General features: G+C 43.7%; 1 protein-coding gene across 1 annotated transcript; it reads right to left on the bottom strand.

Annotated features, from left to right (window-relative positions):
• Positions 1–107,107: 107,107 nt before the first annotated feature.
• On the bottom strand, positions 107,108–262,787 carry OLFML3 (olfactomedin like 3). The gene is made up of 3 exons (XM_078644395.1): positions 262,544–262,787; positions 148,201–148,486; positions 107,108–108,033 (listed from the first exon to the last, which is right to left on the bottom strand). Exons 1-3 carry the CDS (start codon positions 262,655–262,657, stop codon positions 107,249–107,251), a joined length of 1,185 nt encoding a protein of 394 aa, XP_078500521.1. The 5' UTR covers positions 262,658–262,787; the 3' UTR covers positions 107,108–107,248.
• Between the last annotated feature and the right edge of the window lie 25,571 nt (positions 262,788–288,358).

Raw genomic sequence — 288,358 nt, 5'->3', positions numbered from 1 at the left:
TTGACTAACTCTCTCACTATGGGGGTCTATTTTATACATGTCAGAAACAGTCTAACCGTTTCACCTAGGGGAGGACTTAGACAATCAAACTGGCTGACTTATTTTACTAGACCGGAGTTTCAACTTATACTCCTGCTGCGGAGTTTTCTCTAACGGGGAGGGTGCAGTATCATTGTTCTTTGCGGGACAGTCCTTGAGAATAGTACTTTGGCAGTCTTTCAAATCCTGAGAAATGTTCTTTGAAACGGGCTTCAGTCCATAAAATTTCTTTATGTGCGAAAGGTGCACCCAGCCTTTGCGTCCCTCCAACTTCACGGCTGTGCGGGTGGCGAGGAGGACCTGTCGGGGCTCCTTCCAGCGAGGCTCCAGCGGACTTGAGCGGTCAAAATTTCTCACTAAAACCATGGATCCGGGAACGATTTCATGCGGTGCCACCTCGGTATTGTCTGGAAATGCGGCGGCAACCTGTGAACGACAAGAGTTGAGGGCAGACATCAAGGAAGCTAGGTAATCTGTCAGCATATTACTTGAAACATCGGTAATACTTCGGGGTCTAGGAGTACCCCACATGTTAGGGGGGCGGCCGAAAACGACCTCATACGGGGATAGACCTGATCTGGAATGTGCGACCATGCGCATATAGAACAAAGCGACTGGCAGAGCTACTAGCCAGTCTACACCTTTCTCTTTACATACTTTGGCGATGCGGATTTTCAGGGTCTGGTTATGTCTCTCTACGAGACCTGCTGCTTCAGGGTGGCGTACACAATGGAACTTCCACTGGTACCCTAACAAAAGGGAAACATGCTTCATTAACTCTGAGGAGAATGGCTGGCCGTTATCAGAATATACGACCCTAGGGAGTCCATAACGGGGGAAGAACTCACGAACCAACTGCTTGGCAGTGGTCGCGGCTGTGTAATCTGGGACTGGATATGCTTCTGTCCACCTGGACAAAGCGCATACAACTACGAGGACATACTTGAAACCTCGACATCGCTCCATCTGAATATAATCCATCTGGAGGACTTCAAAAGGGTGGTCAGGAGGTTGGAATCCACCTTGTTCCACCGGGACACTTTTACCTGGATTAAACTGACAACATATCATACAGGTACGGACTTTCTGCTTGGCTGCAGCTCGTAAATGCTTGTTGAACCAAATGTTCTGGATACTGTCTAACATAGCTTTTTCTCCTAAATGTGCTGGACTATGTGCGGTATTGATAATGACTTGAACCATAGAGTCGGGGAGAAACCATGTGGTTTTTCCCTTCGTCACCCATCCTTGATCTGTCTGGACCCCTCCTTGTTCGGACCATTTCTTGATTTCTTCGGGAGTAGCATGTAACTGGATATCTATGACATCTTGAGTAGGGTCCTTAACTGTCATACATGTAGTCGGATCTGGAGTGTGTGTCATGTTAACTGGAATGTCTGGAGTCTGAGCTGTAAGCTTGGCTGTGCGATCTGCTAGATCATTACCCTGGGAAATAATGTCAGTAACTTTCGTATGTGCTTTGCATTTCATGATAGCAATGGATGTCGGTAAGTGTATTGCATCTAACAGAGCTTGAATAAGGAGACCATGCTGAATCTTGGTTCCATGAGAAGTCATGAAACCTCTCTCCTGCCAGAGCACTCCAAAGTCGTGTACAACTCCAAATGCGTAGCGTGAATCTGTGTAAACATTTACTTTCAGGTTCTTGGCGTGTATGCAGGCTTGTGTCAGAGCAACTAGCTCTGCTGCTTGAGTGGACAGGGTGTCAATACGGTGTGTCTCAATAACTTCAGTGTCAGTGGTCACTGCATACGCGGCGACTAGTTCTCCTGTACTTGTTCTCATGCATGAACCATCCACATAAAGTGTCAGGTCAGGGTCTAGTAATGGAATATCTGTCAGATCTTGTCTTGGCTTTGTCGTAATGTTGACTACTTCCACACAGTCATGTGTGGCAGGATTTGGATTAGCTGATGGTAACAGTGTAGCAGGATTGAGAACGTTGCAGCGTCTGATTTCTATGTGTGGCTGAAACAGTGTCAATTCATAACCTGTTAAACGTGCAATTGTCAAGTGCTGGGTCTGTGTTCGATTTAAAAGAACTTCCACGGAGTGTGGAACTTGTACTGTCAGGGAGTGTCCTAATACTATGGAATCACTTTGTCTGATAGCTAGTGCTGTGGCTGCAACTGACTTGAGGCACGCAGGCAGAGCCTGGGCTACAGGATCTAATGTGCTCGAAAAATAAGCACAAGGCTTGTATTGTCCTGCTTGATCTTGTGTGAGAACAGATAATGCTGTACCTTCACGTTCTGTGACGAAAAGTGTAAAAGGCTTACTGTAGTTTGGTGTAGCTAGAACTGGAGCTTGGCATAAAGCTTTCTTTAACTCATTGAAGCTAAGTGTATGTTCAGATGTCCAAGGGAGGACAGTCGGTACGGCTGCCTCCTGTGTCGTTAACTGTATCAGTGGCTTGGCTAGAAATGCATACTGAGGAATCCATTGTCTACAATAAGAAGTAAGGCCGATAAAAGCACGTACCTCCTTCTGGGTCTTGGGCTGAGGAAGACTCGCTATTAACTGGATACGGTCTGGTGTCAACTGCCTACCCCTCTTGGACAGTAAGTGTCCTAAGTAGACCACTTGCTGGACACAGAATTGAAGCTTCGAAGGGGACACCTTGTGCCCCATCTCGGCTAGGAAATACAGAACTGTGAGGGATGCTCGCTCGCAAGCACGTTCAGAACGGGCTGTGATCAATAGATCATCGACATACTGGAGCAGGGCAGTGTCAGTTGGCATGTGAACATTATCAAGTTGTCTCTTAAGTGCTTGACTGTAAATACTAGGGCTTTCTGTGAAACCTTGAGGAGCTCGTGTGAACATATAGCTCCTTCCATTTAAACAGAATCCGAAAAGAAACTGGCTGTCTGGATGAATGGGAACACTGAAAAACGCGTTCTTGAGGTCGATTACAGTAAAGAACGTGGCTTCGGAATCAATGGCTGTTAATAGGGAAGAGATATCTGGAACAACTGGGTACTGAGGAATAATACATTTATTAAGTTCTCGTAGGTCAATCACTAATCGATATACTGGGGGTGCATTTGGATCAGTACGTTTCATGACTGGAATGATCGGAGAATTGCATATATTGGAGTCAGTTTCTACAACCACTCCTTGAGCGATAAGCTCGTCAATAATTTTGGATAAGGCTGCTACAGCCTCAGGTGGCAATCTGTACTGTCTGATTCGTGGTAACACTACACCTGGCTTGAGAGTCACACGATGGGGTGTGATTTGCATATAGCCAACATCAGTTGGACCTTGCGCCCATAGATGCTGCGGAACATTGGACAATCTGGGATCAAAATCACGTAAAACATAGTGAACCTTGAAGTCACGCAGGAACAGACGTATTCCCTCTGGGGAACAGCATATAACTGCACCTAATTCTTTCAGTGTTTTAATGCCTAATAGATTTTCTGGACATGACTTAGTAAGTAACAGATCAGTAGTACGGGACAATGGACCTACTTCTAGAGTAACTGGCTTTGATATTTCATTTACAATGGGTTTTCCTGAAAATCCAAGGGAAACATTTCTTGAGCCTGAGAGCGGAGCCCCTGGAACTTCGGCGTGACTAATTGTGGTCCTACTTGCCCCTGTATCAATCAAAAACTTTCTGTCTTTCCCTAATACTTGACTGTGAACATAGGGACCTTCTTGATCTACAGGTATCTCGATGAGAGGCAAGCCTACCTCCCTCTCTAGGCTGTTTCATGAATACTGTTGATACTCTGGATACTCAGACTGTGCATACTGGTACATCTGCTGTGTAACATGCTGTGTTGCAGCAATGGGCTGCGGTGCTGTAACTGTCTGTGGTGCATTCTGTGGCTGAGGAGTCTGTGAAACTTGTTCTTGTCTAGGTGGACGTGGTCTTTCTTTAGTCTTACCAGTAGCTATGTTGTGTTTCAGAACTGCACACTCGTTTATAAAATGACCTGGCTGTTTACAATAATTGCAGTTCCCTTTAACGGGAGCTGCAGGATGACTGGCTTGATTCGGACCCCTCTTCTGACTGTCTTGTGGGACAGATTGTGCAACTAGTACTTTCATTTTCGTGTCTTTCATACGTTATCTCTCATGTTCTTGTTCTTCCCTGATCCTATTCTGGTGGTATTGGAGCATCTGTAACATCTGGGACGGGGTATTAGCTTGCCAGGTACTTTCGACTTTCAAAACTCGATTTTTAATTGGTGGACTTGAATTCTCGACTAATTTAGTAACAAAAAGGTGAGGGTATGACTCGCTACTTGTCTTGAGGCCACTGTTGATGCTAAAACATTTCTCAAATCTAGAATAAAAATCACTAATGTCTTCGTCTTGTTTCTGTTTACAGGCTGAGATTGCATCCCAGTCTTCCTTTTTCGTTGTTAACAATCTGGGTAAAACTTGAATCAATAATTCAGGTAATTCTTTACATTTCGCTCCAAGACCGGTACCTGGTACTCGTGCCTTATCTTCAGCTTCTAGAACTGCCCAATCTATCTTTTTCTCTCCCACCTCCCATTCTTTTTCCTTGAGCTTTTCATACACCCCTGCGGGCAGCAGAACCTTTAACATTTTAATTATATCTGGATACGTGTATTCTCCCATACGGAGCATGTCTTTTAATTCTCGATGGAACCCTGCTGGATCTTTATCATGACAGGGAATTAATTTTTTCATCTCTAAGAGTTCCATCTTTGTGATCGGGGTGTAAACAAACACTCGTTCCAGTTCGCCACCCGTTCCTCTAACTGGGTGGACTTCTCGTAACGGATTCTGTCTCTCCATGTAAAATGGTTTACTTTCTGGGGGTGAGACATGAACAAAATGCGGGTTCAAAAACGTTCTATATTTGTGACGCTGTTCTAGAATGACACTAATTAAATCGGTACCTAGACCTTTCCATCTATACTGGAGTAACTCGTTCAGGATATCATGTAACGGGCCTGGATCAGAGTGCTGACCCTCATACAATGTAATGAGGTGCTGGATCATATACATACCCACCAGTCGCTGCTCGGCTGGGGGCAGTTTCAGAAACATTTGTGCCACTATTTCGTCTGGAAAAGTGGTAGAATCAGTAATCCATCGGACTGCTGATCGGGCTAGTTCTTGTTCATGCATAGTACTTAACTCACTGTAACCGATTCGTGATTTCAGAATGTGGTCGGTAGCTTGAAACACTTGTTCTAGAGAACCTTGTTCTGGTGCTGGATGATGGAAAGTTGACTTGTGTTCTAGGCGTAAATGGCGATCTGGAAATCTAGATTTTCCTACATACGCTATTCTGGCGGGATTCTCGTCGTCTAACTCTTCAGGATCAGAGTTACTTTCTTTCTCGCTTACTTGTGCTGCTTTACCTTGTTCGTGTAACCTTATTATTTCTTTACGGGTTTTCTTGTACATACTTTCCATAGCACTGATGGTCTTGTGCTTACCCTCGGCTATATTATCACTCCACTTTGTCAGGGTTCTCATTTCGACTTGATCTTTAGACGGGTAATCTTGTTCTCTTATTAGACAGTTAATCAGAAACTTTAGTATCATAAGCTGGATCTCGGCTTTCCTTTGAGACATGGCCTCGCCAATGCTTTCTGGATCATCCCCTGTACGGATGAAACGATATATTCTGTCTAGATCTTCTTTCATATTTGGTAGGGTGACTAGATACTCGGCCACCTTTCTTACGCGTAATGAATATAAAACCATATTATCCTCGCCTGGGACTGGATCATAGCCGCATTCATTAAGGGCTTTTCTTATTTCTGCTACAGACTGATATCTGGGCGTACGCTGTGACGCTTGAGCATGTAATTCGACTAACGTTAAACGCTTGTGTGGCGGCGGGGTCTGAGGAGGACCTCCTCCTGCGGCCCCTAAACTAGAATCGTCGACTGATACTCTTCGTACTAGGGTGGCGGGAAATTGAAATGCGGGCTGAACTTGTGTGGCGGGCTGGACCTGGGGGACCGTAGCAGGTACTGCAAGGGGTACCCCGGTGTCTGGAGGAACGGGAAGTGCCTGATTTACAGGGACTGGCGGAGCGCGAACAGGATTTGCATATTCTGGGACTGTGTCGTCCAAATAGGACGAAATGAAAATATCAGCTGCGGTCGGTTTGTGACGTAGCTTGGTCGGAACTAATGGTGGCGGGAAATTACTGAATGCCTCTGGGGTCGCTTTTGGCAAACCCTCGGCAAGAAGAGGATACATACCCTTAATAAGGGCATTCCTCTGTCTGACTGACTGTTCGGCTTTAACTTGTTCACCTATCTCGATTAGTTCTTTTTCTTGGGCTCGTTCTAAGGATTCTCTACTTAATTCTGACTTTCTGATTTCTTTTTCGGTTCTTTTATGAGATTCTTTGCGCCATAACTCAATGGCATCTTTCTGTGACTGTCTGGCTTTCTTTTTCCATAATGCCTCTTCTACTCGCATGATGCACTCGGCATCCCATGTGCCTGATACAGGCCATCTATACTTTTCCTCTAACTGTTTGGTATACTCGACCCATAAATCTAGATACAATATGGCGCTTATGCCATGCTTCTGATACATAAAATGACCTGGACTGTCCCTAGGCGGGACTGGAACTGCTGCTTCCAGCAGACCCTTTCTAGTTTTTAACTGACGTAACTTAGAAAACAAGGGCATGACTGAACTGTAACTGAGACACAATACGTAATTACACAATAAACACGATAATTACTTCACACTCATACCACAACATCAAAATACGTGAAGAACATTTAGAATAACAGTTCGAACAGAATACTACCTGGAATACGGAACACAGAATACATGAATTTTCTCGAGAACAGAACTGACTAGAACAGAAACTAGATGCACTGCTGAAACAGTACGAAACTTACCGGTCTCATAAAGAGACACGTCAGGACCCGCATCCACCGAAGTGGACACTTCGTTTGTGGGTCTGTGTACCACCAACCCACGGACCAGAGTCAATTAAATTGACCCTGTCTAGATACTACCCCAGTAACGGTACTCACCGGGCAGCAAGAACGGAAGGCCTCGGACTGGACTGGACTGCTACGACGACGGACGACGAACTTCGGACTTCAGTTACGGGTGGACCTCCGGATACCTCGGACCTTGGACTCTCGGCTTGGGCTCTGGTCGGGACTCGCCGCGTTCCTCCACCGCCTCGTCTGGATGCTGGACCGCCTCCTCCGTCTCCTCCGTGGGCCTGAGGGATACTTGAAGCAGAAATATCTGCACGTGCACGGTATGGTTCCGTCACGGCTGCAGAGGGTCAGGGGGCCGGCGTGGCTTCACCGGCGCGTGGGGAAAGGGCAAGTCCCTGTTCGGGCGCCATTATGTGGTAAATAAATAAATAATACCTCTCTTTTTGAATGCATAAATGAATAACAGATAGCTCAATAAATAAGAGTCAAGATTCGAGGTAGTAGGAGTTTTGCAGGTTTAATACAGCATAAGGACAGGAACAGGACAACCTGCACAGGAATAGGATGGCAAGCCCTGGCAGCGCTGCCGGGGTCCGGATCTGGAATGGCTAGCGTGGTATTTAATAACAGTACATGAGCATATATACATAACGCAAACACATAGCATTGCATTGCAATAGGCGTAGCAGTGGGTGGAGCAATAGGCATGACGCGTAGCAGTCGCGAAAGATAAGGGTGAAAAGAGGTGTAACAGGGCGTATACATAGACATGTGATGCAAACGTAACAGAATATGTCATGAATGGGGCGGAAACCATGGAGGGGGCTACCTAAGGAGCCGGGACCTCTAACCTGGTGGTGCGCGAAAACTAGCAATGACGTGTTACTAGGAGAAGCTGGGGGCTATGAACTCTGTGCTAGGAGCAGAGACTGAAGTCTGGAGAGTCAGGGCGACATGTACCTAAGTAGTATCTAGTATCTGATGTTTAGAGAACATGTTGATAGAATCCAAAAGTTATCGGGGTAAAGGCTAACAGACTCTAGGACTGGAGCATGCATTATTCTACATGTAGTGCGTGATGAAGAATATTAAATGACCATTAAATGCAGTATTTCTCTTACATGGAGACGTAAAGGCTAGACAATGACGGAAACTATTGATGCGATTCAGTAGCTTTAGGAATGCAGAGAAGGAGGGCTGTACTGATAACTCGAATCATAACATACTCTTGGCAGACTCAGAGGCAGAGCCAGGCTGAACCGGGCACTGTGAGGCAGGAAGTAAGTGAAGGGTCGAGGATACAGGTGGGGGCTGTATCGCTCCTCAGCGAGGGCTTCAGGAGACAGGAGCTGAATCTGGTGTCCGGGCCCTTTTGAGGCCTAGAAACGGGGACTTTACAATGGAATAACGTGCACACTGGGAAACGTGGCAACGTAGCTTTACATAGGCCTGATATTCGTAGTATTCACGAAGACTGGAAACTGGCATACTAGAGATGGACACAACTATAATTGCGTCTTTAATCGAACATGGGGAATACATACGCATATTAATCATGCACACATAACATATGATGGAGGACGCGTAGGGACACAGAACATGGCATAATTTACTTTTCCACAACATGGCCTTGTGCATAATGCACATAGATTTAAACAATACTCTACTAAAAGTGCGTAGTCGATAAGTATAATTATACTTGCTCTCTCCTACTGATATTTGTCCTGCTCCCTGAATACAAAATTCCGAAGTGTTTAATATAGGTACTGGGATTGCCTTGTCATTTGTGACATTTCTTTCTTTAAATTGCTGGAAATACTGGGTGAAATTAAACTCTGCAAAATCCACGATCTCATTCCTGAGCCAAGTAACATTTTCATACTCCATGTACATATTCATACAGGCATTTGGATCTAATGACCCTTCTCCATTATTTCCCTCGGGGTCAGTTCTATGTATGCTAAAATCATCTCGTAGTCTCTCTCATAATAACGGGCATTATCTACGGTATAGTGCATGTACATCATGGACAACAATAAACCAAGCCTCACAACTTCCTAAATATGATAAGGGCAAAGAAATAAATAAATCATGTCTGTGCATTACTGAGGGCAAAAGGCCACAAACCCAACAATTAATAGTATTCGTTGCACTGTGCGTCTGATGAAGCATTTCTACAAATACATTTTTAGTATAAGTTTGACGGTGCCTTTCTTTGTGCGGGGCCAAGGTATAGAATAGGTGCTCTGGGCATGGGGTTGTTGTTCCCAGGATAGTAGGCATAGGATGGCTACATTCCAAATATAGAAAAACACTCATTAATAACATCAATAAAATTATAATAGTAACCACAAAGGCTATCTTTACACGCATGGTCCAACTGGAAAAGATGGGTACATATGTAGGGTAATAATGGGGTGCAAAAGGTCGTTCCTCCTCAGGGACAAAACGGGCAAAGGGATACATGCTAACTCAAAGTCCAACAACTAAACACGGGCAATGCAGTCCAACCTGCCAGAGGGTTCTTCTTTCCTGTGTCCGTCTAGAGCCTCACAGGCAGGCTCCTATCTTCATCAAAGAAAACCAAGAAACAAATCCTTGCGTTGGATTTATGTCTTTACACAACTATGGAAGAGTACACAGCCTGAGCCCCTTACAAGAAATTCAGTCTTTCTTTCTGAACAGAGCAAACAAAGTGTTCCAGGCTCTCAACGTGTTCAGTCCAGTGTCCCGCTCAGCACCCCAGAAAGGTTTTTAACAAACCCTTTTACTCAAGTCTTTCCCTATCTCCTGCCGTCTTCATCTGGGGTACCGCGTTGTCTTATGGGCTGCAGATTGTATCGAACATGACCAGGCATTTCCTGAACGAGGCTCGCTCACTCTCCTGGGTCAAAATTCCTTCTTCATTTTGCTGATCATATGGAAGCAGGAGGGGCACCCTTTTCACATGAGAAATGTGAATCCAATGTCACTTGCCATCCACTTTCACCGCCGTCCGCGTAGCCAGGAGAATTTGATGAGGCTTTGACCAGCGAGGGTCCGGGCTAGATTTCCGCTGATAGTTTCGGGTTAAGACCCATTGTCCTGGTTCCAAGCGAAGTCTGGAACCCTCGGGCAGGGGCGGCAACACTGCTGACACCTGTTAATGAATGGAACAGAGATCTTTAGTCAAAGCATACAAATAATCTGTCATCATAGGGTAGTCAATATCTCGAAAAGTTCTAGGTCTTGGGACACCCCAAACATTGGCTGGTCGTCCAAAGATGACCTCATAAGGTGACAGGCCTGACCAGGAATGTGGGGTGGTTCGCAAAGACATCAAAGCTAATGGTAGGGCATCGGGCCATTTCACCCCAGTGCCCTCTTGAATTTTGGCCATTTTTAATTTCAACATTCCATTGTATTTCTCAACTAATCCCGCAGACTGGTGGTGTCGGGCTGCATGAAAGTTCTGCTCAATTTGCAATCCATTACAAATATGACTGATAGGCTCTGCATTAAAGTGTCCCCCATTACCTGTCCAGATCACCAGTGGTAATCCATAACACGGGAAAAACTCCTTTATCAAAGCTTTTGCTGTTGCTAAAGCAGTGTTTTCCTTGGTCGTGTAGGCCTCCACCCATTTACTAAAGGCACATACCACGACCAAGACATATTTCAGATTATTCACATGGTCCAATTGGATATAATCCATTTGGAGCACTTCAAAAGGCAAAGATGGTGGTGCAAAGTTCCCACTGAGAACTGGCTCCCTTCCCCCTGGATTGTGTCGCAAACAAACCATACAATACTGAACCAAATGGGCAGCGGTCTTAGAAATATTAGAATTGTTCCACACGGGTGTGAGAAGTTGGCCTGATATATAGTGCTCACTATTCTAGTGATCACTTTGTATCATACCAAACAACCCTTATTGATGATTGGTTGTAAGTCAACCTTTCAGACCAGCTATCCTAGTAGCATGGACACGAGCAGTCTTCAGGCTAAACTCTAGAGGGCGTGTTAAGCCAGCTGTTTTACCATCACATATACCCCTTGAACACCAAGTGAAAGGACACCACACAAGTTGTTATAAAAATATAGGATATTTATTAATAACAGTTCTACCCTGAACTCTTTATGAGTCAGGGAGCTAAGCACAATACAAAACTCTTACGAAAATACTTTAAGTTGCACAATTTACACAAATGCCCGAGGGGCACGAAAAACCATATACTACAAAAGTGGAATGCGAAATACTAGCAGGTAAGTAACAAGATCCAGAGGCTTCAGGATCGCTAGGACTACACTACTGAACCCTAAGGTTAGGAGCAGGAGGCCTAGGGAGATCGGGTGCAGAGTGTGCACTCTCATGCGGGATGCGGGACAAAGTCTATGGATGCTAGATTTCGTAAAGTTAGTGTTATCGGACGAATCCGACTAGTTAGGCTGAAAACGAAAAAGGATCTGGACACTTAGATAGTGAACCTACGTTGGAGCACCGAAATGCTCGAGTTACCTAGCCCAGGGGCTGTGGCTGCATAGGGTTCAAAAGACGTTGGGAATCCTCGTTACAGTCTATGGAGCCTGAAAGAAGAAGTTGCTGGCAGGCGACCAGTGATGAAGTTCGATGGGATCCAAGCCTGGATCGGAGTTGAAGATGACCTGAAAGCAGAGGGGACTCAGTTCTTGATCACTAGCCAGTGATCAGATGGGCACCAGGATGGCACCGGATGAAGTCACCTCGACCAGGTGAGTGGGCGACGCTGGGCTCTGCAGTCTCTCGGACCAGGAGGCGTTGTCGGTGACCAGGATGGAGGGGCGAGCTGTCCCACGAAGGTGCCTGCTGTCGGCGCTGCTGAAACCAGGATTGGAGCAACAAGCCTTGGCAAGGGCAAGCCCACGTGGTGGACTCAAGATGGCGTCTGGAGTGGACCAGTAGGGTCCGGGGTGCTTCTCTGTTGGAGGGGAGCTAGGGCCAGTCTGGAGCAACCAGACCAGTGATGGAAGTGTCGTGGTTCGTCGTCAGGAGGGCTACAAGCCAGCAGGCAAGTGGCCGGACAACGCGGTGAGCAGCAAAGAGCAGAAGGGCCCCACGCAGATCTCGTGGATGCTGGGGGGCTGGACTTCGGTGCTGGAGCTGCTCAGGGTTAGGGCTTCTCAAACCCCAATGCACTTACTCGAGGGTCTCTCGGGGGTCGTGCTGGTGAAGCGTCGTGCAGGTCTTGAAGATGGCCGGTCCCACGGGTCTCGTCACACCCACGAATCTCAGCTGGGCTGGATGATGTAGGTAGAGGTCAGAGATGGCAGGGAATCCAGGTCTCGTCGAGCTGGGCAGTCTTGATCCGGAGGATGGACTTACAGCAAACCGCAAGAGCTTCGATGGTGCCTGCTGGTGCAGGGTGGCTACTCCTTAGCCACAAGGGAGAGTCTTCAGAAGAGTCAAGAGTTCCTTTCGTGGAAAGTAGTTTCAAGATTCAAGATTATCTAATTTGGGAAGGGGGCCTGCTCCTACCTTTATCCTAAGAAAAAGGGGCTGGCACGCGACTAAGTCCTGCCCTATGGGTGGGACTAGGAGGGGGGTGGTTACACCCCTCTCCTTTGTCCGGTCTCTCCCCAGCTCAGGGGCTGGTGTGCCCCAGGAACTGGTTTGAGCCGGCATATGCACAGTGAGCCACTTGCAGTCACCTTCCTTTCAGCCCTGCCTACCTGGGATACACAAAATCCTGTCTGGGATGGTGCTGGCACCGCCCCTGACAGGAAACACTTTGTCCAGGCCTCCGTTGCTGGAAGGACTCTCAGCAGCAGGAGGGCAGACTTGTGTCTCGGTGGCAGCATCCATTTTGTGGAGCTGAGGCTATGTCTGACTTTAACCGGGGTTCACAGTTACATACATGTCGTGTCCCTCTAGAAGGGTGGAATGCTAACCCCGTCGCCAGAATTGGCGAGGGGTTAGTATTCCAATTCGTATGACACCTTACTCGACATGTTTTGATAAAGCTATACCAAAGTTAGCATTTAACCGCGAGGATTATAATGCACTTAAGAGTATATGGTATAGCGTTATCATGGAACAGCTATTTGGACTTGGTTCCGCAAGCTGCAAACGGGCTCAGCTCATGCCAGAGCACCATCTCACATAATTCCAAGCACTCTGCCTTCAGGATTCATAAGGCCTGCCATAGGAGTGACTGACAGGAATATATGTGTCCATTTTAGGGTTAGATATAGGAGCACTATATCTAAAGCAAAGGGTGTTTACACCACCTTGCCCCAGCTGTTGTGCAGCCAGTTGTGTCTGTTTGGGTGGCCAGCCAGGGGTGGCATAATACATGCTTCAGCCCCTGGTAGGCCCTGGTTACACCTATGCCCTGGATACCTAAGGTATGCTGTACAGGGACTGATAAGGTGGCCCAGTACCAATTGGTAAAATGCACCTAAGGTACATGGTTGTAATTTAGAGAGAGAACAGCTAGGTTGTGGGTCTGATTAGCAGGCCCACAGCCAGGGAAAGTCGTAAACCAGTGAAGCAAAAAGCAAAAATCTGGGGTGGCCATGGGATTGCAGACCCCACTCTCCTACATAACACCCCCCCCAAACTTAGGGACATTAAACTAACCTTGACCAGGTGAGTCTTCTTGCTCTAAGTGGAAGTACCTGGAGAGACCATCTGCATTACCATGGTCAGTTCCTGGGCGGTGCTCCACTGTAAAGTCCATCCCCTGTAGGGAAATGGACCACCTAAGACGTTTGGGGTTTTCACCCTTCATTTGATTTAGCCATAAGAGGGCCTTATGGTCGGTCTGAACTTTGAAGTGAGTACCAAACAAGTATGGCCTCAACTTCTTCAGGGCCCAAACCACAGCAAAGGCCTCCCTCTCAATAGCTGACCAACGTTTCTCTCTAGGGGTCAGCCTTCTGCTTATAAAAGCAATGGGCTGGTCATGACCATCAATATTCAGCTGAGATAGAACAGCTCCCACACCCAACTCAGAAGCATCTGTTTGGACAATGAATGGCTTGGAGTAGTCTGGACTCTTGAGAATAGGTGCAGTGCACATGGCCTGCTTTAGGTCATCGAATGCCTTCTGACAGCTAACTGTTCACTGAACTTTCTTTGGCAATTTCTTACTTGTCAGGTCATTAAGTGGAGTCACAATGGTTCCATAATTTCTGACAAATTTCCTGTAATAACCAGACAGGCCCAAGAAAGCTCTGACCTGTGTCTGGGTGGTTGGAGGAGCCCAGTCCTTTATGGCCTGTATCTTGCTCTCCAGAGGTTGAACTTGGCCTCCACCTACAAGGTGGCCCAAGTATACAACTTGACTCTGCCCTATCTGGCACTTAGTAGCCTTGATAGTGAGGCCTGCCTTTTGCAGGGCCTCTAAAACTTTCCTCAGGTGGATCAGGTGATCCTCCCAGGTGGAGCTAAAGACAGCAATATCATCTAGATATGCTGCACAAAAGTCATCCAACCCAGTGAGAACTTGGTTCACCAACCTTTGAAAAGTGGCAGGGGCCTTTTTCAAACCATAGGGCATCACCACAAATTGGTAATGACCTCCTGGGGTAGAAAATGCTGTCTTGGCCTTGGCATCCTCAGCTAACCTGATTTGCCAATAACCAGCTGTCAGGTCAAATGTACTCAAGAACTTGGCAGAAGCCAAACTGTCAATGAGTCCATCCGCTCTTGGTATTGGATGGGCATCTGTCTTAGTGACAGCATTGAGACCCCTGTAGTCTATGCAAAACCTCATCTCTCTCTTACCATCCTGGGTGTGAGGTTTAGGCACTAGAACTACAGGACTAGCCCAAGGGCTCTCTGAGGGTTCAATGACTCCCAATTCCAACATCTTTTGTACTTCAGTTTTTATGCAGTCCCTGACTTGGTCAGGTTGCCTGTAGATTTTACTCTTTATAGGCAGACTGTCTCCAGTGTCCACCTCATGTGTGCACCAGTTTGTCTGACTGGGGGTCAGAGAAAACATTTGTCTGAAGGATTGAAGGACTTGCCTACAATCCTGTTGCTGATGCTCAGAGAGGCTGTCAGAAAAGACTACACCATCCACTGACCCATCATCACGTTTCTGAGTGAGCAGGTCTGGGAGAGGGTCACTCTCTTCCTCCTGTCCCTCATCTGTGGCCATGAGCAAGCCCATGTCCTCCCTGTCAACAAATGCTTTGAGCCTATTCACATGAATTACTCTGTGAGGGCTCCTGGGAGTTCCCATGTCCACCAAGTAGGTGACTTCTCCCTTCTGTTCAATGATGATGTGGGGTCCAGACCATTTGTCATGGAGAGCTGCTGGGGCCACTGGCTCCAACACCCACACCTTCTGTCCTGCATGGTATACAGTTAGGACAGCCTTTTGGTCATGCCAAGCTTTTTGAAGTTCCTGGCTGGCCTCAAGGTTTTTAGATGCCTTCTCCATGTACTCTGCCATCCTGGAGCGGAGACCAAGTACATAGTCCACTATGTCAAGTTTAGGCTTTTTGAGAGGTAACTCCCATCCTTCCTTCACAAGACATAGGGGTCCTCTTACAGGATGTCCAAACAAAAGCTCAAAAGGGCTGTAACCAACCCCCTTCTGTGGGACCTCTCTGTAAGCAAATAGAAGGCAGGGTAAAAGGATGTCCCATCTTCGCCTAAGCTTTTCTGGTAACCCTTTTATCATCCCTTTGAGGGTCTTGTTGAATCTCTCAACAAGCCCATTGCATTGTGGGTGATAGGGTGTGGTGAATTTGTAATTGACACCACATTCCTTCCACATAGCAGTCAAGTATCCTGACATAAAGTTTGCACCTCTGTCAGAGATCACCTCCTTAGGGAACCCCACTCTGGAGAAAACTCCAACCAGGGCCCTTGCCACAACAGGAGCTGTAGTGGTTCTAAGGGGAATAGCTTCTGGATACCTGGTGGCATGATCCACTACCACCAGTATAAATCTGTGCCCAGATGCTGTTGGGGGGTCCATTGGTCCAACAATGTCAATCCCCACTCTTTCAAAGGGAACCCCCACCACAGGTAGTGGTATAAGGGGGGCCTTTGTTGTGCCACCTGATTTGCCACTGGCTTGGCAGGTGACACATGAACAACAAAAGTTCTTAGTGTCCTCAGACATATGGGGCCAGTGAAAGTGTGGGGCAAGCCTGTCCCAAGTCTTGTTCTGGCCTAAGTGACCTGCAAGGGGAATTTCATGGGCCAAGGTGAGAAGGAAACCTCTCGGAGTCAAGGGGATGACCAGCCTCCTGGTAGCACCAGGCTTGGGTCTCTTGCCTCAGAGTAAAGGAGTCCATCGTCCCAGTACACTTTATGGGCACCTATGGCATTCCCTGCAGCCTCAGCAGCAGCCTGCTGTCTGAGGGGGTTCAAGAGAGGAACAGTCTAACTGTGCCTGCATACAAAGACCCAAGACGGATATAGAACAGTTATTGGTCATAATTATCTCTTTCCGTCTGTGAATTTGAAACGAGGCTGGGTTCCCGTCTTGACGTTGCCCGACCTAGGAGAACTTGAGCATGCCGCTGAAGTTGTCCTGGCGAAATCTGTGCCATCGGGCATAATCAAACGTGGTGGTTCTGTCTGGTCTGTCTATGTAAGTCGGGTTCTTCTTTGTCTCGCGCTTTTTCTTGTACTGCCGGTCCGTCGTTCCTGTCGGCCCTTTGCCTTTACTCACGCTCAGTAGAGTCGGGCATTGGGCTTTCCAGTGTCCGACATACCTACAAAAAGCGCATTGGGCTGGCCCTAAGTCTGGTCGTCTTTTGCATAGTGTCGGGGGATAAGTTGTGGGTAGCGATGTCCTGGGGTTGTCCTGTCGGTATATTTCTCTATTTGGTTTGTCCTCGTCTTTTCTCTGTCGTTGCATAGCCTCTCTGCGCCACATACCGAGACTGTCGAGCATAATTGGCGTTGTCTTATTATTTCGAAGGGCTATTTCTAACGTTTCTATTTTATCAAGGTCAAAGGATCCTGCCAGTGGCCACTGTTTGTCTTGACTATCTTCGGTATACCTGTGCCACAATTTATTATAGGCTATGGTGACTAATCCATAGTTTATGAACATGTCCTTATTAGGGGTGCCTTCTAGTGGAGCTATATGGTCCACCTCTAATACACGGTCCGGGCTAAACAGGCTATTAATCAGTGGGGAGAAGACAGACATGACGGCTCGTAACGAGGGACTAAAAAGTCAGCACTGCCTATCTTATCACTAGGTGCAAAGACCGGACAGAATATTTCTATTCAACGTTGTTTGCAGGCAGTGAATACCTCATGGATCAAAAAATAATAAAAAGACCAATAAATAACAATGGGGAGAATGAGTAGGTCCGCAAAGATCTGCGTTACCTACCCTTTTCACTATCTGCAAAAAGGGTGGTCTCTTCCCTGTTTGCAGACAGGGAATCTCCAGGAAACAATAGTTTTGCGAACAACAGTTCAGTTTCAAGTAATTATTGAGTGGGGGAGAAAAAATAAGCACGGCTGCTGCCCTACCTATCCTCCACTGCTTGCAAAGAGAGAGCCCGTTGTTTCTCCGTTTGTAGACAGTGAATCTCCAAATAAATAAAAAAGCAATACTAGTATTTTTAAACAATCAAACAAACAAGCAATTATTTCGCAACTTGTCGTGATTACACGACCTTACCCGGACCATGTGGACAGTTTCTTGTCTTCCGAATCCAGCGCCCGATCGTCCTCTTTTTCTCGTATTTCTCACGGCACTCCTGATGGTCCCCAGTCAGGACCGTAGATCACTCGAGAGAGGTCTGTTCGGAACTAGTGAAGTTCGGATGATCGGTTGCCAGACGAGGGTCTATTGGGCAAGAGCTCTCCCGATCGTTGCAGTCGTTCACTCTGTCGTCGGGACCTCTCCCACTGGATCCACGAGTCGCTGATGGGCCCCACGCTTGGGACGCCAATTGTAGAAAATAATTGGGGGGCGCTACCAACCAGAATATAAGATCCTTAAGTATTGCCCGGCGGTGTCGCCTCTTGAACCCACAAAGAAGTTAAACTATTGAAGAGGCAGGCGCTGGAGACTGGAAGGCAGGAAACAAGGTTTTTATTCTCTCCGGAGGAGAACACAACGAAACGGACAGAAGGTATCGTTCTGAGGTGCTCTAGATACATTTCTGAGGCCTGGCCTCTTATACCCTGGTTTATGACTTTATTGTAAATTACACATTCATGTTAAAGCTTTGATGTATGGAAAAGACATTCCCGGAAATCCCCTTTGGGCCCGTTCCCACACACATTTACAGTTGAAGTCCCCACCCTAGTCACAACAGGTGATGAGTATCACGCAGCTGGATATTCCGCCGATTCACGGAATGTGGGGGGTTTTGATCGGATCTCATGGGGTGGGGGCTTTGATCAACCCGGGGATCCTTTGATGGGGGAAGCTTTCTATTGTACGGGGAGGGGCAAGGAATGGTATCGGCAGAGCTGGGTGTCGGCCTGGGAACGGGGAAGACAAAACGGGCACACTGGGAAAAAAGGGGGTTTGCATCTAAGGGCCGGAGATCATGAAAGGGAAGCAGGGTGGTGTCGCGCTGGGAACAGGATGAGGGCCTGGGGCAGAGCAGCGCCGAAGAGGGGTTTATGACTCAAGGCAGGTGCAAGCAGGGGGTGGTCAGCGTGCAGGCTTAGTGAAGGCGAAGGGCTATGTCAGGGGCCAGCAGCATGCAAAAGGGTTCGCTCTGATCGGGGCATCTTAAAAAAATGGCGGGCGCGCACGACAAAAGTGTGGCATCAGGGGAAGAGGCAAGATGGCGCAGATAATGTTCACCAAAACGTACTAATTTTCAACACTGTTCCTGAGGCAGGGGGAAGAGTCAATCTTACCCCTACTGCTCTTTCTCTTGGGTAGTGTCTGGTCCATTGTTCCAGGATCCAGCACTAGTTCAGCTGGGCATTTCTTGGCCTGTGACCTAGTCACAGCAAGGACATGTGCTGACAAACCTAACATTTCCACATGAGTCCTATACTCCACATCTGACCATAAGGAGGATTCCAAATCATTGCCCAAAAGACAGTCCACAGGGAGGTCTGAACTAACAACAACCCTTTTGAGGCCATTTACCCCTCCCCAGGAGAAGTTAACAAGTGCCATACTATGGGAGGTAGTGGCATTGCTAGCATTGGTCACCAGGTAGTCTGCTCCCAGTATTACCTGGTCAGGGTCCACAAAGTTAGGTGTCACCATGGTGACACTGATTCAGAAAAGGGGGTGGTGATGAACAGAGTGTCTGAATTAAGCAGACCACTCTTACCCAGTCCAAAGATCAGGGCTTGATCCATCACCGTTTTTTAGCTCACCGCACCATCCCAGCTCAGAACCTGGCTACATGCAAATTAGTCTGTTCCTGTCCCAGTGCATGATGGGAACAGGGCAAACCAAACTACCAAGCCAATTCTTATACTGGGAAGGAAACAAGTTTCCGGGGATCGGTTTCTGGCATTTCAGCCGTCGTCGGCCCGGCTTGCTTGAATCCTGATGGTGCAATGAGCAAGGGACTCACATCTGGAGAAGCGTGGCTCAGTGGTTAGAGGCGGCAGACCCGGAAGCTGAGATCAGCCGTGGACCAGGGTTCGATTCCCCGCCTCGGCGGGTCTCGGGCTCAAAAATTCCACGGACTCGACAATTCTCGCTCCGGTGCCTACTCGACTCACGGGGTCACACTCTGCGACTCTGGGCAATAGCTTGCTTAATCTCCACTACGGCCCCTCGCGGCGGGATGCCTGACTTTCACCTTGTGAATACCCTGCCGGGGTATCTCACAGGGGAATACCAGGATGGGTTCCGTAAGCAAGCGCCTTGAGACCCCTGGGTGATTAGTGCGCTATATAAATCGAAATACATTTACATTTACATTTACATCTGAGTATACCCTTCCACGCTTATGGTGGACAAAATGATTCAGAAAAGGGGGTGGTGATGAACAGAGTGTCTGAATTAAGCAGACCACTCTTACCCAGTCCAAAGATCAGGGCTTAATCCATCACCGTTCTTTAGCTCACCGCACCATCCCAGCTCGGAACCTGGCTACATGCAAATTAGTCTGTTCCTGTCCCAGTGCATGATGGGAACAGGGCAAACCAAACTACCAAGCCAATTCTTATACTGGGAAGGAAACAAGCTTCCGGGGACCGGTTTCTGGCATTTCAGCCATCGTCGGCCTGGCTTGCTTGAATCCTGATGGTGCAATGAGCAAGGGACTCACATCTGAGTATACCCTTCCACGCTTATGGTGGACAAAATGATTCAGAAAAGGGGGTGGTGATGAACAGAGTGTCTGAATTAAGCAGACCACTCTTACCCAGTCCAAAGATCAGGGTTTGATCCATCACCGTTTTTAGCTCACTGCACCATCCCAGCTCAGAACCTGGCTACATGCAAATTAGTCTGTTCCTGTCCCAGTGCATGATGGGAACAGGGCAAACCAAACTACCAAGCTAATTCTTATACTGGGAAGGAAACAAGCTTCCGGGGACCGGTTTCTGGCATTTCAGCCGTCGTCGGCCCGGCTTGCTTGAATCCTGATGGTGCAATGAGCAAGGGACTCACATCTGAGTATACCCTTTCACGCTTATGGTGGACAAAATGATTCAGAAAAGGGGGTGGTGATGAACAGAGTGTCTGAATTAAGCAGACCACTCTTACCCAGTCCAAAGATCAGGGCTTGATCCATCATCGTTTTTTAGCTCACTGCACCATCCCAGCTCAGAACCTGGCTACATGCAAATTAGTATGTTCCTGTCCCAGTGCATGATGGGAACAGGGCAAACCAAACTACCAAGCCAATTCTTATACTGGGAAGGAAACAAGCTTCCCGGGACCGGTTTCTGGCATTTCAGCCGTCGTTGGCCCGGCTTGCTTGAATCCTGATGGTGCAATGAGCAAGGGACTCACATCTGAGTGACACTGGCACAAGTGTCCCTGTAGGCCTGAGCCATTTTTCCATTAATCAAAGGCGTCTGCCTGTACTTGCCCAGAGTACTGGGACTTATTGTAGGGGTCATATTCATGTCCCCAGTACAAACAAGAACAGCCTGAGTAGGTGTTCTGACTAAGTCAGAGCCCGCCTCAGTTCCCAGGGTTAACCCCACTATAGCCTTAGGAGGATTACTACCACTACTAACTGTCCTAGGAGGTGCAGGTGCCTTAGGGGCAGTAGTGGTAGGAGTAGGGCCTTTCTTGGTGCACTCACTAAACCAGTGAGTATTACTTTTGCAGTACTGGCACCATGGTTTCTTCTGACCATTCTTCTTCTTTTGGGAATTCTGGGAATTCTGGGACCCACCCTCTTTAGATTGTTGGGGCCCTGTTGAAGACTTCTGTTCATTTTGCTTATTCTCATTACCCTTGGGATCTGCTTTCTTCTGGCCACCACCCTGGTTCTGGTTCTGCTGCTTGACCCTTGTCCTGACCCATTTGTCTGCCTTCTTGTCCAATTCTTGGGGAGAGGTCAGATCTGAGTCAATAAGGTGCTGATGCAACAACTGATTTTGACAATGACTTAAGATTTGTTCTTTCATAATCAGATTATACAATCCTGTGTAATCAGTAACTTTACTTCCCAGTAACCAGCCTTCAAAAGCCTTAGTGGCAGAATCTACAAAGTCAGTCCAATCTTGAGACTGAATTTTCTGGGTGTCTCTGAACAGCAACTTGTACTGTTCAGTGGTTAAGCCAAACCCATCAATCAGTGTATTTTTCAAGACTTGGTAATTGTTAGCATCCTCAGCTCTAGTAGTGAGGAGCTTATCTCTACCTTTGCCTTCAAAGGAGAGCCACAAAATAGCTGCCCACTGACTCTGGGGGATGCACTGGACAGTGCAGGCCCTCTCCAAAGCAGTCATCCATTTGTGGATGTCATCCCCTTGTTTAAAGGGGGGCACTGTTTTACTCAGGTGTCTAGTGTCAAAACTCCTGTCTTTACCCTTAGGGATATTGCTGCCACCAGTGGGGACTACCCCACTTAACTGTTGCTCTCTAGCAAAGGCAAGCTTTTCCTTGGCAAGGGCAAGTTCTTCCCTCTGAATCCTCAGATTAGCCTGTTTCATCCTTGCTTCATGTTCTCTTCTCTGAGGGGAAGTCAGTCTCCTCTGGGGAGAGATCATTCTCCTCTGAGCAGAGGCATGAGAGTGCACAGAGATGTTGGAGTCCCTAGAATGAGATCTATCTCTTCTAACTCCAAAGTTAGGCCTGCTTAGGGTCAGTACTGGGGGTCCCCCAGATCCTTCCCTATGTAGGTCTAAGTTGGCCCTAGTAAGCCTGACTAGCTCAGGACCATTGTCTGCCTCATCCCCAGAGACTTCCTCTTCCTCCTCCTCCTCCTCTTCTACATTCTCTGTTTCAGGGAGGTTGGAGTCTGGGTCACCACGAGTACCTTCTAAGGGGGGCATGCTCCCATCTGTCTGAGAAGCTTTCCTAGCATCATAAGTCTCTAAGAGACCTAACAGAAAAGGAGTGGTAGGGTTAGAACCCTGTTTTAGTTTCCTGGAGGTACACAATTGTCTCATCTCCTGGAAGCTAAGGTCTGCATATCTGGAAGTGACCTGTGGAGGGTCAACAGCCACAAGGGGAGTCTCTGAAGACTCTCCATGGGTAGACATGCTTCTAGTGTGGTGTAAGTGATGCACCTACCTACACTATGGGTTTACCTACTGAGCCCTTGCTAAGAGTTGTAGTCAGGGTGTGCTAAGCCCTGTTGCACTACAACAGCTGGTTCAGTAGAACTCAGAGTATTCTAAGTTAAGTTATATGTACCTGGGTACTTATGTGATCTTTCAATTGATAGTCTTAGGATACATGCGAGGTAAAACAACAGCAAGCTCAAATCCCAACCGCTGCACACCAATGTGAGAAGTTGGCCTGATATATAGTGCTCACTATTCTAGTGATCACTTTTTATCATACAAAACAACCCTTATTGATGATTGGTTGTAAGTCAACCTTTCAGACCAGCTATCCTAGTAGCATGGACACGAGCAGTCTTCAGGCTAAACTCTAGAGGGCGTGTTAAGCCAGCTGTTTTACCATCACATATACCCCTTGAACACCAAGTGAAAGGACACCACACAAGTTGTTATAAAAATATAGGATATTTATTAATAACAGTTCTACCCTGAACTCTTTATGAGTCAGGGAGCTAAGCACAATACAAAACTCTTACGAAAATACTTTAAGTTGCACAATTTACACAAATGCCCGAGGGGCACGAAAAACCATATACTACAAAAGTGGAATGCGAAATACTAGCAGGTAAGTAACAAGATCCAGAGGCTTCAGGATCGCTAGGACTACACTACTGAACCCTAAGGTTAGGAGCAGGAGGCCTAGGGAGATCGGGTGCAGAGTGTGCACTCTCACGCGGGATGCGGGACAAAGTCTATGGATGCTAGATTTCGTAAAGTTAGTGTTATCGGACGAATCCGACTAGTTAGGCTGAAAACGAAAAAGGATCTGGACACTTAGATAGTGAACCTACGTTGGAGCACCGAAATGCTCGAGTTACCTAGCCCAGGGGCTGTGGCTGCATACGGTTCAAAAGACGTCGGGAATCCTCGTTACAGTCTATGGAGCCTGAAAGAAGAAGTTGCTGGCAGGCGACCAGTGATGAAGTTCGATGGGATCCAAGCCTGGATCGGAGTTGAAGATGACCTGAAAGCAGAGGGGACTCAGTTCTTGATCACTAGCCAGTGATCAGATGGGCACCAGGATGGCACCGGATGAAGTCACCTCGACCAGGTGAGTGGGCGACGCTGGGCTCTGCAGTCTCTCGGACCAGGAGGCGTTGTCGGCGACCAGGATGGAGGGGCGAGCTGTCCCACAAAGGTGCCTGCTGTCGGCGCTGCTGAAACCAGGATTGGAGCAACAAGCCTTGGCAAGGGCAAGCCCACGCGGTGGACTCAAGATGGCGTCTGGAGTGGACCAGGAGGGTCCGGGGTGCTCCTCTGTTGGAGGGGAGCTAGGGCCAGTCTGGAGCAACCAGACCAGTGATGGAAGTGTCGTGGTTCGTCGTCAGGAGGGCTACAAGCCAGCAGGCAAGTGGCCGGACAACGCGGTGAGCAGCAAAGAGCAGAACGGCCCCACGCAGATCTCGTGGATGCTGGGGGGCTGGACTTCGGTGCTGGAGCTGCTCAGGGTTAGGGCTTCTCAAACCCCAATGCACTTACTCGAGGGTCTCTCGGGGGTCGTGCTGGTGAAGCGTCGGGCAGGTCTTGAAGATGGCCGGTCCCACGGGTCTCGTCACACCCACGAATCTCAGCTGGGCTGGATGATGTAGGTAGAGGTCAGAGATGGCAGGGAATCCGGGTCTCGTCGAGCTGGGCAGTCTTGATCCGGAGGATGGACTTACAGCAAACCGCAAGAGCTTCGATGGTGCCTGCTGGTGCAGGGTGGCTACTCCTTAGCCACAAGGGAGAGTCTTCAGAAGAGTCAAGAGTTCCTTTCGTGGAAAGTAGTTTCAAGATTCAAGATTATCTAATTTGGGAAGGGGGCCTGCTCCTACCTTTATCCTAAGAAAAAGGGGCTGGCACGCGACTAAGTCCTGCCCTATGGGTGGGACTAGGAGGGGGGTGGTTATACCCCTCTCCTTTGTCCGGTCTCTCCCCAGCTCAGGGGCTGGTGTGCCCCAGGAACTGGTTTGAGGCGGCATATGCACAGTGAGCACCGGGGTGGCACTTGCAGTCACCTTCCTTTCAGCCCTGCCTACCTGGGATACACAAAATCCTGTCTGGGATGGTGCTGGCACCGCCCCTGACAGGAAACCCTTTGTCCAGGCCTCCGTTGCTGGAAGGACTCCCAGCAGCAGGAGGGCAGACTTGTGTCTCGGTGGTAGCATCCATTTTGTGGAGCTGAGGCTATGTCTGACTTTAACCGGGGTTCACAGTTACATACATGTCGTGTCCCTCTAGAAGGGTGGAAGGCTAACCCCGTCGCCAGAATTGGCGAGGGGTTAGTATTCCAATTCGTATGACACCTTACTCGACATGTTTTGATAAAGCTATACCAAAGTTAGCATTTAACCGCGAGGATTATAATGCACTTAAGAGTATATGGTATAGCGTTATCATGGAACAGCTATTTGGACTTGGTTCCGCAAGCTGCAAACGGGCTCAGCTCATGCCATAGCACCATCTCACATAATTCCAAGCACTCTGCCTTCAGGATTTATAAGGCCTGCCATAGGAGTGACTGACAGGAATATATGTGTCCATTTTAGGGTTAGATATAGGAGTACTATATCTAAAGCAAAGGGTGTTTACACCACCTTGCCCCAGCTGTTGTGCAGCCAGTTGTGTCTGTTTGGGTGGCCAGCCAGGGGTGGCATAATACATGCTTCAGCCCCTGGTAGGCCCTGGGTACACCTATGCCCTGGATACCTAAGGTATGCTGTACAGGGACTGATAAGGTGGCCCAGTACCAATTGGTAAAATGCACCTAAGGTACATGGTTGTAATTTAGAGAGAGAACAGCTAGGCTGTGGGTCTGATTAGCAGGCCCACAGCCAGGGAAAGTCGTAAACCTGTGAAGCAAAAAGCAAAAATCTGGGGTGGCCATGGGATTGCAGACCCCACTCTCCTACAACGGGGTCCAAAAGAGTGCAGATGCCCTTTGCCCCTATGTGTGCTGGGCCGTGAGCCATGGTCACTACAGCGTTAACCAATGCGTTAGGTAGTAACCACCTCTGTTTTTCAGTCAAGTCAACCCAGCAATCATTTCTATCTAATCTTCCCACTTCATTTTCCCAATGAGCCAATTCAGCGGGGGTAGCTTCTTTCTGTATTTCTCGGACATTTTTGGATTTTGCAGTTTCCTTTGCTATTTTGATCGGCAAAAGCATTTCCTTCACCCACTTCATCCACTACTGCTTTATGTGCGCTATATTTAACTACAGCCACCTTTTCTGGTAGCGTTAGAGCTGTCAGTAATCGTAAAATCAAAGGACCATGTTGAATTCTTTGACCGTGGGAAGTGAGAAGACCTATCTCTGCCCATAGACGGCCGAAACTGTGAGCCACGCCGAAGGCGTATTGGCTATCTGTATAAATGTTTACTTTCAATCCTTCACTCAACTCGCAAGTTCGAAGTAATGCCACTAACTCAGCTGCTTGTGCTGACTGATAGGGTACTCGAGAAGCCTCAACTACCGTGCGGAGGGTCGTAATCGCATACGTAGCTGTTGTCGTGCCCTCTGGTAATTTGAAACAAGAGCCATCAACATACAATTCCCCTTGGGGGTCAGATAGAGGAATGTCTGTGGGGTCTACCCGTCCCTTCGTTTCTTCTTTGGTCCTAAATATACAATCATGTATGTCATTTGTTTTTTCATCCGAAGGGAGGGTAGCAATGTGGCAGGATTCAAAGTGGCACACCGCTTAATCGTAATATGGAGAGCAAACAAAGTCAATTCATAACCCGTAAGACGAGCACTCATAAGGTGCTGAGTTTTTGTTTTGTTCAATAATGTGTCCACAGAGTGCGGTACCATCACTGTGAGCACAGTATTCAGAACGAGCCCCTCCGATTGTCGAATGGCCACCACAACAGCAGCAGTAGCCCTTAGACAGCTAGGAAGCGCTCTGGCGACGTTATCCAACACCGCCGAGAAATACACACAAGGTCTTTGCTTACCACCAAATCCTTTTGTCAACACTGAAAGCGAACAACCGTCCACCTCATGTACATAGAGCACAAAAGGTTTTCGGTAGTCAGGAGTACCCAAGACGGGGGCAGAGCAAGGCACAGATTTCAAAGAGTCAAAAGCTTTCTGACATTCATCAGTCCAAGGTAAAGGCTCATGCACATCTTTAGTAGTTAAATATAGGAGAGGTTTAGTAAGAAGAGAGAAATTAGGAATCCATTGCCGACAGTAAGAGGTTATGCCAAGAAATGCACGAACATCACGCTGAGTACGAGGTACAGACATGTTAGAAACAGTAGTCACACATTCAGGGGTTAGTCTCCTTCCCTCTTTTGACAGTAGATGACCGAGATAAGTCACTTCCTGTCGACAATATTGAAATTTGGAGAGGGATACTTTGTTACCGTTGGCTGCCAAATGAGACAATAATTTAACCGTGGCTTCCTTGCAGCCCTCTTCAGTATCGGAAGCCACTAACATGTCATCAACATATTGGAGGAGCACGTTGCCATGGGGTTAGAGTCAGCTCGTCTAATACTGCGTTCAAAGCCTGGCTATAAATGCTAGGACTCTCGGTGTACCCCTGGGGTGCGCGGCAAAATCTAAAGCTGCGCCCAGATAAGGAGAAGCCGAAAATATGACGGCTATCAGGATGGATCAGAATGCTGAAGAAAGCATTCTTCAGATCAATAACCGAGAAATACTTTGCAGTGGGAGGAATCATAGTAAGAATAGTAGTGATGTCCGAAGCTACTGGATACTGCGGCACCACTATTTTATTGACTTCCCGCAGGTCAATTACAAAACGATAAGTATCGACATGGTCAAACTCATTTCCAACCGGGGCCTTTTTTAAGATCGGTAATATAGGGCTATTGCATACATTTGCAGCTGTCTCTTCCACTACACCTTTATCAATCAAATCCTGAATGATAGCAAGCAAAGCTTTTTCACCAGCCGGTAAACTCTTGTACTGAGGTATGCGGGGCAAACGGGCATTGGGCTTTAATGTAATAGAGACAGGCGGAATTTTTAATAAACCGACATCCGCATCTCCCGTCGCCCACAGAGTCGATGGAATAACAGCGAACTCTGGAGGGAGGGGTTAATTCTTGGTGAAACAGGGGATTGTATAGTCAAATAAACACCACCAGGAGAACAATGAATTTTAGCATGCAATTTCTTTAACAAATCCAATCCTAACAGATATTCCCCGCAATGTGAAGTTAACAAAAACGGAGAGTCCACCGTGACCGGACCAATCGTGAACGGAACAGGTTTAGAGATGGAGCTCACTACCGGAATTCCAGAAAATCCCACCGAAATGCTATTTCGCCCAGACAGAGCAGCCCCCGGGACCAGTGAACGGGCAAATGAGCTATTCATTGCACCTGTATCAACTAAAAAGTTTCCAGAAGTCCCCTTCAATCGCCCTTTCACATAGGGCCCTTGTTGATCAACGGGTACTGACACCTGGCCCCAACTCTGTCCATGGCTGTCCTATGTATAACCGTACCCATCGACTCCCTCAAACACACAATCCTCATTGTAATACTGCCTTCCTCTTGAATTATCAAGGTAATTCTTTCCCGTCTCACCAGGTACTACTTCTTCTCTTCGCATATCACTTCGATCCACGCCACCTCGGCTTCTTCCTCTTCCCCTCACTGCCCCATTCTGAGCCAGCAACAATGGACACTGAGCTCGCCAATGCCCTTCCTGTTTACAGTAAGAGCACTGGTTTATTCCCAAAGTAACAGCTGGACCTCCTCCTTGTCCAGTTCCCGCCCCCTCGGGACAAACCCTCTCCCCCCTCGATCTCCACCTCATCCTCTTATAATTTGTTGTAGCAATAATCGTGTCTTAAGATCTTTTGCTTTCTTTTCTGAATTATCATTACTCTCATTTCCCCCTATGATCGTAATACTGAGCCATGCTCAGTATAATCGAGGGGGTGGAAGTGGTCCAAGTGCTCTCAGCGGCGTATAGCCATGCAGAAATCTCGGGTAATAAATTAGTCACAAAACGATTAACAAATAATCGTACACCACCTTCCACAGACAAATCCTGGCCACTAAAGTCAATAAATACCCCTTCAAATCTAGTAAAGAAATCCGACACACTCTCGTCCTTTTTCTGTTTACAAGCTGTCAATTTATCCCAGTCTACCTTACTAGGCGGAATCAAGGAGTGCATGTAAGTAATAATCCGACCTGGCAAAGCCAATATTTCAAGTCTAGGCTTATCGCCAGGCATTCGTTTCTTATCCCAGTCCTTAATCTGGTCCCAAGTCCCTCCCAACTCTGCAGCATGATCCTGATCATGCACCTGACGCCAAACATCAACGGGGTCTAGTAAGCCGAAAAATAATTCAATGTTAGCTAAGGTCATGACAGCTGAAGAGGCTGCCTCTGTGAGTACCTTATAATAGGCAGTAGGATTTTTACGAGGATCGGGGAGTTACGCTTTCAGAGAAAGGACCTCACTCCTTTTCCCAGGGGTGTAGACCCACTGTTCCTGAAACCGTGCCTCCACACGAGCTCTAGTTACCTGATTCTTATGATCTCTTAACGCTGGTATCTCAGGATGATACATGGGATGGACTTCCCGCATAGAATACTGGGAACCCAAATTAGGACATTTCAGGTTCAGTCGCCCTCTATATTTCACTAGAGTCTCCACATTCCTATACACATCTTCCAAGCCTAATTTAAATTTATGAGCCCGGTCCAAAATATCATACATTACTTGCGGGGCTCTCCCATCAGGAAAGCACTGTTCCCACAAAGAAATAAGATGCGTAGTCATATGCTCCAAAGCGTGTTGTTGCATAACAGGCTCATAATCTCTAAGAGTACTCCAGTTATCGGTAACAGTATACACAGGGTTCTGCATCCATTGGGACGCCTGATTCATGACTGTTTGTTTCTCTTCCAACCCTACCGCTGACCGAGTATACAATCGCCGAACATCGAAACCCCCCGGATCACGAAAGGGAGTTTGATCGGCTAAGGCGGGGGTCGTGCTTGAAGACTGAGAAGCCCAAATTGGAGAAGGGGAAGCCAAGACAACCATAGCTACGGAAGGAGGGGACAATGCATCCTGTATTAGAGTAGAGACGAAACAGAAGGAGTTCCCGAAGTGGCAGAGATAGAAGCCACTACAGGAGCTGAGGCCACTGGGGCTGAAGCTGGAGTCAAAGCGACTGCAGGATATGTGCGTTCTGGGGCATAAGGGGGAGGTGGATACATATCTAACAAATCCTCTATCTCATCCTCTGGTCCGGTCCTAGTCACATAACTTTTATTCACCTGCAACCTGTGTTGTCTATTCGCACAGTCAATATTTGTCTCAGTCTGATTTTTATCAGACGCTATGGCTTTTTGTGTGATCGTCTGACTTCCCTTCAATTTGCATAACTTCTCCTCCCTAATACGCCTGCGCTTTGCTTCCTTCTGCCACATATTCAAAGAATCAAACATTGCTTGTCGACTTTGTTTAGAAAATAATCGATCCTGCAGGTAATTTATTTATTTCTCATCAAAAGACCCGGTTAAGGGCCATTGCAGTTCTACATTATCTTTGGTATACTTGTACCATAATGTATTAAACAAAATAGGCGAAAGACCATGTTTAACATACATATCATAACTCGGACTACCCTCGGGCGGGGCAGGTTGACTTTGATCCAATCGTGCGCCCTTTCAGTGACAACAGCATCCAAAACACAATTTACTAAAACACGACATCTTTATTTACTAACAATTTGATTTAATTCAGAAAACCGATCTTTCAAACATGGCCATGTTCATACATTCTCACACCTCGTTCACCAATCAGACTTCAAACAGGACAATACAAACAGAAACATGTTCAAAGGGAAAAATTCAAAGCGACATGTCGTCTTCAATGCAAAATAACGGAGCCCGTCGACTACCAAGAGACCGTCAGACAGGGTTTTAACCACAGACCGGCCTACAGACCATCCCACAATCTTCCTGGCTCACCCTAGGGACTATTCTGACTAAGCCCGCTGCCTTAGCGTCGCTCCAGATATGTCCCAAAGGCTACCCAGGTACAACCACAGGCGTTTCCGAGAACAGTCTGGCCGGGTGCACACCAACCGTGTCACACCAAGGCATCCGATCGGTATCTCTATTATTCACCAAACAAGTCCATGGAGCATCTACCCGTGCAGCCACGATGATGCCCTGTCCGACCCCTAAAGTTCTCCGTGGTACACCGACCACCAAATCAAATACAGTTAACTGCTACAAAACGCTGCTCAACAGCGTATTTCCAAAGAACACCAATCACAATTCACTCACCTGGTGCACACAGTTACAATTGCGTATTCCCCACTGCCAACTCCTGGAGACCAACACGGTCAGCTCCTGGGTTACGCCCGTAGGACTCATGCTAAGGGTCACTAGCAGCTGGGGCTCCCTGATCACGAGAGCGGAGTAAGTCAGAATCTTTGGACAGTCCACCCACTCGACCAGAGCTCCCCTTTTTCCTTTGTCCTTTTCTACCCGTGTACGGGAGGACGACCCCAACGCGGAGTCCCACCAGAGTCGCCAACTGACGTACCATATAAAAAACATAAGGAGCTATACTTACCAATGCCCCAATACCAATTACCCAATAACCAGTCAGTTGGCAGTGAAGAAAATTCAATTGTTTATTATACAGAATACTCTATAGAGGAGCCTCTCCCATCCTCACCCATCCAGGTGCGTGGAGAAGACTGCTAGCTTACATTTAAAACGACACATATATACTTTCGACAAGCGCATTTAAAACACCGTAGATGGAAAAACACTACTTGGCTCTTGGCCCTCAAGGAAGGACCATATATGGCACACATGATTAGTACAAAGCTCTGCTTTAGTTATTATTAGGGAGGTCAGGAGGGGTGACTCCCGTTCGTCCTAGTGCCTGGGAGTGCAGGCACGGCGCCCTCAGAAATGCGCTTATCGTACCCAAAGCCAGATGCAACCTTGAGTCCCAGGATAGAGAAAGGTATTCAGCTGTCTCCAGCAAATCAACTAAGCTAGGGCCTGACAGCCATTGGAAGGTAGCACGTGATCCACTGTTCATGCCTAACGCAGAGAAGAAAAGATGGCGTCTGTATAGTTTTCGGCCTATGCAAGCAAAACGGGACACACACACACATATATCCTTACTAACTCAGTGAAAGAAGTTATAAAATACATTCTGTGCATACCGGTATACTAGAAATATATAGATACATCATGCTAATACAATATACATATACGACCCATACCACTAACATAAGGAAAATCTGAGTTTTATCCCTCAGCGGTAGCATGAGAAAGATTGTGTTGGGATCTTCGCTGAGGAGGCAGTTCACCTCAACCGTAGAATGCCAGGGTAATTGTTCAAAATGCAAATGTTTGCCACGTTTGGCATAGGACGCATCGTTCGTCACTGTCTCTTTTTGTTACCCCGGTCCGTACTGTGTCAAACACCGTACAAGGTAATTGGACCAATATATTTCCCCGAAATTTGCAAAATTCTCTTACCTCCATGCCTCATTTGCTAGAGCCTGTCAGGTTTCTTGTCTCCTTCGATTCCTATCAGGATTCATCAGTGCCTGCCAGAGAATGTGAAGAAGGTGTCTACTGCCCCTTAGTCCTCGAGTGTTAATGGCATTCAGAGGGACAGTGGTGCCCCCCTCCCCCGAGTAACCCGCAGAGAGGTCAACTACCATCCTCATGCAGCTCATTTTGGGGCCCACCTGTTACGTCCCTTCGCTTTTGCCAAGCCTTCATGTGAGGTCAATCACAAACCACTTTTGTACCGTAGTGGTCATGACAATCCCATAAACACCCTAATTAAGCAGGCACAATACCACCAAGCTGCTCTCTCTTGCTCTTACCTGAACTCATGCGCCCCTGCTTATAGCCCGCACAACGCAACCTTGCCTAGTATCCCCATCTCCAGACAACAAGGTCTCCAAAATCCGCCGGCATCACCTCGTAGAAGGTCTTGTACCCACCTGCTCTGTCCTAGCAGGTTCCATGTCTCCAGCATCAACCATATCATTTTCCCGTTCCACCAATACGGCCATACAATATGTAAGTGTCACAGCCCACCCAGCTCATGTCATGCCTATTCTTTCTCTTCTACAGCTTCTGTCCTATGCCCTCACAACCCCTGTCAGTACCCTTACGACGTTCCACCTGCTCACGGGGGGAGGGGGGTGTCACGCGCGGAGGGGGATGTCACACGGGGGGGGGGGCTCACGCGGGGTGAGCTTTAAAAAAAAATCCTACCTGACCAGGTCCGTGCCGCCTCGGGTCTGTTGGCGCCTACAGAAACGGAACAGCTGCTGTATCACTGCTGGCAAGTGGGTGGTAACCCCTCTCAGCCAATCCTGGCACTGTGAACAGCGCCAGGATTGACTTAGGGTACGGTTACTCTCCGCTCGCCTGCCCATTAGGAGACCGAGGTTTTTGAGCCTTTGCTCAACCCTCGCTCTCCTAATGGGTATGCGCTAGCCTGTGCAGCCACTAGTGCGCATGACTAAGGACAGCGCAAAAATTTGCCGACCTTCCCCACTCATGCGCACTTTTGATGCTGCATGCCCCTGGTCTGACAATCATGTAAGTCAACATGACGCCGGACCATGGGCGGTCTGACGTCATGCTGACTGACACGATTGCCAGTTCTCCCTCACATCTCTGAACTTAAGTACACTGAGAGTTTACTTAAGTTCAGAGGCGCCGAGGGAGCTGCAGATGCCGGCGGCTTGTGGGGCAATGCCCCAGCGCCCTTAATAGACACACCACCACTGCTAGTGGGCTGCAGCACTGATTGTACCCCCCACAGAAGTAGCCTTTCAAACCTGTCCCAGGCTTGCCACTGCAGTGCCTGTGTGTGCAGTATACTGCTACTTCAACTTGGCATTTAAAACTACTTGCCAAGTCTTAAATTTCCCCCTTTATTACATATGAGTCACCCCTAAGTTAGGCTCTAAGTAACCCCAAGGGCAGCGTGCCATGTAAGTAAAAGGTAGGACATGTACCTGTATGTTTGGCATGACCTGTGAGTGACAAACTGCCTATTTAGTTTTCACTACTGTGAGCCCCCCCGTCTCAGAGGCCAGCATTGGCAATTCCTTAATACACTTTAAAGCTATAATTCCTAATCAGAGAGGAGTAACTTTTTCATGTTTGATGTGTTTGGAATGGTAATGATAAATCCTCCTAACTGGTGAAGTTGAATTTAACATTACTGTTTTAGAAATGCCACATTTATAAAGTGGACATTTCTCTGTACTTTCTGCTCTTTGTGCCTGACAGTCTGTCTCCAATGCACGTCTGGGTTGGGTGACAGCTACACATTGTGCATTCCCCACAATCACAGGAAGGTGAAGCTCATCTGCATTCTTAGCACTGATCTGCATTCATCTGCATTCTGATGGGTCTTCCTGGCCAGGGACGAATGGGAGGGGCTGACACACTTCAATACGTAGTGTCCTGTCCACACACAATGCACTGATTTACTCCCTGGGTTAGCCTGGAAGACAGGACCGAGTTGAAAGGGAGCCTTGTGTACTTCAGAGAGATCTTTTGAAGTCACCCATTACATCAAAGGCACTTTTGGATGTAAGTACTGGGTCTCAGACCCCCTAAAATCAGACAGTACTAGATCTTGAACTGATCCTCTGTCAGAAGGACTACTGTGCTCCTTAAAGGACTCAACTGGACTGCTTTTCTGGAAGGACTGCTTTTTTGCTTGTTGTCCTGCTACCTGCTTCTCACGGACTCTGCTGGAAGGGCTCTGACTTCTTTCCAAGTGATCTCCATGGGTTTGCTTTCTTGCCTCCTGTTTTCGGAAGTCTCAGAGACACAAAAGACTTCCTACAATTCTGCTGATGCTTCTGGACTCTGCCTCTGTGACGCCTACCCTTGTTAAGGTGCCCTCTCCAAGCTCTGGGTCTTAGAAGTGGGTTCTGCAGCTGTTTTCATAAAAATCTGACTCATTGAATCGACTGCGTGAAAAATTCCCCGGCATCGCTCTTTGAAGTCGGCACAGAGGCTGACAGATGACAGTGGTTCCACAGCCTGTGCGGCTCGATGATGACGCTCTGCGTGGCTTGATGATGATGCATTGCCTTCACTTCAGTGAAGCTCGATGATGGCCCGACTGAGTGGAAAAGATCAATGCATAGAGCCCTCAGCATCAATGAGTCGTTCATCTAAGGTACTTTTTCAGCAGGCCCTGTGAGGGTCCTGTCACCGGCCTGCCCTCCATCACAGTTGGCCTGAACTTTGGATATGCAGCAGTCCCTCATCAACTCAAGTAACCTTTTGACTGCTAGTGACTTCTAGGCACTAATGTAAACTTTGAAAACTCATATCTCGACTTCTACTGATTGGATGTTTGTCATTTTTGTCTTATTTTGCACAGAAAAATATTCTCTATTTGTCTAAACCTGTGTGGAGTCTTTTTTGTGGTGTACTGTTTTGTTATGTTGTGTGTGTGTTGCACAAATACTTTACAAATTGCCTCTTTAGATAAGCTTTACTGCTCTGTGCTAAGCTATCAGTTGGTGAGTACAAGTTATCTTTTAGTGTGTATCTAGCTTACCCTGACTAGAGTGGTGGTTCCTGCCTGGCCTGGGTGCATACCTCAGCCAACCAGGAATCCAATTTCTAACATAAGGGATTTATAGTCCTAAGGAAAGGGAGGGCCAAGATTGACAGACTTTTCAATCCGGATCCAACAGTAGCGATGGGATCATCTAGTTGTCGCTGAGCCCAACGTTAGGAACATGTAGGTCAGCAGAGGATCTTGGGAAATGCGAATAGGACAAGAAAAAGTTAGTGAGAAACTGGATGTTGTCATGATGCCTGGTTTCACAGCTGGACTTAACCTCGATTGAAGGAGCGCTTACATCTGATGACTGTCACTATGCTTCCCACTCTATACTGAAATAAAACTCACAATTTCTTATGAGCTTCTATGTTTTGATATACATTTCCATAGTTTTCCTCAAATTCAGTGTAATAAGTTGATAAGTGAAATATGAAAAGCATTTATTAATATTATGTAACACACCAGTGCCTCTTGTAATCGTAAGTTTACTAGTAACTGTATCTTCATATAATACTTGTCTAATAATAATCAATATGTGTCACCATGATTCCACCCACTGACTTCTCTCAAAAAGCTTTGCAATAATGATTATGTTCATAATGCAAATGGATGATTCCTTCTGGAAATAAACAAGTACATGTTGGGACACAAAACTCCCATACATGGAAACTGACATGCACCTCAGCCCAGATTGCCCAGTTGCATGTAGATCTGGAACCCTGGTTACGAAATTGGTCATGAAACATTCACGGATCATGTGTGTATGCAGTAAGCAGCAGCGCGTACTACCAGAAACACCTGCATTTTTATTAACTGCCATTGTTTTGAACTGTTAGCACTTTTAAAACTTTTAATTTTCACACTGCCATAATACTCGAATTTGAGTCATTTGTTGTACCTTGGCACTGTACCTTCGCAATTTGCACACGCCGCTCTCCGGTCCGCCGCAGCTTTTACAGCTGATTGTAGCTGAGGGACGTGGCTCCTACCCCCAGCTCCCTGTCTTCCGGGGGCTGAATCCTTTTAGGTAGAATGCTAGACTGGACGTGCAGCGGACACGCGCAGACGACGCACCACTTGTGCACCAAAGGTAACCCCGTCTACGCCCCTCCGCATCCGGTCTGGGCCAGGGGCCCCAACCCTTGTTTCTCTCATTCCACAACGATTGCATTATGAGGCAGAGAAGCTGCTTCGTTTAACAGGCCCCATAATGGGTAACTGCAAACATTCCATTGTCCCAGATAGTAATCTGGCTGAATGTGCTCATTGTTGCTTAAAATATCAACAGCCCCACACACTAATTGCACCAAACCTAAAAATTATAAAATGTTCCTGATAAACTGCAGGTCGCTGCCTAAGCATGCAGCAGGAATCTTCATCCTCATGGAGGAAGAAGGGCCAGAGGTTCTGTTCTTGACAGAAACTTGGCTCAACTCTGGTTCTGACCCCAACTTGTCCAGGCACTTCCTCCCGGCTAGTCTATCCAGAGGCTCAACCGGCCCACAGGGAAAGGGGCGGGGTTGCTATTATCTATAAAAACTATTTAACCTGTTGCATGTCAGGAATCTCAATATCATATTATGAGAATGCTTGCTTCTCCTTAAGATTCTCTCCCTTGCTCCCCTTTTTAGGTATTTTAATATACCGGCCCCCTGTTCTTTCAGCACAGTTCTGCAATTCTCTGCCTGACTTGCCAGCCAACATTGCTAGTACCTTGGCCAATTTTTATTTATTGGGAGATTTCAATCTCCACTTTGATGATCCTTTACAGATGACTGCAGCCGAGATCACAAAGGACCTTGCAACAAAAATTTACAAATCCTATCCATATAAAAGGGCATCTATTAGACCCCATCTTCTCTAACTAGGAGGATATAGTGGGATGGTCTGATCACTTTCTTATTCCACTCTTCTGGTCCCCTTCACCCATAGTGTCTCACATGAAACCAATCCGTACAAGCTCACGTCCCTGGCCCCAACTGTCGATAGAACAATGGACTCAAGAGCTTGAGAAAACTAAGCCAGTGCCAACCACTGTCGCTGTCATTGCCAATGAAAAATTTAATAAATTGGTTCAAGATTCCCTAGATCTGCTTCTTCCCGAAAAACTGATTCAAACTAAAATAGGAATGAATACAATGGCATGGTTCTCTCCTAAACTTCGGGTCTTAAAACAGACTTATAAGAAGCGAGAGAGAAGCTGGAGGAAGGACTTCTCCAGTGACAATAAGTCGAACTACAGAGAGGCAATCAAACTATGCAAAGTGGAAATTAAATTAGCCCAGGCAGCTTACTACAAAGACAAAATCTTAATAGCGGCTAATTCCACCCGTGAGATCTTTCGTATCGCCAAAACACTCCTTAGAGTTCCCCCTCTTCCAGTAATCCCCGATACCTCAGGTTCACGCTGTAACGATTTAGCTGAGTTCTTCCTCAACAAAATTAAAACCATCTTTACCTCCTTGCCTCCGACCAAGGGCTGTACACACAACTTGAATACTTACAGTAACCAACCTCTCTTGGAGACTATTTCCCTGATGGATAGGTCAGCACTCGATAGCATCCTGTCTCAGGTAAAAAGTGGCTCGCCCAAAGACCCAGTACCTCTAAAGATACTGAGACAGGTGGCGGGAGTTGTCTCCCCCGTCATTTTAGAGTTTATTAGCACTTAGTTTTCCTTGGTAGTAGTCTCTCCTCCATGGAAGGAAGCAAGGTGAAGGCACTTTTTGATGTGGAGAAGTGTGGCTCACTGGTTAGAAGCGGCAGACCCTGAAGCAGAGGTCAGGCCCGGGACCAGGGTTTAATTCCGGACGCGTCAGGGTCTTGGGCTCAATGTCCGCGGACTCGATAATTCTCGCCTCGGTGCCTACTCTAATCATGGGTCCCACTCTGCAACTCTGGGCAATAGCTTGCTTAATCTCCACAATGGCCCCAACAGCGCTGGGATGCCTGGATTCACATTGGGGGTGCCCTGGAGGGGGCATCTCACAGGGAAAGCCAGGAAGGGTTCCACAGTGGTATACAGCGCCAGGATGCCCGAGATGGGGCGGCAGTGCGCTTTACAAGTATACTTACATTTACATTTGATCCAATTGCCCTGGGAAATTACCGTCCCATATCACTTCTCACCGGGATCAGCAAAATAGCTGAAAAACACAGCAACTCAGTGTTGTCTATCTTCTTAGAGACACACAATCTCCTCCACCTGTCTCAGACGGGTTTTCGACCTCGCAAAGGAACAGAAACAGCCCTGCTCTCAGTCGTGGAAGAGTAAAAGAAAATGTTGACCTCCGGAGGCACCACTATGGTCATTCTTTTGGAACTCAGCGCAGTCTTCGACACGGTTAACCACCATATCCTGGCCCATAGACTCATAAAATTGGGAGTAACCGGATTTGCTCTGGCATGGCTACAATCCTTCCTGAGTAATTAATCTTTGACGTTGAGGTGACCTCAAAACAGATGACCTCATGTTGTGGAGTTCCTAAAGGGTCATCCTTGAGCCCCACATTGTTTAATGCATATATGAGCTCGTTAGCAGACTCAGTGTTACCTTTTGGAGTACACAAAGTGATCTACAAAGATGACACACAACTGGTGGTGGGGCTTAATAAAGTTGATAATTCCCCTTCTAGCCTTCACCCTTGTCTGGAAGAAATTGCCAAATGGATGAATGACTCCTTCCTGAAATTGAACAGGGAAAAAAGAGAGTTGATGATCCTGGGGAATCGGTCTTCCCTTGACCTTATTACAATATGGCCAACCACTCTGGGCCCTGTCCCTATCCCGAAGACTCAGCTAAAAAGTCTGGCCATCTGGATAGACCAAGACTTCACTTTTAAGACACAGGCACGTAAAACGGCAGTCCTGTGCTATAGCATCCTGAAAATACTCCCTCTTCTCCCTTTCCAGGCAAGAAAAATCATGGTTCAAACACTTATCCTGTCACGGCTGGATTACGGGAATGCCCTTTATTTGGGTGCTACTATTGGGACCTTCTCCAAACTCCAGGCTATACAAAAGTGGGCAGCCAGAATTCTTCTGGATACTCCTAAAAATCAATCAGCAAAACCTGCTTTGAACTCTCGCAACTGGCTTCCCATTAGGGAGCGAGTTATCTTCAAGGCGCTGTTCATTGTCCACAAGTCATTAGCCGGAAAGTGCCCGGCTATTAACCACACCATCACCCAGCCCTATTGGGCTAACAGACGTCTTCGCGTAGATGACATGAACTTGGTTACTGTCCAGGAATTGAGAAAGCCAGAAGTGGAGTCCGGCAATTCTCATACAGGCTTTGGACCTCCCTTCCACTTCATCTACTAAAGGAACCTAATCATTTTGCTTTCCGCAAATTGTTAAAGACCTGGCTATTCCCTTAGTCTGTCTGGTTTCTCTATTATTTGCTACTACCAGTGCTGGGATGCCTCTGGGTAGCCATGTACTTTATAAGTGTCTATTTCATTTAATTTCATTTCATGACCAAGGCCTACCTTGATGGACTGCTGTTAGACCTGGCATCCTTAGCTTAGTTTTCCCCCTAACATTTTGCCTTCAGCCTGTTTTGCTGACTTCATGTTTCTGGCTTTAGGAATCTGCACACTTTACCACTGCTAACCAGAGCTAAAGTGCTTGTGTTCTTTCCATAAAACATGGTAGAATTGGCTTACACCCAATTGGCATATTTAATGTACTTGTCAGTCCATAGTAAAGTGGTACTACAAGTGCCCAGGGCCTGTAAATTAAATACTATTAGTGGGCCTGCAGTACTGATTGTGCCGCCCACTTAAGTAGCCCTTCAACATGTTTCAGGCCTGCCAGTGCAGCCTGTGTGTGCAGTTTTAAACTGCCATGTTAACCTAGCAATAAACCTTTTGCCAGGTCTATGCCAAGACTCCACTCACCTGAAATGCAGAGATCTGCAGGAGTGAAGACAGTCCTCCCCTACCCTTCATAAACGCACCTCAACACAAGGATAGTACTGGTGTTGGCGATTGCCTACAAGTGGAAAGGGGGTTCGGGGTGAGGAAGGGAATGGTAGGCAAAGATTCTCTGGGATGCAAATGCCGTGCTGTGGACCTGTTTCTCTGGTTCTCTTGAGATTGTATTCACTCCAGGCACTATGAGGGTATAATCATAAGACTCATTAAAGCAAGCACTGCTGGATTCATGCAATTGAATTACTGTAAAATTACAGAATGAATACCCCAACAGATTGCTGTGTTTATGTTAATCGCCTTTAGTTTGCCCTCTCCATTGTCTCTAATGTCTCTCACTTTAGGATAACTCAAAACCCGCGTCTGAATTCACTGGCACTCAGAGTAGATGGGATTCAGCAAGACTGATCCATTTGGGCCAAAAGTTAAATGTGTTTTCTGCCACAGTCTTGTAGAATAATCACTCTTATACCTCTAAGCTTGCATACAAATGAACTCTTGGCAAAGTCTTATGTTGAATGAACTTATTGTTATTTGCACTGTTCTTTTCCAGATATCACTCTTTTATAGGAGAAAAGGAACCAGCAGGTTCAGTGCACTGACCTGGACTAAGATGAGTTGTATTCTTTCTTTTCAATCGTCCACCCTCGTAAGGAGCTGCTCAGCGAGGATTATGCCATGTTACACCACTTGTTTTTTTACTGCATGCCATTACAACATGGTCATTACAACGACCGTGTTGTAACAATGCAAGCCATTACGCCGCAATTCTGAGCAATGACTTGCCCTGGCGGGGGGGGGCGCTGGATGTTGGAATAGTATAATTTAATATTCCAACTCCAGTCTGTGCAACAGTAGGGAAGGTGTTGGATTTTAAACCAACACCTTCTGACACCTAGAGCAACTTGTTGTTCCGACTTGCAGAGTAATGGCATGTGTTGTAACAACACGGTCATTGTAACGTTGTAATTGCATGCGGTCTCCCAGTTTCGTGTAAATGATGTTTAGCCTCAGCGAGGCACCAGGACATGAAGGAGGAGAAAAGGCGAAGGGAGCTGTAGGAGACCATCACTCACCCCAGGTACGTTTACGGGATACAGGGCTTTCTCTCTCATGAAGAAACTCAAAACCAAGCATGGCTTTGTGAGTCGACACAGTATTTATAGTACCTTGCCCAATATGGCTGCCAGATCTTGCAGGGAACTTGAATTTGCATTAGAGTTCGGCATAAGACATTTGGGAGGACCCAAAAAGCACAAGAAAGTTGAATGGGTCTCTGGGTCTCTATTCCGAATATGCTGGATGTAGCGTTTTTACTCAAACAGATGGTGGGAGGTGTTTAAGGAGACAGGAGACTATGAAACTTTTAGAACCTGCATGGGTGTACAGAAATACCACACCATGGTTTGTGGCAGGAACAGACAAGGGGGTCATTTCACATATTCCTGGGCCACAGAATCCTAGATGGTCAGGGAATTCAATGAACATGCTCAGGGTCCGAGCCAGGACTGCCCCTTGGTCTTATGGTAACTATGTTACCCTAAGCATATATAAGGCCCAGGTTTTCTGTACTCCTTAGACTGCCTCATTCAGTTGCTAAGGCGTCTGTGTGACGTAATCTCCCTCATTTGAGATTATTAAAGATGTTACTTATATATTACAGCTTCTGTGCCAATTTCTTCTTTGTTGGTTTAAAAGTGAGACCCCTGAGAATGTTTCTATGTTCTTCAAATGGCGCTCCAACGTGGACCTCATCAGAGAAGTGGCTATCTAAGGGAGTGATCTTGTCAGGAGACAGAAATCTACTGAGGAGGACAGGACAGGATTCTACTAAGAAGGTACTCTGTGCACGGAGATTCTGGAGATTCTCTGTCTCTGCAACCCGGTATTTTTCTGGTCTTCCTGATTTTGATCCTCCACGTTTACCACTCTTGACTGAAAACCTTTTTGGTGTGAGTATTCTCAAAAAAGACCGTTAGGTCATTCAGAACTTGACAGTTAGAATTTGGACACCAAGTGATTGGTAAGGGTTGTTTTGATGCAACGCTTGCTGTTGGTTTTGATGCCTGGGATTGGTAAGGTAGTTTAGTAACGCTTACTGTGGCTTTGGATTTGTATGATTGGCCAATGTTTGTATTTGGAATTTGTAATATATAAATTGCAATTTATGTAGGCAGGTAATGAGGAGACTTTTTTCTGTTTTGAATTGATTTGAACGGCACACAGTACAAGAGTACCTTAAGTGCTACTTTGGTTATAATATTTGCATATGTTGCAATATTTTTGGTATGCCTGTTTCAAGCACACATCGAAGAATGTGTTGCTTTTTGGAGGTACCATAGTGAGATGTGAAGTGAATTAACCGGCTCCCCTAGAGGGAATACCTACATAGGTTTAGGTATAAAAACATATTTCTTCCTTGGTGATTCTGCATCCCCATGGAATTCAAATATGGACATAAAACAAACAAGGATCCCTCTCTGCGCACTTTTAAAAATGGAGATATGCAGAGCGATTCTTTGGTGTTCTGTCAGACAAAGCTAGTGAATTGAGTGTATTTTGGCTAATTGAAAATAACACAGTCTGTTGGGCAGTTTTTTGCAGTCTTTTGGAATACTATTGAGAAGCTCTTCTTGTAAATATGACTTACAACTAGTATTTACAAATGGTTTGGTTTAAGCACAGTCTGTGGGCTGTCCTTTTTTTCTCTCCTAAGTGTTGATCTGTGGGTTAATCGTGTGTTTAAATGTCTATGTGGTTCGTGATTTTCCCATTCGTGATAGTTCTGTGAGTAAATAGCGATTGAGCTCTTTGTGTAAAAATAGCTAGCCTTAAGCGTGCTGTATTGTGTGTTCTGAGTGTTTGACCCCCCTTCTGTATATGCCTGGAATGAGCTCAATGTGTTTGATTGTGTTTTTTTTGCTGTCATCAGTCTGTTATGCAAAATGTCATTTAATTAATATTAAATAAAAATTAAATAAAAATGCAGAAATGAACCATATGATATGCTAAATAACTATATGTTACTATTAAATTGATAAGAGTAAGCAACTATGCACATGTAGAAACTGCCAATGCTTAAAAGATAACATTAGAATTCACCTTGAATAGGAATAAAATAGGCCTTAAAAACGAAATTGTGTGTTTTGCAATAAATAAAACAATTATAAAATGGTACAACATTTTCCATAGATACATTGTGTTAGATATAAACAGGCAAACACATCATCTGAGTAAATTGGATGTTTCTGAACTAAACACACATTTTAGAACTTGAAATGCCTCAGTTTTTAATAGACTGTCACCGTGCTTACATTTCAACACTAAAAAAGCTTTCCAACAGCTGTGTTTTAACTGCCGCTGATCAACAGCTGTTGTTTTGATTGTAGGCCACGGAGAGACAGGAATGTTGACTCAGCTAGGATTTTGTCAGTTAAACACAGGGTAAAATCCTGCATTTCAGACTGCTGTTTTAAAAAGTTACAAAAATGAGGTTCATTATTTTGGATAACAGGAACACATTTAAAGTAGGGATTTCATTTCTTAAGGCCTTTTTACATAAGCACATTCTTGGTTCTGATGTGAAATAATGATTGTCCTTTTAAAAAGTGGTGCAAAATGTTTCATGTTTCAAGTTAGGCTTCTGTGCTTAGCCTTATGAGTGAATGCGTCTACATATGATAGGCAAGTAATGAAGATTGCTTTTCCTATGTGGAATTATCAAAATGATTTGTTTTATTAAAAAAAAAATATATATATATATATTAAAAAAATATTAAAAAAATAAGTGCTTTTAAATTTGTTTTTTAATATTTATAAAGCTTAATACTCATACTGTGACCTCCTAGCATTAAAATTAAATTTAATTTGTGTTGTACCGCATAATGAGGAAATTTGCATATGAAATATCACTCTGTGCAGGAGTAAAAAACTCATTTTTATAAGGGTTTACATGAGATATTTCTAATGTCCAATCTCTGGAATTTGTAGAGAACATTCTGAGGATGACTATTATGCAATACAATTACAGGATATTCATTTTTAAGTGCCCCAAATATCAAAGTCTAAATTGGGAAAAATTCACTAATTTAAAAACGAATTCTGCATTCAGAGCAGCTTTTAAAATGCCTTAGGCTTCAGTAAAGGCATAATTTAGGTCTAAAACAAATAGCTGACCTTTATATTGCTAGAAAAGTATACTGCACACTGCTTATAATTGAAAATATGTATCAAAAACCAGCAGAAGTTATTCTTTTAACTTTAAACTGACAAACAGGGGAATGGAGCTGCATTCCAGCTTTCTGTATCTAGGATGACTTTGAATTGGGACAGCCGCATGTGTAATGACTTGGTTTTCTCCTATTTTTGGTGCCTCTGTCAGTTACCAGGCCATTACTTACCACAGCCCCTCTCAGTACTCATGAAAACACCATACTTTTAGAATGCCTACCTGAGAAAGAAATAATACTGAAGGCTAGGAATACTGCAAGTCTATAGCCATAGTTAGAAGGATACATGTGAAGCAACACAACGCACCACTGTGCGACAACACCTTCCGGTGAAACAACGCGCCACTGTACGAAACAAAGAACGCACCACTGTGCGACAACACCTTCCGGTGAAACAACGCGCCACTGCGCGATACAACGCACCTCAGTACGAACAACGCCTTCCGGCGAACGGACACATACCTCCACTATGCTGGGGTGAAATACTTAGAATTTGGACTTCCCTGCTGGGAGCCGATTTCCCTCCCGAATCAACAACTACCCATTGGAGGGGAACTTACCCATCCGTCCCTGAGCACTTGGTAAAAAAGGGGCCCGCCCTTCCCTCACAAGGAATACAGATAAATGATATGCGCTGGCGTTTCTTTATTACACAATAATGAAATGGCAAAAGAAAGAAATAACTAAACATCACAATAGACATTCTTCACAATAGTAATTACTGACGTACATTTATGCTGAAAATGAAAGAAATAGTTAGACATAAGTAATCATGTAACAAATGTCATTGGAACACCTCACCATGATCTTAGTCATCTTGCATTCGGAGAAAGGCCCCTCTCTCTCTCTCTCTCTCTCTCTGGTTAGGTCAAGACTCTCTGTTCCACAGTCACGACTGCACGTCTGCACCGTGATGTATCACCAGACTGCCAAAACCACCAGACCAGCACCTCTCATCTCACTGATTCCCTGTAAATCGTCTTCGTAACTCACTCTCGTAACTCGCCCTCGTAACTAACTCTCCCTCTCGGGCCTCTTTCTCTAATATAGAATGCAACCCTCCATCGAAGCTTCTAGAAAGCTCCACCTACCTTTCCCACCAGATTCCTGTACCACCTTGTACCAAGAGAGCATAACAAGCAGCTGGCCAAGCGTTTTGCTATGACTCCGGCATCGAGTGAGCACATTCCTCTGATAAGAACCGGTCCTCTCCAGTTTAGAAAGGGTAAAGAACAAGTAGGAATTAAAATATAAAATCTCACCTAAAGAGGCTCGAAGAATAGCGACAGCTTAGAACATGGAGTCGCTCGAGCATAGGCCTCTATGCCCGAAAATGAACAAAAGCGGCATACAGGGTGGCATAAGATCATACCAAAGAAAGTAGGCAAGCCCTGCCATTAAGTGAGATAAAGTCGGAAACAGAAAGAGCATTGACGAGCCCTGCTTTATAATCACACGTACCCGAATAACAGTAAAATATACTGAGGTGAGGATGGGCAACGGTCATAATTAGTTCAATCGTCGAAAATACCTCGGTTACTACAGCATGGGAACCCTTGAATACAGAATAGGACAGCTGGGAAGGGTTAAATGTCAGTTCTATATTTAGAAACCTGGCAGGGCTCCCAGAGCAAGGTTTCTGGTGCCGTTTTGACCTCTGAAACTTTTTGAAAGAGGACAGGAGAGAGAAGGAGAAGTTTTACTTACTTTTTTTTGGCAAAAAGCAAGCACTTTATGTACTCATATGATAAAAAACTATATAATGGTATATGCGAGCTTTGATTAACAGATAGCTTTTTATACAGCACTAATGTTTTTAGTCTGATGATTACTGTACAAAAGCTGAGGCAATGAAATTCAGTTTGAATTCATTAGCCCTCATGTTACATTTGTAAATTTGCTAAAAGGATTGGGGTTTGGGTATTCATGTTTTTTTAGCTCTTTCAAAAGTGCTATGTACCTCCTATAACTTTGTTTATGACCATTTGCTACAAATAGGGGCTGATAGTGTTGACAGAAGTGAAACCTGTTTCAGGTTTCCTACTATCAAAATGGGGGAAGGAAGCTAGCTCCTCTACAAATTAAGGCTAGGTAAAATGTATGTTGCTCTCTCTTTTTTTTGCCTGTTGAAGCTGTCTGTGATATAGCAATGAGACATTTAATTGGCTATTCAGTAATACTGTTTCAAACATTGTTAGCATTAATAAAATGAATAAGTATATATGTTATGTTACTGCCCATCCTGTTTGATGAAATCATGACAGGATAAATAGTCTAGATTGTTGTTCCCTTATTTGTTCTTTAAGGGGAACTAGATGTGGGTGATTTTTGTTCTACAAGTCTTAAGGTGATAACACCATTATTGTATGTTATTCTCATGCTACATAGTTTTGCAAGGGCATTGCTAGCTTTTATTAGCTAGTCGGTGTAAATAAACTGACAGTCCTTATTAGAGCTGATGTTGAATAGTTTGGATCATGAAAAGTAGAACGCAGGGAAGATGCCCATGTGATCCTTAGGAAAAAAATGTTTTGAAGGAAGTGTTGTTTTATAGATAAGAACCCCTGTTAAATTAGAAGTTCTAGATTTTCCTGTTGCTCCTATAACATGAGAGCATGGTCCTAAGCGTTACAATGTAGGTGCTTTTATTAAGAAGAATCATTTTAGAAGTGTCTGCAGTCCTGTACAAGTAGTTTAAAATCTATGAGTAAAAGTGTAGAATATTTCCTTTTTTTGAGGGTTTTCAGATTAGTACACAGGAATACACCAATGTAAGGATTTAGGGTATGTCTATGTTGTTTTTCTCTTTTCCTCACAATTTAGTAAATGAACAGAGACTTCCTTGGCTGCTTGGGATTGGGTGATGTAATACTCTTGTCAGTTCACCAGAGAGTTCCTTTTATACTTGCCAATAGGTCCAGACTGTTGTTTTTTTTACTCTCACATAGATGGAAGTGGTTCTTGGGTGCCTTGCTAATATATGGGACGTCCCAAGACTAGGAAGTATTCTGAGACTATCCTCTCTGTTGATAGACTGTTTCTGTGCCTTGTCTAAAGACCTTTTGTTCTGTCCACCAATAGATATTTGCTGCTTTACAACCATTGCCAGAGGGGCCGGACATCAGATTCAGCCTGGGGAGTCAGTGTCAGCACCAGTCCAGCTTGAAGCCAAAGTGAAGGTAACCAGCACAGGCATAGCTGGCAACCAGGACCTCAGTGAAGGCGGAAGCCCTGAGATGAATTGTGTACCCCTGCCACTGTCTTGGGCGAAAGACGGGGTCACAAACCAGAAAGGAGAAATTGTGGATCAAGTATTTGATTCCCAACTGAGAGTCACAGACCGACCAGTATGGCGAGGAGGCTTTGCTTGAGGTGACCCCTTTTGAAACAAGGGTTGCTTCAGAGATCCTAGCATCAGGCCTCTGAATCCTGGTCCCAAAGTGAATGCAAGTTTGCTCCTTTGTTTGTTGGTCAAGAGATACCTGAGCACAGTGGATGCAATGTGTGGCCCCAACGAATGAGCAGTGCGCCTGCAGAGCAATACAGGAGTTAGGGAAGGACTTGAGTTTAGGATACAGGTGCTGTGTCTCTGGTGCCTGTTAGATTGAAGTGAAGAAAACTGGTGCACTGCCTGAGATACTGGACAGGATCATTGAGAGCATTTGCCCGGTGGGTGACTGCCCTATCCTGAAAGAAGAGACTTTTCCCTTGAAACTGGGCTGTGATTCTTGAGTTGCAGCTCCACCGTGGAAACAACAAGAGCCTGCCTGTGAGGCTCAAACGAACACAGGAAGAAGACTCCCCTCTGGTTGGTTGTACAGCGGCTTCAATTTCCCCAAGGAAATCTTCCTTTTCTTGTTAATAATGAACCCCTTTGGATGTCCCATTTTTGAGGAGGAGCAGCTCTTTGGAGCTCTTCGTCCTAATTCTTAAGGCCCTGTGTGGTCCTCCTGGTCCCAAATTTAATTTATGTTCTAGCCCTCATAAAGGGAACAATGGAAAAGTTTACTAACAATGTTTTTATTAGATATGTCCTGTTAGCTACTCTGAAACTAAAATGGATGGTCACTGAAATGCATAGGAGCCCTGAAAATGTTTTTACTAGACTGTTTTAGGATTTCCTTAGGACTAGGAGAACTGATAATTCTGTTTGTAATAGTGGTCATTACTCTCTCCTGCAATCTGAATGTTAATTATGACCCAATGCTCCGTTCTCTTTGTATTCCTGCTTATACCTCATATATACCCGCTTAATGAAATGTTTAGAATGGAAAATGCCCACCTAGCAATAAATTAGGATATTGATAAAATTATGAAAATTAATGTGCAAATATTTTCTGTGTTCCTACTGGATCATAGGAATGTCTTTAGCTCATGCTAAAAGGGCTATCTGTTAAAGATTGGAGGGATTTGTTAGCATGAGCTGAAAGCCATTTTGTATTTTGGTAGCCATTTTAGTTAGCCATGTGCTCGCCATGTGCTGTTTCCCTCTTCAGAGCCTTGCACATGCTCAGAAGGGCCTAGCTAGTAGAATGCACCTGCTTCTCTCATACAACTGTCAGGCTATTTTTGCTGCTGTATGGAGAAGTAACTCTCCTCCCACTTTGTTGAGCAATTTCTTCTTTGTTGGTTTAAAAGGACCAAGTATCAGTGAGATCCCTGAGAAGGTTTCTATGTTCTTCACTATTCTGCCAAGTGGTTCCACCCCAGTCCTGGACTGTTGGAAGTAGGCCTAAGGGTTCTCTGCCAGCCCATCTCTGGATCAAGCCGAACTGACGCACCTTCTCTGCTGCGAGGATTCTCCCAGAGCAAGGTCTCTGCACGTGACCTCGCAGTCCAGATCTGAACTGCAGGTGCACGACACAGGCCCTCCCATCTCAAATTTTTCATCAACGGCAGCCTCAATAACGACATGGTCCTTGCATGGCAGCTTTGCAGCTCCTCAGAACCAACACTTCGCCTTGGGTGCACGATACATCCTCCATGCGGGACCTCGCAATGCACCGCAACTAGGATTTAAGGTAATCTTGTTCAGCAGGCCTACTTGGGTCCCTGTAGCCGGCCCATGCTCTAATGCAGTCAGACCAAACTTGTGACTTTGGCCTGGTCTGGCACAAACAGATATCCACAGTTGGTGCTTTGTGCTTTTTTGTGCTATTTTCATCTACATCTTTAAACCTGCATACCTCTAGTTCTACTGATTTATTTTTTGACGTTTTGGTTTATTTTATTTATTAAAATATACTCTGTCTAAATTGGTGTGGGATTTTTCTGGTGTTGTGCTATCACGTTATTACTGTTTTAAGTGCTGCATACATTCTTCACACATTGCCTCTGAGTTTAACCTGACTGGTCTGTGCTAATATACCAGGGGGTGAAGCACAGGTTAATTTCGGATTTGCGCAGTTGCCTCACCCTGACAAGGATTGTAGTTGCTGCTTGAATAGGGTTTCATCCCCCCAACCAGTAACTCAATTTCTTACAACTGCTGTCTACCATAGACTAGGAGGGGCACCAAAAGAGCTTCCCTCACAATGAGTTGGGCTGCTGCCCTCACCCAGAGTTGCAGAATAAGAGCGCTTTGGTGACAGCATACCTGTTTGTTGAACAGCCGGTGATGTATCCCGTGTAATTGGTAAAGTTCCACAGCTGTATTCGCAACTAGCTTGGCTTACATGAAAGGCATGTAGTGCTGTGAAGCGCACACGTTTGTGTGTACTAAAGCCTGCATGTACATGTGCCTCTGACATGAAATGGAGGCTTGTGGGTTCCATTGTGGGAAGAGCAGGGCCTAGAAAATTTTAAGATGGAGATGTGGACTTCAGACCACACAGAAGATGTGGATTGCTGATATTCCTAGTGGTTTATGGTGGGGGAGTGCTACACTGGGAGGGGAGCAGAGCATCCCCACTGCTCATCAAAGGCATATTATGATTCAGGAAGAGTGCTAGGCATGGAGGCCAGAGCACAGTGTTTATGGTAGATGATGGGACTGATAAGGTACACACTACAGAAACACAGAATCATAAATGTTGGAAGGCTTAATCCTTTGAACATTTGAGAGGCAGTTGTTGCTGGTGGCTGACATCCAGATGTAACTCTTTGCTGCATCCATGACCTAGGTTTTGAGTCCTTCAATCTGGCGCCACCCCTGCTGGGGCAGACAGGCCCTTTGACAAAGAAAATAAACGAGGAGTGGGCATTTCAAAGAGCCGGACACCCACAGCACGATTTCAAATGGCCAAGCACTAAATCACATGTGTGTCTGGAGAGGCTATATAACATTGGAAACTGAAAACCCACTTGTTATTCAGAACTGGAATAAGACCCCCACTACTTGAGCTACTACAACAAGGAGCAGGGATGAAGGTCTGCTGACCCCCCAGCTGGGCAGGGTGACAGCCCAGGACACTAAGAACACCTGCCTGAGCCTGGAGCAGCAGCCTGCCTGCCAAGACCTGTATGCCTTGTGAGGAGGCGGGAAAACTGGAGTGAGGGAGACCCAGTGGGGATCCAGAGATGAGGATCCTGGTGAGGAAGGTGTGAGCCTGAAGGTCCATCTGAACTGACTATGCTGTGGGACTACCACAATGCAACGAGGACCGTGTGCTTGTGCTTTGTGGGCCAGTGCCCAGGGACATTGTTGGGGCTGTTGCCTATTAGTATCAACTGGGGCTCACCATTCAAGTGCTTACTCACGGCTGTTGCCCAAGGTAATAGGTGAACTTGCAGGGGCTTGCTCGACTCTGGGGCCGCCGTCTACGAGTGTGCATCACCAAGCCCCAAAATCCCAGGAACTGCTTTCCTGCCATTGACCGCAGGCTCTACCCACTGAGGAGGATACTGCAAGATTGTGAGGCTCCTGCCTTTCTGTTGTACTGCCAACTATTGCTAAAGGTGTCCTCCCCAAAGGTACTGCCTGATGTCAGGTCGCAGCTCTGCTGTCCCAGTGTGAAAATTACTGAAACACACACCGGTACCTAGGAGGGGACAGTTACATTGTTGCTACCACCTGGGTAAGACACATCAAGCAGGGACTCATTAAGACTTGCGCCACATGTGAAAATTGTGTAAAACACATCAAGGGCACATGCTATAAACTTTGTGAACAAAAGCGTAGGCTAGAGGGGGTTGCACCTGTTGGAGAGTTGCCTCATATTTGACCTAGAACCTATGTGCAGGGGAGTGGGCCTAGATGGAAGGGACTGTGGTGAACTCGCCCGAAGCACTAGACGGGGCACTGCAAGAGATTGTGTTGATTATTTCACTGTGATAGATTTGTACTGTTGAGTGTAACATAATAAATACTTGTTTTTCCATAAAATTCAACATTGGGCTGGACCTGATTTGGAGTTGCTGGAGGGCTCATTGAGTTGTATGTTTGCAGTTACACTGATACTCTATAACCCCTTTTAGAGCCTTGGAATGTTTGACCTGCGCTACCACTGGAAGTCAAGTGCTTAAGAGGTATTATTTACCCAGTTTAACAGAATCTATAGAAGGCTGGACCCAAGAACAGCAGGAGTAAATGGCCCCGACCACCATGGTAGTGCCCAGTAGCCTCTGCCTGCCCTGTGGCCCTCTAATAGGCATTATGACTAGGCAAAATAGAGTTCATAATCCTAATGATGACTCCTTGTGCAAAACAGCTAAGTGTAAGTCCATATATTTTACAAGTTTGGTGCAAGAGTAATACTCTGAGTTCATAGATGTAATTTGTTGTCTTCAAAGGATAGCAGGTTCCATGGATTTCAACTTCCAGCAGAAAATGCCAGCTGCAGTAGTGGCAAAGGCAGGTCATTGGGCCAGGGGTGGTGAAATGCTCAACAATGGGCATCATGATCAGTTGCAGCTGTTAACAAGCAGTGGCATAGCCAATAGGTCTCGCCTTTGGAACCTTATAAGTGTTTAGCCATGCAACAGTTGATGTTGTTGCGCCAAGGGTATTGTGCTGGATAACTAAACACTTATAAGGTCCCAAAGGCGAGACCTATTGGCTATGCCAATGCTTCAGTTTGTTATTGTCGCCTGCGTTGTGTTTGATAGGTGTGATGGCATTCTGGTGTGGCTGGTAGTGCCTGAAGCATTCTCTCTGTAAGCAACAAACTGTTCTTTTGCAACAAAATACTGAAGGTTTCTTTCTAGTTGCCAAATGCAGCTCGGCTGTAAAAAGCAGACGAAGTGACTTGTTTTCATCCGAAAAACAATACTCTTAACCTAGAGATAAAAAATAATTTCGAGAGGGGCGAGCCACCATGCTTTGGCACTAGTAGCCTTGTGTGCAGTATCAATTAATCCAGTGTTTCATTCATAACCTTTGGAGTGGTGTGTGCGAGTGGTTCACATTCATATACACAGAAGTAGGAGGGCACCTTCCTGCCAAGTGTATTGTCAGCCACTCTATGCATCATCCAGTGTTGCACTGCAAAGCTGTAACCATGGCAACAGATGCATCCAACACTTGTAAAATCGTGACGGATTAATGAATCGCATATTGAACACCCGTATCACATTACGTACAGTGGCCCTTAAGCTGGAAATTTTTGATTTTGCTGAGCAGAATAGAGATGTCACCTAGAGTTTAAGATTCTGACTCGATCAGGGCGGATGGCTCCTCCATTAAGGAAAGGGTCCAGTTTAAATCCCTATGTCTGATTTTCAGAGCAGTGCATAAGATGGGCCCAATCCCTTTGCAGGAAAAGTTCATGTGGTATCAACCCAAGAGGCTTGCTTTATTCGTCTGGCACTCAAGATCCTTTATTTTATGTATATCAAAATATCATACGTTCATTTGTGCTACTGGCTCCTTTAAAGTGCTTTGTCTAGGAACACTCTTTGTTAAATCAAAAGAATGGAGAAAGCGGAGATTCCACTTGCATGTGGAGCTGTGCACACTGTTATCATGACCACAATGGTCTCATACTTATGTCTTCATCCTTTTATGTCAAAAATTTCCAAACTTTCTCTGAAATTTCACTTCATTTCATTTTTATTCTTATTCTTTCATTTTTCATTGTGAATTCAATTACTCCATTGATTTCAAGCAATTAATGACTTGAACATCTAACATCTACCCAATGCATTTCGGGTCGAGATTGACCCTTCCTCGGGGGTCTGAAATGGAAACAAGGAATTTGATGAGCATTCTAGCTATTACATCGAATTTTCACAATCATCAACTTAATAGTTCAATCTATTTGTGAAATCAAGTTGAAATATATACACGCTTCTAACATTAACCACAGTGTTCAAAAATATCTCAAAATTGCATATCGTGGTACAAACGAATTTCCAACATGCAAGCTATTGTGAAAAACGAAATGATCGAACTTTACTCCAAAACTCTATAAACAAGTTTCCCAACTTTTAAGCTTTTGTAAAAACGAAACGCTCTGGCTTTACTTAAAACTCTGCAGTTATCAAGAACTGGTAATGGCATTACATTTTCTCACTCTGACCGGCAACAAACATCAAATGTATCGCGGTAAACTCAACCCGCTTTTGTTACTCACTGTTAAATGTCCAGCGTTACGCGCCAATACTGCTCAACCAATCGCTATGTCTAAAACATACCTGAATCAGTTATTACTAGTACCTCTCATCCTGATTGGATCAGCTCGCGGTCACATGATCGCTACTCAACTCGCGATAGAGTCTAATGATAATCTAAAGTCGATGTTATTTATAAACCCCCACTAATGCGCTATAGTGTTACGAATGAGTCATAAATTAATGCCACATCATATTTACCTGATGTCAAGTTAAACCAATTCAAAATTACGAATATTTTAAGAAACCACATTTTTTGAAAAACAAAACAAAACATTTCAATTCTCACATATATAACTCAGATGTATATGGTAAATGTTTTAAAACACAATTCAACCGTTTTAGCAAAAAAGTTCGTTGGGTGAACTGCAGTTATTCGTCGGCCATCTTGGAGTGGGATCATAATGCACTCTTCCGTGAGTTGTGAACAGAGATCTCAATAAAGCTTCTTCTTTGTTCATAAAAAACAGGATAACTCTATCCTGTCATTCAGTCCCTGTGGGTGTAGACTACCCAATTTATGAATCCAAAAGTATTCAGATCTCAGTCTTTGTTTATGAGTATCCTGATCCATTCTGGGTTTAATTACCTCTAGTATGGTAAACCGTAATTGGGCTATGTTGTGTCCTGCTTCAGCCCAATGAGTTGCTACTGTTGACTTCACATTCTTTAAACGAATACTACTTTTATGTTCCGTAATTCTTATTTTGATCTTACGCTCTGTTTGACCAATGTACAGTTTGCCACATGGGCATTTGATGCCGTAGATCACACCTTTGGTGTCACAAGTGCTTGAATGTAATAAAGGAATCTGTTTCCCAGACATCGGATGTGTGAACCTATTACCCACTATCACATTATTGCAATGTGTGCAATTTTCACATCTCTGCATCCCTTTATGGACTAATCCAGAGCTCTCAGATTTCCTGCTTTTAAGCAATTCCTGCATGTTCCTTGATCGTTGATGTGCAAAAGTGATATTCCCGGAGAATAACGGTTGTAGATCTGGTTCATCCGTGATCAAATGCCAGTGCTGTCTCATGATATTCTCTATTTTCTTAGATTGGGTAGAATATTTCAAAACACAAACTGTCGGTTTAGTATCAGGCTTTTCTTTAGGTGATAACAATGTTTGTCTGTTCATGGTAATACTTTTTTCTTGGATTCCTCTAGTAATGATTTTGGATATCCTCTTAACAAGTATTTCTGGATCTGTTTTTCGAACGTGGTGGCAAGATTCATAGGATCAGATGTTATCCTTTTCTGTCTTATAAATTGGGATAAAGGTAGATGTTTCTTCAGTGAATGGGGATGAAAACTTGTAAAATGTAAACAGCTGTTCCTGTCTGTTTCTTTTGTGAATACGCTTGTGCTGATCTTCCCTTGTTCAATATTGATTAACACATCCAAGAATGATAATTCGTTCTGATCCATTTGATACGTGAATTTTAATCTCTCATGCTGTGAGTTTAAGTCTTGGATGTTTTCCACGAGTTTTTCTTTAGTACCACACCAGATTATAAAGATATCATCGATATATCTTTTGAATGTAATCAGACTTTGTGTCCAATTCGTATTGTTCAAGATGTGGTCATATTCAAATTTAGCCATGCGATATGGCTCTGTACAATTGACGTAACAGCACTATACACGTCTATTCCTCATAACGAGGGAATAGAAGCGATGGAATGGTGTTTACTTGAAAATGACATCATTGGATCGGATAAAGTGTTCTTGATTGAACTTCTGCAATTTGCATTGCTACACAGTTATCTTCAATGGGAAGGAGAATTCTATGGTCAATGTAGTGGTACATCCATGGGGTTTGCGGGGGCACCGTCCTACGCAAACACCTTCATGGCTAAATTTGAATATGACCACATCTTGAACAATACGAATTGGACACAAAGTCTGATTACATTCAAAAGATATATCGATGATATCTTTATAATCTGGTGTGGTACTAAAGAAAAACTCGTGGAAAACATCCAAGACTTAAACTCACAGCATGAGAGATTAAAATTCACGTATCAAATGGATCAGAACGAATTATCATTCTTGGATGTGTTAATCAATATTGAACAAGGGAAGATCAGCACAAGCGTATTCACAAAAGAAACAGACAGGAACAGCTGTTTACATTTTACAAGTTTTCATCCCCATTCACTGAAGAAACATCTACCTTTATCCCAATTTATAAGACAGAAAAGGATAACATCTGATCCTATGAATCTTGCCACCACGTTCGAAAAACAGATCCAGAAATACTTGTTAAGAGGATATCCAAAATCATTACTAGAGGAATCCAAGAAAAAAGTATTAACCATGAACAGACAAACATTGTTATCACCTAAAGAAAAGCCTGATACTAAACCGACAGTTTGTGTTTTGAAATATTCTACCCAATCTAAGAAAATAGAGAATATCATGAGACAGCACTGGCATTTGATCACGGATGAACCAGATCTACAACCGTTATTCTCCGGGAATATCACTTTTGCACATCAACGATCAAGGAACATGCAGGAATTGCTTAAAAGCAGGAAATCTGAGAGCTCTGGATTAGTCCATAAAGGGATGCAGAGATGTGAAAATTGCACACATTGCAATAATGTGATAGTGGGTAATAGGTTCACACATCCGATGTCTGGGAAACAGATTCCTTTATTACATTCAAGCACTTGTGACACCAAAGGTGTGATCTACGGCATCAAATGCCCATGTGGCAAACTGTACATTGGTCAAACAGAGCGTAAGATCAAAATAAGAATTACGGAACATAAAAGTAGTATTCGTTTAAAGAATGTGAAGTCAACAGTAGCAACTCATTGGGCTGAAGCAGGACACAACATAGCCCAATTACGGTTTACCATACTAGAGGTAATTAAACCCAGAATGGATCAGGATACTCATAAACAAAGACTGAGATCTGAATACTTTTGGATTCATAAATTGGGTAGTCTACACCCACAGGGACTGAATGACAGGATAGAGTTATCCTGTTTTTTATGAACAAAGAAGAAGCTTTATTGAGATCTCTGTTCACAACTCACGGAAGAGTGCATTATGATCCCACTCCAAGATGGCCGACGAATAACTGCAGTTCACCCAACGAACTTTTTTGCTAAAACGGTTGAATTGTGTTTTAAAACATTTACCATATACATCTGAGTTATATATGTGAGAATTGAAATGTTTTGTTTTGTTTTTCAAAAAATGTGGTTTCTTAAAATATTCGTAATTTTGAATTGGTTTAACTTGACATCAGGTAAATATGATGTGGCATTAATTTATGACTCATTCGTAACACTATAGCGCATTAGTGGGGGTTTATAAATAACATCGACTTTAGATTATCATTAGACTCTATCGCGAGTTGAGTAGCGATCATGTGACCGCGAGCTGATCCAATCAGGATGAGAGGTACTAGTAATAACTGATTCAGGTATGTTTTAGACATAGCGATTGGTTGAGCAGTATTGGCGCGTAACGCTGGACATTTAACAGTGAGTAACAAAAGCGGGTTGAGTTTACCGCGATACATTTGATGTTTGTTGCCGGTCAGAGTGAGAAAATGTAATGCCATTACCAGTTCTTGATAACTGCAGAGTTTTAAGTAAAGCCAGAGCGTTTCGTTTTTACAAAAGCTTAAAAGTTGGGAAACTTGTTTATAGAGTTTTGGAGTAAAGTTCGATCATTTCGTTTTTCACAATAGCTTGCATGTTGGAAATTCGTTTGTACCACGATATGCAATTTTGAGATATTTTTGAACACTGTGGTTAATGTTAGAAGCGTGTATATATTTCAACTTGATTTCACAAATAGATTGAACTATTAAGTTGATGATTGTGAAAATTCGATGTAATAGCTAGAATGCTCATCAAATTCCTTGTTTCCATTTCAGACCCCCGAGGAAGGGTCAATCTCGACCCGAAATGCATTGGGTAGATGTTAGATGTTCAAGTCATTAATTGCTTGAAATCAATGGAGTAATTGAATTCACAATGAAAAATGAAAGAATAAGAATAAAAATGAAATGAAGTGAAATTTCAGAGAAAGTTTGGAAATTTTTGACATAAAAGGATGAAGACATAAGTATGAGACCATTGTGGTCATGATAACAGTGTGCACAGCTCCACATGCAAGTGGAATCTCCGCTTTCTCCATTCTTTTGAATCAACCCAAGAGGCAACTTCGCTCCTCCAGTGCCGGCCTATTGTCGGGCTCCAGGTTCAAACGTGCCAGGTCAGGAGGGAGGGCATTCAATGTGGTGGGTGCCCGTCTTTGGAATGAACTTTCCCTGAATCTTAGACAAACGGACACTCTGATTGAATTTTGAAAGAGCTTAAAAACCTGGCTCTTCCCGAAAGCTTAATCTCCGCCTCATATATACTTGGCCTGACCTCTTTTCCACTCTGGTCACCCTCTTCAGTCGGAAACGCCACGATACCCGTAGGGTGACAGTATGCGCTATATAAGTATTAAATTATCATCATCATCATCATCTTTCCTGCTTGGTGTCATTGTAAGATGCTGTGTGGATGTTTTTTCCATCTTTCTTGAACACTGTGTAAAACCCTGTACGTTTATCATTTTAAAGTGAGACTACATATTTGACCATCGTTAAAGGAACGTGTCCGCGAATTTCAAAACTGAAAAATGTTGTTCAAAGTCAACCATAAACTGCTGTGCCTGCCTTCAGCTTTTGGCGTGCTTGTGGTGAACTTCCTGCCTTTCTGAGAGGAGAATACTTCCTTTGTTTCTTTCTCTTCGTTGAAGGAGGTCTAAGACCGGAAGTGGTAATTCCGTTTTTTTAATAGGAAGCCGGCTGTAAAAGTTTGCAAAGGGGATCTTAGTTTCCCACTATTTCCGAAGTACTGCAGAATCACTGTTCTGCTAGGGTGAGAGCGACAGTAGAGGAATGTCATCAAGTGCGTGCGGCCACGCTAATTGAACAGATGTCCCCTGCGTGCCGCTGCTCGCTCCTGCAAGGGGGATGCCAGAACAAGCATGAGTGTAACAAAAGTGCAGACCGATTTTTAAAGGTCACCTCCTTGAACAGCGCTTGCACGCTGCGCTAGGCTCGACCTAAAAAGCCTAAATGGGATATGTGGGGAGCAAAAAGGGCCACACAATGGCATATTGTAATTTTTTTGTGCATTGTTGCTCGTTTAGAGTCCACGATAAGGGAGCCCCTGAGGGTGTAGATTGGCCAAAAAGGCTATTAGAGTGGTCAAAGAGGGCACAGTGCACAACTGAGGCTGTGCAGCTCATGACAGAGGGATTGGAGAGTTAATGAGGCTCATGATGTGAATCAATTTTGAATCCCATTGTGGAAGAATGATGTCCCTTCCTAGAATTTCTGATTAAATGTAATCTGATATAGAGTGTGTAGCTGAAATGAGCAAATAATAAAAGTAATTTGTACAGCATATATATTCCACCTTGAACAAGGGTCATTGCAAGAATATATTTGACAAGGTACATACAAATACTTATCTCTTTACAGAAGAAAGGATCACAGTATACAAGGAAACCTACACATGGACACCCTTGGGCCTCCACCTCTTCAAACATGCACATTCCTACAGCATTGCACTTAATCTTTTAACATTTTTATAAGTATTCCCCCTCCTCCAGTGCTGCTCGGCCAGATTCATGGTACTACTTTTTCCAAACTGTTCAACCACTATGTTCCATTGAATCACAGGATTCTCACGAGTTCCTGGTGTTTCATAGTGTCCTTGCTGGGCCAGTAGCGGAACGAAACTTGCAAAGTACATGGAGGGCCCCCCCATTCTCCAGACACAGTCAGGAGCTCTTATGCTCACCTGTACATAGTACCGGAGCGGGACCCCTGGAGCTCGGGCCCCAACTGCAGAGCAGGGGCTGCGGGGGCTATTGTTATGCCACTGTGCTGGGCAACTGTGATATAAATTGCTCCAGCATAGACTTGTTTGTTTGAGATTTGGAATATATTATTATTGAAAGTCGATAAAAGACATCTCTGAAGTCAAAGAAGTATTTTAATGCAAACACAGGTTAAAGGACTTGCTTGTGCATATTATTTCCGGACTAAGGATTGTGAACTCCTATTTTGAACTGGTCTCTTTTTCACAAGGCATTGTCCTTTAGAATTACAAACTCTTATTTTGATCTTTCTCAGTTTACACCAGGAATCATCCATTAGGGTTATACCTTGTAATAATCTCTGCATTACCCCCTCTGTATGGTTGCTGAAATCTCTATGATTTCATTGAGCCGAGGAAATGAATCATCTTTGGAAACACCTCATAGAATACTCAGAATTATGATGTATGTTTAAGTTTCAATAACTACCATCAGCAGATTGGAAGTTAAATCTCTAATATGAATAACCCTATATTGACACAGTCCATTATCTGCAAAATAATGAATATACATTTAGTATTATGCGTTTCACTCCTGATCAAACAATTTCCCACTACTGGTAATATCTCCACTGCACGTGTCAAGTGAAGTAATAAAGCCTGTACATTATAATTTGTAGGCCTACGAATGATCGCAGTGTTGAGTTTGTAAGATGTAAACAAGACAACTCCAGCATAATGTTCATAACACAAAACAAGATGACTCCAGTATAGACGATAACTAAACAACGATGAGGGTAGTACTTAGTATGCACTGTGAGATATTTCTAACAGTCCAATGAAGTCCTTATTAGTTTGGGCGCTCTACTTCCTATGGCCCACTGTTATGACCAATAGCATGCCAAAAATAAAAATAGTAATGGAAGGAGCGTCTAGGTCACAAGAAATCACCAGTCAAATATTGAAGTCCGTATCAGATTCTTTCTTTTCAATTTCTTTATTCGCCAAAAATTATCTCTCCACAGTCCGAAGCAAGAGAATCAGGACCTGCTGTCGACGACGTTGCAACTAGAGAAGAGGAAATTTTGGAGACTGAGACTTACGTTGGAATAAGAGCTAAGGACTTTAAACACGGAGCCAGGAGTATGAAGGAATATGATTGAAACTGCTCCGTTTTGAATAATACTGGGGTGAAGAATACATTATTGCACAAAGAGAAGTAGGATGCAGTACCAGCATTGTATGAGCTGTATAAATTAATGAGCCCTGATGATGTCCTAAGGAGGACGAATCGCGTAGGCTGTTCTTGATCTAAGGCTGTTCTTTTTGTGTTAAACTATTGATCTGGATGAAATAATCATTGCATTGGAATCGTGAACTGATGAACACTTTTGTTGGAATTTGGATTTTTAGAATTCTCTTGCTTCGAACTGTGGCGAAATCATTTTTGGCAAATAAAGAAATTGAAAAGAAAGAATCTGATACGGACTTCAATATTTGATTGGTGATTTTTTGTGAACTAGACGCTCCTTCCATCACTATATTTTGACTCCACTATAGAGTTTAGAGCATAACACCAGTTGACTCCAGGATAGAGTTCATAGTACAAACCCAGATGACTTCTCTGTAGAGTTTATAGCACAGAGAAGATGTCTCCAATACAGAGTACATGGCACAAAACTAGAAGATTGCAGTGAAGAATTCATATCTGCAGTGTTAGCCAATATACTTCTCTGTGATAAGATCATGAATCACTCTGAAGTTAAAATGAAAATATATCCAAGCCCTGGTAACAAGGGATCGAGCAGCAAAAACACAAGGCATAGTTGTCTAGTTTGAACACCATACAACATGAGCAAATAATACCTAAAAGATCAAAATGGATGGCTGCGGCCCCTACAAGTCTTGAGAGAGTCCCGCCTGCATCTTAATAGTTGGTGTGCACCTGTGCTCTCTTGGATGCTTCACATAGCTTAGGCGTCCAAGCGGCGCCTACATTCTGGACACCTCTATGGTTTCCTCTAAAATGAAGAACTCACTTGCCCATGATGTTCAGGGATTACATCACCCCGCTTACTCAAATTCTCTTTCTTTAATGTTGCCATTAATCTTTCCACAATACTTTATTTTTTGATGTTCAAATGAAAGAAGTGTAGAATAGCCCTTGAATTCCTTTCTTCAAAAAAGTTTTCCATTATCTGATTTCGCTGTGCAAAGGATGTTGAATTGATGACGTATCATGTTCGACCACCTTAAGTGCCATTCTGAGAACAGCTCTCTCTTCTGAGAAACATAAGCATTCATCCATCATTACAAGAAGGTGCTGACCTGTAGAGATAGGCCAAAAAAACAAATTTCCAACTTGTCCCAGAAACTGTTTGGTCACATGGACACCTGCTCGCTGATAGACATAACATTCATCTACTGTCTTCTTTACAAAGGCATCAAGACCTTGCAACCAGATTTTCTGGCACAGTAGGCACTTGGTATCCACAACTCTTCTATGACCCTTCAGCATCAACTCTACTACTTGATTTTGGAGGGAAAGGACATGAAAAGACCCTCATAGGATAAGTCCATTGTGGTGTTTTGCTAGCTAACTTCAGCTAACAGTGAGACTCTTCACTTCTTTGGAGTAAGCCTGTTCAGCTTTGCTGAGGCTGCAACTGGTGAGCCCCTCAAATCCCTGGCTGAAACATCGGGAGAAGAAGACCTGCCCTGCTGGACTCTTGTACTGCACCACACAAGGTGTGCACTCAGAAGGATTGCACCTGCTGTACTCTCAAGCTTCCACAAAAGAACTGCTATACCTGATTCAAGGAAAAGGAGTGGACTCCCTACGCAGAAACAGGTAGAAAAGTGCTGGAAGAAGCCACCTGCATCATCCACTGATTACTCCAGCTGGCCAGCTACAACTGGATTTTCTTTGAATGACCAGGTACCTTAAGGGGGTTCAGTACCAGACCCCAAGAGGCAATCCAGAGCTTCTGAACCCTTGGCTGGTGCTGATGGACACTTTTCAACACAAAGGAAACTACTCTGAAGAAGTTCTGAAAGTTTGAGAACTTTTTTTTGCAAAAGTTTGGTAAAAAGAACCAGAAGAAGATCAGCTCGACATCCAGAGTCATGATGCTGTTGTCGACTGGAGAATTTGCCTGATCACGCTGTTTTGTTCCGCTGAAAGGTACAGAGCTCCTTGCCATCAGCGCCAAGGACAAAGACTTCCAGGGACTCACGTAGGCCTTGTGCTGCAGCAGGTTGCTTTCGTCAAAGCCACCTCTGGATCTGAGGAACCTAAAGGGCATCACGCAAATCCAATGTTTTGAAATTAATTTAGTGCAACGTCATTGGCTGCGCCACCACACACTGCTGCCATTTTTAATCAGTATCGGTTTGATGTTAGAGAAAGGTTATTTCTGCTAAATATTAAGAAAGCTATATCTGAAGATAGCTTATTAACAGTGATGCGTACAACTAATTAGAACTGAAACATTGTGGATTACTGGATCATCTATATTGCAGTGACTATCCTCATTGTTTCCTAATTACCACTTTCACAGTGATGAGCACACCCAAGTAGAACTGGAACAGTACCATTTTCAAGTATCCCTAGACTATGGTGACCACATTTTTTATTTTAAAATTTATTATTGTGTGCGTATGACTGTTATTATTATCAGAGCTATTGATAGTGGTGACTGCTTTTGCTAGCTACAATTTCGTAGTGGTGTGTATGTGACTATTAATTCCAAATACCAGAGTAGTGAGCATCCCTATGCCAAGTATTATACCACCTGCCCTGTTTCTGCCAGCATCTGGTGAGCTTATCATAGATTGGGAAACTTGGGAAGCAATATTTCTCGCTTATGTAGAAATATTGAAAGGTGATGTCTGTGGACCTGAAAGAAAACTGTTTTTAATAAGACATTGCTTAGGCGGGGCATCTCAGGTCTTCTACGGAGTGGAAACATGGCGGCCGCTTAGCTCGCGGTCGCGGAGGCACCTGACAACGGAGACTACTATGCGGAATTCATGAACGAAGTACCTACATCTGCTGAACGAAGGATTTAGCTCCATGAAGGAAATGCGATGATGGCGAAATGCTTTTCCAGTCTGTAACGGTAAAAACAAAGTGCTTTGCTGTGCTGCCTGGTTTGCCGGTCTGCCGGTTTGTTCTCTCGGCGCGGCTCAGCTGTTTTGGGATGACGGCGTAGTGAGTTGCGGCGTCTCTGGACTATTATGCGGAATTTATGAAGAAATCACTTACATTTGCTGGGCGGATGATTTGGACCCACTGGGGAGGTGCGGTGGTTGCGTGGTGGGATCGTCTCGTCTGGTTTGTGGCGGTGGAGGAGTGCCTTACTTTGCTGCCTGGTCTGCTGGTCAGTTTGTAACGGTAAAAAACAAAGTGCTTTGCTGTGCTGCCTGGTCTGCCGGTCTGCTCTCTCTCGAATTGGCTCGGCTCGGCTTGGCTGCTTGACGGCGTAGTAAGCTGCGGCGTCTCTGGACGGGTGGTATAAGGGCCTTTCTTTTTTCTGTCAGCAGCGGCCCGTTTGTGCTGGTTTATGCCCTGTGCAGGAGTTCAAGCTGGGCCCATATTTGATATTAAAGGAGCCTCGGGGGTGTCTCTGGCAAAGGGGGGGGTGTGTTGTGCCCTGACCTTTTGGTGGATACCAGGGGCTGAGGGTGATAGGTGGCCTTGCGCAGGGGCTGGCAGCGCCGCAGCAGGACAGAGACACCGACACTGCAGTACTGTAGGAAGTGACGTGCTCGAGCGCGCGCACCCCTTTTATTGGATGCCGCAGGCCACGCCTGGCCTGCGGATGTGTGGGTGCGTGTGCGTGGTAAACTAGACCGCTACACAGACACTACATCCCTCCCCAACTTGCAATGGTTTTTTTTTCAAACAAATAACGAGATAAACAGATGCAGTCTTACAACATGTCATATAAGAGCGCCTGGGTACTTGCGTGTCCATTGACGTTGTGCTCAAGGCGCCAACCGGCAGGCATAGTCTTTCAGCATCTGGCTCGGTGGGGGGTTAGGCCTCAGATTGTATTTTCGGGCGTTGCCCCTGCCACCTTCATTAGTCTGGTAAGTGTCTCTGGTTTCAGCCGCCGGTGTTTGGGGCGCTGCCGCTGAGTCACTTTCTTCTGCTTGATCTTCCGGGACGTTGACGTTGTCTCCGCTGGTCGTCGCCGTTCCGTTGGGTCGGATCTCCTCCCTTGCAGCTTCCGGTCGCTGACTGGACTCCTGCGGGAGCGCCTTGAACCACGAGGTGTTCCGTGATACTTCCTCTTCTCCTCTTTTGGCTGTGACCATGGTGCCTTTGGTGGATGTGACGGTCCACGGTCCTGGTTCATAACGGGTTTGGAACTTCCCACCTGGACGTCTGTTCCGAATGATCACCCTGGTCCCTGGGCTGAGACTCCTCGGCTGGGCCCTCCGGTATGTGCTGGCACGTTGGTTCTCTTGTCGCCTCCGTGACTGGGCCTCTTCCGTGTCGGCCGGGGGTGGCGCCCATCCTGGCGCGGTTGGGAGGAGGTCTCTCCGTGGTCCTTGGAACATCAGTGTCCATGTGCTCCTTTGGGTGGCGCAGTGGGGTGTGCCCCTGTACTCTCTTAGGAACTCGTGTAGTCTTTGCTCGGGATCGGCTTGTTCCACCAGAGCGATTCGGAATGTTTTATTGAGGGTCCGCATAAACCTCTCCACGTCTCCGTTTGCTTGTGGCCACTGAGGTGTAACGCGGCGGTGTCGAATTCCCCTGGTCGTAAGGAACGTGGCGAATTCTGCCCCTTGGAACGGCGGCCCATTGTCGCTTCGGATCTCCGACGGGTAACCGAACATGGAGAAGATCTTTTCTAGCGCCGGTCCCACATGAGCAAATGCCGTGGAGATAACTCTCTCTACTACTGGATATTTGGAGTAGGAGTCAATGGCTACCAGTGTATGTCCTTCTCCCGGAAAACTTCCAAAGTCTATACTGATTTTGGTCCAGGGGGAGGTACAGGCCTCTTCTGTGATTATTGGCACGGGTCTCTCCAGATCACTCGTCAGCTGGCAGGCCATGCATCCTCGTACGTATTCTTCCACCCTAGTCTCCAAGTCTGGAAACCATACCTTTTCCCTCATGCGCGCCTTCATTTTCGTTGATCCTTGATGTCCTCCGTGGGCTAGTTGTATCGCCCGGTGTCTCAGGCTGTGGGGTATGACTAGTCGAGAGCCCCTCAGTAGCACTCCGTCATCCGTGGTGCTCAACTCGTGCCGGATCCGCCAGAATCTTGTGAGTGATTCCTTATCCTCTGCGACCCAGGATGTGGGTGGGCGCAGGTATTCTGTCCACGATCCGTCTTGTACTGCCTGAGTCGTTCTCCGGTACACATGGTCGTCTGCCGCGGCTTCTTTTATTTCGTCTATGGTCATGCTGTTCGGGCATGACGCGAGTGCTACCCACTGAGCATACTCCTCATGGTCATCCTCCATCGATCCATGTTCTTGTGGAGAGGGGTGGCGTGACAGATAGTCCGCGGGATTCTTGGCTCCCGGGCGGTAGGTGACTTCCATCTCGTAGGATTGTAGTTGTATCACCCATCGTTCAATGCGAGGTGGGGGGTGTGGAGCAGTTCCTTTGAAAAGGGACACTAGCGGTTGATGGTCTGTGACCATTACGAATGGGTGGCCTTGTAAGTAGAGGTGGAAGTGGCCGCAGGCCCACTTGATAGCGAGCGCCTCCCTCTCGATTTGGGCATATCTGGTCTCCGTCGGGGTTAGAGCCTTGCTGGCAAATGCTAGCGCTGTCCACTGGCCGGGCTCATGTTCTTGGGTCAGGACCGCGCCGAGCCCCACCGGGCTAGCGTCCACGATCACCTCCGTACGCTTCTTGGGGTCGAAGTAGGACAGTGTGGCTTTCTCCAAAAGCGCGTCTTTGATCCCCCGGAATGCCTCTTCTTCCTTCGGGCCCCACTGCCACGAGACATCCGTCTTCGTTAGTGCTCGTAGTGGTTCGCTCTTGGTAGCCAAACCCGGTATGAACCGGCCACAGTATGTGACCATACCAAGGAAACTTCTCACCTCCGTCGGGGACTTTGGCGCGAGGGCGTCTTTGATGGCCTTGGATTTCTTTGGATCGATCTGAATGCCCTCCTGATTGAACACATAGCCGAAGAATTCTATCGAGGGCTGAAAGAATTGGCATTTCTCTTTGTGGAGTGTTGCTCCATGGACGCTGAGTCTTTTCAGGACGTCTCTCAGGTGCTTGTGGTGTTCTGATGCTGTGGCAGAGTGTATCAGGATGTCATCGCTGACGTTGATGACCCCCGGTAAGCCTGAGAGGAGTTCACGGATAGTGTTTTGGAACACCTCCGCCGCTGACGAAATGCCGAAGTTTAGTCGTTTGTAACGCCGGAGTCCTAGGTGAGTGCTGAAAGTGGTGATGAAGCGACTCTCCTCCGCTAGTGGCAGTTGATGGTATCCGGCGTTTAGATCTATCTTCGAGAACCCATTTACGTCAGCGACGATGTCATCCATGGTTGGAGTCAGATGTCTCTCTCTCCGGATGGCGGCGTTTGACAGTCGCATGTCGATGCACAGGCGGATGGCGCCTGGTTGCTTAGGTTTTTCTACAATCACCATGGGTGACACCCATGGGGTGGGCCCTGTGACTTTCTCGATGACCCCGAGAGATTCTAGTTTCTCCAGTTCTTTTTCCACCAGTGGGCGTAGATGGAAAGGTACTCGGCGGTGGCGCAAGGCGGTGGGAGTGATTGATTTGTCTATGTGCAATTTAATAGGCTCGCATTTGATGCAGCCTAGGCCCTGGAACAGTTCGGGAAATCGCGCCAAGAGTTCATCCACCTGGTGTGATCTTATCCGGTTAGCGAAAGCGATGAGCTTCAAATCCTCCGCTGTGTGACTGCTGATCAAGGTATCGGCTTCACGGTTGATGATGTGGATTGTCGCCATTACCTGTGCCTCATCGGCTTGAATTGGTATTGTTATTTTTCCTTTTAAAGGCAGGGGAGTGTCCGCTCCATAAGCAAAGATCCTGGTCTTGGATGGTAATATTTCAGGCCGTGGGCGTAGTCTGTTGAATTGTTGCAAGCCCATTACGTTTACAGTAGCGCCAGTGTCAATTATGGCCTTAACTTCGTTTCCCGCCATCTGCACAATGCACGTGGGCTGTGGCCGTCGTCGCTGTTTCAGCTCTCGTGCGAACGACACGATGTACGCCTCCTCATCCTCCGACTCTGAGTCGTCGTACACCATGGGAAAGTGTTTCCCTGCCCTGGCTGGTGTTGCTTCTTCCAACGACAGTTGACGGACGGCTTTTGTAGGCGCCCGTGGCCTCCGAAATGGTTTTGACGTGTTTCTTTTGCGGCACACCGAGGCGAAATGATTCGGTATCCCGCAGTTCGCGCAGGTTTTACCTTGAGCCGGGCAGTCTTTTGCCCCATGAGGTTCATGTCCACAATACCCACATCGCGCCCGCGGTGGGTCTCTCCGATATTCCCTTTGCGGTGGTCCCCGTGGTTGGGGTCGTACAGCATCTGCCCGCTCCACTTTGATGACCTCTGCCTTGACTTGTGGTTGGTGTAGTGCCTGTTCCATGGCAGAGGCCCTGACACTCGAAAGTTCATGAGATCTAGCAAGGATTAAGATGTCTTCTAGCGTCATACCGGGCTTGCGGAGGATCGCCCCTCTCAGCGTTTTATCCCGGCATCCCTGGATGATCTGTCGTCTTATTGCCTTTGGTTGGTCTTCATCGGTGGAGCTGGCCAGCTCCCTGACCCGGGCATGGAATTGGTCCATCGTCTCGCCTTCCCTTTGGCGCGCTTGGCCCAGTTTGAAGACCTCGAAGTCTACGTTCAGTTGGGGGTCAAAATGGCCGTTCAGAGCGGCGACCGCTGCGTCGTAGTCATCTCCTGTATTGGGCAAGTGTTTGAACAGCCTGAAGATTTCATCTCCCGCATAGTGTAGTAGAAGCGACCGCTTCACCGCCTTGTCTGTTTCTCTCGTGACGATAAAGTAGTTTTCCAACCTTTCTAGCCATATTTTCCATCTCGGGGAGGCCGTAGACGGGTCCGCCGCCTCGCTGAATGGTGGTAATACCCCTGCCGCAGCATGCTGGAATGGGATGTTGATGACCGGCACCGGCGCTCCTTCCTCCGACATGGTGGTGGTACCACAGGGTGTCAACAACGAGCCTCTCTCTCCTCCCTGCGCAGGTTCTGCGACGTCGCGCAGCTCACCTCAGCGTTGTCGCGGTGGTGGAAGGCCTCAGGGCGCCTCGCGATGAGCAGGCTGCAGGGCGCGTACCTCTCCAGGCAACGATGACCCTGAAAGACGCACACGGACGTGGCGCGGTGGCCCCAATGCGACACAGCAGCCGGCCACAGTGGGGCACCCAGAAAAATGGCGGGCACGTCCTCCGCTGGATTCCTCCGTTCCTAGGCACTGGGGAAGTCTTTCCCGGCAGTCAGGGCCCTCTCACGCGCAATGTGTGAGGAAAAGCAGGGTGTCGGGCCGATCCGCGGCTCACGCGCAATGCGTGGGATATGGCAGGTTGTCGAGGAAGGCGGGCCGGCGCCGCACCCGGTAATGCCGCTAGATGCCCCTCGATGCAGGGGGGGTCCTCCGACCCAGGTGATCTCCACACCGTGTTCCAGGGGGGCGGAGAGGCCCTAAACCAAAGGCCAGGCAGGTGACCAGGCCCCAGCGCGATCAGGTGCAGGGAGCCGTGGAAGCGCGGTAGGCACCGCGGGACAGAGCGGACCTGCTCCGGGGTGGCATGGGTGTGCGAGCGAGGGTTGGGCCCTCTCCGCTCGTCGCCAGTGTTGTGCCCTGACCTTTTGGTGGATACCAGGGGCTGAGGGTGATAGGTGGCCTTGCGCAGGGGCTGGCAGCGCCGCAGCAGGACAGAGACACCGACACTGCAGTACTGTAGGAAGTGACGTGCTCGAGCGCGCGCACCCCTTTTATTGGACGCCGCAGGCCACGCCTGGCCTGCGGATGTGTGGGTGCGTGTGCGTGGTAAACTAGACCGCTACACAGACACTACAGGGTGCAGAGGTTTCTTTGAGCCCCGTAGGTCCCTGCTTAGTCCAACAAGTGGTAGGAATAGCAGAGGCGAAAGTGGAGCAAACCCGATATCATCTGAGGAGCGGACTAAGTAAAAGCTGCATAAAGGGAGGGCAGTGCTCTTTAAATTCAAATAGTGGAATAGAACAGTCTTTTCCATCATAGCAAGGGCACTTGGTTGCAGGAGAGTGGGTAACCTCAAAGAAAAAGAGGAAATCTAAGGTGCGACGTGAGGCTCAAGCACTAAGCCTTAAGATTACCCTCTCTCTGAGAACTTTTTTTTAAGGTAACCCCGAAGATATTTCTTTTAAAGAACCCCACTGTAGGTCCCCCCGAAACTAGATTGCAAAGAGAGGCAGACACAGTTTGCAGTAATAGATTTCAGGTCTTGGCAGGATTCTCGAGCTCCTTGGAAATTCAACATTCCACTTCTGGAAGAATGGAGGCTCAGCCTGCACAACCTCATTTACAAGCCCAGCCACAGGTAGCGACCCCCGAGATATTGCTCGAATCCTCCAATGGTGTACCGAAGAAGGGAGGAGACCTATGTGTGACTAATGGAGTTCAAGCTGTTGCTCTACTACAAGTGCAGCCTCCACCACAAGTCCCAGAGAAATCAGTTGCGGAGCTGATAAACTTACTGACAACTTAGGTCAGAAATAGGTTTGAAACATCCGAGTCAATTCAGAAAGAAATCTGGTATGTCTGTGAGAATCTGGGAAAAAAACTAGATGATGTAGCATAAAGAACCTCCCAATTGGGGATCGGGATGAAAGATCTGGTTTCCCAGGTGGCGGTTAACACTAAGGAGATTAATGACCTCAGGGCTAGTTAACTTCATCTGAAGGATAAAATAGAATCAATGGAAAACAATCAAAGAAGATGTAATCTTCGGTTGCTTAAGGTCCCGGAAAGGAGCAGAAGGAGAGGATATAAAGAAATTTGTGATACATCTGATCAAGGAAGAGCTACAGGTTAAATGGACAGAAGAAGAATTAAGTATGGATATACAGAGGGTCCATAGAGATCCATATAGATGGAACGGTAATAAAGCCAAACCGAGAAAGATATTGGTAAATTTCCATACTTACAATTTCAGGGAGGAAATTCTTCTGTTGTGTAGCGTTTTAGGATCCAAGCGTAATTTACCGATTTATGCCCTTATATAGGTATAATTCACCTTGCCCTTATATAGGCATAGAACTCATAACCATATTTAGACATAGCCCATCCAATCCAAATACAGGCATGGCTAATTCCACTGGTTCCAAAAAGCCACAGCGATTTCTTGGAAAACTCGGCTTCAGCAGTCAGGGACATCCCCTTTCTGATTATATTTGTCATAGAAATCAGGGAGTTTTCAAAGAACTACCATTCCCTTGGGGTTCTTTGGTGACGTTATTATGTCCGACTTTACGTCAAACCAGGCACCTTCAAGGTATAAATATGCCTACACTAGCCCTAGCAAACACAAAGTGGTTCGGAGCAGCTCGACTACCTACTTGCCCGACGCAGCTCGCTACAGCAAGTGCCGAAGGTAGCCGACCCTCCAGCTGACGCACTGACAGAGAGGCTGTCTTTTCTCTTGCTGAGAATCCAGCTCCAGTGTTTCCAAGCTCCCCTTGCGGGGTGTTGGGAAATCGAGTCCCGAGACAGAGATACCATACCTCCTTCATTCTAAAACCAAGGTACGAAGCTGATTAGACCGTAAGAGAAATCTTCGATAGATTCTTGGCAAAGAGACTAAACTTATGCTACACAATACTTACTTCTTCCCTCGTACTAGACCTAGGTTAGGTACATTGGCGTAGGCGTATTTTAGAAGCACCGGTTGAGTACCTCTTAGTTTTTGTTATTTATGTATGTTTTTTATGGCTTAGAAACCATACCATGCTTTTACAGTATTATTTTATAATACTCTTCTTACTGTATGCATTATACTTGGCAACCAGTATTACGATTGTAGCAGTTCATTTCTTTTGCATGAGAAAGAAGACTGTCTCTCTATTTCTCTGCGCCTCTGTTGAAATGAAGCATGCATGATTGACTGAGTAAAATATCTATCTATTGTTTCTACGACTCTGAAGATACGTTTTATCTTGGGGAAACAAAGTTGTCATGTTTATGCGGTTGTCAAAAACTAATCACTTCTTGTTTATACGAGAAAGTTTCTAGTGACCTCTGAGCTAGCTGGCACTCACGATTAAGTCTAATATATTCGATAGAGACCTAGTCGACCTAAGTCCTACGTCAAATCTCTAGGATATGTTATTCCAATGCGCAGAGCCTATTGGGAATATAGGAACTACACTACATGGCACCCAGTGTTTGGTAAGGCACTAATTTAACACTAGATACTAGAGTAACTCAGTCGTGCTTTACACAGAGACCCCTTTTTCCCGTAAAATACTCCAATAGACGTCTGGAGTGGGTTAAAGGATATAATAGCCGCCATAACTGAGTAGGACAAAAATCCTATGTATTCATTTTTGGTTTGTTCAACGTTGAAGGATACAGTGTTCCAAAATATTGTGTACCTTATCTTTGTTTCCTTGAAACTTGCTCTGCAAAACTTTCTGTCAACAAAATGACTGAAAGCGAGAACGGAGGGGCTGCAGTAAATCCAGCAGCCTTTGACATTACCGGTTTCCAAGAAACCGACCTGGATGCTATAATCATCCTGGAAAATTTAAGGAAACCATCACTATAAAGCTTATAACAAATGGCCTATCATCAAGAGGTGGTAGGGTAATTTTTGTTACAGAGGCACATAAATATCGGCAGACTGAGGTATTCTATTCATGGATTGTCTTCCCTGAAGCAAATCCAATAACACATGTGTTTCACTTCTCCAAAGTAGAGGAACCTCCAGTGGAATACACTCCTTTCGAGGATGTTGAAATTCCATTAACATACCAAGAGCATGCACTCTGGTTTAAAGGCGCCCTACAACATCAAAATCACATTACAAGGCTCGATACACTAGGTAAACCAGGAGCCAGCTATACACCACATCCTGCAATTGAAGAAATGACAGGTGCAGAACTATTAGTTCAACTAAAACAACTAATCAAAATACATAGACAATTGGTTCAATATGTCATGCGGACTCTAACAGTCGAACCTCCTATAAGGATTCTACAGCAAACCCCTCAACAGGGGAACACAAATAAAATTACACATCAGACCATACAAAAAGTCATTGGTAAATTGCCCGCAAAAAGGGAACAAATTCCATTCTGGATAGCTCAAAAGATTACTCAAATCGAGGCACTATTTCCTGACAGTACACCTCATGAGAAACACAGGATTTTAACAATCTGTTTACCAATGGGGATCGCACCACATCTGGAGGACTGCGACACTTGGGGTACAGTCTTTGCTGCAATCTACACAAAAACACATGGTGTTCCGTCTAGGGCGGTCATACCAGATGTCCTGAAACAGATTCAAAATCAATACGGGGCAGAGCCTGCTTTGAATCTGGGTATGAAATTACTAAAAGATTTGAAACAGGTCTCAGCTATAATATTAGCTAACATTAAAGGTGAAGCAGCATCCGTGGCGATCTGCCAAAAATTAAGAGAATTTGATGTAACTGAGCAACCATATGAACTGGCCAGAATAATAGAAAAATCCTATGAAGAACTAGGTAGAGATAGTTTGGGTGGGAAACCAGTTAAACCCCAACTAACAGAAAGTCCTGAAAAGGTCTTTATTAAAAACACTCTCACTACTCCTAAAAAGAAGTGGGAAAATACTAAACAGTCCATTCCTAAAGAGAAGCGTTCTCAATCCAGAGGTAGGTCTCCTCAAAAGGAGCCCTACGAAAAGAGGTATAACCTCAGGAACAGGGATAATTTGAGAAAACCTGATTGGGGAAACATCCTTTACAACACAACTTTTACAACGCACTACCATTACGACGCAACTTTTACAACGCAAGTCATTACAACGCATTGCGCTGGAGGGCGCTCTAGGATAGGGAATAGTTTAATTACTATCCAACACCTTCCCTACTATCCACGGGGACTGGAGTTGGAATAGTAAATTAAACTATTCACTATCCAGCGCCCCCCATCGCAAGTCGTTGTAACGACTTGCGTTGCAAAAGTTGCGTCGTAATGGCATGCGTTGTAAAAGCATGCGTTGTAACGACATACATCCATCTGATAGATATCAAGCTACTGATACACGTTCCTCGCGTACCTTTCAGACTTCCTCACAGAAATCGGAAAGAAGGGGACGGTCAGAACACAAAATGATTAACACGTTCCAAAAAATAAGAAAAACCAATTTACCAAAAAGAAGGTAGCAGGTCTAAAAATCAGATATGCCGATGATCTTGAGGACACAACTCAAGAACGGGGAGTGGGCCCAGACAATGCTGGACAGCACAGCAGAAGTCACCATAGCTCGCAAGATCTTGAAGGATCATCTGGAGACAGTGGACTTGAATGAATACATTCAAGTTGAAACAGCTGATCCCAGGGTTAGTCTACCCCATAAGTTATATGAAGTAACGCTCCGGATGGAGGGGGACATAACAAGGAAAATAAGAGCACTCTTTTGGGAGAAGCTCTCTAAGGGTTATGACATTCTTCTAGCTGAAAAAGACTGGCCACCAACATTTGTCAGGGAGTGCCTACATGGTGAAGACATCATTATGCCAGCCTTCCCGAATCATATTCAGATTCACTTAAAATATACCTATGCCAGAAAATGGGTTGTAGCCCAGGCTCCAGCATTATATAAAAATCATGTAGGATGGGATGAGGATTCTCCTCACCATAAAATCCAGTTAAAAACTCAACCAACTGCACAGAGTCAGTACCCAGTTAAGCAAGAAGCTAAAAAACAGGTCAGGGAGATCTTATATCAACTTGAATACTAAGGGGTGATTGAAACATGCACCTCATCAATGAACAATCCTTTATTTCCTGTCTCCAAACCAGACAATATATATCATCTAGTTTTGGACTACAGACATTTTAATTCTTGTTGCAAAACCTTTGCAGTACAAAATGCACACAGAGCAGTACTGATGAATAACATCGTGCGTAAAAAATATAAAACCACATTAGCTATTTCTAACGGTTTCTTATGTCAAAACATTGCACCTGAACGCAGGTACTTGACCGCTTTCTCAATTATGGGGACACATATCAATTCTGTTGTCTCCAACAGGGATTCATTAACAGTCCAGGGTTATTTTCAGCCATAGTAACAGAGTTACTACAAACGTATGATGATGAGGCATTATCTTATGTCGTTGACATCTATCTAACAGACGATGACTTGGATAGGCACTTGAACTGAGTGAATACAATTATACTTGGCTTTGCTTCTGAAGGGTATAAATTCAACTTTAAAAAATCAAGAATTGCCGACCTCAATGTCCTTTTTCTGGTATATGATTTATCAAGTGAAGGCAAAAGCCTGGCAGCCAACTTTTTAGAAAAATGTGCGCTGCTCCAACCTCCAAAAATGCTGAAAAACTTACAGTCAATTTTAGGTTTCCCAAATTTCGGAAGAACATACATTCTAAATTACGCAGAAAGGGTTAAACCTCTCTACGAATTAATCAAACCTGATTTTAAAACAACTAATTGGACTCACAGAAATTTTGCGTTCAGTGCAAACAGACATGTTAGCAACAACACATTTACAGACACGCGTAAACATACGCAACCTTGTTATCCGAATCATCCCAGGAAGATGCGGATTCACGTCCTTAACCTTTAATGAAGGTGAAAAAGTACCAATTGCTTACAAATCACACTTGTACACACAAGCTGAAATGAAATTCACTTCAACAGAAAAAATTCTGACAGCGGTTCAAATTGCAGTGGCAAAAGAGAGAGCTCTCGCACAGGGTAAACGCATAATGGTCGTTACTCCTGTACCTGCCTTGTAGGCAGTGACAAAACCAAGCATTCCGAATGCAAAGGCTTTACATCCGAGATGAATACAATGGGCTAACTCTCTTGCTGTAACAGACGTTGAATACGTTTTTGACCCTTATTTGAAAACACAAAAATGTCTACAATACGAACAGGAATGTCCTCTGCCCACTGAGATTCTGCCTCTAGAACAATACGAATGTATAATTTATGCAGATGGACCAGGAAAAGTCCGCAATTGGGGGTAAACAAGCTTATAGTGCTGCGTGCTCGATCGTTAAAGATCGCTGGCGCGATAGTAAATTCCGACCTATGGTCACAAAAACTCAATATCTCGGAGACTGTACAGCTCAGCGAGCTGAACTACAGGCTTCCAAGATGGTGCTTGAAAATACCGATCACGGATTCCCCACACTCATAGTGTGCGATTCGTATTACTGCGATCAATCTTACAATGAATACTTGCAGAACTGGGTTCAAAGCGGTTTCAAAGACGCAAAAGGTGGCACAATCAACCATAAGTTGCTTTGGGAACAAGTAGTTCTATTACAGAAAGAACTACAAAAGACCCATGTGATCCATACACTGAGTCATCAGCGTGATGGCGTTCACGTTGCAGGGAATTCACTGGCTGATGAAACCGCGAAGGCAGCTGTGCAAACGGCTTCCGTAGCTGCAATCACTCGTTCAAAAACAAAAATAGACAGCAAAATAATGCAGGCTGTCACCACTTCCAACAAAGACAGCGGTAAAACATTACCAAAAGGGTTTCCACTCAAGTATTCATACATAATTGATGCATATAATGTTCCTTTTGCTCGAATCCCTGGAGTGAGGGATATGGTAATTCCAAACATGGAACATAGATTAGGACTAAATTTAGCAGCACATGAAGGGCTTGCCTCTGCACTTGCAGGTGTTTCCGCTACAGACTCATTGTTAAAGCAAAGATACTGGTGACCGCGCATGAGGAAACAGACCAGAAATTATGATTTGGAATGTGAAATCTGCCAGAAAATGAAGGTTTCAACAGCGAAAAGCCCGGCGCAGATGCCCCTTTTGATTTCAGATAAACCATTAGCATGTGTTTACCTGGACCACTGTGGTCTCTTACAAAGGGATGGTAACTATAAATATATCATGGTTGCAGTGGATTCATGCTCAAGATTCATTTGGATGTGGCCTCAGCGCACGGCTGACGCCCGAACTGTTATAAAAGATTTGCGAGTCTTTATCGGCACATACGCAATCAGCATGCTACATTCTGACCAGGGTCCTGCGTTTAGCTTTCTAGCTTGCACAGAGGCCATGGCCAATCTGGGCGTTTCACTGTGGTTTTCGAGTGCAATCCATCCTGAGGGAAATTCTGTAGTGGAAAGAAAAAACCGGGACATAAAGGAATCTATAACAGCTAGGGTATTAAGCTCGGGTGACGGGTGGGTCAAACATCTAATAAGTGTCCAACGTAGTTTAAATAATCTGCCAAGAAATTCTCTGGGTGGAATCACTGCATATGAAATCCTTTTTGGTACTAGAATGCTTGTCTAGGATCTCGATCGTCACACTTCAGTGGTAGAACAAAAACTTTTTGATATCAAAGACCGTTTGGCTATTTTGCAGAACTTAAATGAAACAAGAAGTCTAAGCAACACATTGCAGAAGCCAACGACCACTGAAGAAGAATCACCCGACCCAGCAAGGCCTGTCTGGATTCCAAAGATTGGGGATTGAGTCAGAGAAAAGATCGCGGATAAGAAGGAATTTGGGCCTTCTTACAGAAAACCAGTACCTGTGCTAGCAATCCATGGATCAAGAACAGTGCTACTGCTGCCCCTTCCTAGAAGAAAGGAGAACAGGTTTGTATCCATCGACCTGGAAAAACCACATCATGTGGCCGATAATAAGTAGTAGGCCTAGTGGACTCCAAAGATGTAGCAGAAAGCCAAATCTTGCTACTATCCAAGAGGTTCAAACTGAGAGACTCATCACCTTTGAAGAATCTGCAGTGCGAAAAGAAGGACTATGCTACAAAGGAATTGAACTTGTGCCTCTTGAGACCCAAATAACAGTTCGTCAAGACACTCCTGTCTACAATGATATAGCCTCTGACTATACTAATATGACAAGGGATCAAGTAGCTCCAGCGATTTCAAGTAATCCTGATGCAATACCAACAATTGACAGAACTGCCTCTGGCTATTTCATCAACTTTGATACGTTTTCTGAGGATCCCAGTGAGCCTAAAAAGCCGCCAGCAAATCAAACTTTTAAAGATCAAGTAACAGAACTTTTTCAGCAACTTGAAAGAATGTATCTGGTTTCACCATGGGTTGAACTTTGGATTGTGCTAGGCGTACTTTTTCTCCTACTTTGGCTAATCCTTGTATTAAGTCTGGGAATGCTGATAAATGGAAGACATAGTAAAATGGACACAGCAAGTAAGAGCATCAACATGCTCCTGAAGCCACACAAATCATCTCATCGTGAACAAAGAGACTTGACATCAGTGAACATCACAGCCGTTCCTATACCTGTTGGTATAGCATGGGACAGAACTGATTATGACATTTATGGTCCTGCAGAGCTGTTGAAGATTCCACATCAAGTCAAGGTATCCTTGAGTGACTTTGTTTTACCCAGCACATTTTCTGATGATTGGGACTTAGAGACAGTCAATAATATGATGTCAGATTTAAAGATGTCTGCAAAATTTACAAAATATGAATACTTAGAAGGTTCATCAGATTATGAACAAATGAACTGTTATAATCATTATGGTCCTATTTACTTCCGCAAATCTGCAAACCCTAGAAATGTTTATACTTTTAATAAATGGGAACATTGTCCAACGCCCCCAAAAGGTAGCTCAAAAACATTCTGTGAAAAATGTCCATACTTTTAATGTCTCAAATCCAGAAACATTTTACTTTAAAAATGTTAATAAGTCAGGAATGAAAAGTATGTTGACTAATACAAAGCAAATGTATTCTGCGGACTTTTATGCTCAGCTGTCTTCACTAGGTTATGACTTTTGGAAAGACAACATTGAGACGAAAACTGTTTGGGGCACAAAAGACTGGCAGGTGAAGGGAATAGAAGCTTTATTTAGAGCCTGTATCATCCCTGAACAAATAATGTTTTTGAATGACACTGTGCACCAGACATCCTGTCTTGGCCTGGCCAAGATAAAAGATTTAAACAAACCGTCCATACCTACACCTACACATGATAGTAAGAACACTTCAGAGGGGGTGGTTGACGTAAATTCACTTTTACTTAAAAACAGAACTGAACCTGAATGGAAAAAATGGTTAATCTGGCCCACAGACACGAATAACTGTCAAGATAGATTCCTGAATAAGACACAAGGGTTTACAGTAACTAGGCCAGATCCAAGATATATCCAGAGACAACATCCAGGGATAATAACAACTTACAGTGTAGAAAAACTGTGCCTTGAGTGGCTACAAAAATCTACACTCACAGAGGTTAAATAACACTTATCTTTACTTAAAGATGGCGTTATTTATTATTTATTTATTTATTTTAGGTTTTTATAGAGCGCGTAGTCACCCAACGGGTATCCCAGCGTTGATCTGAGGAACTTCTTACAAGGTCCTCCTAAACCATGTCATAAACGTTTCATATACCCAGGTATATATGCCATTTATAATGAAGCTTGGAAAGCGACACAAGCAGAGACTGCATAAAGCATACGAGAAATTGATCGTATTAATTTAGAGAAAGCTCTCTCTGTAGTTGATAATGTCATCCAGAATTTATTCTTTGGACAGCATTGCATCCTCTGCCATTGACATAATGGAGCAGGACTTGCTCATGCTACAGCATGGACAGTCACATTTACGTTCTATATTGCTTTTAGGCTGGACATTACAAAATGCTGTTACCCTTACAGATAAACAAATCACTCTGGCACAAAGAGGAGCAGACTATACGGTGCTGAGCATTGAAAAACTGGAAAGATTACCATTAACTGTTTCTGAGAAGCCAGCAATGGAATGGATAATACATGGGACAATCACTTTGCCTGTCACGATTTTCCACTTTCAATATTGTTTGAAACATATACCAGCAGGCGTGTATGAAAGGTTGGGTAAGGAATACATAAATTCAACCTGGAAATTACCATACACACACAGATGTTGGAGTGGGGGAAAAAAGGTATTTCTTAGTGGTACAAACTGCAAAAGCGCATTAAGCGGTACACTTTTATGTCAGGGTATTAATTTACACGGAGCCTGCGATGGTTCTTCGACCAACTTATCCTGCCACCTGCAAGGTTCTCCGGCAGCAGTGATAGATCCAATTTTTAGGCTGCTTTCCAATGGGAGCTACATAATGTTGAATGATCACAGCTGTTGTGGAATGATGCCAGGAATAGTCTATCTCGTAACTGTGTCAGCCAGGGTCACTTGTTGTATGCAAGTATTGTTTCCTAAAGCTAAGACAGACGGGAAGTCTCCGCTATGGCCTTCATTGAACATCTCTTCTATTCAAATTGATACTTTAAGCAGAATGAAAGCCATTATTTTACAAACAACTGTGCCACTGACCTCGTACAAAGAAACGTATGATCTGCAAGTAGCAAGGTCCTCTGCAGAGATACATTCCCTTTTATCCACAAACTGTCCAATACATTTCGCAGAAATGTTAGGTCGTATCTTAAACATGTCTGATACCAGTGGTATTGTACATGTATTAAAGACAGTTTTTTCGGGACTGTTAGCACCTTTTGAAGCAGTCCTAGGCATTTTCCCAAACTTCATGCACTCTGTGTTCGGCGGCCTGCCTCTTATTTTGGGACTCGTAGCAGGAATACTATTTTTGTTCCTTCTGCTCCGATATGGCAAGTCCAGTCACCAGCGACATCCAGATTACCATAGAAAACACTCTCCTGGCAATGAAGTGTTGTGAGCGCATAATACAGATCTTGGGCTTGGCTCGTTTGAGAGATCTGAATACCAAGTGGTTTCTATCTTTAATTTGTTTATTGTACAGTTAATTAAAACTCACAATGTTACACAAAAGATAAAAAGTCATTGACTGTATAAAAAAGCTTTTACAAAAAAGGGTGCTACACTTTGATAAAATCACAAGGAGTCTGTAGTAAATTAATGAGTCTTTCATGTTGGTCACGGCCTTAATACTTGTTGTTCTGATGGTGTAAGGCCATAGGAGAAAATCACTGTTCTCCTAATGTGATTAGTTATTTCACCCAACTGTCTTTTCATTTTATTTTGTGTATGATTTCGTATTTTGTTATAATTGCTTTGACTTTAGTCTTTGTGGGCCTTATGGTTTTTAGGGCCATTTGGGAAGACGACTATTCTCCTGGTGTGGTCATGTTTTCGCACGCAAGTGTTATTTCATTCAGTTTTTTGGCCACTATTTCAAAGTATTTGACTGTTCTACAGTTTATCTGAGTCTCTTCGGGATTGAAACAGAGCATCACTGCTTGCCTGCAGGTTTTTACGCCCTTCTGATTCCATAAGGGCCGAAGCATGGAACGCCTTACATCCACAAGAGCTTTACAAATACAAATAATGTGTATAAGGTCCTCCTTCTCAGATTGGCAAAGGCGACATGCGTTTGATGGATTAGGCCTTTTCCATGGTGCTAGATGACGTGCTATGGGTATATTGCCTAAGCGCATGTTTAGGAACTTATTTTTAGTTTTTTGTGTGAGGCCCGTTGATAGATACTCTTGAGGCTTTGTGGTTTTGTACCCTTCTAGCACAGCCCAACCGTGCGCTCTCTTGGTTAGGGTGGCTCGGTCCTCAAGTGAGGAGACCAGTTTGATGACTTTCGACACTGCTTTTTTGAAGGTCCCAGAGTCCGTTCTTGTTTCCCAGAGCTCGTTTAGTCCTAGGCTCTCTAGTGAGTTTGTTAGGTAGGCCCTTGCAGGTGAGATTTCTTTGGCATTGAGCTCAATCCATAGGTTAGCGTTTAGGGTTCCCTGCTCGGCGTCTTTGATTTTGCGCCAGCTTTTTATGAATTGGCCTTTCCTCTCCACGGCTTGTTTCAGCAGTCCAAATTCAAGACGAATTTGAGCGGGCGAAGAGTTTTTAGGGAGGTGGAAGATTGCCCTGTATGCACGACTGATAGTGTTGTCCAGAGTGCTTGCATCTTTACCTCGCATTGATTCGCTGCCGTAGGAGAGCATAGGCTGTAGGCGAGCTTTTATTACCTGTAAGAGTGGCGCTAGTGTCCTATCCGGGAGAGCTTTCTGCAGGGGCCTCATTGATAGTTGGAAAGTCATGCCTTTCCGGCGAATGGCCTCTAGTTGTTTCTTGAAGGAGCCGTTGCCCTCTATTATGACTCCTAGATATTTATATGAAGTCACCAATTCTAATTTTTGATTGTCCAGGTACCATGCGGGTTTCCGTTTTTTGTTGTAGTTCATTGACATGACTTTGGTTTTGCTCAGGTTGATTGTTAAAAGATTTGCTTTCGAAAATGCATTGGTTCTGTCCAGAAGGTTTTGGAGGCCAATAGGAGTCCGGCTGATGAGGACCAGGTCGTCTGCGTAAAGCAGATTTGAGAGCGTAATATTTCCTAACCGTGGTGCGTGTGATGTAACTGTATTTAGCTCTACGGGAAGATCCGCAAGGAAAAGATTAAACAACATTGGGGCTAGGACGCAGCCCTGTTTTAGTCCTTTACTGGTCTTTATTTTTCTCGATAGGTGTGTGCCAGATCCCAGTTTTATTTGGACCCATGTGTCGGTATGCAACATTTCCAGCTGCTGTAGGAGGGGACCAGGGATTCCCCATGAGCTCAGCTTCCGCCACAATTTGTGCCGATCTACATGGTTGAATGCGGCGCTGTAATCGATGAAGCACACGAACAGGGAGCTTTTTGCCGTTTTTGCTGCGTCTGTCAATAGGGTTAACGCCATGATATTTGTTAGGGTACCCTGGCCCTTCCGGAAGCCTGTCTGAGTAGCTGGGATGATGTTCTTTTTTGTTGCCCATGTTGTTAGATCCTTCAAGATGAGGCCTGCGTAGTACTTTGCCTCTACGTCTATCAGGGCAATCAGACGGTAGCTACTTGGGTCGGTCCTAGCGCCTTTTTTGTATATTGGGCTTATTATCGAGCCACTCCATGATCTTGGTGTTTTTCCTGTTTCCCTTACTTCGTTGAATACTGGAATCAGTGTGGTGCACCAGAAAGCTGGATCCTGTTTGTATAGTATCGGGGGAATCCCGTTTGGTCCTGGAGCCCCCTCCAATTTTCCCTTCGAGATTTGTTTAAGGATAGTATCTGCTGTTTCCTGAGCCGATAGTTCATTTTTGATTGTTCTAGGCTCAACTATCATAGGGCTGGCTTCATCCTCTGTTGAACTGTGGGGCCCGTTTTTATTATTTTTGAGCACCTGGTTTGCTTTTTTGGTAAGTGGTTTCTATCATTCCGACCAATCTGTCAAGATTGCATCTTACCTGTTCTACGATGCATGCTATGTGGAGAAGAATGTGTGTTGGACATCTGTCTAACACTTCCATCAGCACTGCCAACGGATGTTGATACTTTGCTTGTTATACTATATGCTTTTGAATGAAAATATTGCTTTTAAAATGAATACAGCACAAATGCTCATTTTCGTGTACAACCATTTTGAATGCAATTTTATGTATTTTGGGAGGGTTATTAACACAACATGCTTTAGATATGTTTTAAATGCTTAGAATTTCATAATATCGAACATAATAAAGTGGAGTGGGTGTTGTGTAGCGTTTTAGGATCCAAGCGTAATTTACCGATTCATGCCCTTATATAGGTATAATTCACCTTGCCCTTATATAGGCATAGCAATCATAACCATATTTAGACATAGCCCATCCAGTCCAAATACAGGCATGGCTACTTCCACTGGTTCCAAAAAGCCACAACGATTTCTTGGAAAACTCGGCTTCAGTAGTCAGGTACATCCCCTTTCTTGAATATTGATTTGTCCTAGAAATCATGTGTTTTCAAAGAACTACCAGTCCCTTGGGGTTCTTTGGTGACGTTATTATGTCCGACTTTACGTCAAACCAGGCACCTTCAAGGTATAAATATGCCTACACTTGCCCTAGCAAACACACGGTGGTTCGGAGCAGCTCGACTATCTACTTGCCCGGCGCAGCTCGCTACAGCAAGTGCCGAAGGAAGCCGACCCTCCGGCTGACGCACTGACAGAGGCTGTCCTTTCTCTCGCTGAGAATCCAGCTCCAGTGTTTCCAAGCTCCCCTTGCGGGGTGTTGGGAAATCGAGTCCCGAGATAGAGATACCAGACCTCCTTCATTCTAAAACCAAGGTACGGAGTTGATTCGACCGTAAGAGAAATCTTCGATGGATTCTTGGCAAAGAGACTAAACTTATGCTACACAATACTTACTTCTTCCCTCGTACTAGACCTAGGTTAGGTACATTGGGGTAGGCGTATTTTAGAAACACCAGTTGAGTACCTTATAGTCTTTGTTATTTATGTATGTATGTTATGGCTTAGAAACCATACCATGCTTTTACAGTATTATTTTATAATACTCTTCTTACTGTACGCATTATACTTTGCAACCAGTATTACGATTGCAGCAGTTCATTTCTTTTGCATGGGAAAGAAGACTGTTCAATAAATCCTTTTATTGAATACGCCCGTCTCTCTATTTCTCTGCACCTCTGTTGAAACGAAGCATGCACGATTGACTAGGTAAAATATCTTTCTATTGTTTCCACAACTCTGAAGATACGTTTTATCTTGGGGAAACAAAGTTGTCATGTTTATGCGGTTGTCAGAAACGAATCCCTTCTTGTTTATTCGAGAAAGTTTCTCGTGACCTCTGAGCTAGCTGGCACTCACAATTAAGTCTAATATATTCGATAGAGACCTAGTCGACCTAAGTCCTGCGTCAAATCTATAAGATATGTTATTCCAATGCGCAGAGCCTATTGGGAACATAGGAACTACACTACACTTCTTAAGAGTTTCTATCATGGAACGTAAATGGATTAAGGGGGAGTCATAGACGCAAGAGGATTCTGCAATATTTAAAAGATTCTTCAGCCCAAGTTATCCTACTTCAGAAAACACATATAATGGGTGATGAGATGAGAGACCTGTTTAAGAGCAGGAGATGGGTGCAGAGTATTGTATGCAGAGAGCAGCAACTCACCATAAGGGGGGTGGGTATCCTGCTTAAAAACAACCCGCAGTTGGAGGTAACTGAAAGCAGGGTGGATAGGGCTGGAAGGGGGGTAATTGCAAAAGTTAAATACCATGCCGATTATACAAGGTAGTGGGTTATTATGGGCCTAATATTGATGACCCTATGCCTCTTAGTAACCTGCTCACTGAATTGCTGGATTTCCCTGATCCTGTCATAGTGGCAGGTGATTTTAATGTGGTTCTTGATGACAAGCTTGACCGTTCCACCAAAAGCAGGAATATAATGCATAATAAGTCAAGAGCACTGATAAAAAACACAATAAAGAATATTGGATGGTGATATATTTGGAGAGAAAAGAAGAGATCTCTGAAAAGCTTTACTTTTAACAACAAGAAATATGGGCACCATTCCAGAATAGACCTGTTTTTGGTGGATCAAAATATAAAAGATCAGGTTCATAATGTACATCATGTGGTGCACACTTGTCTGATCACTTTGCAATAACACTGACTTTGGCCCCGTTGACCGCAGCCATACAATGGAGATGGACCATGGATCACTCGATGTTGTCTGACGACGAGGTGATAAATAAACTGGGCTTAGAATCATAGGATTTTTTTCACAATAATCTGGGTAGTGCCTCAATAGGAATTGTCCGGGATACATATAAGGCATTCTTGAGGGGCAGGATCACATCAATCCAGCTGTATAAAAACAAACAGCGGAAGGCGGAAATTCTAAGCATAGGAAACAAAATCCAGAGATTGGGACTTAAAATACAATGTAATGAGATAGATTATGAAGAAGGACAATCAGTGATCCAAAGTCGTAAGTCGGATTTGTTGGCGGTAGTAGAAAGACGGTTGCAAGAAAGATGGCAAGCTAGTAAGCTGGCCCATTTCAACTATGGGGAGGGCTGTGGCAAGTTATTTGCCTGGAAGATAAAGAGTGATCAGGCCAAGAGTTTTATAAAAGAACTTAACTATGGAAATGCTGGATGCCCAATTATAGCGAAGGCTAGTATAGAAGATACATTGTTTAAATACTAGGAGGAAGTATACAAAGAAGATCTATGCACAACAGAGAAGGGGGTTTTAGCTTGGCTAGAACAAGAATTACCCCATAAAGTATCCGAACCGGAAAAGGCTGCCATCAACAACTCAATTACAGAGAAAGAAATAGAAAACCCATTAAATTGGGAAATCCAGCAGGGCACCGGTCCTGATGGGCTACCCAATGAGGTTTTTAAGAAACTAAGTAAATATTTTATGTTAGCAATTAGCGAGTTATTCACAGCTATTTTTGAAAATGGGGAAGAGATCCCTCCCTCATGGAATGATACCATTGTGACTTTGATCCTTAAACCCGATAAAAAACCAGACTGCTGTGATTCATACAGACCTATTTCTCTGCTAAACTCAGATTACAAGATCTATTTGAAGATATTAGCAGATAGGTTGAATGGGGTGGTGGGAGCACTCCTTCACGAAGATCAAAAAGGGTTTGTTTGCGGAAGGAGTATTAAGGATCTAACTTATAGTCTCATAGGTGCCATTGACTTAGCCACCGTGGAAAAGGAGCCATTAGCGGTCATTACAGTCGACGCGACCAAAGCATTCGACCGAGTAAACTGGTTTTACTTGCATGAATTATTGAGATTATCAAATCTAGGAGGAAACTTTTGCAGGGCAATAACGCAGATATATAAAAGTCCTACGGCAAAAATATTAATTAACGGAAGGTTATATGAAAAATTCAACATTTTCAGAGGGACAAGACAGGGGTGTCCACTGTCCCCACTGCTTTTTAATCTTTATATTGAACCCTTGGCAGAGAAGATTAGGAAGCATGAGGAGATACTATCTTTTCGAGCCAGGGGCTGGCAAAAAAAGTGGGGTTGTACGCAGACGGTCTGGTGGTTTACACTTCAAATCTTAGTTCAGCACTACCAAAAGTTTATGAGCTAGCGTCAGTTTTTGGAATGATCTCAGGATTTTTATTTATTTATTTATTTTTGCGACTTGTATAGCGCGAACAATTGCCCAAGGGCGTCTCGGCGCTGTGGATGAAGCAGACTGAGGGGGGGAGGAGAAAGAGTTATTGGTTGAAAAGCCATGTCTTTATTTTTCTTCTGAAAATTGTCAGAGTGGGGGCCGACCTAACGTCGGGTTCAAGGGAATTCCAAAGTTTGGCCGTTGAAACATGGAGACTACGGTCGCCCCAGGCAACAGTTCTAGTGCGTGGGACTGTCATGATAGATGTATTCATTGAACGAAGTGGTCGTTTGGGGACATGGAATGCGAAAGGGGTGAGAAGAAATCGCGGTCCCTGTTTGTGAGAGGCTTTGTAGGCGATACAGAGAGCTTTAAACTTTATTCGGTTTTTCACTGCTAGCCAGTGATAGTTTTCGATGGTATGGGCAATTAGTTGGAATTTAGGGGTACCTGAAAGCAATCTAGCCGCTGCGTTTTGTATGGACTGCAGCCTTTTAATGACCTTGCTTTGGGCACTAACCAGGAGTCCGTTGCAATAGTCCACTGAGGACATGACAAATGAGGTAACCAAAGTTTTGCCAGAGTTAGGGGGAAGAAAAGGGAGGATCTTTTTTATGGCTTTAAGTTTGAAAAAAGATGACGAGACAATGGAATTGACATGGGCAGAGTAAGTGAGTTTATCATCAATGAGTTTTCCTAGGTTTTTGACCTTGGTAACTGGGAGGGAGGGAGGGCCTAGGTTAGTGGGCCACCATGCATCTGGCCAGGTAGGGGTGAGCTTACCGAATGTCATGACCTCAGTTTTGTTGGAGTTCAATTTGAGGCAGTTAACTGACATCCAATTGCTGATGGCCAGCATGCCCTGCTGAAAATTTGCCGCTATTTTGTCTCCGTTCTCTTTGATAGTGAGGACCAGTTGGGTGTCGTCCGCGTATGATGTTAGGCTCATCCCCCAGTCCTTAATGACCCTAGCCAAGTCGGTGACATAGATGTTAAATAGGGTTGGACTGAGGGATGAGCCTTGAGGGACACCACAAGGTAAAGCCAATTGTTCAGATAGAAAGGTTCCTCGCTGGACCGTCTGGGTGCGGTGGGCTAGGAAAGATGTCAAGAGGTCTTTAGCCTTAGCTTGGATGCCTATGGCATTGACACGGTCGATCAGGATGTTATGATCGACCGTGTCAAAGGCCGCGGTGAGGTCCAGCAGGATAAGTACTGCCGCTCCTCCTTGATCAAGTGCCATTCTTATCTCATCGGTAGATTTGATGAGTGCGGTCTCGGTGCTGTGATGTTTGCGAAAGCCGAATTGGCTGTCGTCTAGGAGGGAGTGTTCTTCTATGTATTGGGAGATTTGGAGGTTCATCAATTTTTCGGCGATTTTGGCTGGAAATGGCAGGCTGGCTATCGGTCAATAGTTGTTGGGATCATCTGCATCAAAGTGAGGCTTTTTCAGCAGGGGCTTAAGAAGAGTATCCTTCCAAATTGCCGGGTATATTCCAGTGTTAAACATGGTGTTGAGGATATTGGCAAGTTGAGGTGCAATGGCATCTGAGATAGGGAGGAGAATAGATGTGGGACAAGGATCTTTGGCTGATCCTGATTTAATAGTGGTCATGGTTTTGGCGACTAGGGTGGGGTTGGTGTTATGAAATTGTAAGAAAGTGGGGTGATCAATGGGGGCTGCAGTAAGATAAGAGTCTATGTAGGTTTTTTCAGAAAAATTGGTGTATATATTGTTTACCTTGTCAAAGAAAAAAGTAGCCAGGCTATTACAGAACAGTTGGGTTGGTTTGGGGGTTGATTGGGGAGGCAAGTGTGACAATTTGGCTACCACTTGGTAGAGTTCCTTGTTAGAATTTTTAGATTGATCAATTTTAGAGGAATAGAAGCTGCTTTTAGCATGTAGGATTAGCGATTTGTATTTGGTCAGTTCTCTCTTGTAGTTTTCCTTCCCTTCACTAGAATATGTCTTTCTCCAATGCCTTTCTTTGTTTCGGCAAAGCTGTCTCTGCTCTCTCAGAGCCTCGGTGAACCAAGGTGCCGATGGGGAACTGCGATTTTTTGAGGTGGTTTTAGTGGGAACTAATTTGTTTAGGGCCAAAGTGAGCCATTTTGAGTATTCTTTGGCTGCATTGTTAGGGTTATGAGAAACGTTAGTCGTTGAAGCAGACAAAAGTTCTCGAAGTTGTTGATGATCAATGTTTTTCCACGATCTAAAGGTCTTTATGGTGCGGGTGATGTGTTCCGTGTGTGATAGTGAGTTAGATGGAATGGTGAACGTTACTGCATGGTGGTCTGTCTATCCTAAGGGGAGGATCTCCATGATGTGTAGATTATTATCATTAGTAAATAGGCCATCTAAAGTGTGCCCTGCTTCGTGCGTACCGCCTATGACCCGTTGAGTAAGGCCCAGGGATTCTAGGTCAGCTATGAGGGTTTTGGTGTCGTTATTCATGATATTTTCTAGAGGAAAATTGAAGTCACCTAGGATGGTGGACGAGTTGTCGATGGCAAGAGATTCCATCGTCTCGGCGAAGGTGGCTAGAAATTGACTATTACTACCCTGGAGTTTCGGAAGAGTGGCCATAATCAACCTTGGTCGGGTAGGCAGATATTATGATCACACGAGGTAGGTACGTCGCAACTCTTTACCAGAACAAAACAATCTTAACCCCAGCCGCTTACCTCTGCTGTCGCTGCAGATCGGGGGAGTTTTTTGGAAGCCGAGTGGTAGACCTACCACGCACCGTTGGATCCGGGATGGTGACTGGCTACGGGGTAGGGTTACCCTTATACCTGCCGGTTCTCCAGCAGGGGCGGGGGAAGCCAATCGGTTTCAGCTACAGGCTCAGTCTGTCACATGACGTTCTGGCAAGGCCGAATGTGGTGGAGTAATGGATCGGCCATTTGGAGAGTTTAGAACGCACATGTCTGTATAGGTAATGACAAGGGAAACGGAGTAGAGGATGTTTGGGATCCCTAAGTCAGGATTAGTACCCTCATGGGAGCCACTTAATTGTCCAACTGTAATGTGTGGAGCGTTCAGAAATGGCGAGGGAAGCCAATCGGTTTCAGCTACAGGCTCAGTATGTCACATGACGTTCTGGGAAGGCCGAATGTGGTGGAGTAATGGATCGGCCATCTTGGAGTGTTTAGAATGCACATGTCTGTATAGGTAATGACAAGAGAAACGAGTAGAGGATGTTTTGGATCCCTAAGTCTGGATTAATGCCCCTCATGGGAGCCACTTGATTGTTCAACAGTAATGTGTGGAGCGTTCAGTAATGGTAAACCACAGTGATCATCACATGTCAATATAGGTGTTTGAAATGTGTATGGGTCGGATGAATCGATTGTAATTGTTCAGAGATGTGTTACAGTTTTATAGAGGTTCATTAATATAGGTATCTCTCAGAAAGATGCTCCCTTTGTAATAACTAACTCCATTACAGATCGTGGGTGGTCGTTACAGCATGAGCTGGGGATTTAGGGTTAGTCTGTGACAAGGGACCCAGTGTCAGTTGTTGGCAAGAGATCCCCATGGGATTTCATCATTCACTCCCTAGTGGTCGGTACTCAGACGGTGTACCCATCTTTGTTCCATCCTAAAGTCGGCACCCTGTGTTATCTGGGGGTGAGTTTCTAAGACTATACACAGTAGACTTTCAGGGGAGTGGTTAAGTTCTTTGAAATGAGTGTATAGTTTCATAGTTGTTCCTTGGCATCGAATATTGCTCTTATGTTCTGTAATTCGTGTTTTTATCATCCTCATTGTCATGCCCATATACATCATATTGCATGGACACGTCATCATATACACGCATTGAGTTGTATTACAATTGGTGTGTTTTGTGATCTTCCATGTGAAGGAGTTCGAAAGGGTTATCTCCTTTGTGGGTTTTGTCTGGGGACACACTGCACAGGAGCCACAGGGGTAGTGGCCCTGGACTGGGGGAAGATCCCTAAGGGATCTTTGTTCATTGATTGTTACTGTTCTAAGTCTTGTATGTATCAGCATGTCTTTCAGATTCTTCGTGCTTTTGAAGGCAAATCTGGGTTTGGGAATCTGTAGGGACCCTATGTTAAGAATACCCCAATGTTTGTTAATGACACCCTTTATTCGGTTGGATTCCGGTGTGAAGGAAGTAACGTAGGTTAGTGTGTCAGTAGGCTCTTTTGGAGTAACCTCTAGTACGGCCTCCCAATGGTTGTCCCTGGTTCTTTTCATAGATTGTGCCACTTGTCTTTGTGGGTACTGCCTCCTCAATCAATTCTTAGCTAAGGATTCCGCCTCTGTCTTGTAGTCACTAATAGAACTACCATTTCTCCTAATGCACAGCAATTGACCAAATGGTAAATTGTCCTTAAGGGTTCGTGGATGGTGACTACTGTGTAACAAAAATCTAGTTCTATCAGTTGGTTTCTTATATATGGTAGTACTCAGTTGACCATTGCTGAGTCTGATGTCGAGGTCCAGGAAAGGTATGTTGGTAGGTGTAACAGTGTGAGTGAATTTCAGATATGCATTTTGTGTGTTAATCCACCGACAAAATTCATTACACGTGGTCACAACTCCTTTCCAAAAAATAAGGATATCATCTATGAACCTATTCCACAATCTCAGATTGTCTGTATGGGGATTACTAGAGTGTAAGATGACCCTGTCTTCAAATGCTGCCATGTAGAGGCAAGCGACGCTAGGGGCAAATGTACTTCCCTTAGAAGTCCCCTGAGACTGGTAGAAGAGTTGGGTTTTGTAACCGAAAAAGTTTTCTGTTAATGCCAAAGTTGCATATTCCATTATGAATGCCACAGGTGTGGGCGATGTCCATGCTACCTTTTCTAGAGCTCTTTCAATAACCGTCAATGTAGCTTGTTGAGGAATGTTGGTGTAGAATTGTTCTACATCTAGTGTTACTAGTAGGTTTATTTAATCTGTGTTTCTTGCATCTCCTATTATGCGTAGAATATCTGTAGTATCTTGCACATAGGAGGGAGACAATTTCACCAATGGCTAGAGCAAGTGATCGCAAAATTTTGAAAGGGGCTCTAAAATTGAGCCTATACCCGAAACGTGTGTGGTCCCCTTATGAATTTTGGGCAGCATATAGCAATAAGATGTTCTCTGATTTTTTGTTAGGAGACAATCTGCCTCTTTTTTGCTGATTCAGCCGTTCGCTTCAGCTTCAAATACTATGCTGGAAGTTTTTGTTGCTAGTCTGGGAGTGGGATTAGCAGTGTTGGGTGTTTAATACCTTGTGTTGTTGGGTTGGCTTTTGCACTCAAGGTCATAATCAGTGAAGGATTGGATCACTCTACCTTTGGTCTGGTCTGATCATTATGCAGTGCCAGTGCAACTTCTTCTTCCCGCTGCTGGAATTACTACTACTGGAACTTCTCCATTTATTTTTAGGAGAAATTTTAGGCAGATATCGGATGAGGCCCTTATCCCGCTTGTCACTACCCCCCAATCTCTGTCATCTAAAGACGCAGCTGCCGCAGCACAACACCTGATGGATTCGATATCTATGGCAGTGGAACATCTTGCCCCTCTGTCTTTGCGCTATGTCGCACGTCGAAAGCCTACGGCACCCTGGTTTTCCGATCAGCTGAGACTCTTGAGGCAGAGAGTCAGGGTTAGTGAGAGAAAATGGAGGAAATCTTGGGACACTAAAGATCGGGAGGCCCACAAATCCGCACTGAGCGATTATAAACGGAGAGTAGTGATAGTGAAGCAGGATTATTTTTCCAATCTTACCAGCTCACTTTCCTCCTCCAGGGAGCTTTTTAAAATTGCTGACTCTTTATGCTCCCTGCAACTCCCGGATCCCGTAGTCAGTTCGCAAGATCTATGCGACAACATCTCCGACTTCTTCCACAATAAAATTCTGGATATCCACATATCCTTGGAAGCTCACTGTCTTGCCCTGGATCAAGGTGTACAGTCTGAAATCTCTAGCCTTGATTCCTTATGTACAGTTCCTCCCTGTTCTCTTACGGACTTTCCATCTCTATCCTTGGAAGAACTGAACCTGCTGCTTGACAGGATTAAATCTGCTTCCCCCCTGGATCCCCTTCCTCTGAAAAAACTTAAAGAGTGTAGGGGTAGCCTTCTTCCTCCTATGCTTGAGGTAATGAATTTGGCTATTACCCAGGGCTCTTTTCCGGCGGTGTGGAAGAAGGCTATTGTAAAACCTCTCCTTAAGAAGCCGTCCCTTGATCCGGCCTTATTGAAGAACTTTAGGCCTATTTCCCTCCTCCCTGCCCCGGCCAAGATGCTTGAGGCACATCTTAATTTTCATCTGTCCTCCTTCCTTGAGTCATCTGAATACCTTGACAACACGCAACACGGCTTTAGAAAACATCACAGCACTGAGTCCGCTCTCACTTGTGTGGTCAATAACATCCGACTTAAAGTGGACTCAGGCCAAACCTCGGTCCTTGTGTTGCTGGACCTCACGGCCGCGTTCGACACCCTTTCCCCGGCCATTCTTACATCTCGGCTTAGGGAAGCTGGAGTCAGCGGACCGGCCTTGAGTCTCCTAAATTCCTTTCTGTTGGAAAGGGAGCAGAGAGTGATGCTGGGGAACCACCTCTCCCCTGCTAAGTCATTGCAGTGTGGGGTGCCACAAGGGTCGGCCTTAAGTCCGACCCTGTTCAACATCTATGTGGCTCCCCTGGCAAGACTAGTAAGATCGCAGGGGATGGAGGTGGTGTCCTATGCAGATGACACCCAGATCATGGTGTCACTGGCCCACTCTTCTGTTAGGTCATCTGCCGCCTCTTTCAGGGTATGCATGCAGTACGTGGCAGACTGGATGACTATAAATTCCCTGAAACTGAACGGCGAAAAAACGGAGGTGTTGATTTTTGGGAAGGACCAAGATGCCTGGTCAAATGAGTGGTGGCCTTCTTCTCTTGGCATCTGCCCCACCCCCTCCCAATCTGCCAGAAATCTTGGCGTCATCTTCGAAACCTCGCTCTCCCTTTCCATCCAAGTTAACAGGACCGTGGCCACCTGCTGGGGTGTGATCAGGATACTCAATAAAATACGTGGGTATCTCTCCCTCCAGGCTCGTAAGCAGGTTGCGGTTGCCTTGGTAGGATCGAGACTTGACTATTGTAATTCCCTTTACACGGAAATCAATAAAAGCCTCTTGCACCGACTGCAGGTTGTGCAGAATGCTGCAGCTCGGTTCGTCTTGGCCCTTCCTAAAACCTGTTCTGCTACTGCAGCTAGGAAGGAACTTCACTGGCTACCTGTGCAGCACAGAATTTCTTTCAAAATCCTGTGCTTAGCGTACAGAGCGGTGACAGAAGGCTCTTCTAGTGCCATGGGCTCTCTTCTCACGCGCTATGTCCCTACAAGAGGCCTTCGTTCTGCGGGACTTTGTCAATTGGTTGTTCCACGATTCAAACTAGCCAGATGGGGAGCCAGAGCATTCTCTGTGGTTGCCCCTCAGCTCTGGAACTCCACCCCTCTGGATATAAAAACCCTCCCCACAATTGAGCTATTTAAAAACGCTCTTAAAACTTTTTTCTTTAAGAAGGCCTATCAATGAGAGTGTGCTGTTTAGTGTACTGCAGGGAGCTTAGCTGATATATTTTACTTAGGCGCCTTGACGCCCGTTGGGCTAAGTTTTCTGCGCATAACAAGACCCGCTTCATTCATTCATTCATCACTGTTGCCCCACCTTTGTCAGCCTGTTTGATTGTGATGCTAGTATCTTCTGCTAGAGACCTGGCAGACGCCAGTTCAACTCTGGAGAGGTTATGGAAGCTGGGTCTGGTGGCTCAGTGGACTAATGGGTCCACTTCAGGGACCTGTGTTTGACCTCATGGTCACAGGTTCAAATCCCGACAGGTCCACTCAGCCTTTCATCCATCTGAGGTTGATAAAATGAGTACCATTGAGTTGGGTAACAATAACCATCTGTTAATCAGTGCCAAGATACCTCTGGGTGAACGTGCGCTTTACAAATAACACATGTTATGTTATGTTAAGGGAGTCTGCCCTGTTTCTTGCCTGAGGTCTTTCAGTACTGCCTGCTCGAATGTGAGCACTTCTACAGGGATCCTACTGCCGCATGGGTCTGGGCTTTGCACAAATTCCAATTTCTCTATGGGAGCTTGTGCCTCGGCCAGTTTACAGCTGCAGCAAAGCTCCAATAGGAAAATGGGAGTATTTCGCATCGCAATTATGCAGTGGGGACCGTCATCCGGAGGTTGGTCCCAATTCCGCGATGATGTCGGTTGGAGGCAACTTACCGACATCATAATTGGGCCCATAGTCTATTTCACAAACCTAAAGTACACTGGAAAAACGTCGTAACTCAAAGACATAAATAAAGAGTCATAAAGTCTGGTCAATATTAATATAAGCTAGCAGCTACAGTAGAAGAATATCAATAGTTTACGCTGGGCGGGGCTAAGCTTTCTTGACTAGATACCCAACAAATGATCCATGAAGGGGGAGACAGCACTTGCGACCTGCTCAAGACGGATGACACAAATTTGGGTGTGCGAAGCCTGCACCTAATTATGCAATGGAGGACCCAATGAGTAAAGAGGAGGCCATAATCGCAGATTCCCTTAAAGAACAAGCCCAGGCCTGAAATACGTGGAGGAGGTTTGTAGTCATTCATTAGTTATCGCCCATGATGTATCAGTAAAGGGAACATAACAAAACCAGTAGGTGCGAAGGAATTTGTTTACGCACCAGAGGACATTAATAATTTTACCTCAGCGACAGAACTAAGGGAGTGATTACGATGGCGGAAGGCCCGCCACCGCCAGCAATGCAGTGGCGGGCCACCCACCATCTGACAGCAATTTTCCTCCCACCAAATTATGATGGTGGGGGAATTGCTTTCGGACAGTGTCGCTCACAAAGACTGCCCACCACGCTTCGGCCACAGGTAATTGTCCCAATTGCCTGGTGGAGCGGTCAGCATATGTAAAAGGGTGGCGGTGCCCAGCGGGAACCGTCTGGAGCCAGCCTTTCTGTGGTAGGTAAATTGCCATTGAAAGGCTGGCGGAGATTGGTTTCGGGGGCCCATTGTGGGCCTCCTTTGTGTTGGGGAGGTGGTGGTGCACTGGGGGTTACCCATTTCCCTGCACTAAGTGACAGGCACCGCCTGGTGCCTGTCACGTAGAGCAGGGAAACACACAACATGCTGTTCTAGCATTGCAGCGGGTGCTGTAGCCAGCAGCACCCACCGCAATGTTAACCTAGCATGATGCAACCGCCACAGTGGCGGTCGCATCATATGTGGTGCAGGACCGCTGCCTTACAGGCAGCCAGTCCCAGGCACCACTACGATGGCGGGGGGGGCTTGAATCCGCCCACCATGGTAATCACCCCCTAAGATTCTTGCCAAGAACATTATGGGATTGTGACAAGATTCCCCCATTCCACTCACCTATAAATCAGTTCAGAAGAGTGGTCCTGATGAAGGTGGCAGCTATTTAATTCCACTGAAACGTGCGTTGACCAACCTGCTGGGAACTCTAACAAGACAACACCAAAGTGGTCGCACTCTGTGATTTATTCAGCCCGCTACTCTGTTATTGGTGTATGTTAAAAAAATATTTGGGTTCCCTTTTTTTATTTTGATTGGTGTGAATCTTGATTTGGATGAGACAGTTTGTCGGTTTAGAGAGTGTGGTTTGTGAGGTGAGTCTGTTGTGGATTTGAGGACAGTTGATGGGTGGGTTTCTTTCTTTCTCTGTATGATTGTATGATGAGGAGTAGATTTATGTGTCTATTGTTGTATTTTATCAGTACATTTCACTATTTGTAGATGCTGTCTAAATATGATAACGAATGAACTGTTTAACATGTTTGTGCTGATATTTGTACTAGCATATTTGTTATACCGAACATCAAAATGTTATTAAAAAAAGAGAAAAAGATGAATAAATAATAAAAAACTATATATTTTTCCACATATGAATATGGTGAGATTGGTGTGTGGGAACTGCCCGATTTGAGCCCTCAGTTGGTCACCAGTCAAATTAAGATAGGTCTGACAGGAGCAATAGTTCATTAAACTATTTTGTCCTTTTTTTTTCCCCTGGCTCCTTGACCTCAGAGCATGTGGAGGGGGTAACTCTTTTTGGATAGTGGGGAGACAGCACAGTCAAGTTCTTATATCGGCTGGCCACACAATACTTAGAGCTCTACGTTATCCAAGAAGTGACTTAAGGTGACAGGGGTCTGGTAAAAGATGGCATATAAATTGTGGAGGAGCTTGCTGATTACTACGCCGACCCCTCCATCTGCTGAAAGGTCCAATCCAATAGCACCAGATTTAGTAATAACAGTGTTAGACCTGCTTAATAAAAAGGAGCTGGACTTAAGAAGAAATCCAGAAGTCGATCACCTCAATGAAGAGTGGAAAGACAACAGGTCATATTTTTGAAGAAGTACTACTCAATATTGCTGCCCCTCCTCTTGGCATTATACTAAGAGGCGCATGCTTCATGATACGATTGTATTCATCCTCAAGCAGCAAGCAGGGGATACAGCCCAGGAATGTCCCTCATATTGCCCGATGTTATTGATCAACTGGCAAAGGTCCTGGTCACTGTATTGCTATGGGCAATAAAAACCCTAATTCACACTGATCAAAGTAGCTTCATGCTGAACCGTGGGACCTGACACTGTACACGCTGACTGCAGATGGCCATAGGAAGGGCAGCAGAACTGAATGCGGGCTATAGCAGTGGCCTTGATTGATTTTGAGAAAGCCTTTTACTCATTTTAATTGCCCTTCATATTTTAGAGCCAGGAGCACAAGCATTTCAGGTCTCAATTCTTCAAATATCTTTAGACACAATACCATGCCCCAAGGATGCAGGTCAGAGTCAACCAGTTGTGGTCCTCCCCTTTTAAGATGGAGAGGGGCACGAGGAAGGGATGTCTCCTTTACTCTCTCCTATTTGCGTTTCTTGCTGAGCCAGTGCATAAGTGGATCTGACGAGACTCTTGGCTGTAGGGGATCAGGCGGTGCTTGGGCCATGAAGACTGCCTGGCAGTCTTTGCCAGATTAAGATTAATACAATTTAGGTACTTCCATGAAATTTATTATCATCAGACTAGGATCTGGCACACAAGCAGGAGAAGGGATCACTTTTGTCTGTGCTGTAATTTTCAAATGGTGTGGGGCTGCCTTCAGTAGCTGAATACTGGCTCAAGATATACTATACACCAAGCAAGGAGATCAGTTATGTACTCTACCCCTGACCCTAATCACACAGTCATGGGCATTGAATGAGAGGGTAAAGACTTGCCCCCAGCTGCCTCATTTATCAATTTGGTCACATGAGTTGTCCCACTAAAAACTGATGAAAATGGTGAATAGGCGATTACAAGCCTTTGTCGACAAAAAAAACCTCCTTCAAAAGTTTCAGCCTCGTTTCAAACTACATTTTTGTACTGAACATATTATCACATCAGCCATTGGTGGTCTAAGATGGTTAGTCCACAGTGGGTGTTCAGTAGTAGTTATACTCCAAGACTGATCTGGTGCTTTTGATACAATTGATCACCCTCTTTCCCATTTTCTCTTCAAGGGATTTCCTTATAGTAGCTTGCTCATCTCCTTAAATGTGCTATACATTCTTTTTCTCATTCTCAGAACTTGCAAACAGTTTTCCTTATTTCATCATTTGCTTCAGCAGCTTCAGCCTGTCTTTTCCTCAATATATGTTATTGTACAACTAAGGGTCTGCTTCATAACTGAAGTGGTAATATATTTTCAGTAAATTAATTCCTGTTACTTCTAGAGTAGTGGTAGAATATTCCCAGCCTTAAGTTAGAAATGAAATTTACACAACACAGTTCTCATAAAAAGAGACAAGCTTTTTCACCACCACCTCTCAGATACAAAATGTTGGAATTGCATGAAGAGTCAATGGCAAAAATATTGGAAGAAAGTCATACAATCCATAACAACATTGTTGCTATTTCCTGTGATATCAAGCATATTCAAAGAGATATAACAGTTCAATCAATGAAAGTGACCGGTAATGAGGTTAAAATAAGAGATATTAAAGTGGCTATTGAACATCTAGCTCCTCAATTTAGTCACATAGGGCCTATAAATAAGATGTTATTGTATTTGGGAAACAGGAATCAAATGTACTTGTGTTTATTCAATTTACCAGGAAATACTGAGGGTCAAAATCGTACCACTTTACATGGAAAAGCTGATGCCTTCTCTACTGAAAATTAGTATCTCTGATAAATTTGAAATTGATTAGGCTCATCATGTACCCTCACATCATAAACCTAATCAATCGAAACCACAATAAGTTATATATATAGTATTGCGTTATCATCACCTTGTATTAATATGCAAAGCTATCAGAGATATTCTTTCTTCAATGGTGGAAGAAAACTATATTTTCATCAAGACTTTGCAAAAGAAACAGTATTTGTACGTAAGCAAGTTTATAATATACATCCCAGACTTAAAGACAATAATAAATATGCTCTTTTTGACCCTTCGGTCATGCAAATAAGGGAAAATTATGTATCCAAATACTTCACTTCACCTACAGACCTCATTGCCTGCAGATGTCCGCCGCGGTCCCCCTTCATAGTAATATGGCGGGGGGGAAATGGGTGGCAGGTGGGGTCGGATCACAGGCGCATCGCCACCGCCATGCGGGTGGAGGCGATCCACCCATGATCCTAATCCTAAACAGTACTACTTCCCATGAAACCAACAATAAAACTTGATCTATGCAAAATGTTGTGCAAAATCAATAGACTTGTTACTCCATATCATGTGTGACACCATTAAGTGCTGGGTTTTATGTAACCTCTCTGCATTCTGAGACATGTAGTTTTGCTTTAAATGCATGAACTTCCCAAGTAATTATGAAAGACAAGGCAAATTTGGATATGGGCTACATATCCAGCCTCTGAAAGCATGGAAATGCTATTACAGTTTTACTATGGATTATGCTTTTTAAGTTGGAACACTCTATTTATCAATTACCCTCAACAAAATATGCCTATGCCAGATACTAATATAGTGTTACATAACAAGTAAGTGGACCATGGAAAAGAGTGCAGAGTATTGGCAGCAATTGTTGGACATGAACACTGCCTCTCAATCACAATGAAAGTAAAAAAGAAATTATTACACTGCGTTTGAAAAACCTGTGATCTCCATGTCTTTGTAGAGTATGTATTCAGTCTCCTGCATTGGGGTAAATGTTACACAAGAAAACCACTATGTTTAATTGAAACATAGTTTTCCCATTGTCAATCAGAATAACATATATTCGCTGTGATGTCATTATGTTTTCCAGCATCACCTGAAACTTCATCTATCTAAATAGGCTAGTACCCAGAAATTAATATTCTGCATGCCTTGCACGTTCACTTGTGGAAGCAATTTGGTCCACGGCTGTGCATGCACAAACAAAACAGCTCTGGTAAACCGTAACTGGTACCCAGTGTGAACTTCCGCAAATCACATCCTAGTTTGAAATACACAGTGAGGCATCAGGGCTACTATCAGGCACTCTAACAGCCAATCCCAACAATTCTACCTTCCTCTGTCCCCAACTTACCCCAAAGGATGGCACAACTTTATTTGACATTGCTGCTGCTCCTAGCAGCCTCTTAACTTATGTGTTTGCCTTTTGAGTGATTTTCCTATGGAAGAGCCACAGGGCACGATAATCATAACTGTGCCAGGACAGTCTGTTAATACATAGCGAGCTACTAATGCTGGCTCTGCCAAGTGAAAATTGCTATGCATTTGTTTGAAAGTATTTCAGCCTTGCAGGAATGCGTTGAATGCCTTTGTCATCCAACGTGAACGTCATGGCACTTGGCAGTGAAGCGAAAGGCCTCATCCTTATGTAGCCATCACAGCCCTGGCCAAACTTGCTTGTGTGAGCAGTCTATGGCTCACACTTTCTCCAGCCACGAAATTCACCTTTGTGGCTTTGTTTACTGTTCCTTTCCTCCATGTGGATCTGTCCGGCCCTTCTGTCCACAGCATCAAACTTTGGTACAGGAACATTAACCTAGAAAGAGGCTGCTGAACTCCTCCTTCCCACCTCAAGGCCTCAGTCCACCTATCAATAATAAGCAATAAGCAACAACTGCAATTGCCGGGTGGAAGGCAGGAGGCAGAGGACAATAACACCATACCCACTCCAACATTGTACCGCTCGACCAGTCCCACCCCTGGCCCTTTTGTTTGATGACCTTTTTAATCCCACCCAGGGTCATTGTTGTTAATTCCCCAAATTATACCCAGACCTAATGATAAAGCCCACCACACCCACCACTGTGATGTCACTGTCCTACCATACAATTTTTGGGCAAGGGAGATCTTGCACAGCCTATGTATGTGCATTTTCCAACCCTTACCACCTATCATAAAGCCCACATTTCAGCTCACTTTGTCAAGGAGCAACAACTGCAATCTGCAATTTGTTTCCAGCTCTCTGTGTTTCATTTCATCCTCTATGACCCCCCCAGGGTGGTAGGGCCATGCCCTTCATGCTCATCAACACCAGTCGCCCTGACTACGATAATTTCTTCAAAGGCACAATCACAGAAAAATGGTGTGGTTATTCTTTTGTCTCATAATTTTCAGTTCACTATTCCTAATAACAAAAGATATTCCGAAGGGTGTTATATTTTTGCTTATATCCAAACTGATAAATATTCTCTGCATTTGCTTAATATTTAAGCTCCCACTCAGAATGACGCCAATTTCCAGAAGTTAATATCCTGAGAAGCACTTAATATTGGGAATGTACTTCTCATTATGGATGGGTTTATTAATTTGATTTCAGATCTACTGTTGGATAGCAGTTCTACTGTTCAGCATTTCTGGCTAATACTGAATTAATTGACCCTTGGAGACTTACATACCCCACTAGTAAAGACTTCACTTTCTTCTCCAATGTACATTCCACATATTCGCATATTGATTATTTGCTTACATCTAAAAATGTATGCCATATGATTTAAGAACCCAAAATAGAACCCATAACTATTTCAGATCACACTTTTATTTCATTTTCTTTAAATCCTAAATAATATTTCTAGATTTTCACCTAGATTGAGAATTAATACTAATATTGCTCTCTCTGACACAAATAAACACACAATCTGCCATTTCTTACTATTTCCCTAGTAATATGTCGGAAGATATCTCTAAGATTATGTATTGGGATGCTTTTAATGCCTATATTAGAAGAGTTCCTTTCTCAAGAGAACACATTATTTAATCTCAAATTAAATCCATTTGAGCAACAAATCATTAAAACTGAAAAGCTTTATATATCTTCATTGAATAACCAATATAAAAAACAATTACAAAATATTTGTTCTGAATACAATAAATAATACAAGAGCGGGTCTTTTTTCTTCTAGACAAAAGTTAATTTACAAATTAGTGCAATAAATCTAGTTGTACATTTGTTAATTAGCTACTAATTAAACAAGATAAAAGTCAGATATATGGCATGTATATCACTCAGATGGGCAACTACCCCTTTCTGCTACTGACATTACTAAAGAATTTCAACTGTTTTATTAAAATCTCTAGAACAAACCCCAAGACTCACATGATGATATAATTGGTCATATTTTAATTAAATGCTATATACCATCATTGTAACAAACTGATAGATATATTATTGATGCATCTTTTACTATTGAAGATGTTTGTAGTGCAATTAAATCCTTCAATTATAAAAATCTCTGGATCCTGATGGTATTCCAGTATGCTACTAAATGCCCGTTATCCTTTTATCCTTACTTCAGGATTTTGCTTACATCACTACTGTTGAGGGATCTTATAAAGAAGCAAAAATTATCCCTAAACCTTGTAATGACCATACACAGGTCTTAAATTACCACCAAATTTCTCTTATTAATTAAGGTTGTAAAATCTAAGCTACAATTTTGGCATCCAGACTTTCTCCAACGTTAAATCACATTATTCATCTATATCAACGGGTGTCATGCAAGGGAGATTATCATCACACAATACTAGATTACGTTGTCACAGTCTTAATTCTCTAAACAGAAATAAACATCCTGCAGGTGTATTGGCTGTTGATGCTGGGAAAACATTTGATAAGGTTAATTGGAAATGTCTATTTAGTACTATGCAGCAATTTTGTTTTAGCACTACATTCATGTTGATCACCAAAGTATTGTATTCCACCACCTACAGTAATAATCTATATTAATGGTATTATTTCCTCATCCTTTCAACTATTTAAAGGTACTAGACAAGGATGTTATTTATTCCCTTTGTTATTTTTGTTAGCCACTGAACCATTGTTATGTCTTATCCTGAACTCTATAAGTAATAAAGGTGTACTATTATTTACACAGTTTTCAAGGTTTCTGCTTAGGCAGATGATGTACTATTATATATTAGTAACCCTATCTACACTGTACCTCCTATACCAGCTATCTTAGATATTATTATTAGTTATGCATTATTATGAAGTTATAAGTTGAATATTAATAAAGCCTTGTTTCCCTTTAGATGCATTCTGTACTGCAGATATATTACATGGTATTGATATTCTCTGGAACATAGTGGTTCTCAAATATCTTGATATTTATTATTTTCCAAATGCAATAAAATGCCCAGTTAACCTGAATTGTAAGAAACTAATAACTAAAGTCCCAGAAAAAATAGACAAATGGTCTTCATTGAATCTATCATGGTGGGGGAGAATTTAGGCTATTAATATGGTAATATCTCCACACGTATTTTATATATTATCAATGCTGCATGTTACCTTCCCTGTAATTCTCTTTAAAAACCTAAATAACATTTTTAATACATTTATTTAAAAAAAAATACAATTTGCAGGATTAAATATAAGATATTACAATAATCTAAATTAGATAGGGGATATGTTATACCTGATTTCATGAAATATAATTTTTATTTTGAAGCTGGTCAAAGTGTACATTAGTTCTCAAACGTGGACTCTCACTTAGCACCAAAGTAGCAAATATTGTTGCTCCATTTCCTTTACTGGCAATCCTCACTATCGATATTATATTTAAAAAATGTTGGTTTTATTCTCTATTTCTAAATATAACCATAATTGCAATATCAAATCTTGATACAATATTTGCAAACAAAATTGTATCTTCTAAGAAAGTATATTTGTGGCATAATCCAAAGATTAAACTAAATTCACCTGTTTCTTGTTGGGAGAGTTAGATTAATGCTGGTATATTCTACATTTAAGATATTTGTCAAAGGAACATGTTACTATCTTTAGTTGATATACAAGCTAGGTTCTGTATTTCCTCCTCTGAATATCATAGGTAAGTTCTATTCTTAATGCTCATGATCATTCTATTCCACATCCTCAGTTTTCTGATATTGAATTTTTCTTTAGTATACAGAGAATTTCTGGTCACATTGCCTGTAAAACATATTAAAAACATTTATTTTTATTAACTCTATGAACCTATAAAAATCGGGCAAATTCTTGACCCAATTTTAAATGTTAACTATCCAACCCAAAAGTGGAAGAACATTTGGGCATGTAATATTCCACGCTTGCTACCATCGTCCATCTGTCAGACGACCATGTTCATATTAAATAATTGTAATTGGTCTCCAGTCAAATTATATGATGTAAAACTACTTGACAATTCAGAGTGTTTGCATTTTAAAAAGAAACCTGGTACATTGAAGCATATGTTGTTTGACTGTCCAATTATCTTTACATTTAGGTCTGATGTTTGGGAAAACATTTCACACATTTTTTATTCTGATGTTTCTTCTTTCTTATGAAATGATTACAGGTACATCTTCTCTTCTTTTAACGCCATTATCACATATAGATATGAAATTATTTGATTTTTAATTCCTTCTGAAATCAAATCCATTACTAAGAATTGGAAGTCAGCTAATGCTAATGTTTTATCTGCTCATGCTTGGTGTGAATATATAATATATATGAGAATTGGCACTGAAATATCTTTCAGTTGGTAAAGGGAAACAACATTTACAACGCTGTCTCCACAACGCGGTACCTTTAAAACGCAGTCGTTACAACGACCGTGTTGTTACCATGCGTACCATTACATTGCAAGTTGTTTCAATGACTTGCTGTAGGGGGTGCACAGGTGTTGGATATACAATCCAACACCTTCCCTTCTGTTGCACAAACTGGAGTAGGACTAGTAAATAATACTACTCCTAAGTCCACTGCGCTCCCTTCAGCAAGTCGTTGTAATGACTTGAGATGTAATTGTAAATCGGACTCATGTCTTTGGTAAATCCATCAGAATTTTGGATTTGTGTTTTAATAAGGAAAGGGATAAGCATGGAGCATTGTTATTTTAATGGCTCGACAAGGGTCTCAATTGGAACTGTGGTTAAAACCTGTGGATTCATAGCTGGGTGAGCACACACATTACATTAGCAATGGCTTTTCTTAAGAAATGTGCACACTTAACTCCATGGTAAAAATGCACTTGAAAATGTAAAAATTGGAAGTGCTCTAAATGCCCCCATATTTTCAAGGGATGGGAGGAAAGGATTTCTCCACAATGAAAACCATTTCTACATGGAGAACAAAAATATATTCTCAGGCAAATGGGTTAGGAGGAATAGGGAGAGCCCTGTATCACCTGACCCTAAACGAGGGTCTAATTGATCTAACTGTAGACCAGGAATCAACATACTTACTGGTCTACTCTTAGAGGTTTTTTTTACCTCCCACAAAGTATATAAATTATTCAAACCTTTGGATTTTGCCCTTAATTATTAGAGAGAACAGTTCCAAGTAATGACAAAAGCAACTTGTAGTAGCTGGATTCAGACGACCAGATTTCTTTTCTATATACAGCAATATTAAATATACATTTGTGACTCTTTCTATGCACATGTAAAGGGATATTGGAAGGAATCCTAATTCCATGCTTTTAGTTTCTTAATTGTGTGCTTTGGCTATGAACAGACTGTGCAGATAGAAGCGAACATTAGGGACTATAATTTCCAATTTATATCAGACTTTGGCACCTTGTTTCACTTGGTTGTATTTCCATGTAATCAATTTATCTTTTACTCAGTGTTTTCTGATTGGGTAATAAGATAAATAATTGTCCTTGCTGACGTTTGCTTATAGGATGTTTTAAACGGATTTTAGGTCCTATTCCCTTTATCCAGATCTGAAGAGTATCATGTTCAGTGCAACAATATGTATATGTGTTATTTATGACTTTTGTGTGTGTATGTTATGCCCTACCTATACACTCTCTATAATATTCAAAACGGCCAGATTTAGATTAGGGTATATCCTCAAATAGGTCCCGATGAATACCGATAACCTGGCTGGGCAAAATGGCAGACAATTGTCAACCACCTTCTAATAAAGGCTTTTGGGGATTATTGCTTCCTATAAGTCCGCCTTTGTGTTGCTAGGGGCCCCCAAAAGCACTTTCTTACAGCCATTCCATGTCAGAAAGGCTGACATGGAAAGGCTGTCAGAAAGCCAAATCATATTCCCGACTGTAGAGGAGAGACTGGCTCCGCTGTCATTATGGGATTGTGGTTTTTCTGATGCTCCGACAGGCTCAAGGAGCCCGTCGCAGGGCCGGCCTTAGGCATGTGCAAGATGTGCACCTGCACAGGGCCACCAAACCCCTGGGGCCACCACGCCAATATATATCCTTAATATAATAATCCTCTGAGGATGGATACATATTTGCGTGGCAGCCCCTGGCAGGGATTTGGCGGCCTCCTGCTCTGTTCCACTTCCAAACACCCTGACCCCCCCCTCTTCACTGGCCTCCGCGCCTCTTCCGGGGCCTCCTCTTCCGGGGCCCCCTACCTATGCTCCCTGCCCAGGGCCTCCATGAACCTAGAGTCGCCCCTGCCCGTCGGAACAGCAGCAGACGGTCCCTCTGCCCAATGCCCTTGCACGCCACATTGTAATGCGCCGGGCATACGGCAGGGGCAGATGTCATGTGGACCGCAACTGGCAGTCGGTCGGTTGCGGTTCACTCAACACCGTAATCAGCCCCTAAATTATTTACAGAAGGAATTCCCCTAGGTACTTTGTACAGAACATTACACCCGTAGGTCTAGTAAGTTATATTACCTACCATCTGAAATTATCATTGCACAGGTTCACACATTTCAATGATTTTATTATCTGAAAGCCGTGGACAATGTATAAACTGTACAACAAAGAACACTGAATCATGCGAAAAGCAGTGGAAAAATAAAGAGAAAAACAACAAATTGTGACATATGTTTTTTCACAAGTGCTTTTTACAGTTCCAATTTTGCCTTCATGCCCAGTTTGTAAATAATCTGGTAACCATCATCCCAAGCGTAGATCTGCTTCTCCCGTGGATTATATTTCATACTAGAGTGGGACCCATATCTTTTTGGAAAATATACCAAGGGGGCATCGTCAGTAGAAATGGTGCCACTGACATCAAACACACATTGCACCCGTGAACGGCTGGGGAGCTTTGTATTGTAGACCACATAGATTGTGCCACAAATAACGAAGGCACTTTCTGCATTCTCTATGGGGCATGGGGTATCCCACATTTGCTCGATGCCTAGAGATTTGGAGTCCATTTTAGCCAGGCAGATGTTATTCACATTTTCTTTAGTGGCATAAATAGCCCACATGCCTTCTTCATCAGCTGCAATGTCAATGTAGTTAAATGGGGACAAACCATAGACTGGAACCTGATGCTCCACTGGAAACACTGCACTGTCGACAACTGTTTTGTTGGCTAAGTCAAATTTGATGACCTGGAATTCATCTTGGTGTCTGATGAAGTAAAGGTTCCCACCGTAAACCACATGTCCTGTACCAACCCAAGGAAAGGGTAGCTTAATCCTTGAAGCTTTACGAGTGGAGGAAGACAAGGTAAACTCTCTCATTCTTGGGAATACATAGACAGTGTCATTGCTGGTTCCATCAAACACATAAATCTTTTCCGAAGTGCCCATCAGGTCTTTGGTCCAGATGCCTGAAGTGCTTCCATACCTTTTTAGGATTTTCATTGCATTGATTTGGGACATTGACTCACTGCAATCTGGAACAGAGGGAAAAAATAAATATAATTTAAAGCATTTGATTGGATGTATATTTGAAATGCTAAAGCACATCTTCTCATCGTAGCTTCTTGAGAGTAGCAGAGAGGGAAGTGTGGGGGCTTTACTCAGATTGGCAGTGTTTCATCTCTGTGTAGATGTATTAGAAACTTAACTTCTATCCATGAATGATCCATGCACTATGACAAAATTACATTAATGTCTTTATTTATATATTTACTAACAATATATGTATAGTGCGGACCTAGCCACTAGGGCAAAGGCGTGTTCCAAACGAAACTAGCAAATGTAATACAACTTTCTGAATGACATTTAGAATACATTGGGTGGTGGTGCGCAATTGAAGTATGAAGCTTCACTTAAATAGAAATAAAGGATGTAACTTTTGAGAGAAGCATACTACATAGAGTACGGGAGTGAAGTTAATCTTTAAAGTAGGTATTAATTAGGTGTAAAACTGTGACTTTCAGATTAACTTAAATGGGTTCTATTTACTGATAGACCCCACAGTTTGCAGTGCAAAAGGCCAGGACCTATGCCGATAGTCTACAGTGCAGAGCCAGAGACTACTGCTGCTTCAGGCCAGGCTCCTGGAGTGTCCTATGCACCACTGTGAGCTGTGTGCTGCTGGTTCAGTAGCACGGAAGCTGATGCGGAGACTGGCCACAGGCTAGGCCTTGTGCCTGGAGCATACTGTTTTCATTATATCCAGATAATACATTAAATTAAACGTTCACTAATGTCACATTGGCGTAAAACTGTAGATCAGTCCACTATAGATTCTGTTATTCTCAATGGCAATTCATGGCACTTAGGTCCCCTTAACTATTACTCTCTAGGATTGCAACTTATACCACGTCCTGCTGCAAGGTTTTTGCTAGGCAATCCTTAACAATCATCTCCCTCTTCCCACCTGGTAGCACTGCCTTGAAGTGCACACGCATTCCGTGGGTAAGGCACTTTGTACATGCTGTTGAACTCTCCACAAGAAGGGTCCTGTTCAGCCATCAGCATATGGTATATTGTACTCCTATGGCCCTCTTTACCTGTATGGTGAGGTAGTGCCCCGGGAGGGAGATAGCAGTCTGCCATACTTTGAGTAGCATGGTGTGTCTGGGATTGCTGAATCCGACAACATCATTATCTGGTGTGAATCTACCCCCAGTAAAACTACAGGTTCTCTGGGCCTGGCTGAGGGCACAGATACAGCCTGGCCTCTGTCTACTTTCACTACACAATTGCATTAGGTCTAGCCTCTCTAGAAGCAACAGATTCTGCCATATTGCTAGGTATGAGTCCCACCCGCAAAGACAGGGTCTCACTCTGAAGCTTAGTGTGGACATTGCCACAGACAGGAGTGAACTGGATGATGAAGCATACAATACAAGTATGGGTGAGAGGTCAACACCCTAAAAAGAACCTGTTTTTGAGCAGGGAAGATGCATCAAACTATCACTACAGGTTCGAGTTTCAGAAATGTCACAATGACAAGGTCCGAACTAGTCCTGAAGTGCACAATGGTCTACTGTATTTCTAGATGGTATTTGCTTTGACAACACAATCTGCGTCCAACATTCTCTATTACTTCTTAAGTGTTGACAATATCAGCATAGTAATTCCGATGACTGTATTTAGGTATTGAGGCCTGAATTTAGGAGATTGTTGCCTCCCGTATACCCACACCTAAGGACCACAGAGAGCTCTGCGCTCTTCCACAGCTCATCTTTACAAGGGTTCAACTATGCAGAAGATGCATATTCGCGGCTGATATATTTCTTTTTTCAAATTCTTTAAAAATACTTTATTCATCATTATTAGAGCCTGCCAGTCAACAAATTAAATTCAATGTAAATATTTTGCACTTACATCCATTCTCCAAAGTTCCCCTTACCGCCCCCTAAAGCACAATAGGATCAAATACTTAGAGTTCATTAAACAATCCATCTATAGTCGTATATAACGTTCTCTGGAGTTTACATCATTGTTCCTCAGGTGTGCATATGTCTTTAGAGCGTGACCTAGATTTCTATCAAATATTCTTCGAGGTCACAACCTTTTTCTAAATCAAAAATGTAGTTTTTAGTTTGTGGCATCATCTTTTTACCCCAACACAGTGCAAACCTATAATGTATCACAAGTGCAATGTAAACAAATCTTCTCCTGGTCTTCAGAAGTTAAGAAGTAGTCCGAGACACTATTACCATTGGATCCCTTGGGATTTCCTTCTCGAGACATTTTTCAGTTGTGCAGATCCCTATGTCATAAACACCTGTATGCCAGGTGCTGTGTACTAGAACTGTAAGCTACAGAGGCCTGTATGCTAGATCTATTAAATCAGCCCCCCCAAACGTACACCAAACACATTAAGGAAGTTTATGCTTGCAGTTAAAAGTATTCTTAATAATGTGTAGAGTAGATGTTGCAGCATCAGTATGGAAAATACACCAGTTTTTATGAATGAAATTGTGAATTTAAATAATTGTAAGATAGATTGTATCTCTTTTAGGTGGATATTTAATATATTTGAAGTAGTTTATTGGTTTGATAAAGTTGTTAACTGGAGCTGTTTTTAAACCGATGATATGTATGATGCTTGGATGTTCATCCTCGTTTAAAGACCAATGGTCTGAATAAACAATCCTTTGACTGAACATCGCCCACTGATACCTGTCGTCCTAGTACTTTGAACGTGTAATTAAATGGGATGCAGTTGGCCTGGCGTCACAGATATTTCATTTGTTGTCTTTGAGCGGTGCATTCACCATCTCCCACCTCCTTCCTGCCAGAGTCGTAAGCAGACTCCTAAAGTACAGAGCAATATTCATCAGAATCACTTAATCTACCACCGTTTGTAAATTCATCTGTAAGAAATGGGAAGGAACAGCAAAGGCCGCTCCTAGAAGTATATTCCTCCAGTCACATGCTTCTCATGCAGCATTCAGGCCAAAGTCTCAGTAGCAAGAACTAATAAGCTGCGGAGGCAGGGGAAACCCTGGCTGGTACACCATGCCAGGCTGACAGGCTCACACATATTGCTGTTGATGACCACGATTGGCACTGGACCTGTATACAACAGGATCTCCATTAATAGACGCGGATCATCAATGTCCATCATTTAAGACGTTTCATCAGAAAAGGTCACTTGCGGGGTCAAATACCTTCATTAAGTCCGACCAGGACTGTCTTCGCATCTGTGTGAATCTGATGTGAAGTACAGAACACTCTTCTTAGTTTATTTTATGTGGACCACCTGGTACTCATCCTGGCTGTTCTGAGAGTATGGAAAGTGACATCACAGGTAGCAGGTGATCTGCAATTATGCTTGCCAGATATTACAATAAACATTGTTAAGAAATAGGGGTCTATATGACCCACACTCATCAGCCAGTTTCCTTGGATTCAGTAATAGCTGTATCAGTTATTCTTTCGTGTTCCTGTGGAATCTGCCATTTACCTCATAAATCTTTAGTAGTTGCAGGGCCAGTCGTTTCTTATTGGCTTTATGAAAATCAACAGTCAGCCCATCCAAGTCCAGAGCCTTAAAACCAGCACATCCCTCAATGTCATTTTATATCCTGCCTAAAGACAGGTGTGCACACAAATCATGGTAGATCTGATCCAGGTATTCTTGAGTCCTCTATGGTTGCCATCCCCTACACTGCATAGAAGGCCATGTAATATTCTGTGAACTCTGCATTGATAACCCTCTCTCTAGTCACCATTGCATTCTCTCTGTTCCTGATGGCTAGGTTTGTAGTATGGTCACATGTCTCTGTAGGCAGCCCTGCCAGTGTTGTACCTGGGCTTTCCCGTACCTAACTTCTCTTTCCGCTAACGCCTTGAACCTAGCCGCATCTTGATTTCTGGCAGGAGTCCTTCAGCTCCTGCACTCTCGGGCCCTTTTAATTTTTTTAAGCTTTACTTCTGGCTGTGTAAACCAGAGCCTCAGAGCCCAGAGTGCTCCATCTTCCTTGGTGATGCATATGTTCCTAATAAAACTTTTGAAGGAATGAATGAATAAAATTACATTTGTAAAGCGCTACTGCTACCCATAGGGTGTTCAGGTAGTGGCCCATTCCTACGTAGCAACAGAGGTAATAGAACCCCTTTAAGGCATTTGAAACAACCAAGATTTAATCTTTTTCTTCACATTGTAGTTAAAAGTGTTATGAATTGTCAGAGGAAGGGAGCGTCAAAGTTTAGCTGATAGGAATGAAAAAGATCTGCCACCTTGGCTGCTTAGGCTGATCTTAGGGTCACCAATTGTTGAAGATCAGAGGACCTGAAGTGATGAGTTGGAAGATAGTGCAAACATTTCTTTCTGATGTAAATTTGGCCTTGTTGCGTACTCTTCTGTGGGTAAAGCAGAGGAAAAAATGGTGTGTTTGTGAATGAGAAGTCAATGCAGAGCTTCAATACGTGCCCTGATGTAGCATCTTCTAGGGGTGTTGATGAAGCGAGATTAAGAAATAAATTTTATTTCAACTCGTGAAGTCACACTTCCATAAATTAATTAATTATACTAACAATTTGTGGTGTGTGAGTATTAATACAGCCTAGTTTAAAGTTGCATATACAAAAGACACGCGGGAAAACTAACATGTGTGCTCATAAATGTGCATTATGTTGCATTCTCATGTATGTGGAAATGAATAAATTAATCTTGTCTATTGTTGTGTCATAACTAATAGCATCTGTTTTTAAATAATGGCATGTGCTTATTTTGCTTTCCTTGTCTATGTGATGTCACTCTATTCTCTATAGGTGCATAAAGAAACCTGCTGGATTAGATGAAGAATGGTAGATATAAAATGCTGCTTTATTTGTGCTTCTGCTAGGTAATTTAGATTAATGGGTTAATCATTAGCAATAATGGGTGACAACAGAACAAACTATATTTCTTGCATTAATTATTCTTTTTGTTTGTTTATATAATAGTTTTACAAATGAAGCTTAGAGATGGCTGCAGAAAAATAGTACACTTTTAAAAGTGGCGCAGAAAAATGACGCTTTCTGAAAAGAGGCCTAATGATGAAAATGGCTCAAGAGAAAATAATTCTGAAAGGATGGAAAAAGCCTCTGAGCTTTTATTTTGAAAGGTTTTGGAATGAACTGCTAAAAGATGATTCTGTGGAGAAATTTGCTAACGTGCCACGGGAGCTTAGAACGGACAAGCTCAAGGTTGAAAGGAAGAGACGTGACAAAAATTGCATTGCTTGAATTTTCTTCGATACAAATTGTAGCAGCCTGAGGAAATGCTGCCAAGACTTCTACATGAACAATGAACTGGTGAATTTGCCCGGGCATGTGAGAAGGAGGTGTCACAGTTTACTGTGGCACGAGGTGGCTCAGCCAATGGAGAACTAGAATTTTTCTGCTGGAGTGTGAAAAATAGTTAGCTCAGCTTATTTTAGGGTATAAGAATGGGTTCAGAGAACAGATAGTTGGCTTACGCTCGAGAATTCTGGAGGACGTGATATGCTGATGGACTATACACGTGAGGAAAGGAGTTATTATTAATTATTTTATTTCTAGGTGATGAGGGTAGAGACAGAGAGATAGTTAGGATTTTGGAAATGCTTAATTTTACATATTTCTGCTAATGAATAATAATTCTTGATTTATGCTCTTTTTATTAATTCTAAATAAACCTCTCTTTATGACATTTTCTAATGCTTGTTTAATAAAATTCCAAAACCTGAGTTTTCCTAGATGTGTTTAAATAAACTTTCTAAAATGACAAGCTGGTCTTGATTATTGTAGATAGTTTAAACAACATATTTAGATCTTATCGCCTCATGATTCAGTCGCTCTATTGTTGATATGGGCCTAGTGTTGTAGTGTAAGTTTGGTGGTAGTAGATAGTGTCATTTGTGCAATATTTTGGTGAGAGCGCTGGATCAATTATCTGGCAGCAATCGGATGGTTTTATGTTGTTTTTGACATACATGTTACATGTTTGACACATATATGTTGGTATATTCATACGATTAAATTTTAACATATGTTGAGTTAGTCAGTTTGTTTAATGTAGAGATTTTTCAAGCAGTGTGAAATTTCTCAGATTAGCCATGGCTAGAGATGTGTAATGCTGTGATCAGGACGCTGATATGTGAGCAGGTTACACAAGTACATTTGTTCTACTTCTGAGGTGATATCGCCGTGTATCATCAGTGTTGTCGCCGTGCAACACATGTTAGGGCTAGGTGTGAATGTTGTATAGTGAGGATTATCTAAGAAATTTGAGCAGCATGAGAATAGGGACAATGAGCCTGCTGTAAAACTCACTGTGATAAGAGTATTAGTTATATTCAAGCTTGAGTGAGTGGTAAGATAATGCCGGTGCATGATTATCTATAAACAGGTGAGAGTCCTGTAGGGGTACATGTTTTATATCTATAAACAGGTGAGAGTCCTGTACGGATAACGTCTTTACTTTACTAACGGTGCATGATATCTATAAACAGGTGAGAGTCCTGTACGGATTTCATGTGTGTTTGAATAGGGAAACTTTCTGTTTGAAAGTGCGTGATTGTTTTGTAAGGTATGTTCAAGTTGAACTTTGAAATGTCACTTGGTTGTGCATTCTAAGGGAGATGAGTTCATATTTTACTTGTTAGAAGGGTAGAGTAAAAGGATTACTGTACTGGCAAATGCATATTCTATGGGAATAGCGTAGTCTATTCCGAGAATGAGAATACTTGAATGCATGTAAAACTATCCTAATTAGAGAGAAGAGAGCAGACGAGTCTGTTTTATGTATTTACTAAATTGTACCAAAAGTAAGGTACTTAGGAAAGTTCAGGATAAAGTCTGTACCATTCTAAGACTTTTTAAGATGTTGTGCAGTGTTTAAATACACTAAAAGGCATTGCACGCTATTTAAATCAGTTGAAAAGTGCCCCGATCGAAAATTGTAAGGGAGGGGCTGATTTTGGAGTGAGATCGTGTGGGAGAGAGCCTGAAACCGCAGCAGCTGCATGCGTCAGAGTTGCTGCGCTCTGATTGAGTAAGGCATCCGGAGCGTCATAGTAAAGCTAAACTCCGATTGGTTAAAAAGCCTAAAGCCTCACAACAAAGAAGTGAGAGCATTATATTAATCTAGGTGGTCTTGCAATGATTGATTGTGCCAACACAATTATCAAAATTGTTCATAAATTGGAGTGTCCCCTTTTTTAGAATTGTTAATTGAAAACAAATACACAAGTAAATAATGCCAGTATCATAGTAAAATAAATTATTCCCGTTTTAAAATTGTGCCCGATTTGGTTCTTTCATTCGTTTTAAACACTTTGTAAGGGAGAGGGCCAAAATTAGGAACAAGAGCGTGTGGAGAGAACTTAAAACAGAAGCAGCTGTCTGCGTTAGAGCCACTGTGTTTTGATAGGCTGAAAATTCCAGTTTGTTCTCTCATTAACTAGAGTGTTCGGCGAATGACAGCAAGATAAACAAACATTGTAATTGACTAAAACGATTTGTAATTTTAACTTAGCTATATACTTTAATATCCCTGATATAGTTTTATTTTTTTCTAAAATCGCGCTATTGTAAATTAAATTTTTGTGAGGGAGGGGCCGTTTACCGATTGAGGAGCGAAGGGGAGAGCTGCCAGCTGCAGCGGCTGTCTACGTCAGCCGCCGCGCTCCCATTGGTGCAAACACCGATCCGTCATTGGCAGGGCCGCGCTCTGATTGGGCGAGGCTCCGTGAGCTGAGCTCTGATTGGGTGCGTCATTATAGAATGGTTTTCTGATTGGTTAGAGCTGTCTCCAGCTGATGAAAAAGTGACGACTTATGAGCATTCACCCTGCTTGCCGAGTAAATGATAATAAATAAAAATTGCCATTTTAAATTTCCTTCCTGCTGAGTTATTTTAATTTGTCATTCACTGTTGATGTGTGACAGGCGTTGCGTGTATTTGTTCAGGAGGAGCTGAACGCGAAGGGAAAAGATAATGACAAAAACGGAGTTGTGAACGAAGGAGCCGCCTTTCTATTGGCTCAGGTCCCGACTTGTCATAGAAGAGCTGCGCACCCATTGGATGAAAAAGCGCAGTGTCACAGCAGAGCTGCGCTGTGATTGATTGTGACTCCCATAATGGTCACAACAAGATTATGCTGTAAATAGCTTGGTGTGCGTGTTACAAATGACTGCTTACAGCTGCGTTTATTAAAGCTAAATTTGTTTAAAGACGGCTGGTTGTTAAAGTAATGACAACTGATGCGCATTGACATTACTTGCTGAGTAGTTTTCAATAAATAAATAGTACCATTTTAAATTTCTTTCCTCGCCGCGCTATTGTTTTGGGGTCACAACTGATGTGTGACAAGCGCGTGAGAAAGAGAGAGACTATATTAGCAGCAGCAAATCTTACCGCTAAAGCCTCGCTGAGTTTGGCTGAGTATCACGAAAAGCTGCTTTCCAATTGGTTGAGCTAGTGATGTCACAGTAAAGATGTGCTGTGATTGGTTGAGCTTGGCGAAGGCAGCGCTCTGATTGGCTGGAGCATTTTGCAGCCGCAGTGCTCTGATTGGCCTAGGGATTTGTGAAGCTGTAATTGGTTGAGGCGTTGTTTACTTTTTGCCGAGAGTATTGGAGCTTTAATTTCTCTAATGCTAGTGCCCAGAACTTCGTTTTAAAATACATGTCCCTCATTTATAATGATAAGACTGAGCATTAAAGACTGCGATTGTCTCAGTTTCTGACGTTACGCTTGCGTTTTATCGTTGACAGTGCAGACCGAAACAGAGTTACTGAAGCATTTGTTCTTGTTTGCTGATTTATGATTAATGACTGTTTTTATGAACTAAGTGTGGAAAGCGCCTGATAGAGAATGAGCATAAGAACATAGTATCTGATAAAATTAAAGTCCTGAGGCAACAACTTTACTGTCCTTTCCTGGAATCCTCTATCAGTGTGGGAACAGGACAGTGTTTGGTTCAATGAGATAGGTGTTGAAAGAGGTCCTGTCAGTGAAGTGAAAATTAATAAAACAACTTAAAAGCTGTGTGGATTTAAAATCAAATTGATAGATGAGAATAGCTGGTAAATACTTTAGTGTAAAGAAAAAAAAATGTTCATATTGAGTAATAATAGGCTCTGTTTAGAAGCTTAGTGTGTTTTCCAAGATAAACTTTAGTTCTGTGCTCGCTATTCTTTGTCTATAACACTATCTACTAGACATTAGAGATAATTAAAAGGGATACTTCTATCTAATTTACAAGAATCATATTAAAAGTCATAGCTGTAATTTTTAAAGCTGATTATCAGAGGGGGAGAGCAAGGGTTGTGGAACAAAATTAATTAAAAAACATTACCTAGCATTTTATTAATTGGTGTATTAATTACTGATGTGACTATTGTATTTTACAAGGCTGCATAAAATTTATTGGCAGCAGAGTAAGAACTATCAATTACTAAATTAGACAGAGTGTATTAGGGAGGTTACCTGTGTTTTAGGGAGATTACCTATGTTTAAGGTGATTGCGCACGCAGAATAATAATTAAAAAATTTTTTTTCAATTCTGTCCTTAATTTTGATTTATTGATTAGATTACTTCTATTAGTGCTTTACTTAGTTTACATTTTATTGCCCAAAATTAAAATTGAGAATTTGGGAAAAAGAGAAAGCAGATTTGATCTAAATTTATAGATAAAGGAGTCTAAAATTTTTTTTTGCAGCCAAACATTTTATTTAAATTAAAGACAAACAGAGTAGGTTTTCTTTTTCCACAGATGTTGATGCAGAAAGTGTGTAAGTGCAAATAAATACATTTTAAAATTAGTTAATGACATTTAGGTGTTTTGTTGTTGCAAATTAAATATTTTATATTGTGTTTCTGCAAATTAATGTTTTTCTTTACAGGTTTATTAAAATTAGTAATGCAGGTAAATTAGGAGAAATATTAAATTAATCAAGTTATAAGGTTTTTCTACACCTGATAGTGTTAAAATTAATTAATTAATTGATCAACAAACGCTGTGAGGCAAATTAAGAGAGTGCATTTTCCTATTGAAATTAATTTTAACCAATTTTAACATGGATAACAATTATCAAAAGAAAGAGAAAAAGACTTCCTGGTATAAGAAAATGAAAAAGGTTGTTGCTAAATGCGAGAATAAATTAATGATTCCCAAATTAGCGAAATTAAATAATAAAAGTGTCAGAGTAGAAAATGTTGATCAATCTAAAATTGATGTTGTAAATATTGATCAGAACAGGATTTCAAGAAAACCCCCAGAACAGATTAATGTAACACCAGAAGTCCCAGATCAGATTGATAGAGTGCCAGTTCAGACTTCTACTAAAATTGATGCGACAGAAAAGCATAATGAAATGCCTAGTACTTTTGGAATTATTATTCCTGATCATGTGAATTCATCAAATGATTTAAAACAGTCCATGAAATATATGGAAGAAGTGACAATCCCTGTGCTTGGAAAAGATGAAACTGGTTCCACAGCTTTTATGGTCCCATTTAATTCTGAAATTAAAAATTTTACTGAAAAGGTTTATTCTATTGTACTTGAAATTGAACTAGTAGGGATTGCAACTCAGCAAGAAACAGAGATGACTTCAGTTTTAGTAAGTGAGAAGTCTGACATTGACCTGATTAAATTGATAAAGCCTGATGAGTCAAAATTATGGTCAAAGAGAAAGGAGATTAAAATAAATGAGCTAAATGAACAGCTACAAATACAGCGACAGGTGATGATTCAGCAGATTGAGATGGCTTCACCGCCATTGCAAAATTTTGTTAATGAGCAGACAGACAAAACAGATATAGAATTAAATAAAGAACAAGAAAACAGTCTAAACAGAATAGATGCACTTCCAGAATATTGGAATGAATATGATGGTCTTTTGAGTGAAGACATCCAAGTAACAGATACAATTGATCAACAGATTAAAACTTTGACTTCTGCAGGTTCACTTATCAGAAATGCAAATTTAATTAAAAGGTTGATTGATGACATTCAATTGGCAGAAAGGTTTGCTGTCGTGATATGTGCAGCATACAAAAAGAATGATGAACATGCTTTGAGTTCACCAATACTAACATCTGTAGTTGAAAATTGGCAGGGAGTCAAAGACTTACAAGATGAAATAAATCATGAGGAGAAAAACACATGGTTGAGAAACACATGGTTGAGAACAGATTGTAGACAGCGAGATAAGGATAAAATTTTGACACAGAAGGATGGCAGAGTAGTTTTACCAAATAGCATGATTACTGACATGGACAGAATGTACCATAGATTTGTAGAATTTCTTTACCAGAGGTGTCTGTCATACCAGCAAGTGAACACAATTAAGAAAACAATTGTGAGATTGGGAATAGAATTACAGGAGAATGATTCATTCACTGGATTACAAATGGATTTCATTGAGATGGCAATGCATAACATACTGTGCTACATTTTTGTGATTATCTATTTGATTTCAAAATGGATTGAGACATTTCTCACGCGACATATTGATGAAATTACTGTTGCAAAGTTATCAGATGACAGAGGACATATTGAAAACAGACTGCTCCATTGTACAGATAGACTAGAAATTTCAGGTGTTGAGGAGCAAGAGAATGGTACTACAAAGAGCAGAGATGTAAAATTGTGTCTAGATACAGGTATAAAATGGGCAGATGCCTCATCTGATAAAAAGTCAGGTTTAAGTCCAAGTGAAATTATGATGGACAAGGTCATGAGACAGGCATTCATACCAGAGAAAAGAATGATAACTATCAATGATAGCATCAATTTGGAGTACTGCAGGAATTTATCAGATGAAATGACTTCTGTGTCTGATGAAGATGAAACATAAGTGCAATCAAGAGAAAAAGAGCAAGCACTTGATCTGTTACCAGGTAAAAGGATCAGGAAAAAGGTTCGTCTAAAAAGAAATTCTCTAGTGCCAAGGTGGCAGAAAAAGAGGCCAGTCAGTCTTGTCACAACAAATGAAGTGAAGTGTAAAAGACTGAAGAGGTGGATTGACACTGGCCATATTTTTCGTGTATCTACACTTGAAAATCCTGATGAGGATAGTGTCATCACTGCTGATTCAGATTCTGAAGAAGAACCTGAAAAGAATCCAGATCTTGAAGATCGACAGGTTGGTCGACATCTGGAAATTCTGAATATAAAACAAGCCTTGAATAAAGAAGACTTGAAAATTGTGACTGAAAACTCAGAAAATGACGGAGATCTGCCAGAAGAAGAAGCAGAAGAAGAATGTGATCAGATTGTGATTGAAGACCAGGAGAGTATTGAAAAGCAGAAAAGTAGCTCTGAAAGCAGGAACGAGAATTCTGAAACTGGGAAGTTGAAGGTTATTGAAGAAGAAGATGAATTGCCAAGTACCAGCTACAAAGATGAAGTTCCTAACAGAGTGAAGCTGCCGAGTAAAGAAGTACCTGAGTCCAGAATTCAAATTTCTGACACTGAAACTGATGAGAGTGATGAAGATTCTCAAATAAGAAAATTCAGAAAAGGAGCTTGGAAAACAGAATGTAATGTGACCGAGCAAAAGAAGAAATTATCAAGAGAAGATGATATTTGGCCAGGAGAAAATGAAGGTCTAAAATTCAAATTGGTACACAGATCAAAGGAACAGAGCGATGAGATATCAAGTCAAAAAGGTTCTGAAAAGAAAAGTGAGGCAGGAAAGAAATTAGAGGTGATACCTGTAATGGAGGTAAATAGTAGCAGACAGAAAGAGATTGAAGAAAATAGTGACAATGATTGAAGTATTTACCTGTTAAAATTTTTAGGTTTTCTGTTTTTGGCATAAGGCTGAAGAAAGTGTGTTAGGTGACACAAGGTCGAAGAAATTATGTTAGCTGGAAATATATAACTTGTGACATTAGGTCGAAGAAAAACTGTTAGAAGGTTTAAGGGTATATATATAAAAAAAAAAAAACATTGAAAAAGGGGGATGTTAGAAATTTTTAGAAAATATAGACAAAATGTTTAAAATATTTTTTTTTTTTTCTTTGCAAGTTTAATGAAATTACTTTCATGTTTTTATTTATAACAGTTTAAGATGCTTAATGTTAAAGAGATATTGTAAAATGTCTCTGATAATATGTGTTCCTAATAAGTGATACTTTGGTTAATTTAGGTTGTTATTTTTCCTTTTGGAATTAGCAAGGAGAAGTTTAAGGTCAATATGACAGGTAAAGCTTCAGCTAGTCAAGACAAACATAGTATAATACTGACAATTTTATTAGTTATAGTTTTTGCGACACTCTTATTGAAGTTCAGTTGCATGTTACACAAGAGAAAGGTAGAACTAGAGGAGTTTTCTTAAAACTCAATATGAGATTTGTAGATAAACTGATAAGATAAGTCTTTAGAATTTACTAACACAGGTGAAATTGAATCATGTTCATCTTAGAAAAAAATTTTGCTAAAATGTTTGGTGGTGTTTGGTGATTTTAAAATCACCAGATGGGGGAGTTGATGAAGCGAGATTAAGAAATAAATTTTATTTCAACTCGTGAAGTCACACTTCCATAAATTAATTAATTATACTAACAATTTGTGGTGTGTGAGTATTAATACAGCCTAGTTTAAAGTTGCATATACAAAAGACATGCGGGAAAACTAACATGTGTGCTCATAAATGTGCATTATGTTGCATTCTCATGTATGTGGAAATTAATAAATTAATCTTGTCTATTGTTGTGTCATAACTAATAGCAGCTGTTTTTAAATAATGGCATGTGCTTATTTTGCTTTCCTTGTCTATGTGATGTCACTCTATTCTCTATAGGTGCATAAAGAAACCTGCTGGATTAGATGAAGAATGGTAGATATAAAATGCTGCTTTATTTGTGCTTCTGCTAGGTAATTTAGATTAATGGGTTAATCATTAGCAATAATGGGTGACAACAGAACAAACTATATTTCTTGCATTAATTATTCTTTTTGTTTGTTTATATAATAGTTTTACAAATGAAGCTTAGAGATGGCTGCAGAAAAATAGTACACTTTTAAAAGTGGCGCAAGAGAGGTGGTGCAGAAAAATGACGCTTTCTGAAAAGAGGCCTAATGATGAAAATGGCTCAAGAGAAAATAATTCTGAAAGGATGGAAAAAGCCTCTGAGCTTTTATTTTGAAAGGTTTTGGAATGAACTGCTAAAAGATGATTCTGTGTAGAAATTTGCTAACGTGCCACGGGAGCTTAGAACGGACAAGCTCAAGGTTGAAAGGAAGAGACGTGACAAAAATTGCATTGCTTGAATTTTCTTCGATACAAATTGTAGCAGCCTGAGGAAATGCTGCCAAGACTTCTACATGAACAATGAACTGGTGAATTTGCCCGGGCATGTGAGAAGGAGGTGTCACAGTTTACTGTGGCACGAAGTGGCTCAGCCAATGGAGAACTAGAATTTTTCTGCTGGAGTGTGAAAAATAGTTAGCTCAGCTTATTTTAGGGTATAAGAATGGGTTCAGAGAACAGATAGTTGGCTCACGCTCGAGAATTCTGGAGGACGTGATATGCTGATGGACTATACACGTGAGGAAAGGAGTTATTATTAATTATTTTATTTCTAGGTGATGAGGGTAGAGACAGAGAGATAGTTAGGATTTTGGAAATGCTTAATTTTACATATTTCTGCTAATGAATAATAATTCTTGATTTATGCTCTTTTTATTAATTCTAAATAAACCTCTCTTTATGACATTTTCTAATGCTTGTTTAATAAAATTCCAAAACCTGAGTTTTCCTAGATGTGTTTAAATAAACTTTTTAAAATGACAAGCTGGTCTTGATTATTGTAGATAGTTTAAACAACATATTTAGATCTTATCGCCTCATGATTCAGTCGCTCTATTGTTGATATGGGCCTAGTGTTGTAGTGTAAGTTTGGTGGTAGTAGATAGTGTCATTTGTGCAATATTTTGGTGAGAGCGCTGGATCAGTGTCTTGAATAATCGGGAACTACCTGTAGGCGCAGCAAGAGATGCTTGTGAATGCCTGGGTATTAAGAATTACCATAATCCAGCCTAGATGAAATAAGAGCTTGAATTACAGTTTTCCGGCGCGAAATGGGTGAGAGTAAAAATGTTGTTAAGTACTTGCAGCATTTGAAAACAGGTAGCAGCCACATGGGTTATTTGTGTGGAGAAGGATAACTGACTGCCGAAACGAAAATCAATATTTTATTTTAGTGGAGATAGTAGGTTCCAGAGAGGTACCAAGTTCATCAAGCCATCATTGTACTGTCCACATAGGAGAATTTATGCCAAATATAATAATTTTGGTTTTATCTCCATTGAGGCTTACGCAGATTTGGCTCATCTATTGCGCTGTCGCTGATATGCAATTACGACATTCAGCTTTAGAGGAGTCAACGTTCCCAGTATAGACATGATGATCTATTTGTCATCAGCCTATGAGATACTGTGGAAACCAAACACTCTAACGAAAAGAGCCAATGGAGATATGTAGACGATGGTCTTGGTCTAAGAGATGAGCCTTGTGGAACACCACACTGAAGAGAGCAAACAGGTCAGCTGGTATGAGGAAATTTGACAATTTGAGCTCTGTCTTTATGGAAATAATAAAACCAAGCAAGAGCCTGTCTGGAGACAACAAGATCAAACAACCTGGAAATAAACACTGAATGAAAAATGTTATAAGAAGATTTTGAGAGAACTAAAAGAATCAGGGCAGCAGTGTCCCCTCAGTCCTGCCAAGTATCACGTATCACGTGTGACACTAACGCATTTCAGTGTGGTGATCCGCATCCCCGCACTGAAATGCTTTGTCACGCATTTGCATAATACCTCTGCCTTCCTGACACTGCCTAAACTATATCATGGAGTGAAAGTGTGGCAGCTGGCAACGCGCCCGCCCCTACCTGGGGTGCGCGCGCTGTTCCTGCTGCAGGCTTGGGTCTTGTAGCAGCGTTGATGCTGCTGTTAGTCTCGCTTCGCAACAATGTTACATTTTTATTCCCACGTCGCGGTAGTACCCAGGGCAGTCTGATACATCCCTTAGTCTGGCGCCGAGGGGAGTGGGGATGTCACCTCCTGCTTGAGAAGGCGGGGAGTTTGATGTTGGAGGAAGCGGCTTGGACTGGCTACTGGTGTGCTGCTGCCGCCGCAATTTTAGTTCCTGCAGCACTTCCCGGGCCGCTATCGCATGCTGTCCCACCGTGAATCCATTTATTCATCAGTGACCGGCAGTTGCAGTGGCCGCCAAGGACAACTTGTCACTGATAGGTGTTAATGTGAACGCCTACCCCCTATTTTAGGGGGAGAGCAAGATTTTGCGACGACGGTGTGATGTTCGCGCCAGGGCCGGCGCTAGGCATGGGAAGCCTGGGCAGCTGCCCAGGGCCTCGCACTCAGCCCACCAGCGTGGGGCCACACACTGGTGATGTGTCCTGTCGGTTCCCTGGCGATCCATTTCAAAGAAAGGTGTCACCTTTCTTTGAAATGTGGGGGCCCCCATCCCCGGGCCTCTCAGGGATGGTATCTGGATACATAACGGAGGGAGACACTCCCTTCAATTGAAAGAAGACCCATTCACAGACACTGTGGGAGGCCCATTGTCTATCATTTTGGTGCCCCCATAGTTTTAACTTTTAGCCCACAAGCAATTCTCACACCTATCGGACTGAAGGTGTGAGAAATGCTTGTGGGCTCAAAGTTAAAACTCTGGGGGAGTGACAAAATGCTGGACAATAGGCCTCCCACAGTGTCTGTGAATGGTCTCCTTGCAAGGGGCCACTTATCTACATTAGAGGGACCTCGCACATTCCCTTTTAGCCCAGGGCCTCGCAAATCCTAGAACCGGCCCTGGTTCGCGCCATCTACTTTTACTGGGAAAAAGATAGAAAGCCTAGAAGAATTTTACGTGGTCAGTGTTCACGGCAGTATATACGTCCCGCCATTTTATATGGTGTGCTAGCTTTAATTGTGCGCTTTTCGAATTCTATTTTCCCCAGCTGCAAAAGTCGGAGAGCCACTTGGTGTGATTGCCTCCTATTTAGCGACATAACCACAGCGTGCCATTCCACAGAACAAAAGGTTATAGACTGGTCGCCGCTGGCCCCGCTGGTAAAATAGCAGTTTCAGCACCTGCAAATCTGCTTCCCATTTAATGTAAGCCCTTACCCGCCTTTGAGTGAATGGTGTTGCAATGGCAGCGGCGCGCTGCTCACACCGTGACTAAGTTGTGGCACAGTTATTTTATTATTATAGTCAGTCTGTCAGACATGCTAGGGACCCAACCGGCGGGTCAGCTGAATCCCGCACGGACCACCGCGGCTTCTGGAATTGTTTCTCAGGGGCAGACCAGCCCCTCTTGTGCAGCTGATGCTGAGCAGTGCTTTAAATGGGCCGGTACTCACCGGTACTGAGTACCGGCACTTCTTAAATTTATCGCACTTCTCTACTGCCCGAGGAGAGTACCGGTACTCATGAAAAGGTAGGCTTAGTGGCTGTGAGTGCCGGCGCAGTGGCGAGCAGGAGGGGGACGTGTCTCTGGGAGCAAAGGCGCCGCTTCTGTCTCCTGATCTGAGTCCCTGCTGAGCTATTCAGCAGGGCTCATCTGAATAATGTCTGGTGCTCGCCATCACGCTGTGCTGGACAGAGCAGGGTCGAGATTCGTTTTACAGTGTGCGCTGTGATTTTCAAAGCGCAGCACTTCAGGTAGGGAAAATTCCGTGCAGGGTAACACTTTATACATAGATAGATATATTATCAGGAGTGGATTCTCAGACTTCCCGTACTATCTCTGGATCAGAGGGCTAATGCCCAGACGATGCGATCGAAGTGGCCCCTGGAGCGCTAATCTAACTGCTTTCTGCACTGATGCACCTACCTTCCTAACACCACATGCCTCAGTTACCCGGTCTGTGCATCGAAGGCTTTCTTATATGCTCAAAACCAGCGCCGCCAGCCCATTGTTTCCCCACATTCCTAACACTCTCCTTTAGATGCGCCTGGCTCCCATCTTGCTCTGTCACACAGTGGTCGCCGCCCATGCTGTGGCAGGGTTTTTCATTTTCTGTCTGCCAGCCGGGCCCCAGAGCACCCAGGAATTCTCCTGCTACATGGACTTGAAGGAGGAAGCCAGTGTTTGAGACTCGATCACCTGCTCACCTCCTCCTGCCCTCCACATGATGGGCTATTGCTGTGCCCAGCCCCGAGTCTAACTTCTGCCCCACACTCACCGCCAGCCCAGTGCTACCTTTTCTCTAAACTAGCAGCTTTGCTGATTTATTAGTAGTACAACTGAACAAACTACATAGGATAGGGTCAGAGGGCTAGTTTAATGACCCCATACTAGATACATGCCCCCAACAATAACCTAATGAATACAGAAATACCTAGGAGTCAGAATAAAAGGCTCTCATCACAAACAACTACTGACGTGACACAAAAGAGGGGTGTGAGCTGGATTAATCAGTGACTACACATGATACTATATCAACATATTCACATGAGGCACATACTCAGGGTGAGAATTTTCCCATCAGTTGTCTATCTGTACCGCCACTTTTACATCATGTGGGTTCTCCTTACCCAGGAGTTGTAGGTGTGAACACATTCACACAAGTGGTAAGAGTAAGAAGACCCTTGTTTTTTTTACCACTGAACGGTATGGATGTAATATGACAACTAAAAAAAGCAGTGCAAGTGAGTAAGTGAGTGGTGAGAAGATAAAATTAGGTGAAACTGAGTAGAAGTAAAGACTTTAATGTTTTCTCTCAGCTCCCAATATTAAAAAGTGAAATAACAGATTTAACAAAATATCTGTTCAGCAAGTGGTCGACATGTTTCTGCGTATAAGGAACATTACCTATGCATTCATCGGGACCTAGTTGTTGCTACTGCTGTAAAATGAGTGAGGAAAAGTAAAAAGGAATAATATCACCTGATTGTCAGGTACAGATGCTCCACCACGATCTATAAAAGAATAATCACATCACCAGAACATGAAGGTGACAAGAGACAAGCACATTTTTGAAAATACACTCTTTTAGTAGTGTTATTTTTGTGATCATGTCAATTTTTATTTATTAGACACGTATTCACTCACCCTATTCATGTGGGGATCGTGCCTCACCTCACCTGGCTGCAGCTCAGGTAAATGAGGAGCACCGCTCTGTTTGTGAAAAACACATATAAACATAAGCATTACACCGTTTCTCCCATCAAGGGAAAGAGTCTAATCTACAGACCAAATTAACAAGAAGTGTCTGATTGTACCTCACGATCCTTCGCACCATTAGAAATACTGTATTTATTGCCCAAATACATTAATAATGTCTTATCTCAAAATGGTACTCAGATATTAAATGTCTTGTGTGCCCTCTCAGTATCTTATCTCCAAATGGTACTACGTTGTTAAATATCTAATGTCGATGGAGTGTCACTAGGGGATTTCTATCAGACTGAACCTGTCAGCAAAGAAAATTATTTGGCACGATAAATCCACAACACGCAGCCTTTGTACTTCGCTCATCAAACAAGCCAAAACGCACAGCTCTGTTCCGAAGTGCTGCCATACTCGAGCACCTCATAATAGTATTCTGTCTAACACTGCCTCTCAACAGGGGAAATGACTGTATGTTGACAAATAATACGCTCGATAAATCAGAGACAAGCCACCTATATATTTAGGCTTGCCAGGCACACTGAATAGTATAGCTCCGTGCGAAAGTGCTCCCTTCCCCGAGCCCATCACGTGTTAGACTTCGCATTAGGCTGAAGTGAAAAGCACTTCTAGACTGAACATTATCGCGCTTACCTTTCCGTCGGTATCTCCGGGCGTTCCTCTGCGCTAAACTTGGGGAGGCACCGACCGGAAAGGGCGCAGTCTATTTGTTTAACGCAAATGCATCACGTGATTACGACACATCTCACGTGTCACGCCCCTTGATTACATCACGGCGTAACACATGGAATCTCGGTTAGTGTAGTTTCGATTCCGTTTTGTATGCAAAACATTACGAGGGACTCGTAGGGGGTCCGAAACATAAAGCATTTCTAAATGCAATTGCAATAATCCAAATTTCGAATTTAAAGTAGTCTAAGGATAGCTGCGAAAAACGAATTTACCATTATGTGTAATCTATTAGTTTGTCCTGCCCTTGTCTTCTCCTGCCTCTGTTCGTCCTGGGGCCAAACCCTAAAAAAGGCGGCACTCCTTGGGCTTGTTGCATCTGATTGGGGAAGAAAGGAGGGCCCATTTGGGGAGGAAAGTTCGGACCGTACATCCATGGGTTTGGCTGCCAAAATGGTTGGAAAGAGTTAGGATTGAAAGAGTTTCCTCTCCGTCCTTCTTCTGTTGCCACGTCCTCTTTGTGTGCCCGAGCCATTGTTATATTGTGAAGTATCAGAATCACTTGAATTTCCATCGGAGCTCGAGGTGGCATATGTACGGACGGAGAGGAAACTCTTTCAATCCTAACTCTTTCCAACCATTTTGGCAGCCAAACCCATGGATGTATGGTCTGAACTTTCCTCCCCAAATGGGCCCTCCTTTCTTCCCCAATCAGATGCAACAAGCCCAGGGAGTGCCGCCTTTTTTAGGGTTTGGCCCCAGGACGAACAGAGGCAGGAGAAGACAAGGGCAGGGCCCTCAGGTCCGCTGGACGACACCGGTACAGCAACCTACAATGGACATGAGGAACGGCAAAAGCATACCACGGGAGAATGCAGGGACGAGCAGCATGACAAATCAGCCAGCCTCGTGATCAACCTTAGTTCCCATTCTTTATCAAGTGATGAAGAGACCCTACTAAACTGAGGGTTGGGTTTTGTAGCCACAAACCAGGGTGATCATTTCACTGCACAAGTGGAATTAGCCAAACTTTTCAGGAAAGTTAGGCTTCATTATTTTTTTGCGAAACAAGACTCTACCAATTTGGTACAACCAGATGTGAACACTGGTTTAAAAAACCCATCAACGTTTAATCCTCCAATCATGGGGTTACCAGCGAGAGTCCAGGCGTTTGAGGAGGCTGTTGAAAATGACATGAATACACTTTTCAAGACCAAAACTTCAAGTCCTTATGTGAATTTACCAAATAAAGAAAAACTAGCCTTACGTTCTTTAACATCTAATGACTTAATTACAATAAAGCCCGCGGATAAAGGCGGTGCTATTGTAGTCATAGACACAGAAGCTTATAGAACAGAATGTTTAAGGCAATTGAAAGATCGTAAATCATACCTTCCCCTAAAAGAAGACCCTACAGTTAAATTGAAAAATAAGATCTGCCAATTAGTTGAAGAGGCCACATCAGAAGGATGGATTACTGCTCAGGAAGGCCAGTATCTATGCACTTCCCATCCATCTATTCCTTACTTTTATTGTCTCCCAAAGGTCCACAAACAACAGAGACCCCCCCAGGGAGACCAATAATTTCAGGTATTGGTTCAGTTCTGGAACCCTTATCTACATTCGTGGATCATTTCTTGAACCCAATAGTGAGAGAGATGCCCATGTACTTAAAGGGCACAAAAGACATCCTTCGGCTGCTTCCAGACATTGATTTTGACATCACAACGGACCTCCTTGTCTCATTTGATGTGGAATCGCTTTATACATCTATTCCCCAAACAGAGACTCTAGAGGTCATTGATACGATTCTATGAGCCAGGGACCTCGAATCTCGAACACCTGTCCCTTTCATCATGGACTTAGCTGAACTAACAATGAAAGAAAATTATTTCAAATTCGAGGACACTACCTATCTGCAAACATCTGGCACGAGCATGGGTAGTGTCTTCGCTCCTAGTTTAGCGAATCTTTATGTTCATGTATTTGAACAGACACATGTGCTCAACCCCACCAACCCTTACTATGTATCGCTCCGAATTTGGAAGCGATACATAGATGACATCTTTGTGGTGTGGAGAGGTTCGGAATCAGACCTTACCGACTTTCACCAATGGCTGAATTCTCGTAATATCTACTTGAAATTTACAATCGAATTTAGCAAAACTAACTTACCTTTTCTAGACCTTCTGATACTGGCTACTGCAGAAGGCCTAAACTCTGAATTGTATAGAAAGCCTATGGCAAGGAATGCGCTCATTAATTATGAGAGCTGCCACCCAAGAGCACTGAGAAATAATTTGCCCTTTGGACAGTTTCTTAGACTGAAAAGGAACTGTACCACTAAAGAGGCATTTGAAGTCCATTCAGCCAAACTGTCAGAACAACTGAGGGAGAAGAATTATCCTAATAAAATCATACATCAATCCAAGAAAAGGGCTTCTAATAACAACCGTGAGGCCCTTTTGGACGTAACTGTCCCCAAAGAGAAATCAAGCAGGATGACTTTTGTGAATACTTTTCACACGAAATCAAATCAGGTGCAGAAGATCATACAAAACGGTGGTCTATTCTCAACACCAGCGGGGATACATTACCCCCACCCCTTTGTGGTGTGGAGAGGTTCGGAATCAGACCTTACCGACTTTCACCAATGGCTGAATTCTTGTAATATCTACTTGAAATTTACAATCGAATTTAGCAAAACTAACTTACCTTTTCTAGACCTTATGATACTGGCTACTGCAGAAGGCCTAAACTCTGAATTGTATAGAAAGCCTATGGCAAGGAATGCGCTCATTAATTATGAGAGCTGCCACCCAAGAGCACTGAGAAATAATTTGCCCTTTGGACAGTTTCTTAGGCTGAAAAGGAACTGTACCACTAAAGAGGCATTTGAAGTCCATTCAGCCAAACTGTCAGAACAACTGAGGGAGAAGAATTATCCTAATAAAATCATACGTCAATCCAAGAAAAGGGCTTCTAATAACAACCGTGAGGCCCTTTTGGACGTAACTGTCCCCAAAGAGAAATCAAGCAGGATGACTTTTGTGAATACTTTTCACACGAAATCAAATCAGGTGCAGAAGATTATACAAAACGGTGGTCTATTCTCAACACCAGCGGGGATACATTACCCCCACCCCTTTGTGGTGTGGAGAGGTTCGGAATCAGACCTTACCGACTTTCACCAATGGCTGAATTCTTGTAATATCTACTTGAAATTTACAATCGAATTTAGCAAAACTAACTTACCTTTTCTAGACCTTATGATACTGGCTACTGCAGAAGGCCTAAACTCTGAATTGTATAGAAAGCCTATGGCAAGGAATGCGCTCATTAATTATGAGAGCTGCCACCCAAGAGCACTGAGAAATAATTTGCCCTTTGGACAGTTTCTTAGGCTGAAAAGGAACTGTACCACTAAAGAGGCATTTGAAGTCCATTCAGCCAAACTGTCAGAACAACTGAGGGAGAAGAATTATCCTAATAAAATCATACGTCAATCCAAGAGAAGGGCTTCTAATAACAACCGTGTGGCCCTTTTGGACGTAACTGTCCCCAAAGAGAAATCAAGCAGGATGACTTTTGTGAATACTTTTCACACGAAATCAAATCAGGTGCAGAAGATCATACAAAACGGTGGTCTATTCTCAACACCAGCGGGGATACATTACCCCCACCCCTTTGTGGTGTGGAGAGGTTCGGAATCAGACCTTACCGACTTTCACCAATGGCTGAATTCTTGTAATATCTACTTGAAATTTACAATCGAATTTAGCAAAACTAACTTACCTTTTCTAGACCTTATGATACTGGCTACTGCAGAAGGCCTAAACTCTGAATTGTATAGAAAGCCTATGGCAAGGAATGCGCTCATTAATTATGAGAGCTGCCACCCAAGAGCACTGAGAAATAATTTGCCCTTTGGACAGTTTCTTAGGCTGAAAAGGAACTGTACCACTAAAGAGGCATTTGAAGTCCATTCAGCCAAACTGTCAGAACAACTGAGGGAGAAGAATTATCCTAATAAAATCATACGTCAATCCAAGAGAAGGGCTTCTAATAACAACCGTGTGGCCCTTTTGGACGTAACTGTCCCCAAAGAGAAATCAAGCAGGATGACTTTTGTGAATACTTTTCACACGAAATCAAATCAGGTGCAGAAGATCATAAAAAACGGTGGTCTATTCTCAACACCAGCGGGGATACATTACCCCCACCCCTCTTTGCATTTAAGAGAGGTCAAAACATAAAAGATCAGCTGGTACATACAAGACCTAGAAACAAAATGACGAGACAAGTGGGTACCCTATGGGATCTTCCACCTGTACATGGTCACCATCTCTGTGGAAACTGTTCTGTCTGTCCCCAGACAATTAAGTCTACGGAGGTATACATAGGGACGGGTCGACCATGGCAACAGTTGAAATTCACAAATTGCAACAGTGAGAACACGATCTATCTGATTACCTGTCCATGCCCGAAAAGATATGTGGGCATGACGACAAGGAAAACACGAACACGCATTTGTGTACACAAAAGTACAGTCCGATGTCGCAAACAAGCGACGCATCTAACTGCCCACTTCCTGGAAGTGGGACATGGTCCTAACGATTTCACTTGGACGATATTGGAACAGCCAACTATTCCAGACCATTGCCCTGATGTAAGCAAATTTCTGTTCAAAAAGGAACAGAAATGGGTCTATAAGCTTAATAGCGATAAGGAGGGCCTAAATGAACCCATACCTTGGATGTCGTTATGATGCAGCGACATATAAATTTGACGGACATGGTTTTGTAAAACAAATTACCATACTTTGGTTTTTCTTCCCTGTTGCTAATGATACTAATCAACCGTCATATTTATAACCATGATTCACCCTGGGAAGGTTTGTTCAATAAAACACAGGCCAGTTATGTTCAGCTATTAAAAAGTCTATTAAAAAGTTTTTTAACTATATCGCATTATTGTGATGGCATAAAGAGACCCCTTTGGTACCAGATCTGCATCAGACTATTGTAATATGTGGCAATAATCTGCGTAGTGAAAATGGTTTAACACACATCAAGAAACGGAATCGCAACTATACTAACTAGGTTTCCGTGTGTATGTACCTAATGCAATCTAAGGGTGCGACACGTGAGAGGTGTCGCAATCACTTGATGCATTTAAGACAAACTAATAGATTACACATAATGGTAAATCCGTTTTTCGCAGCTATCCTTAGACTACTTTAAATTCGAAATTTGGATTATTGCAATTGCATTTAGAAATGCTTTATGTTTCTGACCCCCTACGAGTCCCTCGTAATGTTTTGCATACAAAACGGAATCGAAACTACACTAACCGAGATTCCGTGTGTTACGCTGTGATGTAATCAAGGGGCGTGACACGTGAGATGTGTCGTAATCACGTGATGCATTTGTGTTAAACAAATAGACTGCGCACTTTCCGGTCGGTGCCTCCCCAAGTTTAGCGCAGAGGAACGCCCGGAGACACCGACGGAAAGGTAAGCGGGATAATGTTCCGTCTAGAGGTGCTTTTCACTTCAGCCTAATGCGAAGTCTAACACGTGATGGGCTCGGGGAAGGGAGCACTTTCGCACTTTCGCACGGAGCTATACTATTCAGTGTGACTGGCAAGCCTAAATATATAGGTGGCTTGTCTCTGATTTATCGAGCGTATTATTTGTCAACATACAGTCATTTCCCCTGTTGAGAGGCAGTGTTAGACAGAATACTATTATGAGGTGCTCGAGTATGGCAGCACTTCGGAACAGAGCTATGCGTTTTGGCTTATTTGGTGAGCCGAAGTACAGAGGCTGCGTGTTGTGGATTTATCGTGCCAAATAATTTTCTTCGCTGACAGGTTCAGTCTGATAGAAATCCCCTAGTGACACGCCATCGACATTAGATATTTAACATCGTAGTACCATTTGGAGATAAGATACTGAGAGGGCACACAAGACATTTAATATCTGAGTACCATTTTGAGATAAGACATTAATAATGTATTTGGGCAATAAATACAGTATTTCTAATGGTGCGAAGGATCGTGAGGTACAATCAGACACTTCTTGTTAATTTGGTCTGAAGATTAGACTCTTTCCCTTGATGGGAGAAACGGTGTAATGCTTATGTTTATATGTGTTTTTCACAAACAGAGCGGTGCTCCTCATTTACCTGAGCTGCAGCCAGGTGAGGTGAGGCGCGATCCCCACACAAATCGGGTGAGTGAATACGTGTCTAATAAATAAAAATTGACATGATCACAAAAATAACACTACTAAAAGAGTGTATTTTCAAAAATGTGCTTGTCTCTTGTCACCTTCATGTTCTGTTGATGTGATTATTCTTTTATAGATTGTGGTGGAGCATCTGTACCTGACAATCAGGTGATATTATTCCTTTTTACTTTTCCTCACTCATTTTACAGCAGTAGCAACAACTAGGTCCCGATGAATGCATAGGTAATGTTCCTTATATGCAGAAACATGTCGACCACTTGCTGAACAGAGATTTTGTTAAATCTGTTATTTCACTTTTTAATATTGGGGCGCTGAGAGAAAACATTAAAGTCTTTACTTCTACTCAGTTTCACCTAATTTTATCTTCTCACCACTCACTTACTCACTTGCACTGCTTTTTTTAGTTGTCATATTACATCCATACCGTTCACTGGTAAAAAAAACAAGGGTCTTCTTACTCTTACCACTTGTGTGAATGTGTTCGCCCTACAACTCCTGGGTAAGGAGAACCCACATGATGTAAAAGTGGCGGTACAGATAGACAACTGATGGGAAAATTCTCACCCTGAGTATGTGCCTCATGTGAATATGTTGATATAGTATCATGTGTAGTCACTGATTAATCCAGCTCACACCCCTCTTTTGTGTCACGTCAGTAGTTGTTTGTGATGAGAGCCTTTTATTCTGACTCCTAGGTATTTCTGTATTCATTAGATGTATTAGTAGTGCCAAGCGTTTAACATCCCTGCTTGACAGTGACACTACGAAGCAGCACCCTTTATTTTCTCAGCATAGTTAGACTTGCTAAGTCAGGTGATTATTGTTCCTGCTGGAGAGAGGTCAGAGTTTTCTCCACTGGCACTTTTCACTCTGACCTTTAAGAGGCGTAGATGGTTAATATGCCTCCTTCAAAAAAAGCATATTGTATTGTACCTGATTGTATGTGGATAGCTCGGTGGGTTGCTGCTTTTGTCACAGAGATCCCTTTGTTACATGTGGTTTGGCCACACCTGAAGCTGAGGTTGGGGTGGAGGGTGCTGATTTTTTAAAGAATTTGAATAGCTTCAAAAGCACCTACTGCAAAGTTTGACTTCCTTGTTGCTTAAATGAGTGTGATTACTGATATTTGTCTATTTCTATTGACTTCATACCATGATTATGCTCGCAAGAAAGTGCCACTCTAAATGTTGCACATCTAGTTGTTGCCTGACTCTCGTAAATCCACTGAAGCTATAATAATGTCACACAAAAGCAATCTGAAACATTAGCAGCTATACTCAAATGGATGTTTTTTCTGATATTTATATGATTCCCTCGTCTTACTTGCTTAATTTTGCTAGCGAGAAAGAAAGTGTCACTCATAGTCTTTGAAATGGCACTCACAATTACAATGAAAAAATAAAAAATGTCACACATAGCAATCTGAAACCTTGGCAGCTACGGGGTCCATTCAGGCCCTGTGCTGTCAACCACATTCACACTATCCTCTGCATTTGCACAAACATAGGAATCATGGCAGTCCCCTGGTAGTGGAAATTAAAAAAAGCCACGATGAAGAGTATGACATGGCTTTTAATATACCATAGTCTTTAGTGTGTCTGATTTTTTGTGTGTATTTGCCTGCATTTGTATGCTTGTTTTTTGTAAGGAAAATGTGTGGCACTTTGTGTGTACATGTCTGCTCGGTGACAAAGGTTCATAAATATTGTAGTAGGGAGGGTTGGTGGGTGAGTGAGTGAGTGAGTGGATAGATGAGTGAGCAAGGGTGGATGTATGAATGGATGGATGGATGAGTGAATGGATGGGTGAAAGAGGATGGATGATTGGATAAAAAGGTGGATATAGGTGGATAAGTCAAAGATTGGATGGGTGAATGAAAGTGAGGGGGGATGGATGAAAAGGTGAATGATGGATGAATGAAAGGAGGGATTGAGTGAAAGGGTGGATGGAATGAAAGGGTGGATGGAATGAGAGGGTGGATGGATAGATGAGAGAAAGGATTGATGGATGAGTGAAAGGGTGGATAAAGAGATGAATAAGTGAAAGGATGAATGGATAGGTTTAAAGATGGATGGATATGTTTGATATGAAGGGTGGACAGACAGAATGGTGAAAAACTGAATGATGGATCACAAACTGAATAGTCGACAGAATGTAAAGGGTAAATGGTGGACATCAGCAGGTAAATGGTAGGATGAATGGATAGATCGATGGAAGAGACAAAATATATCTTCTGGGGAGGGTCATGATGATTTGCTTCATTTGCTTGGTGCCATAAGAGCTTTGGTTCGTAGTGGAGGTATTTTCATTTTCTTCCTACTCACATGCTCAAAAATATATAGTATTGTGCCAAACAACAGCATTTAACAGTATGGCATTAAGAAGGTGTAACTATTGCAAAAAAAGGAAATGTTAACATATTATCGCATTTCTCTTTCATTTTGTGTAATATTAACCTGCTTTGTTTATATACACACGTTTATCATGTGTTTTGTTGTGTGGTGCAACTGTTATAGAAGTCGTTAAATATCATCCAGCCTGATTCATGAAGCTAAATAGCGCCCGCAATCGCAGCGAAAATGCAATTGCGGGTGCAATTTACGGAATTGGCATTCAAGAACAAAATAGCGAATTCGCTAACACATAATAGCGAATACGCTAACACATAATAGCGATTACGCTATAATAGTCGCAGATTCCCGGTAGTCGAGCATTAGCGATACGGAAATAGCGACCAACCACGGAATCTGCGAAATAAATAGCGAAACGCAATATATTCTCAATCGGCATTCATGAAAAATCTACAATTGCGAAAAAACCCAAAATCGCAGTTTGCGCGGCGCAAATTAAGGACAACTCAAAGCAGGTGGTAACCATAAAAGCCATGAATAAGTAAAATTTGAAAAACCGTTGGCCAATCACCAACAGGTTCAGGCCTGACCAATCACACATAAGGACATTCAGCAGCAGCATTAGGCTTTCCACAATGCCAGGAATGTACATGGTGGTGAGGCGGCGAAGGCTACAGCGAGCAGCACGGAGGAGACGCATGAGGCAGGAAAGGATTTACCGGCAGCGGGTCACCTTGCTGGGCCAAACCAGAGAACAGATATTTGCTAAATACAGGCTGAATGGGGAAATGATCATCTGGCTGATACATGAACTTGACCCCCTCATGCAGCACCCAACAAGGCGAAACAATTCGGTGCCTACACATGTGCAGGTATTGTGTAGCCTGCACCTCCTGGCCTCCGGGAGTTTCCAGGGCATAGTAGCGGCTGCTGGGGGGATATCCCAGCCCACCATGTCACGCTGCCTCCACACTTTCGTTGACGCCATGCTCACCCAGCTCCACCGTCACATCACGTTACCCACGAGCCAACAGGAATTGGACTTGACAAAACTACAATTTTACAATGTAGCCCATTTTCCCCATGTCCTCGGCTGCATAGACTGTACCCACGTCGCCATCTGCCCACCAGCTGCCACGGAGTATATGTTCCGCAAAAGAAAGTCCTACCACTCCCTCAACATACAGATGGTCTGCAATGCCAAGAGCATCATCACTGACATTGTCGCCCAGTACCCAGGGAGTACCCATGACTCCTTTATCTTCAGGCACAGCGGACTCCACACACGACTGCTCTGGGGAGAGTTTGGGGAAGGACACCTACTTGGTAAGTACACTTTGTCGACAATGTCACATTGCTATGAAGTAACTGCGCTGCACAGGCAATCAACATCTGCTCCTCTCATTCAGGTGACAGTGGCTACGCCCTACGGGAATACCTCCTGACCCCTTACCTCAACCCTGCCACACCTCAGCAACGGCGCTACAATGTTGCGCACATCCGGACAAGGAACTGTATAGAAAGGACATTTGGCCTGCTCAAGAGCAGGTTCCGTATACTGCACAAGACAGGTGGGGCCATGTATTACAGTCCTGCTGGGCGCTGCCGCATTGTGGCTGTCTGTGCAATGCTTCATAACATTGCAACCAAGCGCCGGATACCTGTTGACATCTCAGGCAGTGAATCAGAAGGGGACGACCGGCCACCAGCACATGCGCACCATGCACGCGGGGAGAACCCAGCTGAAGGCCACAGACGTCGCAACCACATCACAGAGAACAATTTCTAGCCCACCCTCTTCCCTCACCCCACAAATCACAATTGCATGCAAAATGTAATGATTACACAACGCTTATGTGTGCTGCAAAATAAATATATTTGTTTCATTCACAAAAAAAAGGTAATCAGTACAACTATTTACTACTAACAGTATTCCTTCATACTGCAGTGTCAAAGGACAGGGCAGGCTTATAGTCAGCCTGTGCCAGTGATTGTCTGAAAGAGTCAATTGCGCCTCCTGCGCGTTATGCCCAAGCGCCTCTGAGGCTCTTCCTCTTCCGGGGCACCTGTACCTGGCGTTGCCCTGGTGCTGCGCCTAAGTGGCGGGACTAGTGTGGCAGATTGGCTGCTGATGCTGGAAGCCCCCTCACTGCCATCGTCACCCCCTACAGTGGCAGGTAGAGCAGGAGGGTGTAGTGCCGTAACCGCCGTGGTGAGGTGCTCCAGGACCCTGGTGATGTCCTCACAGCACTGTACAAGTTGGTGCTGCTGTGTAAGTGACCGCCGCGACAACTGTGAGGTGGCATTTGCAGCCACATAATTGGACCTGCTGTAGGAGGACAGCCGGCTCATGAGCTGGTGGTGGCGCCGGCTGGCTGCACTGCGCTGCTTAATCATCGCAGCAGTGTTGGCCTCCATGGCTGCAGTCATGCGGCCCATGGCCGCCGTCATGCGGTCCATGCGGTCTACCACTCCGGCCACATTGCGCCCAATCTTGTGTAGCTGGAGCTGAATGGCACCTTGCTGCTGTGACTGGCGCTGATGGATCCTCAACATGCGTCTTTCGACGCTCAAACAGGCATGTCTCTGTCCATTGCCCCTCCTGCTGATTGCAGCAGTGGTGTGATGGCGAGACCTCCCACGCCTGCTCTGCTGGCCTGTCACTGTGGCTGGCCGCTGTGTTGGCGCTGTCGCAGGCCCAGATGTCGTAGCACCAGCTGCAGGTGGTGTCACAGCAGGCGTTGCTGGTGCGTCAGGGACTGGAGGCACATTAGTGGCGTGGCTGGCTTTGGCTGTGGGTGGTCCGCCAGATGCAGGGGGTACAACGGTGGGGGTCCTGGCTTTGGCTGTGGGTGGTCCGCCAGATGCAGGGGCCACAACGGTGGGGGGCCTGGCTGCTGGTGTTGTTGCAGCGGCAGGGGCTGGTGCCTGGGTTTGCGGTTGAAAATCCTCCTCCTGTGCCTCCTCATCTATTTGCAGCCTTTCGCTGTCGCTGCTTTCTGCGCCACCTGTGAGGGTAAGTGGATACTCATTAGTTGCATGTGACTGTCAGACGTGCTGATGTTACATGCATGCTGGGTGACATTCCCTGGATGGCTGTGGATTTGCGTACTTTGGAACCTGTCTGGCTGCATTGTGGTACTACTACATTGTGGACAAACTACATCTCCCACAATGCTTCAGGGCATTTCCTGATGCGCAACAAAGGCATGACTAAGGGACATTATGTGAGCCTATTTGGTCAGGGACGGTCATAGGGGACAGGGTCGCAGTCGCATGCCACTTACCTTGGGTGTCTGGGGTGGGGCGGGAGGAGTCCAGAAGTGTGACGCCAACGCACGCCTCCCTCTCAAGGGTGTTCTCCACCTGGTCCTCCAAGGGTGTGTTGGGAGGGACTGTAGGTCCGCCACCTCCAGTGCCCGATGACTCTCCAAGGCGCTCCGCCACCCTCTCCTTGGCACGACCTCGGAGGTCATACAAACGTTTCTTGAGCTCCTCCAGTGACCTATCGGCCACACCCACGGAGTTCACACTGGAGGCTATTCCTTTTGTCTTGCTCCGGGACCTTCCTGGAGTTTATCCCAAAGAGTCTGTCGTGGTTGGCCACCACCCCTTCTATCAAATTTTCGAGCTCCTGCTCTGAAAACTTTAGCTTCCTCTTCCGCCCTGTGCTGTTGCTGGGGCCAGGAACAGGTTCCTCTGACATGGCAGCAGAGTAGTAGCAAATTCGCAATCACCAGAATAGCTGCTGCTTTCCAAATTGCTCCCTCGAGGTCTGCCTCACTGTGGTGAATGGGGGTGGGAACTGCCTGCTTCCTGGTTGTGATGTCATCACTGTGCTCGAAAAGCGACTTCCCGTTTTCCCGATCGCGCGTGATTGCGATTCGCATTCCCGACGCACGTGATTGCGAGTCGCATTCCCGACGCACGTGATTGCGAGTCGCATTCCCGACGCACGTGATTGCGAGTCGCATTCCCGACGCAGGTAGCCGGAAATAGCGATTATTCTGCGATTATCATTAGTCGCTAACGGATTTTGCGCCCGCGTGCGAGTCGCTTTTTTTTCCCGGTAATCTTCATGAATTCAGATTTGCGAGTTCTCAATAGCGGTTCGCATTTTATCGCTATTTGAGACTCGCAAATCCCGTTTTTCATGAATAAGGCTGATCATGTCTTGCCCTTAGCCCCGCCCTTGGCCCCGCCCACTTACTGCACCGCTAGCTCATGTTAATGAGTACCTGCACTTATTTTTTCCCATTTAAAGCACTGATGCTGAGCCATATTCACAATCCTGCCCGGACCGGTGTTTGCTGTGGTGAGAGTTGTTGTGACAGCGGCGAGGTGCGACCGGTAAAATTACCGCTCCTTGAATTGCCTTAGAAAGTAAGTGTGGGCCTCAGTGAGTTATCTTTTCTTGAAAATGTGCTCTAAAGGGTATTAATTGTGCTAGCACGCCACCAGTGCTGCTGGTCCATTACAATTACTTTCAGCGACAGCAAGGTTAATTCACACAGCTCACGTGGTCAATGCCTGCCAAAAAAAATACCTTTTTGGAAAAGCAGCATGAAACCGGAAAAGGGAGAAATAGCCCCTTAAAAATCACACTTTTACAACTTACAGTTCACATATATTTCTTAATTACTACGATTGATCGATTATCTGTGTGCAATTTCCATCTCCATGGAATTTTAAAAGACAACCCTGTTGCTAGCCTGAACTGTAAAATGGCTCCTCTCGGATCCCCTTCCTGTAACCGTCTTCTTGGAAAGGGACAGTAGGTTTGTGTTTTTACAATTCAGAGGTTTTGCAGCAGCTTGAAAGTCTTTCAACGCGAGGTATTATTATTTTAAGGGCATAATTCCTGATATTTAGCTTTTTCCATGGACTTAAGAGCTTGGTTGTATTTGGGGAGGTTGGGGAGTGGATGTCTGTCATTAAGAGCCGTCATGCAGTTTGTCTCTTTGGTTAGTGTCCTTCCGTTTCTGGTGCTTTGCTGCAATTTTAAGATCCTAGACTTTCTTATTGCTGAAATGGGTGTAATTTCTGATATTAATTTGTTTTCCTCGTCTTCAATGCTTGATTTTAATTGCGTGAAAGAGTAACTCATAGTCATTGAAATGTCACTCATAATTACGCTGACATTGTGGAAATGTCACACATAGCAGTCTGAAACCTTGGCAGCTATCCAAGGCTTCCTAGGCTCATCTTTTACTGTCAAGTGTGCTGCGAAGTGGTCTAAAACCTGATTGAGAGGCTGTTTTCTTCCAGGTAGGCCGACAGTTGAGAATTGAGAGCTCTGAACAGGACCTTCGATGGAAAAGACAGTAGCAAAGTGAAATATATGCAAATGGATCTCTTAAAGTTGTTTCAAGATGAGTGCCACCATTGCCTTTCCATTTAAGAGAGATTGCAGAGGTTTCAAGCAACAGATTGCATATTTCGGTCAGGACTGGGCACATCTCGCTGACAGCTAGCTGCATATTGTGGAGGGACAGGGGTCCAGTGGTGAATCTGATTTGATAAAAGCTAGCAGACCTGAAGTCGATTTAGAGATAGTGGTACAAACTTTTCTAGGGGGGTCCCTGGAGAAAAAATTTCACTCCACAGCCCCCTCTTCAGCCACTGAGCCTCTGTTAGTATCAAAATAAAGTAGGACAGTTCTTTCATTTCTAGGAGAATAGAGTATCTAATGGAGCTGAACTATTAAAGCACCATCTGTGCTAAGTGATTCCACCATGCTTCAACTGTAGCCGAACAAGGAATGGCAAGTGATCAAGCTAGTCTCACCAAGCGCATATATTATGTCTGTTGTCAATAACACCATATCCAATCTAGAAGATGCCTGTTGTACCGTAGAGTGGAATGTAGATTCAACACTGTCAGGTTGCAAATGCCTTTAGGCAACTGGCAGCTCAAAAAGGTTATGTTAAGGAAGGAGCCCAGTGGCCAGCACCCCTAATGTTTCTATACATCTGTTGTGATCTGTGTCAGTATTATATTAAAATTCCCATCACAAATGAACTGTAAATCAGGGAACTATACACCATCCATATTAGGTCTGTATATATTCACTATTGTAACCTTATAATTTGCTATATGTGAATTATTACATAGGTGGCTATATGATACTTTATAATACTGAACTGTGATTTGTCACTGAAATGATACATTTCCTCATTTGATGCAGACATCAGTTCTGTGTTGGTTTCATTGGTGACATTCATTATAAAAGATCCCTGTAGCTAGAGGTGAGATAGAACTTGCAAGACTATTTTCGGAGCCTTTAAGGATTTCGCCCGTTTTCTTGCCCATTTGTTGCACATTTTAGACAAAGGGGCTGATTTAGATGTTGGTAGAGAGGGAACTCAGTAGGGACACTGACAGTGTTCCCACCGCACAAACTCAGTGGTCCACCCACCTAATTTAAATGCAGGCAGACCATAGGTTTGGCTACAACGGTGACTACTCCACATATAGCTGTGTTTCTTTTACTATTCAACACCACCAGTCAAACACTGCCAGTAAGGAACAGTAAAGAGAACAAAATGCACTCATGGCGTGGGGGGCAATATCGTTTTTATTTAAAAAAGAAAATCCTGCTTTTTTAATAAAAAAAAAAGAAAACAGGTTGGTGCAAGACTCCGTCATGTTGACGGAGCCCTGCACCAAACTGCGAAACCATTGATAAGAACCAACCTCTTGGTCAGAAGCCACTATTGCCTTGATAGTAAAATCAAATAAAGACCCGAAAAAGACTGAATCATACAGACCTATCTCCCTCCTTAATTCAGATCTAAAAATATTTTCTGGAATATTAGCTTCTAGACTGGCTAAGGTGATCAAGACCATAATTCACGCAGACCAGAGGGGATTCATAACCTGGCCGTCAGTTAAACGAGCTCACATTTCAGGTGATTGGAGCAATAGACGTAGCTGAGGAGAAAGGACTGCCGCTCACCATTGTTGCGATCGATGCTGCAAAAGCATTCGATCAGGTCAACTGGGTCTTTCTATGGGAGACTATGGCAAAGTTTGGGTTCCCATCTTCCTTTACTGAAGGAGTAAAATCACTATATAGGAGCCCTCGTGCCAAGGTTTTGATCAATGGCGGCCTGACCAACTGGTTTAATATCTCCAGAGGCACGAGGCAAGGCTGCCCTTTATCCCCGCTTCTTTTCGATATATATATATCGAGCCCTTTGTATGCTCTTTGAGACTAGATCCGGTAATTATTACATTTAAATTGGGAGAATTAGAGTTAAAGACTGCATTATATGCTGATGATCTTCTACTCTACACTGCCAACCCCGCAGAGGCTATTCCCAGATTATTTAAGCTAGCAGAAGAATTCAGCACAGTGTCAGGATATAAAATAAACAAAGAAAAAACTGACATAATGAGTTGGAACATCCTGACCCCGATACCTGGTGCCAAACAAAAAATTAGATACCTGGGCATATACCTCACTCAGAAACTAGCGGACTTTCCAAAAACCAGTTGGCAGATAGTGGTAAAGGAGATAAGTAAGCTGTTGATTAGATGGGGCAGTCTACCCTTAAATATTTATGGCAGAGTTAATTTGATCAAAATGATCATCCTCCCCAAAATCACCTTCTTATTTAACAATATTCCCCTGATCTTTAACTACAAACATATAGGTAGTCTTCAGGGGAAGATTGGGTCTTTTATTTGGGCCACCAAATCCCCTAGGATTGCGTGGAAGAAATTAAGAAGGGGGTTAAAGGTGGGGGGGCTGGCTCTCCCCGATTTGCTCTTTTACTGTTATGCTTTTCAGTTTAAAAATTTTAGACTCCTTGCCAACAACCTGGACTCCTCCTCTCATGGCCGTCTCTTTTGGGCAATGTTATCCGACCAGCCACAAGGCCTAGAATTCTTCCTCTACAAATTTGGGGATCAAAAATACTACAAAAATGTCCGCTTGAAGCTATTACAGGCGGCACTTAAGAACTGGCAGTCTATATGCAAGATTCTGGGGATTTCATATTATAACGTCCAAGCCCCAATATGGGATTCCCCGGGCACCCCCGAATGTCTATTAGATCGACTGGCTCTCCCTCTGAGGGAGGCGGGTTTTGTGAAATGGGGTGACCTCTGCAATAATTCTCAACTAATGGACTGGGAATCTTTATCTAATCTAACGGGGGGTCCCTCACAAGATTTAAAAACTATCAATTGTCCTCTTGGTGGGGGAGACAGGGCTGGGGGAATGAAGATGAGATCCAGATTCTAGACTTAAATAATAGAGGGAGAGGATGGAAAGGGGAGATCTCACTTTGGTACAACTCTTTAGTGGGTGCAAAGGATAGTATAGAGTCTGAAATTACGAAGCTTTGGGACAACCTCTTAATCGATAATACTGATGAGATGATGAAAGTTTGGATGGACTCATTTACAATCTCACAGATGATCATAAAACCAGCTAACCTCAGAAGGAACCACCTATTCACTGCGTATAGAGTATATTGGACCCCCGCAAAACTATCAAAGATCTCAGTGAACTCATATTACTGCCCAAAATGTAAATTCCCTACAGCTGACGATATACATATGTTTGTGGACTGCCCAGAAATCATTAGTTACTGGCGGCATGTGTGTGAGCTTCTAGAGGAGGTATTATTAACACCAGTTACCTGTAGTTCAAGATTGATTCTCTTAGGCCTCCCACATGGGTATAACATCAGAGACAGTGCCACACAGTTTCTATTCTATGTTATTATCATTGCAAGGAGGGAGATATGCAGAGAGTGGAAATCTGAGGCCCCCCCGAGATTCGCTGATTGCCTAAGAAACATCATGGCTATCAGTCAGTCTGACATGTTATGTAGTGGAGAGAGCGCTACTAAGGTATGATCCGCTTTGAAAGTAGGGTCGGATAAATAAAGAGTCCAATGATTATGGCAGAGGTTTGTGGTCCGGTCCTTCCAAGGGGCAAGGTACAACGGAACGGTAATGGGTGTTGGACAAGGAGACAGCCTACCTCTGGGTGACCTCTGCAGGCCTAGCATCCAATCCAGGGGCGGAATCAAAAAATCGATTGGTGTCAGTCGCCCTGAGAGAGATCCCATCTAGAGTTGATACTTTCTGGTGGCATATATGAGGACACCAAAAATAAATAAATAAATACATTTAAAAAAAAAAAAAAAAGACAAGAACCAACCTGACAGCTATTCCTGCCAATGCTTTAGAAATGACCACCAGCTTGGTGGTCTTTTCTCAATTCGGCGGGTGGCATCCTGTCAGGGCGATGGAGTAATTTACTCAGTTGCCCTGGCAATAAAACAGTGATGCCTGCTGTTATATAAACTGGGCCCTTAGTCTGTTTTTCTTATTTTCCTCATCATTGTATCTATTTCTATTACTGAGTACCGTCATGGCAATTGATCCTCTATGTTCTATGATTGGTTTATTGAGTTTTTACCTTCTGTATGATGCATTAATATTTATTAGAACGTTGGAATGCTGGTAGCTCTATTGATGACACTAGAGTGCTCCGGGCTGCTAATGGCTGGTGAAAGCTCAGAGCTTCAACATTCCAATGTTTGTCATTCACAGCTGTTGCTGTGAACAAAGGCTTCATGGAGCCCGAGGGGATTTAAATCCATTCAGGCTCCCTGAGGCCTTTGTTTTATTTTTTGGAACATTCTGCCCTCTAGTAGTGGAATGTTCTAATAGCCTTATAGCCCTCCGTAGCTGGGCTATACAAGCCATTAAAGGCCTGCTCCCTTGTTAAACGATGGAGCGGGCATCTAATGGACGGCATAGCCCACTGTAAGGCTATAATAAACCTTCATGGTTTTCTCTAAATTACTGATCTTGATCTCTTTTTTTTATTTAGTCCTTTCTTCTTATTGAATGTATTTTTCCAATGCTGTTTTGATTTTGTCATTAGGGACACATTAGCTCATCCACTATTGAGGTCAACACTGTCCCTAACCCCACAACTGGGCATCACTGTTACGCAGAGACAGAGATTCCACAATATGCAATGTTACAATATCACTAAATCTGTTGCGTCTTCTACTGAACTGAAGAAGTAAGTTCTTCCAGTAAACTCCACATGTAAGATGGAGGGGAACAGCATTGCATGTTTGCTTCTCATAGTGCAAAAGGCCTTCTCAATGAAAGTTTTCACAGCAGCCTAGATGTTTGAGGTGAAGCCCTGGAATATAATTACCTTGGAGCCTTCAAGCAACCCCTCTCTCAGTAAAGTCTCAGAATGGTATCCTTGTCTCTTTGTTTAAGAGTGGCATTAGGGGGAGGTCACTGTACCAGCATCTAGTTTGCTCAGTCCACAATGAAGTGGCTTGAAAAGGCATTCACCCCTATGATTTCAGAAGAGATTCCACAAGTTCTTTCATGTTCCCTATCTGTTTGTTTTAATCAATATCCACAATACAGATATTAATATTTTAGTTCCTCTGATTCACAGCATCAAATATGACTTTATGAGAGGACTCCACCCTGTTAGGTAGGACGAACAATATCTACCACTGTGTGTTTGTCTCTTTAAATACTCATGGGCTTGAACACCACATACCTTCTTGCCTTCACGCGTTATTGATTACAAGAGAGGCGCTTGGAGCCTTCCCGTGCTTCACATTTGTTGGCTTCATTGCCACTATTATTTGCTGGCTTTAAATTGGCCAGTGCATGCTGACTTCACTTCCTCTTCTTCCTCTGGTGCATGGAACAAGTACTGCATGCTTCATCTTGATTAATGTCCTTCTGCCGCTGGCACTGTGATTGAGGTACTATTGAATTTCTTCTTCCTCTGCCATCCTGTTGCTTTTTCCCTCCCACCCCCATTGTCTCTCTTGCTTCTTCCCCTCCTCCAATCCCTGGTTTTCTGTGTTGCTCTTTCCCCTCCCCTCCCCTCACCTCCCATCCCCAATCTCCTTTTGTCCATGTTGCTTCTTCTCGCTCACTCCCCACCCTCCATTTTACCGTCCCACTGCCTATTAACTCCCAACCTCTTCTTGTGTTGTCTGTTCCTTGTCACCCTTTCTCCCATTGTCCGTGTTACCCATTAGCTGACACCCTCCCTCCCATTGTCAGTTTTGGCCACCCACCTTACGAAATACAAGAGGTATGATGTGGCCAGTGCTCGCTGTGTTATATCGCTTTTTTCTAACTTCCAGCCATGCTGTACAGCACCCGCAATACTCAACAACATGGCTAAAAGACATTGATAAAGCAGATTGGTCTTGCATAAGTAAGACCTATTAGCTTTGCCAGTGCTTGTTTTCTTCTTTTTCATTAAGGCGTCCTTCCCATGCCAGGTGGCTTACACTTATTTGTGCTGTCCCACGCTAATTAACTTATCAATTGAAAGTTTGTTTTAGTATGTTTCTCATCTTTTTATTACGTGTAATTGTTGCACTAGTACAATAGTTTTACATTTGTGTTGAACCTAGCTCTAAACTACTCCTACATCTAGTGATCCTTTTCACACTAATGTACATTTCAAACCAGTTCTCTGGGATACATTAGATATTTAAGAACGCATTACATTGGCACAATGTTGTGATCATTTAAACATTATTATATGTATAACATTCATTTGATGTTTTATTCTGTGCTTTTTAAGATGATTGTTCTTATATGATTATTTTTAATAAGAGAATAAAGATAATGATGATGAATATGCCTCATTAGTTTTAAAACACCAGTCCCTTAGCCTCAAAAGTGATGGAGCATGGTTTGCCTTGACTACTCACCTGTCATTTTTTCATATTTCTCCTTTTTTTTCTTCTGCGCTTTGGCCAGATTCAGCTCTGTCAACTTTTCGTCGACTTCCACGCACGGCGGTGCCGGGTTCTGGGTTTCGAGATAATCCACCTCCCGCTCCAACCTTTCGACTCGCACATTGACGTTCTCCATATCATTTCTCAATGATTCTTTTTCCTTTTCCACATTCTCCAGCATGCCAACCACTTGGTTTTTAAATTCGCGCAGCTCTGAGGTGTAGCGGCTGCTCTGGTCATGCCATTGTGTAATTCTGTCCTGCAAAAAGTAAAGAACACATCTTGTCATTGGATGTGGCCACCAGCCCACAGAAGGCAGTGTCTATGCCTCATTGAGAAAATACAATGTATTTGATCACCTATTCCCAAGGAACTGTCACCACCCCCAGTAGTAACGGATTTCATGTTCGTTGACAGATATCAGAAGAAACCTAACTCCTTATTGGGTCTATTTGAGAAAGGGGTAAATCAAGGTGTGTTAGATGCAAAGATGTCTGCTGGAAGGACAAAATCGTCCATGGGAAACGGTAATGCTCTGTTCATTAAGAATTCTTCCTCGTGGCTATTGGGAGCCAGAAAATATATTTGAGAGATGGACATCGTACTACAAAAGAGATAAGGAAGAGTCTGTGGTGCCTAGCAAAGTATTAGTGAGGTACTACTTATTTCTAGCACAGTGATGAGACAGAGCTTAGAAGAGAAACAGAAAGCTGTGAAAAGGTTAAAATGGTGCTATTCATGGGAAGGCATGTGTTGGAACAGGAATGTCTCCTGCATGGAACACAGCATGCTGCCTTGCCTGAGTGTCCAACTGCATGGGCAACTGGTATCCTAAATGTTATTTTGGTCTTGATGTCATGCTACTCTAGTGTGTATACAGAGACCTATGTTTGTTCCTGGTAATGCAAAGTTATGGATCTGTCATGTGACCTGGAGGGGCTCACCAAGCATGTCCTCATAGTAGGAAGTGGACCGCTGTCCATGGCCTGGGTATATCACATAAAGTGGTGGTGTTTGGCGGTGTACTATGTTTTGAATCTTTAGTATGGCCATGCCTTTTGTCCTGCATCATTGTGAGTACCGTCTAATGGCCCCACTCATGTAAACATCTGCTTTGATGGGAAACCCAGAACTTGAAGCTCACATCTCATGTGGATGTTGAGTGTGTGAGTATTTGTGCAGTTCATGTGTAGCACATGTATGGTAGAAGGATTCTGTGTTTTATGAGAGTCTTAGTCCTGGGGCCAGTGGCAACCATTTTGGATGCATTTTTGAAACATTGCACAAGATGGAGGATGAGGTCAGCTTGGACCAGACAGTGGAAGAGTATTGCCTGTATTCCTATGGCTATGGCTGAGGATGGTGGCCAAGACTCTGAAGTGAGGAGGGTGGAGACATGGCTAGTTTTGTAACTCCAATAAGGAACTTGCTTACAACATGCTGCTAATTAGTTCTTCTGGAGGACTGTCATTTGTTAGAGGTGAGGGAAAAGGCTGTAGGTTCTCTTTGAGGTAGGGGGTTTATAGGCATGGGCTTCCCTTTTCTCTGACTATGATTACTGCTTCAGGAAGGCTGATGACAGCCACGTGCGGAGATTTTACCCTTCTTTCTGCCCCAGTTGTGTATACTACTGGTTGGAGACAGCCCCATTACTAGCTGCTGTGAGAAGCATGTGTTTGCAGGTAGGCTATGTCTGGAGATCAGCCAACAAATACTAGTTGAAAGAGAATCAACCCACACTGCTTTTGAAGCCTTAAACGGTAGATCCAAGGTGAAAGGGGGTATCCAAACCATCCCAAATATGGGAAAGGTGCCTAGACGCTGTAAAGCATATTCATCCAAATACCATGGAATTTGTGTTGGAATCTAGTATCAATGGGAGGAGGGTACCTGCACTGAGATACAGGTAATTACAGGAATATGGTTGAAAGAAAGAATTTCAAACCAGAGATTATTCTCCTTGATGCCAAGTGTACAGGATTGATAACCGGTGGGGACGACATTGAGTATAAGGGATGAAGTAGAAATCAATGGCAAGCCAGCTATGGTGACTTGGACCGCATCAGCTGTGGTGACCGGGGCACAGGCTGCTTGTTAGTCTCAGCAATTCAGATTTGCAAGGCCCAGGGGAATGCAGTGAAAGGATTAGACCACCCTCTGAGAAGTCACACAGTGCCCATCACCCCTACTCCAGAGGAAGAGGAGGATGAGATACCTTGGTCTGGGTCACTGCCAGAGCTGCAGTGCTTGTTAGGTGCTGGAGAACCTACCCAGGAGGAATCCCACCAGGCATAAGTTGAGTGCTCTACACTTGTAGGACTGCTATACTGTGAGCAGCGGCGACCCGTGCAGGTAAGAGCGGTGGGGCAGTGGGGCTGGGTGGGGTGGTTTTCGACAGATGATGACGGGGGAAATTAAATAATTAATTCCCTTGTCATCGTCTGTCGAACAAGGCCCCACCACCCCACTGCTCTTAACTGTATGGGCCGCTGTTGACTGTGAGTCTGTGACTCCTAAGCCAAGAGCTAGCATAGTGGCTGTTTAGTGCACAGGAATTTCCTGTTGTCAGTGGCTCACAGAATACTATTAGTAAGAGTGTAGGGCACAATAAAATCATATTAGGTGGGACTCATTCTTCTTCAATTAGCTAGGGATGCATAGAGACACAGAATAGTCCTACCTAAGTGGCAAATCTGGAGATGAGGCGAAGAGAATGTTAATGCCACTATTAGTAGTAGGTACTGCTGCAGAACCGTCAGTTCCATGACAATGGAAGGCCCACCCTCTATTAGGGCTATGTGGTGAAACACTACTACCTATAGGCTAGGGACATTCGTTTCTTTGTTTTTAAAAGCAACCATTCACAACAAAGTAAAGATAGTCGGCCCTTCATGATACCTCATGCCAGAATTGCTGGATTAGAGCTTTTTTAGGTCTCTCCTACAGACTGAGTTTAGCTGTCTGTGTATAAAGGCTTGTTGAAGACAATATTAATATTTATAATAACGGCCTTTGGGTCAACCCATTGCTTACCAGTGGTTGACATTTTTGTCAATCGCATATCCTTGCAACTTATTCAATGGCTTTTACTTCATCTTCTTGGTTGTCCCTCCCTTGGAACAGTGGAACGTAGCTTTTTTAACATCCTTTTGATTGCATGACTTGTATCTTTCCATGACTTTACCCCATAAAACTACTTTTTTTCTTTTGTTTTCATCCCTCCATGGACGTGCATGCGCTTTCATGCTCTTTACTCCATTTCTGTGGCATTCTGTACACCATGTAAGCATGTTTCTTTATTTTGCTTTCCTGTCTAGCTTTGCCTCACCTACATGCCTCCCATGCTCTCCGTGTTGCCGCCATGCAAAGCTCCTCTGTTGCTTACCCTACCCATCCCAGTTTCTGTCTGAATTCTTTTTACTTGAAACAATCTGCACACTCAGCTCCTACATTGCTCCCCACGCTGCTTCGGTTGCTTAATTACTCTACTTCACTGTTGCCTCAAGCACTATCTTCCGTTTCATGTTTTTTTCTTCATTATTTTCCATTCATTTTTCGTTTCTGCACTTTGCTGCAGGGCTACTCTTTCCTATAGAAAAGTGCTTAGGTACATTTTTTATATTATTTTTATTGTACTGCTCCAAGATGCGTACCTGCTATCTTGAAACGGTAAATTAAAATAAAATCAATATGGTAGCCACTAGATTTCTGTGGTGCCCTCTATAGCGTCATGAAACATGGACATATTTGTCATTTTGCTTTTTTAAATCTCTTTTTTGCCGATGCTGTTCTGCATCAGCAAACAAGATTTTGTTTCTATTTGCAGATGTGGAACAGTATTGGCAAAAAGCATTAGCAGAGCCCTTCACCAGCAAGACCTATAGGCTTTGCCAATGCTTGCATTTTCTTTGTTTTCTGTTGCACTATTCATGAGGTCCAAGTGGCGTAGCTAGGCCTTTTGCGGGGTGGATGCTGGCTGGCTACCCCCCCGGCAACGGCCACAGGTAAGAGCGCCCCAAACCACATGCCACCAGAGGTGGAAGCCCCCGCCCACCCATGTTATGCCACTGCGAGGTCCTCTTCTTATCTTTAACAGGCTGTACAAAAGGAACAACCCCATGCTGGCAGAGAGATGCCGGCGTTCCACTATTAGTTTACAAAGCCGAGGAGCTGGCTTGCTGGTTCTGTTGCTGCATGTTTTGTGCTTGTGCCGCGGACATAGCTTTGTAATGTTAAAAACTGCAATTCACACTGCTGCATGCAACTCTATCGCCAATTTCTCAGAGGTGGTATGTATGTATGTATGTAAGTGGTGTTTCTACAGTGTGGAGCGCTCTACTGGGTCCAAGACAAGCATAAAGTCCACAAGTGATAGAAGAGGTAGCTGGGTTATGGATTGTTAATGCATTGGGAAGTAGTGCTCTTTAAAGAGGTGCATCTTCAACCCTTTGTTAAATTAGTAACCTGTTTATCTATTTTTAAATTCACCAGCCAGTAATTGCAGAAAAGCACCGGCTGTGTGAAATGCCAGGCTCTGTTTAAAACAAATCATTTTATTAAGCTGCTCAATTATTAGCTAATGTTTCATCAATAACCACAGCTTCATGATGGAATGCAAAGGCAAACATTAATTGAAATCGATATGGAAGAAAAAACGTATCTTCCTTTGATGGGGATTAAGGACAATCACTAAAACACATTTTAATCTCTGAAAACTGAGTTGGGAAAAATTATTTCACAGCAATTGCTATCAAAAAGGCAAACAAGCCTTCAGCTCTAAGTACTAAGGCCTCCATGCAATGGAGGAATAGAATATTTCTTATATTTATTTTCAGGCTTGCAGATCACTTCATTTTGAGGTCGAGCTTAGCGCAGCGCACATGCGCTGCTCTAGGAAAACGACCTCTTGGAACCACTCAATACTTTTCACACTCTCGTGCGTGTGTTTTTTTCGTGTATTTTTCCTATTGGGCTTTGCGCGTGAAGACAGCACGCAATTGGGCAAAGGCGGGTGCATGACCCACCTTTCCCAGGAAATGGTTACGAGCCACGGGGCGCATTGTGCCATCTGTTATGTGTCAGATGTCACACGGGCGCTTGCGCACCAGGCAGCTCGCATGTTGGTGACTTGTTGAACTTTTCTCTTTTGGGTCAGATTTCACACATGCACGTAACCAGGATGCTTTTGGTGCAATCTTGGCCTCCTTCCCTTGAGTACATTGTGTGATCTTGTTCTAGCCGCTTATCTGTATATTCTCAATTCCCATGTACATCACATAAATAAATGCATTTACAAACCACTTCTCTCTCAGGACTTGGCGCCCCTAATCCCAAAACCGCATAATTGTGCCCATTTCTTCTAACGCTGCGAGTCGGGTGTCATCTGGTCCTAACCCTTTAACATGAACACAAACTAAAATTAAAAAAGTGTTTTGATTTTTATATGATGTGCCAGTCTCAAGCTAGAGAATGGAGCTTGCAGTAAGCATTGCACGTGTAGGGCAGAAGGATTCAGCCAGGTCCCCATCGCCATCAGTCCCACAGCCTGTACAAACAGTGTGTATGAAATCGTCCAAGAATAGCCTTCTAGCGCAAATATTGCCAAAGTAACGTGATATCCTTGTGCTGGAGTGCGGTATAGTTCGCACAAAATTATCTTTATTTTGGATTTAAAATAACTACACCTGTATTTTTTGCCTCCCTATCACGGCAAATAACATCGTAGTATAGAGAGTCTGTGATGTCAAGGTGGGACCGCACAGGGTCTGAGAAGCTTGGATCGGATACGGGTGCACGTTACCAAGGAAACAAACATCATACGAAGGACATCTGCATATTTTGTATGTTTAGGGTAAGTCCCACCCTCGTCAGCATGAAGGAGGAGGGTGAGATGCCAAGGCCGAGATAGCAAATGGGAACGGGAAAGAACTTGCCCACTCGATGAAACATACCGACCGTGCATTTTCCAAACTCCTGTGTTACATAAAACTCCATGGACAGATGTTGCCCGAGAATATTGGAGGGCAAGAGTAGTGCACAACTGCTTGGAGTAACTATAGCCCCTATGGACTCTTCCATTCGTACCACTTTTACAAGCTCTACTTTTTTAGCATCCCCTCACCCCAGTGTGCCAATCTTTTACATCAATGTAAGTGTCCCTTTATGGTGTATACATTGGGTGGGCTGAAGCAAAGTGTTACTGACGCTACAGCAAGGCAACGGGTGAGGAGGCCTCATTGATTGATATATATAAATATATATCGAACTTTTTAAAAAAGAATAGCCATTTAGACAAGCATTGGCATAGCCAATAGATCTCGCCTTTGGGACATTATAAGTGTTTAGCCATGCAACAGTTCATGTTGTTGCACCAAGGATATTGTGTTGCATAACTAAATACTTATAAGGTCCCAAAGGCGAGACCTATTGGCTATGACAATGCTTGTTAGGTTGAGTTACAAAATACCTATGGGGCTTACCAAGAACTTACAAGGGCTTTCAATGTACCCATTGCTGACCATTGGTTGGCTTCATTGTCACTCTCATTTGCTTATTTATTCAGTAGCTTTCTTTGTTCCAGCTCATCCATGTTGTGTTTGTTCCACCCCACCTCCCTTGGAGAATAGCCTTTAAACCATTTCTCTGACTGGCTGGCTTCCATTCTTCCACTGCTCACATTTAGAAAACTACTTTTTTTATTTGTGCTAAAGCACTGCATGAGATTGCACATGTTTTCCAGTTATCTCCCTTGTGTGCTTCACCCCCCTGCTAGATAACCGCTGCCACTCTTTGTGTTGCTGCCTTGTGTTGCAAGATCTCTCTCATGTGCCTCTCTCCCTGCCAAATTCCTTGCCTACTCTGTGCTCCATGTTGCTTTCTCGCTTTTGGTTGCTTCTCTTCCTGACCCTTGATTTGCTAGTCCTTTGTTTGTTGCTAATTTACCCTCCCGTTACCCCTCCCTGTTGCTTACCTTCCTCCTGCACCTCCATTGCTCCCGCTGCTGCCATCTTTTTTGGGAAATTATGTTTTGGGGGAGCACCAGGAAGAAAATTGTTGCTCATCCCTCTGCCTTGAAAAAGGTGCTTTTGCTCTATTTGTTTTTCATTTTCTTAAATTTACTTATCCATCTCAGATCAGTAAATAATATAACTTGGGAAAGCATCATTTTGTATGCATACATGCGTAATGACGTATGTGCAAGCACACTTTATCAGGCATCAAAGAGCTTACAAAGTGATGAGGCCATGGCAGACATGTGACCTCGCCTTTTTATTTATGTTTGTTTTGCTCTATGGCATTGCCAAAAGGCATTGGCAATGCCAGCAGGTCCCAATGGTGCAACCTATTTGGCTTTAGTTCTGGAGTTGTAATTACCCAGTGCTTTCCTGAAAGGCCAGTAAGGAACTTGATTTTAAAACAATTTAATTACAAACTGAAGTAGGACCAAAACTTGCTGTGAGGACATGATTATTAAGGGTTAGAAAATAATTTTCAATCACCAACCATAAAAGTTTAACCCCGGGAACAACCTGCTGAAGTAGTCAAAATAATACCTAAAAAGCTGTAATGTTAATAAAAATGTACTTCATTTTTCATCGTAAAACATTAAAATGAAAAAATGAGGCTCAGTTAGGTATAAACACAAATATGTTTGCCTTTATGTTTGTATCTAACTTTGCTGTGACCTGCATTTCAGGGAAAAAGAAAGGGTGACCTGACTCCTTCTGTTGAAGTCCTTAACATGAAGGTTCAATGGACTTTGGGTCAGCCAATTATTTGCCATTGATTGGCGTTCTTGCCAGTCTTATTTGCGTGTATCTTTTTCAATGGATTCAGTTCTGTTGCTTGTGTTTGTGTTTAGCTGTGTTTTATTGAAGACCTATTGCGGACAATACCAATATTTACAGTGGACTTAGCGCAAGCTCATTACTTATCATTGGTTCTCATTCTTATCAATGTCATTTGCTTGCACTCCCTTTGATGGCTTTCCTAAGTTTTAATGAGTTTGTCCCTCTCCATATCCTTTTTCACCATCCCTTTGATTGGATGACTGGTATCCTTCCACTGCTACAATCAACAAACAATTATTTAAGGGTTCAAGGGAAGTATTTAGAGACCCGGGCACAGTTATAACCCCCCACACAAGTACTAAGAAACAACAAATAACTGTGGGTCTAATGATACGTTCAAGACATGCTATACATTGCTGGCTATGTGTCTGCTGCTACTGTTTACGTAGAGGACAGACTGGACAGTCAACCACTGTGAAAAATGTCCATCAGTTACTCATTTTCGGGCTCCCAGTACATCATCTGGTCTACTCCACAGTAGTATAGCCACCACTCTATCCCCATAGATATATATTGGAGAAATATAGTGGTGGATGAATGTCTGGTAAGTTTTGTTCATTTGTGAGTAACGGAAAGCAGTGCATAAAAAATAAGTGCAAAGGGAAAAATATAAGTGTAAGATTGGATAGTGCATACAATATTCACTTTATTCTAAGGTCATGCACCTCCAATATTAAAACGCGCTCGGCAGATAACATTAACTGGTACAAACACCGCTAGTCACATTTTCTGCATTTTTAGAGCGGGGCTTCATTTTCCTGAGCTGTTTGCCAGGTGAGGTGAGGCAATTCCCCTTACAATTTAAGGTGAGGCATTGATTTTAGATACAATGTTATACATATTAGGGTCATTTGACCCAGATACAGTACAGATATGATTCTAGCGATATCGCTTGTATAGCCCTTACTAATGAAGGTGTTATTATTGTTTATATTTCATTACATGTTGACATGCTGGCTTTATTTCAACCGGACTTTCACAGGAGGAAAATGGAAGTGTACAGGTGACACTTTTTTCTGTTCACAATGTCCTGTTGTTTTTTCACATATTATCACGTTATGCAGTAGCAATTAAGTTTATGGGTCCTGAGGAAGCGGTTGGTATAATATATGACCATTACCCGCAGAAACATGTCGACCAGATAGCCCAGTCAGAAGGTATTTGTTTGAACCACCTGACTTTTTTGCACTATTGTTGTTTTTAATATTGGAGGTGCATGACCTTAGAATAAAGTGAATATTGTATGCACTATCCAATCTTACACTTATATTTTTCCCTTTGCACTTATTTTTTATGCACTGCTTTCCGTTACTCACAAATGAACAAAACTTACCAGACATTCATCCACCACTATATTTCTCCAATATATATCTATGGGGATAGAGTGGTGGCTATACTACTGTGGAGTAGACCAGATGATGTACTGGGAGCCCGAAAATGAGTAACTGATGGACATTTTTCACAGTGGTTGACTGTCCAGTCTGTCCTCTACGTAAACAGTAGCAGCAGACACATAGCCAGCAATGTATAGCATGTCTTGAACGTATCATTAGACCCACAGTTATTTGTTGTTTCTTTATCCTTCCACTGCTTACATTAGAGGAACTATTACTTTCTCATTTTCGTTTTGTGTGAGAGTTCTCTTGTTCTCTCCGTCTCAGCAAACAGTCTCCCTGTCAGCAGTGGGGGTTGAGCCCGTGGGCTTTGGGTCCCCGAGATATGGGAGGAGGTGGAGAGAGAGTCTGAAAAAGCATCTGTACAGTGGAGAAAGCAAAAGGGATGAGGGGAAAGTCGTCACCTTGGCTGTGGGGTGAGGGAGATCGCGAGCCTTGGTCTGTAACGTTGAGCATGTAAAGAAGAAGCAGGGCACACTGTTGGTGCAAGAGAGGGTCCTGTGAGTTGGTCTGGGTGGTGAGGGGGGAGGGTAATGGAGGGGGGAAAGAATTGAAGAAGAGAGAGGAAGAAGTGGGTGTGGGGGGGAAGGGGAGGGAGGAAAAGGGCGGACAGGGGGAGATAGTGAGGGCCGGGGGTGTCTGTTGAGGGTATGGGGCCATGAAACCCCATGTATGCCATAATTGGGATGCTCGGGCCTATGGCCGTGGAGGGGGGCACTAGGGACCAACAGCCCGGATCCCCGGTGGGCTGAGCGTGACATTTCATATGGGCAATGGGGATGGTGGGGGGCATAAATCCCCTTGCCTGGTCCTGAATGCCGGAGATAACGTGCTCATGTGATGCTGTCTGGATCATCACCACCGTCCAATCCTCCTGCAAGGGTGGAATGAATGACCTCCACTGGCGGAGGATGCAGAGCTTGGCCATCGACAGTGCCATGTGGAGAAGGCGGCATTGCAGGCAAGAGAGATCTGCGGAGTCTTTAGTGTTGTGCAGGAGGATAATGGGGGTAGTGAGAGGGGAGGCGAAGAGGCATGGACGCTCCCAAAGTATTTCCAACATAGGACCTGAAGAGTCGGATAGAGGCGCAGTCGCATAGAATATGGGTGAGATCGTATTCTGTTGTCCAGGCATCTCCAACACTTCAAGAGGGTTCCTCTGTCTCAGGCTTCCAGCACATCAGCCCAGTCCTCCTCCTTAATGGTGATCTGCAGGCGGTTCTGACACCAGTTATGGAGGCTGAGCAAGGGGGTGTTGGGAGAATAGGTGGTTTGTGTGTGTGCCATAGATCCCTGACATCACTCCCCTATGCCAGCTCCACACGGATAAATATTCCACTACTGGTGACGGTTGCAGAGAACATGCTCGGGGACTGAGACAGCGCCTCAGGCAGGGCTGTAACTGTAGGTACTGCCAGGCCTGCCATTGGTATAGGCCAAATTCCACCTTTAGACGGTCAAAGGTTTCATGTCACCATCCATCAACTCCTGGTCTAGAGTTTGTGTGCCCCCTCCCATTCACTACGGCCATCGAGGGTCTTGGCATCATTGCGGATGTTATCATTGCCCCACATTGGCGCCTTGATGTGCAATTGTTGGTCCATGCCAAGTAGGCAGTGGGTGCGGCACCAAGCTTTATGCATGGTCTGCAGCACAGGGTGTGGGAGAGGCAATTGGGTTGCTTGGTCCCTATAGAGAGGACCATTGTGGGGATTCCGGGGTGCCTCGGAGCAGATAGGCAAGCTAGGATAGATGAAGGGCCATAGTGTAGTGCTCCACAAATGGGAGGCCCAGGCTGCTGCAGGAGCGACGTGCCATAAGTGTAGATGTGCCCAAGCAGGGTCGGGTTGAGCCCCTCACAAAGGCCCTAACATGTAGGTAAAGCACGGCAGTGTGACCAACCTTACCACTTGCACCCTGCGCCACATGGGAAATTCCAGAAGGGACCATTTGTCAAAGTCTGTCTTCATCTGTGCGATCAGGTGTGTCAGGTTGTCCATGACCATCCCGGCTAGACCTCTGTTGACCAGGATCCCCAGTTATTTGAGCTGTGAGGATTTCCAGCGGAAGGAGTAACCATGAATTGCAGCCTTTGTGGTGCCTAATGGGAGCGGGAGGGCTTCACTTTTGTCCTAGTTCACTTTATATCTGACAGGGCCGCAAAGTCGGTAGTGACTTCCAGTAATGCTGGCAGGGAGTGGTGGATCAATCAATCAATCAATCAGAACATTTGTATAGCGCACTACTCACCCGGAGGGTCTCAAGGCGCTGGGGGGGGGGGTCCGCTACTGCTCGAACAGCCAGGTCTTGAGCTGCTTCCTGAAGGCGAGGTGGTCCTGGGTCAGGCGGAGGTGGGTCGGGAGGGAGTTCCAAGTCTTGGCGGCCAGGTAGGAGAAGGCCCTTCCTCCTGTGGTGGCTCTTCGGATGCGGGGGACGGCGGCGAGGGCGTGGCTGGTCGATCGAAGCTGGCGCGTGGGAGCGTAGAAGTTGAGGCGGCTGTCGAGGTATCCTGGTCCTTGGTTGTGTAGGGCTTTGTGTGCGTGGGTGAGGAGCCGGAAGGTGATTCTCTTGTTGACCGGGAGCCAGTGCAGGTCTCTCAGGTGTCCGGAGATGTGGCTGCGGCGGGGGATGTCCAGGATGAGTCGTGCTGAGGTGTTCTGGATCCGCTGGAGTCTCTTCTGGAGTTTGGCGGTGGTGCCGGCGTAGAGGGAGTTGCCGTAGTCCAGCCGGCTGGTGACGAGGGCCTGGGTGACCGTCTTCCTGGTTTCGGTGGGGATCCATCGGAAGATCTTACGTAGCATGCGCAGGATGTTGAAGCATGACGAGGAGACGGCGTTGACTTGTCTGGTCATGGAGAGGGAGGAGTCCAGGATGAAGCCCAGGTTGCGTGCGTGGTCAGTTGGGTTGGGTGCGCTGCCCAGGGTGGGGGGCCACCAGGAGTCGTCCCAGGCGGAGGGTGAGGATCCCAGGATGAGGACTTCCGTCTTGTCCGAGTTCAGTTTCAGGCGGCTGTTCGACATCCATTTGGCTACGTCTGTCATCCCTTCGTGCAGGTTGGCTCTGGCGGTGGCGGGGTCGTTGGTGAGGGAGAGGATCAGCTGGGTGTCGTCTGCGTAGGAGATGATGTTCAGGTTGTGCTGGCGTGCGATGGCTGCGAGGGGGCTCATGTAGACGTTGAAGAGAGTTGGGCTGAGCGAGGAGCCTTGAGGGACGCCGCAGATGACTTCGGTGGCTTCCGATCTGAACGGGGGGAGGCGGACTCTCTGTGTCCTTCCGGCGAGGAAGGAGGTGATCCACTCCAGTGCCTTCTCCTGGATTCAGACGTTGCTGAGGCGCTGTACTAGGGTGCGGTGGCAGACAGTGTCGAAGGCCGCGGAGAGGTCCAGGAGGATGAGGGCCGCTGTTTCTCCGTTGTCGAGCAGGGCTCGGATGTCATCTGTAGCTGCGATCAGGGCGGTCTCGGTGCTGTGGTTGGCCCGGAAGCCAGACTGCGAGAGGTCGAGGGAGCCGTTTGTCTCGAGGAAGGCGGCCAGTTTCTTGTTGACGGTCTTCTCGATGACTTTGGCTGGAAACGGGAGCAGCGAGATGGGGCGGTAGTTCTTGAGGTCGGTAGGGTCTGCTGATGGTTTCTTGAGTAGAGCGCTGAGTTCGGCGTGCTTCCAGCTCTCCGGGAAGGTGGCGATGTCGAAGGAGGTGTTGATGATGTCCCGCAGGTGGGGTGCGATGACAGCGTCGGCCTTGTTGAAGACGTGGTGAGGGCAGGGGTCTGTTGGAGATCCGGAGTGGATGGAGTTCATCGTGCGGATGGTGTCTTCGGTGCTGATCGGGGTCCAGGCGCGGAGGGTGGCGGTGGGGGGCGGTGGTTCGGTCGTGGCGTGCGTTGGTTGAGTGCTGAAGCTGTTGTGTATGTACGCGATCTTGTTGTGGAAGTAGGAGGCGAGGGAGTTGCAGAGGTCTTGCGAAGGGGTGATGTCGTTGTTTCCGGCGTTGGGGTTGGAGAGCTCTTTCACGATGTTGAAGAGTTCCTTGCAGTTGTGTGCGTTGTTGTCCAGTCGTTCCTTGAATGCGGTTTTCTTGGTGGCGCGGATCAGCTGGTGGTGTTTTCGGGTGGCGAGCTTGAGGGCAGTCATGTTGTCCGGTGCTGGGTCTCTGCGCCAGGTTTTCTCGAGTGCTCTGCAGTTCTTCTTGGAGCTCTTGAGCTCGTCGTTAAACCATGGGGCTTTCTTGCTGCCGGGTCTGCTCGGCTGGGTCTTCAGAGGGGCGAGGTTGTCTGCGCAGTCGCTGATCCATTTCGTGAGGTTGGTGGCCGCTTGGCTGGGGTTCGTTGTGCTGGTGGGAGGGTTCTTGCTCAGGGAAGTAGTGAGCTGGTCTGCAGTGATCTTGTTCCAGCTTCTGCGGGGAGCCTGTTGCTGGTGATGGTGGAGCGTGGTCCTTCTGTAGCTGAAGTGGACGCAGCTGTGGTCCGTCCATTGGAGTCCCGTGGCGTGGCTGAAGGCGATGTCCTTGCTGGAAGAGAAGATCGGGTCGAGAGTGTGTCCGGTGTAGTGGGTGGAGGTGGTCACCAGTTGCTTGAGTCCGAGGTTGGCGAGGTTGTCCAGCAGGGTGGTGGTGTTGCGGTCGTTGTTGTTCTCCAGGTGGAAGTTGAGGTCTCCGAGGAGGATGTAGTCGGTTGAGGGTAGGGCGAGCGGGCTGACGAAGTCGGCGATGTCCTCGCTGAATTGTGCGCGTTGTCCCGGGGGTCTGTAGATGAGGGTGCCTCTGAGGGTGGTCTTGGGGTTGACGTGGATCTGGAAGTGCAGGTGTTCGGCGGGTGCGAGGTTGTCGTCGGTGTTGGTCGTGATGCGGATGGAGTTCCTGTGGATGATGGCGATGCCTCTTCCTGTCTGGTTGATGCGGTCCCTCCGGATGATCTTGTAGCCGTCCGGGATGGCGATGGCGATGTTGGGCGCTGAGGAGGCGTTCATCCAGGTTTCCGTGAGGAAGGCGACGTCTGGGTCTGTGGTGTCGAGCAGGTTCCAAAGCTCGACGGCGTGTCTGTGGACGGAGCGGGTGTTGAGCAGGATGCACTTCAGGTGGGTGCTGCTGGAGTTCGGCTTGGTGGGTGCTGGTGTAGCGTGGGTCCGGTTGCAGGTGAACTTGCAGGAGTGGCAGCTGAAGGGTCCGTGGGTGCGTCTCGGTGTGGCTCGGTAGCAGCGCGGGGTTCGGCCGGTGTTGAGAGCGTTGAGTTCGGTGGAGTCGTAGGTTCGTCTGGTCGGCTTCCGGCGGTGGGGGCCAGGGGTCCTGGCACTGGGCGCGGGCCAGGCGCGGACGGGCGCAGACGGGCTTACCTTTGGCGCACCTTCGGCGCTCATTCGGTGCTCCCGCTGCGCGCGTCCGCTGCGCGGTCGCTCAGGGGGCGTCATAAGAAGGTGGACGGGAGGGCGGGTCTGCTGGGCTGGACTAGCGTCCGGGCCAATGGGCCGGTGGTGGGCGGGGCCGCAGGGGCCAGCGGCGGGAAAAGTGGCGAGCGGCCGGCTCAGCTGTGGCTGGGCCGCTCGGGGGTGCTGGGGGGGCGGCGGTGGCGGCAGGCAGGCGGCAGGCAGGCAGGCAGGAGGCTGGCAAGGAGGCTGGCTAGCAGGGCAGCAGGCGAGTGTGGGGGGTGACCCGGCCTCGAGAGGCACAGTGGTCACTCCCGCGGTCACCCAGGCGCTCCCCTTAAGAAGGTGGACGGGAGGGCGGGTCTGCTGGGCTGGGCGAGCGTCCGGGCCAATGGGCCGGTGGTGGGCGGGGCCGCAGGGGCCAGCGGCGGGAAAAGTGGCGAGCGGCCGGCTCAGCTGTGGCTGGGCCGCTCGGGGGTGCTGGGGGGGCGGCGGTGGCGGCAGGCAGGCGGCAGGCAGGCAGGCAGGAGGCTGGCAAGGAGGCTGGCTAGCAGGGCAGCAGGCGAGTGTGGGGGGTGACCCGGCCTCGAGAGGCACAGTGGTCACTCCTGCGGTCACCCAGGCGCTCCCCTTAAGAAGGGGGATGGGAGGGCGGGTCTGCTGGGCTGGGCGAGCGTCCGGGCCAATGGGCCGGTGGTGGGCGGGGCCGCAGGGGCCAGCGGCAGGAAAAGTGGCGAGCGGCCGGCTCAGCTGTGGCTGGGCCGCTCGGGGGTGCTGGGGGGGCGGCGGTGGCGGCAGGCAGGCGGCAGGCAGGCAGGCAGGAGGCTGGCAAGGAGGCTGGCTAGCAGGGCAGCAGGCGAGTGTGGGGGGTGACCCGGCCTCGAGAGGCACAGTGGTCACTCAAGGGTGAGCAGGACATGGTCAGCATATAGGTATACTTTGGAAAGGCCTCCTGAGATGGGTATGCCTTTTATGAGAAGTGATTGGCGGATGACAGAGTCATGGCGCTCCATGGCCAGAAGGAAGAGGAGAGGGAGAGCAGGCAGCCCTAACGTGTGCCCCTCCAAATCTGAAAGGTATCCAAGAGGAACCCTCTGCAGTTGACCTGGGCCGTGGCAAAGTCATAAAGTAGACACACCTTGGAGATGAATAGATCTCCTAGGTGAAATCATTTCATAGTGACAAAGAGGTACCCTGAGTCAATATGGTTGAACACCTTTTCAGAATCTAGGCAAAGGGCCACTGCATCCTCTGGTAGATCCTTAGTGGGCCAGAGGGTCTGAGAAAGAGTGTGAAGCTTAGTGAGCCGGGACAAAGCTAACCTGCGTGTGGTGGATCATGGAGGGAATGACCTAGCTCAGGTGTGCTGCCAATATGTGGGTAAGGATTTTCATATCGCTGTGGTCCTGCCCTGGTTCGGGCAGGACCACGATCACTTCCATGTTAGAAAGGGGTGCCAGAGAAGCTGTCTGCTCCACCTCCTGGCAGGCTACATGCACGGTATCGATTACGTCCTCCCTGGACCATTTGTAGAATTCCACCGTGGATCTGTTCTCCCCCAGGGCCTAGTGGTAGGGTAGCTTGGAGATGGCCATTGCTATCTCCTCCCTGATGGTTTCCCCTGCTAAGAGCTCCCTACCCTAGTCGTCAGGTGTGGGAGGTCGACCTCTTGAAGAAATGTCGTCACCCAGTCCATGTTGGCCAGTGTTTCCGGGGTGTAGTATTTTGTAGAATGATGCAAACTCATTGACTATGGCCTGAGGTCGCGTGAGGATCTGCTTTTCTGACTGAATAGCAGGACTGGCCATTGCAGACTCCCTTTGTTGCAGCTGGACTGCCAGTAGGTGGCCTGTCTTCTCTCCCTGTTCATAGTGCCTCCCCTTCGGACATTGGAGGGCATATTCATCATTTGGGCCTGCTCTAAGCAGCCGTGGTTGGGTACGGAGGGACAGGAGGAGTAGAGGCGGGTGAGGAAAGCAATCTGTCCCTCAATGTCATTCCACTGGAGAGTCGTCTGTTTGTTGGCCCCTGCATTGTCCCTCATCAGTTGCCCACATATGGTTGCCTTTGCAGCTGCCCAGAGCACCCCAGCAGGAGTCCACAGAGTTTTAATTATCCGCCAGGCATGCGGAAAGGTGAGCCTGCAGTTTGGTCTTGCCCTGGGGTGAGCTGTATCTTTGCACATTCAGGTGTTTTGGTTTGTGGCTGGGTAGGCCAGGCCCACATCGAGGGATAGCAGAACCTGAGAGTGGTCAGACATGGCAGTTTCCAAGGAGTCCCCAACAATTGCCACAGTCGATTGAGAGATCCAGCCTGGATTGCGTACTATGAACCTAGGACAGGAAAGTGTACTCCTTGTCCGTCAGAGGTGCCAAAGATCTACAAGGCTGTGGTCCGAAGTTACATCTTCTGCTTGTATAGGGGCCCCATCATATCCAGCACTGCGTCTCACGCAAGAGTCCCCCAACGATATACCGAAACACTCTGATCTTGACAAGTAGCCAGCTGAAGAAAGAAGAGACATTTGGCCCCTGTTGGAGCAAACCCAGAGCCCACACATAGGGATGTGTCCACTACCTGTAGCTTGGCGAACGTGTACCTGCCATTGTGATCGGACCACATTTTCATGACTGTGATGGGTAGCAGTTTACAGAGGAATATCGCCAGCCCGCACTTTCACAGTGGGCTGCCCTCAGCATTGGTTGGCGTTGAGACGCTACTGTGTATCACTCTTCCCACCTAGTCACGGCACAGCTTGTCGGATTCTAGGTTTTCCAGATATGTCTCCTGTAGGAGAGCCACATCTGCTTTCTATGCCTAACGGTAGGAGAGCACCTTTTTTCATTTAATATATTGTGTTAGGCCGTTGATGTTCCAGGAGAGGACGTGCAGGGGCTGGAGCACATGTGGGGTGGATGCAGACATGTCAGGCACGAGAGTCCACGAGCGCATCGAGCAGCGTCTAGAGGGAGCATAGGTGAGGAATGTCAGGCGATGTTGGGGAGTGAAGCAAGGGGATGTACCGGGGCACAGAGGCTATGCAGGCAGATGGGCGTTGTAAGCAGTCAGAGGACATGGGGGGACGGGGTCAGGCAGGCGGTCGAAATGGGAGGGTCAAGTGTGGAGAGGGTAAGGTGGTGAACCGGACACGCAGGGGGAGTGACTACTAGTAGGCACCAGCCGGTGCAGAGCACGAGTCACCGGGGAGCAGCAAGAAACATTTCAGGGGGTGGAGCAGGAGGGGACAAAACAGGGAGCAAGTAAGGAAGGCTGTGCAGAAGAGATGCAGGACAAAGGACACTGAGCTGTGTGCTGCAGGTCTAGGCTTGCAGATATGATGTTCCGAGAGGGCCCATTTGGAAAGACAGGGCAGGCCAGGAGGTGCACAAGTGCACAGGTGTAACCATAATCAGAATTGCGTGGGTGCAAGGAGCAAGCGGCCTTTGGAGGAAGGGCGGTGGGAGGTGCTTACAGCAGGCATAAGGTTTTGGCGCAGTGGCGTCGTAGAAGTGGTGCAGTATAATCTTGTAGATTTCGCGATGTCAATTTTACTAGACTTTACTGCGTGGGAACACTCAACCTGCATACATTATATCCGACGCAGGGCTTTACAAACGTGACACATCTCCCTAGATGCTAGGGGCATTTGGTGAGTCCTTGACTGCCCTTGCTGGCGCTACGTTAATGCGGCTCTGTTGCTATCATTTTACCTACATTAGTCATTGCACTTAAGTTAGGTTTTAAGTCGCGTCGCTCTGTTTTATTATTTTTAAATTGTGCAATTCTGCTGGTTCTTACCGGTTCTGTATGCAGCTGGCGGGGAGGGGGAAAAGTCAGCAGTGGGTGGCTGCTCTCTTTGTGGGTACTTCCACCCTGTTCCGCCATGGCATGTGCCGATTGTAGTGGAGGGCGTTGCGCTGTACCACATTGGGCTTTCTCTCACTTTCCTCAATTCCGGGGCTGAGCGTGGCGCGGGTGGAGCGTTCTAGTGCTCCCAGAGCTCACGCTATTAAATGCATGCTCAAGCGGGCACACAGCGTACGCGCCAAAGGCGCGCCTAAGGCAAGCCCATCTGCGCCCGTCCGCGCCTGGATGGCGCCAGGGGCCAGGACCCCTGCCTCTCCTATAAAGATCAGGAGAGTGCTTATCACTGAGGAACTGCTGGCCATCAGATGTGGGGTAGATACTGTCTGCTTACACTCCTTGCGGGTGCTGGGTGGGCGAAGTTACTGTGAGCACTGTGACTTCCATCTGACTCTGGATGAGGAAGCAAGGAATACAAGGGACGTGCCAAGAACAGCCTGCACCTCTCTATATTGTTTCTCCTTGAATTGCAGATCGCTCAGTAAACATAGGTTAGAAATCCGCAATCTTCTTAATGACCATGAACCAGCTATACTATTCTTGTTTGGAACCTGGCTTAACGAGATGTCCGCCCCTGATATCTTGGAGGCTATACCTGAAGGATATGCGATTCTGAGGGTGGACAGGGCCGGCCAGAAGGGGGCCGGCATTGCTGCGATTTTCAGGAGAGATCTTCAGCTTAAATTGGAGAAACTTGTGCTTCTTAGCTGTGAAGCGGCCTTTTTTAATCTGAATATCACGAGCTCTAGATCAGTGTCTGGACTACTCATGTATAAACCCCCTGGTCCGGGGAGAGTCTTCGTTGATGAACTTTTGGAAACACTCCCTCCATATGTCCTCCGCTACTCTAACTTTCTCCGATTAGGGGATTTTAATTTGCATTTGGAAAATAAAGGCTGAAAAGAATCGGCTGAGTTTTCAGTAGGTCTTCAGGCCTTGGGGCCTGAATCTATTGGTCCATACCTCCACGCATAACAAAGGTCATACACTAGATAACATTTTCACCAACTGTGCAGGGACAGCCGCCACACTGCTGGTCCCTGTAGCCTGGTAAGACCACTATTTACTGCCTTTTAGTTTATTGGTGCCAGGTCAGGCCCCCCTTGGTAGTTGGTTAAAACTGACATTGGTCCGAAAAAAGGGCGGCATTAACTCAGGATGACTTTGAATAAGCACTGGCGGGCAGCCCCCCTGAGGTGGGGTACAACGTCCTGAGTGCTGACAATTTAATACCTAGTTGGATGTTGGAGGCGGTCGATTCCCTGATACCGTTAAAACAATGTAAAAGTGGGCGTACCTCTGCCTCTGCGAAGTGGTTTGCGGCAGATTTGGCGCAAGTGAAATCTATCTGTAAGCATCTTGAGCGCCAATGGAGGAAGAGCTACAAGGTTCAGAATAAACAGAAGTATCTAGAGGCTTTGAAGCTTTACCATCGCCAGATCAGGAGAGTGCGTAGGGAATACTACTGCACTGCGCTCCCTTCCTCTATGGATTATTGTAATAAGGTTGCTGACTTTTTTACTAATAAGATTGCTAAGATCTATGCCACTTTTCCAGAAAGTAGTAGGAGGTTTGCTCCCGTGCTTGGCTTGGATACTCCAGGGTCTGAGGATAAGTTTGTACTCCATCCTTTGGTTGAAAATGAGGTTTTTAGGCTGATGGAGGTGGTGAAATCTGGGTCACCTCTGGATCCGGTCCCCTTAAATTTCTGCAACTGCGAAAGAAAATGATTGCTCTTGTTTTTACCTCGCTATTGAACCTGTCATTTAGAACTGGGCATGTCCCTAGCACCTGGAAACATGCAGAAAGTGTTCATTTTAGCATCCAAATAACCCCTACTAATTCCATGTCAGGATTCCTTATCTATCGACCGCCAGGATACATAAAACAGTTTGCAGGATCTCTGCTGGAAACTACACTAGTAACGGCAGTTCAGTCACCCAACTTTTTGGTTTTGGGAGACCTGAACCTGCATTTTGATGATCCTAATGATAAGGTGGCCTCAGACCTCAGTTCAGACCTGAAGGCTCTCGAAATGAAGCTTCTAAATAAAGAAGCCACTCATATCAGGGGACATCTATTAGACCCCATTTTCTCAAACAATAACCAGCTGACTGCCAGACCCCCATTGCCACTGCCATGGTGTGACCATTTTATGGTCCCTTTTCCATGGAAAACTGGTACAGAAGAGAGAAGTGCTCCCCGCCCCCGGATATTACAGAGAGCCTAGCCAAAACTATCGGCGGAAGAATGGATTTGTACCTTAGAACAAACGGCCCCTATGGCAGAATTGGATCCCCTGGTGGCAGACTTAAGCTTCCAGAATTGGCTTAACGAATCCTTGAACCCAGTACTGCCCCTCAAAATGATCACCAAAAAAAGTAGTACTTTTAAATCACCGTGGTACACCACCGAACTTAGAGATCTCAGAAAAGCTGTAAAAGGCTGGAAAGGATCTGGAGGAAGGATTGGGCAGTCAACAGCAAAGCCTCCTACCAGTCTGCCCTGAGACTGTACAAAGCTGCACGACAGAAAACTCAGTGGTTCTCCATCTGACCCGGCCCGATGTACATCCTCAAACAAGCTGCAGACACCATTGCCCCCCTTGCAACGGAGTTGTTAAACTCCTCCTTCACCGATGGGGTGGTCCCACCCAGCTGGAAACAAGCCAGAATAAAGACGCTCTTAAAAAAACCGGGTCTGGATACAACTGACCTAGCCAATTTTCATCCGATCTCATTGTTACCGGGTCTGGGGAAAATTGCTGAAAAAATTGTCAATCAACAGCTTTCAGGGTTCCTGGAAAGTAATGGCCTGTTGAGTGACTCGCAAATGGGCTTTCGCCCAGGACAGGGCACCGACACAGCCCTTATAGTAGTGGCTGAGGAGGCAAGGTGCATCCTAGATTCAGGGGGATCGGCAGTTCTGATCCTCCTGGATCTAAGCGCTGCATTTGATACGGTGGACCACAAAATACTGGTCCACCGTCTTGTCAGACTAGGGATTGCGGGATCAGCCTTAAGGTGGCTGGAATCTTTTTTGAATCAACGAACATTCAAAATTTGGGAAGATGGTGTCATGTCTAAATCTACTCCCCTCCAGTGTGGAGTTCCCCAGGGCTCATCGTTGAGCCCCACCCTGTTTAATGCTTATATGGCCCCACTGGAGGAGGTAGTAGCCCCTTTCGGCGTTAAATCCGTCACCTACGCAGATGACACCCAATTAGTCGTCTCGCTGACGCAGCAAGTGGGATGCTCGGATAACCTTTCGGCTTGCCTTACTAGTATTTTTACCTGGATGACCAGTTCAAAGCTCAAATTGAACGGAGCAAAAACTGAGATCCTTATACTGGGCCACCAATTTACTTCATTGCCCAAAGCCTTCTGGCCGCCCTGTATGGGCGAGCTGCCCCCACCGAAGGAGAAAATCAAAAGCGTAGGGGTCTGGTTTGAGCCCGAACTAACCTTTAGGACACATGCCCAAAAGGTTGCAGGCGTGTGCTTCGGCCTGCTCCGGACAGTGCGGAAAGTCCTCCCTCTGTTACCCTTTCACTCCAGGAAACTACTGATCCAGGGATTCATTTTATCCAGACTGGACTACAGCAACGCTCTACTCCTGGCAGCACCAGAAGCCACCATCAACACCTTGCAGCAGGTGCAGAATGCTGCTGCCAGGATGCTCATGGGTGTCCCTAGAAGAGCGTCCGCTAAACCTCTGCTGAGAGCTCTACACTGGCTCCCAGTTCGTGAGCGAATTGCCTTTAAATCATCCTGCATTGCTCAGAAGACACTCCAAGGCAAAGGTCCTCCGGCCTTGAGGAGCCTGATTTGTCCCTACAGACCTCCTCGGGCCCTTCGATCGGACCTGGACAATCTTGCCATAGTTTCTAGAGTGAGGAAGGCCCGCACAGGAGGCCGCCGTTTTTCAGTAAATGCGGCAAAAAATTGGAATGCTCTCCCTAGGCACATCAGGACTGAACCCTCCCTTCTTAAGTTCTGAAAGCTGCTTAAATCTTTTCTTTTCCCCAAAGCCCCCTACAATTCTGGTCCCTTTTGAGTTTTCTGTTATCTGTTGGGCAGCGCTGGGACGCTCTCGGGCAGCCTTGCGCTTTACAAATTTAATTTAATTTAATTTAATTTCATTTCATTTCATTTCAATTGTGGTCCCTCTGTTGAAAAAACCCTCACTGGATCCTGCTCTTCCTGAAAATTTAAGACCAATATCTCTACTTCCCTATGAAGCTAAAATTGCAGAGAAACATCTGAATGGCCATCTCTCTAAGTTTTTGGAAGAGAGGCAGTTCTTCATGATACCCAGTCCGGCTTTAGACCTATGCATGGTACGGAGTCCGCTCTCCTACTGGCAGCCGAAAGGTTGAGGGCTGCGGCAGATGAAGGTAGGACTGCAGCCTTGATTCTGTTGGACCTAAGTGCCCCGTTCGACATTGTGTCCCACGGCCTCCTACTTGAGAGGCTAAGGGAAGTCGGGGTCGGAGGTGTCACGTGTATTTGGTTGAAGAATAGTCTGGAAAATAGATCCTTCCAGGTCTTGCAACATCCTTTCAGTTCCAGAACTTGACCTTTAAACCAGGGGGGGGTGAGTGGGGGGCACAGGGTTTGGCTCTCAGCCTAATCCTTTTTAACATATATATGCGCCCACTTGCAGATATTGTTCTGAAACATGGAATTCAGCTGGTGTCATATGCTGATGACACCCAGCTAGTTGTGACCCTGGAACAGAAGGGACCTGAAAGCTGTCGATTTTAGAACCTGACTGGGGGAACTCATGGACTGGATGAGACTGAGCTGTCTCCAGTTAAATGCGAGGAAGACAGAGGTGATGGTGGTTGGAAAACAGCCCTCTCTCTGGTCACATCATTGGGGGCCAGAAGCACTGGGAACTAGTCCAGTGCCGAAAGCCAAGGTGAAAAATCTGGGAGTGTGGTTCGACGATAATCTCTCCTCCTCGCAAAAATATCGACTGTGGCTGGGACTTGTTTTGGCATTCTGAAGATGATACGTAAGATCCTGGACCTTTACCTTCTGAATGCTAAAAGGACTATTGTACAGGCGTTGGTCACGTCTCGCCTTGATTACTGCAATGTATTGTATCTAGTGGTCACTGCCAAAAATCTTAACATCTTGCAGAAGGTCCAAAGTGCCGCAGCCCGGCTTATCTTGAATGTACCTAGGAGGGCTTCGGTGGGAGAAGCTTTGAAGAACCTGCATTGGCTTCCTATCCGGGCCAGAGTTACCTTTAAGGCTTTATGCCTGAGTCACAGGATACTTGGGGAAAGTGGACCGCGTTTCTTACGGCCTCTTCTAACAGTCCACCAGCCTGCTCGTAATTTGAGATCATTGGGTAGTGCAAGATTGATTGTGCCCAGGGTGCGGAACGCGTGGATAGGAGGAAGATCCTTTGGTTTCCTGACAGCTAAGGCCTGGAATGAGCTCCCAGTGGATCTTAGGACAACTGAGTTGGAGTCTCTGTTTCACAAGAAATTGAAAACATGGCTCTTCTGTCTCCCCCGGGGAGGGCTAAAGTGGTATGGTGCCATCTTGTATGGATGCTCACGTTCTCCGGTGGGCAACTTGGGAGGGTTTCTTGGGGTCCAGCTATGTCCTAGCGCGGGACACACCGGTTGGAGTAACCATTGCATTTTATAAGCTTCCTAATAATAATAATAATAATAATAATATATGCATCACATTGTAAATTTGCTGCATTTTGTACGCTGCTGTTTTGTCACAAAAGTGACGCAACGACCATGCAAAAGTGTTGCATGGGGCTTGTAAATCAGCCCCTCTGAATCTTGGTTTGAGAAGGCTTTCAATATACTTTTTTCCCAAGAAATAACCGTCAAATCCTTGATGCAAAATGCCTCCATGTCTACCCCACACAAATTTTGTCACTTAATAATTATTGTCCAGCAGACTTCCTCAGGGCTAGAATTAGTGACATCAGGACATAATAAAACAATCAATAATCAAATATTATAAAAAATAACCTTCACCATTTAACAGCAACCAAGACATATGCATCAAAGAAAGTGAATATACTAAGAGAGGAACTGAAGTACTATATACCGGTTAAAAATCAGTGAGTCCATGCTATGATTGAGCACAGCTATAATAGCAAACATTGTAAATAGTAGACTCTAACCACATTGTAGTGTACTTCCTATATTCCCAATAGGCTCCACGCATTGGAATAATATATCCTATAGATTAGACGTAGGACTGAGGTCAACTAGGTCTCTATCGAAAACACTAAACTTAATTGTGTGTGTGCCAGCTAACTCAGAGGCCACTAGAAACTTTCTTGAATACACAAGAAGGGATTAGTTTCCGCATAACCATGACAACTTTGTTTCCCAAGAATAAGAATATATCTCTCAGAGTCGCGTAAACGATAGATAAGTATTTCACTCAGTCAATCGTGCATGCTTAATTTCTACAGTGTTGCAGAAAAATAGTGAGACGGGCGTTTTCAATAAAAAGGGTTTATTGAACAAACTTCTTTCTCATACAAGAGAAGTGAACTGCTACAATCGTTATGCAGACTGCAAAGTGTAATGTAATGCATACAGCGTAAACAGTAATATGAAATAAGACTGTAAGAGCATTGTATGATTTCTAAGCCATATAAAAATACATACATAAATAACATTGACTAAAATACTCAACTGGTGCTTCTAAAATACGCCTACCACAATGCACCTAACCTAAGTCTAGTACGCGGGAAGAAGTATGTATTGTGTAGCATAGGTTTAGATTTTGCCAAGAATCTACCAAAGGTTTCTCTAGGTTCTAATCAGCTCCATACCTTGGTTAGAATGAAGGAGGTCTGGTATCTCTGTCTCAGGACTCGATTTCCCAACACCCCGCAAGGGGAGTCGGAAACACTGGAGCTGGATTCTCGGCAGGAGAAGGGCAGCTTCAGCTGGAGAGTCGGCTTCCTTCTGCACTTGCTGTAGCGAGCTGCGTACGGCAAGTAGGTCTTCGAACTGCTCCAAACCACTGTATCTTGCTCGAGCAAGTGAAGGTATATTTGTACCTTGAAGGTGTTTAGGAATGCCATAGTTTGACGTAAAGTCGGGCATATGAACATCAGGAAAGAACCCCTAGGGAATAGTTGTTCTTTGTAAAGTAAGTTACTTCTTGGACAAATCAATATTCAAGCAAGGGAAAGTTCCCTAACTGCTTAAGCTGGTTTTCCAAGGAATTGTTGTAACGTTTGGTACGGGTGGAAGTAGCCATGCCTGTATTTGGGTAGCATGTGCTATGCCTATATAAGGGCAATGTGAATTGTACCTATATAAGGGCATGAATCAGGAAAATTCACTCGTAGCTTAAAACGCCACACAACACCCACTCCACTTTCTTATGTACGACATTACTAAGTTCTAAACACATAAAAACATATTTAAACATGATGTGTTAAACCCACCCAAAATACATGAAAAATGCAATGGTATTGGTTGTACACGAAAAGCATTTGTGCTGTACGCATTTAAAGCAATGTTTATTCAAAGCATAAAGAAAACATTTGAGAATGCTAACCGAATGAATCATGAAAAATACATTTATGAAACGGTTCTTAATTACAGAAAAAAAAGTTGAGACCATTTCATGGCAGATTTTATAAACTGGTTGATTGTGGATAAGGTCAAATATTGTCTCTTCGAAGTTTTCAAAGAATTCTAGTTCTCTATGAATAGTTCTACTTTAAGCAGATTACTTTGTGCCAAAAAGTGAAAAAATAAAAATTTGCAAAAACAAAAGTTTGATCCTAGAAAAAAAATAGAGTTCCAAAGTTAGAAACTTGTTTTGAAAAAGTGAAGGTCGAATTCAGAGTCTCTCAGAACACTGTGTGCCAAATTAAAAGTCAGTGTCATTGGTTGGAGAAAATATCAAATCTTCTAAGTCTTTAAGGAATTCGTCTACTATTGTAGGTGAAAGTTGGATTACCTCATTAAGAAGATTAATTGCACATAGATGTGAAGCATCGCTGTCAGTGTTGGTCGCATTAGCAATGTTCGAATTGGAAGGTACCTGTGTGCCGCTTTCCTCTCGTACCTCACCGTCAGCATTTTGTGTCTGTGAGATCTCAATGAATGCCGTCACCAGAATTGGTAGCCACTGGGGACAACACAGTGCATGAGCCGTTACTGGTCCAAGCAAAGTATCAACATCCATTGGCATGACTGATGGGAGTGTCAGAAAAATGTCTAGCACGTATTCTTTTCCACATAGCAGGCATCGTAGAACAGGTAAGATGCAATCTTGCCAGATAGGACTGGATGACATAAACCATGTGGTATTAAATTCTCTTAAACAAGTTAATCCCAAAATTTGGACTATGCACTCACGACACTTCATATCCAGTAGAGCATTCTCCACGGTGAACTGGGTATAGCTGGTGATTTGGCTTGCCATATCGAAGCAGCAGGAGCAAAAATAGTATCCCTGCAGCGAGTCCTAAAATGAGAGGCAGTCCGGCAAACACAGAGTGCACATAGTTTGGAAACATGCCTAGGACTGCTTCAAAAGGTGCTAACAGTCCCGAAAAAACTGTCTTAAATACATGTAAAATACTGCTCGTATCAGACATGTTTAAGATACGACTTAACATTTCTGAGAACTGTATAGGTCAGTTTGTAGTTAATAGGGTGTGTATCTCTGCAGAAGACCTTGCGACTTGCAGGTCATAGGCCTCTTTGGCCGAGGTCAACGGCACAGTTTTCTGTAAAAGAATGGCTTTCATTCTGCTTAAAGTATCAATTCATATAGAAGAGATATTCAGTGAAGGCCAAAGTGGCAACTCCTGGTCTGTCTTGGTTTTTGGAAACAATACTTGCATACAGCAAGTCACCCTGGCTGACACAGTTACTAGATAGGTTAAACCTGGCAACATGCCACAGCAGCTGTGATCATTCAACATAATGCAACTTCCATCAGAAAGTTCCCTAAAAACTGGATCGATCACTGCAGCTGGTGAACCTTGCAGGTGGCAGGATAAATTGTTAGAGGAACCATCGCAGGCCCCGTGTAAATTAATACCCCGACAAAGGAGATAACCGCTTAGTGCGTTTTCACAATTTTTCCCCCCACTCCAACATTTGTGTGTGTATGGTAATTCCCAGGATATCTTGATATATTCTTTACCCAACCTTTCATATACGCCTGCTGGTATATGTTTTAGGCAATACTGAAAATGGAAAATTGTAACAGGCAGAGTGATTGTTCCGTGTATTATCCATTCAATTGCTGGTTTTTCAGCGACTGTAGATGGCAATCTTTCCAGTTTTCCAATGCTGAGCACCGTATAGTCTACTCCCCTCTGTGCCAGTTTGATCTGTTTATCACTGAGATTGAATTCTGAAAACATTGATGTAGTGTTGATTAAACCCCAAGGCACATAGCCTGAACGAAGGTTTTGTAACGTCCAGCCTCATAGCATTATAGAACGTAATTGCGAATGACCATGTTGCAACATGACCAAGTCCTGTTCCATTATGTCTACGGCAGAGGATACTATGCTGTCCAAAGAATATATCTTGGACGACAGAGTCGTTAACCCGTTGTCAACTACAGAGAGAGATTTCTCTAAATGAATACGATCAATTTCTCTTATTCGTTCTGCAGTCTCTGCTTGCGTAATCTTCCATGCTTCATTATAAGCAGCATAGATACCGGCGTATATAAAACGTTTATGATGCGGTATAGTAGGTCCTTGTAAGAAGTCCCTTAGATCAGCGCCATCTTTAAGTAAAGATAAGTGTTGTTTTACTTCCTTTAGTGTAGACTTGTGTAGCTACTATTCCTGGATGCTATCTCTGAGCATATCTTGGATCTGGCCTAGTGAATGTGAACCCTTGTGTTTTATTCAGGAATCTATCTTGGCAGTTGTTTATGTCTGTGGGCCAGATTAACCATTTTTTCCAATCTGGATCTGTTCTGTTGTGAAGCAAAATAGTGTGTACGTCGACCTCCCCCTCAGAAGTGTTATTGATATCAGGTGTAGGTGTGGGTATGGACGGTTTGTTTAACTCCTTGATCTTGGCTAACCCAAGACAAAATGTCTGTTGGACAGTGTCATTCAAAAACATTAATTGCTCTGGGATGATGCAGGGTGTAATAAGGCTTTCAATCCCTGCACCTGCCAGTCTTTTGTGCCCCAGACAGTTTTTGTCTCAATGTTGTCTTTCCAAAAGGCGAAACCTAACGAAGACAGCTGAGCATAAAAGGCAGCAGAATAAATTTGCTTGGTATTTGTCAATATACTTTTCATTCCTGTCCTATTAACATTTTTAAAGTAAAATGATTCTGGATTTGAAACATTAAAACCTGAAAAGTATGGAAATTTGCCATTAAATGTTTTTGAGCTACCCTTTGGTGGCACAGGACAATGTTCCCATTAGTTATATTTCAATACATTTCTAGGATTTACAGATCTGTGCAAGAAATTAGGACCATAGTGATTATAACAATACATTTGCTCATAATCTAATGAACCTTCTTAGTATTCATGATTTGTAAACTTTGCAGGCATTTCGAAGTCTGACATCATATTAACAGTCTCAATGTCCCAATCATCAGAAAAGGTACTAGATGAAACAAAGTCATTCAAGGAAATCTTGAACTGGTGTGGAATCTTCAACAGCTCTACCGGACCGAAATTGTCATAATCAGTTCTGTCCCAAGCTATACCACCAGGTATAGGACGGCTGTGATGTTCACTGATGACAAGTCCCTTTGTTCACGATGAGATGATTTGTGTGGCTTGAGGAGTAAGTTGATGTTCTTACTTGCTGTGTCCTTTTTAACATATATTCCATTTATCAGCATTCCCAAAGTTATTACAAGAGTCAACCAAAGTAGAAGAAAAAGTACACCCAACACAATCCAAAGTTCAATCCATGGTGAAACCAGATAAGTCTTTTCCAGGTGATGAAAAAGTTCTGTTGCTTGTTCTTTGAAAGTTCTTTTTACTGGCGTTGTTTCAGGCTCGCTGGGATCCTCGGAAAATGTATCAAAGTTAATGAAATAGCCAGAGGCAGTTCTGTCAATTGTATGGATTGCTTCAGGATTCGTTGAAATCGCTGGAACCACTTGATCACTTGTTACGTTTGTATAGTCAGATGCTATTTCATTGCAGACAGGTGTTTCTTGACAAACTGTTATTTGGGTCTCAAGAGGTACAAGTTCCATGGCTTTGTTGCATAGTCCTTCTTTTCGCATTGCAGATTCTTCAAAGGTGATGAGTCTCTCAGTTTGAACCTCTTGGATAGTAGCCAGATTAGGGCGGCTGCTACATCTTTGGAGTCTACTTGGCCTACTGCTTATGATTGGCCACATGATGTGGTTTGACCAGGTCGATGGACATAAACCTGTTCTCCTTTTTACCAGCAAGGGGCGTCAGTAATACTGTTCTTGATCCGTGGATTGCTAGGACAGGTACTGGTTGTCTGTAAGAAGGCCCAAATTCCTTCTTGTCCGTGATCTTTTCTCTGACTAGATTCCCAATCTTTGGAATCCAGACAGGTCTTTCTGGGACGGTTGTTTTTTCTTCAGTGGTCGTTGGCTTCAGGAACACGTTACTTTGGCTTTTTCTTATTTCATTTAAGTCCAGCAAAACAGCCAAACGGTTTTTGATATCAAAGGGTTTTTGTTCTGCCACTGAAGTCTGACAATCGAGATCAGAAATAATCATTCTTGTTCCAAAAAGGATTTCATATGGAGTGATTCCCCCTAGGAAACTTCTTGGTAGTTTGTTAAGACTACGTTGGACACTTATTAGATGTTTGACCCACCCATCACCCAAGCCTAATACCCTAGCTGTTATAGATTGCTTTATGTCCCATTTTTTTCTCTCCACTACCAAATTTCCCTCAGGATAGAATGGACTAGAGTACCACAATGCAATGCCCAATTTGGCCATGGCCTCCTTGTAAGCTCGGGAGCTAGACGTAGGACCCTGGTCAGAATGTAGCGTGCCTACAGCGTATGTGCCGATAAAGACTCACAAATCTTTTATAACAGTTCGAGCGTCAGCTGAGCGATGAGGCCACATCCAAATGAACATTGAGCACGAATCTGCTGTGACCATGATATATTTATAGTTACCATCCCTCTGTAAGGGACCGCAGTGATCCAGGTAAACGCAAGCTAATGGTTTGTTTGAAATTAATAGGGGTGTCTGCGCAGGACGTTTCACTGTAGATACTTTCATCTTTTGGCAGATTTCACATTCCAAAACGTAGTTTCTGGTCAGTTTCCTCATGGCCAAGTCAAGTCAAGTCAAGTCAAAATTTGTATAGCGCACTACTCACCCATAGGGTCTCAAGGCGCTTGAGGGAGAGGGGTTCTCTACTTATCAAATAGCCAGGTTTTGAGTTGTTTTCTGAAGGAGAGGTGGTTCTGTGTAAGGCGGAGGTGGATGGGGAGAGAATTCCAGGTTTTGGCCGCTAAGTAGGAGAAAGATCTTCCTCCCATGGTGGCTCTTCGGATGCGTGGGATTGTGGCGAGGGCTTGATTGGACGATCGTAGTTGGCGGGTGGGGGTGTAAAAGATCAGGCGCGTGTTGAGGTATTTGGGTCCTAGGTCGTAGAGGGCTTTGTGTGCGTGGGTGAGGAGACGGAACGTTATTCTCTTGTTGACAGGAAGCCAGTGAAGGTCTTTCAAGTGACCGGATATGTGATTGTGGTGGGGTAAGTCTAGGATGAGTCGGGCGGAGGCGTTCTGAATGCGTTGGAGCTTTTTCTGTAATTTGGCTGTGGTTCCGGCGTAGAGGGTGTGTCCGTAGTCCAGTCGGCTTGTGACCAGTGCTTGGGTGACCGACTTTCTTGTTTCGGTGGAGATCCATCGGAAGATCTTTCTGAGCATACGTAATATGTTAAAGCATGATGATGAGATGGCGTTAACTTGTTTGGTCATCGAGGGGGAGGAGACTAGAATAAATCCCAGGTTGCGAGCATGGTTCATTGGTTTGGGTGCGCTGCCCAGGGCCGGTGGCCACCATGAGTCATCCCATGCAGAGGGGGATGATCCTAGGATGAGGACTTCCGTTTTGTCTGAATTCAGTTTTAAGCGGCTGTTCTTCATCCATTCGGCTACGTTTTTCATCCCTTCGTGTAGGTTGGTTTTGGCGGTGTTTGGGTCTTTGGTGATGGAGAGGATCAGTTGTGTGTCGTCGGCGTAGGAGATGATGTTGAGGTTGTGCTGGTGTGCAATGGATGCGAGGGGACTCATGTAGACGTTGAATAGAGTGGGGCTGAGCGATGAACCTTGTGGTACGCCGCAGATGACTTCGGTGGCCTCTGATCTGAAAGGGGGGAGGCGGACTCTCTGAGTTCTTCCGGCGAGGAACGAGATGATCCAGGCCAATGCTTTTCCTTGTATCCCCGAGTTGCTGAGGCGTTGTATAAGGGTGCTGTGACATACTGTGTCAAACGCTGCGGAGAGGTCCAGGAGGATGAGGGCCGCTGTTTCACCGTTGTCGAGTAGTGTTCGGATGTCGTCTGTGGCTGCGATGAGGGCAGTCTCGGTGCTGTGTTTGGCTCGGAAGCCGGACTGTGAGGGGTCGAGGGATCCGTTAGACTCGAGAAAGGCGGCGAGCTGATTGTTGACGGTCTTCTCTATGACTTTGGCAGGGAAAGGGAGGAGCGAGATGGGTCGGTAGTTCTTAAGTTCAGTGGGGTCTGCTGTAGGTTTCTTCAGGAGGGCACTGAGTTCGGCATGTTTCCAGCTTTCCGGGAAGGTAGCTGTGTTGAAGGAGCAGTTGATGATATCCCGGAGATGGGGTGCGATGATGGAGTCGGCCTTGTTGAAGATGTGGTGGGGGCATGGGTCGGTTGGTGATCCGGAGTGAATGGAGTTTATCAAGCGGATGGTGTCTTCGGTGCTGATTGGGTTCCAGGCGCGAAGGGTGGTGGTGGGGGATTTCGGTTCGGTGGTAAGGGGGGTGGACTGGTCGCCGAAGCTGTTATGTATGTCAGCGATTTTGCTGTGGAAGAACAAGGCTAGGGAGTCGCAGAGTTCTTGAGAGGTGGTGATGTCGTTGGTGCAGGTGTTGTGATTGGTAAGCTCTTTGACGATGCTGAAGAGTTCCTTGCTGTTGTGGGCGTTGTTGTCGAGTCGATCTTTGAATGCAGATTTCTTGGTGGATCGGATCAGCTAGTGGTGTTTGCGGGTGGCGTCTTTGAGGGCGGTCATGTTGTCTGTGGTTGGGTTTTTTCGCCAGGCTTTCTCTAGGGTGGCGCAGTTCTTTTTGGAGTTCTTGAGGTCGTCATTGAACCAGGAGGCTTTTTTGTAGCCTGGCTTGTTGTGAGGGTTTTTCAAGGGTGCTAATTCGTCAGCGCAGTGGGTGATCCATTGTGCGAGATTGATTGTTGCTTGGTTTGGTTCCGATGATTTGGTGGTAGGGATTTGGTTTAGCGATGAGGTGAGTTGGTCGGTGGTAATTTTGTTCCAGTTTCTGCGGGGGACTTGTTGTGGGTAGTGGTGGGACGTGGTCTTTCTGAAGTTGAAGTGGACGCAGCTGTGGTCCGTCCAGTGGAGTCCTGTGGCGTGATAGAAGGAGACGTGCTTGCTGGAGGAGAAGATTGGGTCGAGCGTGTGTCCGGCGTAGTGGGTGGGTGTGTTTACCAGTTGTTTGAGTCCGAGAATGGCGAGGTTGCCCAGAAGGGTGGTTGTGTTGCTGTCTTGTTCTTTTCCAGGTGGAAGTTGAGGTCCCCTAGGAGAATGTAGTCCTCGGAGGGGAGGGCGTGTGGGCTGATAAAGTCAGTGATGTCCTCGCAAAATTGTGTGCGGGGTCCTGGTGGTCTGTAGATGAGGGTGCCTATAAGTGTGGTTTTGGGGTCGGTGTGTATCTGGAAGTGAAGGTGTTCGGCGGTTGTGAGGGTGTCGTCGGAGCTGGTCGTGATGCGGATGGTGTTCTTGTGGACAATCGCGATGCCTCCCTACTGTTTGGTTGATGCGGTCCTTTCGGATGATCTTGTAGGCGTCCGGGATGGCTATGGCGATGTCGGGCGCTGATGAGGCGTTCATCCAGGTTTCTGTAAGAAAGGCGACGTCTGGCGTTGTGGTGTCGAATAGGTTCCATAGTTCAATGGCGTGTCTGTGGACCGAGCGGGTGTTGAGCAGGATGCACTTCAGGTGGTTATTGTCGGGGCTCTGTGTGGCCTTTGTGGATGTAGTGTGGGTCCTGATGCAGCAGAACTTGCAGGATTGGCAGGTGAAGGGTCCATGGGTGCGTCCTGGGGCGGCTTGGTGGCAGTCGGGGAGCCGGCCGGTGTTGAGTGCAGAGAGGGTTGCGGCGTCGTACGTTCGGCGGGTGGGGTGGATTTTGTGAGGGCCAGGGGGTCTGGCTCTGGGCGCGGGCCAGGCGCGGACGGGCGTAGACGGGCTTACCTTTGGCGCGCCTTCGGCTTCGGCCACCAGTATCTCTGTTTTAACAGCGATACTGTAGCGGAAACACTTGCGTGTGCAGAGGGAACCCCTTCATGTGCTAAGATTAGTCCTAATCTATGTTCCATGTTTGGAATTACTCTATCCCCCACTCCAGGGATTCGAGCAAACGAAACATTGTGCACATCAGTTATGTATGAGTATTTGAATGGAAAACCTTTTGGTAATGTTTTACCACTGTCTTTGCTTGAAGCATTGACAACTAGCATTATTTTGCCATCTACCTTGTTTTTGAATGAGTGATTGCAGCTACGGAAGCCGTTTGCACAGCTGCCTTTGAGGCTTCATCAGCCAATGAATTCCCTTCAACGTTAACGCCATCACGTTGATGACTCAGTGTATGTAAACCATGAGCCTTTTGTAGTTCTTGTCGTAACTGAACTACTTGTTCCCAAATCAACTTATGCTTGATTGTGCCACCTTTTGCATCTTTGTAAACGTTTTGAATCCAGTTTTGCAAGTATTCATTGTAAGATTGAACACAATAATACGAATCGCACACTATGTGTGTGGGGAATTCGCGATTAGTATTTTCAAGCGCCATCTTGAATGCTTGTAGTTCAGCTCGATGAGCTGTACAATCTCCTAGAGATTGTGTTTTAGTGACCAGAGGTCGGAATTTACCATCGTGCCAGCGACCTTTCACGATCGCGCATGTAGCACTATAAGCTAGTTTACCCACCGTAGCGGGTTGGGCTGATCCGTCAGTATACATTATACATTCATACTGCTCTAGAGGCAGAATCTCAGTAGGCAGAGGATATTCTTGTTCATATTGTAGAAATGCTTGTGTTTTCAAATAAGGGTCAAAAACGTATTCAACGTCTGTTGCCGCAAGAGAATTAGCCCATTGTATCCAGATTAGGGCGTCTGCTACATCTTTGGAGTCTACTTGGCCTACTGCTTATGATCGGCCACATAATGTGGTTAGATTGCGCAACTTCTTCTCTAATCAATTGCAAGTTCAGGACACCAGTAATAAATCAGTTTTGGCTCTAAAGTCAACATTTACCCCCAACATTGATCAGCTACCACCTGAGGTCGCCGTGTTTGAAAAAGTCTTGTACAACAAGTTTATTCAGTTAACAAACCATGTCCAAAAAACACCGTTCAATCTGAACTTAAGTGAATATAAAGCACTTACTGAATTAAAGTCAAACTCAGATAAAATAATTAAGACCTCAGACAAGGGGGGAGGTATTGTGATCTATGATGCCTCAACTTACATAGCCAAAATGGAAGAGATGCTCCAAGATGCGAGATTTTATGCTCCTGTAGATAGAGACCCTACCAAAAAGATAGCGATTAAGATACGCAGATTGTCGCACTCAGCATTCCAAAAAGGTGAAATTTGTGAAAAAGAATATCAGTATTTAAATGTAGAGACACCCAGGATGGCCAGCATATATGGCAAGCCCAAGATACATAAAAGTGAGGACAATCAGCCACTTAGACCAATAGTCACGACTATTGGTTCGGTAACAGAACCACTAGCGAAATATGTGGATGCCTTATTGTGCCCATATGTAGCCTCCACACCTGCATTTGTTCAAGATACTCGTCATATCAACTTAGTAGAACATGTCCAGTTCTCTCCAGATACTCAGTATCTGGTGACAATGGATATTGAGGCGCTATACAGCAACATTCCAATAGAAGGTGCCTTGGAGGCAGTTCTCTGGTTCATACGCGCTTATCATGTGTAGTGCCCAACCATCTTTCTACTTGAGTGCCTCAAAATTGTATTATCTGACAATGTCTTTGAATTTAATTAAAAATTGTACAAACAACAACAAGGTGTCAGCATGGGGGCGTCTTGCGCGCCTACCATAGCAAACATTTATATGACTTTCTTTGAAAGCAAGTTTGTATTCAATGAAATCGCACCTTTTTACGAATCAGTGACCAAATGGTCAAGATTCATTGACAACATTTTTTTCATTTGGATTGACAGTAGAGATAACCTCTCGCAATTTCTTGAATGGATAAATTTAACTGACAAGAATATACATTTTACTCATACCATCAGTCAAGTACAGGTGGAATACTTAGACATATTGATTAAATGCACTGGCGGTTTCCTTTCAGTTGACTTATTCATCAAACCCACTACTAGGAATAAGCTATTGCATTATGATAGCTTTCACCCGGAGGTACAAAGGAACAGCATACCTTTTGGGGAATTTTTGCGACTGCGGCGCAATTGCACAGATATCAATGATTATGATATCATGTCAGCTGATATGAAATGGAAGTTCTTGGCCAGAGGCTATCCACATACGATTGTACGGGACTCCTTCAAAAGAGCTTGGTTCTTTGACAGGCAACATCTATTGGAACACACAAAAACAAAGGAGACCAATGATAGACCTATATTTATTGCTCGCCATTCTATGGTGAATGAAAGAGTCAAGCAGGCAGTGTTCTCAAGTTGGCATATCTTGAATGTGGGTACTCAGAACATCCCAAAACCCATGTTTGCGTACAAACGTAACAAAAATCTTAAAGATTATGTGGTACGTTCCCGCATGAACACAAAATGCCATGCTAAACAATTGAGTATCACTGGCCTTACGGCAATTACAGGTAACTACAGGTGTACTAAATGTAAGTCGTGTCAAACAGCGATACATGCACCGACATTGATCTTTAACAGTCATACAATTGTGCCTACTGAACTCAATAATTGTAGAACATCCAGCGTGGTATATTTATTAATTTGCCCCTGTGATCTGGGCTATGTAGGGGAGACAGGAAGACCCTTGAATATTAGATTAACGGAGCACAGATCAGCAGTTAGAACAAATAAAACATCTGCACCGTTAGTAAATCATTTCATGACAAAGGGCCATACCTCAGATGACATACGTTGGTACATCTTAGAACATATACAGGCTAAGGAGGGCAAATCTCAGGAAGCTATACGCAAAATGAGGGAGGTCTATTGGATTTTTCTATTAGGCACTGCCACTAAAAGCTTAAATATGGAAATTCCTTGGGAACAAGCCATCAAATTCAACTGAAAATATTTGTTGCCAGCAATCCTATATTTACTGGTTTTCAGAGGAGTTGAGAGGGATCATTAGGGCTCTAATGATTTCATGATCCTTTGTTTGTCTTCAGCCCTGTTAAGATGGATATCCTCTTAAGTAATTATGAATCGTTTCGACATATGCATTTAAGATACTGGATATGGATAATTTCAATCATCCTTTATTCTTAATTTCAAATCTCGAATTATGACTAGTGCCATATACACTATATAAATATTATTTCTTGTTTCTAAGCAAGCATTGTGAATTCTTAAGCATCTTTATAAGAGTTATACATTATTCGATACAATATATCAATATGCTGGGTTAGGAGTCATTACTATTTCTATCATGGGCTCCTAATATTGTCCCTTTATATCACTCTTGGCCATTCCATATGAAATACAACTTTTTCGCCATTCCTTATAAATGTATGTGATATTGGTAGATAATTTAAATCATGCTGTGGCAAATTGACAAAATTGTTCTCTCGTAAGTACATTTTTCACCTGATAGACGGCTGCCATGGGCATTTTTTGAGGTAGTATCTGCACTTATTGTGACCAATGGTTATCAAGTCCCAGATGCCAGTATGGAATTGATTCTAGTGTAATTATTCTTCTGATGGGGACATGTGTATCTATTGTAGCCTTATATTCCATCTTGGCGCATAAGGATTCTTTGTGACTATTGAACTACACGCAGTGGTCCGCCTTATCCTGCCACTGTGCGCTAAATGCACTCTTTTGTTGCAGTATTCAAGTGATATCAAATATCTACACATGGGCTTTTGTTGGTCTTCTTAGTGTAATTACTAGCACAAAATTATAATTATTTGGCTGCAAGTCGCTAACCTTATTCTTGCAATTTATTATCTATTTGCAAGCTGGTAGTTTGGGATAGCTTGTAATCCGTTCTTCGAACTATACGACACTACTGATTTCGGTATCGCTGTTGCTGGCATAACATGAATGAGACCTATGATGGTATTTTTATATGGAGAGGGATGTGCCTATTTTCTGATATATATGTGAAATACCATTTTCTTTTGGGTGTATATATATATATATATTTTTTCGTTTTAAGCCTATATGGAGCCTTAAGCACGCTTTTATTCCATCATGGCGCTCCGAGTTTCAAGACGTAAGATATATAGAAAGCGCACTTTGATGATGACAGCAAGCACCAGGTGTTCCCTCTTGCTGCTTTAACAAATTAACGCCGCCCATATATAACCGTGTCACCTTCACACCCTCTTGCTCTACAAACAGCGCAGACATCGACGTGTTAGTGAACCTCCCGTGAGACTCTGTATTTTTGAGACACAGGTAAAAGTCAGGCATCTCGGGCGCATTGGTTTTCTATTTGTATGTGCATTCTTATCGAGTCCTTAGGGTTTTGTTGATGTTTAATAGCATTTTTGGGATCATTATGTTTTATGAGCAATTCTTGTGATCGGTTAATGGTTATCAGCTTCGATATACGAAGTCTTGCGTTAATTATCATGCTCGCATGTGTAACTGTCATCGTTGCCCCGAGGTTGTTTATATTATGTTTAAAAGGAACTTTGGGGATTACGTATTTTTGAAAAACATTTTGAGTAAAGGGCCACCGTTTGGCAAACTCTTCGAATAAAGTTTTATATCTATCATGTTGCTTGCCAATAATACGGATAGGTTGCTTTACAATAGATTGTTTTGCTTTTGAAAAACCCTAGCTCTACGAGCCATCGAGCTTAATTATTTTCTGAAGTGAGGAACTGAGATTTGGTAATATCGGGAACAAATAATCTAATCACCGTTTTTTGAAAATATGTGGTGCTTGTATAGAATGTTTTCGTAAGTTTAGAGCATATTCATTAAACTCCTGACCACAGTTTGTTCATGGTTGATGCTATAGGCTGGAGAAAAAAGAAGAACCTGTTCTATGAGAAATAGGTTACTAATTTTTACGTGGACCTAATTAAAGAAACATCACATACGTTTTGAATCAGCCAGCGGGAGCACGTGGTTCATATATAGGATTCGATAACAGTTTCACGCAAGGTAATAACGGGTTTAAACTTATTGTTGTAATCTATATATTTTTTTCAACAAAGGTTTTAGACTATATTATGTTTTATTCTGTTTTTGCCTTTACTGCAGATTCATATCTCTTAGACGCATCGTTTAAAGATGTATCAGCAGAGGTCACAGTCATCACTTTATAGGGCAGTACCTCCATTCAAGCAGACAAGTTGAATATTTATAAGCACTAAGGTAATAGCTAGTTTTTGTCTTACTAGCAGGACTCTCCTGGGTATTAGGCATTATAACTTATTATTCTACTCTTTGGTTTTGTCGTTTTTATTAGGACAAGCTTTGCCGTCTCTATTAGGACAGGTTGTGAAGCTTTTCGAATATTAGACATATATGAAACAGCATTGATTCACCAATACTGGTGTTTTTTGAAAGATCAGAGTCAATTCAATTCTTCAGGTAGGTCTGTCTCTGCCCTATCACTACAATTTCTCACTCAATTGCTAGCACAAGACACACATTTAGTTTAAGCTGATATTTTGTAATTTTCTTTCTTTATAATTATACAGATATAATCGCATTCTAAATAAACTGGTGCAGAAGTTGGAGCATGATATCAACATATCACACTCTATGGTTGATAGTAATTTAGGTAAGTGCTTGTTAGAATACAAACCTCTCCTTGAGCGCGATTTAAGAATATGGTTCTCATTAATGATTTGCTCGCAATAGAGTTCGTAGGTTGTTGTTCCAAGACCATTACATTTTAACTGTGTGATCCTTGGCTCTACTAAAACTGTGCCAGTAAGACTTCAAATTGGAATTGTAAGTGATATAGAATTGTTGACAATCACTAGTTTAGGCAGTATTTTAAAAATAGCAATATGACTTTTTATATAGTTCTCTTCTTCTTCTAGAGGAGTATAGAGACTCAACTAGTTAAATAGACATCTATCAGACTTCCTGAATACAACTCTCTCGCTCTATCTACTAATATAGGACATAATTAGCCATACATTAATTTGTTAAATGTTTTTTTCTGGCCATCAGTCTCCTAAACTTAGATATGGATACACATAATAAGGTTCTTATCATTTCGATTAGCATGTAGAGAAAAACAGTATCTCTGAAATTCTGGTTCCATTGGGCCAACAGACTGACTTGTTGCGGAGGTTGCGGGTACTTTGTGGTGGCTATATTTTGTTATGCCCCAATGACAGCAGAGATTTTAGTCAATGTGGGGTGGTGGGGGTTGACACATTGCTTTATTGTTTAGTTGTAAGTGCGGTCACAGTTGTATCACATACACATGTTTATTGTTTCTTGTCTCTTTCCGTCTTATAGCATGCCACTGGTAAAATCACCTTGAGGAAGGTTGAACACCAAAACGCGTTGGTGATAATGGCTGCCTGATATGAGTGCCTTTAGTACAGTACTCATCAATCAATTGGTGTCTTTATTTTGAACAAATTCATCCTCAAAAAAGTATTTTATTATATTTGTTTATATATTTCTTGTTTGTCTCATTGGCCTTAACTATTTAGGAATTAATTTGTATTTGTTTAGAAAGAGATTGTATTTGATTTATTGTTATCTGATCATGATTTGATAAAAAAAGTTTTTAATACACTATTTTATCACTTTCTGTCAATCGTGTGAGAATAAAGAGGCAAAAAAAGAGAGGAAACAATTTATAAATATATATCATGAATTTTGAATGAAAGTTAAAAAATATAGTAGACTAAATACAAATATATTTTCTATTCACTGAAAAAACCATAGGTTATAGACCATATATAGTTAGGAATTAGCATTTAGAAAACCTTATTTTACTCACACAAAACCATTGAAATTCCATATATAGTTAGTTGCACTAACTATATATCGCGCACCCGCAATCCACTGCTGATGATGTCACATATTACATCATTCATGACATGGTCAGTGACATCACTGATGACATCACTGATGACATCTCAAATGACATCACTGATGACATCATCTAGTGTCTGTGTGTTTTTGTAAAGCTTAAATACGTTTTACATATTGAAGAATGACTGGATGTATGGAAGACTGAGTGTGTGTGTGGCTGGCTGGGAGGTGTGTGACTCTGTGCATATCAATGTGTACTTGTATCAGTGATTGTATAAGAGAGTAAGTATGTGTTAGTATATGTGTGAAAAGTATGGTGTTCTGTGTTTAACTATAGATGAGGAAATCGAAGTGTGATTGATTCTTCACAGGACTGACTAGGTGTATGAGTGCATATGATAGTGTTCTAATAATAACTGACTGTATGTATGAGTAATTGTATGGGTGAATGAGTGAATGTGTGTGTAGACGTACGAATCAGTGAGTGCGTATGTAGTAACTGGTATTGGTGTGTCATGATGTCATCAGTGATGTCATTTGAGATGTCATCAGTGATGTCATTTCAGATGTCATTAGTGATGTCATCAGTGATGTCACTGAAGTATGGTGTTCTGTGTTTAACTGTATAGATGAAGAAATGGAAGTGTGATTGATTCTTTACAGGACTGACTTGGTGTGTGAGTAACTCCATGGATGAGTGGCAGTGTGTGACTGTCTGCATAGGTGTATGAGTGCATATGATAGTGTTGTAATAATAAGTGACTGTATGTATGAGTCATTGTAAGGGTGAATGAGTGAATGTGTGTGTAGACGTAGGAATCAGTGAGTGCGTATGTAGTAACTGGTATTGGTGTGTCATGATGTCATCAGTGATGTCATTTGAGATGTCATCAGTGATGTCATCAGTGATGTCATTTGAGATGTCATCAGTGATGTCATCAGTGATGTCACTGACCATGTCATGAATGATGTAATATGTGACATCATCAGCAGTGGATTGCGGGTGCGCGATATATAGTTAGTGCAACTAACTATATATGGAATTTCAATGGTTTTGTGTGAGTAAAATAAGGTTTTCTAAATGCTAATTCCTAACTATATATGGTCTATAACCTATGGTTTTTTCAGTGAATTTTCAAGGTTTGTAAATGCTAATTCCTAACTATATATGGTCTATAACCTATGGTTTTTTCAGTGAATTTCATTGGTTTTTTAACAGCTAATATCTGTAGCTGTAAAATGTATTCTTCTTTAAATCCAAAAATATATTTTATATGTTTATGAATAATTTTTTTTTAAAATATTTTTTTTTCTTCGTTCCCGCTTCGCGAATCGGGAAGCTTCCCGTTAGCTGACCTTGATGCCGCGAAATAGACCGCGAGCTGGTAAACGTTTCTTTACCGCAAGTGCCGCGTTAGAAAACAACATCGTGACGCCTCCCGTCCGCATGACGTTTCACGTTGTCGCGTGATACGTCATATGACGTGCTACGTTAGCGAACTGGTACGCGAAGCGAGTCGCAAAGCGCAGGTTTCTGGAAGCAAACCGGGAGGCCCTGCAAAGCGCTTAACGTAAACACAGCAAGTCATGTGACTTGGTAATAACACTTTTCATTGGTTCATTTCACTTTTGGTTTCCTAATGATGTAAGACTAGGTCATATAATCTAAAATGAACACTTTTCATTGGTTGAGAACTCTTGTTTTTCCCAAATGATGAAAATCCCTCCTTCTTTCCTCACTCTGACTTTCATCATTGTGAGAGAAAGACCCTTTGTGATCACTGAGCAATGGCTTCTTTAGTAGCTTCAGCTGGTGCTTCCCCACCACCTCCACCACATCCAAGGAAGAGTGGACCACCTGCTCAAGTTATAATTCAGCAAGAAGAGGAAGAAGAGGAAGACGAGGAAGAGCAGGAAGAGAGGCAGTTTTTGCCTGAGGAACCCAGGACGTCTCACCGGAAAGAAAACTTCATTTGGCAATTTTTTTAAATTCCCAAAGGTCAGAAAAAAGTAAATGCAAGATACGTAACTTGCCTTATATGTCAAGATAGACTGTCCAGAGGAACCGAGAAAAAATACAGTTTCGGAAACTACACAATGCATCGCCATATGACTAGGTGGCATCCTAACAACTACAGTGCTGCACAGTTTCGGAACAACCTAGATAATCTCCCTATTATGGCCAGAAGATCTGTTGTACCGGAAGTAACGGGACCAGAGGGCAGGGAGATGGTGCCAAATATACAAATGAGATTTGGTGAAGTAAAACACATCTGCGTATTTTGCGATGGATTCATTTGCTACGGAGAAAGAAGCATCACTCTGATCAACAGAGCTATTGACTATCATATGCAAGTTTGTACGAAACGCCCAAAATAATAAATACTTTTTTTTTGTTTTGTTGCTCCTGTTGAGCCCTTTACAATGAATCGTTTTCATTGCCCCCTCCAAGAAAAACCCCAAAAAATATAAAACTGTTCAGAAAAATTCAAAAAAAGTAAAAAAATGTTCTGAAAAATAATAAAAAAATATAAAACAACAAAAACAATAAAAAAAAGTTATTTTCAGAACTACCTCCCCGTTATAAAAAAATTGGTACAATATTTGGAACTGTGCCAACCTCTATTTCTCTTAGTTCGCTTCCCAGTTCGCTCGCCGGTACGCGAACCGGAAGCGAACCAAAAACAGTAAGTATAAGGGAAGGAAACAGACACTTATGTTAAAAGAAAGACAGCTATAGGGGAGTTAACTAGAGATACTATTACCCGTAATCCACTGCTGATGATGTCACATATTACATCATTCATGACATGCTCAGTGACATCATCAGCAGAGGATTGCGGGTTTTTTGGCAACGTGCCTTATCCACGGTTTAATAACGCTGCCTTTTGCTTTATATAAGTTTTCAAATTGTATGAAATATATACCAATAGGTCGTTATGAACCTTTAGGTAGTGCTTTTCTTCATGAGGTCTGGTCGCTTCCATACACATACAGATGTTTCAAAGATGATCAAGAAGTTTATCTGAATGGAGAGGAATGCACTGAGACGCCAGATCATTCACTAATGTGTAGGCACATACAGTTACACGGTTCATGCAACAAACACCGACCAAATATGGCTTGCGTGTTGCAAGGCACGCCAGTTCCTGCTATCATCCCCACGTTCAAGTTGTTGGAAAATGGTAGTTATTTGATGCTCAATAATGAAGATTGTTCTGAGTTAATTAAAAGTATTCCTTTTATCGTAACAGTAAGTGAACGGGTTATTTGCTGCAGAAATGTTCTATTTCCTCCCACACATGAACATAGGGAGTTTTCAATCTGGCCACAAATACCAACCTTGGGAGAGATTTCAACGGCATGGCAAGAATAAGAGCTCTTTTGTCTCAGAGAGAGGTGGCCTTGAGTTCGGCCCGTGAAACTTTCGTGCTTCACATAGCGAACACCCGTACAGAGGTGCAGACCCTTTTCAATTCAGATTTGCCTTTCAATTTCAGCAAGATGGTTCGGACTATCTTTAACGCATCCTCCACAAAGGCCCTGGCGCACTTTTTTAAAGTTGTTACCAGTGGTCTCGTGACTTCATTTGAGAAAATCTTTGGAGTCATCCCTGCTTTCTTTCATTCTATTTTCTCCACTCTGCTTCGTGGATTGGCATTTTTACTTGCATTACCAGCGGACGCTCTTGTGCTTTTTTACATTTTTAAATATGGATGTCCCTCCTATGCAACCTCCCACCCTGCAGCTGCTGACACTGTTCCGCAATCGCATGCTAGAATATTATGGCACAATGCCGTTGGCGATATTAAGCACGGCATATGGATTATCTTTTCGATTCTCCTACTTCACCTGTGTCCAGCCTGTATTTCACTGCCTGACCTGTGATTTCGTTGGGCCATTGATTTGTGTCTCTGCAGACCGGTTTCTCCTGACGTCGACTTTAATCAGCTGATGACTCCTATCATTACTCACGAGTTGGTTTGTCCTGGCGAAAGGAATATGGCTGTGGCATTGATGCATGGACTAATTGGTCCCTGGAATTTACTGACGGCAGCACAGTCTTTCTTGGAACAGAGCTTTCTTGAAAACCCACCGAGCTGTCCTCTGATGGTGATAGAGGATCCGGTGCTGGGAGAGCACGTATGTTCTTTTCCGCTTTTAAATTGGATGGCTGAACTGTTTTCGGATGAAGACGGTGACTTCCTATTGGAGGCTGTTGCAGCTTATTTTGCATACACAGTTATGTCATAGACCTTTTTCATGTTTGATATGCTGAGTACTAGCATTTCATTGACAATTCATTGACTTATTTGTCAAGTTTTTATTATTTACCTTGCCTATTGGCTTAAGACTCGATAAAGTACTTGGCTGTTTTATTTTTCTTTAGCATTAAATTTTCCTAGTTTTTAATGCTTTACCTTGCGGACCGTCCACATATAAACTTGCAATCTGCTCTCATGAGATGGCACTTCTATTATCTTATTCAGTTTGTTTCCGGATCATGGGGAGGTGTCATCTAGGTCCTGGATATCTTTACACCGTGTTAAGTTAGCATGGGCTCATTACCGGTTTAAACGCCATTTTTCCTTTTTTGCAACTTCTGCACACGACACTTAGTTGTTGCTTTAGCTTTCCACCTAGTAGTTCATCGTGGTTTACATGAGAATAATATGTTATTGCTCTACTATCTGCTTTGCTTGTTAAACTATATCTGTACAGCGAGTGCTAAAGTTTCAAGAACAACACGATACAGAATTGTTATGAGGTCTGATCTCCACGACTTCATACTCATAACATAAGTGCAACTTCTGCCAATTCTGGGCATGAGGCGGGTTTTATATTGCTTTGCCGAACACACATACACAACAGTTGATGCGGTTCACATGAAGAGAGAGCTGGTGTATGCTGATGTGATTCCTTCAAATCTAAGACACTAAAGTATGGGCACGCCCTAAACCAACACAAAGAGACCTTCTTAGCAAATAATATAATATGTGTATTAGGGAGGGTGAGATATAAGCAGCCGCGGGCCGTGGAGGGAGTTACGGTGAGGCAGGGAGGCGGGGAGGGGGAGAAGCAGGGTGGAGCCCTCTCTTCCCTGCCCCACCGTAACTCCCTCCACGGCCCGCGGCTGCTTATAAGTGTTGCTAACTCTTATTCATTTACAGCATGTTAACATACTGTCACCATTCGCTTTTTATGTACTAGTAACTATGCTGGTAATTTTGCTACTGATAATATGTGTACTTGTATTCTCCACCCTGCTTCTCCCCCTCCCCGCCTCCCTGCCTCACCGTAACTCCCTCCACGGCCCGCGGCTGCTTATAAGTGTTGCTAACTCTTATTCATTTACAGCATGTTAACATACTATCACCATTCGCTTTTTATGTACTAGTAACTATGCTGGTAATTTTGCTACTGATAATATGTGTACTTGTATTATCTAAGATACTACGCCTGAGAAGACGGCATTAGTAAATAAACATTTCAAATACACATGTGTTCTTCTTAACTCCATGTTCTGGTTTCTAAGAAATATATAACGACCGACTGTTCATGAGTTCCATGTATCCTGAGGTACTATAAGTTCATATTCTGGATTGTCTAAACATTGAGAGTTTGTTATATCCAATGTGACACTGTACCTAGCTTGCTAAGGAGTTTTTGATTACTAACGTGAGTTTTGGGACACCCTAATTCGCCGAGGTTCCAATCCTCTGTCCACAGTTCTGTTTGAGAACAGAAACCCTGCGACAGGGGCACCCCCGACCCTTGCTGGAGCTTCATCACACTTGCGATACAACTCCAGCAATGCGCCACCTTTACGGCACAGATACATCACGCATCTGTGCTGTTTTTGCCCCATGATGCGCCGCATTGTAAATGCAGCACACCATAGGTGACGGAACAGCGGCACAGAATGACTAACACATCCCTGGTGATGCGCCAGTCATCATAAATGTATCCCTATGCTTCTTATCTTGTTAGAGATGAACCGCCATATGTATCATCAAAGTTTTTTGCATTTCCTAAATAGCGAACTTTAAGGAATAAATAGCGATTCTTTACCATTCCTAGTTTGCGATTAGCTATTTGCTAATTACAAATTACCCATTCATTTCCTTCATGGATTTCCACGAAACTTGGCAAAATTGTAGGGACTGGTAGCCCGATGTGCCTTTGCTATGTCTCAAGATATATGCTCCAGTGGTTTTTACGAAAATTAACTTTGAAAAATATATATTGGGCTACATTGGCCTATATATATGTTGGAGCCCAAATGTAGCCCAATGTAGCCCAATGAAGCCCAATGTAGCCCAATGTAGCCCAAAGATGGCCGCCAGACACACAAAAAAACAAATGTAGCCCAAATATCAGCCAGATGTAGCCCAACTATAGCCCAGTGACAGAATGACCAATCAGCTTCGCAAACCTCCGTTACGCGAAGCGGAGCGCTGTTACAGATATATATCTTTTTTTGAACGTTAATTTCTCAAAATCCACTGGAGCACATATATTGAGACCTAGCAAAGGCACATCGGGCTACCAGTCCCTAATATTTTGCCAAGTTTCGTGCAAATCCATTCAGCCGTTCGATTATTATTATTATTATTTTTTTTGCCCCGCGGGGCCCTTTTAAAACCTCCACATCAAACCTAGGGGGTCAGCGAGGATCTACTATGCCCCCTTATGGTTATTTCCCCCTTTGTTTTGGCCTCCTCTTGTCTCTCGATCCTACCGAGAGACAAGATGGCGGCCGCTACGGACTTTTTGGAATGTTGACAGACGCCAGAGAACCAATCAGCTTCGCTTCACAAAGCTCTGTTGCGCGAAAAGTACGCGTCCTGGGACGCTGCCCGGTCCGCTGTTACAGATATATATCTTTTTTTAAACGTTAATTTCTCAAAATCCACTGGAGCACATATATTGAGACCTACAAAAGGCACATCGGGCTACCAGTCCCTACAATTTTGCCAAGTTTCGTGCAAATCCATTCAGCCGTTCGGGCTAAAAGTGAGGCCAACCGCCCTATGGAAAACTCAATGTTAAAAACACGTTTTGGGACCCCCCTTTTTTCTCGGCCCCCCCTTGACGAACCCCCCCCAAATTTTCAAGGGCTGCTCAGAAACAAAATGTGCCATTTTCCTGAAAATTTCAGCCAATTCCGTCCACAAACGCCAAAGTTATTAGACATAGAATTTTCAAAAATCCCATAGAGAAAAAATCCTAACTATATATACCTACTGGCGACCGCCAGTAGGTAATAAATAAACATGTGTGGTGCATATTAAGTCAATTATGTTGTTGTGATACAATTGTAGCACTAATTAATAGGAGCACCATAACCTAGTGCTTGTTCTTCTTCTTTTCCCAATTTACATTATACATTCATACTGCTCTAGAGGCAGAATCTCAGTAGGCAGAGGACATTTTTGTTCATATTGTAGAAATGCTTGTGTTTTCCAATAAGGGTCAAAAACGTTTTCAACGTCTGTTGCAGCAAGAGAATTAACCCATTGTATCCATCTCGGATGTAAAGCTTTAGCATTCGGAATGCTCGCTTTCGTCACTCCCTCTAAGGCAGGTACAGGAGTGATGACCATTATGCGCTTACCCTGTGCGAGGGCTCTCTCTTTTGCTACTGCAGTTTGAACCGCTGTCAAAATTTTTTCTGTTGAAGTGAATTTCATTTCTACTTGTGTGTACAAATGTGATTTGTAAGCTATTGGTACTTTTTCTCCTTCATTAAATATGTGAATCTGCATTGTCCTGGAATGATTAGGATCACTAATTTGCGTATGTTTACGCATGTTTGTAAATGTTTTGTTGCTAACATATCTGTTTGCAATGAAAGCAAAATTTCCGTGTGTTTTTGAGTCCAATTAACTGTTTTGAAATCATGTTTGTTTAATTTGTAGAGAGGTTTAACCCTTTCTGTGTAGTTTAGAATGTAAGTTCTGCCAAAATTCAGAAAACCTAGATTCAACTGTACGTTTTTCAGCATTTTTGGAGGTTGTAGCAGCGCACATTTCTCTAGAAAGTTTGCTGCCAGGCTTTTGCCTTCACTTGATAACTCTTATCCTAGAAAAAGGACGTTGAGGTGGGCAATTCTCGATTTCTTGAAATTGAATTTCTACCCTTCAGAGGCGAAGCCCAATATTATGGTGTTCACCCTGTTCAAGTGCCTATCCAAGTCATCGTCTGTTAGATGTCATCGACATATGATAATGCCTCATCATCATAGGTTTGTAGTAACTCTGTTACTCTCGCTGAACATAACCCTGGACTATTCTTGAATCCCTGAGGGAGATGACAGAAGTGACGCTGTGCCCCATAATTGAGAAAGTGGTGCAATGTTTGACAGAAGGAACCGTTAGAAATAGCTAATGTGGTTTTATATTTTTTATGCACAATATTATTCATTAATGCTGAATTGTGTGAATTTTGTACTGCAAACGTTTTGCAACAAGAGTTTAAATGTCTGTAATCCAATACCAGACGATATGTATTGTCTGGTTGGAGACAGGAAACAAAGGATTGTTCATGGACAAGGCGCATGCTACAATCACCCCCTGGTATTCAAGTTGATCTAATATCTCACTGACCTGTTTTTTAGCTACTTGCTTAACTGGAAACTGCCTTTGTGCAGTTGGTTCATCTTTTAACTGTATTTTGTGGTGAGGAGAATCCTCATCCCATCCTACATGATTTTTATATAATGCAGGAGCCTGGGCAACTGCCCATTTCCTGGCATAAGTATATTTTAAATGAATTGGAATGTGGTTGGAGAAAGCTGGCATAATGATTTCTTCACCATGTGGGCACTCCCTGACAAATTCAGGTGGCCAGTCTTGTTCAGCTAGAAGAATGTCATAACCCTGAGATAGCTGCTCCCAAAAGAGTGCTCTTATTTTTCTAGTTATGTCCCCCTCCATCCGGAGTGTTACTTCATATAACTTATGTGGGAGACTAACCCTGGTATCTGCAGTTTCAACTTGGGTGTATTCTTTCAAGTCCACTGTCTCCAGATGATCCTTCAAGTTCTTGCGAGCTATGGTGACTTCTGCTATTCTGTCCAACATCGTTTGAGCCCAATCCCCATTCTTGAGTTGTGTCCTCAAGATCCTCGGCATGTCTGATATTTAGACATGCTACTTTCTATTTGGTGAATTGAGTTTTCTTATTTTTCTGAACATGTTGATTGTCTTTGGACTTCACACGTTCTTCCTTCTGTTCTGACCGTCCTCTGCTTTCGGATTTCTGGGACGAAGTATCTTGATATATTGATACCTATCAGCTTTTCTCAAATTATCCCTATTCCTGAGGTTATACTTCTTTTCAGAGGGCTCCTTTTGAGGAGATCTACCTCTGGATTGAGAATGCTCCTCTTTAGAAATTTGTATAGTGTTCTCCCACTTCTTTTTAGGGAGGAGTAGGAGTTTTTAATAAAGACCTTTTCAGGATATATAGACGATTGCCTTCTCATTTGGACTGGTTCAGTTGATGAACTTAAGGGTTTTTTGATTACTTAAATGATAATGCACTGAACCTGGCATTTACAACTCATTATGACAGAAATAGCATCAGTTTCCTGGATATCGAACTGTTCATCGAAGATGGTAAAATTTGCAGTCGCATGTTTCATAAACCTACTAGCTGTAATGCTTTTTTACATGCCCGAAGTTGTCACCCTGTGAGTCAAATAAATGCGATCCCTTATGGTGAGATGGTAAGGGCAAGACCGAATTGTTCAACAGATAATGACTTTGAGTATAATCTTATAGACTTATCACAGAGGTTTCTTAAACGTGGCTATCAGAGCAAAGTGGTCGAAAATGCTGTGATTAGGGCTAAAAAACTTAAGAGGTCAAAAACTCTTGACAAAAAAAACGGTGAGAACAAGGATGTTAAGACACGCCTGATTACCAACTATAGTACTGATAGTGCCAAGCTATACAGTATTCTAAACAGACATTGGCATCTACTGAGTATGGATAAGGACTTAATTCCCTACATTGGAAATAAACCCGGACTGACCTTTAGAAAGGGTCGCACCCTTTCTAATTTTATCAGTCCAAGTTACCCTGTGAGGAATACTGATCCTGATTGGCTTACTGAGCGATCTATAGGTTTCCACAAATGTGGAAGATGTAGTTCTTGTAGATGGGCAAAAAGTAAAGTAAAGACTTTTAACTATAACAATACTGGAGAACATTCAATTAATATGTTTATTAATTGTGATACTACCTTTGTTGTTTATGTTATAGTTTGTTCATGTAAACAGATTTATGTTGGGAGCACTATCAGAAAACTGAAAGAAAGAATGGTAGAGCACTTTAGAGCGTTAAAAACAGGGGATACCCGTTATCCCATTGCCTCCCACATTGTTAGAAATTTTCATGAAAAAGAAAAACATGTGTTTAGTTATCATGGTATTGATCATATCAAACGTGATGCTAGAGGTGGGAACAGACAATTACAACTGCGACGCAGAGAAGTGTTGTGGTTATTGAAACTTAAAGCAGTTGAACGTGGTCTAAATATTGACCACGAATTTGAATACTACTTAGGGCAGGAATAATTTGTAGATGCATAATGCTGTTCATAATTTGCTCTGTAGTTTATTTTAAATTAATTGACTGCATAATACTGATTGTATCTTATGTCTCAGAAAATGTAATATCTGTGATTAATGTTAATTATATTGGTTGTGTACTGTACTGTTCACTTTGTCCCTATGCCTATCCTTCCCATTCCTGGTTGTGCTGGTTTGACTGTTTGGCAGTTAGGTTTGACGTGGGATAAATGATAATCCATTTTGGACCCTTTCACTTGCACATACCTTCAGACGAGGGTTTGTTTATTTTTTACATAATTCTAGTTACATGGTAATCACTTCAAGATGGCACGCATAATAATTACTATTTGGATATTTGGGTTTAACTTATGAGCACTCGCCTCGGTGGTGTGCTCTTTGTGATATATTGAGGCTATTTACAATTATAATGACGTCGACATACGACATGTTTATAATAATTAATAATTGCGGCAGGACACGCAAATAACTTGTTTTGCTTTGGCAATGCAGATTTAATAAATTTAAGTGACTTGGTTCAGTTAATTATGTTTTATTTTAGTTATTATACTGTATTGTTGAGTATAGATTGTTTGAAGGTCTGTTCAGTTAATTATGTTTTATTTTAGTTATTATACTGTATTGTTGAGTATAGATTGTTTGAAGGTCTTTTAGTATGAATCGGTAGATTAACCATTTTAAGATGGCGCCCGCTGTTTCTTCTATATATTGCCACTCCAAGATGGCGCTTGTGTAGTACGCGAACGTTTCGGACACTGTCTAAGCAGATTTGCGGTGAGCTCTTCAATAAAGATTAAGTTATGTTGTTGCAGTATGTCGATAGGTTTGGATATTAGGCGAATACTAAATGGAGTCTTATTTTATTTTCGGCTTGTAGATACGATGATAGCTCGGATTTAAAATTGGAATTCATGAAGGTTTTGACTTTCATTACGCGGATATGCGCACATGGATTTGATTACGTCTAGGAACTGATATTTGAATTTTTGAACTTTTGCAACTTTCAGGTATTACTTGAGTTTGATATTCTTATATAATATTATGTTTCTTTGCCTTTAGAGTGTATAGCGAGTGGTACTTTGAGTATAATGTAATTCGAAAATATAAGTGATTTTAATTTCATTTACAGACTATATTTTCGTACGTAGCGGATCTGATGAGATTGAATAAGAATTTGAAATATACGTGCTACATGACTGATGTTTTCAATATTGGTGAGTCGATAAGAACTTTAGCTGCATTTCTAATGATGACTTTGTCTGTAAGGTACTGTTTGTGACTGGGTCTCATTTGGTTTTCTAGGTTACTTGCCAATTATTTCTTTGGTGTATAATTGAATTTGAAGTCTTTTGGGTACGTCATTCCAGTTATAACTGTCTCTTTTTGTGTGTATGGGACTCTTACTTAGGTATTAAACATTTCTATTGTTTCACGATTTGGTTGTTTCTGGCTTTATTCTTGGTGATTGGTACTTCCCTGCTTACTCTTTTCTTACACACTATTCGGTGAATTTGAGTTGTGTGTAAATATTTAGTACAAAATTGTGATATGTACATTGGTTACTGTATTATTTACAGCCCTGAAGAAGTCTGTTTTGTCATAGACTGACTAGACGAAACACGTGTTGGCTGGCTTTGTGAAATACATTGGATGATGGAATTAAATGACGTAAAGATGGAATAAAAAACGCAAGAACATCTGAAGAAATTGACTTCATTTGGAAGACGAGTGCTTGGTGGATTATTTGTCTTTGTTTTAGTCACTTGTTGACTAATTTGAGAGTAGTGGTAACCTACTCTTTCCACTTAGAGCACCAATTGGACTTTAACCTGTATACATACATACTTATACACGCTGTGCGCTCCTGTGTACCTGTTACCTTCATATTGTAGTATTAGGAAATACTGCCTCTATTTGAGTAATTTTTGGAGCGATACAGAATGGAATTTGTTCCCGTTTTACAGGTAATTTACCAATGACCAAGTGTAAAGTCTGTGCTATAATTTTATTTGTGTTCCCCTGGTAAGGGGTGTGTTGTGGAATCCTTATTGCCGTTTGGACAGTAAAAGTCCGCATGACATTTTGAACCAATTGTCTATAAATGTTTTAGCTCTTTTAGTTGAACTAATAGTTCCTCATCCGACATTTCTTCAATGGCAGGATGTGGTGTATAGCTGGCTAATACCGGCCATGTTGCTCCTGGTCTACCTAGTGGACCGAGCCTGGTAATGTGATGTATATGTTTTAGGGCGCCTTTAAACCAGAGCGCATGCTCTTGGTATGTTAGTGGAATTTCAATATCCTTGAAAGGAATGTAATCCTCTGGTGGTTCATCTTCTTTGTAGAAGTGAAACACTTTTGTTCCTGGATTTGCTTCAGGAAAGACTATCCATGAATAGAATACCTCTGTCTGATGATATTCATGTGCCTCTGTCACAAAAACTACACTATCACCTCTTGCTGATTTCATATGAGTTTTATAGTCATGGCTTTTCTTAAACTTTCTGGAATGCTTATAGCATCATCGTCGGTCTCTTAGAAACCTGTAAAGTTTAAAGCTTGTACGGCTGGATCAGCCGCAGCTCCACCGGTTTCGGTGTTGTCGCCGTTATTCAACATTGTTTAATGAAAGTTGCAGAGCAAGTTTCAAGGAAACAAAGATAAGGTGCACAATATTTTGGAACACTGTATCCTTCAACGTTGAACAAACCATAAACTAATACATAGGATTTTTCGTCCTACTCAGCTATGGTGGATATTATCCTTTTACCCACTCCAGATGTCTATTGGAGTATTTACAGAAAAAGGGGTCTCTGAGAAAAGCACGATTGAGTTACTTTAGTATCTAGCGTTAAATTAGTGCCTTACCAAACGTTGGGCGCCATGTAATGTAGTTCCTATATTTCCAATAGATTCTGCACATTGGAATAATATATCCTATAGATTAGACGTAGGACTGAGGTCAACTAGGTCTCTATCGAATATATTAAACTTAATTGTGAGTGTGCCAGCTAACTCAGAGGTCACTAGAAACTTTCTCGAGTACACACGAACGGATTAGTTTCTCACAACCGCATAAACATGACAACGTTGTTTCCCAATAATAAGAATATATCTCTCACAGTTGCGGAAACAATAGATAAGTATTTCACTTAGTCAATCGTGTATGCTTAGTTCCTACAGAGTTGCAGAGAAATAGTGAGACGGGCATTTTCAATAAAAAGGGTTTATTGAACAGTCTTCTTTCTCATGCAAGCGAAGTGAACTGCTACAATCGTTATGCAGACTGCAAAGTATAATGCGTACAGCTTAAACAGTAATATGAAATAATACTGTAAGAGCATTGTATGGTTTCTAAGCCGTATAAAAATACATGCATAAATATCATTGACTAAAATACTCAACCGGTGCTTCTAAAATACGCCTACCCCAATGTACCTAAACTAAGTCTAGTATGCGGGAAGAAGTAAGTATTGTGTAGCATAGGTTTAGTTTTTGCCAAGAATCTACCAAAGGTTTCTCTAGGTTCTAATCGGCTCCATACCTTAGTTAGAATGAAGGAGTTCTGGTATCTCTGTCTCGGGACTCGATTTCCCAACACCCCGCAAGGGGAGCCGGAAACACTGGAGCTGGATTCTCTGCAAGAAAAGGGTAGCTTCCTGATCAGTGCGTCAGCTTGAGAGTCGGCTTCCTTCTGCACTGGCTGTAGCGAGCTGCCTCGAGCAAGTAGGTCTTCGAACTGCTCCGAACCACCGTAGTTTGCTAGAGCAAGAGCAGGTATATTTATACCTTGAAGGTTTTTAGGAATGCCATAGTTTGACGTAAAGTCGGGCATATGAACATCAGGATAGAAGCCCTAGGGAATAGTTGTTCTTTGTAAAGTAACTGAGTTCTTGGACAAATCAATATTCAAGCAAGGGGAAGTTCCCTAACTGCTTAAGCTGGTTTTCCAAGAAATCGTTGTGACGTTTGGTACGGGTGGAATTAGCCATGGCTGTATTTGTGTGTGTATATATATATATATATATATATATATATATATATATATATATATATATATATATATATATATATATATATATATATATATATATATATATACATAAACACACATATATGTTATGTCTTGGGAATAAAGTGTATTGAAGCCTTCTCAGGCAAATATTGAAACAGTTTTTGTGAGGGATTATTGGTTGGTTTATAATGTTCTGGTGTTTGTCACTGCAATTTCTCTAAACCCTTAGGCTCTATTTTAACTTTTCTGGGAGCAAGCAGCTTTAATGGAGAAGTGTGTTAGTGCTCACATTTTAAACAACTTACTCTCAGTTTTGTTGTGCTTAATGTACACATTTGAGTTTAAAAAGTAACTTCTTGTGCGGTACTTGTAAAACATATTCAGATTGGTAATATTTAACTTCTTCACAAAATCATTGGCACTCTCTCTAGTCCCTTTCCATATAATGAAGAGTTCATCTGCGTACCTTGTCCATAAGATGACTTGTTATGACCATTTAAAACATATTGGCTTTGGAGTACCTGCTCCTCCCGTCAGCCCATATGCAAATTAGCATAGCTGGGGTAAAGCGGGTGCCCATTGCCTTTCCGCTGAGCTGTTTAAAATACTATTTGTTAAAAATGAAAATGTTGTATTAGCACCATCTTATCATGGACAACAGCATTCTCTGTATGTTCCTGTGATCTCAATAGTCTAACACTTATAAAACGTTCAACAGGTCCAATGCCAACATCATAGAGGATGCTTGTATATAATTATGCTACATCAAGAGTCATTAATGTATAATTCTCTTCCCTAGACACATCAAATATTAATCTGAAAAAGTCCCTAAGGTTCTGAACATAAGATGGTAATCTTTTTACATGATCTCTTCAAAAATAGTCTATGTATTTTGAAGCATTTTTAAATGAACTGTGAGTGGCTGATATTATTGAACAACCTGGTGCTTCTTTATAATTGTTATGTATTTTTGGGTTCACATATCATACCAGCATTCTTAGATTGTCATTCCTAAAAAACGTCATCTTGGCTAAGTAATCAAATTTTACACCATTTCTAAAGTTTTGTAGTGTATTTGATTCATGGCCCTTGTCATATGTAATCCTCTCGTAGCAGTTGACATTGTTCAGTTGTCTGTAATCCTCTTTCTTATACATTTCCATAGATCACAGAGCTATGTTTCTTCCTTGTGTCTGATCCTCTTATGATGTAATCTGTTTGGTTAATTAATTCTGATATTAATTCATTGTATTCTTATATGAGGCTCTAAATCATGTGTGATTAACTCAGAATATATATCTATTGCATCCATCCATTTGCATTGAAGATATGAACTTTGATGTTGGCTTAAACATACTTTTCATTTCCTCATATATATTTAGTTGCATTTCTTCTTTTATGTTTGTCTATGTTATATCATTGTAAATTCCTAACATTTCATATTCAACTTCCTGCAATTTCATCATAAGTTTGAAATCTGTGATTTGAAAAAGATCTTGTTAGCCGTCTACCGAACTAATGGTTAGCTTCGGTTGGTGGTGTTGAGTGGCATGAAACTCTGTTAGTTTTAGTTTTCTGATCAAGTTGTAGATGTCTATTGTTGTTGGACTATAATTAATGGATTTTTCTGGGCTATATGATAAACCTAAAGATAAAGTTAAGATCTTTTCCTTTGCCTTGGTTATGGCCATTGTTATAAAATTGAGAATTGTAGTGGGGTTTTTCTTTATTTCTGTCTTTCCAATTTCAGTTGTTTTGCACTTTTTGGCTTTTGTTTCAGGATCTCCTTCTTCTTTGATTCTTCCTACCTTTGTTGCTGTCCCCTTGGTCTTAAATAACAATAACAATTTTATCTCCTACCCTGTCTTAAAAAAAGCAATTTGTCTATTACTGATGATATCACACCATAGCGTGTCCCAGTGTTTCTTTCTCTAAGTCAGTGTCTACTACGGAACTCAGCTCGCAACTGATATCAGACTGTAATGGCTCCTGTAATTGTCTATTAGCATCTGCAAACTACTGTCTTCTTAAATGATCAAATCTTCTTGTATAGCTGAATATTTGCCCTCTTTCATAGTCTAGTTTAATGTGCCTGTATTTTGTCTGTATGTTTGCTCTTTCCTGTTCTTGATTATCTCCTCTTGCTTCGACAGCCTTTCTTTTAGGATTTTTCAAAATAAATTCCTGATCTGCTTTTTTGCTCAGGTCAGTTATGAACTTTTCAATGTCTTCTTAGTAGTAGTTTGTCTATCTATGTCTGGGTATTAAATATATATATATATATATATATATTGGAAGGGTAAAGGGACGTTATAGTTAGGTGCAAATGTCAGTTCAAACGTACTGTTTTAAACTAACAAAACCATTGGAATTCACTAGTTATAATTATCTCAAGTGACTCTAACCTGCGCATCATGCACAGTGTTGTTATCAATGATGTCATTTTAGATGTTGCTGTGATGTTATCAATGATGTTATAGAAATTGTTATGAGTAAAGTATTATGTCAGGTAACTAGCAGTGCATTGTGAGGATGGCAATTATTGTTTTTTTATGGCATGAGTTATAGTTACTTGAGATAACTATAACCGGTGAATTCCAGGGGTTTTGTTAGTTTAAACCAGAATGTTTTAACTGACATTTTCACCTAACTGTAAAATCCCTTTAACCTTTTATTTTTCCAGTGAATTTCTCTGTTTTTGTAATGTAAAATATTATTACAATTCCTAACTATAACTTCACTTTAAACTTTGCTTTTTTTTCAATTAATTTCCATTTTGTTAACATAAAGTAAGATCTCCTTCGCTGTGCTTGGCACAGCATGGAGTTGGATGCTGGGCCTGGACTAATACCAGACCCAGTGCCCAACCATCCTCAGGCACCCAACACCCTGCCGTGCCCTCGCCCACCCCACACCATGCACAGTGGTTGGGTGCACCGGATGCCAGGCCCTGAGCCAAAGGCTGTACATGGCATGAGTTAGGTACATTGGCTGGCCCTGCACCCAATCCCTCTGGCGGTGTGCACTTCTGACTATGTCATGTAACAATATAAAGGGTGCCATTTTAGGTAAGGTAGGCCTACTGTCTTTGTCCAAGGGTCAGAACACCAAAATATAAAAATATAAAAAAGGCTGTATTGGCTTTATCAAGGAGGTAGCACATGACCATATATAAAGCAGACTTATTGTCTTATCAAAACATCCTCAATAACTATAATCAAATATATATTTTATAAATGTACACATTGCAATGTTTTTAGAATAATGATTTCCAGGCCACAAAATGCAGCCATAGGATGAACCACAGGGGGCCATGCACTTCAGGTGGAGTGCAAGCAGCTCCAACTCTGAGTGCTTTAAAAATAATATTAAACTCTCCTGGGGTCACGGATTCAATGACCCAGGAGATTTACTGCAATTTTTCAAAATAATTGTTAAGGGGGCTGCTGTGCTCCATGCAGCCTCCCACAACATTTAGAAAAAAACATGGTGGTACCCCTGCCCTTTCAATGGGCACCACCAGCATCAGAACATATTTCTTAAAAAAAGCTCTTGCAGTTCATTATTGGAACAGTGAATGTGAAATGTGGGCTACTCCACTAATTTCATGTTCACTGATATTTTATGTTTTTATTTGAGGATGGGGTAGAGGTCCACCCTCCCTGAGCCATTTCATAGCTTTGGTGACCTCATTACCCAAGGCAATCACTTTTTATTTAATGGGGGGATGTGGACTCCCTCCCCATCTCCTGGGGTCTGATAACTGCAGTGTCCCGGGAGTCCCGTCCCCTGGCATATTACAGTCCGCTGCTTGCAGAAGCATGGGCAGGGAGAACTTAAACTCCCTGCGGGCAGGGGACACAGATTTGAGAAAAGATGCTCCTGCTGGGTGGGAGAAAACAAATGCAGCCGTCTGCCACAGCACCGGTATGGGTGCAGCATGAGTCAAATGAGGGACTGCAGGGGGCCTTGGGCTCCCTCACATACCCAAGCCCTGAATTTGCAGTGGATGTCTTGAGTGGGACTGAGGCACCAACAACACTTTGGTATGTTTAATGGCCCCGGGGGAATGGGGTCCCCGGGCCTCATAATGTTACTTTTATGCATTTATAAAGCACACGTTCACCAAAGGTCTTTTGGCACTTTAATACTGCTGTGTCTGGAAAGGCCTCCATGCTACTTTGTTATAAATCATAAGCCCGTTTGAACAGCCATACCTTCAGGCATTTTCTAAAGGAGTTGAAATCCATGGCCTGGCGAATTGGCAGAGAGTTCCACATGGTGGGGCTATCACAGAGAAACTTATACAACCAGACTTGTTCTACCGATATTTCTGAACAAATGTGTTTCCATGGGCAGATAGTTCCTAAATTACCTTGTCGAACATTTTTTTGATCATAACTGTCACAAATTTGGGTTCTGGCCAGTTTGTATTTTTGAACATCGTGCTACCAAATTATGAATATTATTCGTTGTTTTACAGAAAGCCAAAGCAGCTCCTTTAACAAAAGTGTAATATGGGTGTTTCTAGATTGACGAATGACCACCCTTCAGGCTTCATTCTGAATCACTTGAAGATTACGTAAAATTGCATTAGGCAGACCAGTATAAACTGCAATAGTATAACCCAACCTAGACAAATTTAATAAATGTGGACACAAGCCCTCCCCATTAAATAACAATGCAGTTCGGGAAGGGTGGCGCTGCACACCCCCTCCCCTTAATAAGAAGTAAGGCTCCTGGTTTTCCATTTTTACTGACTTATACAGCTAAATACTGACAGAAAACAATGTGTTTCCTCGCTGTATTATTTTCTATGCAGTCTTTCATGAATTCCAGGCAACAGCTGATCAGATAGACAGCTGAAGAGTTAAAAAACAAGCATAATGAAGAATGAGATTTCCTTAAATAAATGCATATGTTAACACATATTTGTGGTATAGCACTATTATGTACCTGTGAATTTAGTGGTTTGTTATATGTGGCAGCTTAATTTTCTAAAAGGTGACAGGCGTCCATGTATGAGTGCACATCCAAGAGTTAAATAGATGTGGAAATATCACATATTACAACTCCATTTAGTCTCAAATTGCAAAATAAATATGGATAAATGCCAGTAAGATGGTAAAAAGATAAATATGAATAAATACCGAGAGAAATGTTAAAAAAGTAAATACCATAAAACCGGGAGCCCTAATAATAAGATGCAGCACCAGGTAATGGGTTCCCTGGTGCTTCAGAATGCCTTGGGGAGTGGGGCCACATGCCTCATACCCTAAAAAATAATAAAATCAACCCCCTGGACTGGCCCATCTGCGCCACCGCCATGCACAGTGTTTATGTCAATGATGTCAGTTCAGTTGTCATCAGTAATGTTATCAGTGATTTCACAGAACCTGTCACGAGTGCTGTAATATGTGAGGTCTTCAGCAGTGCATGACAAGGTACCTCTGCCCAACCCCTCAGGCAGCCAACCAACACTGCCAAGCGCAACGTTCGCCTGTTCTCGGAAACCTACAAAAAACAACCCCTGCATTCTTATAGTATTGCCATGGAAGTCTATGGGGCTGCGCTGGCATCCCGGAAATTATTATTTTTTAAATGTATCCCCACAAGGTCTAGGGGTCAGGATACATCTACCATGCCCCCTTATTCCTTTTTCCCCATTTTCTGGACACTTAGCTTGAAATAGTGGCCATAACATTTCTCTTCATGTTGCGGTCAGCCAGTCAGACCCTAAGCTCCTTTGGGTGTTGCAGGAACAAGGCGGCAGATGGGGAAAAATGCTCCTCAGCCAATCACTCAGATTCCTCTAATGTTTGAAGTTGCGTGATCGCAAGACTCTTGTTCGCCTCCTATGAACCCATTTCTCAAACACTAATGCATGGATTTACACCAAATCACAGAGACCACGCTTTGGAGACCAAGATCTGCCTTTATGCCAAATTTGATGTTATTCTGTTTAGCCTTTTTGCTGTTTCATTTTTCAAGTTTTCTATGGCGAATTGCATGTGAAAATTATGTTTTGGGACCCTGTACTTTCTTGGAACTTGATGACCTTTCCAGGAAGGAGCTGTGGTGCATGAACCATTTCTATTAATAAATGTGAAGATTTATCTAACAGCGCAAAAGTTATTAGCAAACCAAAAAAGTTCCTCCTTTGGTAACGAGGCCCTAATTATAACTACCCAGTTTGCGACTCACTAAGGGGGATTTTCTTAAGAATGTGTGATAATCATTGCCAAAATTGCTTATTGCAACGTTTCATATCGCCGTCTATCACAGGAAAATAACTCTGTGTTAACGTCCTATTCACAACATGGCGATAAACTGCGAAATGTTCCCGATCGGGACGGCGATAAAAATCTAAACCTCAATGCAAAAAAAGTTGCGATGGACCCAACGCGATAGAAAAATCAGCCATAATCTTCCCCAGGCCTGCAATTCACACACATCAGGCGGGAAAAATCATTATAAAAGTAGAAAAAACATACAAACAAAAGCCAAACAACAGCGAAGCACAATGGAGGTAGCAAGAGCAAGTACAGAGGACAACCTGAACCCCACAAGCCCCCAGGAGGACCCGCCTGGGACCTCGGGGTCAGGGAAGGGCAAGGACAAGAAGAGTAGGAAGAAGCGGTTCAGTCCGCAGGAAAACAGGATCCTGATAACGGAGGTGGTAGAACACCATCAACTACTGTTTGTCACCTCCACTGTGTCATTGGCAACAAACAATGGAATATGGCAGTCCATCTTGGACAAGGTGAATGCAGTCGCAGTGCTGAAGAGGACAATGGAAGACATCAAGAGGCGCTGGAATGACATGAAGGGCAAAACCAAGCAGAAACTCGCCAACAACCGGAAGGCAGCAATGCAGACTGGATGTGAGAGTCTAGCGCCACAGGAGGACCTGGACGAGATGGAGGAAATGGTGTCCACAGTCTTCAGTGGGGAGACGGTGGCAGGAGTTGGGGGACCGGGTACTGCTCAACATGACCTGACACAACAGCACCAGGGTGAGTAACAACCAGGGACTGGGGGGACGGGGGTAGATGGGCACAATGGCACACATGCACAATTAAGTGTAGCACATCTGCGGACAAACCATGCCCCAGACCCCCAACTCCCACCAAGAGACCAATGTGAGTTGACAATGTACAAGTACAAACCCACATCCATGATGTTGTCGAAATATCCACTGTCCCGCATCAAATAGACAGCTCCTCCCAAACAGTCACAATGTACACTGTCATGCAGTCTATATGTAAACATGTACAATGCGTCAACATACATGTGAACACAATGTTAAACTGCATCTCTCCCTCACATTGCAGAGGGAAAACCAACACCTCTTGCAGAACAGGCCGAACCTTTCTTCTCAGATGACAAAGAGGACCACCACACTCAACCCTGACCCCCTCCAACAGCACGTGGACAGCCTCGGCACCCCACCTCTAGGAGGAGGGCAGCCCAGCTGCATCGATGAGCAACACCCACCACAACGGTTGCCTCCTAGCACCCCCACAAAGAACACATGGCCTTCCAAGGGCGTGTGTTGGGGTGCCAGAAGCAGCTGGCTGAACAGGTGCGGGTGGGGTTCGACTGCATGGCAGCCAAACTAGATGCCATACGCGGGTGTCTAAATCCCATCAGGGACCACTCACAGTCCCTAACAGACACCCACAGTCCGCTCCATGCTCTCCAACCAACCATGGCTGACATCGCTGGAGTCCTGACTCAGAGACAAGAACAACGGTCTAGTCAGAGTGACTCTAGCGATGTCACCCGGGAATTGGGACACATGCGGAGGCTAATGGAGACCACGGATCAGACGCAGGCAGAAAGAGCGGCTGCCGCAGCTGCACACCAGCGGCAGGTAGCTGGGTTCCTCAATGCACTAAAGACCCTCCTCATGGCATTGCTGCCACAAGGTCTGGCGCTGATGAATGCTGCTGCTACCACTCCATCCACATCTCCGTCCCCTGAAGTGTCAGTGCCACATAGTGTGGCAGACATTCCACCTCTGGGTCCCTGAGGTATCACTGCCACACAGTGCTAGAGACAGAACACCACCACCCACACATGAAACAGCAGTGGACGAAGATGCGGATGAATCTGTCTTCGTGGTAAGAAAGACGCATTAGCATTCATCGCCCCCATCTGGCAGGTTTTTGCTTGGGTTTGCCCTCTGTTCATCACCTTCCATTGTCCCCCGATACACTCTGCGACACTCACCTTGGACCTCGAAATGGACTGCCATATTCTGTTTGGTCACCAATGACACAACATTCAGACTGCGGACTGAGCTCTTCCCCTTTCTTTCTTTGAACTTGTCATTCCCTGAAAGACTCTGGGTGACCCTCCACGGGCCAACAAGGTAAAGTGGGGTTTGCATGACCCTGTACTGCTCCAGCTTGAACACTCCACTGAATGTGGATTAAACATTCATATTCACACCGATGTGTCATGTCTATGATCTTTCAAGTATGGACGAATGTAGGGTCAGTGATTCCCCCTTATGTCCATGTTGCTCATGTTGTGTGACTTGGGTCACAGGGTGACACATTGTCGATTGCAGTCTGGGTGGCAACGGCACTACAGCAGGGACACACACACACTAGTTACTTCCTTGGCCAGCCCAGGACGGAACCATGCCCAGAGCCCCGGGGTCATTGTTCACACCCTTACGCTGGACTGGCATACACCAGGCCAGCCCACTCCGCTTACGCTCACAGGGGGGGGATGACAACGCTATATGTCCCAGGTCTTCCTTGTAGTGATCTGCTGATCAATCAATCAATCATATCATTTGTAAAGCGCACTACTCACCCGTGAGGGTCTCACGGCGCTGGGAGGAGTTTTCTGAAGGTCAGCAGGTCTTAGGTCTGCCATAGGTGGATGGGGAGGGTGTTCCAGGTCTTGGCAGTGAGGTGGGAGAACGATCTGCCGCCGGAGGTTGCTCTTCGGAAGCGGGGGACAGTGGCGAGGTCAGCGCAGCGGAGCTGGTGTGTGGGTGTGTAGAAGCTGAGTCGTCTGTTGAGGTACGTTGGTCCGGTGTTGTGGAGTGCCTTGTGTGCGTGGGTGAGGAGCTTGAAGGTTATCCTCTTGTTGACCGGGAGCCAGTGCAGGTCTCTCAGGTGGGGTGTGATGTGGCTGCAGCGAGGGATGTCAAGGATCAGGCGTGCAGAGGCGTTCTGGATAGGTTGGAGCCGTCTTGGGAGTTTGGCCGAGGCTCCTGTATAGAGGGTGTTTCCGTAGTCCAACCTGCTGCTGACGAGGGCCTGGGTGACCGTTTTCCCGTTTCAGTGGGGATCCACTTGTAGATCCTGCAGAGCATGCGGAGGGTGTTGGAGGAGGAGACGGCGTTGACCTGTTTAGCCATGGAGAGAGTGGAGTCGAGGATTACCCCTAGGTTGCGTGCATGGCCAGTGGGTGTTGGAGCAGTTCCCAGTGTGGTCGGCCACCAGGAGTCGTCCCAGGCCAAAGGGGTGGATCCGAGGATGAGAACCTCTGTCTTGTCCAAGTTCAGCTTCAGTTGGCTGTTCCTCATCCATTCAGCGACTGCCTTCGTTCCTTCATGAAGGTTGGTTTTTGCGGTGTGGGGGTCCTTGGTCAGGGAGAGGATCAGCTGGGTGTCATCGGCGTAAGAGATGATGTTGAGGCGTGCCGACGGGCGACGTAGGCAAGCGGTGCCATGTAGATGTTAAACAGAGTTGGGCTGAGGGATGAGCCCTGGGGTACGCTGCAGATGATCTCGGTGACTTCGGAGCGGAAGGAGGAAAGGCGGACGCTTAGTGTTCTGCCGGAGAGGAAGGAGGTGGTCCAGTTCAGGACCTTCTCTTGGATCCCGGCGTTGTGGAGGCGTGTTCGTAGTGTGTGGTGGCAGACCGTGTCGAAGGCGGCTGACAGTTCCAGGAGGATGAGGGCCGCCGTTTCTCTATTGTCCAGCATGGACTTGATGTCGTCAGTGGCGGTGATGAGGGCAGTCTCGGTGCTGTGGTTGCTGCGGAACCCGGACTGGGAAGGGTCCAGGATGTTATTCTCCTCGAGGTAGCAGGTCAGTTGTTCATTGACGGTCTTCTCGATTACCTTTGCCGGTAACGGGAGCAGGGAGATGGGCCAGAATTTCTTGAGGTCCGCCTTGGGTTTCTTGAGTAAGGCTTTGATCTCGGCTTGCTTCCAGCTCTCCGGGAAGGTTGCTGTCTTGAAGGAGGTGTTGATGACTTTCCGGAGATGGGATGCGATGGATGTGCTGGCTTTGTTGAAGATGTGGTGTGGGTATGGGTCTGACGGAGATCCGGAGTGGATGGTGTTCATGATCTTGATGGTGGCGTCATCGTTGATGTTGGACCAGGACAGCAGACGGTTGGTGCGGATGGTGGTCATGGGGGCGGAGGTCTCAGTGGTTGTCAGGGCGGTCGTGGCATTGAAGCTGTCGTGGATGTCTGCGATCTTGCGGTGGAAGAAGGTGGCCAGCGAGTCTTGCAAGGGTGAGACATCGTTGGTATTGGAGCTGGGGTTGGAGAGTTCCTTCACGATGTTGCAGAGCTCTTTGCTGTTGTGCGCATTGTTTGTCTAGGCGGTTTTTAAAGGAGGCCCTTTTGGCGGATCTGATGAGGTGATGGTGTCTGCGGGTAGCGTTCTTTTGGGCTGCGTGGCTGTCCGATGTTCGTTCACGGAGCCAGATCTTCTCCAGCTTTCTGCAGGTTTGCTTGGAGGCCTGGAGGTCTTCAGTGAACCAGCTGGCTTTCTTGTTGGTGTGACTGTTGGAGGGTTTCTTGATTGGGCGAGGGTGTTGGCGCAGTCGTTGATCCACTGTCTGAGGTTGCAGGCGGTGGTGTTGGGGTTGATGGGGTCGGCGCCGGCGGGTGAGCTCTGGGCGAGGGTGGTGGTTAGCTTTTCTTCGGTGACTTTGCTCCAGCAGCGGCGAGGCATCTGTTGGGTGCGGTGGTGCGTGGTGGGTTTCTTGAAGGTGAAGTGGATGCAGCGATGGTTTGTCCAGTGGAGTTCGGTGGTGTGGTTGAAGGAGACGTGGGGGCTTGCGGAGAAGATGGGGTCAAGTGTGTGACCGGCAGATTGGGTGGGTGTTTTGACGAGTTGTCTGAGTCTGAGGTTGGCTAGGTTGTCGATCAGGGTGGTGGAGTTGGTGTCGTTGTTGTTCTCGAGGTGGAAGTTCAGGTCCCCGGGGAGGATGTAGTCCGTGGAGGTGAGGGCGTGTGTGCTGATGAAGTCAGCGATGGAGTCGCTGAACTGTGGTCAGGGTCCGGGGGGTCTGTAGATGAGGGTTCCTCTGAGGGTGGTGTTGGGGTCAGTGTGGATCTGGAAGTGCAGGTGTTCGGCGATGCTGAGGGTGTTGTCGGTGTTGGTCGAGACTCTGAGAGTGTTCCTGTGGACGATGGCAATTCCTCCTCCTGCTCTGTTGGTGCGGTCCCTGCGAGTGATCTTGTAGCCTTCCGGACGGCTATGGCTTTGTCGGGTGCCGAGGTGTGGTTCAGCCAGGTCTCTGTCAGGAAGGCGACGTCTGGGGAGGTTGAGTCGAGTAGGTTCCAGAGTTCAATGACGTGTTTGTGGGTGTTGAGAAGGATGCATCTGAGGTGGTTGGGTCTTTCCTGGTCAGAGCTCACTCACAGGTCTGGTTGTCAGCATGCCACAGCCACTCCCTCAATGCTGGTTTACACCCACACCACACCCATCCAGCACACGCATCACAGGATATGTGACCCTGCCAATAAAAAGGGCCTGGCGCACTTGCTGGATGCCATTTCCACTCTCTATCTGGGTGTATCCGTGTGGTTATTATTTATGCATGAGTGCCTAGGGCCCTGACACATCACATTCCCCAGTGCCGGAGGTGACATGATGGCGTCTGCACCACAAGACTCAATCATAAAGGGTCCATGACTTGCGGGGCACAGACTTGGTGGCACTGGATACACTGAGGTCGGCACAGGTACACCGCCAAGAGACGGTGACTTTCAGTGCACTGAGGTAGTGCTGAGCGGGTGTGCTGCCTGCGATGATGCCCCGTCCTGGCGGTCCGGACTGGTAAGGATTTATGTGGGCCCAGCTGGACCGCAGTGTCGGCCTGAGCCAGCAGGCAGTGCTGGCCTACCGGCACGTGGCGTTGCCTCGCGGGGCACAGAGTTAGTGGCACCTAAATGGCTGAGCGGGTGTGCAGCCTGCTATGATTCTGTGTGCACTGATATGATCTCTGCCATAGCGAAATCAAGACCCAGAATCACATGTGTGACCTGGTGTCCCGCGGTGCAGGGCTGCATGATGCGGAGGTTGCCAAGGTTGCGGGCCCCGCGCCTGGGGCTTGCACCGGCATGTGGTGGGCCCTCTTGGAGACACGCCAGTGGCAGAAGGTGAGCAGTGAGACCTGGGTGCGCAGGGGCGGGCATTCACCGCTGGGTGGCGGGAGGGGCTGGGGTGCAGCAGCCTGTGTGCGCAGTGGTGGGCAAGCAATGATGGTGTATGCAATTGTATGTACTCTGACATTCATAAATCTGGACCCTGTTTCAGATGAGGGACCTGGTGAATTGCAGTGCATACCGGCATGTGGTTGGAGACACACCGGTGGCAGCAGGGGAGCAGTGAGGCCTGGGCCCGCTGTGTCGGCACTCTCTCTCCCTCTCTTCTTTTCACTATCCCTTCCTCTCTTTCTCTCTCTCTCTCTCTTTCTCTCTCTCTCTCTTTCTCTCTCTCTCTCTCTCTCCCTCTCTTTCACTCTTTCTCTCTCTCTCTCTCCCTCTCTTTCACTCTTTCTCTCTCTCTCTCTCTCTTTCTCTCACTCTTTCCCTCTCTTTCTCTCTCTCTCTCCCCCTCTCCTTATCTCTCTCTCTCCCTCTCTTTCCCTCTTACCCTCTCTCTCTCCCTCTTTCTCTTTCTCTTTCTCTTTCTCTCACTCTCTCCCTCTCTTTCTCTCTCTCTCTCCCTCTTTCTCCCTCTCTTTCTCTCTCTCTCCCTCTCTTTCTCTCTCTATCTCTCTCTCTCTCTGTCGTTTGATGAGCGCATTACACACCTTCTTATCTAGAATTTTGTCTTGCAGGCTATGACCTACAGATTGTCCTGAGAAGACCTGCCATGACTATTCAAAATAGTTGTTTTTAGTTTATTTGAATAAAATGTTTTGCTTGGTAATTTGAAGTTGAATTCTCCTTTTTTTGACCACACATGCATGTTAAGTGTTGTGATTGTGCGACATCAGGCAAATTGTTTGGTTCATGATTTCGTGAAGATGATGTGATATATCTTTGTCCTGGGGGCGTGGGGGTTGCCTGGGGTAGGGCTCCTGGCGGGGCGGGACTCCTGGGGGTGCATGATAAGTGGCTCCATGCCATCTGTTGTTCTTCAGGTGTGGATCTGGGCTGGGCTCCCTTTTCTGGTGCAGGTTGTCGTCCGACTTTACACCAGATAAGAGCAGGTGTTAAATGCCTGCTGCTAACGCGCCTTATCGCCTATTTTGGGATCTTATCGCTGAACTGGCTGGTCGTGGAGAATGTTGCGGAGTGGTGTTGTCGCTGATTTTTGCACGGGAACGTTTACTCTGCATCTCATTAGCGATAGTTGCCGGGCTCATCTGTGACGATGTTTTTTGCGGCTGCTATCGCAGGTAAACTGGTGATATGGGCTGTAAGCATCAGCTTGTGAATGGGCCAATACATTTTTCGCCACTATGGCTGCGATAAAATGCTGATAACTCGGCAATAAGTCCTTGAAGATATGCCCCTATGTTGGGTCACAATCACAGTGATGGTGGACTGCAAGGGTCAGCAGACCGTGATCATGAGACTGCATTTAAAAAACACAACTTTTCTTTTTTAAGGCAACACGAGTTCCTTAAAGCAAATAGGCATGAATTTAACTGAGAATTTTGCAGTGGTCCCCTGCCTAGTCCCTCTGAAAACTGTACCCCAATTCATAAAGGAGGAGAGGACCAAAGGGAACCCATATCCTTTTTCAAACAAGTTACCACCCCAACTTAGTAATTTTTTAATAGTTTATGACTATATTCCCAGTGGCAATCCATGGTGCTACTGATACCGATTTGGTATTGGGAATGGATGCCAACACATGCCTCTTTCAAATGCAGAGAAAGTATCTGGTTAGGATCCAATTTTAGAAGTCAGTAAAACTTTACCAACTCCTGGAGCTGTGTCCAGGTTCTAATGAGTGCTGTGCAGTCATTTTGATCCATACAGAATCCAGAAATTGTTTCTTAGAGGTGAGTGGTTCCATGTGATCATATCACCTCCAAAACAGCATACAATTACAGCATACAAGAATACTCCATGAAATGAGTGTTTCCTTCCATAATGCCATATGGGTGCACTAATAACTACGCATTCATGAATCCTGCCTACCCATGCGGGTGGGAAAACATGTTGAGCATTTTTTGCGTGTAAAGCCTTGTTATTTCACCTCTGTATGGCAGCAGTTCAATAGATTCCACAATGCTACACTCTGTCAACAGAGGGCACCCAGCCTGTTAGTCACAATAATCTTTTAAGGAACATATGTTAAATCATAGATGTGCATTGGGGATCACCTATCTTTCACTATAGGAACTGGATTCACACTGCCACAGAGACGTCCTATTAGCCAACATTCTACAATCAGGGGTACATTCATGAGGCCAATGTCAGTGCTTCATTTGAGCCTGTGGTTTACGGTGCTTGGCACCGGTACTTAATTGTCAGCACCACTACCTGTGAAATTCTGCCACATTGTAACTCTGTTTTTTAAATTCAGAGATCAGCACAAAAATTGTTGTCTATTAATTCAATATTCATTTAGAATGATTAATACCTGCTGCCATAGCCATTCTTCAAGCTTTGAGGTCCTGAAATTGTCAGAATTGTAACACTTGAAGGAGTGTGACTTTTTAGTTATGCTGTTATTGTAATTGACAGCAGCAATGGGCAATGCAAGCAGAAGTGGCCTGCTGACTAGAGCCGTGGCACTTATTATTTGTTTTACAAATTACACACTGGCCAACGGTGGTCTGCTAGTATTCCCACCTCAGAGGCAACGCACTTTAGGAAACACCTTTATGAAGAGGGCATATAATAAGGGCAACTATGTTGATGTGCTGTGATTGTTTCATACTACAGCACAATGTTTATGTGTTCCTAGTGGAGGGACCTTGTCAGGAATGTATTTCAGAATAATATATAGCTCAACACACAATCACTGAAAGTATTGAAAGAGATCTGCTGGTAACAAGTCATCATTAATCATAGCACTCACCTCCATGCTGAATGATAATGGAGGTAATGATTTCTGCCATTAAGTCCTTTATACATAGAGGGCGCGCTGCGGCGGCGACAAGATGGCTGCAACATGAGAAGATCCGACACGCAGAGCTTCACTTTCTGCTGAACAAGCTGTTTTACCGCATCGCCGATGTCCGCGGGCGGCTGCAAGCGCGTCGGACACTGCAAATAGCACTCTGGCAAGTTTCCAACGGATTTTTTCAACAATTAACTCTTTTTTCTCTCCCGCACTGTTATCTCCTCATAAATAGCAACCGCCATTTTGTGCGCTCCTGATATAACGTGCAATTAACCTACTGACTGTTTGCTGAGTGGAATTTGACCCTCCTGCTATTTCACCTGTGTAATAATTCATCGTTTTCTTACCAATGGATGCTCCTTCTTAGCTGTTGGAAGTCCTGTCTTCTCCTAAGCACATCGAAAAATATTTCTCCTCAGCACCATTAACTCAATGACTGTTGGCTAATTCATTTGTTATTTGAACCTCCTGCTACTTCATTTGTGCGACTGCTTATTGTTTTCTTGCCAATAGATGTTTTTTCTTAACAGATTGGAGGGCCCGTTTTCTCCTCTGCATTTTGGGAATATTTTTTCTCAGCACCATGTCAGCATTACTTTCCTTGCTGCAGCTTTTCCTGTTATTTGGTGCATTTTTGCCTCATCACGTTATCAATGTCTGATGCGCTCCGTACATGCCTGATTTATACAATTTTTTGGGGGAGTCTGCAGCCTAGTCCATTAATTTAATAAGTAGTACTATTTATTTTCTACTGTATTAATATCTTAAAGGATATATACACCTGCTGGCTGCTTTAACCTGAGTACATGTTGTTTAATGGTGCTTTTTATGACAGACGTCTGTTTTCCCTATTGTTTTCTCTGCAACACCTGTTTGGATTACCATCTTTGCACACCTTTACGGTCTGCTCACTATACTCAAAACACTTTTTTTGTCTTTTTCTTGTGTTTTTTCACGATTTGAGCTCTGGCTTTGCCTCTGGCTGTATATCATGGATCCTTTGCAGTCTCCCAAGCTTCAGGCTGCTGTTGGGGCTGTTCCCGGAGGTTGTAAAGATACAACAGTTATTTCTGGCAAGCGTCTCAAGAAGAACCTGTGTTCTCCGCCTAAATCACCTCCCCCCTCAACCTGGAGGATATTATGGAAGAACTATGCCTTATTCGTCCCTTTAGGCCACCGCTACTCTTCAAAGAATTGAGGAAAAATGGTCCGGCCTTGACATGAGACTGTCTGAAGTCAAACAGAAGATAAGTGACGCGCAAGATATTATCGCTAAAGAAGTTACTCAACTTAAGAAGACTGCAGATGATTTAGAAAATCCAAATCGGCATAATAACTTACGCATTTACGGTATTCCGGAGGGAACCAAAGGTTCCGACATGATCTCTTTCTTGAAAACTCAAGTCTTACAGATTGTTGGCCTTCCTAAATTAATGGACTTTAACATTCAAAGGGCGCACAGACTAGGGCCTAAATCTGCTTCTTCTTCTTGTACAAAGCCAAGAGGCATCATTGCATATTTCTTGCTGTATTCTGATCGTATGGCGATACTTAACGCTGCCAAACAACATAAACAACTGCTATGGTCTGGGCATAAAATCTTCTTCAGTCTAGATGTATCCAAACCGACAGCTAATAGACGAAAATAATTTCTTGATCTCAGACTAGCCCTGAAATCCATGAACGCTCGCTATGGTCTCATACACCCATGCTTCTTTAAAGTGACATATAAGGACAGAACATTTTCCTTTGAGGATCCAGCTGACCTTCGGAAATTCATCCATTCTCACCGAGGAGAACTCTTTTTTTAAAATTTTTATTTTTATAAAATGTTTTATTGTTATTGCAAGAAGAGCATCAACATTGTACTTACATAACAAAAGAAAATGTAGTTTTCCACATTATAATTGAAACAGAGGAATAAGATACATAGTTTCAAAACATTTGAGAATAAATACAAACACAAATTGAGCTGATCTCATCAAAAAAAGAAAAACTTTACCCCGTATTCCATAATCAAATGAACGAACCCCTAGATTTTCTCCCTCCTTTTCAGTGCCCTGGGACCTTTTAGTTTTGCTAGTGCTAATTCCATTGTGTAGATTTCATTCATCAGACCCCACCACTCCATAGCACGTGGAGGCTCCTTAGAAATCCAAGACCTAGCTATAACTAGCCTTGTACAAGCATATGTTATATATATCAAATCTTTATGAATACTATTAGTGTCTTGAATGTCTAGTAGAATCAAATGAGCAGAGAGCTGCGGGATATAATTTGTTTCTTACTTAAAACGTCGATTATTCCCTTCCAGAACAAAGCGAGCTCAGGACAAGAAAAAAGCATATGTTCAATGCCTGCTGCTTCAAGATTGCATTTCGGACACTTGGTACAGTCGTTAGACTGGTTTCCTAATGACCAACTAGTTATTCTTTGGGGGGTGTAATATAGTTGACTGATGGTTTTATATAGTTGTATGTGTAATAACAAAAAGGGAGAGTAAGGGATTGAGTTCACAAAGTGTGAACGGAGAATACTCCTATTCCCCTGGATAAGGTATCTAATAAACAAAAGAACCACCGTAGAGAATCATGGATTCTTAATGGGATATGTGTTTGAAAAAAGGAAACATTTTTCCTTTTGTAAAAAAAAAACCCTCACTCACCAGCCTGGTGGTGACATGCTTCATCATTGGGGTCCACCCTGATGACCGAGTGCCATCAGGGTGTGCTACGACACCTGGAATACAGTGGAGCTGGTTATTGTGAGTGATAAGTGCAAAAAAAGGGTGTTAAAAATTGTCCTTGTTTAACTTAATGGAAAAGATTATTTATTCTTAAGTAACTGGACAATATTAAAAAAGTGTGTGTAGATACTTTGTGGGTGATTATGACCAAGAGTATCTGTGTGAGTGGTCTACATGTTTCAACCTATGTGTGGGAGTTACCAGGTTTTCTTCAGGACCAAAGTGCAAGAAAATGGACGGTCTACACCCCCTAAAAGGCGTACCCTATCCTAGATTCTTGGAGCCAGATTAGCAAAAAATCTGCTACTGGTGCGGACTCTAGCCAAAATAGGCGAGACTGAGATAAAAAAGACTCCTATTTGGTGCCTTTAGGACATCGTGGGGCAGGGGGTAGGTTTTTGTGCCATGCCCGCTGTCCCCGCTACGTAGCGGGGACAGCGGGCATGGCACATAGGTAAACGGCCTCTCTAAGCACAGCGAAACTAAAATGTTTTAGCAGAGACAAAAACCTATGCCTGCCCATAAAAGCCCTGTTCCGTCAGAGAAATACCAGGCAATCCTGGATTCCCCCATAATTGGAGTTCAGCCTTAAAAAAGAAATCTTATCCAAAACCATAATTTAGTCCCAGATTTTTTTGCTATGTCTGGTGGTCTTGAATTTTACTCGTTTAAAGTAATTTGGATCATGTACACGAAACAGGAATCGATTACAATCAGGTCCCACCATAAATTGATGGAAAAATAGCGAACTTTCATTTTTCAGGAGACTACGTATACGATGCAAAAAAGTTGCAAGAAAGTATAGTCTAAAATCCGGAAAAGTTAAACCTCCGTTTTCAATTGGTAATTTCATAAGCTTAATTGATCTACGAGCTTTTTTATACCCCCATACAAAACTGCTACAAATACCATCCAGTTTTCTAAAAAAGAGATTATTAAGTTGCAGTGGAATAGATCTAAACAAATATAAAAATTTAGGCACAATCTTCATTTTTATTAAATTTATACGCACCACCAGACTAAGTGGTATCTTATGCCAATTTCTTAAGGAAAGAGTCCCTTCCTTCAACAGCGAGTCATAATTCAATGTTAATATTTTGTCAACATTAGCCGCTATCTTTATTCCTAAATAAATAGCATTTGGGCACAGGCCCAGAATCTGTTCGGCAGGTTTATAGTTGGCAATAACTTGAGTTTTACTCACATTTAATTTGTATCCTGACACTTCCCCAAATGTTGCGCTTCCTCAATTATCTCGGGAAAAGCCTTTACTAGATCTGTAGTAAATACTGCTATATCGTCCGCAAATGCGGTTATTTTTAAACTCCTCCCACCATGTTGCACCGGGATGATGTTGTCTTGAGCCACCAATGAGCTTAGAAACGGCTCCAAGGAGAGGGCAAAGAGCAGGGGTGACAAGGGGCAACCCTGCCTTGTTCCCCTTTCTATCGAGAAGTACGCGGAATCTGTTCCTGCATAGCTCATCTTAGCCATTGGATGGTCATATAACGAGCGGACCCATCCAAGATATAGTCCATGTATACCATAAGCCCTTAACACCGCCCACAAGTACTCCCACCCCACTAGGTCAAATGCTTTTTCCGCATCCAACATAACCATTCCGAGTGGGGTGAGACTAGTCGAAGCTACATCAAACGCTGTAATTGCCATATTGATATGGGCAGTGGTGTTTCTCCACATCAAAAACCCGTGTTGTTGACTATTGACTAATTCGGGCATAATAGGAGCTAGGCGATTCACCAAAATTTTTGCAAAGGCTTTAGCATCCGCATTGATCAACGAGATCGGCCGATATGACCCACATTCTTCTGGCGGCTTATTTTTTTTAAGAAAAAACACGATTTTAGCAGTTTTCCACGATAGAGGGGCCTTTCCTGTTTCACCAATAGGGTCTATTACTAGCTCTAAAAGAGGGAGTAGTTCCTGAGTGCATATTTTGTAGAGCTCTATGGGTAGACAGTCCTCACCAGCTGCCTTGCCCGAGGGTAGATTCAGGATAGCGGTTTTTATCTCAGTAGTTGTTATTTTTGAGCTTAAGTGTTTAATAGCCTCATTGTCTTGTTGGATAGACATATGTTTATTGAGATATTGTAAGATATTATCTTTAATAGGATGTTTTTCTGGAGTGTATAGATTACAATATTATTTGGCGAATTGGTCTAAGATCTGATCAGGCTGATTGTAACTAACAGAATCTAAGCCTTTAATTGCTTTAATGATTGTTCTAGCTTTCTTGTCTGCTACTTTGTAGGCTAGCACTTTGCCAATTCTGTCCCCCCTTCGTATTGTGACAGCTGATATTTATGGATTTTTGCACTGTATTTCTCCCTTAGCGTCTTTTTAACTGCTGACTGTAGTTTCACTAGCTCAGTTCTTAACTCCTCGACATTTGATTTCCCTTGAGTGAGAGCCTCTACTAATTGTTGTTCCACTAGTAAAATATTAGAGGTAATTACTTTAGTATCCCTCCGACTCTCCACATTCTTTTTTAAAATGTACTGTTGGGCAAAACCTCTTATACTGCATTTACATGCATCCCAGACGTAATTAATCGTTGCAGAGTTGATATTGAATTTTATAAATTCTTTGATATGTTCTTTTAATTGCGATATAAATACAACATCAGTAAATAAGTATCTAGGGAATGTAAAATGACGGACCGTTCGCTTCCTATCAGAAATGTTGAATTCTAGCAGTATAGGGTTATGGTCCGATGAGACTCTCAGGCAGAGTTCTATATTGCAATTCTCCTTAATACACTCTGTTGCCCACACCATATCTATTCGGGAGCATACTTTATGGGGTGGCGAGTAATACGTATACCCTGCTATGTTAGGGTGTTTGGTGCGCCAAACATCCCTCAGATTATGTAGCCTACCCAATTCTATAATTGCAGCCCTAACTTTACGCATCCTTAATGAGGTACTTTGCCTCGTAGAGTCGATCTTGTAGTTCATTACACAATTAAAATCCCCCATGATCAGCAATTCCCCCTCCCATTCCAATAATTCTATATTTAGCTGGTCATACAACTTGGGTTCGTCAATATTAGGCCCATAAACCAGACAAAATACATATTTCCTATGTTCAAAGTGCACTTGGGCGATCACCCACCTCCCCCTTGTATCAGCTGCAGTTTTAATAGTTTCCATCAGTAAGTGTTTCTGTTTCAATATTGCAACCCCCCGAATTGACACCCCTAAAGTTGAACAAACAACAAGTTCGTAACCCATTTGACCAAGGAGTTTTCTATCTTGAATCCCAATGTGAGTTTCTGAGATTAGCACTAAGTGAGGTTTATACATATTTAACTCTCCCTGCACAAGTCTCCTCTTATAATTGCTGTTGAGACCAGCAACGTTCCAAGCTAAACATCTAAACAAAAACATGTCTTATAGTTGTATATTTAGCTTATCTCTGTATATACCTAAAAATATTAAGAAAAAAATACTTGACTTTATTAAAATTAACCATCGTTTCTTCTTGCAATAAAATGTTCTCCCTTTTTAACCCACCCCTGACCAAGACACCCCCCCTAAAGTGCCTGAAGGGAAAGCACCCCTCTATACCCTGCTGCAGCTGGAGTGATAGCATCGCAAAGTAGCAAGCAGAGAGGCTTGTACCAACCACCTCCAATAAAAAAACTAAAATATCATTTTTCTCTATGAGGAAGGAGCAAGTAAGCAAATAAATAAATAATAAGATACCCGTTCCTACATCTTAAAGTTCTTTTGCTTATTCACACTTTACTAATTAGTATGTACTGTACCCACAAATTGGAGAGAGAAAACACAATTTATAACCCAATTTCAGATGCCCAACATTTCTTCTTTCACCCTTTTCAGGTGCTAAGTTTAGCTAATGCTTGTTCAGCTTCTTTTTCATCCGTGAAGAAGTATACTTGACCATTTTTGATCACCTTAAGACGAGCAGGTTCTTGTAAATATACCGTGCATCCAATAGCTTTGAAAGAGTCTATCATCTTTCGTAACTGCCAGCGCCTGTCCATAGTGTCTTTGCTCAGGTCTGAGCGTACAAAAAAAGTAAGATTGTCAACGGTTACAGGATTATTAGGCCTTGCTTTTAGAGACACAGCCTGCCTCAACAAAAAATTCCCAAAGTTAATCAGAAGGGGTCTTGAAGATTTGCTTTCTTTATTTCTTTGAAAGAGAGGCAATCGATGGACTCGTAATTGAGAATCCCAGTCCCAATCTGACAACTCTAAAAATGCTTTCTGAAATAATTTTACTACATAGGACCGGGGATCTGCACTTTCTGTCCCCTCTGGGATCCCAAAGAGTCTGAGATTATGTCTTCTCGCCCGATTTTCCATATCCTCCACTTTTGCTTCCAACTTGGCTATTCGTGCAGTATGAAAGTGTGTTAACGATTCAAATCTAGTAGCCCCTTCTTCAACCTCCACTACTCTTTGTTTTAACTCTTCTATTTCCTGTGTTACCCCTCCTAATTTACTGGATACCTCCATCATAAATATCTGTAGTTTAGTATTGTCCTCTCGTAACTGCAGGAAATATTGTTGCCCTTCTTGTCGTTGGGCCATAAGAGTTTGCATGATCAGGTCAATAGGGGAGACATTTGGGTGATCTATTTCCTCTGTTTCCTCCGCAGCCGGCCGCTCATTATTCGACCCAAACGTCGCATTAAGATCTGCAACTAAGTCGGAAGTGGAAGAGAAATTAGCAGAAGAAGCAATGTTATCAGTGCTGACGATACCAACGATAGTAGCTGCGGGGATATCAAACAGTCTAGTATCTTTGACCGTGTCCACCGCCGTCGAGCTTGAGGGCAAAGTGGTACGGATATTAGTGGCTAGTTCAGCAGATATAAGCTTAGAGCTATTAGCACTACTAGGGTCGGGAGTATTGGTATTAGTAGTAGTCACTATATCTATGGCTACCGCCCCAGCAGCAGCAGTAGACATTGATACATCAAAGTGAGTTGCAGCAGGTTCCAACGTGGGGGAGCTTGAATTTCCAGATCTCAAAGATGTATTCACTTTGCCCCTTGAGTTTGAATCTTCCTCAGGACTTGTGCCTGATAGTCTCAGAGCCATGATCTTGACCCCCCCCCCCCTTCGATTGTATCCATTTCCTTAAAGGGCTCTCATCCCTATTAATTTTTCTCCCAACCTTGCTTATAGATGATTCTTTAGCTACAGAATTGCTGATGCCTTTCTTCAGTTTAGCTTTAGCTTTCATTTTCCCCTTTTTTAAGCCAGACAGCTTGAAAATATTTGTCCTGTTACGTATAGTTTCTGTTTCCTCTCCATCCGGAATCTCTTCGTATTCCGTATTTAAACTCTCCTCTGCTGACTCTAACTCTTCGTCAAGGACACCATCAATATCTAACGCCTCAATTGTTACACAAACATGTTTCTCTGCCCCAGACGGGGCTAAGTTTAAACGTTTCTTTTGGTGAACCCAAAAAGGCATCTTCCCTACCAGCAGGATGTATGGAGTCATGATCTTCTAGATTTGGTGGCAAATCAAAGCCCTCATCGCCTCTGTTTTCACCCTCATTATTTGTAATACTTTCGCCAACATCTCGATAGATGCCTTTTTCCCTTGAAGTTTCCATAATCACAACCGTTTCCATTTTACCAGTGTTTTCCATGGCAATGGATAACTCCGTCCTTTCTCCGGGCGACACATGAGCCTTAGCTTGCTCCCTTATTTGTGCCTCGATTGGCACTATTTGGGGAAAGCCAGTGTTCGCCACCTCCTCCATGCAAGACCCAGACGTTACATTGTTGCGGCCATGTATGTTACTATTTTTCAAATCTGCGGCAAATATAGAAGGTCGTATCAGCTGTTTAATTACTGCCTGGGCGGTTATCCTTTTCGACGCGGAAGCCCCGACCATTTTTCCCCCTTCAGCTGGGCAAAGAGTATCCCCAATCGTTACCTTTGCTGCTGTAGATGCCGTAGGGGAATCTATTTTTGTCGTCTTACCGGCCCGAGTCGACCGAGTGTTCAGTTTTGGAGCCATCGTCTCGTTGTCCTGGCGGACCTCCAATTTCTCCTCTTTCTTGATCTGTAAACAAACGCCAGGCTGCACTTGGAGGGAAACAGGGCCCGCCCAGCTGACCCAACGGCCTACGAATGGCCGCGTCAGCAAAAATCTCCACACCGGCAGCGTTTGCCTCCCCCAGCGGCAGTAGATTTGAAGCATCAGCGTCGGCTTCGTAGTCGGCGTTTCGCTACGCCTCGCCGCTTCGCCAGCCCGGCAGTTTTCCAACAGTTTTCCAACAAAAGGAGGCACTCGTAATTGAGGTATGTTTAGTTTCTACCTCGTAAGCTTCATTTTACGCCGGTTTTTCGCTTAGAAAAACACCTTCCCTCGTTACATAGTCGGAGGAGTCGAGAGCCTCTCTGCACTGCTTCCTTCACCTGGCGGCGTCAACAGCCATCTTGCCTTCCCCGACTCACCGAGGAGAACTCATGGAACTTAGCAATCCTTGAATGTCCAGTTATTTTTCATATCTGTTTGTTTCTCTCCTTGAAGCTAATACTTGTGGTATGTCGTATCATCCTTCGTGATTGACTCTTTATTCCTTTCATATTTTTCAGTTTTCCCTTGTGTTCCGTTGTTGAAGATTCATCCCTGCATTACCCTCATGTTTACCTCATCTGATTTATCATGTTGTTGTGTTCTTACTGTCCAGTAAGTTTCCTTCTTCTTTGTTTCTCTTGTTTATAATTTTCAATTTGGAGTTTATTCTCTCTCCTTCCATTACTGTTTTCCATATCGGTATCATTTTTTCTCGGTGTTTCTTCTTAGTGGAGTGGTTGTCTTGGTTATTGCTGTCCCCCCCCCCCCCCCCTCACATTATTGTTCTTTTTTTTGTGGCTGTCATGGCTAAAGCCATTTGACTTTCTGTCATCTCTTCTTCTCCTTTTTGGCAACATTCTTCTTCTCTACTTTTTGCCTTATCCTTTTCTCTCCTTTCTCAGCTCATGGTTCTTCGCTGTTTTATGTCCCCGCACACGTGGTGGACATCTATTTCAGTAACTTTACCTTTGGGGGTGCATTTTTTCACTCTCTACTCTTTCCTGTCTCTAACTTCTCTTTACTCTTGTGCTTATTTTTCCCTAAAACTTTAGTATGAGTGGTCTTCGTGTTATCTCTTGGAATGTTAAAGGCATTCGCAACCCTGTTAAAAAACAGCGAAATCGTATCTCATCTAGCAAGATTGAAATGTCAAGTTGCTTTGTTGCAAGAAACGCATCTCAGACTGCAAGATTTGTCTACACTGCGTAAGCATTGGGTAGGAGAAATCTTTTGTTCTCCGGCAGTGAATAACAAGAATGGTGTTGTCATTTTGTTTCATAAGTCGTTAAATGTTCAGTTACAAAATGAGCCTCATGATAATGATGGCAGATAGTTATTTATAAATACTACTGTTAATAATACTCAACTTCCTTTCTGCAATGTTTATGGCTCTAATGGCATTGATTTAGTTTTTTGGAACAAATTTTCTACTCTTCTTTCATTGCATGCAATTGATGATTTAATTGTAGGTGGTGATTGTAACCAACTCATGGACCCATTTTTTGACCGGAAATCACTAACCAAATATGTTCCCCATAAGATGCAGAAATCCTTTTACAAAGCCATCTCCTCTAGAGGTTTAAAAGACTCTTGGTGTTCCTCTCACCCGACACTCTAGCATATTCCTTCTTCTCCCCTGTTCATAGGTCGCACTCCTGCATTGATTAAATTTTTCTTACTCAACATACCTTACAATTTATGACTAACTCAGAAATAGGCTCTATCCTTATTTCAGATCATGCCCCTGTCATATTAGATCTAAATTAGCCGTCTCCTTCTCCCACCTGTCGTGATTTATTGAGCAATTTACGTCTTTAATTGAAGAATTTTTTCACAACAATCTTCACTCCACCCCATAATTTCATTTTATTTGGGATGCCTTTAAGGCCGCTGCTAGAGGCTTTATTATCAACTTTGTAGCTCAGAAAAAGAAAAGAGCCCTTTCGCAAGCTTCCCTTATCCTTAAATAAATTAAGGACCTTGAACATCAATACTTCACCACAAGCTCCTCCGATACACTATCCAATACAATAAACACTCATGCGAATCTGCAACTAATATTCTCCTCAAATTCAATGCAAAAATGTACAGTGGGCGGAACAAGGCCGGTAAATCTCCTGCAAACTATCTTAAAATCAAGAAGCAGAAATTCAAAATCATATCCATCACGGATAACCTGGGGATTCGTCATTCTTCAGATGACAAAATTCTTAAATTTATCACCCAATATTACTCTTCTCAATATACTCCAGAGTCCATTTCTTCTTCAGCACAGATTGATTCTTTATACCAAACTATTCCAAAATCTTCTAAACACTTTATAGATCTTACTACCCTAGATACTCCTATCACTGACAAAGAAATAATTAATGCCATAACTCAACTACCCAAAGATAAAAAAACCTGGTCCAGATGGCTTCACTGTTAGGATTTGTTTAAATTGAAGGTAAAATCTAATACCCCATTTACTTTCATTGATTAATTATTTTCTCAATAAGAGATGCTCTGATGGAACATTTACTCAGGTGATGTTATGCCGGATTCCTAAAAAAGACAAGGATCCCTCACTTTGCAAAAATTATAGGCCTATCTCCTTAATCAACACTGATTTAAAATATATGCTAAAATTCTAGCCATTTGCATTAACAAAGTTATTCCTGACCTCATCAATATCTATCAATCTGGGTTTGTCAAGGGTAGATCAATCACTGACAACTCGAGAACTCTACTCAACATCATCCACCTTGCTTTCAAGTTGGAGTCTCCAATTGCAGCTATTACTTTAGAAGCTGAAAAAGCTTTTGATAGCGTTAGCTGGGATTTTATGTTTGGAGCATTGAGATGGCATGGTTTTAGTCCACACATTATTCAACATATCCAACTGTTATATTCTGCCCCTTCTACCTCCATTTGGGTTAATGGTTCTCAATCTAATTATTTTTGTCTCTACAGGGGCACCAGACAAGGCTGTCCTCTTTCCCCTCTTCTTTTTATTTTTGCTCTAGAACCTTTTTTAGAAAAAAATTAAGCGTTCACCATCTTATACTGGCTTCAAATTTCAGAACATTGACATTAAATATACCGCTTACACGGATGATAATTTACTCTACATTTCCAATCCTTCCACCTCTTTACCCACTCTTTTCTCCCTACTACAAGAATATTCTCTTGTCTCAGGCTATAAATTAAATATTGATAAATCTGAGGTTTTACCTTGAAACAAATATTGCCTCTCTCATATGTTTCGTGGTTCCATCTTTGAATGGAATCCTACCAGCATCAAATGTCTAGGTGTCCTTTACACAAGCACAATCAGAGAAACTATCAAGGTTAACCACGCAGACATACTGAAAAAGTTATCCACACTTATTGAAAGTTGGTCCCCTCTTTTCCTTTCCTGGTGGGGTAGACTTGCTTCTATTAAAATGATGCTCCTCCCCATAGTCAACTTTTATCTTTCAATGCTTTCCATCTCTCTCCCGCTCTTTTTCTTTAGAACTATTAACGGCATCTTAATAAAATTTCTATGGCATAACCGCAAACCTAGGATTTCTCTATTCTGTCTTCAACAACCCAAGGACCATGGTGGGGTGAACTTTCCAAATCTTAACCGTTACCATTCAGCTTTTACGTTAAAACAAATTTGGCCTTTATTATCAGTTTGTTCCTGGCCTCCTTCAAAAGCATGGAGCTCAAATGAGCTTGCACAAATTTCGCCCTTTTCATTTCTTACAGCGGCTCGCTTATGCCAACCCCAAAGCGCTTCATTACTCCCATACTTATATTCTCCAAAACACTTACCCATTCACTGTCTTGTTTCTTCACCTCACATATTTACTCCTATCATCAAACCCCAATATGGTATAAATAACTATAAATATATAAGGGCTTGCTGGCTTGCCTCCTGCTTGATGTTTCAGGGATACAAAAGTAATACTTTTGTATCCCTGAGACTTCACTCAGCACAGTAGCAGTCCTTTAGGAGCACAGCAGTTCTTCTTCTCGGCAGAGTGGTCACAGGTCCAGAAGTGTCATGGTGTCATGGGTCTAATACCTAAACTGAGTTGAGCCTTTGAAGTGAGATAGACTTCAAAGAAAGTTTTGAAGTGCACAGATGTCCTCCCTTCCTGCCCTGGCTCCAGGCTTTCTACAGGGAGTAATGCAGCCCTTTGTGTGGGGGCAGGACACAATCTATTCATGTGTAAGTGTGAGGCAGTGCCCCGCTCCTCCCTCCCATCTCCCGTGATGGCCCTTCAAGGCACACTTAAGCTCACTTTGTTTGTGGCTGTCTAGAGGGAATACACAAAGCCCAGCTGTCACCCAGCCCAGACTGAACAAAGACAGGCAGCAGACATCAAACTAAGTAATTGCCAACTTTCCAAAAGTGGCATTTTCCAAACTGTAACTTACAATCCAACTGCATCATAAGTAGGGTTTTATGGTATTTTTTTTTACATTTCCGTCTGTATTTATCCATATTTATTTTTGGGTAATTTTATCTGTAGTTATCCACATTTATTTTTGTTACAAGCTAAAGAAGATTGTTCAGCTATTATTTTTTCACATTTATTCAAACAGACACTACACACTTGCACTCAGGTGTTATAGGTTTAGATATATTTATATATACGTCAAATTAGGTAAACGAAATACATTCATTTGAAAACTTTGGCAAAATTATTTTAATTGAGCATAGGCCTAAACAGACCTTGAGTAACTTGCATTAAGAAACCTTTACTGTGGGGCTGTACACCCTAGAGACCGTAGGGGAGGATAGAACTCCTTTTCTGTAAACAGGGCTTTTAAATCCTTTTCTTATTTAGCCACATTTGCTGTGCATTCAAAAACAGAGGTCAAATGTCAAGATGTGTCTTTGGGGGAGTGACCCATTCTGTTTTTTCATTGCAGAACAACTTGCTGGGATTTAGACCTATATAAGAATTTTCTTCTATTGTTTTTAAACTGAAGAGATCATTATTTTCCAGCGTACACCATGATAAATCTGTTTATAAATTGATAAAACCTAAGGGGAATGTTCATATTTTTGAGGGTAGGAGGAAGGTGCGAAACGCATTGTTTCTTCATAGGAAACATTTCCCCCCCAAGCAAACAAGCAGAACAATGGAACTCGACACAAAGGTCTTGGAGATCTTTACCTGAGCGCCAGCTGAATTTCATCTGGTCCTATGCAATCTTTACAGGCATGTGGAAATTCAGTGATATGCCTAGAATCACATGAGGCTTTGCCGATGCAGCGACCTCAATGTAAATGTGGGTGTGCTTTTTAGTGGCACCAGTAAACATTCCTGAAACTGCCATCCACCCTCATCCTAGATGGCCATCAAAGTCATAACAGCACCACGCTTTGCATACCAATTAAAGTTAACGTGCAGCAGATGGTTGGGCATCCGCTGCACAGCCTTGAGAATACATTCTGATGCTGTAGCAGTTCGTTTTAACAGAGACATTAACCCCCTTCGGTACCTGAAGAACAATGGGGCTGTGAAAATGCACACCCTGTAAAGCAATGAACTCCCCACTGGGAGAGTGCGCCAGATGAGGATGGCTACTCCACGCTCCCCACAGGGGTCCACTCCTGATGAATGGCATACAGGGAGAGACATTAATCCCCCTCACCGCATGTGGTACCTGAAGAACAATGGGGCTGTGAACATGCACACCCTGTAAAGCAATGAACTCCCCACCGGGAGAGTACGCCGAATGAGAATGGCTACACCACGCTCCCCACTGGGGTCCACTCCTGATGAATGGCATACAAGGAGAGAGTGCCAAATGCAGCACTTAGAGTCTGCCCCCTTAGTAAGGCGCCTTTCATGTGCCGAGGGCATCTGCATTCCTCTATACACCAGATTAGGCAACCCTGCGCACGGCTGCTCCACAGGATTGTCTGAATCTGGTTTCTTAGTCTTTTTCCGTTTATATTAATAAAAGCAGGCAAAGGAAACAACGTTTTCTGTCTGCATCCGTTTAAACAGAAAACCGGGGGCCTTAATCATAAGTTGTGATTTTAAATTCCGAGGCCAGTGACACCAAACTTGAAAAGTCTATTGCTACCCAGTTGGTAATTACATTTAAAAGATATATTAAGGTAATCCCAATGTTATCCATGGAAGAGTTAGTCCTTGCAGTAGTGAAAAATGAAATTGGGAGTTTTTCAGTATCAAGACACGTAAAACTTAAATGTACATGTCCTGCCTTTTCAATACATTGCTCCCTGCCCTGTGGGTCAAACAGAGTCTACCTTAGGACTGACCTAGATATATAAAAATGGAAGGTTTAGGTTTGGTAAGAGGCTTACCTTGTCTGAACCAGGAAGTGAGTCCTAAACAGGTATAGTCTCAACAGCTTCAGTGCCCAGACCAAAGTAAAAGCTTCTCTGTCAACAGCACTCTACCTCTGTTCCTGTGGAAGTAACCTCCTACTAATTAAGGCTACTGGTTGGTCTAGGCCCTCCTCATTCAGCAATACTAAGACTGCCCTATGCCATGCTCTAAAGCATCTTCTTGCACAATTAATTCCCTGGAGAAATCAGGGGCTCTGAGCACAGGTCCTGTGCACATGACTTCCTTGAGAGAGACAAAGGTTTTGTGACAAATCTTGGTTCAGATCACTAAGCTGGACTGCTTCTTAAAAGTCAGTTCAGTTAAGGAGCAACAATGGCGCAATAGCCCTCAACAAATCTTTTGTAATAGCCATTGATGGCTTTTACTTCTGTTTGGGTTTTAGGTGGTTGCCAGGCCATGATTGTTTCAATTTTGGCCTGGAGAGGCTGCACCTTGCCTCCACCTATCAGGTATCCCAAATACACCACAGAACCCTCCCCAATACGGCACTTACTGGTCTTGATGGCCAGGCCTACTTGTTGCAGGGCCTGAAGCACCTCATGGAGGTGATGCAGGTGTTACTCCCAGCAGTATCTCTAGAAACTAATGTTGTCTAAGTAGGCAGTATAGAAAGCCTCCTTACCAGCCTGGACCCTGTTGACCAACTGTTGGAAGGTAGCAGGGATGTTTTTCAAGCCAAAGGGCATCACCTGAAATTGGTACTGACCCTCTGAGGTAAAAATGTTCTCTTTGGCCCACTCAGTAAGAGTGATCTGCCAGTACCTTGATGTCAAATCAAAGGTACTGGAAAATGTGGCTGCGCCCAGCCTGTCAATGAGCTCATCAGCTCTGGGCATGGGTTTGCATCAGTCCTGTCAACCAAATTAAGTCCTGGTTGTTCCATGCATAACCTGATTTCTGTTGTGGTACCAACAGCACAGGGCTTGCCAGTGACTATTAGAGGGCTTAATCACCCCTCAGGCTTGGGGACTTGATGCTGGCTCTCACCCTGTCTGACAACCTGTAAATTGTGTTCTTTACAGGGTGACTGTCTCCCTTGTCAGCATCATGGACCCATAGATGTGGGAGTCCAGGGGTGAGTGAGAACAGGGGAGACACAACTGTTCCAGCAACTGGTAACGGTACACTTGCTGCTCTGGGGTCAGTGTGGTAGAGAGGTTGATACCCTCCACTGATCTAGCATGTTCCTGCGCAGAGAGGTCAGGGAGAGGTTCACTCTCCTCTTCCACTCCTTTTTCTGTCATGAGGAGTATGCTCACTTCGAATCTCTCAAAGTGAGGCTTGAGTCGGTTTAACATGGAGCACCCTTAGAGGGTTCCTAGGTAAGTGGCCCCACCCTTCTGCTCCTTTAACTTATATGGGCCAGTCCAGCGGTCCTGGTGGTCCCTGGGCTCTGTTAGTTCCTTGACCCATACTTTCTGGCCAGGCTGTAACTCCACCAGAGAGGCCTTCTGGTCATACCAGGGTTTCATTACTTCTTGACTGGCCTCTAGGTTACTTTTACCTTTTTCCAGATGCCGTGCATCTGGTTGTGGAGGACCAGCAAGTAGCTGACCACATCCTGAGGGGGGTTTCCTCTGAGCTTGCTCCCACCCCTCCCTGACAAGGCTCAGAGGTCCCCTAACAGAGTGCCCATAGAGACGGTCGAAGGGGCTGAACCCTACTCCTTTCTGTGGTAGGTACCTCCCTGTAGACGAAGAGAAGGCATGGCAAAAGGACATCTCACTTACTCCTCATGGGCTCAGGCAGGCCCATAATCATGCCCTTCAAAGTCTTGTTGAATCTCTCCACAAGACCATTGGTTTGGGGGTGATAGGGTGTGTGAACTTTTAAGTTACACCACACTCATCCCACATGGACTTAATGTACGAGACATGAAGTTAGTGCCTCTGTCCAAAACTACATCCTTGGGAAACCCTATATGGGTAAAGATCCCCATTGAAGCTCTATCCACCATAGGTGCAGTCACTGACCTCAAAAGGTATCTGGATGGAGGGCACCACAAAGGTGGCCACGGTTACCAACAGAAGAAAGACGGGGTAGAAAAACTTAAAAGCAAGGAGCTTTCAAAAGGCTCCAGGTAGTAGTGGTAACCAGTCCCAGTCTGATCCTAAGAAGAAGGGGTTATTTGATTGCAAGACAGGGAGGTTTGTACCTCAATGTACAGAGTGCTATATATATGGGCACAACAAGGGTGTGTCCAAATGTCCCAAGAGGGCACAGCCCCCCACCCGTGGGCAGACACCAGGGTTGGCGAGAGTAGTACTTGGGAAGGAGGTAGTCCCAGTTCGTTTTGGGGACTCATAGAGGTAACCCTAGTTTCCCTGGGAGATATAGAAATGGTGCCAAAAGCCCACCTCTTCAAATACTTCAAAGTATAGGCAGTGGGTCATCATTAATAAACAAAAGCAACAACTGGAGGCTCTGCGAGACACAGAAGCCAGCATGATAACTGTCAAGAGTCAGCTGGTGTATGTAGAGCAGGTCCTGCTGAACACATTCCACCAAGTCGTAGTCGCCAACAATTATGAGAGCCATCTACCATTGGTTCCGATTCCCTTTCAATGGGAGGGTCTCAGATTCTCTGAAAGTTGCTGTGAGCCCTGCCATGCCTGTTGATTGTTTTATAGGCAATGACTTTGAACACACTACCTAGAGGGAGGTAGAGCTCAGATCTCACTTGGAAATGATGGTATTGCTTGAGTGGGTCTGTATGAGTGGGTCCGATTGACCGCATGAACTATGGTTCCCCGGAAAGGAAGTCAAGGATGTCTGGAGCCTGGAAAAATGGCCCAGACAGCTGCCAAGGAGAGGAGCAAGGGAGCAGGAAACCAATTCCTGAAGTTCCCACGCTGGAGGTTGATGGGGTCCCTGAGGAGGAGGCCCCCGAGCCAACTGAGGAAGACATTGCTGCCCTAGGTGACCTACCTCAGTTTGTCAGCTAACAAGTTTAGGGTGGGCCTACCAGGGAGGAGTTCTGCCAAGCGCATAAAGAGTGTCCCACTCTTGAGGGCTTGAGAAGCCAGGCCTCAGCCCATGCAGCAGGTGAACGCTCTGGGGATCACCTAATCTACTGGGAGAACAATCTCCTGTATAGAAAGTCTTAGGTTTCTGGTCCTGATGCTGGGAAAGCCTGTGTGCTCTTTGCCCCCCAGTGTTGCAGGACTTTGCACTGGGTTTGGCTCATGCTCTACCCCTGGTTAGACATTTGGGGCAAGACATGATCTCTGCCAGGCTGGTCTCCCTTGCCTATTGGGCCCAAATGAAGACATCCTCAGATGCCTTTTGCAGCGCCTGTCCCACCTGCCAGGCCAGTGGGAAATCAGGGAAAAAGCACAAAGCTCCCCTGATCCCATAACCAGTCATTGGCACCCCCTTTGAAAGTATGGTTATCAGCATCATTGGACCCTTGGACTCCAAGACAGCCCTGGGCAACAGGTTTGTCCTGGTTTTAGGGACCATTCCAACTAATCCTGGGTAGATTTTGTTGGTTACTCGAGTAAGGCACTGAATGGCTGGTTGAGGACCAGCAAGGTTTCTGAATTTAATGGGTTGTACTATTTGATGATGAGAGAGCACATGCTCAGTATCTGTTTTGCAGAGTTGCACCATCACCTAGTGGACAGTAAGATGATTGACCCGAGGAAGCTTGCTCAGTAGGGGGACCTCTGAGCACTGGTCAGCACTGGTCAGCAGTGGTAAAGTGTGCAGAGTCCTAAAGCCAGCAAAACAAAGTCAGAAAAATGGAGGGAGGCAGGTAAAAAGATGAGGGAAGACCACCCTGTGGCTGTCAGGTGTAACAAAGAAGTGGCATAGAATGGAAAGGCGCCACATGCAATAGAAAATATTGGAGTGGGGTAAAGTGGAGTGGCGTAGAGTGGAGAGGCATTCAGTGGAATAGCGTACAGTGGAGAGTTGTAGAGTGGAGTGGCATACAGTGGAACAGCGTAGAGTGGAGTGGTGTACAATGGAGTGGTGTACAGTGGAATGGCGTACAGTGGAGTTGCACATATTGGAATAGGGTACAGTGGAATGGTGTAAAGTAGAGTGGTGTACAGTTGAGTGATGTAGAGTGGGGTACAGTGGAATAGCATATTGGGGAGTAGCGCATTGTGGAGGGACGTAAAGTGAAGTCGGACACAGTGGAATAACATGAGTGGAGTGGCATATAGTGGAGTGGCGTACAGTGGAGTTGCATACGGATGTAGATGGAATTTCTTAGGAATGTAGGTTATGGTGTGCAGGGTAACGCAAATCAGCGATTTGAGCTTACTTGTGTTTCTCCATATTTACCAAGCAACACAGGACCACACATGGTAGGTTTGCACTGCTTTGTTTATCTGACTTATGTATTGTGTTGCCTATGCGACCCCATGCATGTAATACAGCTTGGCCTGAGTTATATACTGTGCCAGAGCATACCACAATAACTTTGCTGTTATCGTGGAACATGGTAATGATGAGCCAGTGTATGATTGGTTGTTTTTAGCAAATTTAAAGGCAGCCGTATTGTTGTTCCTACACTTTGGCTGTGTTCTGGATCTTAGATATAGGCAAGTAGTAGGTTTTATTGTTGTTTCCTACCTTTCACAAGTTGTAATAGGTAGGAAATGCATCTATATATATTTATATATATTATATATAATATTTTTTACATATTTTTAAATAACTCACTGAGTACCATGATAGTACCTAGCAAGCATCCTATGTTTAATCAAATGTACTTTTTTTGAAATTTTTCAAAGTTGTGTGCTACTTTTAGGTGTTTCTGCAGTACTTCGTACATTTTCTAATAGATTTAATGCTATAAAAATTTGTAAATGCACTGTAGGACACTTACTTTTTAAAATATAGAGTATTCCAGTGTTTTTTTTAATTTTCTTTAAATATGAATAATGTAAACATTTTTTTTAAAAACCGCAGTACTTTCTAGGTAGTAATACGGTACTCCGCCAAAACGTTTTTTTAAATATATAGAAACTTACAATTATTTTTTCCTACCTATCACCACTTTACTTAAGTGGTGTTAGGTGGTAGGGAAAACATTGAAAACCTAATACTTACCTATGTCTAAGCCTCTAAACCAGACCACAGCCAGAATCTGAATAAAACACATGGCACATATATATGTATCGTGTCACCAAGGTTCCTTTCTTGAAAGGAAACACCACACTCCAACAGGGTCGATATTTAAGGATTTATTTAATGCAAATAGTCACCACTGACCACCACCAACACGTTTCAACCTACAATAGGTCTTGCTCACGGTATGTGAGTCCATCATCACTTTCTTACTTTTAAGTTCTCTCATTCATGACATTTAAGAAGTGTTATGGGATATGTAGTCTTTATGCACAAATTACCATTCTTGAGGCTCGCAACTGATTACTTCACCAGCCATGTTAGTTTGAATGTTTTTATCGTTCAGTATTACTTTATAATTCCAGATAATTCCATTATACTGCCAATTTGATTTTATGACTTTTTAAAAAACTTTTTTGATATGACTTTTTTAGCTTTATTGACAAACAGGAACCACTGACATTCATAAACCTTCTGGAATGCCAGCATCTTTGTGAATTCATTCTCTTAACATGTTCTTGCTCAGTGCACCCTTTCCAATTTTTGGAAATTTGTCATTTCTTCCTGTTATTATTTAGAGCTCAGTGCTCTTATTATATGATTGTCCATTCTTGTGGCCTTTCTGGAATTGCAATTTGTCCTTTCTTGTTCATAGTTCATATTTACATCCGTTCCTTTTGTCCTTCTAGTGTTTTACAAATGACTGTATTATTCTTCGTCCCCATTCATCCCGAAGGGGTTCTTAGTCCTGAACCTTATAATCATTTGGGATTCCAATCTGCGCAGCTTCAAGGTTCTATTACCACCTCGCTCATTTTTGGGTACAGTTGTACAGTTGCATGAAATAAATCCTTAAATATCGACCTTGTTAGAGTGCGGTGTTTTCCTTTCAAGAAAGGAACCTTGGTGACACAATTAATACGAGGACAAGCCCGTTCTCGATGCACCTGCTATGTGAAGTGTGCTCTCTTTGGGGCTGTTTGTTGATGGATATATATATATATATAGATATATATATATATATATATATATCTATATATATATATATATCAACTTGTGTTATCCAGTCACTCTCCTGCACTCTGGCCGGAAATACGGGAAAACGGACACCAAAAACTTCGTGGTTAGTAGCAGGTCTTTAATTTGTTTGTGCCACCAATATCAGACGCGTTTCGAATACAGAAGTATCCGGGTCCTCATAGCTAGGAGCTAGAAGAATGCATAGCCCACGAGGCACCCTGCCGGCTTCCTCATATTTGCTCAGAGATTTTCTTTCCCGCCATTTAGTGACCTCATGCATTTTTCCAATCGTTTCAACAATGATTTGGCATTATCATTCACTTGTACATTCAAAATGTCACTATTTTTTCCCGTGTTGTTACTTTTGGCAGGTTATTAAATAAGTTATCTGCCGCCGCTTCCCGGGCGCGGACCGCGTCCGCCGACATGGTGGCTGTTTAAATGTTAAAGAGCTTGCTTCCGTCGTGAACTCGCTATGCCTGCCCACACTTATCCACCGAGCAAGATAGTCCCTGAACACTTACCGCCGTGTGTGTGTAAACTGGAGAGCCCTCCGACCCTGCCACAGTTTGCACCCGCTCGGTTCTGTTCCTTCGACTTTCGCTCGAGGGCTGCCGTTGAGGAAATCCATTCAGGATACAGTGCTTTTTGCGGTTGTAGGCGGCTGCCTCTTCCGGATAGGGGGTCCATTGGGCTCAATCAACCACTTTTCCGCGGGGTAATAATCAATTTGTGTTATCCCAGTCACTCTCCTGCACTCCAGCCGGAAATACCGAAAAAGCGGGAAAACAGACACCAAAAACTTCGGGGTTAGTAGCAGGTCTTTAATTTGTTTGTGCCACCAATATCAGACACGTTTCGAATACAGAAGTATCCTTGTTCACTAGCGGAAACGCGCTCCGCTTTCTATTTTTATGCTGTGTTTTTTTCTCTTGTGATGCTTTCAACCCTCTCTTCGTGATTTACAAACATAGAAAAAACACTTAAGGCCAATCCTTGTTGCAAAATTGATATTCCCAAATCCTTAAATATCGACCTTGTTGGAGTGCGGTGTTTTCCTTTCAAGAAAGGAACTTTGGTGACACGATTAATGCAAGGACAAGCCCGTTCTCGGCATCGGCACCTGCTATGTGAAGTGCGCTCTCTTTGGGGCTGTTTGTTGATGGATATATATATATATATATATATATATATATATATATATATATATATATATATATATATCAACTTGTGTTATCCAGTCACTCTCCTGCACTCGCTACAGAATTACATGGATGTTGATAGAGTCCCTAGAGGGCTCAGAATATACACCGTTCCGGCTTATGAAAACCCGGACCCCATGTTACTGGAGCAATGGGCTGAGCTGATGGCGACATACTGTAAAGCGATGTTAAATTTACTAGTTAAATTTGCATGGAGCGATCGAGCAAAAGCTCTAGAAGAAATTGCCTCCCTGGAGAGAGACCTTTCGAAAGAGGGGGATCAAACGAGGGTACAACAACTGAAAGATGAGATGAAAAAGAGACTGATGAAGTATGAATTAAAAATAAGATCAAGGAAGCAAGAAAAGTTCGAGAGGGACGAACGTGATTATGCCCAAGGACGAGTACTAACATTCTCTAAAAAATATGATGGCATAAGAGCGGCTATGAAGAATAAGAACAGAAAACAAATCCCAGAGCCAGCAGTTGAAGCAGCAACTTCAGAATCAAGTGTCACGGATGAGGAACCCTCTGGAGATGATGATTTGGGAACCGCCGGCCAATTACGGAAGAACCCTTTTCATTTGGAGTTCAATGTAATCCAGAAGACGTGGCTGAGAGGGGGAAAGAGCAAACCCCCAGAAGACGACGACAAACCAGGAGGGGTGGTTGGCAGAGGAAGAGGAAGAGGCAAGGTGGTGAGTTACAACACCCGCAAGAAGGGCAACAGGTGGTAGACTGCAATGAAAATCTGACCATCATAAACTTAACCAACCAAGATCTAACAGAGGTCGAGAAAAACACCCTACAATTGGGCCTCACCTTCTGTCCAAGTGACCGATTAGAGTTCACACAAACAAGGATTGACTTGTTTAAACTAGTGAGGAAAATGAAGCTGCACAAGTTCCATAAAATCAAACCTAGTGTTGTGGATTCTCGAAAATCGAAAAAAAGATCAACTGCACAACTGACTGACATCTTAACTGTGAGAGACTTAGACTCAGTCCAAGTATTGGAAGAGCTGAGGGAAGAACAAACGCAAACAACGGGGATGCAAATTGGCATTGAGCAACAATCACCTCAAACCAACTTCCGTGCTCCCTCACAGTTTAATCCTCAAATGCCATATGACGCTATAGATACCTTCTCAGAGGCTGTTTTACAGGACCTAGTCCAATACAGAGTGGATATCAATAAAAGGCATAATTGGAAAAAGAAACACAATCTTACCATAGAACAACAATCTGCCTTAGATAATATCCAAAGGAATGAAAAGGTTGTACTAAAGCCATCCGACAAAGGAGGGAACATCGTTCTGCTGTCTAGAGATCAATACTGCAAAGAATCTCTCCGACAATTGGAAAATCTGGAAAATTATGTTATCACCAAGGAGAAAGAATATGAATGCAGCAAGAAATTATATCATGATCTTCTGACGAAATGGCGGAACAAATCTATGTTGGATATGGACGAATTCCTGTTTTTGCGTAATCCCGAACCGACAACTCCTACTTTTTATCAGCTTCCCAAAGTGCACAAAGACTTAATAAATCCTCCGGGACGACCTATCGTGCCATCCAAAGGCGGACTGACAGAGAATTTATCAATTTACATTGACTCCTTTCTAGCAAAATTTGTGGTGAACTTGAAATCGTATGTGAGAGATACGAAACATTTTATTGAACAGATTGAACACATCACATGGGACAATTCTTTTCTGCTCATTACTCTAGACATCACTAGTTTGTACACCTGCATAAAGCACGACATGGGGGTCAAGGCCGTCAAGTATTTCCTTGATATGAGATCTGGAAAATATAGAGAGCATGGTGCAATGTTAATAGAGATGCTAGAGTTCTGTTTACAAAACAACATATTTTTGTTTCAAAACACCTTGTTCAAACAAACCTCTGGGAAGGCGATGGGAACCTGCTTCGCCCCCAGCTACGCGAATTTATTCGTGGGCTGGTGGGAGGAGCAGGTGGCCCTTGCCGGTGAAAACATCAAATGGGCAGAGAATATTGTGATGTGGCGTCGTTACATTGACGACTTGTTTGTGGTGTGTGGTGTGGAGGGGCTCCTCCACAGAAGCGAATAATTTTGTCAGGGATCTGAACAAAAATGATTTACATCTAATATTCACTGCCGATATTAGCAGTGAAGAAGTTCACTACTTAGATCTAAAAGTCTTTGTGAGTGAGGACAAATTGCAAACTGCCCTTTACAGGAAACCCACGGCAGGGAATAGCATACTTCATGCTAAAAGTAGTCATCCACCTAGTCTAGTAAAAAGCATACCCTACGGCGAAATGCTGAGGCTGAAAAGGAATTGCTCCCGAGATGTAGACTTTAGGATAGCAGCAAAGGAGAGCGTGCAGAGGTTCCTTATGAGAGGGTATGATCCAGAAACATTAGATCGAACCCTTAGAAAAGTGATAAAGATCCCTAGACAACAACTACTGGCATGTAACCCCAAAAGAACTGGAAACACTGAAAATGTTAATAAATTCAGGATGATTACAACATTTTCAGAGGGGGCAAATTCCCTTAGAGGCATGCTCTCTAGAAGTTGGCATATACTACGTACGGACCCAGTGATTGGATGTGATGTTCCTGATAGACCACTTATCACTTTTCGTAAATCACGATCCATAAAGGATATGGTGGTCCATAGTCACCTCACACCCATGAAAACAACTGGACAGGGCACGTTGAGAGACATGGCGGGTTTTTTTCCCTGTGGCAAATGCCGTGCATGTGAACACAGCCGAAGGGTACTCTCCTATTCTATTCCAGGCCTAACTCAATCAAAAAAGATCAAGCATTTCATTACCTGTACGACACCATATGTGGTGTACTGCCTTATATGTCCCTGTGGTTACAAATACATAGGGAGTACAATTAATGGGGTGAAAATGCGAATCTTAGAACATCAACGGGCCATTATGAATAAAGATGTATCATATCCCGTGGCCAGACATTTCGCCCAAGTACACCAGAGTAATCAGGAGCTTCTGCAATATTTTGGCTTAGACCACGTACCACCTAATCCCAGAGGAGGGGATAGACTAACACGCTTACGTAGATTAGAGTCACGCCACATAATCGACATGCAGACAAAACAGCCTGGTGGGCTCAATATTGGAGAGGAACTGGGTGTACACCTGGGAAAATAACCATCTTGTTGGGGGCAGTTTTTGCTAAATAGATCAATGCAAGTATATTTTTATGAATTAAGAACTGTATAACTTGTGGATGCTATTGTCCTTATATTTGACTTAAATTCCTTTTCTGCATTATTTAACCTCTTTGCTGAAGTTGGATATCACTTTCTTTCTCTTGTTTTTTCTTTGTTCTTTTCTTTGTTCTTTCCTGTTTTCCCTTCCTTTTTTCGTAATAACTTCTTTTCTCCCTCTGATTTACTTTTATTTTCTTCTTTTTCTCGCTGTATGATGTTTTGCCAATCGAATGGGTACATGGATTATACTTTCACTTTGGCTCTCCTATGTTGTACATTGATTCATATGGGCTAACATCTAAGGCTTTTTGTTGTTGATTATCCGAATTTGGATTGAACCAGGCTTGGTTCTGACATACAACAGTCTTTATGAAACTGGAATCAGTATTTCTATGAATCAATTAATTTTGGTAAAGCCGATCCATGGCTTAATTGTAAGAGTAAAATATGTTAGATCCTATGTATATTCCCCTGGCATATTCCATTGATTATTCAATGAGTCCAAATAGGAATGTTACATAATTGCAAATTTGAAAATTATGTTACAAAGGTAATGGCATTTTGTGGATTGCGATTTTGCCGATGTTGCCTAAGTCGGTAATACGCCGATACACGGCGAGATTACATTTCTTTTCACCGACTTGGGTTCAAATCATATGTTATTGTAACAATGATGGTAAGAACATAACCCTCAGTGCAACCGGATGATTATCGTATTGTCCAAAATGGTGTATATATATATACATATTGTATATAATGTAAATATTGTGTAAATAGGGCTATAGAAATGCCATGACCTGCTGATACACAGCGAGATGAGTATTATTCACTGTAACAAAGTGAAACAGGCATGAATATAACACAGGAGTCAAAACACATTGTAAATAAGTCACCATGTGAAATATTTGACCCACTTAGTAATGGCTGCCCTTTTGTAAATATTTGCATGATTTGTCCTTTTTTCCTTTCATCTGACAGGGAGTGAACTGTATATATGGTGCTGGGTAACGCGGCACATACGAACACTGACGAAGGACTTTAGGTCTGAAACGCGTCTGTTTGTCTTGTCAGAGAAGCCGAAATAAATCTTTGTAAACATACCCCCGCGAGTGCGTTATCGTTTCTGGAGTAAGGGACGATTGGAGCTGCTATATATATATATATATATATATATATATAAAACGCTCGAACTTTTCTCAACTTGTAGAAAAAGATGCAGCACTCAAGGAGCTTGAGGATTTCACGGGGGTTTATTGTGGGGAAAAAAAGCACAAGACGCGTTTCGGCGTGAGCCTTCGTCAGTGTGTCACTCGTGACATGCAAACAGCAGGTTAATAAAGTTTCTTTACAATCATTGACAGTGACATAGGACTGACCCTCATGCACCACTATGGGCGCCATCTTGGAATGGTGTTATATCCATTAAGAGGGTATTATAATTATGAAATGTCACATAGTTATGACGTTCGATAGAGCCGTGGATCGGCTAGTGTCCTATGTACAAGATGTCTTATCATGATTCTTACGTTAAATATATACTGAAAATAGCAACAGCGTTCATAAAAGAGTGTCTTACAATACAAGTCATCATAGTTCATCATAGTTCATCGGGCTCAGCTATGGTTAATACAAAATTCTAGATATCCAAAGCATATTACACAAACTGTTTACATTAATCCTATTGGTAAGTTCCAGTCTGCTCTAATGAAGAAAGTAAATTAGATTTATATGATTCTTTCTTTCTATGTTCATTGGATAAAGTTCAAAAACATAGTGGCCGTCCCTATTCAAATTTTTATGTGTATATATATACACATCATAAGCCCTGCAATAACTGCATGAATAATAAATAAATGCAGGGCGTAAAAATCGAACAAAGCAAAAGAGAAATGCATAATTCAAACAGAACATTCACACAGTTCATGGTTAATATGAGACAGAAAAAGAGGAACAAGCTTTATCCTGTTCCAAAAGGATAGTTGATGTTCTCTATCCCCCCCGTTATGTATCATCTCTATCATGTTATGCGTGTCATACCACCCAACACATCCCTGTTCTAAAACATGGCAATTTATAATCATTGTATATACAGTGGTGGCGTTACGGTGGAGGGTTCCTATCCTGTGTTCGAGGTAGACCATTCCCCGGAGGTTATGTAGTTATTATGATATCACTTCCCTAAATGGAATGACTTTTCCTCTCCGCTGTTGAGTCCTCTCAGGTATTTGGTAGAGAGGTCTATGATATACCTTGATTCTAACCTGCGAAGTCTTCTCAGCAGATCGCCTCCTCTAACGTTGGGTGGTACAATATCCAACCCAAAGAATTGGAGTTTGTTACGATCTTTTCCATGTTCTTCGGCAAAGTGCCGGGCAACTGGGTATGCGGTGCCTACCTTTTCGATTGCCCGGAGATGTTCCAATATCCTCAGTTTGAGTTCCTTAATTGTACTGCCGATGTAGCGAAGGCCACATGGGCAGAGCAAACAGTACACTACAAACTGGGAACTGCAGGTTATGAATTTCTTGATGGGCACCGCGTTTCCTGTGTCGGGTATGGTGTACGATAACACTCTTCTACTCCCGGCACAGGCCTTACAGTGCCCACAAGGAAAGAACCCCATCATATTTTTCAAGGTATTCGTTTTCGGTGTTGGTTTTTCCAGATGACTGGAGACCAACATATCCCCCAGTGATCTAGCTCTACTAAATGTTAATAGAGGATGTGCTGGTAAATCCTCCTTTAGTATGCTTTCTGTCTGTAATATGTGCCAGTTTCTGTTGAGCATCGCTCTTAAATCATTGGCACCTGATGAGTAAGGGGTGATCAGTCTGAACTTCCCTTCATTCGCAACAGCTTTCTTCTCTCGGCCTGCAGCTTGATTGTTTGTGGCCAAGAGTGTAGCCCTTTGTACCCTTCTAACCTTCTTTAGGGTGTTGTTCAGTAATTCCTCACCATATCCTCTAATGGAGAAGCGCGCTAAACACTCGGAGGCAGCCGCCTCAAAATCAGAGTCCCTTGAGCAGTTCCTTCGGAGCCTGAGTAATTCTCCATAAGGAATGCTGTTTTTTGGCTGAGGAGGGTGACTGCTGCTGGCAAAGAGTGTCGAATTGCCTGCAGTCTCTTTCCTATAGAGGGTGGTATGCAGATGGTTCCCCTCGACAAACACTCTCAGATCCAAGTAATCCGCTGCCACCGGACTAATTGAACCCGAGAAGTGTAGGTTAAGGTCATTGGTGTTCAATACCTTAATAAATTCTTCTGCTGTGTTGGTCCCACCGTTCCAGACAATAAATAAATCGTCAATGTAACGATGCCAGCATATAACCTCCCCTGTGTCCAACCCCACTGTGCAGCTCCTGGGCACCCGCTCCTCCCACCAGCCAACGAACAAGTTCGCATAGCTGGGGTCGAAGCAGGTGCCCATCGCTGTCCCGGACCTTTTAATGTATAACTGGTCCTCAAAGAGAAAAATATTGTGAGTTAGACAAAACTCTGTGAATTCAACGATCATTTCATTGTGTTTAGCAAATCTCATCTGGCGCAGTTCAAGAAAATATTTGACTGCCTTCAGGCCTTGCCCATGTTCTATACATGTATATAAGCTGGTGATATCCAGCACCATCAGCAGATATCCAGGGCTCCATGTTAACTCCTGGATTTTGATTAAGAAGTCTTTGGTGTCCCGTATATAAGATTTTAGTTTCACCACCAAAGGAAACAGAACATTGTCTACAAAACGTGACATATTCTCTGTCAGACTGCCAATGGATGAAATAATAGGGCGGCCGGGTGGACAGTCCATGCTTTTATGCAGTTTAGGGAGGTGGTAGAAGGTGGGAGTCATAGGGGTGTTATTTCTTAAGAAGAGGTGTTCATCTTTTCCCAGCATCTTGAGGCTGTACCACTTCTGTATTAGTGTCTCATATTGTGGGATACTTTGTTGGTATACTGCAGTTGTACATTTCATATAACATTTTTCGTCTGCAAGTTGCCTCAGTGCTACTTCTTTATATTGGTCTCTGCCCATTAAGACCACGTTTCCCCCTTTGTCGGAGGGCTTGATCACCAGGGTTTTGTCATTAATCAGGTCCTTCAGCGCCGATCGCTGGCGTTCAGTGATGTTATTTGTTGAGGTACGATGTTCCGCTTTCCTGTACTGCAAGAGGTCATTCTTCATTGCCTCTGTGAATACATCCACAGCGTCCCATGGCGATTGTGGCACAAAAGTAGAGGTGGGTTTAAACGCACTCTCATCCCTCTCCTGCTCGACTCCTTGTAGGATAGCTCGTTGTGCGATGTTCAGGTTGCCAACCTCATGTTCTTGTTCTAATCGCAAATCCTCAAGGGTCTTGATAGCTGGTAGGTCTCTGCTGCTAAGAGAGTCTGTTGCCGTTATTCTTGTGCCTTTCTTGTTACGATCTTTCAAATGGGGACGTAGTTTGAAATGTTTGTGGAGTTTGAGCTTCCTGGTGAAGCGGAACAAATCTATTTTTGTTTGCGTGTATTCAAGATCATTGGTGGGGCAAAATGTAAGGCCCAGGCTCAATACTTCCGTTTCTGCATCAGTAAATTTTTTCTTAGTCAAATTGTCTACTGTCAGATTAACTCGTGAACGGGTGCTGCTGGCGGCTTGTGGGACGCCGCAATACATAACGCTCGAACTTTTCTCAACTTGTAGAAAAAGATGCAGCACTCAAGGAGCTTGAGGATTTCACGGGGTTTTATTGTGGGGAAAAAAGCACAAGACGCGTTTCGGCGTGAGTCTTCGTCAGTGTGTCACTCGTGACATGCAAACAGCAGGTTAATAAAGTTTCTTTACAATCATTGACAGTGACATAGGACTGACCCTCATGCACCACTATGGGCGCCATCTTGGAATGGTGTTATATCCATTAAGAGGGTATTATAATTATGAAATGTCACATAGTTAAATATATATATGCACAAACCCTCCTCGAGAACCAAGAAGAAGAGGCCACATAGGGGAAACAGCGGAGACAGCTTTAATCAGCAGGTAAACCTATCTTTCAGGGCGAATGCATTTCGGCGTTGTGTGTTGCCTTCATCAGCGCCAGATGGTTCAAGCAGGAAATGGGGCAATCAGAGGTTTTAAATACCTAGTGCCCCTCCTGCTAAGTGTCAGTAAGCTCCGCCCCCCGGATTTGAATGTTCACAAAGTCCGAGGATGCCCAATGCCACATCACTACAAGTCCCAGCATACATTGCATTGGCTTGGTCGGACCTCGGGGGTAGTTGAAAAACCAATAAGGCAGGATACTGTCACTAAGGGCAAATTAAAGGCCTCCTCTGCTCCCCAAAACCGCACCAACCTCCTTGTCCTGTAGTAACAATTGGCAGGGGCAAGACCGGAAATCCAGCTCGCCCGATGTGGCGTGACAATCACCCAGCACTGCTTTTTCCTATGTCCAGGTCAGGAGGTGGGCCCCGAGCATCCCAGAATCCTGGGTCGAGAGTATGCCTCCAGGGCGGATGCCAGTATCCCAGGGCCAGCTTTAAAGTGCGGGGGCCTCTTGATGCGCGAATCTGGCAGCCGCGCTATTTGTATGCACAAAACCTCCTCGAGAACCAAGAAGAAGAGGCCACACAGGGGAAACAGCGGAGACAGCTATAACCAGCAGGTAAACCAATCATTCAGGGCAAATGCATTTCGGCGCTGTGTGTTGCCTTCATCAGCGCCAGATGGTTCAAGCAGGAAATGGGCCAATCAGAGGTTTTATATATATATATATATATATATATATATATATATATATATATATACACACATACATATATATATACATATATTTTTTTTTTTCACTGAAAAAAATCAAAGGTTACAGGAACTTTATAGTTAGGCTCAGATTTCACTCGTACAAAACCAGTGAAATTCAGCAGTTATAGTTACCTCAGCTAACTATAACTTAGGACCCCACAATGCACTGCTTATGACCTCACCTATAACATCACTCATGACATGGTCAGTGGCATCACTGATGACAACACTTATGACATCTCAAATGACATCACTGAGGTCAGGAACAAGCAGAAAGAGGAAAAATAAAGGTGAGAAATAAGCTTAAAGAGGCAAAATAAAGGTGAGAAACAAGCAGAAAGAAGATGAATAAGGGTCAGAAATTAGCAGAAAGAGGCAGAATAAAGGTCAGCAACGAGCAGAAAGAGGCAAGATTAAGGTGAGAAACGAGCAGAAAGAGGCCGAATAAAGGTCAGAAACTAGCAGAAAGAGGCAAAATAAAGGTCCACAACGAGCAGAAAGTGGCAAAATGAAGGTGTGAAATTAACAGAAAGAGGGAAAATAAAGGTGAAACACAAGCAGAAAAAGGCAAAATAGAGATTAGAAACTAGCAGAGAGAAGCAGAATTAAGGACAGAAATGAGCAGAAAGAGGCAAAATACAGGTCAGACGTGAGCAGAAAATAGGCAGAGAATTTGGGGTGGGAGGGCAAACTCCAGAGTTAGCAAAGTTTTGCCACTCCACTTGAAACGCAGAGTTCGGCAAAAACTCCACAAACCTCCGACAGAGCGGAGTTTACCAGCGCTTACCCCTAGACTTCATCCTCCAACCAGTATTGCACCATGAGGTGAGTTTGCAGAGTGGTTGAGCAAGGGAGCAAGCAGACCCGCTGTGGGAGATGTACCTATGGCAGTAATAGAGTTTCTTGGCACCCAATAACCCTCAGCAGCCAAGGGGAGTTCATCCCCCAACCAGTACAAGCAGTAGTGCAGCTGGATGTGTGTTTGCAGAGTGATTGAGAAAGGGGGCAGGACTTCCAACGAGGTCTCAGCAATCCAGCTGTGGGGGAATTGTGGCAACAACAGGGGTTCTTGGCCCCCAATGGCGGTCAACAGTCATGGGGACTTTACCCCCCAAACTGTAAAGTGCCAGAGGGCTCATTGCAGAGTAGTTGAAAAAGAGGGCGGGCCTCCAACAAGGTCTCAGCAATCCCACTGTGGGGGACTTTCTTGGGATAACAATAGGGGTTCTTGGCCCTCAATGACCCTCAGCAGCCAAGGGGAGTTTATCCCGCAACTAGTTGTGTGCCAGGAGTCGCGTTTTCAGAGTGGTTGAGAAAGGGGACGGGCCCCTGACGAGGTCTCAGCAATCCTGCTGTGTGCGATGAATTGGTGGCAACAATGGTGGTTTTTGATCCCCAATGATGCTCACCAGTCAAGGTTAGTTCATCCCTTAACCAGTAGTGCACCAAGAGGCATGTTTGTGGTTTAGAAAGGGGGCATGGCCTCAGATGATTTCTCCACTATCCCACTGTAGGGGACTTACTTGTGGCAACATTTGAGTCTTCCTCCCCCAATGAGTAGTGCACCAGGAGGTGCATTTGCAGAGTGGTTGAAAAAGGGGGTGGGGTTTCCAAAGCAATATCACCAATCCTGCTATGTGGGTGTAACTGGTGGCACAAATATGGGATCTTGGCCCCCAATGACCCTCAGCAGCCAAGGGGAGTTCATCCCCCAACCAGGAATGCACCAGGAGGTGCATTGGAGCCAGGTTTTCTAAACACCACATCCACTCCAGACATTGCCACAGGGATCCCTGACAGATATAAAATCGTTCACCAGGACTGCACCAACAGGCCATGAGGAGAAACAGCCATAATCCACAAAGAGACCATACAGTGTACCACCACCACCGACACCACCCTCCGCCTACCCCACCGAACTCAAAAACTACCATACAATCTCTCTTCTGACATTCTCAGCGAAGGTACTACTGGAAAAGATCATCAACAATCAACAACATGACACACCTGGAGCTGAACCAGGTACTCCACACCACACAATCCAGCTTCGGCATCAATCACAGCACCAAAATCGCCCTGATCGCAGCCACTGATAACATCCGAACCCTCCTCGACTTAGGGGAAACAGCAATTTTGATCCTCCTTGAACTTTCAGCAGCCTTTAGCACTATATCCCACCACACGCTGATTGAAAGACTCTACCACATCGGCATCCAAGGGGACGTGCCCAGATGGATCACCTCCTTCCTCTCCGGAAGAACCCAGAGGATCCAACTCCCACCTTTCACCTTTGAACACAAGGAGATCACCTGCGGTGTCCCCCCAGGGATCATCCCTCAGCCCCATGCTCTTCAATCTTCAACGCATATATGACCTCACTGGCCAACATTGTCAGATGCCAGGGTCTCAGCCCCATGCTCTTCAATCTTCAACGCATATATGACCTCACTGGCCAACAGTGTCAGACGCCAGGGTCTCAACAAAATTTCCCACACTGACGACACCCACCACCACCAGAACCAACTTCCACAGATGCATGACAAACCTCGCAGACTGGATGAAGAAAAACTGCCTGCAGTTGAACACAGACAAGACAGAAGTACTGATCTTTGGCAAGAGCAGCAACACATGGAATGACTCCTGGTGGCCATCACATCTAGGACCCGCACCCATTCCCTCCAACCACACCAGAAACTTCAGAATCAACATTGACACAAGCTTACAATGAAATCACAGATCAACGCTGTCTCCTCCGCCTGCTTCCACACTCTGTGCATGCTATGTACGATCTTCAAAGGCTACCCCTACACATGAGACACACTGTGATACAAGCTCTCATCACCAGCCAACTGGACTACGGCAACACCCTCTATGTAGGAATGGCTGCACACCTCCTACAGAGACTTCAGGCCACAGAGAACGTTGCAGCGAGACTCAACCTTGGCTTTCCCTGATGAACTCACATCACACCCCACCTCAGGCGACTCCACTGGTTCCCTGTACAGAAGAGATGCCAATTCAAACTACTGACCCATGCATACAAGGCTCTCCAAAAACCAAGGTCCCGCCTACATCATCCATTGCCTGAACTTCCACCAATCATCGAGACTGCCCACCCACCTCCAGACCATCACCTAACTTCCGGAATTCCAAATGACCATCAAAAGACCTGGCTGTTCAAATAAATCCCCGGGACCTGCAAGAGTCTGGATAACCTATCGGGTGATTAGCCACGCTTTATAAATCCTGATTGATTGATTTTCAGAATGGTTGAGAAAGGGGGTGAGGTCTTCAACAAGGTCTCAGCAATCCTGCTGTGGGTAATGTACTAGTGGCAAACATTGGGGTTCTTGGCCCCCAACAACCCTCAGCAGCCAAGGGGATGACCAAGCAATACTCTGCCCACTCTCAGAACTCTGTCGAATTTGGCAAAGTCTTTCAGTAACTCAGTGGAATTCTACAGAGGGAAACTACGCGAGCTCGGCCCAGGCCTACAGAAAACGAGCAGAAAATTAGCCGGACCCACTCAGGCACTCATGCACCCACTCGCAGAACAATTCAGACACGCTCACAGCCACTCATAGACCCATTCACTTAGGCACCCACTCACAGATGAACTCATACATGTACATCCAATCACAGACACTGTCAGACACTAATGCACCCACTTATATAATCACTCATACTCTCTCTCACCCACTCACAAACCTACTCAGAGACTCACACACCCCCTCACAGACACACTCATACACTCATATACTCACAGCCCCACTCATACTCTCTCACACCCACTTACAAACCTCCTCATATACCCACTGAGACACTCATGAACTTACTCACACACTCAATGTCAAAGGTTAGTGGTTAAAGATAGGAAGTACAATTTAAAAAGCCTTACAAATTCACTTAAAAAAAAACAAAGGCTACAGGGACGTTATGCTTTTTAAATTCTATTTCTTAACTATAATGTCCCTGTAACCTTTGTTTTTTTCAGTGAATTGTTATGCTTTTTAAATTCTATTTCTTAACTATAACAATTCACTGAAAAAAACAAAGGTTACAGGGACATTATAGTTAGGCTCAGATTTCACTCGTACAAAACCTGTGAAATTTAGCAGTTATAGTTACCTGAGCTAACTATAACTTATGACCCCACAATGCACTGCTTATGAACTCACATTTTACATCACTGATGACATCTCAAAGAACATCAAGGTAACACAAACAAGAGGTGCCCACAACCCACAAAACACACTAGACCCACAACCATTACGATTCATTACCTCCTCTCACAGTCAGGTGTGGGAAGTTAAATGCAGCCTTAAAAAAGTCTGTCATTTATTGAAGACAAATGAACATCTAGTCAAACACATTGGTGATCACTGTGAGGTCACATTTAGGAGAAGGACGTCCCTTCAGTCAAAGTCTTGTCAAATTCTGGGGGAAAACAACTAATATCCAAGGCTTTTTTATATGTGGGATGTGGAAATTTTGTAAATACAGCTGTAATCACAAGCAGGTACAGTTCTTACTAGACAACCGACCTTTCAAGATAACAAAACACCTTACCTGCAACTCCGACTATTGAGTCTATGCCTTATGCTGCCCATGATATACATATTATATTGGGAGAACAATACATAAAGAAAAGAAGAGAGTACTTGAACAAATAAAGGTAATTGCGAATAAAGACAAACAGTATCTCATTGCCAGGCCCTTCAAGCTAGAATATGTAAAAGAAGCCAGTTACAGCCCTGTGTGCTTGACAGAATACCAGAACGGGAAAGAGGGAGCAATAGAGTTCAGGAACTCAGGAAACTGGAGTTGAGGCTAATCTTTGGGTATGGGATCCTCTCTCCCAGGGGGTGTACTGATTCTGGATGAAGAGCTGGCAGTCCATCTGGGTTGATCATACATAGACTCACCCCCTTTAGTCTGATCATAGTCATTATGTGTATTTTAGACTGTGTAATGGTTTTAATACATTTCTCTAATAGGCTCCCCTATCTCTTATTCCCTAGCATGTTTAGGTTTGCTAGTGGTTTTTCAGATTTTAACAATGTTTTCCATTTCTTTTCTTTTGTGTATTGTTCAGGGTTTCCTGTTATTCTCTCAGAACCCAGATGCGAAATGCACAAGAGCTAGCTATATCAATCTAGGGCCCCCGCCATCCCATCGCAAAGCTTAGCGCGAATATCTCCAAAAGTTGGTAATAGGAGATAGCGATGTTAGCGACTGTTTCAAGTCGCTAACATCTTGGCATGCCCACTTTGCATGTCATTAGTGATAAATATCACTGACATGCAAAGTGGGGCCCAAGATGGTCGCTATCTGCTACTAGCGGTCGCTAACTGGTGTTAGCAACAGCTAGGTAATACAGAGATAATTTTATCTCCGCGAAGCGGAGCGCTGTTACAGATATATATCTTTTTTTGAACGTTAATTTCTCAAAATCCACTGAAGCACATATATTGAGACCTAGCAAAGGCACATCGAGCTACCAGTCCCTACAATTTTGCCAAGTTTCGTGCAAATCCATTCAGCCGTTCGATTATTATTATTATTTTTTTTTTTGCCCCGCGGGGCCCTTTTAAAACCTCCACATCAAACCTAGGGGGTCAGGGAGGATCTACTATGCCCCCTTATGGTCATTTGCCCCTTCGCTTTGGCCTCCTCTTGTCTCTCGATCCTACCGAGAGACAAGATGGCGGCCGCTACGGACTGTTTGGAATGTTTACAGACGCCGGAGAACCAATCAGCTTTGCTTCACAAAGCTCCGTAACGCGTAAAGTCCGCGAACCGGAGCGCTGCCTGGTCCGCTGTTACAGATATATATCTTTTTTTGAACGTTAATTTCTCAAAATCCACTGGAGCACATATATTGAGACCTAGCAAAGGCACATCGGGCTACCAGTCCCTACAATTTTGCCAAGTTTCGTGCAAATCCATTCAGCCGTTCGGGCTAAAAGTGAGGCCAACCGCCCTATGGAAAACTCAATGTTAAAAACACGTTTTGGGACCCCCCTTTTTTCTCGGCCCCCCTTGACGAACCCTCCACAAACGCCAAAGTTATTAGACATAGAATTTTCAAAAATCCCATAGAGAAAAAATCCTAACTATATATACCTACTGGCGACCGCCAGTAGGTAATATACATATATATATATATATATATATATATTCTTATGTATTTTTTATGTGTTCATTTAAAAGTCACTTGGGGGAAGTGTATATAAAATTACACACTCCAAGATGGCCGCATTGTATGCATTAAATGAAGTCCATCGTTGCTGTTTGTTACAGGAAATGACGAGATCAAGTAAAAAAAAACTTTATTTAACAAATTAATTTTTTGTGTTGTTGGTAACAGCTGGAGGAAGACGCAAAGCCGAAACGCGTCCTGTTGCTAATCTCTGAATAAATTTGGATTACAAACCTTGTCCACGGAGTGCAGTCCGTTCCCTTTCGTTACGAGGGGGAAATTGAGCGGTGATTATATATATATTAATATCCTCAATTTAAAAAAAAAAACACAAAAGTTAAACCTTGGTTTTGAAATCTTTATTCATTCTTTCTATACACACCAATTGTCAGATACACAAACAATGGAAAGTTTTCTGTTATGGTTATTCCTTATATTTATAATTTATGCAACACCTTTACATTTATATACCTTTATTTATTCTTTATTCTTTTTTGTTTATTTATTGAGTGTTTCAGAACATAAAACTAGTGTAATAACAATAATTCACCTATACAAACAATAACATAAAGTTCATTGGATGTCGCATCAGGGCAATTAAGGGGGATACCTGGTATAATTCATACATTGTAAAATAGACTGGTGTAAAATATAGAGAAATAGGTCACACTGGAAGTGCAAGGCCCAATAAAATACCAAATTAGAGGAGTAGGTTCATAATCACATTAACAAGTAACAACGTTATTTATTCTTTAGTTACAAACAAAATGTATGCAACACCTTCAAATTATTATAACTTCTGCACCGCCATACACAGTGTATTTAACTCGGTAGGCACACTACAATAACTATAGCTCACACTTTTCCATGCACTGCTTATACCCGTTTACATTATATGTTATATCATATATATAATAGATTTGACACCCAGGACTCCGCAAACACACTATGGCATTCAGCTGGGACGCTATATTAGTGCACCTATAAATTGCTGCTCACTTGGCTGCCACACCAGATGCAAATTCGCCATTGCACCTATCAGATAAAGAAGGGCACTAAGCACAGTGCTGGGCTACTGTAGCTATGGGGGTCTACACAACACATGCGCCACACACGGTACCGGGTTACATCGGACCCTGGCCTCTACAACCCATCTCTTTGACTCCCAAGTCAAGGACATGATTATGGTAAGTGGCTCTGTCATCTCACTGTTGAATACCTGTCAAGTCCAAGCCTTCAAAGATATCTTACTTTTCCAGACTGCAATCATCCCAGCAAAAATCCATGTCAACAATTCCCTAACCTCAAACACCTATCTCTCTGACCTCAAGATCTCTTATATCTTTAGGTCAAAGACTGAAATTAAGAAGACAAACTTCCGTGAAGCACAACCAGTCAACTACCAATCAATCTCCCAATGTCCTGTTCCGAGAAAATTGATTGAAAAGCTGCCTTCTCACAGATCACTAACTTCTTGGAAGAAAACAACTTACTTTCGGGAACTAACATTAAGTCTGCTCTACTCCCTCAGTTCCTTGCATCATTGACTCTGGTTTTACTCATTTCTAACTCTGGGCGTAGTTCGCGTAGTAGCGCTACGCATAGCTACGCGAAGTGCACTTCGCACTACGCGAGGGATGTGTAGCTACATGAACTGCGTAGTGCACTGTGCAAAATGCTATTCGCACTGATTGCACAGTGCCGAATGCTTGTCCCCACTGTGCAATGAGTGCAAACCGCATCTTGGACAGTGCAAGCGGCCGTTTTCTGCCGCTCGAGTAGATTTGTACTCGAGCGGCAGCTTTCTCAAGGCGGATTAGTAGGTTTCTCATTGCAAGCATACGCGACCACTCGCAATGAGAAACCTACCCTCCCTGCGTTGAGAATCTCGCCGGGAGGTTTATTTTCCACGCTCGTGATCGCAACTTGATGCTGATCGCAACTGGGTAGACGCTGAGTTTGTCAGTTTGGACCTGGGGTGTCTGTGTTAAATAGTGTTGGGGCACTTTGAAAACATGCACATTTGAAGTATTTGACAATACGTGCAAGACTATTGGTTCGACATAGCTGTCTAATAATATATGTGTAGATTACAACAGCTTTAAATGTGATAAATCGGCTTTATACAAATTAGCAACAAACTAGTGATGGCAGGAGAGTCTTTCAGGATATTGAGATATACAGAGATAGAGAAACAGGGGCATTATTTTGTTTACAGAATGGAGGTAATACATTTGCCGATATTGCATAGCTTACAATAACTTTGCACACAAATCTCTAAAGGGGACACTTATAAATGTCTAACAGAACTGATCAAATGAGGAAATACACTTGTGGTGTTTGCTGAATACATACAGGTTAGCAATTTGAACCACTGATACTATGGCTTACAATATGCTTACAACTTACAGATACCCGATTTAAGGATTAAAAAGGAAACGTGTGAGTTGATTGAACAGTGTGGGTGCGTCGCAGGATTTGGAACCCAATGCGGGTTGGAATTATCACCACATATAAAGCAGGTGTCGGTATCTGAACCTGGCGTGTTTTTCCTACAAATTAGATTACATATAGTGCCCATGAGTACTAATATTAAAGTACAACGTGTTTTTTTTCTGTTCTAATTTCTACAGGGATACGAATTTGGAACATTGGGTATTTATTAGAAATAAGAATTTTGATCTTGCGTGCAATAACATATTCACTATGTCACTTCTTTCGCACATTCACGATCCCAGAATTACTTTGATATTATTGCTTTTTTTCACAACTCGGCACAACTTAAAATGAACACACGCTCTATCCACATCATTACGGGCACTTAGAAATACACCTGGGATACTAAGGTTGCACGGGTTTAATATCCGTACCCCTATATTTCGATTTCAGTATATCTCTCCATCTTTTTCGGGTTATAGATCCTCTATCTAATGAGGTTTCCACCTGTACGGAGAATCTGACTCTTCTGGCTTTACCGTAAATGGTAGTACCTTGTGCTGATCTTTTTCCTTTCTGTTTTTTGGAACATGCATATGTAGTGAGTGTATAAAAAAAATAGCGCATTGAATACATAGGCACTTTGTATGTTTACATTTATACAGCCTTGAGAAAGTCGTGGGAACAAAAAGCGACGAAACACGTGTTGGCTGTGGCTGCTTTGACTACCAGAAAGACAAGAACGAGAAAATAAAACAACAAATTACCGGATGAAATTGCTGATTATTTACCTGTTTTTATGACAATACTTCTAACTGTTTTTCAACCATAAAAGGGAAACCCTTCTTGTAAATATAATGTGTGCTGGGGAGTGAAACAATATGTATATTGAGTGGTTCTCTACACCTTTCAGCACCATTTCATATAGTGGTTTAAACTAATTGATGTGTGTAATATCCACCAAGAGGCGCTAGCACCCTAGGATTAATACCACATTTCGAGGATTTCTGTCAAGTATGACAAAGTACGTGTTCCTAAACAACAGCTGCATTTTCGGCTTTTGTCTATATTTTTAGGCCTGACCAGACCAAAATAACAAGGGCCATTGTTGTTTGACCTTGTCTATGGTGGGCAGATAAATCCTAGGAATGGACAAAATGTGAAAGCAACAGCAGGTTCTGTGTTAAAATACAGTGTGGCACAAAGCAAAATACGTTTGTATAGTAACGTGCACAAAGCAGAGGGCAGTCTGCAATGTGCTCATGCTAACATAGGGAAAAACGATAATGGGCCTCCACTGGACATATGCCATCACCTCATGTAGGATTTCCAAAGGAAGATGCTAGCATGCTAGCATTTTCATTGCCATGTATCAAGGTGACTATTATAAACACACTCTGCCGTGTGGCCCGCACCTCCTACCCTGAAAATTGGGAGGAATCTAACATACTGCAGCAAGCACCCAACATTTTTGCCTGCGTATGACTTACCAGCCTCAAGAGTACTTCACTGGTCACTGACAGTCCACCTTCAAAGAACTTTTGATTGTCTACAGGACCAGGCAGAGCACAAGACCTTCCTACCTTCTTTCAAGTAAATATGCAAAACTACACAATCGTATTGCTTGCTTTAGGCTCAAACCTTGGTTTGTTTTCCCTCCCTACACAAAAGTGTGCATCCTTGGAACCTCTTTATCAGTATTGGCTGGAAAATCATAAGACTCCTCCCGATGAAGAGAAGAAACACTTGGGGCTTCATTTATGAGAAGTGACGCATCGCTGCGTGAAAGCAGCGATGCGTCACTTCTCAGTGCGCCCTCCTTGCGACATGATTGATGCTTCATATTTACTGTATGACGCATCATGTCACAAGGAGTTACAGATACGTCAGTATTTCTGATGTATCTGTATGGCGCAAAAGTGACGCATTGCTGGAGTGTGTCACAAAAGTGACGCAACTCCAGCAATGTTTCCTTTCACATGGGGCAAGCCCCATGTGAAAGGGCCTGCATCAGTCTTACGCCTGCTGTGAGGCAGGCGTAAGATAGTGACGCATTTGCGTCCTAGAAGTGGCACAGTGAAATCTTATAGATTTCACTGCGTCACTTCTATGACCCTTTCTTGCGTCAGAACGCCCCCTGCATACATTATACCTGGTGCAGGTATAATGTGGCGCAGGGGTTTACAAAGTGACGCATCTACCTAGATGCGTCAGTTTGTAAATATGATGCAACAAGGCATATTTTTTACGTCGCTGGTGCGTCACAAAAAGTGACACACCGGCGGCGTAAAAGTGATGCACAGCTTCATAAATAAGGCCCCTGGAATTTAGGAATGCAGACTAGATCAGGCTCTTTTACAACTTGTGATGAAGGATTGCACCAACCAAATGGCAGAACCTTTCAGCATCACACGCAAGTTGTGGGTGGTGCAAGGCTCATGATCATACCCACCCCAGAGACAAAACCATGTGTCCTACAAGGATAGTGGACACGACCACATGCACAACACATTTTCTCTTTACTTTACTCCACTTGTAAGAGCAAATACATAATCACAGCAACCTTCCAGTCACGCCTGGCACCACAATACTTCTCACATAAGTCATACTTACATTCACATACGCTTCCAACGGGACACAAAATCGCCTTATAACCTTAAGCGTCCTTTTTCTTACCCTATACACTCAGGTACGGCTACACGTCACACTATAAGAGCACAGCTCTTCTCATCGCACACAATGTCAAACACTTCCCACAGAGGTCACTCTGCAAAGACAAACCCTTCCAACTAAGCACAACCTGCAAAGTAGCATGCTAACTGCTCACTCAAAAGAGCTTTGTCGTTTCGCGAGGGTCTGAATTACTTTATAAATCAACGATAATATGTAACAATAAATAGCTAACAAATACATATACATTGTGCGCTTGCAGATTTTCTGTTTCCATTATTAGCAAGAGCTTAAAATCTTATCATATATTGACAAAAAGCCAGTTAAAGGTGCCACGCATGACATGCAAAAAGGCTCTGTACACGTGTGTAGCAACTTCTGTAATTCTAACATCAGTGGGAAGCTGTCTAGTTCTGGCACTTTTATAGGATGCACGGTAACCTATGTAATATGACCCAAAGTAGAAAGGTGTGTCGTCGAGCTAATGTGAGAAACGTGCCTACTAGCACATGCCTCATTAATTTACCAAATTGTGGTGTTCTGGTCAGATCTGTTTGCCTCAACTTTGTCTCCTGCCAAAAACGGCAGCTCTAAGAAAACAAGCTGAGTCACGTACAGGCGCTATAGAAAAAGCGCTATATGAGAAGGGTCCATTTATAACTAACTTGATAGCCGCGTGGTTCACTCAAAAGAGGGAAATAAAGTCAATCTTACCTCCAGCACTGCAAGCCTTCTTTCCATGTACTCCATAAGGGCCTGCTGCTGCTGCCCATTAACAGTGGCAGTAAGAGCTAAGAGCGCGCAGAGAAGCAAAGTCCGGGAGTCCATGCTTCTGATTTGGGAGTGTACAAAATATAACCCGTTTTCCCACTGCAAACGTCTTTGTTTCAACCTGGGATATTCGATAATAGGATCGCCGGTGGGAGGTCGACTGTCCACTGTACTCTGTTTTATTCCAACCTACAGCAGGGTTGGAAGACTTCTCCTTGTAGGAGGGGCTTTGCCGCATCTGAGGATCCCATTTCCCAGGTTTTATTAAAGCCAGCTGTGCAAAGCATAATTCCGAAAGTCCTCCGCATAAACAAGCTGCGTTAACCCTTTCACTCCCAGAACTCTAGCTTGAAAGAAGCCACGCGCTCAATCTCGAGGCGTCAGAATGATTTGAGTGGGGGTTGATTCCAATATTCATGGCATCTCTGCGGTCAAATAAGTAACGGCTAATAACCTCCATGTCAATACTCTTCATTCATTATTTAAAGGTGGCAGAACTGGGTCTACTCTATTTCTTGCCTTGTCATAAAACTTACAACTGTCTACCTCACCTCCTGCAGAACATCAATCAGGCGATTAGAGCCCTGTTTATTTTCTGTACTTTTCACATCTGCCCTTTCCCAGCACCCTCAGCAGGAAATAACAAGCATTGGCATAGCCAATAGGTCTCGCCTTTGGAACCTTGTGTTTAGCCATGTAACACGTTATCCAGGGTGTTGTGCGCAAAGGTTTAAAGAGCTATACAATTACTACACACTGGGCCATGCAGTCTGATTCAGGAATACATGCTTGCCTCATGAAAAAATTATGGACACAAACACATAAAAAGGTAGTGGTATTTGTATTGGATGTATATTTCAATGTATTTATTTATGTCGTTCTTATAATGCCATTATCACTCTTCCTCAGATGTTTATTAATACTTTTTAGAAATTCTGTTGTAAAACGCCTACGTTAAGAACCACCTAAGGCAGTAGTAACAGAAGCAAACAACAAGGATTAACTCTTCACGTGGTCCTATGGAAAAATAAAATATTGCAAATAGTTTTATTTATAATGAGAAATGGATTTGGTTTCAATTAAGGCTGGGGCTGTATCTCGGCACCGATACTGCCCCACCACTGTACTATTCTCCTTACTAACAGGGGAAGAATGAATTGTCGAGTGAACCCATCGCTACTTAAGCCTGAGTGCAGTTCACACATGGGTCTCAGTAGCATTGCTTTTAGAAGATTTAACACGTTAACAGGCTTGTAATACTTACGGGCCAAGGGAACTGGTTTAGTGAGAACTTGACAGGAGGAGAACAAAATCTGTGCAGGACAGTGCAGTTGCAGCACTGTCTTTGTTGTGAAGTTGTGCACAAGGGATCAGATGGAGCACAATGGCAAGTGGAGAGTAATGCTATCAGCGTGGGAGTGTTCCTGAGAGAGTGGATTGCTCCGTTCTTGGCTAGCAAGAAATCACTCTGCTAATAACTTCTTAAAGGAACAAACAGTCTCAACAATTGTGTAGGAACAGTACGTTGTGCAGAATCTTGGCACACATGCATGTTAACAGGCCATTCTGAATACTAAAAGGTGAATCATAGGTGTTCATAAGTGCCACGAGAGCAAAACAGTAGCTAAAGAACCCTTGTAAAAATTTGTAATCTACCTGGACGGTTTCTTGAGCCCCGGCCCCTTCCTACAATAACATTAGTGCACAATGAACTTTCCCTATTTTGCAGAAGGAGGAGTAAAGCTAATAATTAACAGTGCTATTGGTGGAATGCCCTTTTCACCAGCATGTTACGCAACGGTGATTCTGATCTCAGACAGATACAACTCAAGTAAGCACAAATACATTTGCGCAAGCCCAGTATGAGCAATCCATGGGATTGCTCAAACCATTGCCGGGTAATGCAGCGCTCTCTCTGGATGTCTATACCCATTCTTTGCCCTTCGATGAAGCAGCAGGTGGTTCATAATGCATGAGGCTGGCGCACTCTGCTGCAATTTTTCTCTCCTCCCACAAGACGCTTCACAATCTGCGCCATCACTTATTTGCACATGCCCAATACGAGCAATCCACTGGACTTCCCATGCAGTTGGCAGGTAACTCATCGCACCCTCCGGATGTTGTTGTGTAGTTCCTATAGTACCCATGCTGGACCTGCATGTTTGGATAACATAAACTGTGGGATTGGTGGCAGACTGGTGCTGTACACCTCCACCGAGAAATGCTAGCCTTTTTGCATATAAGCTAGCTCACAGTGCCACTAGTGTCTCCTCTTATCGGGGAGAGATTCGTTTCTGGCAGCCTCAGAATACGACAACCCTGATCCCTCAAGATCGTGGGAACAATGTACTACTTGCCGCTCAGTCACGCAAGGTCGTTTAGTTTATCTCAGAGTTACACAGAATAAACAGTCTGGGCGTTTCACTAAGTGTTTATTGAACAGTTGTTATTCTCGTGGAAAGTATATGAGCTGCAACAACCATTAGACAGTAGCAGAGAAATATGATTAGCAGTACTATGAATATAAAAGGATAGTACCGTTCTACCATTTTGCAATTAGCATGAATAAATACATGAATATAAAATGCATGATAAAAGTGTGCATACTCCTACGATGCCTATCTAGATGAACCTAAGTGTACCTAGCATATGAGTAGTTGTGAAGCCAAGAATCCTTCTAGGATTTAGTCGAACCCCATTACATGAAGTGTGAGAAATGTTGGAGCCCTTCTTGGTCTTGAGTTGGACACCCCGCAAGGGATGTTCAGACCACTGTCAGCTGGAGTGTCTGTATGCAGGACCCTCAGCGTCTCTGTTCAGTGTGTCAGCCTGGAAGTCTTGATTCCCTCTAAGTACTGCCAGCAAGAGGTGCTGTATTTATACAGAAAAGTATATAGAGTCCCTTTGTCCCTTGTTCTTGTGTTAGCTATTGTTGGGTATGAGAATGACATGTGTGATGAACCTTGTGCGTACATATTAGGAAGGTGATGTATAGCCCCTGCCTGGTTTCCAAGTAGCTTTATGAATATTCATTCTTACTGTGTCAATCTAAAGATGAAGTCATAGAACACTATTATTCAGGGAAACCCTCCTTCTGCACCCAGGCCTAGAACTAGGTAAAAGGTTCAGTCCATAAAATGCGTGCCATCCTTAAAATGCTTATTACTGTTTAATGTAGGGGAGGTGATGTAGATGGAAGGGTATGATGTTCCTATGGCCTATATTAGGGTACCTATATGAAACGTAACACCCACTCCTCTTCCGAATAGTCAATAATAATAATATGCAAGTTAACCACTTATTTTACTAGGTGTCAGCGCATAAACTTTTGAATGAGTCATTTAAAAATATTTCTAAAAACTTTAAAATCGTTTAAAAAACACTTTAAAAGAGAAAAGGGGCAAAAAGAAAAATCTTCTACGAATCTAGTGTGTTTAAATTTTCCCTTAAGCCACAATCCTAATTGAGTTAGTTTATATAAATTGAATTTCTACAAGCGTCAAAAAGGCCATGCTTTTAAGTGAGAAAGTGTCAATTTATAGGAAATGTTCCAAATTTAGTTAAGTTTTGAAGAAAGGAGAATCCAAATTCTTTCCCAGTACACATGAGCCAATTATAGATTAAAGGTCCTGGCTGGGAGACACAACATCATCGCTGCTTACTGCTTCATGGGACGGTCTTTGTCACACCTCGCAAAGTACATCAATGGAGCACAGATGATATTAAGTCTTGCCAACCATTGGTGTAGAGGCTGTAGTCAATACCTGGATGCTGGTGGCACTAACGGTGGGGCTAACGCTTACTCCAGTTGTAAAAGGCATCGGTGGATTCTCAAGGAATACGGTTGTTAGTATAGGAATATGCTAGGGACATTTCGAGTATGAGACCTCAAGGGTTCCAGCCTGGTATTCAAGTCCGCAGGCGTGTCCATGGCAAGTGTCAGACAGAGGTCCAACATGCATTCGTCACTGCAAAACAGGCCATTGAAGAACAGGTAAGATGCAGTCCATCCAGACTGGTCTAAACAATAGGAACCTAGAAGTGCTTAGTTCCCTTATGTGAGATGAGCCTAGATGCTGTACCATGTGTTAACGGTCTTTCCGCTCCAGGAGCGCTTTTGCCATCTCGTTAGTGATTGGGCCGTCCATTGCATATCAGGTAAATGACAATCAGGATTCTTGCTATTGCCAGCAGGATCAGAGGTAGACCTCCAAAGATGCTTCCAAATACGGAGTGTATAAAGTTTGGAGTAACTCCGAGGATTGACTGAAAGGTGCTATGAAATCCTGACCCTATGGTCTTAAATAGGTGTACAAAACCACTTGTATCAGACATATTAAAGATACGACCCACCATTTCTGTGAAATGAATGGGGCAGTTTGTAAGTATAAGTGCCTGTATCTCAGTCGAGGTCCTTGCGATTTGAAGATCAAAGGTCTCTCGAGCAGAGGTTAAGGGTATAGTTTGCTGTAAAAGCATGGCTTTCAGTCTACTTAAAGTTCAAATTGTATAAAAGAAACATTCAATGAAGGCCATAACTGCACCTCCCTGACTGTGTTTGTAGGGGGAAGCAATATTTGTATACAGCAAGTAACCCTGGAGTTCACATTGACCAGAAAAGCAATGCCCGGAAGCATACCACAGCAACCTTGATCATTCAACATCAAGTAACTCCCGTTTGAGAGCAGCTCGAACATCGGTTTAATCACGGCAGCTGGAGCCCCTTTCATGTGGCAGGGTAATTTTGCTATTAACCCATTACAAGCCCCATGCAATGAGATGTCCTGGCACATGAGAGAACTGCTCAAAGCGTTCTTGCAGTTTGAACCACTTAGAAACACTTCCCGATTCCCACTCCGGCATCGGAATCTATATGGTAAATCCCAGGATTTCTTAATGTAATCTTTACCCGATTTTTCATATTTGCCTGCCTGCCTGCCTTTGCTCAAGGCAGTATTGAAACTGAAATGTAGTGACCGGTAGAGTTATGTGGCCATGGATAAGCCATTCAGTAGACGAAGCTTTCGCTACAGTAAATAGTAGTCGGTCCAGTTTTTCAATATGCAGCAATGTATACTTAGCTCACCTTTGTGCCATTTCAACCTGTTTATCTGTCAGATTATATTCAGAAAACAGAGACGTACTGTTTTATTTATGGCGTTTTAGGATCCGAGCGAAAATTACAGATTCATGCCCTTATATAGGTATAATTCACATTGCCCTTATATAGACATAGAAATCAAACCCATGTTTAGACATAACCCATCCAGTTCAAATACAGGCATGGCTACTTCCAATAGTTCCAAGAAGCCACAACGATTTCTTGGAAAACTCAGCTTCAGCAGTCAGGGACATCCCCTTATTTAAATATTGATTTGTCCTAGAAATCATAGAGTTTTCAAAGAACTACCATTCCCTTGGGGTTCTTTGATTTTTTTTTTTTGTTTAAATATCCTTTATTAGAGTCATAGGAGAATTAAACATGAATGTTACAATACATACATTACTACATCTCAGAGATGTCTGTCATGTTTACGGGGCATATCACCCAATGCATTAGTTCTCCGTTTCATACATCATGGCTATTTATTCCATCACAAATGTTTTAAACCATGTTAACGCTACAAAGGATATAACTTTCTGAGATAAACATTAAGGGAGGGAGGGGAGGAAAGAGAACAGGGGACATAAGGGGGAAAATGGGAAGGGTTGGGTATGGTCAACTGATGCAGGAGTGAGACGAGTGCGTCTGGTCGTGGGTGCTTGGGGTTCTTTGATAACGTTATTATGTCTGACTTTATGTCAAACAAGGCACCTTCAAGGTATAAATATGCCTACTGTAAAGAGCGGAGGAGGCAATATATGTTTTAAATATGGATTTATTTAAGTTAAATCCAAGGACCCACTGGAGCATAAACAAAAGTGTCTAGATCAGATCAGCTCCAACCGCTTCTCTGATCTAGAACACAAGTCACAACAACATTCCCATTACATGAGCAACATTCTGATGACACATAGCAATTCTAAGAGTGACATCACAGATAAGGCAAGAAAGAAAAGAATAATATTACCACACCTACACTTGCCCTAGCAAACAAACAGTGGTTCAGAGCAGCTCGACTATCTACTTGTCCGACGCAGCTCGCTACAGCAAGTGCCGAAGGAAGCCAACCCACCAGCTAACGCACTGACAGATAGGCTGCCTTTCTCTCGCTGAGAATCCGGCTCCAGTGTTTCCAAGCTCCCCTCGCGGGGTGTTGGGAAATCGAGTGCCGAGACAGAGATCCCAGACCTCCGACATTCTAAAACCAAGGTACAGAGCTGATTAGACCCTAAGAGAAATCTTGATTAGATTCTTGGCAAAGAAAAACTAAACCTCTGCTACACCTCACTTACTTCTTCCCTCGTACTAGACTTAGGTTAGGTACATCGGGGTAGGCGTATTTTAGAAGCACCAGTTGAGTACTTTTAGCCTTTGTTATTTATGTATGTATTGATCTATGGTCTAGAAACCATACAATGCTTTTACAGTATTATTTTATAATACTTGTCTTACTGTACGCATTGTACTTTGCAACCAGTATTACGATTGTAGCAGTTCACTTTACTTGCATGAGAAAGAAGACTGTTCAATAAAACCTTTTATTGAAAACGCCCGTATCGCTATTTCTCTGCACCTCTGATGAAACAAAGCACGCTCGATTGAGTAAAATATTGTTTCCACGACTCTGAAGATCAGTTTTATTCTTGGGGAAACAAAGTCGTCATGTTTATGCGGTTGTCAGAAACTAATCCCTTCTTGTTTATTCGAGAAAATTTCTAGTGCCCTCTTAGCTAGCTGGCACTCACAATTAAGTCTAATATATTCGACAGCGACCTAGTCGACATAAGTTCTACGTCAAAACTATAGGATATATTATTCCAATGTGCAGAGCCTATTGGGAATATAGGAACTACACTACATGGCGCCCAAGGTTTGGTAAGGCACTCATTTAACGCTAGATACTAGAGTAGCTCAGTCGTGCTTTTCACAGAGACCCCTTTTTCCCGTAAAATACTCCAATAGACGTCTGGAGTGGGTAAAAGGATAAAATATCCGCCATTACTGAGTAGGACGAAAATCCTATGTATTAGTTTTTGGTTTGATTCAACGTTGAAGGATACAGTGTTCCAAAATATTGTGCACCTTATCTTTGTTTCCTTGAAACTTGCTCTGCAAACTTTCAGCCAACAAAATGACTGAAAGCGAGAATGGTGGGACTGCAGCCCAACCGGGTTTAAACATTACAGGTTTCCAAGAAACCGACGAGGATGCAATAATCATCCCGGACAACTAAAGGAAAACCATCGCTATGAAACTTGTAATGAATGGCCTATCACCTAGAGGTGGTCGGGTAATTTTTGTCATGGAGCCACACGAATATCAGCAGACAGAGGTATTCTATTCATGGATAGTCTTCAGCTCTGGTTTAAAGGCGTCCTACAACATCAAAATCACATTACCAGGCTCGGTCCACTAGGTAGACCAGGAGCAACATGGCGGGTACTAGCCATCTATACACCTCATCCTGACATTGAAGAAATGTCATGTGAAGAACTATTAGTTCAACTAAAACAACTAATAAAATACATAGACAAATGGTTCAATATGTCATGCGGACTCTGACAGACTATACAATCAGTCATTGGTAAATTGCCCGCAAAAAGGGAACACATTCCATTCTGAATAGCTCAGAAAATTACTCAAATCAAGGCAGAATTTCCTGACAGTACTCCTCATGAAAAACACAGAATTTTAACAATCTGTTTACCAATGGGGATCTCACCACACCTGGAGGACTGCGACACTTGGGGTACAGTCTTTGCTGCAATCTACACATGCTGTTCCGTCTATGGCGGTGATACCAGAAATCCTGAAACCGATTCAAAATGAATACGGGGCAGAGCCTGCTTTAAATCTGGGTATGAAATTACTGAAAGATTTCAAACAGGTCTCAGCTATAATATTAGCTAATATTAAAGGTGAAGCAGCATCCGTGGCGATCTGCCAAAAAATAAGAGAAATTGATATAACTAAGCAACCATATGAACTGGCCAGAATAATTGAAACATCCTATGAAGAACTAGGTAGAGATAGTTTGGGTGGGAAACCAGTTAAACCCCAACTAACAGAAGGTCCTGAAAAGGTCTTTATTAAAAACACTCACTATTCCTAAAAAGAAGTGGGAGAATACTAAACAAACTTCTAAAGAGAAGCGTTCTCAGTACCGAGGAAGGTCTCCTCAAACGAAGCACTCTGAAAAGAGGTATAACCTCAGAAACAGAGATAATTTGAGAAAACCTGATAGATATCAAGATACTGATACACGTTCCTCTCGCACCTTTCAGACTTCCTCACAGAAATCGGAAAGAAGAGGACAGTCAGAACACAAGGAAGAACGCGTGAAGTCCAAAGACGATCAACACGTTCCAAAAAATAAGAAAACCCAATTCTCCAAAAAGAAGGTAGCAGGTCTAAAAATCAGACATGCCGAGGACCTTGAGGACACAACTCAAGAACGGGGAGTGGGCTCAGAAAATGCTGGACAGCGCAGCAGAAGTCACCAGTTACTACAAACGTATGATGATGAGGCATTATCTTATGTCGATGACATCTATCTAACAGACGATGACTTGGACAGGCACTTGAACAGAGTGAATACAACTATACTTGGATTTGCCTCTGAAGGGTACAAATTCAACTTTAAAAAATCAAGACTTGCCCACCTCAACGTCCTTTTTCTAGGATATGAGTTTTAGAAAAGTGTGTGCTGCTCCAACCTCCAAAAACGCTGAAAAACTTACAGTCAATTCTAGGTTTCCTGAATTTTGGAAGAACATGCATTCTAAACTACGCAGAAAGGGTTAAACATCTCTACGAATTAATCAAACCTGATTTTAAAACTACTAATTGGACTTAAAAACACAGAAATGTTGCATTCAGTGCAAACAGACATGTTAGCAACATCACATTTACAGACAAGCGTAAACATACGCAACCTTGTAATCAGAATAATCACAGGAAAATGCGGATTCACCTACTTAACCTATAATGAAGATGAAAAAGTACCTATTACTTACAAATCACACTTGTACACACAAGCTGAAATGAAATTCACTTCAACAGAAAAAATTCTGACGGCGGTTCAAACTGCAGTAGCAAAAGAGAGAGCTCTAGCACAGGGTAAATGCACAATGGTCGTTACTCCTGTACCTGCTTTAGAGGCAGTAACAAAAGCAAGATTTCCGAATGCAAAGGCTTTACATCCAAGATGGATACAGTGGGTTAACTCTCTTGCTGCAACAGACGTTGAATACGATTTTGACCCCTACTTGAAAACTCAAGAATTTCTACAATACGAACAAGAATGTCCTCTGCCAACTGAAATTCTGCCTCTAGAACAGTACAGATGTATAATATATACAGACGGATCAGCCCAACCCTCAATTGGGGGTAAACAAGCTTAAAGTGCTGCGTGCGCGATTGTTAAAGGTCGCTGGCGCGATGGTAAATTCCGACCTATGGTCACAAAAACACAATCTCTCGGAAACTGTACAGCTCAGCGAGCTGAACTACATGCTTTGAAGATGGCGCTAGAAAATACCGATCACGAATTCCCCACACTCATAGTGTGCGATTCCTATTACTGCGTGCAATCTTACAATGAATACTTGCAGAACTGGGTTCAAAATGGTTTCAAAGATGCAAAAGGTGGCACAATCAAGCATAAGTTGCTTTGGGAACAAGTAATTCATTTACAGAAAGAACTACGAAAGCCTCACGTGATCCATACACTGAGTCATCAGCGTGATGGCGTTCACGTTGAAGGGAATTAATTGGCTGATGAAGCCACAAATGCAGCTGTGCAAACGGCTTCCGTTGCTGCAATAACTCTTTCAAAAACAAAAATAGACAGTGAAATAATGCAGGCTGTCACCGCTTCCAATAATGACAGCGGTAAAACGTTACCAAAAGGCTTTCCACTCAAGTAAATAATGTTCCTTTTGCTCAATCCCTGGAGTGGGGGATAGAGTAATTCCAAACATGGAACATAGATTAGGACTAATCTAAGCAGCACATGAAGGGCTCGCCTCTGCACACGCAGGTGTTTCCGCCACAGTGTCATTATTAAAACAAAGATACTGGTAGCCGCGCATGAGGAAAGAGACCAGAAACTATGTTTTGGAATGTGAAATCTGCCAGAAAATGAAGGTTTCAACAGTGAAATGCCCGGCACAGACGCCCCTTTTAATTTCAGATAAACCATTAGCATGTGTTTACCTGGACCACTGTGGTCCCTTACAAAGGGATGGTAACTATAAATATATCATGGTCGAAGTGGATTTATGCTCAAGATTCATTTGGATGTGGCCTCAGCGCTTGGCTGACGCCCGAACTGTTATAAAAGATTTGCGAGTCTTTATCGGCACATACGCAGTCAGCACGCTACATTCAGACCAAGGTCCTGCGTTTAGCTGCAAAGCTTACAAGAAGGCCCTGGCAAATCTGGGCATTGCATTGCGGTATTCAAGTCCATTCCATCCTGAGGGAAATTTTGTAGTGGAACGAAAAAACCGGGACATAAAGCAATCTATAACAGCTAGGGTATTAGGCTCGGGTGAAGGATGGGTCAAACATCTAATAAGTGTCCAACGTAGTTTAAATAATCTGCCAAGAAATTTTCTGGGTGGAATCACTCCATATGAAATCATTTTTGGTACTAGAATGCTTGTCCAGGACCTCGATCGTCACACTTCAGTGGTGGAACAAAAATCCTTTGATATCAAAGACCGTTTGGCTGTTTTGCAGGACTTAAACGAGAAAAGGAGAAGTCAAAGCAAGACAATACAGAAGCCAACGACCACTGAAGAAGAACCACCCGTCCCAGCAAGGCCTGTCTAGATTCCAAAGATTAAGGATCTAGTCAGAGAAAAGTTCGCGGATAAGAAGGAATTTGGGCCTTCTTACAGAAAACCAGTACCTGTACTAGCAATCCACGGATCAAGAACAGTGTTACTGCAGCCCCTTGCTGGCAGAAAAGAGAACAGGTTCATATCCATCGACCTGGTCAAACTACATCATGTGGCCGATAATAAGTAGTAGGCCCAGTGGACTACAAAGATGTAGCAGAAGACCAAATCTTGCTACTATCCAAGAGGTTAAGACTGAGAGACTGATAAGATTTGAAGACTCTACAGCACAGAACAAAAGACTAAGCAATAAAGCTATGGAACTTGTGCCTCTTGAGACCCAAATAACAATTTGTCAAGAAACTTCTGTCTGTAATGAGGTAGCATCAGACTATACTAATATGACAAAGGATCCGGTAGCCCCAGTGATTTCAAAACATCCTGATGCAATTCCAACAATTGACAGAACTGCCTCTGGCTATTTCATCAACTTTTATACGTTTTCTGAGGATCCCAGTGAGCTTGAAACGACGCCAGTAAATAAAACATTTAAAGATCAAGTAACAGAACTTTTTCAGCAACTTGAATAAACTTATCTGGTTTCACCATGGGTTGAACTTTGGATTATGCGTGGCGTACTTTTTCTCCAACTTTGGCTAATCATAGTATTAACTTTGGGAATGCTGATACAGGGGAGATATAGTAAAATGGACACAGCAAGTAAGAACATCAACTTGCTCCTGAAGCCACACAAATCATCTCATCGTGAACAAAGAGACTTGACATCAGTGAACATCACAGCCATACCTATACCTGGTGGTATAGCACGGGGCAGAACAGATTATGACATTCATGGTCCGGCAGAGCTGTGGAAGATTCCACATCAATTTAAGGTTTCCTTGAGTGACTTTGTTCCACCCAGCACAGTTTCTGATGATTGGGAGTTTGAGACTGTTAATAATATGATGTCAGATTTAGAGATGTCTGCAAAATTCACATAACATGAATACTTAGAAGGTTCATCAGATTATGCACAAATGTATTGTTATAATCATTATGGTCACCATTATTTGCACAAATCTGCAAACCCTAGAAATGTTTATACTTTCAATCAATGGGAACATTGTCCAATGCCACCAAAAGGTAGCTCAAATCCAGAAACGTTTTACTTTAAAAATGCTAATAAGACAGGAATGAAAAGTATGTTAACAAATACAAAGCAAATTTATTCAGCAGCCTTTTATGCCCAGCTGTCCTCATTAGGTTGTGGAGTGACAACTTAGAAACAAAAACTGTCTGGGGTTCAAAACACTGGCAGGTGCAGGGAATAGAAGCTTTATTTTGAGCATGCATTATCCCTGAACATATAATGTTTTTGAATGACACTGTGCAACAGACATCCTTTCTTGGCTGGCCAAGATAAAAGATTTAAACAAACCGTCCATACCTACACCTACACCTGATAGTAAAAAACACTTTAGAGGGAGGGGTCGACGTAAAAACTATTTTACTTAAAAACAGAAGTGATCCTGATTGGAAGAAATGGTTAATCTGGCCCACAGACACAAATAACTGTCAAGATAGATTCCTGAACAAGACACAAGTGTTTACAGTAACTAGGCCAGATCCAAGATGTGTCCAGAGACAACATCCAGGGATAGTAACAACATACAGTGTAGGAAAACTGTGCCTTGAGTGGCTACAAAAATCTACACTTACGGAGGTTAAACAGCACTTATTTTTACTTAAAGATGGTGTTGATTTGAGGGACTTCTTACAAGGTCCTGCGAAACGACGCCATAAACGTTTCATATACGTAGGTATATATGCCATTTATAATGAAGCTTGGAAAGCGACACAGGCAGAGACTACAGAAAGAATACAATAAATTGATCATATTTATTTAGAGAAAGCACTCTCTGTAGTTGACAATGGGTTAACGACCCTGTCATCCAGAATTTATTATTTGGACAGCGTAGTATCCTCTGCCATAGACATAATGGAACAGGGTCTCATGTTACAGCATGGACAGTCACAATTATGTTCTATAATGCTTTTAGGCTGGACGTTGCAAAATCTTTGTTCTGGATATTTGCCATGGCGTCTTATCAACACCGTGTCATTGTTTTCTGTATTTAACCTTAGAGATAAACAAATCAGTTTGGCACAAAGAGGAGCAGACTATACGGTGCTGAGCATTGAAGAACTGGAAAGATTACCATTAACTGTTTCAGAAAAACCTGCAACAGAATGGATAATACACTGGATAATCACTCTGCCTGTTACAAATTTCAATTTTCAATACTGTTTGAAACATATACCAGTTGCCGAATATGAAAGGTTGGGTACGGAATACATAAAGTCAACCTAGGAATTACCATACACACACAGATGTTGGAGTGGGGGAAAAGAGGTATTTCTTAGTGGTACACAATGTAAAAGCGCACTAAGCGGTACACTTTTATGCCAGGGTATTAATTTACATGGAGCCTGTGAAGGTTCTTCGAACAACTTATCCTGCCACCTGCAAGGTTCTCCAGCAGCAGCGATAGATCCAATTTTTAGGCAGCTTTCTAACGGGAGCTATATAATGTTGAATGATCACAGCTGTTGTGGAATGATACCAGGAATAGTCTATCTCATAACTGTGTCAGCCAGGGTCACTTGTTGTATGCAAGTGTTGTTTCCTAAAGCTAAGACTGACGGGGAGTCGCCGTTATGGCCTTCACTGAACATCTCTTCTATTCGAATTGATACTTTAAGCAGAATGAAGCCATTCTTTTACAAAAAACTGTGCCACTGACCTTGTCTAAAGAGACGTATGAACAACAAGTTGCAAGGTCCTCTGCAGAGATACATGCCCTTTTATCCACAAACTGTCCAATTTTCGTAGAAATGTTAGGTTGTATCTTAAACATGTCGGATACCAGTGGTATTGTACATGTATTTAAGACAGTTTTTTCGGGACTGTTAGCACCTTTTGAAGCAGTCCTCTGCATGAATCTTGCCAAACTTCGTGCACTCTGTGTTTGGAGGCCTGCCTCTCATTTTGGGACTCTTAGCAGGAATACTATTCTTGTTCCTTCTGCTCCAATATGGAAAGTCTGGTCAGTAGTGACACCCAGATTACCATCGAGAACACTCTCCTGGCAATGAAGTGTCGTGAGCGCATGATACAGATCCTGGACCTGGCTCGTCTACGAGACCTGAATACCATGTGGTTCCTATCACTCCGACCAATCTGGCAAGATTGCATCTTACCTGTTCTACGATGCCTGCTATGTGGAGAAGAATGCGTGTTGGACGTCTGTCTTACACTTCCATCAGCACTGCCAACGGATGTTGATGCGCTGCTTGGTTCAGTAATGGCCCATGCATCGTGTTGCCCACAGCGGCTACCAATCCAGATGACAGCATTCATTGAGTTCACACAGACGCAATCTGCTGACGGTGAGATACGTGGATCGACAGGCACACTGGTATCATCTCCGACGAACATTGCTAATACGGCTAACTCTGACGGCGATGCTTCACATTTTCGTGCTAAGTGGTCCAACTTTCACCTACTGTGGTAGACAATTTCATTGCCAGCTTACAAGATTTAATGTTTTCTCCTAACAACGAGAATTACTTTTGAAGTTAGCACACAGCGTTCTATGGGACTCGGTATTCGACATTCACTTTTCAAAACAAAACTTCCAACTTTAAGAACTCTATTTTTACTACGATTTGACTTTTTCCAAAATTGAACTTTTTTTGGGCACAAAGTAATCTGCTTAAAGTAGAACTATTCTTAGAGAACAGGAATTCTTTGAAAAACTTCCAAATGACAATATTTGATCTTGTCCACAACCTAAACAGTTTATATATTCTGTCATGGAATGGTCTTGACTTCTTTTTCTGTATTTAAGAGCCATTTCATAAATGTTATTTCATGACTCATTCTGATAAAACATTTTTCAATGTCACACTACATGCTTTGAATGACAAATATTGCTTTTTTAAAATGCGTACAGCACGCAACCTGGGATTCATCCTGGACTCCTCCCTCTCCATGACCATACAAGTCAACGCCGTCTCCTCGTCGTGCTTCAACATCCTGCACATGCTACGTAAGATCTTCCGGTGGATCCCCACCGAGACCAGGAAGACGGTCACCCAGGCCCTCGTCACCAGCCGCCTGGACTACGGCAACTCCCTCTACGCCGGGACCACCGCCAAACTACAGAAGAGACTCCAGCGGATCCAGAACGCCTCAGCACGACTCGTCCTGGACATCCCCCGTCGCAGCCACATCTCCGGACACCTGAGAGACCTGCACTGGCTCCCGGTCAACAAGAGAATCACCTTCCGTCTCCTCACCCACACACACAAAGCCCTACACAACCAAGGCCCAGGGTACCTCAACAGTTGCCTCAACTTCTACGCTCCCAAACGCCAGCTCCGATCGACCGGCCACGCCCTCGCCGCCGTCCCCCGCATCCAAAGAGCCACCACAGGGGGACGGTCCTTCTCCTACCTCGCCGCCAAGACATGGAACTCCCTCCCGACCCACCTTCGCCTGACCCAGGACCACCTCGCCTTCAGGAAGCAACTCAAGACCTGGCTGTTCGAGCAGTAGCGGACCCCCCTCCCCTAGCGCCTTGAGACCCTCTGGGTGAGTAGTGCGCTATATAAATGCTCTGATTGATTGATTGACAAATGCTCATCTTTTGTGTACAACCATTTTAAATGCATTTTATTTATTTTGGGAGGAATTTTTTACACATCATGCTTTAGATATGTTGAAATTTGTTTTGAATTTAGTAATATCGAACATAATAAAGTGGAGTGGGTGTTGTATGGCGTTTTAGGATCTGAGCGAAAATTACCGATTCTTGCCCTTATATAGGAATAATTCACATTGCCCTTATATAGGCATAGAAATCATACCCATATTTAGACATAACCAATCCAGTCCAAATACAGGCATGGCTACTTCACTGGTTCCAAAAAGCCACAACGATTTCTTGGAAAACTCGGCTTCAGCAGTCAGGGACATCCCCTTGCTTGAATATGAATTTGTTCTAGAAATCATGGAGTTTTCAAAGAACTACCATTCCCTTGGGGTTCTTTGATGACGTTATTATGTCTGACTTTACGTCAAACAAGGCACCTTCAAGCTATAAATATGCCTGCACTTGCCCTAGCAAACACACGGTGGTTCGGAGCAGCTCAACTATGTACTTGCCCGACGCAGCTCGCTGCAGCAAGTGCCGAAGGAAGCCAACCCTCTAGCTGATGCACTGACAGAGAGGCTGCCTTTCTCTCACTGAGAATCCAGCTCCAGTGTTTCCAAGCTCCCCTCGCGGAGTTTTGGGAAATCGAGTCACGAGACAGAGATATCAGACCTCTCACATTCTAAAACCAAGGTACGGAGCTGATTAGACCCTAAGAGAAATCTTGGTTAGATTCTTGGCCAAGAAAAACGAAACCTATGCTACACCTCACTTACTTCTTCCCTTGTACTAGACTTAGGTGAGGTACATCGGGGTAGGCATATTTTAGAAGCACCAGTTGAGTACTTTTAGCCTTTGTTATTTATGTATGTATTTATCTATGGTCTAGAAACCATACAATGCTTTTACAGTATTTATTTTATAATACTCTTCTTACTGTACGCATTATACTTTGCAACCAGTATTACGATTGTAGCAGTTCACTTTACTTGCATGAGAAAGAAGAAAGTTCAATGAAACCTTTTATTGCAAACGCCCGTCTCTCTATTTCTCTGCACCTCTGATGAAACGAAGCATGCACTATTGACTGAGTAAAATATCTATCTATTGTTTCCACGACTCTGAAGATCAGTTTTATTCTTGGGGGAAACAAAGTTGTCATGTTTATGCGGTTGTCAGAATCGAATCCCTTCTTGTTTATTCGAGAAAGTTTCTAGTAACCTCCGAGCTATCTGGCACTCACAATTCAGTCTAATATATTCGATAGAAACCTAGTCAACATGAGTCCTACGTCAAAACTATAGGATATATTATTCCAATGCGCAGAGCCTATTGGGAATATAGGAACTACACTACAGTTTATAAAACACCAAGGCACAAAGCCTGCATGCAATGATTGCAGTGTCCAGCTTAATAACATGATAGAACGTAATTGAGATTGCCCGTGTTGTAATATGGCCAAATCTTGTTTTAGGATGTCTATCGCTGAAGACACAATGTTGCCTAAAGAATATATTCTGGCGGACAAAGTTGTTAACTCATTTTCTACCACAGCTAATGATTTTTCTAAGTTAATACGGTCTATTTTCCGTATTCTCTCTGCGGCCTCTTGTTGGGATATTTTCCAGATTTCTTAATAGGCAGCGTAAAGGCCAGCATATATGAAACGTTTCTGACTTATCTTAAAGGGGAGCTAATAAAAAATCCCTAAGATACATGTCTTGTGAGAGTAAAGATAAGTGTTGTTTCACTTTTGTGAGTGTTGAGGTTTCTAGCAAATCAAGGCACAACTTCCCAACACTAAAAGATGTCACTACCCCTGGGTGTTCTTGTTGTACATAACATGGGTCTGGCCTGTGGATACTATACCTTTCGGTAATACCCAAGAATCTCTTGTGACATATGTTCGTGTCTAAGGGCCAAACCACCCATTCTTTCCAATTTGGGTCTGTTCTATTGTACTGTAAAATGACATCTAATGTTTCCCCTTCCTTTGTAGTTGAATTTTACCACCCCTATGTTGGTGTTGTAAACCAAGGTGTGTTGAGGTTCTTTATCTTGCTACTCCAAGACAGGATGTCTGTTGCACAGTTTCGTTTAGAAATATAATCTGCTATCATCAAGCTTTCCTATTTTAAATATTTGTCTGGTCCAGCTCCCCCCTAGCAGAAGCCCAATCTCTAGTCAGTGCCGAGATGCCCCAGGGTGATTTGGGCGCTTAATAAGCACTTAACCTAACCTAACCTAACCTGTGGAACAAGGCATGCTCTGAACAGCACTTCTGTACCCTGGACTTGCCAGTCTCTAGAACTCCAGACTGATTTTTTGTCTATTGCGTAATTCCATAGGTCAAAACCCTGTTCAGACAGTTGGGCAATAAAGGAAGCAGAGTAAATCTGTTTGGTGTTAGCATAATTTTCAGTGCCAATGTTGGTGTAATCTTATAATAATATGAGGTCGGGTATGTGGTGTTAAACCCTGAAAAGTATGAACATTTCTGTGCATAGGTATGCAAACTACTCTTTGGTGGTGCAGGGCAATGCTCCCACTGATGGTATTCAAACACATTTCTAGGTGAAATAGATATGTGTAGGAAATGATGACCATAATGTTGGTAACAGAACAATCCGACATAGTCTGAATTATCTTCTAACATTTCAGTATTCGGAAATGCAGCAGTTTTTTCTAATACAGACAACAAGTTAACAGTTTCAGTGTCCCAATCATCAGAAAAAGTAATGGAGGTAATGATGTCACTTAATGAAATTTTAAATAAATGAGAATTTTTTTTAAGTTTGGTAGGGTCGAATATATAAAAAATCAACCTTGTCCCACACTATACTGTCTGGTATAGGTACTGCTGTGATGTTCACTGATGACAAGTCTCTTTGTTCACAAAGTGATGATTGATATGGCTTTAAAATTACTTTTTGGGCTGTAGAGCTTTGCTGAAAGTATCTTCCATTAATAAGCATGCTAAAAGATATTACTAAGCCTAGCCGGAAAAAAAAATTGTTTTCCAGTATTTACCCAGACTTCTACCCAAGGCGATACCAGGTATGTATTTTGAAGAAAGTGAAGAAAGTTCTTGATTTGTTGCTTTAGTGGTTTTGGGCTGGCTTTGTTTCAGGTTCACTTGGATCCAAAGAAAACATATCAAAGTTCATGAAGTAGCCTGAAGCAGTTCGATCAATTGTTGGAGTTGCATCGGGATTTGTTGAAATTGTATTTTGCTCTTGTCGAGGCATGCTGATGTAGACATCTGTATTCGGTCTAATTGCAACTTGGGTGTTGCTTTGAGTTTGATTTTGAAGTTCGGGTTCATGGTAAAAGAGTTCCATAGCATTGTTGCTTAGTCCTTCAGTCTGTACAAGTGGCTCTTCCAACGTGATGGGTCTTTCTGTTTAAAATTCTTGGATTGTAGCGAGAGGAGGGCGTCTGCTACTGTTGAGTCCACAAGGCCTACTTTTTAGTATCGGCCAAATAGTGTGGTTTGATTAAGTCAATTGAGACAAATCTTATCTCCTTTTTTCTGGCAAGAGGCGGGAGCAGCACAGTTCTTGTTCCTTGTACTGATAGGACCGGCACAAGTTTTCTGCAGGATGCGCCAAATTCTTTCTTGTCTGCTATTTTTTCTCTGACCAGATCCCCCACTTTTGGGATCCAGACAGGTCTTGCAGTGACTACCTTGACCTCCTCAGTGGCGGTCTGCTTTGAAGGGATGTTACTTTGTCTTTTCTTGGATTCATTTAGATCCTGTAAAAGAGCCAAACAATCATGGATATCAAATGGTCTTTCACAATCTGCGCCTTCACAATCAATATCAGGTACCAACATTCTCTTCCCAAATAGGGCCTCATATGGAGTGACACCCCCTAGAGAACTTCTTGGCTAGTTGTTGGATAAGTGATTGACCCAACTACCGCCCTTGCCTAATACCCTAGCTGTTAAAGATTGCTTTACGTCCTGGTTTTTCCTCTCCACAACCGAATTTCCCTCAGGATGATACAGAAAGGTGTACCGCAATGCTACGCCAATACTTTTCATGGCCTCTTTGTAAGCCCGAGAGCTAAGCGCCGAGCCATGGTCAGAATGTAACGTGCCAACTGCACATGCGCCTATAAAGACTCGCATATTTTTTATAACAGTTCGAGCGTCAGTCGAGTGCTGAGGCCATACCCATAGGAATCTGGAGCATGAATCAACTGCAACCATGATTTTTAGCCCCATCAGATTGTAATGGGCCGTAGTGGTCCAAATACACACATGCAAGAGGTTTGTCTGATTTTAACAATGGAGTCTGTGTCGGGCGTGCTATGGTGTACCCCTTCATCTGCTGGCAGATGTCACATTTCAAGACGTAGTCTTTAGTTTGTTTAGTTAGTCCTGGCCATCAATAGCGCTGTTTCAATAAAGAAATAGGTGCTGTAACGCCTGTGTGCGCAAAGCCCAGACCCTTGTGTGTGCTAGTATTAAATCATGCCTAAGATCCATATTTGGTATTAATCCATCCCCTACTCCAGGAATCTGAGCATAAGGAATGTTTTGTGCATCTAACTTGTAGGAGTACTTGAGTGGAAATTCTTTAGGTACTGCAGAGCTGCCTTTGCGAGAAGCAATGAGAGCCACGATAATATCACAGTCTATTCTCGTTTTAGAGAGAGTGACTGCAGCTACGGAAGCCGTGCATAAAGCCCCTTTTGCAGCTTCATCAGCCAATGAATTCCCTTCAACATGAACGCCATCACGCTGATCATTCCATCCATCATCCCCTTTGGTATCGCTTTGTTCACCCTGAGTTGGCAGGGTATGCCCAGACGTGGGTCCCTTGCTCACTCTACCACTGGATTCAAGATAGCCTGGCTCATGAGGATTATGAATCTGAAACTGGTCCCATGATGCTTGTTTCCAGTCCAGGGAAGACATTCTTGGCAGTTCGGCTGGACTGTTCCCATGAGGCACAGGGTCAGACTGATTTGCATATGGCCATGTCTGAACTGGGGTGGTGGAGTGAGCTAAAGAATGATGATGGATTAAACCCAGATCAGTTACCTGGGGGTGAGTGTTTGATTTGCTCAAGCACTCTGTCCGTCATCCCCTTTGGTATCGCTTTGACTCAGTGTATGAATCACGTGAGCCTGTGGCAGTTCGTTTTTCAACTCAACCACCTGTTCCCATAGCATTTTATGCTTAATTGTGCCACATTTTGCATCTTTAAACCTGTTCCTAATTGTGTAAGTACTCATTGTACAACTGTACACAGTAAAAGGAATCACACACAATTAGTGTGGGGAATTTGTGATCTGTATTTTTGAACACCAGTATCAGTGCTTTTAGTTCTGCCAATTGAGCCGTGCAGTCTCCTAGAGATTGCGTTTTAGTGCAAGTTGGATAGAACTTTCTATCCTGCATGTGACCTTAAACGATAGCACATGCCACGCTGTATTGTTGCTTACTCCCTATGGCTGGTTGAGCCGATCCGTCAGTGTAAATAATATATTCATGCTGATCTAAAGGCAAGAGTTTGTTTGGTAGAGGATATTCTTGTTCGTATTGCAGGAATGCTTGTGTATTTAGACTTGGATCAAATCTGTATTCAATGTCCATTGCAGTAAGAGAATTAGCCCATTGTATCCATCTCAGAGGTAAAACTTTTGAACTTGGAATGCTAGTCTTTGTAACAGCTTCTAAAGCCGGTACCGGGGTTACGACTATTATGCATTTTCCCTGAGCCAGTGCTCTTTCTCTTGCTACAGCAGGCTGAACTGCTGTCAGGAATTTTTCTGTTGAAGTGAAACTCATTTCTGCATTTGTGTACAGATGTGATTTGTATGCGGTTGGTACTGTTTTGCCTTCATTGAAGGTTAAGTAAGTGTACCCGCATTGACCCGCTATTACACGGATCACCAAGTTGCGTACATTTACGTGTGTCTGTGTTTGGAAGCAATCATGTCTTCTTGTAATGAACATAGGATATTGGAATGTTCCTGTGTCCAATTTCTAACTGAAAAGTCAGGTTTTAATAGGTCGTAGAGAGGTTTTACTCCATCTGTGTAATCCAAATGTATGTTCTGCTGAAATTGAGGAATCATACTTTTCTAAAATGTTAGCTGTCATGCTTTTCCTTTCACTTGAAAGCTTGTATCCTAGAAACAGGACACTGAGGTGGGCTATTATTGATTTTTTTAAATTAAACTTGTAGCCCTCAGAGGCGAATCCCATAATAATGGTGCTCACCTTGATCAAGGGCCTCATTAAGTAAGTCTATGTCCGTCAGATAAATATCATCCACATACGACAATGCTTCCTCATCAAACGTTTGGAGTAACTTAGTTACTCTTGCTGAGAATCCCCCCGGGCTGTACTTATACCCCTGGGGGAGATGACCAAATTGCCTCTGGGACCCCAACACTGAGAATGCAGTCAAATACCTGCTTTCAGGCGCTATATTTTGCCAGAAAAATCCATTTGAGATATCAAGTGTCGTTTTTTTTTCCGCACAATGTTATTCATTAATGTGGCACTGACAGCAAATGTCTTTGTGCAAGTGTTTAAATGTCTGCAATCTAAAACTAGACGATATGAATTGTCAGATTTTGATACGGGAAACAAAGGATTGTTCATTGGTGAGGTGCAATTTTCGACCACCCCTTGGTATTCAAGTTGATCTAAGATCTCCCTGACCTGTTTTTTAGTTTATTGCTTTATAGGGTATTGCCTCTGAGCATTTGGTGAAACTTTTAACGGGATCACGTGGTGGGTTGACTGCTCATCCCACCCTGCATGATTTTTATACAATGCTGGAGCTAGGGCTACTGCCCACTCCCGTGCATATGCATGTTTAAGCTGTATGGGAACAAGGTCGGAGAGTGCTGGAAAAATTAGGTTTTCCCCCCAGGGCACTTCAAATTGTTAACATTCTGTGTTTCTCAAATGTGGTAATATTTGGGAATACAGCCTCGAGCGGAGTTATTTTCTGAACTACCCAGAATGATATTTGTTCACATTTCATGGGCATTTTGCCCATTACCACGCGTTATGTTTGTGGAGTTATTTTAGTTGGCGTACCATGGGATTGAGTACCATTAGTTGCAACTGTTGTTGTTTAGACTGTAAAAGTCCTCATGACATATTGAGTCACGTTTCTGTAGATTCTAATTAAATCTTTGTGTTGTGTGAGTAAGTCTGATTGTGGCATTGTACCAATGTCAGGATGTGGTGTGCAGCCTGCTAGTACAGGCCATGTTGCCCCGTCTCCTCCGAGCGGGCCTAATCTTACTCTGTTTCTTAAGTGGGTAGGGCGCCTCTAAACCAGTAAATATGTTCCTGATATTTGATTGGAACTTCTATGTCCTTGGAAGGGCCATATTCCGCTGGTGAATCTCCCTCTGTGTAAGAGCAAAATGTGTGTGTTCTAGTATCTGCTTCTGGGAATGTAACCCTCAATAGAATACCTCTGTTTTATATGCTTTGTGTGCCTTAATCACAAAGGCTACTAAGCCTCCCCTAGGTGTTAAACCATGTTCTAGTAGTTTCAGGGTGATTGTACGTCTGAATTTAGGTGGAATCAGAATTCCATCCACCTCGTCTTCTCCTGGGAGATGCAGATCTACAACTGCGTTATTTTCAGCCCCAGTCTCAGTCATTTTGAAACGAAGAAGTTTGTTCAAGATAAGGTGTTATGCACAATTTAGGAACACTATGTCCTTCAAGTGTGATTAACCAGCAGCCAATAAATAGGATATTTTGCCTACTCATCCGTGGCAGATTTTGTGACCACCCACTCCAGACATCTCTGGTGTATGTGAGTAGGAGTCTCTGAGAATAAGCATGACTGAACTACTCAGATTCTACTGTTAAATAAGAGCCATACCAACATTGGTGGCGCTATTTCGTGTAGTTCCTATAGTACCCATGCAGGACCTTTGTGTTTGGATAACATAAACTGTGGGATTGGTTGCAGACCGGTTCCGTACACCCCAACTAGAAATGTTAGCCTTTTTGCATATGAGCTAGCTCACACTGCCACTAGTGTCTCCTCTTATCGGGGAGAGATTCGTTTCTGGCAGCCTCAGAACCTGACAACCCTGATCCCTCAAGATCATGGAAACAATGTACTACCTTTCACTCAGTCACTCGTGCTCGTGTAGTTTATCTCAGAGGTACACAGAATAAATAGTCTGGGAGTTTCAATAAGTGTTTATTGAACAGTTATTATTCTCGTGTAAAGTACATGAGCTGCAACAACCATTAGACAGTAGCAGAGATATATGATTAGCAGTACTATGAATATAAAAGGATAGTACAGTTCTACCATTTTGCAATTCGCATGAATAAATACATGAATATAAAATGCATGATAAAAGTGCTCATACTCCTATGATGCCTATCTAGATATACCTAAGTGTACCTAGCATATGAGTAGGTGTGAAGCAAAAAATCCCTGTGGGATTTAATCGAACTCCATTATCTGAAGTGTGAGAAATGTCAGAGCCCTTCTTAGTCTCGATTTGGACACCCCGAAAGGGATGTTCAGACCACTGTCAGCTGGAGTGTCTGCATGCTGGAGCCTCAGCGTGTCGGCCTGGACATCTGGGTTCCCTCTAAGTACTGCTAGCAAGAGGTGCTGTATTTATACAGAAAAGTATATAGAGTCCCTTTGTCCCTTGTTCTTGTGTAAGCCATTGTTGGGTATGAGGATGACGTGTGTGATGAACCGTGTGAGAAGATATTATGAAGGTGGTGTATAGCCACTGCCTGGTTTCTAAGGCGCCTTATGAATATTCATTCAGACTGTATCAATCTCAAGATGAAGTCATACAACACTATTGTTCAGGTAAACCCTCCTTCTGCCCCATGCCTAGAACTCGGTAAAAGGTTCAGTCCATAAAAGGCGTTCAATCCTTAAAAGGCTCGTTACTGTTTAATGTAGGGGAGGTGATGTAGATGGAAGGGTATGATGTTCCCTAAGCCTATATTAGGGTACCTATTTGAAACATAACAATGTCGCTACCCATTCGTTGTCCTTCTGCGTCATAAGAACTAGAACTGTCGACCTTGAAGCGTGGGAACTGGGTTCAAGTCTTGGTGGGGACGCTCAACCACCCGTGATTCTAGGCAAATCACTTAATCTCCCTGTGTCTAACAAAATGAACATGCCCAACTGCAAAGCAAATGGTGCATATGTGAAGCTGTGATAACTTCGGGTCAAGTTTGCGTGATAAAAAAAACAACAACAAAAACAAGCAGCAGTCATATATAGTGCAGTAAGCTGTTGCGTTCTCTGATTCCATTTGGTGCCTCCTTCACTCGACACTTCATAATAAATGCCATTGCTTCCACATGCAATTCTCTACCATCTTCATGTACAGGCACACAGGGCCCTGATTTCTGTCCTCACAAGCTTCATCTGACTGCTAAATGGGAGGGGAAAAGCAACGGAACTGCAATACATGGTACGTGGAGAGTTCCCACATGGCGAGCAGAACAAAAACAAAGTACCTGATTACTGTTTACGTGTGGAGTGGGCTCGTGCGTGCACCAGGACACAGATGGCAGATTGTGCAACGCTCACATAGCAGTGCTTGACTGCTCCCATGGCCTGAGGCACGACCCGAGGCACAGCCCTGAGACCGCCCTACTCGCCGCCACAGACGACATCCGCACCCTCCTGGACCAGGGCCACTCCGTGGCCCTCATACTCCTCTATGTGTCTGCAGCCTTCAACACCGTCTCCAAACCGCACACTAATCACCAGACTACGCGATGCCAGCATTCAAGGAACTGCCTTAGACTGGATCTGCTCATTCCTCACCGGAAGAAGCCAAAGGATCAGACTACCGCCCTTCCTCTTCTCCCCCACCGACATTACCTACGGAGTACCACAGGGGTCATCTCTGAGCCTGACCCTCTTCAAGAACTACATGACCCCCCTCACAGACATCGTCCGACAACATGGCCTCAACATCGTATCCTATGCGACAACACCCAGCTCATCCTCTCCCTCACCAAAGACCCCACCATCGCAAAACTGAACTTCCAGAGAGGAATGCAAGAAGTGGCAGTCTGGATGACCAACAGCTGCCTAAAA

The sequence above is a fragment of the Lissotriton helveticus genome, chromosome 5_1, assembly GCF_964261635.1.
Source record: "Lissotriton helveticus chromosome 5_1, aLisHel1.1, whole genome shotgun sequence".
Lineage (NCBI taxonomy): Eukaryota > Metazoa > Chordata > Amphibia > Caudata > Salamandridae > Lissotriton > Lissotriton helveticus.
Note: the sequence above shows the minus strand (reverse complement) of the source record. Positions and strands in the feature narration are given on the sequence as shown.

What these genes read in the sequence shown, in the direction of transcription:
- OLFML3 (XM_078644395.1), bottom strand. Translation starts at nt 262,657, where the DNA reads ATGGACTCCCGGACTTTGCTTCTCTGCGCGCTCTTAGCTCTTACTGCC. An exon ending in GAAGGCTTGCAGTGCTGGAG is followed by an intron (nt 148,487 to 262,543) that starts GTAAGATTGACT and finishes TACTTTTTGCAG; the next exon opens with GACAGAATTACACAATGGCA. An exon ending in GAAATATGAAAAAATGACAG is followed by an intron (nt 108,034 to 148,200) that starts GTGAGTAGTCAA and finishes CCTCTGTTCCAG; the next exon opens with ATTGCAGTGAGTCAATGTCC.